Genomic DNA, 243,793 nt, shown 5'->3' on the forward strand with positions numbered 1-243,793 from the left:
AGGTGCCCCTGTACATAATTTTATAGTGTGAATTGAATTACTATCATGAATCCTTTCCCAGAATGGTGAGCAATTCCATGTGAGACACCCCCCCCCCCCACTTTTTTTGCCACTCAGCAGCTCTTGAAACTGCTGAGTTCTACCTGATTTGAGGGATGTGAACGTGAAGCAGGGCTAGATGTCATATGGCATAGCTCAATATTGGTTAATAAATAATAGCAAAAGGGTACAACGAGAAGGAAAATGAGTATATTACCTTTATCTCCTTAATGAGACAACATTAATTTTGAACTCAAGGTCTGGCAAAAAGCAAAGCTGATTTATGGCCTGCCTTTAACTTCCCTAGAATTAGTCTAATTACCCGGAGGACGGCGATCTGCTTGTCGCTGCACAGGAAGCCCATTGTGCACCAGCTTCATTTATCACACCCGAGGTCCAGATGATTGGATGATGTGCTGCAGACCTTCTGGGGGAAAGCTGCAGGCTGAATCATTCAGTGGTCTGTTGAATGTTCCATTGTTATAAGTGGCTTGACTGAGTGAAATTCCAGCATGGAGAATATACAGTGGACCCCCATTTATGGCAGGTTATACATCCCCCGATAAGTGAAAATAAGCAATAAAGAGACCATATAAGAATTTAAAAAAAAAAAAGTTGTACCCATCCACATGGCTATTAAGCTCATCAACTTGTCAAACTTATTAAAACTCACTTTTTAAAGTATTTTTAGCGCCTGTTTTAACGCGTAAGAAACGATAGACTATCGTAAACGAAAGGAAGACTCACTTGCCCACTCACGATGTGCACTTGCCTCAAACTATTTGTCACTTCAGGTTTAAGTTCACTAATTATATAAACAAAACAGACACTTGGAACAGAAGATCATTGAACATTTCACCGTTTAACACCAAAATGTGAAGCCAAACCAAGCAATTTCATCTAACGCAAGTGTCCTAGCTTAATGCTAACTATACAGTTATATGAAACAGAATTTAGCATATGTCAAATGTTAACTTTCAAACAAAATAATACTTAAATGTATATACAGTATGTAAGCAAGGGTTTGTGATTCTGCGTCATGTATGTTTGAATGACTCACACCTGAGTTTCTTCTGAGTTACACTTCTTTAATTCCGTTACTTTATCATGTCAGCACAAACACATTCCTCGGATCAAAACGCTGCCTCACAGCATGCGCCTACGCAGATTAAAATGACACAAAAATAAATGAGGGTACTTGAAGGGGGGTTGTAGTGTTAAAACTACTAGCAAGATTTAAACATAGCCTCACGTCTCGACTCCTCCCCCCCAATGAGTCTCTGGCCAAATCACGCGACTCGCTAATGTTCATGAGCTCAGTTCTCAAACATGGCCATTCATAATGGCGTGCACGTTATGAACGCATAAGCGAGCTTCAACAAAATGGCAGCGCTAGCAATACTAAGTTAGCATTAGCACTGCAAACAGGCCGTCATAGCTTAAGTTGCATGACGAGTGTTATTGGTTGGAAGTTGTAGTTTTTCGGAATGTACAATAAATAAAAAATCAACGAGGTGACATACACCCCTCAAGCGGAAATGTTGCTAATTCCTATGATTAGAGATTATTTCACTCGTGTACTACACTCAAGTTATATAATGAGCTTTATCAAATATGACAAATTTAGAAATGATTTTTTTGGGTTGGAAATTGAAAACTCCCCCTTTCAATGGGCTTTAAATTCAAACACAAACTACCATAATGGTGCTAATGGGGGGGATATAAAGCTGCGCACCTAACTTTTATAGTGGACATTGTCACATTATTGATGTACATACTGCAACATGCCATATATAGCAGTATGTTTACTCTACTTGCATTTTTCTTCCTATTAAATGGATCATAAATGCACGATCAATTGTGATCATTAATGTGCTGACTAGCCCTGCAGCTGGAAGTCAGACAGTTGGAGAACAAAGCAGGATCAGCGCTAGGGCAGGTCACGCTATCTCTTTGCAGCGGTAATGATTGAAAAATCAGCCGGTAATTGCTGATAGGCTCTGTAATGTTTCAGTAAACTTCTGTTGGCGGCACAGTTTACTGACACATAACTCTTCGATAAACCGCCGCTTTGTAGGGCCGGCGCGTCTCTTTGAACCGATCGCGTTCTCACGGTGTGAAGGGCGTGTGCGCGTAGACGAGTTGTGCGCAGAGTTCGAGAGGGCATGTGTGAAAGTGGAACGAAAAGATGTAATGAGGGATTTAGGCTGTCAAAATGACGCTCACAGTGAAAAGGTGCAAAGCTATGTATGATAATGATGATGATGATGATGATGATGATGATGAATGCTTCTTATGCTTTGTGACTTGCTGACTGACCTCTGAGAGGCATCACTAAATACTTTATTATTATTATTCAGAACTAGTTAGACTATTTTAGCTTTGCGACACCACTTGATTCAAGCAGTGGTGGCAGAAGTGCTCACGCTCTAAAGATACACATTTAATTTTTGTGTAAAAATAAAAAAATAAAATACCCTCATAAAAGTAAAGTAGGCCTACTGATTCCACTCTTACCAATTAAAAGTAAAAAGCAACTACTGTACTTGAAATGTTCTTAAGAGCAAAACTAAAAAGTACAAACGTTTTTTTCATGTCAATTAGATACAAATTAGCTGGATTTGCTCATCCACTATCTTTCATCAAGTTCAATGTTTTTGTAGATCGGCTGATGGCAATCATTGTGGAGAATGTTAGTTATAGCAATTGCATGATGAGTATGTGTAAACGTCTGTGGAAAGACATTTGAGTATTTATTTAATATTCATCTTAAGATCCATAGTATTCTCTTTGACCTTGCTAGTAAGACAAATCAGCACACCAGCAGAACAATTAGGCTGCACTAAATTAGCAAAAGTTCTTTCCACTATTGTTATTTATTCATTTATTTTAAAGGGTAAGTGAAGTATATATATATATATATATATATATATATATATATATATATATATATATATTCTTTTTTTTTCTTCTTTTTTTCTGAGTGAGCTCAGTATTGGTAATATTACTGATTCGACATGTCATCATCATTGCTCTCTTTTTTCTTTTTTTATGTGCGTGTGTGTGTGTGTGTGTGCATGTGTGCGTGCGTGTGAGTGTGTACTCATTAATTCACCTAAAATCTAATAAAAACCCCATACCGTTCACCTAAACCGAATACTTCAGAATCCAGCTAGAGCCGTGAGGCTGTCAGGAGACCCGAGGAAGGATCAAAGAAAAGTGAAGTGAAATCCAGCACCGACAAGACATCACCTACTACCCAACCGGGTTACCAACCAGAGTCTTTCACCAACCCCTACATATATATATATATATATATATATATTTATTTATTTATTTATTTATTTATTTATTTATTTATTTTCTATGCAGCCCCACTTGTCTAAATATATTATTCTGGTTAATTGTGTTAGTAGAATATGAGTTAAGCAGCAAAATCCAGCTGTTTTTATCGATATGAGAAGGCGGCCATTTTGCAACTTGCTTTTGAGTGAAAATGACATCATAGTTGCTCAAGTCTCAGGTAACAACCAATCACAGATCACCTTCAGAAAACAGGTGAGCTGTGATTGGTCATTGCCTGAGCCCTGAGCAACTGTGATGTCATCTTCAGTCGACAGCAAGTGGCAAAATGGCCGCCCCCGGAGATGGATAAAAACTGATATTTTTTGCTGCTTAACTCATATTACACAAATGTAGTATTAACCAGAATGTCATGTTGGAAATTTTTAAGGTTGAATTTCCCTTTTAAGATGGTATCTGGTGTAAAAAAAAAAGTAATAATAACAATAATAGAATTGAGAACTGATTTATAGCATCTGCAAACCTGATCAGCCATTGTCAGGGAAAAACAATTGACACTGGAAGCAGAGGTGGCTGACTTCGCAGCCTGTGATTCAATTGAATTTGGGGGCTGCTGTCAACAGGCTCGGGTGAGGGACGTCACCCTGCTCTGCCCATTCAAACGACTTTCTAATCATAAAAGCAAGCCAATGAGGCTTTGGGGAGGAAGGCATTGTGAGGCGCACTAAATTCCTTGGAGCAAATTGCCAATGTTTGAGCAGCAAGGAGGTAATCTGCTGATAGGGAGCAGAGGGCACGAGACGGGAGGCTATAAGGCAAAAAGGGGGGTGGCGAGATGTAGGGAGGAAGGGGGCGGACCTGCTCCAAGCTTCATTTTTCTGGAGGTCAATTCCTTTCATGACTGATAGATAGAGGAACCTCAGAACAGTTTTCAACATGTATTAGTACGAGACAGGCTGACATGTTTGGGCTCAATTTCATTATGCAAAGCCATATGCTGCATCATCTAAATATTTCCACTTTTTGCTTTTAAGTGCCAAATAGAATTATGGCAGTTTATGGCCAACAGTTCTTGCCAAGTTTCCAATTTTTTTTTAGCATCCTGCTCCTTTTTTATGTTTAAAATGGCATTAGTTCACATTAAGTAGAGGGTTAATTAACTTATACCCTCTGTCGTCCTGTTATTATGCTTTTATATGGTTTGTGTGCAATTCTAGGTCATAAACTTTAATTGCATCTTGGATGGCCGTGAGAATGAAGAGAGCCGTTAATATAAATGATTTAAATACGGCACTCTGTGTTCTTTCTTTGCTGCGTCCTCCATTCAGCAATATTTTGAAGCTCAGAATGTTTGTGTCACCATTTGATCCCAAGATTGTCACAATCAGGAGATGTCTAAAAGCATGTGTAAATAGAAACTAACTTTTAGATATGTTTAGTTTTATGGTCATAATTTACTCACTTGGCAACTATATATAACTATGCAAGTTTTGTTGAAAATTTTGTGTGAATATTGAAGAGGCGAAGACAAACTGAAATGCTGTAGAATTCATTGTTAAAATGTAAAGAGTCAGACTTAAGTTTCAAATTGGAATGATTTGAACCTGTTGACAGGAATAGATATATCAACTATCTTTCCGTGCTGTGAAAATTTGGGACCTTTAGTAAAATGATAAATACTTACCATATATTCTGAATGAGCTGAACAGTTTGAATTTGGAATGGGAAATACTATAGCCTATAAGGAACTTTATTTGTTGGACGTCTGGTCTCACACTTCAATATCTTTGTGTGTTTGTGTGACTGGAAAATGTGAACTGAAAAGTTCTCAAAGTCATTCCTCACAAGTCCTGAATTTTGTGAGTGTTTTGAAGTTTTATTGGTCTGAAATGATTGACAAATGTGGAAGGAGAAGCAATTAAAATGATGCTGAAAATGTTTAAATGCAATAAAAAAAATTAAGCATTATTATTGTCTTTAGATGTGGCTGCATCATGCGCGGATAATGCCTAATTGTGGCCAGTTAAGTGTGCAATTTAAGGGTGGAGATCTGACACCCATGTCATATGCAGGACTGCAGTTTAACAATTGACTAATCTTCTAATGTAGCCTTCCCAGCTTTGATGCAGTTGAAGGTGTTTGCAGGCGGGACAAGGGTTGGACATTACCTCACTCGCAATGCTTTCCAGAGGGGGAGAAACGAGCGGGTAATTAGCTGATTAGAGGCCCGTCAGAGCCAATCACAGCCGGCCCCCACCTCGGCCTGGATTGACGGATGAATGGAGGGAGGGACGAAGTGCGTGGAGTTGAGGTTGAAGACGGACACCTTCCCAGTCGACGCGCTAAATAAACTCACTCTGCAAGACCACAGTGGGCAAACAAACAGTCATCTGCAAGCAGGAGTTACCGCAACGTGACACATGCGTGCGTTAATTGCATCAGGTGAATGAATGCACTCCGCAGGTGTGCAGCCTCTAAACTTCTTGACTTCTTTCCAACTCGTCATGGAGAAATCGAAAAACTTTCGCATCGACGCTCTGCTCGCAGACGAGCCCAACCGGGCCAGCCGAGACCGAGACCGAGACCGAGACTTGTCCCCGGGCCTGAGCTGCGACAGTCCGGCGGGGAGCCCCGTGTCCTGCCGCCACGGGGACACGCCGCCCCCTCGGGCCGCCGCGCACATTCACTTGTCAGGAATGATCCCAAAAGCGAGTGTGCTCAATCTCGCGCACCCGGGATTGACTTCCATGCCACATGCTGCCATCCCGGGCATGTACCCGGCGGCGCCCATGTACCCGCTGTCTGCTCTGGGTGGTCAGCACCCTGCTTTCGCCTACACCGGCTTTACGCAGCTGACTCACGCCTACCCGGAGCACCTGAAGGCGGCCGCGGCCATGGCGGGCTCGGTGCCCCTGGAGCACTGGATCCGGGCAGGGATTATGATGCCAAGACTGCCAGATTACAGCGGTGAGTCTTTTTAAACTGTTGTTTTGGTTTGTTTTAGTATCTTTGATATCGATCTAGGACCACCAAGTAGCCTAATGACCAACAATTGTAGCTAGTAGGCACAGGGCATAGATTTCATTCCTAAAAATAAGTGCGTTTAATATTATTGTTAGCCACTGTAACCCTACTTGAATTCAAATGTATTGTGCATAAAAGTTCAAAAGTAAAGGCCTATATAATTATTTGAAAACAAAGCGTTCTAAATGCAATTGTATTGTACGTAAAAGTCGTAAACAACAGAACTGGATTTAACAAATGTATTGCCCTGGATTAAGAAAAACTTTAAACATTACTCCCTTTGGACATTTAATTCAGTGATTCTTGTACTGTTAGATCAGAAATAATAGGATATTTCTTTTCTTTTTTTATTACCATTAAAATGACCCATTTACTTTTGTATTTTCAAGTTTATCATGAGGTCAAACTGGTCAATCATTTTCATTCTCTATCAAAAAATGTCAACATTTGGTAAAGTGCAAAAAGATAGGATGGATTAATAGACAAACCCGGACCACTGCATGTTATTTTATTGTATTCTAATAGCTTCAACCGTCACAAAAAGGTCATTAGAGTTAGATTAGTGACACTGAAAAAGTTTGCTTCTCACTTGTGTCAAAATGGATACAGTACGTAAAGGTCATCAATTTATGAATTGCAAATAGACAAATCCCATTATAAAAACCTTGTGTTTTGTATTTAACATCAGTTTTTTACTCATCAGGGCTTTTCTGCCTTCAATTTACTTCAAGCACTTTGACACTCTCCTTATTCACTTACACTGATGACAAATCATCAGGAGAAACTCAGGTTTCAGTAGGCCCATCTTAAACCAACACTAGCTTGTTTTGTATACTAAGTACATGTTTCTACTTTTTTTTTTTTTACTTTTCTGTCAGTGTTGGCAATATATCCATACACTCCCTACTTTATTAGACCCACTCATATTTTCCTTTTGCCCCTTCTGTGTCTCTATAAAGCGCAAACCGATGAAAACTGTCTCAATGTGACAAAGAAACTAATAAACAAGCGCCTAAAACGTTTTGTAGTTCATCAATAAAATCCCAAAGCCGTCATTGAATTTTCATTAAGTTAATGGCACGCTTGTGATTTTATGGCCTGTACGGCCCGGCATCTGCTTCTGCTGTATTGCCCGTCGTCAACAACAAACTGCAGCAAAGCCTTACAGTTAATGACGACCGCAGAGTGCTGCCATATGTGTCTACTGATACAAAAATGATACTGAACTTCCTGTGTCCTTGGTATCAGCATTTGGCCCAAGATTTCACACGTGTGTGTGTGTGTGTGTGTGTGTGTGTGTGTGTGTGTGTGTGTGTGTGTGTGTGTGTGTGTGTGTGTGTGTGTGTGTGTGTGTGTGTGTGTGTGTGTGTGTGTGTGTGTGTGTGTGTGTGTGTGTGTGTGTGTGTGGGTGTGTGTGTGTGTGTGTGTGTGTGTGTGTGGGTGTGTGGGTGTGTGTGTGTGTGTGTGTGTGTGTGTGTGTGTGTGTGTGTGTGGGTGTGGGTGTGGGTGTGGGTGTGGGTGTGGGTGTGGGTGTGTGGGTGTGGGAAACTTCTCGAAACTGGCAGATCAATTGAGTGAAATTGTGCTATAACAATGCAAGAAATGATGTGACATTGGATAGGGGTGTTCAAACTGGGACATAGCACATTTTTTTGCAGCCCACGGCAAATACTGAAAATAACATTTGACAATGCTGGCAATGTTTTTTTAAAAAAAAGAAAAACAAGTTTGAAGGGGGCATCAGTGTGAAAAGTGAGGGTTTAAAAATAGTAGCTGTATGTGGGGGGCGTGGCTATGAAACCCACATTCTCCATTGAGGCCACGCCCCTGACAACTATTACAATTTAATGATTAAAAACTAGGTTTTATATATAGCAGTGATGATCAAATTATGATACATGGGCTCCCTCTAGTGATACACGAAATAATAAATTCCTCCTTGTTAGTTAGTAGTAGTAGTAGTAGTAGTAGTTATTTCAGTTTAACTAACTTTTACATTTCACACATTTGCATTAAACCCTTAAAGGAAAAGTCAACCCCAAAGTTGTCTGTCTAAACACAACATTGTGATTATTCTTGTGTTTGAGGTAAGCAACAAATCCAACTGCTTTATGTCCGTCTCAGTAGGCGGCCATTTTTACAGCAGGTGGCAAAATGGCCGCCCCGTGAGATGGATAAAAAGGTGTGGATTTTGTGGCTCAACTCATGTTGGACAAATATTAATCAGAATACCATGTTTGAATTAGTGTGAGTACATATTATTGTAATGTAATTGTGGCTTACAATATAAAATATACAAAAAGATAACGTGATGTCATAAAATGAGGCCATTTTGGCTTTAACGAATTGTTCTGTGCCTCACTGGAGTGTATATGGCTGAAATTGTGATAGTAAGTGTGCTCCTTTTTAAAGGCCCCCAGTCTGGTCTGTTGGGAAAGTGCCGAAGGCCTCGCACGGCCTTCACCAGCCAGCAGCTGCTGGAGCTGGAGAACCAGTTCAAGCTCAACAAGTACCTGTCCAGACCCAAACGCTTCGAAGTGGCCACTTCTCTTATGCTGACGGAAACACAGGTAGGAGGGAACCCGTCTCAAAGTCGTCATTTTAATTGTGCTGAAAAGCAGTCAACTCCAAAAATGTGCTATCATTTTAGTTAGTTCTTAAACAAGTTCTCCAAACCATTTCAACCCTCACCTTCTACATTTCAACTTTTTAATTCCACTGCATTTTTAGAACTCACACACCTTTTTTTGCAAAAATTACAATATCTAGGTTAGTGTTAGTTTGCTATACTTATTCTAATCCCTCAAGGGGAAAGCGAGTAAAGTAAGCTTGTGTTTCTGTGGCCTTTCGGTCAGGTCAAGATCTGGTTCCAAAACCGGAGAATGAAGTGGAAGCGAAGTCGGAAGGCCAAGGAGCAGGCCGGTGCTTGCGGCCAGTCTGAAGCCGCTGGAAAAGCATCCAGTAACAAACCCGGTGAGAAAAGGTCTCAGCGTGGGAGTCCGGAAGACCGCGCTGTGGATCTACTTTTGGAGGATGGTGATGAAGATGAAGAGGAGGAGGAAGAGGAGGAGGAGGAGGAAGAAGAAGAAGAAGAAGAACCCCGGCACGGTTTTTCGGTGGTTATGGGGAACCGAGTCGGGATGCCGCGATCCATGGACTTCTTGCAGCGCAGCGCCGAAGTGGGCTTCAACCCGCACAGCCCTTTCACTGAAGATGAACTGGAGGGAGTGCAAGCAGCAGGAGCAGGAGGAGGAGGAGGAGGAGACAGGAAAATGGTGGCGGGACTGTGAAAAGACTGAACATTTGATTTCAGGGACATTCGCTTGAAGGCAGTCTACCATTGTGAACAACCAGAACATTTGTTGTTGGCCCGTAAATGCGGATCGTTTTCCATGCACACACATAGTAGATGGTATCAATTTTGATCCAAGCTAAGAATATGCTCTTAATAATTGTCTAGATCAAATCATCAACTCCAGATATTTTTACTTTATATTAATAGCCACTCTGATATAATTGATAATCCTTAAAAATATGTTTCAGAGAAAAGAGAAGCGTATTTTACTTCCACTGTTTTGAGATTCCCCGTAACTTTTCAAAAATAAGAAGATGTATGTTTCTGCAGGAATCTTTGAAATGTGGTGGAAACACAGACAGTTCTCAGGACTGTTTTGAGCACCTATACAACAGAATAACGTTTATAAATATTGAATTGTGTTTGTGGGTAAATTAAGGCGGCAGGGGTCATCAAATTTAAGGCTTGGAAATTTACATTTGGGGTATTTTCATTGCTGGCAAATTTCAAAATAGGTTAAAATGTGACCTAAAGTATGTAAAGGTTAACAACACGTGGACTTAATGCTGTTTTCTCGTTGGTGAAAATGTGAAAGGACGGCCCCACATGCAAACACATCCAGTACTGCCATCATCATCGCTGCACCTTCAAGTTGTCTCGTCTCCTCCAGCCACCTTCTTAACTCACAGCCAGGACCGTGTATTATAAGACAACAAGTTGTGTATAAATGTACACAAAAAGATCCTGTTTGACTGACCAACGGTGCTTCAACTTCCAAAACATAATGGCTTTGGCACCACATGTTAAGATGCTTTTTTTTTTTAATTGTTTCTATCATTTTGAATGTGATGTTGCACTTTCACCCGTTTACCATTTAAGCATTTCCCATTTTTGTGTGGAAATGAATTTTAATTAATTTATTTGATTTGTTATTAAAAAAAATGGATCATAATGTATTTATCTTACTCTTGTTTGTTGTTTAGCAATGTGAAAAAACAAAGTTGTTTGACATGTTCTCAATAAATACACTTGACTTGACTGAGCCATTGCCAAGAGAAATGTGATTAGACTTTAAATACAGTATATGTATGGTTATTTACCTTAAAAAAATGGACTCTGTAAATTGCTTGTTATTCTTTTGGTGGACATAGTGTGAGAGAAACAACACATCCCATTCAGATGCTGTATAAAATAGAACACAGTGGCTATATGCATGTTTATATTGTGTAAGCAGGTCAATTGGATTATTTGAGGTCCATGCAGCATTTGTGAGAAAACTCAGGAAATAAAGTTGATCACATTTGAAACTGAACGTTTCTTCAATGTAGATTGTGTGTGTGTGCGCGTGCGTGCGTGTTGTTTTTCGGACAGTACGCCCTGAACTGGTTGCCAGCCAATCGCAGGCGATTAGAATCAGTAAATTAAAATCAAATTGTACCATTAATACGTTAAAAATTAGGTTCATGTAGCGACAATAGACAAAAAATTCAATTGACAGGTGATCGGAGAGGAAGGTACCGATCTCGACGAAGACAATGCCAAAGTATGCAGGTGGTCCTCGGTTTACGACTACTACTAAATGTGTACTTAAGTCGGAAAATACAGTATTGCATCACTGGCCTACATTTCAAAATGACAGTATGTCTGTACACAGAAAAGAAGTGTTAACATTTCAGGGTTACAGTTTTTGCAGTCGAAGTGTGAATACAACTGTGCAGAGATGCAATGAAACTCCGCCTTCGCACGAGCACTTCTCCAGTTTGAGAGATGAGTCCCTTATCACTGGGAAAACTGACATTCAACAAAAATAGTTTGGGCCCATGAAGTCTTTTTTTATAGCATGTTTTAGTCCAAACATTTTGAATTGTTAAATACATGTTTCACTTTAACTCCAAATGTGGTGTCATTTTTATAGACTGTATAACCACCACAGTAAAGCAACTCTTTTGAGTGTTAAAAAAACACACTAGATGGCGCAATAATTTACACTACGCGTGTAAAATCAACTTTGACCATGGTTGACTAGTGTTAAATTTTAACAGCCATCGGAGTTGTTTTAACTCCATTTCAGTGAAAAAAAAAACACTTTCAAAAGTGTTATTTTCACCAATTAGTGTGGACCAACTTAGAAACTTTTGAAGAGTTACATGTAACTCTATAGCTGTTGAAATAACTGCAGATTTTTCTGTGAAAAACAGAAACAGTGATGATAACTGAGGCGCTAACTGTTGTTCCTGACGTCATATGTTGCGTCAGTCAAGACCCTCACGACCCCTCTACCCCCCACCAACCACCCATTATGTCCAAAATTGCTCACAACATTTTCACTCACTTTTGAAACACACTTCATTTGGCATGGCCACTTGCAATAGGACTATTATAATCATATTATTAGGTAGCTACTGCAATGTAATATACAGGTTAATGTGGATCACATCAGCGTTGGATCACAGAGCCTCTACAATTAAGGAATATAATGCAATTTGGATATGGAGAGGTAAGAGAGGCTACTATATGCCCCACTGATTATTGCATCTACGTAAAACCAATCGCAATAAAAACGGATATAAAATGGAATGGTATAAATCAAAAAATAAAATTTAAATTCATATGCTGGTGATAGACCGCTACTAATTCAGGCTTAAATTTTTTCAAAAGCTCTTGGGTCGCACTTAATCGCCGAGGTTTACTATTAGCCACATAATTAAGTTAATGAATAAGAAAGATGATGTCACAGGGGTCCAACAAGATGAAAAACGTGCGTGGAAATATATGCAGAGGATTTTCATTGGCCCAGAATGAGAGCATTTATGGTAGTTCATGCTGGCCTTATATGCATTCATACTCTGCGTCACAATGCTTTCACAATGCTTTTCTGAGATGGATGGATGATGGTATTTATACACTGTAACGAATTGACTGTAGAATTTACAGGAAATAACTGGCAAAAAAGTTGCCAGCTAATTCTTGTAAAATCTCAGTACATTACTGTATTTAAGTATTTACTGTATATAAATTACAGTTACTTAGTGTATTTACTTTTACAGCAATTCACCATAATCTAGTTTACAACCGTTTCTTGTATTCTATGTAATTAAATAAAAATACATAATACAGTATGTCGTTGTAAAATCCATACATCCATTTTTTTAACCGCTTATTCCTCAAAAGGGTCGCTGGAGCCTATCCCAGCTGGCTTTGAGCAGTAGGCAGGGTACACCCTGAACAGGCTGCCGGCCAATTGCAGGGCACGCAGAGACGAACAACCATCCACACTCACACCTATAGGGACAATTTAGAGTGCTCAATTAACCGGTCATGCATGTCTTTGAAATGTGGAAAGTGTGCAAAATCCACCTAGGCACGGGGAAAGCATGCAAACTCCATCCAGGAAGGCCAAAGCCTGGACTCGATCTCACACCTGGGACACTGATGTGCTAACCAGTCAGCCACCATGCCGCCCTTGTTGTAAAACCAATCCTCGTTCTGCAGCCGAGTGCATAAATGAACGTTAGATGTAACGCTGCCTGTTTATCTGAGAAATGCGATGTGAAGACAATGCGTGCTAAAATATTGTTCTTGTCTTTGCTCCAGTGACAATACAGGGTCCGCTATTTGCTTCTTCCCCAATAGAGATACCCGCCAATATTCAACAATCTTTACAGTATTTACATGTAATCCACATATATACATGCCAAAACTGTACAATTTACAGTATTCTACCGCTAATTATACAGCAAATTACTGTACTTGGTTTTCCCCATAATGCATTGCTGTATACATTTAAATACTGTAAAATAAAATAAAAAACAAGAAAATGCTGTAATTTTTTTTACTGTATATTTCACAGAAATTTGTTGCAGTGTAGATTTCTTTTATTAGATGAGTCAAAAGACAGCACATGTATTTGCCAACATTCAATTTCAAACTAATATTTATTTATTTATTTATTTATTTATTCATCATCATGCACATTGCAGCAACTCAATTACAGCTCGTGGGCTGGGCTGCTGCATCGCATGCACAGCTCATTATAAGGCCTTATCATTATTGATTGCACGACTACTAATACAATCTGAACTCACCTTTATTCTTGTTGATTCCCATCACGCATTTCGTCTCGTTTCTTACAAAAAAAATGCAGACGACCTTCTTTGTTTTGGAGCCATAATGCACAATTTGTCTATAAAATATTTCGCTGTCTTTTGAATCACTCACTCACAACTCCCCCATCATCCCTTTGTTAGACGAATAAATCAGAAAAACATATTTCACACCGTTGAATCAATCAGCGAAATGTGGAGCTCATTACGTGAATATGAACAGATTGTGTGATCTCTTAAGGTAATCACACGTTTCCCGGGCCCTTGTCACTTAACTAATGGACAGCAGGCGTCGAGTGACGGAGGAGCCCAATAAATTCACATCAGTCCTACTCAAAACGCATGGAAAACACACCGTTGCTTTGTTTTTTTTGCCTGTAAAGTTTATTGAAGAGGGCGTGGCCGTGGCAAATGTATTCACGCACGACATGTCACTTGATGCTTGGGAATAACCTGTGTACGACGATGTGTGTTAAAAAATACAAGCCCACGAGTTGGAACTTGGCTGTGAAGCTTATTGATTATTTACAAGACGACCAATGAAAAATAAATGAACAAAAAGAAGCATCTTCCATTCTAAAAGAACACTTTTAAATAAATAAATAAACAAACAAATAAATAAATAAATAAGGTAGAAATTACAAAATTGTGTGAATGCTGAAGAGCATTTCAAACTCAATACATTAACTATAGGTCTACTAATTGCTACCTTCCAAAAATGTTCACAAGATTCCACATTCTCCACTTTAAAAAAAATACATTTATATTCACGTGAATGAGACATTAAAAATAAATAAACAAATAAATCCAAATGTTCCTCTTCGCAACCGCGGACTGAAGTCCAAGTTCCCGGGAGGCATCTTGAGAACTATCGTCCACGTTCCCAAATTTCTCTCATATTCATCCTTCCACATTTACATGACAACGCTGACAAATATTTTCACTGTCTGCTTCAACATTTCTTGACCGGTTCGAAACCATTCCAGCTTGAAATAATTCGATGATGCTATAGTCCACTGTATTTCAGTTCAACGTATAACTCTTCGGCATTCACACCTAATTTGCATTTTAAATGTAGCTGTAATGTTATTGTGAATAATTACTTCGATGTCCTTCAATAATGTATACTGTATGTATAAATTGAACTGATCGACGTTGTGAATATCAATTTAAAACTGTGCAGTAGGTATTATTTACAGTATTAGGGTCTCAAACGTCCGTCAGGCATGTGCGCCATTAAAGTCCACAGCTGACCCCTGGTGGTGAAATGGAAAGTAATGAGGAATTCCCCAGAAAAGGCAATGGTATACTGTAGGCTACTTGTACAACAAAAACAAATAAATAAATAAAAATTTAATTAAAAAATAAATACATAAGCTAGCGTGTAAATACAAACTATATCCCTGAACATTGTTGGTTTTTTACAAGTGCGCGCAAGTTATAAATACAAACTGTAGACATTCTATAGAAATGGAAAAATGGAAAGCGCTATATAAGTTCAGTCCATTTTCCATTTATCATATCATATCATATAAAATATATCTGTGTACAGTTAACCCCCCCCTCCCCCCCCCCCCCCCCCCCCCCACACACACACACACAGTTTTACGGGCAAAACACTAATTCCTTAATGGAAATTAATATATACAGAACATATTATTTAATTCATCCTAATTGCATTTTTAATATTGCAATTACATGTATATATTCCCCAACAAATATAAGGGTGTATAATTATGTATAGTTTTCATGTTGTCTCTATTTCTGTCTTTTATCTGTCAATATAATATAATATAATATAATATAATATAATATAATATAATATAATATAATATAATATAATATAATATAATATAATATAATATAATATGTCCTGGATACAAAAAAATATTTTTGTTGTTGTTGTCTTTTGTTTGCGTTACCTTTTATTTTTCATTACATTTTACAACTGAAGCTTAATGAATAAAATGCCTCTAACATATGCAACAATTGCTTTTCTTATTGTTGATTAATTCGATAGACTTGAATATGGATTTTAATTCGGCAGGAAAGACACAAATCTGGGAGATGGGAGACGATTGAGGGAGATTTGGAACATTTTTGTTTGTGGATGTAAAAATGACGTCCACCACTTGGATGCGCTCGTGGAACGTCGTGGGTCGTGGTGACGTCGAAGGACGGGAGGCGGGACCTTAGCACTTTTGCAAGCACACGATGACTGAAGAAGCATTAGAAACATCGAAAAGCATTGGAGAGCGTTTACAAGGTCCATTCACTTTTCATTCTTCACGTTACAATAGCCATTGCTAAATTCCGCGCTAACTACGATCTGACAACTTGACTGTGAAAATGGCTTCCTCGGAACTCGGTGAGTTTTCTTCTCATCCCAAATTGGGTGTCATTTTTCTAATGAACTTATTCCCCTAGCGATGTGTGGTTAGTGGTGCTACTTTTGCTAACATTAGCCAACGCGGTGCGTTCGGATCTCGCTCGAAATGTTAACTTCCGCAAGAGTGGGGGGAAGAAAAAAACAACTTTTTGTGTGTGTCGTGCAGCACTGCTGAGCGTTTCAGATAAAAGTGGACTGCTGGAGTTTGCCAAAAGGCTCGTGGACGTGGGTTTGAGTCTGGTAGCATCAGGTGGGACAGCCAAAGCTCTGCGGGATGCTGGACTGACCGTCAGGTACGCCATGTGGCCCGTTGACAGCTGTTCGAGTGCTTCTTCCACATCTTTGACGCCCAACTTGTACACCGACTTCACCAAAAGACAATTCAGGGCAGTAGTGGAACAAATGTGCCTCATTAATTACAAACATTCCACTACTAGTTCCACATTTGCACTTTCCACAAGTGTTCTACTAGTGTGCTGAATTGTCTTACTAGCAAAGATACACAGCGTACTAGTACATATATAGACATCAAGCTGCATATACAGGATATCAAATACATTTTCAAACAGCTTTCCATAGTAGCCTTCTCAACAATGTTGTATTGCGTGTCAGGGATGTGTCTGCGCTGACTGGGCACCCAGAGATGCTGGGAGGCCGCGTGAAGACCCTCCATCCCGCAGTCCACGGCGGCATCCTGGCCAGAAAGACGGCGAGTGACACGGCAGATATGGACGAGCTGGGCTACAGTCTGGTCAGGTGAGAGCACAACTTACTCATAACTATTTCATTATACTCATCATTTGAACACCTTCTGTGCAATGTGCACGTTTGTGCAAAGGTTAGCAACGGGAAGTACGCGTGGTTCAGTTTAGCAGCATGATAATTGGAAATGTGATGCTCCCACAAGCTGGTCTTGTGACTCGGGTTTGTTAGGTCAAGAGGGCTCTGATGTCACCTGACTTGTTGGAAGTGAACAATGAATCTGATTAGTAGCACTGATTGGTTATTGATTTATTCTGATTGTGTATTCTTTTGAAGGTTGAGGTATTTTGTTGTCCTCACATTCATATTTATCATAACACTTAAACTTATTAAAACAAACTATTCCTTCGTGCTTCTTCTGGTGCTTGCTGTTCAGAAATGGGCCAAATTGGACAAAATGAAAGAAAATAGGCCAAATGTGCTTGCTTCAAGCTGTCAATCACTCCCAGGAGAAGTGTACTGTACTGTCATACTAACAAATAAAACAAAAGACAAACTATACCAAAATGTTCAGGAACATTGTACCATTTCACCAACAAAAGTCTGCTAGCTTGATGCGAAATGCCATAGACGGGTTGAGGAGCTTCTTCATTCACATTCAAACAGAACATTCTGCAAAAACGAATTAGACAATAATAAAACACACATCAGAATGTTCAAACACATAATTTCATCTAATGAAAGTCTGCTAGCTTAATGCTAACATATAATTCAAAATATTCATTTAACTTTGACTTTAGCACACTTGGAGCAGCAACACAGGCAGGACAGGGCATACAAAAATACTCGCTGACCTCTTCCTCCTTCTCTTAATTGCTGCATTTCTTCTATTAGAGCTCAGTGCTGCTTAGTAAGTTGTGGCAAAGTGTGGTACTACACTGAAGGCAAAAAAAACCCAAACAAAAAACAGATCAATTGTCTCCTGTGGTCACTTCAAGGGTGGTCGTGTGCAACCTGTACCCATTTGTCAAAACTGTCGCCAAACCGGATGTTAAAGTGGAAGACGCTGTGGAGCAGATTGACATTGGTGAGTCGGATTTGCGCATTGGGACGCTTTTATTATAAACATCTGACAAATGTTACATTGCTTAAAAATATATATTTTTTAAATGCTAACTGTCACCCTTTTCCCTCATTCAATGAGGTGGTGTAACTTTGCTGAGGGCGGCAGCTAAGAATCACGCACGGGTCACAATTGTGTGTGACCCTGCTGATTATTCGCTGGTTGCCACGGAGATGGAGAAGTCTGAAGACAAGGATACCACACTGGAAACACGAAGGACGCTGGCTCTCAAAGTAAAAAAAAAAGAAAAAAAAAAACACTTTTCAATTTGAATACTTTTCGAAAGGGGGACTTCCATTTTCCCTACGTCTTTCAAATGTTGTTCCTTAGGCGTTCACTCACACGGCCCAGTATGATGATGCTATTTCGGATTACTTCCGTGGACAGTACAGCCGGGGCGTTTCCCAGCTGCCCCTGCGTTATGGCATGAACCCGCACCAAGCCCCCGCCCAGCTCTACACGCTGCACTCGGCCCTCCCCCTCAAAGGTGCCCTCTTGACTATCACCTCCACTCAATTGAAAGGGATGTTGAGGAGTATTTCTTTTTCTACTGACAATACAAACGCTACTTCCGGGTTGGGCAAAGTATGCGCGTGACCCATCGAGCGTTTGCGCGATTAACAGTCCTGTCATTTTTCTTGCATTCATTTACAGCGGTTGCCTCGGAGTTTGAACAGAGTTCGTTCCTGTGAAGTGTTCAAAGTCCGAATTGTTCAACCTCCGAAATGAGCCCTTTATATTCCATTGGTTTGATTATTATTATTTTTCCAGTGGTCAACGGTTCCCCTGGCTTCATCAACTTGTGTGACGCCCTGAACGCTTGGCAGCTCGTCCGCGAACTGAAGGCCGCCCTCGGCGCGGCCGCTGCCGCGTCTTTCAAGCACGTCAGCCCGGCCGGTAAGATGGAGAAGAGTTTCGAAATGTGATGAAACCGCAATAATTCATCTTTTTTTGACTGAAGGAGCTGCCGTCGGTGTTCCTCTGACTGAGGAGGAGGCCAAAGTGTGCATGGTGCACGACATGTTGAAGGATCTCAGCCCGCTGGCCGCCGCGTACGCCAGGGCGAGAGGTTTGAACGACTGCTACTTCACATAAGTGACTCCCAACACTCACATTTTTGAGATACTTCATGCAGGCGCAGTATCAAAGTCAAAATAGAACGAATTGACAAGCAAGACGGCAAGTACGTTTATTTTGGTCTCATCAGACCACAAGATCGGGTTCCAGTAATACAGCCTTGCAGACCAATATGACGCAGTGTGCGGCGCGTGATACGAGCGCTGACAGGCTGAGCCCGTGAGCAATGACATCAAAAAATTGAACATGCCTGCTCACCATTCACACCATAGACCTTGTAATTCACATGGCGCCGGGTTGGGAAAATGACGAATTGGGCACGATCAAAAAAATATGATAAAAGTATCTACAAACAGATAAGGTACTCACGTTTGTGAGATACTATAGATATGTTAATCAGTCAGTCATGCGCGCGTCATATTTGTCTTTGTCAGGTTCTGACCGGATGTCTTCTTTTGGAGACTTCATTGCCGTTTCCGACGTGTGTGACGTTCCCACTGCCAAAATTATATCAAGAGAGGTAAAAACCACACGCTCGCCCTCCAGTTGTTGAAATAATGAAATGTTGTGCGTATGCGTCTCTTACAGGTGTCTGATGGGATCATTGCGCCAGGTTATGATGAAGAAGCGCTCAGGATCTTGTCAAAAAAGAAAAATGGAAACTACTGCGTGCTTCAGGTGCCAATTTTTTTTCTTTTTCTTCAGCTGTTTTGCTTTTAAATTGATGCATGCTTCAGAAGTTTAACTCATTCACTCCCGGCCATTTTCACTGAAGCAACCCCCTTCGCTCGGCCCTTTTTGCACGGCCCACAGAATATTGTGTTCTATTGCTATAAAAACATACCAAACCTACCAAAAGAAAGATAAGAGTCTACAAAAAAAAGTATATTTGTATTTGTTTCCGTTTTGCAGCAATTAGCATTAGAACATTGCTAAGGTCCATCAATATTCACATTCCTGGTGAAAACACTTGACAAAAAGAGCTTGTTGCAACATGACCCTGGCTGATCTCTTATACTCTGCTACCACCTGCTGGCCGTTTTTTTGTAAGAACTACCATTGCTTTAAGCCATGTCAGAAGCTGCATCAAAGCCTTCTGTATGCTCTTGCATAAAAAAACGTGTAAATACGTTTTTGAGAGTGAAGGACAAAGAAAAAAAAACAAAACCGCGTTTACACATTTTTGGGTTACAAACAATTGTGCAATTGCTTCATTTTGCTATGGCAAATGCGGATTTGTACAGGGGCACCGACAGGAAGGAAAAATGCAACAAAATGTTTGTTCCCCACATTGTTGACCATATTTAGCTACAGAGGACTTTGACACAGATCTTTAGAGCTGACAAGTGTACCTAATGATGTGGCCAGCGCTTGCTGTTGATTATAAATGTTTTGCCCTTGTCCGTCCTGGCTGAAGATGGACCCCAACTATGAGCCTGATGACACCGAGGTGCGAGTGTTGTTTGGCCTCTACCTCAAACAAAAAAGGAATGTCGCATTCGTCGATCAGGAATTCTTCAGCAACGTCGTGTCCAAGGGCTCGGTGCGTACATGTTTCCGTCTCCTACTCCCTCTAGAGTTTACGTTGACCTTTATTTAACTTGATTCCCGCTTTGACCCAATCACGTTCATCAGCTGTCTGAGGCGGCCGTGCGAGACCTCACTGTGGCCACCATCGCCGTCAAGTACACTCAGTCCAACTCGGTGTGCTACGCCAAAGACGGGCAGGTAAGTCGCGGACGGGGGAAAAACAAACCGACAATTGAGCCCGATCTAACGGAGGCGTTTAATGAGCAGGTGATCGGGATCGGCGCGGGGCAGCAGTCTCGCATACACTGCACCAGACTGGCGGGCGACAAGGCCGACAACTGGTGGCTCCGGCACCATCCTCGCGTGCTGGGCATGAAGTTCCGAAGTGGCGTCAAGCGAGCCGAGATGGCAAACGCCATCGACCAGTATGTCAGTGACACCGTTGGAGAGGTAGGCTTGAAATGAATTTACATCGTAGTTTGTTACACAGCTCAGCACTACTGATTCCGAAGGCCGTGCATGTTCGTGTTTCATCAGGGTCCAGATTTGGCCGTTTGGAAATCAATGTACGAGGAGGTTCCCGAGCTTCTGTCGGAGGCTGAAAAGAAGAACTGGATCAGCTCCCTGCAGGCGGTGGCCGTCAGCTCGGATGCCTTCTTCCCCTTCCGAGATAACATCGATCGGGCCAAACGGGTAAAATACACGTGACGATGGATTCTTTTCATCCGCGGTCCGCACATTCACGGCCGTGTCGTTGCAGAGCGGCGTCGAGTACATCGCAGCCCCGTCGGGTTCCGCTGCAGACCAGGTTGTGATCAACGCCTGCAACGAGCAGGGCATCACTCTGGTGCACACCAACCGACGACTCTTCCACCATTGAGCGCTCGAGTCAACTGCATTCAAGAGGCACCTTTTGTCTATCAGTCAAGAGATTGGAAACATTCCACATTGTTGCTTTGCTTGTGGTTTTCAACACTTAAAATGCATTTTTGGCTTGAGAAACAAAGAGAAGTTCAAGCGGTGATTCAATGTGTAATAAACCTTTGAGCTCATTCAAGTGTTTGTCATTTTTCACTAAATTTGTTGAATGCAGATGTGGGGCATAACAAAATATTATTTGCGATTTGGTAGTACTTTGGAGGGGGAAAAAAAAACTACCTGTCTGTTATTTGCTATTTTTCTGTTTTTGCGCTCAAACCCTGCAACTATTACACCGCATGCGTGTATGTTGCGTCTCCGCTCCGCTGTGTCTTGACTGCGTGCTCGGGACACGTCAATTTTATAGACAAAACTCACCGCTGCGCACAGCTGCGGTCCGGCAGGTCCGTGGCGATCAATTTCCCGCAGTGTCTCGCGTGATTACGCGCGATAATGTGGCATTAAAAACGACAAACACACTTTTGTCTGTGGCCAACAGAAAAGCAGAAATAGAGGTGGACTGTAATCTTTGATTTAACCTTTTTTTTCCCTGCCTTTTTTTTTTGTTATCCTTATAGAAAGTATGTGCCGTGTCATATATTATTTTGTGGCTTTCCACCTCCAATATAAACCTCTCCTCGTCCATGTTCGCTGGTGTTAAAACCGTGAATAAGCATCTGGCCCGGATTAAATAAATAAATAAATATTGATATGGCGCCCTCTTGTGGCATCTTCATGCCAAGCAATTATGCTTGCAGTAAGTGGAGGAGCTTTTTTCAGCCTTCTCATACAATTAAAGTACTTTGCTGCCATCTTGTGGCATCTCAAGACAATTACAAACCTTTGGCTGTGTTTGTAATACAGTACAGTAAACTCATTTTCTGTTTTCTGTACCTATTTCACCCTCTTTTCTTTTTGAATTTTTTTTTATTGCCACTTCAAGTTGGACTTCCTTAATGTTAATGCAACACAAATTGGCCTTGAAGGGCAAACAACACCATCAACCCTTGTGGTGGTAGTGATGGGGAAATGAAGCTCCATCACTTCATATCACTTATGATATATATTTTTTACTCCTCTTTTTTGTTGTTGAGAGTGTTGTTTTTTTCCTGCCCCGTTGGCACCACTGTATTCCACATACATGCTTTTAAGATATTTTTTATGTTGTCGCCTCATAGAACGATTTTCAGTAAATGTGTTGTGCTAATCTAAAAACGACCATCTTCTGGTGTAAAAAATAAATGTTTTCATCTAATTTGTAAAAACACAAGTAAGACAAGCTTTTTAACACCAATGCAGAATTGAAACAATGAAGTGAGGACACATTACCTTGCTGTGATTTTGGAACTTTCCAACTTTATTACAATAAGAGACTTTTTTTCTGTCAAGTAGAAACAACTTTGGCATGGACAATAAGATACAAAAATAGAACAGATACAATTCCACTCGCATTCACACACAGAAATTAAAGGGATAAATTAGTAAGAGACAGTGTGATCCTTCTCGCCAGCAGTAACGGAACGCCTTGAAAGAGAACATTGCTCGACAAAGCTACGTTTGTTTCAAGAGTTGCAAACATACTGTAATGGCTTTCCCCAAAACAGAGCCAAGTTAGAGGCGGCCATGATTGAAGGGATCGTGTTGATCAGGCGGAAGTGCAGTTTTAACATCTTTGGATGAGCATGTGTCAGAGAAGGATTAGGCGGTTGGTTCCTCGGCAGACGACACGACATCTCGGTTCAGGCAGTGCAGTAATCGGACAGTGAGGGAGCGAAGCGGGTTCGTCCGACGGGCGGCTCCTCACTCACGAGGATCCGGGACCGCCAGCGCGTCTGCCAGAAGGCCGGGTCGGAGACACTCGATGGGACAGTGAATGTTCTGCAAGGAGACGGAAATGCTGGACGAAATTGTAACAAGGAACTCGAGGACATTGACTCGCTGACTACTTCATTAGGGACACCAGCAGGACAATCTAAGGACATGTTTGAACAATTCTAGTTTCACTAGTAAGTGTAAAAATAGTTGGAAGTTACAAAGTAACTTTGTTCTTTCAACTCCTTTGCAGGCATTATTGGAAACTTCTCTTTCTTCTTTTTCTTGTATGTGAAACAATTCCTTGTTTGCAGGGTATAAAATATGACAGTTGCTTATTTCCTCGTGTTTCATTGTAAGAAGCTATTGACTGAAATAAATGGAAAAAAGTACACATAATTAATTACAATACTTAAGTAGATTTTTCAGGTATCTGTACTTAAGTATTTATTTTTCTGAAAATGTTTTACTTTTACTTCATGCATTTTAACTATTACTATTATATTACAAAATGTACTAGTTAACTTATATAATGTTACCACCAGTAACACTAAACTATTTGACATTGTGCACTATTTACATATTAAAAGTATACTAGTTAACTTTTATAATGCCATTAGTAACACTTTTTACATAAAGTTACTGTAGATAATTTTTATGTCACCAGCATTACTAGCACACAGATGACATTTCTGCACACTAGTAGTACAACTATATGTTATTACTAGGGCAAAATTGTGCACTAGTTGACATCTATGTGATACTGGTACTACTAGTGACATTATAAAGGTTGACTTGTATAAGTTTATGCCTGTAAGTCTAGTAGCATGCAGATGTCAATTAGTGCAGTTACAAAAGTTAACTAGCACCAAGAGTGTTACTAGTACTACTAGAAACATAAAAAAAGTTAACTAATATAATTTTACAATACAACATTGCTACTAGTACAATAAAAAAGTTATCAAGTATAATTTTAGAATGCCATATTGCTACTAGTACAAGTAGTGACAATTCTATAACATTAATATTGGTACTAGTAGCACACAATTGTACAATTGGCATTTTAAAATCATACTTATCAACTTCAATAATGTCACTAGTAGTACTAGTACTACTATTGACATAAATGTTAAAATTATACTAATTAACTTTATTAATGTCACCATTAGTACTAGTTGAATGCATTTGCTAACTAGTGCACAGGTTAGTAACTCACTAGTAGCTCAGTTTTCCTACTAGGGTGCAGAAATGTCATTAGTAGTGGAAAAAACAGTAATGCTACTAGGATGTTTTATTTTTCATGTGTCATGTATTAGTAGCCTCCTAGACCTTACTAGTAGCAGCAAGTAGTTTTGTCTCAGTAGTAACATGTAGTTGTCCTACTAGTGCAGAAACATCATACAGTAGTATAAAAAAATGTAACCAGTAAGACACAAGTCATTCTAGTGTGCTGAATTGTCTTACTAGTGAGGACAAAGAGCGCACTAGTACATGGCGCTCAAGCTGGATGACAAGGAAATCAAATAAATAGCGAAAGGAATTGCTTACCTGCTTGCGTATCGTATCGGCTCCATATCGAACCGGGTGCAGCACGCTGGCGTCGGTGTCAGTATCGGAGGCCGGTCTGCGGCAGTTCTCGCATCGCCAGCCCTGCTTAAAGAAAAGTACGTGGGTGTTGCACACGCGTGACCCGTCCCGCGCTCCTAAACAAAGTGCGCCGCTCGGTACCTGCTGCCCGCCGTAGCACGTGCAGGTGCAGATGGCGCCCAGGTACTCTTTCTGCCACTGGTTGCCCACCTGGAATGTTTTCCCTTCATCGTAGCACACGGACTCATCTGCAGACAAATATTGGCGCTCAGATGCAATATTTGGTATTATTTACAGCTCGTGCAAGCAATCTGAGAAGCACAAATTGAAATCCTTACGTGGTTCGCACTTGAACTCTCCTTTGCCGTTGCCCAGGCAGGTGCAGCTCATCAAGTGATTGTTCTCCGCCTGGCGGTCCCACTTGTCTCCGACGCGGTAGTTTTGCCCGTTGTCATGGCACCACTCTAATGGACGACATCAGAAAAGAAGCACGTGGAATTGCAAATTCTAAAAGATTCACTGTCGGCTGTGGAAATTGAGCTTCAGGGTGAACTGATATGATGTGCATACTGGAGGAGTCGCATCTGAAGTGGCCCCTTCCCAGGCCCAGGCATGTGCACCACAGCTTGAAACCCGTCTCGGACATGCGTTCCCACTGAGCGCCCACATCGTGGTAGGTTGCGGTGAACGTGTCGTAGCAGGCGTCGTCTGTGGGAGGAACTCCCTCTTGGACTGGCGGGAAGCAAGATGACAAAGTCACGTTCGAGAGCCCAAACTAATGCGTCAGCTGGAAGACATGACTGAGGAAAGTCGGCCATTTTGCGACATGTGCTTTATGAAGTACAGTAAAGACAGAATTAAAGAATGTGAAGAATTCAACTGTTTTTGACATCGTTTTGCTTCACTTCGATGCTGCTCCACCTTCAAGCAGTACCATACAGACATTTGGATATAAAAAGGACACGGTTAAAACTTTTCAGTAAGCTGCGGTAATATGACTCGATCTTTGCTGGAGATAAAGAATTCATGCCTATGAGTGTTGTTATCATTTGGAAAAGAAACTACAGATTATTGATTAATTAAAAAGAATATAGCATGCATCCAATATTTTTTAATCCCCCCCCCTCCCCCCAATTGGTGCGGGCTGGCCAGGTCCCTATTCCTCGCAAACAAGATCAACTGTAAATTTATTGCGAAAGAAGAAAAAAATCCATTTATATATCCCAATGTAGATTTTTCTTTAAAACTGCATGAAATTAATGGCAGTTTTCTATGATATTTTTCTCAATTTGCTCATAAAATATACATTTTGTATAGAACAAACAATAGAATGAACTACAAATAAATATATAAATACAATTAAACACAAATATCCTGTGGCATAAAAAAATATTTAATTGATTAATTTACAAGGACTTTAATCCTTGTCATATTAATATTTGTTACCATTGCCAGTAGTTGAATGTGTGTCATATTTAATAAATTTATGTTTGAATGCAGTTTTTATTTTTTAATTATAATTTATATTTATCGTCCGCGCCCTAGTTATAAAGTCTGTCACACTGTGTTGCTGCACCGTTTGTGTTCAAATATCAGTTGCTTAAAGAATTTAGTGATGCTAGCCATTAGCGCATCTCTGGCATTTTGCATCGTTTGCTAGCAATCAGCTAAGCAGACATTTCAGTAAGTGGTTGTTTTCAATAGACGTATCTCTGTCGGGTCACTCGTATCTCAAGGCACATCTCAGTTTTGTCTCAGAGGTAACATGTACTAGTCCTACTAGTGTAATATGCCAAAGTTGTTCAACTAGTGGTGTAAAAAAAAAATATACTAGTACATGAAGAAATGCACAAACAGCTTAAGGAGCGTGTTGAACGTCGATTGTGACTCACATGTGTTTCCAGCGGTGACGAGCTGCTCGAGGACCTTGTGTTTGAGCGCTCCCTTCAGAGCCTCCACAATCACGTTGTAGTCGGACCCAGGTGTCAGGCCAATCAGCGTGGTGGTGGTGGCTGTGCCTGGCAGCCGCACCTGGACAAATTAAATTGCAACATTGTGTTGAAATTAATTCAGGAATTCATGGGCCATGTACTGACAATTCAGTGCACTAGTAAGGTGACTGCGTTTTTTTTTCATTACTAGTACCACTTTTGGCCTACTAGCTAGAATAAATGTACATGAGTTATCCCATATTTACTCTCATAGTATTGCAAAGCGTTTTTGTCAAGCATTTATGCAGCGGTATGACCTTGTTTTGAATCATGTGAGTTGGAATTATCTGTGAAGAGAGCAAAGCTTCGTGGGATGCTCCTGCAACTGTGTCTTATCACAAGATAGCGGCTGAAACATTTTGCGAATGAACTGTTGAATTGTTGAAACCTTCTGCGCTAAAGAAAGACACGTCTGTATTATTATCTGTATAATGACTCTTTTCCCCGTGTGTCTCCCCTTCCCTTTAGAGCAGCAACTGCTATGTAATTAGTGAATACCCAATAAAAAGAGGAGACCGGGCGAAGTGTGTCCAGAGCGGATAGGAGATTGTAACTGAGTACATCTCTGTCCAGTTCTCCTCGCGAGCAAAAATCCTTTAAAATCTCGTCTTCCCATTCTTACCTGGAACATTTTCTCATCCAAATGTGTTACTGGATTGCAGGAGACCAAATACGCGTTGCTCTGACTGTCCGGCTTCCAGGAAATGGCCGTCCTCGTTTGAGCCTCCAGCGGGAGTCCTGTCTCGTTGGCAAATATGGCGCCAAAGGGCACATCGAGCTTGACGTAAGGCTTGCGCCGGCCATTTGCGTCCGGGAGGGGCACAAAGACCAGGGGTTCTTGAACCTGCCCGTACGGGGTCTGCGGGGTGGGCTGGTTTTTGTTGTTGTACTCGGTGTACTCCACATGCTGGCTCTGACCACCGAGACCGTCCTGGCCGTTGTTGCCTACGAGCTGAACTCTGTTGTCCAAGTCCGTTTCAGGCACGTCCAGCTTATCAGTGACGCCTCCTGGGTGGTGGGGTAGCGGTATAGGGAGCACGGAGTCTGGTTCTGGGAGAGGGAGATCAAGTTATGACCAGTGATTCTCAAAGTTGGTTCATTGAACTTTTCTTTTATCTAGAACAGTACATTTGGTTAGTAGAGTTCAGTTGCATTTAATGTTGTATTCTCCTGTTAGTACAGTAATGAAAATGTTCAAGTTAAAAGTGTTGAAACACTCACGAGTCCTGATTCTGCCCACAAGCGGAGTGCTTCTCTGTGTGTTCTGGATGGCAACAATCTTGATGATATACTCTGTGGCTGGTTTCAAGCCTGATCATAGAGGTTCAGGATGACATAGTCAGTGTTGAGATTTTTTGGGTTAGAACATATCCATTCTTTTTTCTTTTTTTTTTTCAACTCTTTTTTTAAATACAATCTCAGCACTATCACCGCTAAACAAAACAACATACAATAAAAAAAAGTTTACAGTAATATTGATGCATTTAAAGAGCTGAAGTTGTAAATGACAAAATCAGATAAAATCCTCAACCTTGTAAAGTTTCATTACATTTGGATCAACACAGCTATAATTGTAATTAAAAAAAGAAAGAAAGAAAAAAAGTCAGGCACCCCCCCCCCCAAATAAATAAAAAAAATCTTGACAATAATATGTTCTATCCAGCCCTACTTTGGTTAATATTGCGTTAGTGGAATATGAGTTAAGCGGCAAAATCCAGCAGTTTTTATCAATATCTGAAGGCGGCCATTTTGCCACTTGCTGTTGAGTGAAAATGACCTCCCAGTTGCTCAGGTCTCAGCTAACAACCAATCACAGCTCAGCTTCAGAAAACAGGTGAGCTGTGATTGGTCGCTGCCTGAGCCCTGAGTAACTGTGATGTCATCTTCAGTCGACACCAGGTGGCAAAATGGCCGCCCTCTGATATTGGTTAAAAATTGGTGGATTTTGCTGCATAACTCATATTCAACACATGTAATATTAATCAGAATGTCCTGTTTAGACTAGTGAGGTCACATATGACATATTATTGTCAAGAAATGTTTAGGGTTGTTGCGAAAACATACCAGATATAGTGGCATAGTTCTGTCCTGCGTGGGGGCGTGGCTTCAGCTCCTGTGGAGTCGCTCTGGGCTCGGCGTAGGTGATGTGGTAGCCCGTGATGGGTGTGGCTGGAGGTTGCCAGGTGAATGAGATGTAAGTGGGGGTCAATGACGTCACCTGCAGGTTTGTGGGAGCTTGGACGACCGGTTTAGCTACAGAGAAAAATATCAGAATTAGATTGTTGACATAAATAATAAGTGCAGCAGTGCATATGAACACACACACAGACAGAAAGACAGACAGACAGACAGACAGACAGACAGACAGAGTACCTGTTTGAACAGTAAGTGTAACTGGGCTACTCCTTGTATTGCCGTTCATAGTGTACATGTTAACGGAATATGTAGTGCCTGGCTTCAGACCTTCAAAAACACAAAAACGCACAGTGAGAAAACAGTAAATACGACTTCCTCTGAAATCTTTTTTTGTGGTCTACCTCTGACGGTGTAAGTGTATACGTCTGCTGGGATGGTCTTGGTGACTGTTGGACGTGAGCTTCCCTGGGGCGTGGCTTCAATGAGGAAACCAGTAATGGTTTCCACCTTAGCGCGCCAGTTTATGGTGAAAGAGTCGTCCCTCACCTCCATGAGACGCACACGCCGAGGCGGACTTACATCTGCATGGGAAAGGAACAGCTTGTTGGATTATTTAGGAGACATTTTTGTGCGGACGCTAGTTGGTCAGTAAATTTCATGTGGCTCAAGTATATTTGTCTTAAACCCCATTAACTCATTTACTGTCATTGACGGCTATAAACGTCAAAAATTAATTTGAACTATTTCTATTAGTTTAACATTTTTTTCCACTTTTTGAGTATGAAAACCTAGAATTTTTTTATTGCACATATAAAACAGATATGAAATTTGTGATTAATCGTGAGTTAACTAGTGAAGTCATGTGATTAATTACAATTAAAAAATTGAATCGCCTCTTGCCCCTAATTTTTAATAATTAAAAAAAATAATAATTTATGGCAGTGAATGAGTTAATAATAATAATTTTCTTAAAAACCAGTAGTCTGATTACCTTCCAGCGTGGTTGCCTCTCCCTCCAGTGGTCTGCTCGTAACAGAGTTCTTCAGCGCATAGACATGGATCTGGTATTTGGTTGCTACCTGTGGTACAAGTTCAGACATTATGTATTTATTGGCAGCAGTGGTGTTAAGTAAGGTAGATTTTTCAGGTGTCTTTACATTACTTGAATATAGATTTTCTGACACGTTTTTATTGTTACTCCCTATATTTGAAAACAGATATTTTTACTTTTTAAACTCCTTAATTTGTTAAAATAGGCTTTTACTTTCCCAACCTCAGTGGACGATCCCACGACGTATACATAAATATAGAATTTTAACCATGGTTGAATGTGTGATAGACTGGTTGAACGGGAATCAGGGAGTAATAACGTCGAAAAGCAAGATATTGCACCATGGCCTTTAAAAAAATTGTTGTTGTTGGCCACAAGAATAAATCATAGCTAATGAGCTGTGTCTTGTGCCAGCCTAAAAACCACCAACTGCTGGCGTCCACAAAATCTCAGTCTAATCTGGACAAAAAACAAACAAAAAACAACACAAAGTATGTTTTTTTTTGTTTCTCATTGGTGAATTTAGCTTTTTTATTTTAGGTTTTTACTCAGATCAGTAAATTAAGAAAGCTACAGGAACAAGTGTTGTTAGCATAAAAGTCAAGCCAACGCTAGCTAGCTATGCTGTTAAATAAACAACATATGGCATGTAACATTATTTTCTTACTTCTAAGTACAATAATGTTATTCAATTATGTTTACTTCTATTCATTATTATCTACAAACATTTAGCTAATTTAGCTTTTTTGTTAGTCAGTTTATGATGTTACGAAAGCTATGGAAACATGTTGATACTGGATAGCATAAAAGTCAAGCCAACGCTAGCTAGCTCTTTGTTTAAATACACAACATATAGGACATATAACATGATTATCTTTCTTAGAAAGTAAATTATTATTTATGTACTTTTACTTTTATTCATTAACATCCAACTACATTAACCAATTTTGTTTTTTTGTTAGTCAGTTCACATTAGGAAAGCTAACATTTTGATGGGATAAAAGTCAAGCCAACAACCTGCGACATGAAATGTTTTTTTTTCTCAATATAGAAGGAAATAAAAGAGAGAAACTTTTTAAATAGGTATTAAATGGGTATATATTTGATAACAAAACAATGTTTTTACATTTTTACTTTCCGAGTCTGTACTTTTTTTTTTTTACTTTTACTTACAGGAGTTGAATCAGTGCTTCTACTTTTACCAGAGTATTTTATTTTATTTTTTTACACAAACATGTATACTTCTACTTAAGTTGTAAATGTGAGTACTTTGCCAATTTTGACTGGCAGCCAAAGTCTATATAACAACCACATTTTTACCATGAGCCCAGGTATGACCACACTTGTTGTGTCAGGAGCAACATTGAGTTCCTTGGCGGGGCTGTTGATGTTCTCAGGGTTGACAACCACACGGTGACCCGACAGTCGTGCGATGGGTGCCTGCCACGACACGACAAAGGAAGTCGGCATCACCTCTGAGATGACCAGGTTGGTCGGAGCGGGGATGACTGTGAAGGACGAAAACATGGAAGCAAACGCATGAGGAATTTGGGCCCTCTTCACTATTAAGTTAAGAGAGTGTATCAGGTAAGTGTTGTCTACCTGTGGATTGTGTTCCCACCAATGGTGTGCTGGGTGTGCGGCCATGAAGGGCAATGACTTTGACAGTGTACTCCGTGCCTGCCCGAAGGCCTTTTATGGCCACACTGTCCTGGTCACCTCTGGGTGACGGACGCAGCTCCCTCTCGCCATCTTCGGGGCTGGAGTAGAGGACGCGGTATGATGTCACGGCGCCCTCTGGACTGTCCCAAGCGATGCGCATGGAGCTGGCGTCAATGTCAGAGAAGGTGAGGTCCTTTGGACGATCCATTGCTGCGGGGAACGGGTGAAAAAGAAGGTGAGGCCAAGAAAAAAAAAAGCTATGTGGAAGTTTATTGAGGAGCTTTAATTTGACAATAATAGTGCTTCAGATCATAAATGGGTAAAGCAGAAAGAACGATGGAATGTCTGCTCAAGCAAGTTCGAGCCATCCAACCTATAACAACCATGACAGAAGCTTTTGATCTGGTTGAATCCTTTCAGTTTTCATCGCTAAGAATCAAGCAGACCTGTGACGGCATTCCCCACAACTGCAGAGGACGGCTGGCCATCAGTGCCCAGGGCAGAGACGCTCACAACGTACTCAACAGTTGGCATCAGGCCTGTGAGGGTCATCTCAGTTTGAGCTGTAAAGCACAAGGAGCATGGCATGTTTGAGGAGTGAACTCACGACCTTCAGCTTGGACGTGTCCCAAGACTTTCATCCATCCAGCAAATTAGGAAATATAATGGCTCTTACCAGGCAACACATCCCTTGAGTATGATGGTCCTAGTCCATTTTTAGGTGCACCAGTGACTCTATAGCCTGTGATGGGCCCCCGAGCAGGGGACCAGCGTACGGTGATTGCATTGTCGCTCACATCAGTCACATCCATGTTAGCAGGTGGCTCAATATCTAAAGAACAAATGGAATTTCAAACTCTCATCGTTAAGTGTCAAATATTTCTTTCCCTTTCAGTTTCCTTTACCAGTCTTATGTGTGATGTAGACTGGAGTGTTGGAGGCGGGGTTATCGCCTCTTCCAGTAACGGCATAAACCGTAATGGTGTAGTCGCTACCCGGCTGCAGATCAGTGATGGTGGCTGTGGTTTGAGTGCCTGGGATGGTGAACTCTTGAGGAGAACCCCCGCCTGGAAATCGACAGAAGAAGCCACTGTTAAAAGGGATGAAGTGGAAAACTTTTCATGGGAATTAAATCAGGAATATACTAAATTACACATGCACTCTTAATAAGTAATTTAAATATAAATTCACATAACTTCTATGGAAACTTTTTCCAAATTTTCCATTTACAATTTACCTGATTTTTTCCCCTCAGAAATGTACTGGATTTCTTTTATTTTTTTACTGTTGATCCCTAAAATTGGTGTAGTATTTACTGGGGGAAAAATAATGATTGTAGAAGAAAGCAGACCTGTGCCCTTATAAGTGATCCGGTATTGATTGACGGCCACAGAGGGAGCATCCCAGCGAATGGTGATGCTTGTGGGCGAGGACGACACAACTTCCAGGTCAGTGGGAGCGTCAGAGACTAGAGATGGAGAACATTCATTGTTTCAAGTGCTTGTAAGGCAAAAGATCCTCACAGCCTTTACAAAACAGGCATCCACTTGATAGTACACACAAAGACAAGTGGAAGCTGATCTAATGCAGGGGTCGGCAACCTTTCCTGCCAAAAGAGCCATTTTAGGCCACATAATTTACAAAAAAATCGGTCTGGAGCTGCAAAACATTTGAACATTGTCATGAAGGAAACAGTGTGTTTGTGTTAGTCTAATGCACTGGTTCTCAACCACGGTCCTCCAGTACCCCTATCCAGCCTATTTTCCATGTCTCCCTCAGCCAACACAGCTGAGAATCGTTATCAGGCTTCATGCAGAGCTGGCTGATTAGCTGGTCATTTGAAACACCCGTGTTGGTTGTGGGAGACATGGAAAAGGGGTACTCGAGAAACACGGTTGAGAACCACTGGCCTAATGTGCTGAGGCCCAAGAGCTAATTAGAGCTGCGCCATAACAGAAAAATATATAGCATCCAATACGTAGCGATGAATTTTGTCATTTATTTTTTATTTTTATATACCGGTATATTTAAAATAAAATAAAAATAAAATAAATGCTTCATTTTTCATAAATTTTTAGCTTTATACAGTTCTGTAAATATCTGACATTTTTGGGCAATTTTATGGACATTTTATAATAATTTTCAATATTTCTTCTTTTGTTTTTGGACATTTTATGGTTAATTTTGGAATATTTTATTTCCTGACTTAAAAAAATAATCAATGTTCTTATTATTTAGGCCATTTTGTGGACATTTTATGGTAATTTCCCCGCTTTTCTTCTTCCTTTGGGACATTTTTTGGTCCCCTTTTGGACATTTTAAGGTAATTAAAAAAGGTTTTTCATCTATCTACCTTTCATCTCTCTTTTTCTGACAACATAAACATTTGGACAGATTTTTTTTTTATAGATCCGTAGGGAGCCACAGGAAAGAGACTAAAGAGCCATATGCAGACTCCTAGCTAATGCAAACTGGCACCACTGTGTGCTTAACTATGACTGCTGTTTGTTGTGGCGAGGAAGAGGCATAGGCAGAATGAGAAGCCACAGGGGGAATAGATATTTTGCACTTGGGTCAACTTTTTGCTTTTTCCGATCTTTGTAAATCAGGCCCTCAGTGTTGCCAAGACACTCACTTGTGGCCTGTGTGCCAGTCACAGGTTGACTCTCCTGATTGCCCTTGACCGCGTACACAGCGATGAGGTACTCGGTCTCCGGAGTCAATCCAGTCAAAGTGTAATGAGTCCTGCTAGGAGGAAGTCTCTCGTCCTTGGTGCGCCCACCGCTCGTCTTCTGATGGCGGATGCGGTACCCGGTGATACTAGCGGATGGAGCCCGCCATTGAATGGTGAAGGAGTTGGTTTGAACGTCAGAAAAATCCAAAGCAGTTGGGGAATCCAGAGCTAGCAGGAGATCATTCATTTGGGGAGGGAGGTAAGAACAAATGAATAGATAATACAAAATAGGATTATTATTATTTTTGACTACTGTGTTTTAAAATAATTACTAATTTGTTCTACTCACGTCTGTACCACTCCAATGACAAAACATTGTGTCCACTCACTTGTCCTCTGAGTTCCTGTGGCCGGATTGCTCTCTCGCTCTCCATAAATGTACACCACGCTGATGCGATATTCTGTGTCAGGAAGCAAGTCTGTGCGATTGTGAAGGGATACATTTAGTTAGAAAGGCTTGAAAGAAATGAACCGTGCAACTAAAGACATCTCTTTAGTTGTCAGAGGCTGTTGTGGTCTTACTCTGCAGCAAGAAGGTGTTAGAGGCTCCGCCCACATTGACCTCCTTAATGTCATGGTCTTCGGTGACAGGGCTGTAGCGGATGACGAAGCGTGAAATGTCGCCGGGGGTGGCAGCGTGAGGGACTGTCCACGTGACCCTGACATGGTCGGGACCAACCCCTCCGAACTGCAAGTTGGTGGGAGCTGGAATCACTGAGGATGCGAGAGAATAACAGCTTGATCACATGTAGAAAACTATTCGTGCAATAACATTCATAGATTGCTTTGTAGTGGTAACTTGACTTATGAGTTCCTGGTTGATATTTTTGTTTTGTGTTGCGAGGAATTTTTTCGCATAATTATGTTATAGGTACTGCATCACTAGACGGTGGCAGCAAACAAAGGTTGAAACTACTTGCAGGTATTCTGCCAAATGTCTTTGTTCTAACGATGGGGCTCAAAGAAAGTGAAAATAAAGTGGATGATGTCTATTCTACCCTTCTTTATATGCAGTTTGGCAGATCATGGACAGTTCTTAGAAAGAAAAAAAAAGAGTCCAAATGTGCTTGCTTCAAGCCGTTTATTGCCACTCTAAGTTTAGCGTAAAACGAGACATACGACAAAGAGAATTACAAGTTGTGTATTTAACTAACCAGTAACCACATTACTTAGTTTTTTAACGTCAACTGAATTAATGCAGAAAATCATGATTCAAACACTGTGAATTTGTTACATTTAATTTGACTATGTTACTGTATAAATACAATATCATTGAGTGTTGTTTTACTTATGAAAAAAAATACAATATGTTGGGGTTGTTTCAGGGTGGGTTAGAAAGGATTAATGGCATTTCCATTCTTTTAATGAGGAAAGTTTCTTCACCATATAAGTGATTTGAGTTATGAGGATGGTCATGGAACGAAATAAACTCACAAGTCATGGTACCACTGTTCAGGATGTACATCATTCCAGAATTGGAAGACCAACATCCATGACCAACTCACTTATTAAATAAAATACATAGTTATGTACAACTTTTACAGCAAATCAGTTTTTTTGTGGGGTTATGATTTTGTTGATGTCTTCCTTGTTAAAACTTTTTTTGTTTTGTTTTATTACAGACCTATTTTAAATACATTTGGCAGTCATTATGCTCGATACTAAAACCTTTTCAGCCATCAAAAGTGAGTGGCATGGCTTAGCATAAATGACATCAAGCTAATTGCTCTGATCATGGGTCTGCTTAAGGTCAGTTCTCTCGTTTAGTTTCCATATTTATTTTTTAGTTTTAAGCCATAATGGAGACCCTGTGACTCATATTATAAGAAAATACAGATTCATATTTGTTTTTCCTTTTGTTAGCATCAAACCTAACACAGCTAGCATGTAGCCTACGCTTGAGCAAAAACTAGCATTAGTGTTAGCGTTGATTTGCAACCATGTTACTTGTCAACCCTGTTACTGTAGTTTAATGTGAAAATTAAATTAGCATTCAAATGAAATAATAATTGTTAAATTATTGAGCAATATTTTAAGATGCTTTTTTAGGTGCCTTAGTAACTATACCAGGGTCGCACCAAACAACAAAATATATGAGATGATAAATAATGTATCTCATATTATCGTCTTTTGATGGTTGAGCTTGACGAATCAACAATATTATCCTTTGTTTTTAACGTAACAAAAATTATATAAAATAAATTGTCAGTTTTAAAAATGTTGGTGCCAAAATTGTCCTCCAATTCTGGAATAACCCATGTACAAAATATGGACGCTATCATGTTCAAATTGTAACATTTTCATCAATTGTGCCTCCAAAACTCGGGTTCTCCTCAGACATATAGTGAAATGTTAAAATCACCCGCTTGAGTTTGCTTTGTGTGTGTGGTTGGCTCGCTTTCCCCCTCTTCCGTAACCGTGACGATACTGATGTCATAGTCCACGCCAGGCTCCAAACCACGAAGCGTGTAATAACCAGCTGATGCGTCCACCATATCTTGAAAAATGGATAAGCTCTCGCCCGCCGTCGCTACCGTTATCCGGTAACCCGTTAGGGTGGAATAGTTCATAGGGATCCAGCGCAGGCCAATGGTGGTGTCAGTAATGTCGACAAAGTGAATATGTCTCGGTGGAGGTATGTCTGGAAGGGTTAGGCCAGGTGCAAAGCGCAAGCAACATTAGAAAGACACAAAGACAATGATTACATGGATTAATTCACTGAATTAAACATACAGTGCCAGGATAGATAACATTACATTCAACATTCAAATTTGACGGGAAAAATCAACAGTTGAGGCCATGCTCCACTTATATAATTATTACACACAAGATCTTCATGCAAATGTTAGCCAAAGACCCCAGCAGGTTATAGTAGAAAAGGCTGGATTAAACAACACATAACATTTGTTAAGATTCATATAAACAATAGTGAAAACATCATACACAATAATAAATAAGAGAATTGCTTTTTAATGATTCATTGGCAGCAGATTTCGGGAATTTAAAACGTGAGTTTGCTAATTAGTATCGTGTTGAGAGGAGTACTTTGCAGTGTTTTATGCAGAATTTATGGTCATGTATAACCTCAATGTATTCCTGGGGTTTATTTTCATGATACTGTATACGTACCAATCAGTCAGGTACCAATAAGAATGGTAAATGGTACTTCATTTATTTAGTGCTTTTCCATCTTGAAAGGCCCACTTTACATTTGAATACTCAATCACCTACTGATGACACAGCATCAGGAGCAAATAGGGGTTCAGTATCCTGCGCAAGGACACTTCGATGTGGTTACAATGGCATGGGATCGAACCCACAACCTCTGGGTTGGGAAACAACCACTCTACCAGCAAGCCACTCTGCCCCAAAGAAGGTTTTAACTATCTTCTGAATAACAGTGAGTAAAATATGTCACAATAACATTAAAGGAAATTATACCATGTTTGGCCCATACTGAAGTACAAATGCTTTACTATACTATTCATTTATACTTGACTTTATTTTTTTGATCACTTTTTATTTTTAGTCCCTACATTTTAAAACCGATATGTACTTCCTACTTCTCACTTTCCAAAATTTGACATGACTCCTTCTTGTGATTGGCTCCAAGTTTCCAGTTTAAAGATTATGTTGCTGAATAGACGATATATTGCGATGTTTGTTTCTGCTATTTCAAAAACGTTTACAGGAATGAAAAATATCCATACGTTCCATCATTTCCAATTTTACCTACACCTCGTCGCTACAAATCTCCACAGATGACGTAAATAGAGAGAGCTATGAGTCCTTGAGGAGCTTACAAGGCAGAAAAAAACCAGACAGCAGCAACATGGAGGAATGCAAACAGGGAGTATTAACAACAATGGCAACAGATTCATTAATTTAGGAGCATTGTTTGATGTTGTCTGAAACAAGAACGATTTAACTAGCGTAAAAACCAAAACTTTCTGCCACTCATAAATTTGCCGTCTAATCTGAAAAAAACACATGCAGGTAAAGCACAGGCATTTAATCAGTTATCATTAACCAACTTAGCAATTTCGTTTTTTATTTTTGATAGCATAAAAGTCCGTTTCTTCTTGAAAAATATCAAACATATTCAAGGCCTTGTGAGGCAGAAAACTGACTAAAAATGACACGCACACAGCGAGCTGCTGAAGAATAACTTTTTGCTCAGCAGATAGCTGATAGTGACAGTGTGTGGCAGGCTTTATCAAGACATGATCCAAATAAAACTCTAAACAAAGACAACATACATTCACCCAGCTGTTTCTCTCACACCAGAAACACACTTTGCACTCTTTACTCAATAGTGTAGTCTTCATTCAACATGTGTTAAGGCATTTCCCTGTTGCACTTACCTGGGGTGATAATAGTGGAGATGGGCACACTTTCCAAATGGTCCTTGACAGTGAACACGCTGATGTTGTACTCCACCCCGAGATTCAGGTTCTCCAGCATGCATGAGGTTTGATCAGCCCTCACAGACTCCTCGATGCTGTTTCCCTTCTGCCCACTGGTCGGCGTGCTGGACACTCTGTAGCCTGTGATGTCTGCAGAGTGAGGGGGTGGAAAAAGACGTCAGATTTTGCTCATTTATGAGTCACTGCGAGAAGGTGAAAAGATGTACCAGGAAGAGGTGTTTTCGGAGGTCAATGTCTAGACTCGGTGGGCTCCGGGCAGCCCGGTCAATATTTACCTGGTGTTTTGGAGGCTGTCCAGTGGACGGTGAGATCTCCTGTGTCAGAGTTGGACTGGACTATCAGGTCAGTGGGAGGAGACAAGGCTGGAAGAAGAACACGGCACCAGCATTGGGACATTGAGCTTGTGCAAAACAATCATTGCGCAGTCCCTGCTGTTGGGTCTGATTTACTCAGGTGTGGAGAATTGTGTGTTCATGTAAACGGACTGCCAGCACCATTGGTGGGCGAGGTCTATTAAGATTGTGGCGCATTTGGTAAGTGTGTAAATGAAGCGACTGCTTAATTTTTTTTAGCTAAAGGTAGCTGTAATGATGGGGGAAATTTGGATGAAAAATAAAGTTTGAATTGATGGCATTGGAAGTGTCAGTGGAAGAGGCAAATAAACATTTTGCAACGTTTTCTGGAGTATAAAAATTGAGTAGTGAACAAGTAGCACTAAAGTGCAGTCTATGAGGTCTATAATTTTGAGAAGACCACCAACTGCATGAAAGCCATGTTTTGTTTGATTGAACTCATCTCAGTGGCATGGGAATTGGATGCACCGGTATTTGCCAGAGTAAAACTGCGTTTAAAACCTGGGACAACACACCAAACAAAACTGCTCTGGGAGAGGAAAGCACTAATTGCCACAATACACTGATATAACCCAGATGCTACGAAATACCGGATTGGTCAAAGGCAATATGGCATGACTCCTTCTTGTGATTTGCTCCGAGTCAGCCTGTAGATCATTCAGAAGTTTCAAAATTGTATAATGATATGTCTCGATAATTTTTGTTTCTGGCATTTCAAATGCTTTTACAGAAGTAGAGAAGATCCATTCTCCATCCCGTTGCATTTCATTTTAGAAAAGGATGAGAGGTGTTGGAAAAATGTGAGGCGACAGGGAGAGATAGATCTTTTCTGCTCCTGTCAGTTAAATTATTCTAAATACTAGTACTTTCCCTCTCTTTTGTTGTCAAACCTTAAGGTCACAAATTCTGACGGGTCGCAGATTTTTCAGTAAAATTTGTTCTTGTGTGTGCCTACTCTGCATGCTTGGCCGATGCATTTCTGGGTGTTTACCGGTTAGTCAACTTAACGTACATCAGGCACTACGTGTTTCACAATTACTCACAAGTGACAACATTGCGGGTGATGGGGTTTCCACGGGGGCGTCCATTGAAGATGGGCTGAACATTGTATGTGTACTGAGTTCCGGGAATCAAACCGGTTACATAAAGGCGTCCAGTGTCAGAGGTCTTGTGTCTTGGAGACTCTCCTTGCTGGCTGGGGAGCACAGACAGCTGGAAAGAAGATCAGATCACTAAATGAGAAAAGCACACATTGCTGTAGACCGCAAAGACGTTACATCATAATGCTGAACCTGTCATGAAGATTGAATCGACGCTACTCACGAAAAGTTAGGTACATTGGGCTTTTGCGTGAAATTTCAGGATGAACTTAATTTGACCTTCTCTAAACTTTTTCATGTCTACTGTTCAATTGTTTTTGTACCTTTCACACAATGTGCTGCTCTCCAATAAGGAGCTGAATAGCATGCACTCTAAAAACGGTTGGGTCAAATATAACCCAAATTGGGTCAAAAATGAGCCGACACAATTTTTTTTGTTATTAAACAAATGTAATTAATACAATTAGTAAAATCTTTTCTTTTTTTTTAATCCACAAAGCAAAATTTTTTTTGCTTGTTTTATGGTATATTGATTTGACCCAATTTTTTGGGGTTAATTCAATATCCAAACTGAATTTGGTAAAAAAATTAACTAACCCAACCTTTTGAATTATTTAATCCAAAGCGTTGGGTCAAATTAAATAATAATCCACAAAGCAACCCAATTTGTTGTTTTTTTGTAGGTTATTTATTAGACTTAACTTTTCAGGTCAATTGAATGACCCAATTGAATTGGGTGAAAAATGAACCAACCCATCTTTTTTAATTATTCAACCCAAAAAGTTGGGTCCAATTTAATTAATAATCCACAAAGCAACACAATTTTTGGGTTATTTTGTGGGTTATTCATTTGTCCCAAAACATTTTGGGTTAATTGAATAACCCAAAAAGTTGAGTTGATCCTTTTTTGACCCAATTTGGGATATAACTTACCTAACTGTTTTTAGAGTGCAAAAATCATAATAAAACCAAAACAAAAAGACATCCTTAATTTTTTAAACCCACAGTGGATGTACAAAAATGGGTAACATGTAACATTCTAACATGCACATTAAAAAGTGATTTATTTTCATGTGGCGAGTTTGTTCTGTTTTTTTTTTCTACCTTGTAGCTAAACCGGCGGGCAGGAATCCAGGTGATGATGATGGAGGTATCAGTTACCTCTGTGTTGAAAGCAGGTGCGTTGCCCATCTGGGGAGCTGGAAAATTGAACGATAGAATGATATAACGATTACAAAGCAAGAGTTATTCGACTCTAAGTGGATGAGGGGGTGAGATAGATGGTGAAATTGTTCACATAGCTGACTTCTGACAGTGATCAGCCCTAAATCAGGTGTGCATGACCCCGAAGAAGGTAAGTGCTATGAAAAATGGATTGCTATTGATTTCAAGACCTCATTTTGAAGGTCTGGGTCTTGTCTTGAGAACAACACTTGTGCAATTATCACCATGTTTTATTTCTTACACTCACCTGTGGTGAAAGACGTGGTAATGGGCTCACTAAGCACACTGTCCAGCTCAGAGTGCAGAGTAGCAGTATAATCAGTTTCGGGACGCAAATTCCTCAGAGCGTATTGGGTGACCCCGCCGGGGATTCTCTTCTCAATAGGACTGGAGCCCTGGATGCTCACAAAGAGACGGTAGCCAGACACCACAGCGCGGGGAGCTTCCCAAATGACCAGAGCGCTGTCTGGGCCAATGTCAGTAAACTGCACGTTGGTGGGAGCATCAGGTTCTGGAAGGGAACAGAAAGTAGGACGTATTCCCGTAAATTCCCTTTGAATATGTCCAACTTTGAAAATCTCCAAATTTTCCAACCCTAAACAGAACAACACATACTGGTAAACATCTCGCCCGTCAGTGGCTCGCTCTCCACACCCCCGTTAATGGCGTAGACGTAGAAGCGGTAAAGGGTGCCTGGCTGAAGGTGGGTGATGTCAGCATAGGCGTTGGGCGAGACCGGCAACTGGAGGGGTCTGATCTCGGTGCCATCAGGCCCGACGGGAGAAAAGGTGACCCTGTAACCGGTCACCTCGCTGGGTGGCCCATTCCACGTGATGGTGATTTTCACATCTGTGACCTCATAAAACTGCAGGTCGGTGGGGGCTGCCACTTCCTCTGTGCCACAAAATCAAAGACAATGCGTAAGTATGAGTATTTTCAGCATGTGATATCTTTAAAAAAAATAGTTCATAGTCCATTTACCAGTAATCTCTTTCTAATACCAGTAGAGTATTGAATAAGTGTTTATGTGATTTTATGTAAACCTATACGACTGTGGCAGAACTTTGAGAAATCCACAAGATAAAATGTTACAGTTAAACAGACGACAGAAGAGAAATGTTCTTAAACTAAACTATTCCCCACATCTGGTTTTACTTTTGAAAGTCTAAATAAACATTTTCTAGCCTGACAAGTCAATAATCCAGCTGCAGATGTGATAAGGACTGATAGAGAGCGTTTCTTTGTGCCTGTTGGTTGTGTGCACATTCTTTTCTCCTAATCTACGCAAGTTCCGAAAACCACCATGAATCACACAGAGGTCATCCAAGGGCCGCGATGTGCTAAAATCATTAAAAAAAACATCACGACAGCTTACATCTTGGTTCGTTAAACATACCTGGTTGAGAAGATCCAGCCGTATGGACCTGGACAAAAACTGGCTCACTCTCCTGGTTCTCCTCCACGGCAAAGATGCTGATGTTGTACAGCACACCCGGGAGAAGGTCAACCAGGGTCACTGAGGTCTCCGAGTCGGGCAGGTTCAGCTCTGTGCTGCTGCCCTCCACGGAAGGCGTGTAAACCACACGGTAACCTGGTTGCACGCAGATGCAGACGCATGTATGACTTTTTGATATCCTAACACCCGGGTTGCAAAATTCCACAGGGGAGTAACAGAATTTAATGGGACTAAAACATGAATTTAATAAATTGAAGGTTGACTCTTAACTCATTCACTCCCATCCATTTTCACTGAAGCCATCCCCTTCACTCCTCGCTGTTGTACTGTATTTTGACTGATTTTGCAAGGAATGGAACATACTAAAATTAAGATCATCTGTTTCTGTTTTGCAGCAATTAGCATTCGATTTCAGCTAAGTTTCATCATTATTCACAAATCAGTTTAAAACAGTGGAGAAAAGAGCTTTTTGCAATATGGCCCTGGTTGATCTCTTATACTCTGCTGCCACCTGCTGGCCGTTTCTTTTTTAAATAACTACCATTTCTTCAACCGTTCTGTGCAGTTGAGAGGCAGCATCAAAGCCTTATGTATGCTCTAGCATAAAAACAAAACAAAACATAATGAAACGTATAAATACGTCTTTGGGAAACTTAAGACATTTCAAATAAACATATTTATACGTTTTTGGGAGCAACTCCCCATCTTAACTTCCCATAAAAATTACCATAAACTTTCTGGAAATGTATTGGATATCTTCTACTACTTACCACACATAAAATGAGAAATTAATTATTACCAGTAATAGGAGCTTGCGGCCTGGACCATCTGATGCGGATCGACGTCTCTCCCACATCATCGATAGCATGCTGAGCAGGAGTGTCAGGAGCTGGGAAAAAGAAAGCGGACATTATTTATCAATTTTATTTAGAACTTTTTTTTTCCAAAAGAAGGACAAAACTTAGCAAGGAGAGAGAAAAAGCAGTGAGAGAGTGAAAGAAAGAAAAAAGAGACCCAAGTGTTATGTTTTATGAAACTTAAGGTATACAGGGTTTTGTTTTTGTTGTTTTTACAGTAGCTAATTATAATTAACTTACAGTAGTGATGTGCAACAATGTGAAACTTGAAGTTGGAGTAGTTTGAATGGGTCGAGAAACATGGGATGATGAGGTACAGTAAATATGTATGTAAATGTCATTTAATTACAGATTTGTTTGGGTGAAAATAGGGAAATTCTGGGTTGTAAATAATTCTGTTGATGTCTTGAATGAGCTGAATATTTTGAAGTTGGAATGGTTGCGATCGGTCAAGAAATGTGCAAGGGGGAGGTAAATATGTCAAATCTCTTCATTTGTGAATTTAATTCTGAAAATTGGGGGATTTGGAGAATGTTTTTGATGTGCCTTTTCATGCCCTAAATAAGCGTAACAGTTTCAAGCTGGAATGCTTTGAATCGGTCAAGAAATGGGGAATGAGGAGGCAAAATGTCTGTATTAATTTGGTAATATTGTCAGAAAAATGTGGAATAATGAAAAATGTGAGAACTTTGTTTTAGAAGGGATTTTCACTATTCAAGACAGGGATATGATTTATTTCTGTTTTCATGATTTCCTATGGGCCAATCATATCAACTAATGTCTCGTTAAAAAAGATGACCTTTCTGTCCTGCTAGACATGAAAAAAGCCACTCTCGTTTTTACCTGTTGTCTGCGATGTTGACAGGATGAGCGTGGCATCGCCATCATCTGGAAGCTCATAGACGTTAACGTTGTACCTGCGCCCTGGCAGAAGGTTACCGATGGTGACAGAAGAGGATGTTCGAGGTATGTCTGAAACAGATCACATCAAGTGACGGGATGAACACATCTGCACTTGGGTCTACATTTACACAGCGCCGTTCTATGTATTTACCCAAGACTTGTCGCTGTGCACCCTCCTCACTGAGCTCATACTCCACCCTGAAGCCGGAGATGGTGGCTGAGGCCGAAGTCCAGGACACGACGAAGCTGTTTGAGGTGATTTCCGTCACGGATTCCGAGGTGTCAACCAGCGGCGGAGGCTTGTTCGTCTCTCCCTCGGAGGTTTCCACTTCAAAGGTGGAGGGATGTCATTTTGTTACCTAACTACTCATGTGCAGACATGTCATACAGTAGCGGAAGGTGGTAGTAAAATAAATGGTAATTTTTGTTTAACTAGTCCATACTAGTCATTCTACTATTATATAAATAATTACCCATAAGATTGTTCAAGGTGTCCATAGAGACGTTTGTAGGGGGATTTATGCAATATACTTCAGTCCATTAGTACACTTTTTCCTCACTGAGTGACATAATTCAGTGCACTAGTAGGATGACTGTCTTCCTAATTTTTCACTACTACTACGTTTCCATTACTTCTCTCCACTAGTTTGTTATTTCTGAAATCAAATAGGACAACATGTTACCAGTAGGCAAAACTGTGCATTGGTGTGCAACGAGTGGGGTCTTATAGGCTACTAGTCTGTGACACATGCCTAGTGTTACTAGTACAGCACAGAAGTTTACTAGTCAGGTTTAATTGTTAACCAAAAGGGCACTAGAAGTGGAAAAAAAATTGTAAAACATAGTCATTCCTCTAGTGGCTCACACCTTATGTCATTTTACTAGTGCGTTGAAATGAGAGGACTAAAAGCGGAGGAGCGGAGCTTTACGTCGAGAGAACCCCCCCTAAAAAAAATAAAAACAGGCGGACTGCTATGATAATAGTACTAAAACGGTTAAACTTTTCTTGACAATAATATGTTATATGTGACCTCACTAGTCTAAACATGACTTTCTGATTAATATTACATTTGTGGAATATGAGTTATGCAGCCGTTTTTAGCCATCTTTGACTGAAGATGACATCACAGTTGCTCAGGTCTCAGGCACCAACCAATCACAATCACCTGTTTTCTGAAGCTGAGCTGTGATTGGTTGTCATTTATTTTCGTGACCATTACGTTGAGCAACAGTCGAGCTAGTATAAAATGTAGCCCAAAAGTATTAGAGTTTGTGCACGTTATTGACCTGTTGTTGTTTTTGTTAGTTTTTATGTCCTTACGAAATGCTCAGCTCACCTGTTTTTTGAAGCTGAGCTGTGATTAGTTGCTACCTGAGACCTGAGCAACTGTGATGTCATTTTCGCTCGACAGCAAGTTCTTCTGATATTGACAAAAACTGCAGGATTTTGCTGCTTAACTCATATTCCACGCAATATTAACCAGAATACTGTATTTAAACTAGTGGGGCTGCATTGAACATATTATTGTCAAGAAATTTGGGGGGAGTTGACTTCCCCTTTAAAAAAAGACAATAATACAGATAATGAAGATATTTATTTAACATGGTGTTGATTACTCACGAGGATGTTTATAGTTGTGGAGAAATGCAGTACACTGCCTCATTCTGAGAGATTCTAATATTTTGGTTGCCTTTGGCTGATTGATATGTGGACTGCATAACTCATCTTCGTATAATCTACCTTATTTGAACTATCAAAGGCATCACTTTTGACATAACATTTGTAGTCGAATGTGCAGGTATGAGTTGATATCAAGACAATATTTGGAAAAAAATTGTAGGTTTACTCACAAGAACCATGCGTGGTGGTGAAATCGAACCGTGTGACCTCACGTTGTCCGTAGCGCAAGATACTGATCAGCTGACCCTCATAGGTGACCCCTGGACGCAGGCCGGAGATGGTGTAGGAGTTGAGTTGACCGGGAACGACCACCTCCTTCCAGGGGCTGCGGGAATTTTTCTAGATAGAACAGACAGGTGAGATGAATGACGACCACTTTTTAAAAAATAATAATGATAACAAAGCTGACAAAAGACAAATGGAAGAAGTAGGATGGCTATGGAAGAGTAAAATGACAAATCATAATAATCAGTAAGGGACAGAAAGACAAAATCCTGACTCACAATCTTCCATTTGAGGATGTACTGCGTGATCTGAACAGATGAGGGGGGGTTCCACTGGATGGGGTGCGAGTCCGGCTGTTTGCCCGCCTCCGTGATGATGACCTGGACTGGCCTGTGACCACCTGGAAAGTTGCAGCGAGACTCGATGAGAGAAAGAAGAAGCTGACGGCGACGTCCTCTACGTTAGCACGACGGTGTTACAGTAGCTGTGGGTTGGCGTGGGTGAAAGATGGCTTCTGTGGCACTTTGGCACAACCGAAGCACCAGCTCACAAACTTTCTCACAGTGTGACATAACACTTGAGTACGATGCTCACCACTCACCATTTATCTGCCCACATTTTTTGGCATGTATCTCTCTTTCATTTGGTCTGACATTTTGGCCTAGTGCAAAAATGAGAGCTACATTGCACAACTTTTTTTTCTGGTTTAACTCAGGCAGTGGGTGAGATTGATGATGAGGAGTAGGATATGTCCGTAATGCACAAATGTTTCTCACCTTGGTTATTCTGCTGGGGCTCACATCTCATTTCTCCAATCCCGTTGCCATAGCAATAACAGCGATATTGGATGCCATGGATGACTTTGTCCCATGATTCTCCAATTTGATAGAACGCCCTGGTCTGTGGCTCCTGACACTGGTCTGTTATATGAAACGAAAATGACGGGTGGTTGCTTAACTAGCTAAAAACAGAGTATACATCTGCTCAGCATTCACACCTTGTAACACTATAATCACATGACACCGTGGAGGAAAATGGCTTATTGGGCTTAATTTGGACATTAATGGCTGTATGTTAAATTAGTTTGTGTGGACAGATTTGTACAAAAATGGCATATTACCCTTTTACTGAAAACTTTCTTCTTTTCGTCCAATTTATTATGTTTAACCTAAATCTTAAGGTTGTCACCTCTCCTGCGATTCAATACTAATTTAGTTTAAAAAAACAACAACAACAAAAAACAGGTAGAAGTTCATATCAACCAAGCCATTAAAGACCCTGTAAAGTTAATTCAGAGATTTGTTTTTGAAATAGAACATACATATTTGAAAATAATTACTGAAAACATAAAGACACATGGAGAGAGAACTACCTATGTGGAAAAACACTTATGTTCATTTTTGTCATTTTTTACATTTATTTTAGGGGTGAAACTGAATGCAGACATCTCAAAAGCATAAAAAAATATATATAAAAAAAGGACATAAGTATTTTCACATAGAAGTGTCAATATGTAGTCCTGAATTGTGTACATAACGTGCAAACTGCATTTCAGTAATCGTGATTTCTTGGGAACGTCACTAAAATGGTGCCCCGTGATATACTTTGGATTAGGCCCCCACCACGTAAGAACTTGAACGACTTTGTTCAAATCAATTGTTATTCGGCGAAATTGTAAGTTAAATATTAGGCCCATTTCTATCACCACAGGCTACAGCATGCAATTAGCTAGCTAGCTAGCTAGCTATGCCTACACCCCCAAAATATATCTTCCCTGGGTGCCAAAATTTACAGAAGATCTGCATCTGTTTATTCAAGTTCCCAAATGAGTCAGTGACACCACAGATGAGCCCTCTAGCCACACCGGACGCTTGTTAGCTTGTGAGCTAGCTGGTGGCTAGCATCTCTCTTTGTGGCGTGGAATGCCTAATATCAATCCAGTGGGATATATCCCAGCCATTGGAGGTTTTAAGTGGATATATTTTCGTGGTTCAAACATATTAGGATGTGTAGGCATAAAAAATATGCCAGACGAAGGCATTTATTTTCATTTTACAGGCACTTTAAGACAGAATAACTTATGGCCAACACATATGCGACTTTGTTCCACCAACTTACCAATAGCATCACACTTCCAGCGTCCACGTCCCTGTCCATAGCAGGTACAGTTCATCATGTAGCCCTCGTCGTGGCGCTTGGAGAACTCCTGGTTGACATCATAGGTCAAGCCCTCCACAATACACTGATCTGAACACGCAAAGGTGAGAGAGTAACACACCCTTGCTGACAGATGACGTACAGTAGCTTGCGAGTTTCATGACATCTTGTGTGACATCTCTCACCTCGCAGCTGTGAGTAAGCGAGACAATTCCACTCCCCTCGACCATTGCCGAGGCATGTGCACTCCATCATGTGCCCCATGACGTCGTGGCGTTTGTCCCATTTGTCGCCAACGCGGTGCATGGCTCCATCATTTGTTGTGCACAACTCCTCGTGGGCTACGGGAAAATAACAAACAGCACTCTTTGCTACGTGTTTCCACAGTACGTACTCATGCTTGTGGGTATTGATTTGTTTTTGTTTTGAGTTCAAATCTGTCCAGTGTAGTGGATGCCAGTTACTCAATAACACATAAAATGGCTCCACATCAATTACTGGATTTCACTCACCTTGATTGTCTACACCAAAGAATTAACCCTGTGGGCTCGATGCTGGCCGTTTGTCTTTGGCATCTTTCTTTCTCTTTTTTTCTTTTGAAGCATTTTAGCTGTGTGAATGTAATGAAACATCCATAATGGTTTGGGATTTTTGCCAGATTTTGTGATTCCCAACTCTTTAAATAAATTAATAATACACTATTTATGTCAAGTTGTACTTTTTGGTTCTATCATTTACATGATATCTGCCTGATCATAAGTGTCCTTGCCTAAGAAAAAAAATAGACATTTGAACTGTCTCCTTGCATGCAAACTTGTATTAAATCCGATCGTTCATTGTTCTCGAAAGTGGACCTCACGCACTCACCAGCCATGGGGCAGAATCCGAAGTGTTGATCGGTGTCGTAGTTGTATGTGGTTCCGCACCACTTCATGCTATCACGACGGCCATCAGAAGTGCAGTCGGTGTAGTTGCGGCCGCTGTACAGGTAGGGGAAGTGGCAAAGGGCGCCGTTGGAGTTGCCTCCTCGTGTGGCCACGATGGCTGCATGGTAATAGGCGGAAAAACATGTTTGTGTTTTGTCTACAGAGTCGACATCATAAAAACAGCTCAAAATAAGTCAAAACATATTGCGAATGGCATCTTCCATTCTTCTTACCATTCTTCTCAGTACAGAAAGAGTACTGCTGGTCGCGCTCATAGTCTGAGGTGGTGGAACACCACAGCTGGCCGTCCGTGCGTCCATCCGTGGTGCACGTGTAGTAGGTCTTCCCCATGGAAACAAATGGGAATACACAGGGCTGGCCGTTGGAATTGCCACTATACACCTGGTTCCGGGCCTCTGGACATATCAAGAACGCCAATTTGCTTTTAATTGAGGATTTTAAAACCTCCATGAAGCTATAAATTTCCTCCATGTGAAAAACATCTTCTATATTTTTACTTTTACTTAAGTCAACCCAAATAATAATAATTCTTGACAATGATATGTTCTATGCAGCCCCACTAGTCTAAATACGGTATTCTGGTTAGTATAGTGTTAGTGGAATATGAGTTAAGCAGCGAAATCCAGGAGTTTTCATCAGTGTTAGAAGGCGGCCATTTTGCCACTTGCTGTCGAGGGAAACTGACTCACAGTTGCTCAGGTCTCAGATAACAACCAATCACAGCTCAGCTTCAGAAAACAGGTGAGCTGTGATTGGCTGTTGCCTGAGCCCTGAGCAACTGTGATGTCATCTTAAGTCGACAGTAAGTGGCAAAATGGCCGCCCCATGAGATGGATAAACACGTCTGGATTTTGCTTGATAATTAGAGCTGTTAAACGATTACGTTTTTTCATCAGATTAATCACATCTTTGAATTTTGATTAATCACGATTAATCGCTTAATAAAAAAGGCTTTTTTTTAATCAACATTTTTTCCCACCAAATTTGCAAAGCACCGGTTATGTGTTAATTCTTTCTACATTTAATCTATTTCTACATTTTTTGATCCACTGCACACACTCATCTTTCTCTTTTTCTAATCTGTTAATTACTTGCATAATTTGAAATGGAAAAAATATACCCCAATATTTTGACATGAACAAATACTGTATTCTAAATGTGATACGCAAACATTTATTAAATGCTTTACTTTAATGCATGTAATTATGTTTATTGCTCAAACACAACCTGTGCTACCTTAACCTCCTAATCTATGGTCAAAATTAATAGTGTGATTAATCTGAGTTAATTCATAAATAATGCGATCATTTTTTGTGATTAATTAATCAGTTAACGTTTTAACTTTGACAGCACTATTAAAACTCATATTCCACAAATGTAATATTCATCAGAATACCGTATTTAGACTAATGAGGCTTCATGGAACATATTATTGAGAGCGAGCAAACTCTACCAATGGCTGAATGGAATAACAAAGCACAACCAACTGGAGATTTGCCTTAAAATGGCTCGTCAAACCCCAAATAAAGGAGAGAATCTTGTCTATTCCACTCACCCCACTCCTGACAGCTGACCCCATTGCCCAGACATGTGCAGAGCATCTGCGTGCTGCCCTGGTTTCTGATCCAACGCTGTCCGTCGTGGTAGGAGGCTCCAGAGTCGGTGCGACAGGTTCCTTCAATGGGAGTATCTGGTTGCAGCTGAGGATGGAGGGGGCTCACCACCACTGTACTTGTGCCTGTTGAAGACCAACGTAATTGAAAGTGTGAGAAGCTGGTAACACGGGTGCCTAAGCGAAAGCCGTTGGGTTTCCTTTCTCACCTTGGCCTGCGTTGTGACGCTCACACTTCCATTCTCCACGACCGTTTCCCAAACACAAGCACTGCAGCGTGTGCCCATTGGCGTCATTCTTTGACCACGGGTCTCCAATGCGGTAGGACGTTTTGGTGTCCTGGTCATTGCAACGGTCTGGACGGAGAGCCAGAGTAGTCAGAACCAGCTACAAAAACATACATGACCAAAGCGTACGTGTGTGTGTGTGTGTGTGTGTGTATGTGGTCTTATTTTGTTACATGGTAGGGCCAATATATCGGGATTTCACAGAGTTGTGGGGTCCACCCGTCCAAGTGGGGCCATTTTGCTGGGCCCCACATGTTTAGACCTCTTTTTGAGGGTCAAGACTTGGTTTTAGAGTTTAGGTTTGAATTTGGTTATGGTTGAGGTTAGGGTAAGGAATAGGGGTAGGAAATCATTATATCAATGAGATGACCCCACAAAGATAGTAAAACAAACTTGTGTGTGTGTGTGTGTTTCTACTTACTCCTTGAGCTGCATGTGATACGTCCATTTCCTTCGCCCAGGCAAGTACAATCCAGCATCATCCAGCCTTGGTAGGGTTTCTCCCACGTTTCCCCAACCACATATGACGAGGCAGCATTGTTGTCGTAGCAACGCTCAGCTGGGTAGAAAAGCGAGCAGGCATGAAAAGCTGTTTCAGCATTTTTTTTTTAAATCTTTGTTTTCTAGCTTGTGGTCCATGTACTAGTATGCTCAGAGAGCACAGTTCATGGGCCACAAGATCGATATCAGGACTAGCGGATCAATGTTTAAATGTCTTTATTTCGTCAAATCCATATTTTAGGCTTGGGAGACTTGGCCATAAAATCCAAACCATCAAGTTTTCCAGCAAGCGCATGTGGATAATAGTGAGATGAGCAAAGAGGAGACGTGCTGCGTTACACATGCTTTGTTTGACTGGTTCGTTAAATATTTACAGCGATATTAAACACAAGTTGGTCTTTGAGTTGGTGAATGTGGCTTCATTCACTTTGCAAGCTGACCTGTCCAACCAGTGAAAACATGTTTATTTACTGTAGTAAAGGTTACCCACCCACAGGCTTGCAGGTCCACTCTCCTTTGCCATTTCCGAGACACACACACTCCAGCATGTAGTCGGCAGTATCGTGAGGCCTCTGCCAGGTGTCCCCAATTTTGTAAGACCTTCCGCCTTCATGGCAACGATCTATAAATGACATGATAGGTTCTTTCAGATAGTAGAGATAATAATCTGCCAGGGATGATTGCTGTCATTCTGCTTTTATGTTGATGCTCCGCAAAAGGAGCAAATGTTTGAAGGTTTACGATTACCAGAACATCTATAATGCTCGTCGCATCATATGTTCGTACTAGCAGTCTCCATTAGCTTGTCCATGGCCATTCCCTTTATGTTAGCGTTAAGCTAACAAACGTTTGCGTGATGAAATATGTCAGCGCAAGTATTGATGAAATAAAAGTCTCCAGCATATTTTAGGTAACTCACTTGCGATGGTGCAGCTGATCTTCCCCCGACCAGATCCAATGCAAGTGCAGTCCCACATCATTCCCTCCTTTGGTCTCTCGTAAGTTTCACCAACTCGGTATGTCTGGTCATTGTACTTATCATAACAAGACTCCTCCACTAATAAAAGTACAAAGGAAGCACAACATAATAACAATACAATACTCAGAGGTGCTGGAATAAACTGTTTGCGTGCTTAAGTCAAATACCATTATAATGAGAGTAATAAAAATAAATAAATAAACTCTCACTGACCGTCAGGCTTAGTTTTACATTTGATGCCTTGTGCTCCATTGCAGGTGCATAACAGTATGCTGCCCCGGTAAGGTTTCTCCCACTGCTCGTTCTCTCTGAATGAGCGACCGTTTTCCTCACAGCCAACTGGAGTAGAGATCATAAAAACACATCATTAGGTGAACAATCAAGAAAACAATGTTCAATGCGTATCACACCATCAGAAAGGGATTCATTTAAACATGCTTGTTTTGTGATTTTAGTTTGCAACAAGACAAAAATAGAAAGACGTTCAACTTAAAGTCCATTTACTAGTACCCCCCCCCCCCCCCCCCCTGAACTCGTGAGGCAATTAAAGCACACTCAGAACGACTGTCTTTTTTTTTTCAGTACTAGTGCCACTTTTGGCTTACGAGTATGCAATTAAATTTGACTATTGAACTACTGTGCAGAATTACTAACAACATTAGGCCCAACTAGTAAGCATGTTCCTCATACTAATAGCCTCCAGGAGTCTACTAGTAGCACCAAATGCACTTTAGTAGTTTTGCCTCACTAGTAACATATAGGATAGCAAGACTCTAATGGCTTGTTTGAGTATTTATTCCAATAGGAAGACAACCTTTGCATAATAATTGGACAATAATAAATATTCGGTATCAAACTAATAGTTTTCCCCAAATGACACTGCCAATTGAATGTAGCATTATTATAATTGTAAAGACAGGATATATAAATAAATACAGTGCATATGGAAGTAAAACATCATCAAAACAGTGACTAATTAACGTCAATATAAAAATAATAAACCCACAACGAAAGGTCAGGGCAAAAAAGTTGCTGGAATAAAGTTATAGTAAATAAATGCATGCACAAACCTGCACTGACAGCCTCTGTGTCGTGGAAATCGGGATACATCTGATACTGGCCACTCTGTCTTTTATTCTTTGGCACGCCGTTGACCACAACGCTGCACACGCACACCGCCACCAGAACCCTCGTGAGTGGGACAACAGACATTTTGCGCACAAAAAAGAAAGACGACCGAAAGTGAAAAGAAGTGCAATTCCCCTCCCTAAAGAAAGAACGAAACTCAGATTGTACCAGTTTTCACCCACTGCCGTGCAGCCGGTGCGCAAGGCTGAGGAGACTGAAGCGCAGAGCTTATAAGGGCTGGCTGCACTACTGGGATGCAGCCTGCATGCTGGCCAACAGGAGGGGGGGGGGGGGGGGGGGGGTTCAAGACACTCCCCTCTCAGGAAAACAAAGAATACCAGCTGTGGCCAACGTACAAGCAAAAAAACAAAAAAAAAGTTAAGAGTACTTATTCAACTCCTGTATATATATATTTTTTGAAGTATTTTTAAAGTACAGACTCCAATAGTAAAAATGATGTTGTCTTTTTTTTAATTGTTTTAATTGTATTTGTTTATTTTTACTGTCAATTATATACAATAGTCATTGTATATAACTTGGCACAATAGGAAAAATATTCACAAATGTACTTGCATACTTGTGATAATAATGGGAAGAAAGTAAAAATCACTGGACATGCTATCAAAACAATGAGTTATTTCCATAGCTTTGTAAATCTTGTGAACAAAAAAAAAAAAAGAAGCTCAATTCATGATGAGGACATGGATGGGGACATTATGTAACTGCTGTCACAGTTTTATTCTGCCTTTTAAGACTTACAGATTTCAAACAATCAAGATTTCACCTACTGCTATTTCCTTTTCTACATCATGTTGTTACCTGCAGAGGTTGAAAAATATATATTGTGCCGCTTATGAGACAGTGAGGACCAACAAACACTTTAATTATTGCAAGCAGAAGATTTTGCTAGTCCTTCAATTCACACAATGCAGGCAAGTCATTATTTCCCATGTAATTTACAATCACGGCAAAATTAAATCACATATATGACAACAAACTAGAAAAACACCCCAAATAACCAACACAACAACTGGACACTAACTAACAGAATAATGAACACAGAACATGCATTTAAAACACCATTTTAAATCCCAGTGCCGCAAAGCATGCTGGGAGCGCCCAAATTGAGTAGATGGAAAATGTTCTGCAGGCAGAAAGTGTTAGAATGATTCATTCATAATAATTAAAAGCGACAAAAGTGTTATTTTATTGATTTAGTTTATCATTCATAACCATAACGTTAATATTAGCAATATTGATTAATTTGATCATCAATACATCTTAATTCAGTATATGCGTTATAATTAAAAAATTACGGTTAGATTTGTCACGAATGTTGTGTTTGCATTTCTACCCGGTTTAGTTATACTTTGGCTTATCGCAGCCAGACCATAAAACTTGATAAAAACATTCTGCTGTGCACCAGCTGTGCAAAGATCCGTGCTTTAATATAAAACTGTCAAAAACAATCAAAGCAGTTGCAATTGTAAACTTTCCAAACACTGATTATTTGTTGATTTTGTGAAATTACTCATTGAAAGTATGAGTTGGGAAAGTAATGATTTTTATTTAATTAATTTTTTTCATGAAAATGGCAAAAAATTACCGGTAATAACATAAAATTACTTTTAAAAGTAGATTTCTATAATTTTCCTTTTATTTCACGTCATTGTGTGTTGATGACCGAGGAAGACAGACGGACACACCCCCTCAGACTTCCTGCTGAGTCGTGTTGCAGTCCAAACAGCCGCCTGGCAGCCATGACGGGAAGTCAGAGACAAACAAACATGACTTGTCCTCAGACTGCCAGTTGACTCATCACTCAGCGGCAACGCTTCCATCATTTCCTCTCGGAAATTGTTTTAACAATTTGACATTCAAAACCACAGCGGCTGGCAAAAGTTTGTCAGAGGCGTTTATGCCCACATGCCTCGCCTTGGTCAGTTTTAGTGTTCCACTGAACTGGACTGGACGCACGCATCCAGCACATGGTTTTAATTATCAGTCAGTGCTTTGTAATGCAAATACTAATAAAGAAAGTCAAGTCAAGTCATTTTTATTTAGAAACAAACCTTCTCATTAAAATTAATTATTGCAGAACTCGAGTTGACAACAGAGCGCTAATCGTACAACTAGTGACATTATTTAATAATTTAGTGGTTAACAATAAGTTCAAAACACAGAAACTTCACAGTTAAAGCTCGATACATAAATATTTCAAAAACTTTATATTTATAGAACTTGTTGAAATGTGCACTTGTGCAGAATTGGAGAGGAGTGGGTGTGAAAGAACATGTAAATATTTTTGCGCACAAAGTTGACAAGAATGGTGCATTTGGGGGCACGATGTGAATTCCTGGGCTGGGAAGTCTCAGTATCAGATTTACCGCGTCTTTTGTTAAAACATCTGGAAGGCCGCCTGGTTTATATCACAAGGTTTTCTCTGCAATGCTTGCTGTGTAGCCTGTGCTGTTTCACGTACTCCTGAAATTCATACTCTAATGAAAATGATGCCCAGGCGGGTGTTTTTCTCTATGATTTTTGTTTAAACTCATTGAAAGTGATGGGAAAAATCTCATCTGACAGTCAGGGAGCTTCTTTTTTTTTTGTTACCGTCTACTCATATATTCTCTCTATTTATTACATAGCACAGAATGTTGGCAGCTTTTGCAAAAGGTTGGAATCAATTTTGCCTGCAATATTCGTTTCATGGACATAAAGCATATAGGAGGAGAAGATATTATGACTAAAGATGGTGGAGGCCGCATTCTTTTAGCTAACATAAAACAAATGGTGGCCTGTCAAACAAGTTATCGAAAACATATAGTATAACAGTTGCGGTGTCTCATTTTGTGACAAATGCAGAATCTCACAAAAAGGAGCAAACTCAGTGAAATGTCCACATCGTGATCCAAAGCGTCAATATTTTGTGGAGAGACTTTTCTTTGTGCACTTGGACAAGTTCAGTCGGGAAGGAACCTTCCCCAAACTGTTCCGATAAATGTGCAAATAGTAGGCCAAAAGTTTGCATAAGCTGAATGATTAAAATTCAGGAGAATCTAAGTGGTCTGTGTAGTTATGAGAAATCATGTAAAATTATGTAAATATGTAAATTAAATTATGCAAAATTATTTAAATACAGTAAAACTACAAATGATGATGTAGCATTATGGAAAGCCATTGGCACATTTATTTGATACCCTTTAAAAACAGCTCAAGGTTCATTTACTTGTATGCACTTTGCCCTCACTAGTAAGACAATTCGGCGCACTAGTAGGTGCACTAGTTGAATGACTGTGTTGTACTACTAATGTGTTTTGTTGTTGTTGTTGTTTTCCACTACCAGTGTGTAGTGGAAGGCAGTAGTGGAAATAGTCAAAGGGCTTTATGGAAAGCCCTTTGAGCATTTTTGTGGTCAATGTACTAGTACTAGTATGTTATAGTTAGGAAAAATGCATATTGGTTGAAATCTTTGTCCTTCTAGGAAAATGCTAGATTTTAACAAGTACATTTTATGTCACTAGTGCTAGCATGTAGTTGTAAACTAGTGCACAATATACCTTCCCTTGTAGCATTTAGTCGACCAAAGGTTTAATCACGTACTAGTAAGTCACAAGTGGCACTAGTAGTGAATTTTTTTTTACTAGTACATTTACTCATACTTTTGCACTAAATGGTCTTAGTAATCTTAGTAGTGAGGAGGAAGAGTGTACTAGTACATGGACCTTAAGGTACTTTTACTAGTGTGGCAAAACTAGTAGCTAATAGCTCAGAAAGTGGCACTAGTAGTAGAATAAAATGATGCCAGTAAGACACAGTCATTCTACGTGCACTTAATTGTCTTAATAGTGATGATATAGAGAGTACTAGAGCATGGACCGCAGGCATTATAAGGCCGAAGAACATGGTGAATATTTATGAGGTTGAGAAACCTATTTTGAGGTGGTCAGCATTTTCGCTGCTCCTTGTCATCTCTTTCGTTTGACGCAGTCTGGACTTTGGGCGCAGGATGTGAAGAGCATCTGTTTGTGTGCTGGCTGACGACAAAGGCTAGAGGTCTCCGCACCAGCGCTCCGATGAAGCGCTTTCCCAAAGATTCCACAACACTGTGCTACAATGCCACGTTACCATGGAAATCTGATTGGGTTGGGCCATTTGGGAAGTGACAGCAGATGATGGGGAGTCCAATCAGCACTTTTCAAACTTGCATCCTCTTTTTATTCTCTAGCTTTGTGGTGGGGACAAAGCAAACAGAAGGTCAAAGTTCTTGATATACAACTGTTAGCCTTCAAATGTACAGTGGTGGTAACTCAATTTGCTCTGATAGCAAATCAATGTCCCCATTGAAATGGGATTAGTTACCATTACTGCCCTGGAAAAAAGTACATTAAAACATATTTTATGCACACTGACTTGTAAAATATAAATACACAAAGATATTAAAAGAGAATGTAATAAAGTTGTGAAACTTCTGTATTATAATGCCCCCAAGAGGCCAAAGTGCGCACACTGGAAGGAACAACACAATGCCCATAGAATTAAAGCTACTGAACCTAGAATATTCCATTTCGGATCGCTACTGCCACCTGCTGACGAGAAATTTAACTGCACATACCGTTCTTCACATACACACCACGCACATTACGTCACATCCGCAGACAGGGCGCGGGAAATTCTAACCCGAATCCAGTCCGAAAACTATTAGCCAGAGGCTTGCAGGAGTACCCATTGTGAACAGCTAAGGTGTTAATCTACTAATTAGAAGGCGTTTCAGTCATAAATGGTCAAATAAAAAGCTTACTGTAAAGTTATTTTTGGGAAAAAAGTTCCATATTTTTTGTTTAATTATTTATTTTCTTATTTATTTGGTTTTTGTTAGCCCATGTTTTTACAAAGTCCAATATCAGAGAATGTTTCCGTTTTTGGGGAGAAATTGGAACGGATTAATGGCATTTCCATTCATTTCAATAAGGAAATACAATTTGAGATACAAGTATTTTTCGTGTGGGCAGAGAGAAAAATCAAACTCGTATCTCATGGCACCGCTGTTGTGGTTTTTTTTCCTGTGGTCATGTCTGGCCATGTAAACCGTGCAACCATGCAGGTCCTTCTTTTATTTGTAGTTTATAGTGTTGGACCAGAAAAGGTGTCCTACTGACAGCTCATTCTTCAAAATAAGAATACGTCCAATTTGGGCTGTAATTTGTGTGAGATCACACTAAGGATATGGACAACTTGTAAGCATGACCTTATTGATTCAAAACATGTGTTAGTGGTTTTGTTGTACCACGGGCCGCAAAAGGGCTCTTGAAAAGAAACCGTGCTCCATTATACGCCATGTGCTGGTTGTTTAACCTTTGCTTGGCACACACTGACCACAGCTGGACCACAGAGTAAATGAAACCAATGTAGACAGAAGAAACGATCACATTCCTTTGGGATATATTCACTACATTTGGAATCGTTTGAATACACCCATTGTAACTCTTGCGAAATAAGAAAATATCTCTGTCTTGTTTTTCACGTCACGTAATTGACTTTGACCGTAATTGTCTCTACACTCTTAAAACTGCCGGGTCAAAAGTAACCACCAAGAAATAGCCACCAAGCCAGTAGTTTAACCAAAAGCAGGTATTTTTGTCGAACAAAGGTCCTCCAGCTTAATGCTAACATAAATTAGCATAGATGGAATGGTAACTATAAACATTCAAACAACTGCTACTTAAGCACACACAGAGCAGCAATACATACAAACAGAGCTTACGGCAATACACAGTCGATCAACAACTACTACTGTCTGGGAAAACGTCATGAGTGTTAGGAACCTTCTTTGCCTATTCTTGTTGCTGTTATCTACGAGGTATCTACGTTCACATTTACACATGGACACAAACAATTGCGTTGGTCGATGGTCTGTGATGTGATCTGTGATTGATTTGGACAACTTTACATCATCCGCCTGTGTAAAAATGCCACTGCACCGTCAATTCAAACCAAAATTGTGATCACATTAAATTGATTTTATAAGAGCGTGAAAAAACAAAAGCAACCTTTATTTCTGAAGCTGCAACTTTTTTTTTCTTAACATCTGTACTTCATTTGTGTCGCAGGTAGGGCGGGAAAGATCATTAACTGACTATATCCTGTCACCGTTAGTCAAACGTCACTATTACTCACTTGAGGGTGTCTAGACGACAAGTATGTCAACATACCTGCGAAGAGGGTGGAGAGGAGACGGGGGTGTACCCGTCTCATCTCAGGTGAAGTCAGTCTTATTTTGGGAATTGAATACTCATTAACTTTTGGAACAAGGTGAAAACTGTCTTTCACGTTCTTTCCTCCTGACTGTGGAAAGGTCTTAAAGGGGTCGAATAAAAGCAGATACTGCAACGGCCTCTAACCAGTTTCTTTGACAAACCCACAGATCGGAAAGCTGTGCGAAAACACACGCACTCTCCCCAAACGCAGACACCTCAGCAAACAGTCTATGACCGGTGTTTGTTCCTGAACATTTCCGTGTTGCAAGGCTCTTGTAAATGAAGCCTGGATTGTCCAAACACACCACTTCTTCATCTTGCAGACACACTTGTGTCAGTGTTCTGTTGTAACACCACTGCTCCATAGCACTTTGCTGGGCAGGCCTGAATCACAGGGCAGGGAGTAATGATGGATGAAGAGAGTGTGTTGAGCGAAGCATGGGTCACAGTTCACACCCACACATTGATTTACCGGTGGCTCGCCGGAGGAGTGGATTGGCACTGCTTCAGTTTTGGTAGGGAGGTGACGATGTGGGCAAAGGCTTTATCATCAACCGCCAGTGCTGATGCAGTGATGCTGTGCGATCAACATACACTACTCTTAAAAAAGAAAAAAAAAGAAAAAAGTTTGGGATTTTGGGCTTTTTGGTGAAATTTTACCATAAACTGAAAATGCACCTTTACAGGTGAACTTGTTTGACCTTCTCTAAACTTTTAAATGTCAACTGTTCAATGTTTCAGTACTTTTTGCACACGTTGCTGTTCTCTAACAGGGAGCCAAATGGCAAAATTCACAACAGAATCAATATTTCTAAGGGCGTCTTCTCAGTCGGGATAGAGTGGCCACTTCGACCTGAACGCAATGCATCAAGAATTTAGAAAATCTGATCATGCGTTCTGGAGAAATAGAGTTTTTTGTCAGGAGAAAATTGCCTTTTTGGGGAACGTTTCCGTAAAATATAACTCATACAAGGTGATCTCCAATTGCCCACATGACATGCACGGTACATCATCCACAATGGGAGATCTGGCAATTTACCTGTATGAACGTACTTTGTGTGCACCAATCTCATGCATGGATGCCAGTGAGTACATTTCTGCTTCTGTAATGTCAAGCACTGTGTGTGCTTCCGGCGCCCTGATTTTAACACAAATGAAGGGAGCCGCTTCGATTGGCCGGGAGGCGGCTGCGCTCCATCCCCCTATCCCATGTGCACAGTTAGAGTGTGTGTTACGTAGGGCTGAGTATCGATTATAATTTCCGCAATTGATTTGATTTTGATTCACAAGAGTTCAGTTAGATATGATTTAAACCTTCTTTTTTTTCTGACCCAAATCGAATCACTTCAGTTTAATCCATTATTGGTTAAGGAAAATCTATTCCAAATTCAATTTTGCAGAGGCAGTAACTGGTGAAATGATTTATTATTATTATTATTATTATTAACGAAAGTAACACGTTATAATCACTTAAATGTTTCACAAATATTGACATCAGCAAAGATGAGATGAAAATATTTCTAATTCAATAATTTGTCAATATAATTTTTTTAATATAAATCAAATAATAAATAAATAATGTAATAAAAATAATAATGTAATAAAAATAGACATTTAAAAGATTCTGAATTGTCTTAAAGTGCAATAAGTCAGGTCTTTCGTAAATGTAAGAATATACTTTTAAATTCATGTGAACAGTAAATTTCAAGAAAACAGTAAGATATCACCCCAACAAAAATGGCTTTTAAAATTATATTTTCTTATGAATTTATGACGAAAATAAATATTAAAATAGATTTGTGGTTGCATGAATCAATATCAGGCTCGAAAAGGAAAATTGTTTCAGTATTGATTATTAGATTTCACACTAGACTTGCACTGGACACGAAAATAGGGCCCCTATTGTTAATTTTGACATTCAGCTCCTAGTTAGTACTGAAACTGCTGGAGAGAAAACAGTTTTAAATCATTAGAAGCGAGCTTATGAAGCTTTCCCACAAATGAAGGCTTCATGTCTTAATGTGATATGAGACGTTTTTATGAATGTGTTGTGAAATAACTTGTGAATCATCCTGACAACGCTCTGTGATTGTTATGCTAAACGAACAAGAGACTAAATCAAAGTTTTAGTGAGCATATCATGGGTTTCATCCATTGGCTGAGGTCTGCCAAGCATGGAAACAAATTATGTTTTGGCCCAATGCGGTGCCGTTACATCCCGGCAGGCTCATCATAAACAACTTCACATGGGTGAGATTATCATCACCCTCTCACCAACCCCTGTGTTCCTCTCCACTACCTTCTTTGGTCTCAGACTCTCCTCTATTTTTGGTTTTATTTCAGACTAAGCACAGTCTTGTTTTCTAAAGGAAATGCCAGAATGTTCTAATCTACAAAGAGCCAAATAGGACAGGTTCAGCTAGGGATTTCCAAACTACAGCCTGGGGACGTCCACTTTTTTAGTAGCCCACTGCTCACTGCAGTGAAAGCTCAAATATCCTGAAGAATCCCAAATTTGACTTCATGGACACCCTGCATTGAAATGTAAATTAAAGGTAAAGAATGTCAAAGTGGTCGAATGTCAAAGCCTTTCAAAGAAAACGTTTGGGAACCCGGTTTAAGCCTACTGAAATGAGCAGTTTTTAGATCTTGTTTGTTTACATGGATGCATAGTTACTGTCACTCATTAGATCAAAGTTTCAACAATCGCGCTCAGGTTGGCCGTGACTCACGTGTGTGGCAATGCAGTTAAAAAAAAAAAAGCATATGCACATGTAAGACAATGATTCATAGTGTGCGGATCGCTGACAGAATTGCATTACAGTATTTCCCAACAGAATGCCTTTGAGCATGGAGAAAACATTAGGAATGTGCAAAACGGAGAGTGAAGTTACAAGTCAGATGAAGTACGCAGTCTTGGAAAGGATCAAAAAAATGATCTGGCACCAGAGGAGCAGTAGCTGGGTGTGTGCGACCTTGCACATCATTACTCAGTTGTTCCCGTAAGTATCTGATCCGTGCTGCCTTTACGAGAAATTTAAATAATCCAGTTGACAACATTGCTTGAAAATTCACAAAGGAGCTGTTGAGCCCAACTCAGTCAGACCTGCATAGCTATATGACCGCTGACTCACATTCAGTGTCAGCCACACTGCAAACTATCTACAGAGGCTCACCTTGCGGCTTTGACAATGTTAAATTGTTGATGGTCCCAAGGGACACGCATGACATCATCATGCATGTACAATACAGCTGTTTTAAAACTGCCAGCACAATTTGAATGTTGCCTCACTTCACCGATCACTCTCCTCGAGTCTCAGGCCATATTGTATAATACAAAGAATACATAATATGCACCCCTCATTAACAAAGAGTGACTCTCAAACATAGTTATTCATAATGTCTTGCAATTATGATTTTTGAATTGTGATAAACACTAACAGAGGACAAAGCTTCAATGAAGCAGCAGCACTAGCAATACTAAGCTACCATCAGCACTGTAAACAAACCGACGTTAGCCACGGCTGCTACACTGCTAGCATGACTTACTCGTAATGGAGTGGTACTAAATGTTGTTTTTGGGAGTGTAAAATCACCAAAACAAACAAAACAAAATAGGCGAGAAACTTTCCTTTCAAGAAAAGATATTGCTAATTTAGCATCTTTTTTTTTCTTTTTTTAACCGGTGAGTATGGTAGTCTCCTTAATTTCAAATAAGAGGTACAAGATTGAGCCAGGGAGGCCATTTTACTAAAAATAGTACTGGTCAGGTCATAGTTACAGTTTTAGCAAATATGACAAAAAAACTAATCCTTTAGTACATTAGTAAAAATAGTTTTTACTGTCAATTACTGTATATCGTCGCTGTCCTGTGAAAAACTCTTGCATTTTTTACATTTATGATATGAAACTGAATGCAGACACCCCCCCCCCCAAAAAAAAATAAAAAATAAAATAAAAATTTTAAAAAGAAATGGACATAAGTGTTTTTCACAGGACAGCGATGATATAACTGGATAACTTGCCAAAATGGGGACAGGTGGATGTTTGCTAACAGTTTTAATCATCACCAACAGTTTTTCATGGTCAAAATTTCCTTGAAGCATTAAAAGTGTCAGTGAACGTGTCTGATGAATGCCTGACAATGCTTGAGACCTTGAAGGAACCCTGAAGAGAAATCAACATTTTAAACCTTCGCAAATTGCAAATATTCGCCCCCTCAGTAAGATATGGGCTTTATGCTTCTTTATTGACATTCCTCCATGTTGCTGTTGTCCTAGCTTTTTTTTCCCCATCGATAAGAGTCCAACATCTGAATTAATCAATTGTGTTGGAGGTTGAAAAAAGTAACAAGCCTATTTTCACCAAGTAAGGAGAACAAAGCATAGAAGCCGGTTTTGAATGTAGGGAGTAAATGTAATAAGCTGTCAGAGAGTACAGATACCTGAAAAAGTAGAACAGCAAATGTATTCGTACTTTGTTTTTTTCCAACCAATATACATGAGTGTCTGGAACACCTCCACATTTTCACAGTCTTGAGTTTGAAGCAATATGTTGTTAGCTCTTCATCTGGCTCGCTGACAAGTGCGAGCCAACAGTTAAGTGTGAAGTGTACATCAAGTTAAAAAAAAGGATGGCATATCAGTGATTAACCGCCAAGCTGTATGTTGAACAGATGGCTATCCTAAAATGCATACACATATCAGGTTGAACTGTACTTGAACTAAACACTGAAGCAACTTTTTAAAAATGTGTTGCAAGTATGGATTTAAATCAATAATTTGAACGATTGGAGCATTATATCAGGTTTCTCTCTTCTTCTTCTTTTTTTTTTTTTTTTTAACCCTTCTCAGTACAAGCACTATGTAAATTATGCTTTTTCAAAATGCATTATTCAATATAAAATAAGCATTTTATTAGACAAAGCTTCGGAGTGAGCAAAACAAACAAACAAACAAACAAACAAACAAACCAAAAGAAAAATGAAAAGGTGACTCCGGATTATGTATGTAGGTCCAAAATAATCCAACTAATTATTGTAGCTCATAACAACATTATTTGATGAAATAATAGACCACAAAATCGAATGTGACCTTTTCGATGTGCATCACAGACTCACTTCTACTAAACTCAATCCTCGAGTCCCTCTGCTAAGGTGAAAACATTTTGGACGCTGACATCATGTTTCCAAAACCAAGGGAGCAAAATTAGCAAGAGGAGTGGAAATGTGGTCCTGGTAACGGGAAACATCACAATACCACACGTGTTACTGTCATTACTGTTCGTCAACTGTGAAAGCTGCAATAGTGGAAACAGGCACAGAGGAAGCCAGAACATATAAAAAGTTCTTGAAGACTAAGTGAGCTGATTTATTCTTCGGAAATTTGAAGCCACACAAACAAAGAAATTGATTACAATTGATGTTATAATGTATGAAAAAGAGCAATGATGATGACATTACCGAATGAACAATACTGAGCTCTTTAAAAAAAAAAAAAATGTATGGAAAGCTTTTTGAGAATGAATTGTTTGGATGGGCAAGTGCTGATACCAGGTATCAATATCCTTATATCAAGGTACTGGTACTCGCGACGGCAACGGCTGCCTTCTTGTGGCTATTTTAGAAATCATAATTTAGAGAAGAATAGAATATTTCCATTAATTTCATGCAGGTTTAAGGGAAAATGATATATTGGTATATATAGGTCTTTCTCTAAAATTATTTGTCATTCTTTCTTTTTTTGGGCTTTATGTTTCAAAAGTACTAGAAGTATCGGTACTTGGTATCAGTATCGGTGACTACTGAAGCGTTGAGAACTCGTACTGGTATCAGTCTAAAATACAAATGATATCGAACGTCCCTATTTAATTCATATCTATCCTATGGTCCATGTCTTATTGCACCCTTTGACCTCAATAGTCAAGACAACCCATGAGGAGAAGGGACTAGGCTGTAGTATAAGATAACAGCTGTCTAACTACTAGTAACGTTTATTCCACTATTGCTTACTGTTTTCCACTACTGTATGACATTTATGCACATCTGAAGGAAGATTTTATTCTGTAATTTGAAGGGACCTTTGTTTCACATTAGAATGTTCTTAACTCATTCACTGCCATTGACGGCTATAGACGTCAAAAATTTATTTGAACTATTTCTATTAGTTAAACTTTTTTTCCACTTTTGTTAACAAGAGTATGAAAATCTAGATTTTTTTTATTGTACATTTAGAACAGATTTAGAATTTGTGATTAATCGTGAGTTAACTGGTGAAGTCATGCGATTTATTATGATTACAAATTTTAATCGCCTGACGCCCTAAATTTGTAATAATGTTTTCTTCTTTTAATTCATTCACTACCATTGACGGCTATAAACGTCAAAAATTCATTTAAATAATTTCTATTAGTTTAACATTTTTTTCCACTTTTGTTAACAAGAGTATGAAAACCTAGATTTTTTTTATTGTACATTTAGAACAGATATAAAATTTGTGATTAATCGTGAGTTAACTAGTGAAGTCATGTGATTAATTACAATTAAAAATGTTAATCGCTTGTCGCCCCTAATTTTCTTTTGTTTTTTAAATGAATTTATGGCAGTGAATGAGTTAATGGTAAATGGACTGCTTTATATATAGCGCTTTATCGACACCATATGGTGCCCAAATCGCTTTACAAAATCTCACATTCACCCATTCACACACACCAGTGCTCGACTGCTGTCATGCAGGGCGCCGCCAGGTCCACTGGGAGCAAACCGGGTTTTGGTGTCTTGCTCAAGGACACTTTGACATGTTCAACAGGGGTGAGGATCGAACACACAACCTCACGGATGGGAGAAGACCACTCTACCATTGAGCCATGCCGCCTCCAAGGAACCAATGAGGACCCCTAGCAAGGTCACATGACTTTGAGTTAAAATGGCTGAACTTGGATTTTTCATAACTATCCTCTAATTTATATCTGGATGTTGCAGGTGAATTTGCAGCCTTTCCGGTTGGTAATCTTCACCTCTTTACTGACAAGACATTGTTTACTGGAAAATCTCATAAGTATCCTTTAGTCTCTCTGTGGCTTAAGGACACTATGTCCTCTTTGAAACTTGAGAAGTAAGTACACTTTGCCAATGATGGATTTTTACTTCAAAAACGTACATTTATAGCCCATCTAGTTGTGGGTCTGTCTTACTATTTTGCGTCTCTAAATGTGAATAACTAATGTTTCATGATAAACATGCTGTGTCAAGCCAAGGTAGGGCATCTATCGAAACTCTAACACAATCTGCTTCTTCCTCAGGTCGTTGAATCGGTGGAGGCTGGTGTCTGTGGATCTCCCTCTGCTTCATCTGTCCTTCCTTCCTTTCCTCAGTCTCTCCTTTGTTCTCTTGAGGTCTCCCTAATTTGTTGGAATTTAGATGTTTCTGGGGTTGGTGAAAGACTCTGGTTGGTAGTAGGTAACGTCTGATCGGTGCTGGATTTCACTTTCCTTTCTTTTCTTTGATCCTTCCTCGGGTCTCCTGACAACCTCACAACTCTAGCTGGATTCTGAAGTATTCGGTTTAGGTGAAAGGTGTGGGATTTTTAATAGGTTTTAGGTGAACTAATGAATACACACACACGCGCACATGCACATTGTCCCCCACATACAAAATAAAAATTAGAGAGAGCAATGATGATGATATGTCAAATCGGTATGGTAGGGCAGGGTTTGGAGGAATCAGGTTTGGGGGTGAAGCGGATATGCAGTTTGTTTTCATTTGTTGCAGGTTTAGGCATTTTGGTAAATTTTTGGTGCACATATGTTTGTTTGTTTTTAAAGGATATTGTATCATTGTAATTATATCCTCCTTTGTAGCAATAAAATATTTTTGAAAGAAAATAAAAGACGCTATACTGTCATCAAGCAATAAAACTCAATGTTTCTCTATAAAACACTTGCTCTCTGTTTAACATGCATACCCGCACGCTCAATTCCAGTTGTAACCCCCCCCCCCCAAAAAAAAAGTCTACACTTCTTTTGGTGTATCATCCTTTGAACTTTCTGCCCCAAACAACTGGAAAACACAAATAATAAAACCAAGCTCATTCATCTCATTGCCCATTTAAAAGTTAAAGGAACCTTTTATTTACCATGTGCTATTTTGTAAATTGCAACTATATAACATTGTACAGTTTGTTGCTTATGTCGCTTTTAGATTTTTACTTTGCGGTTTGCAATTAGACATTCTATGGGATCTGCCATTAGCAGTCTTCAGCTTTCCATAATAATGCATATTTTACTCAATTTACCTTCCGTCAATATTTATGATGAAGCTATCTATCTCGGAGCAAACATCAGTGAGGAGGTGCTTGCGGAAAGCAGAGGGATGGATGATAGAGTTTTAGCCAAATTCTCGTGTTGCATTGACTATCTGGTGGATAGGGAGCATATGGCCGCATTGCAACATAACATCATTTATAAAAACTGCTGGCCCAGGTTCCCCATGTATGGCTACACTGCTCCATTTTGTTGCAGATTTCCACAATTGGATTGAAAACATTGGAAACAATTGGACATTGTTTCCTTTTCTGGGAATCAGCAGATTGAGATTGAGTAACAGTCACACTGTGCGTTTCAAACTAACAAACAAGCATATGTTTGTTTGTTTTTTTTGTGGTTTTTTTTACATATATGCTCTACTTCAGCTACATATGGAAGATTGCATTCACTTACTTAGATTTAAAAATATCCGTGACATGAAAATAAATGCCTTCTAAATTTGACACACAATAGAGAAGAGAATTTTTAACAACTCTTCTACATTTGAATTATTTAAAAAAAAATAGTAAGCATATAAAATGAGGCATCAAAATGGTTAAAAATCAAACCGTTCTCTTTGTAGTCAAAGGCTTTGGCCGTGGCCACTGAATGGGCTGAAACTATCAACCAATCACCATCACAACCTAGAAAATTGGATGCTACTTTGTCTATGTCTTATGCGCCTGCACAAAAACGACATGTTTGAGACGCCCAAATATATCTGCTAAAAGTCTGCAGGTCGCTGCGACAATGAAGCGCTCTAATGCGGCCATTACGGCCAGGAGACCCTAGTCCACACACTGGTTGTCAAAACAGGCTCTTAAAAAAGAACTCCTTTCTCACTGTGACTTATTGGACTGTAGGCATAGCTAGCACGCTAGCTGCACATCGCAATTGCACCATTTAAGGATGATGCAAACAGAGGCCTAAAAGATCTTATAGTGGGGGAGGAGAAACTCATGCCAAGATGCATCACACTGTTTAGCAACACCTAAAAAATGATGAAAGCTGAAATGGTGGTGGATGGGGTGGGGGCGGGTGCGTGGTTAATGCTAATTGGATGATTTTTGATTGTTTAGGTATACCTTAACGTTTTGTCCTGTGTGAGGAAACTGCCTCCTCTACTACCTTGACATGTCTGACTAATACTCTTTTAAATCTGACAAATCAGAGACACTCTTCAAGGCTGCCTTTCTCACATGGTGTATCCATTAGTACTTGTCGGATAATACTGCAGGTACCAACTGCTTTTCACTTCTGCACACTGTGTAGTATCAATGTGTTTATTTCCCAGCTCAGGCAGAAGAGCAGAAAGCCGGAAGGTTGGGAGGTTTCGGGCACAAGGAGGGAGTCTGATACAACACAGCTGGCCAGCAAAATTGCCTTTCACTAACAATGTCCAAATGATCCACGTTATCTCAGCCTCACCACATTAAATTGGCTTCAAGGAAAGGTCAACAGTTGAAGCAAAGAAAGCGCTCTGTGGAGATCGTAATAGAGCAAATGTGGAATGTTCAGCGAGTGGCTTACTGCTCCATAGGGACGCTCTGCCAGAGGTTCAGCCGCGCATGTGAAAGATTTTGCGCTTTCTAAACAATGACGTTCACCCTGCGTACATAACTGCATGGAAAATCACGCATCCTAGTCACTTTAGCACAGGGGTGGGCGGTCAGCACCTAAACACTATCAAAAGCATTGACCAATGATTTATGATTACAGGCAAAAACAATTTTTTTTTATTAATTCCCAAGAATCTATTCTCTGAATGTCTTACTCACAAACTCATTTCATTAACACTGTGTATAGTGGAGAAGGGGTGCTGCTGACCTCGACTCGGGACGTCGTGAATCGGTGGGGAGAATACTTCGAAGACCTCCTCAATTCCACCTTTCTTTGAGGAAGCAGGGTCTGGGGACTCTGAGGTGGGCTCCCCTATCTCTGGGGTCGAAGTCACTGAGGTGGTTGGAAAGCTCCGGGGGTGGATGCGGTCCGCCCAGAGTTCCTAAAGGCTCTGGATGTTGTGGGGCTGTCGTGGTTGACACGTCTCTACAACATTGCGTGGACATCGGGGACAGTGCCTCTGGATTGGCAGACTGGGGTGGTGGTTTCCGCTTTTTAAGAAGGGGGACCGGAGGGTGTGTTCCAACTTTAGAGGGATCACACTCCTCAGCCTCCCTGGTAAGGTCTATTCAGGGGCGCTGGAGAGGAGGGTCCGTCGGGAAGTCGAATCTCGGATTCAGGAGGAGCAGTGTGGTTTACGTCACGGCCGTGGAACAGTGGACCAGCTCTACACCCTCGGCAGGGTCGTCGAAGGTGTATGGGAGTTCGCCCAACCAGTCCACATGTGCTTTGTGGACTTGGAGAAGGCGTTTGACCGTGTCCCTCGGGGAGTCCTGTGGGGGGTGCTTCGGGAGGACGGGGTACCGAGCTCTCTGATACGGGCTGTTAGATCCCTCTACGATGGTCCGCATTGCCGGGAGTAAGTCGAATTTGTTTCCAGTGAGGGTTGGACTCCGCCGAGGTTGGCCTTTTTCACCAATTCTGTTCATAACTTTTATGGACAGAATTTCTAGGCGCAGCCGAGGCGTTTAGGGGGTCAGGTTTGGTGGCCTCAACATTGCATCTCTGCTTTTTGCAGATGATGTGGTGCTATTGACTTCTTCAAGCCGTGATCTTCAACTCTCACATGAGCAGTTCGCTGCCGAGTGTGAAGCGGTCGGGATGAATATCAGCACCTCCAAAGCTCTCAATTTACCGGTCGATCTACGTTCCTACCCTCACCTATAGTCATGAGCTGTGGGCCGTGACCAAAAGAACAACATCCCGGATACAAGTGGCCGAAATGAGTTTCCTCTGCTGGGTGTCCGGGCTCTCCCTTAAAAATAGGGTAAGAAGCTCGGTCATCCGGGAGGGAATCAATGTCGAGCCGCTACTGCTCCACGTTGAGAGGAACCAGTTGAGGTGGCTCGGGCATCTGGTTCGGATGCCTCCTGGATGCCTCCCTGGAGAGGTGTTCCGAGCATGCCCCACCGGCATGCTCTGATTGGTTGGTCACAGCAAAACTTGTGACAGCCAACGTCAACAAAGTCTACAACCATTTACATTCACCCAGTCATTGAGCGGGAACTGAACACACACTTCTTGCTCGGAAGTCAGGCGAGTGATCCTCTACGCCATCAGTGACGGAAAGGAGCAAGCTCTGTTTTTTACTGGATCTGACGGTACCCCAAGGTTTGTGACGGACATCCTGGGTTTTCCTGCTTTGATACCTACCAACCCATCACAACTTTAAAAAAAAAAAGAAAAAGAAGAAGCAAATGTTCCCATAACGTATCCCCTAAAGATACAGTATGTCAAGAACATGTGACATCACACCATGGATTCAATCCAACAGGTAATTCTGAACCGTTTAGCAGACTCCAGGCTGAAATCTACATCTGTGTTTGTTTAACAGTTGTTCATGAGGCAATCCATCATCGGTCACGTTGTGTATTTCAAGGTATTCTGCTGCATTACCTCATATTCTACATGGAAATAAGCCATCGCGAGACTCACCGACTGTCTGCATAGTGATAGCTTATGATTGATAGGGCTCTTGTTCATTTGTGAGAACACACAGATTTCACTACAAAGTCCATTTCTGGCTCCTGTTTACCAGTGTGACAAAATGGCGGTGCGTTCACTGTAAAAACAGGGAAACGTTTGTTAGGTATGCAGGTTATTAATAAAGGCTTTATCTTATATCAATGTGTTCTATGGATAGTTTGGTAGGAAACCAAATGGAAAAGTAAATGTTTAATTTGTATCTTTTTTACAGCAGGGTTGAGGAGCAGTTTGGGATTAACATTTCCCAGAAAGGTTTTGCGAACTACTTGGAGCACTTGTCAATCGAAGTACCATTGCATGAAATGTGGTTGTTTTCATTAGGATTATCAAAAAATAAATATTTTCCTCAACTGAATTTAAGCCATGTTGAATTTGGTAAATTCCTGGTTTATTCTCATCCACAAATTTCCATTGTTTTTGCAAAACTAATATAAACTACTTTCAACATTAGCATCACTCACTGCCTGTCCATGCTTGCTCATGCACGAATCACCACAACACACACAAACAAAGTGATTTTAGCAAATTTGTGTGTTCTATTTATTCTGTCGAAGTGAGGAAATAGAAGTTTGTTCTGACTTGTGTCCACCAGTGATGTTTTCTGGAGAGAGACCTCTTATCTTGAAACCAAAAAGATAACATTGTGTTCCCGCTGTATTATGAAGACAAATCAAGTTTCACTTCAGAGCGACTCTAATCTCTGGAAGACATCTGCGGGTATTGGGACAGACCACATCTAAGAAAGTCTTTTATGATTTCAGCAACATAGAATAAAGATATCTCATGTTGATTTAGCACTATTTGAGTACCCAATGGAGGTTAAATGATGGGCACAACAAATCACAAAGATAATAATATAGTATTATTTATTAACAACAAAAAATACATGAAAAGTAAAATCAAAAGTTAATTTGTGGACAATTTATCCAACTTAATCCACCTCTTAATACTACAGCTATCACTTAAAAAAATAAAATAAAAATAAAAATAAAAATAAATAAATAAATAAATAAATAAATAAAACTGCCAGTACAATACAATGTAATACAACAGCTGTGCCACGTACTTCATCTGGAATCAACGTCAAACAAAAATATTTGTTTAAATGAAATAAAATCAATCAACCTTACCAGAGATGCCGATAAATATGCTCATGTGTGCAGATTGCTAAAACATGTTTTAATGATGCCATGAAATGAAGAGAAAACACTGTTGGGAGTAAAATTAATAACATTTTATGGAACAAATATTATATTTGCTATATATGTAGTTTGGTGTTTGTGTAAGCGTTGAGGCCAGCAGAAAAGGCTTTACTATACTGTGAATTATTTGCTTTGAGGCTCTTTGTCCCCATCTGGGATTTTCTTACTATCCAAATAAAATACATTAAACACCAAGGGTTATTTGAGAAGAGTTTGTTCTGGAACAAAAACGATGTAACCGTAAAACCCTTTCATTAATGATAGAGGGCCACATTTGTGAGAACATACTGGAAAGGGAGGAGAAACCACATGCATCATGTTCTTGTTTCTGGCAGACATCTGGTAAACTCTCATGGATTTTATTGGGAAACTGTGATCACCATTTGGGAATTGATGGTGTTCGGTTGTAATTGCCTGAGTCAGCATCTTTACATATTGGAGGTGTTTCAGTTCTTGATTGATAATGGGAGCTCTGTGCCTCTGGCTTGGAACCGGTTTCCGACATTTTTTGTAGTTTTTTTTTGTTTTCGCTTGTGCGCCAAACAGCAGCTCAGGTTACCCACACTTCTTCAAGTTCTCCATCATTCTACCAGTGGGACCTCAATAACCGTAAAAGCGGATGGGGTGTGTGTGTGTTTGGTGGTGGGGGAGAGGGGCGGGGGGTGGTAGGATTATGTATTTGATGAATGGATACTGCAATTGAAATTGAAAAAATACATTTAGTTCCAAGTGTAAGGGTGCACCAATACTATGTCATATGTCACAGAATGATGTGCTTGCGTGTTGGACTCTAGAATTCAAGTCTGCAGATACACACACGTGCATTAATCCCATATATTTGAGATCCAGCTCTACGCTCACGGAAATATTTCAAGCATAACTTAAGATTTATGTATTTTTTTTTACATAACAAATTCCCATTTACTTTTATTTTTTATAAAGTTTTAACACAAACATACCAAATAAAACTTATAATACATATTCATTAGTCTAATGAACCCTATTTATTTGAAATGCATAATCTTCAGGTTTATGTGTTTAGTATTAATAAAGTATAATGACTTATTTTCTTTTTTTTAAAACATTTTTGGTATGTCTGCATTCAGTTTCATCCCCAAAACATAAAACATAAACATATTTATCGCGTTTATATAACCTGATAATTATGCAATTCAAACAATATACTTTATTTTAAATAAATACTTATTATTAATTTGGAGTAATTATACTTCATTAATACTAAATACACAAACCTGAGGATTATGCATTTCAAATAAAAAGGCTTTATTAGACTCATAAATATGCATCATATAAGGTTTATTTGGTAGGTTTGTGTTAAAATCATCACCAAAAAAAAGGGGGGGGGGAAGTTCATGGGAATGTCATGTAATAAAATTACATAAATCTTAAGATAGGCTTAAAATATTTAGGTGTATCCTCACTAATATGACAATTCAGTGCACTACTAGAATGAGCAGGGCACACTAGTAGAACAATTGTCTTACTAACATTTTTTTGCCACTTCTGTATGAGTTCTGCACACTAAACACCCAGCATAACTGCACACGTGGGCATCTACGCACTATTAGTACTATTGGTGAAGTGATCGACGTTTACTAGTAGAATTATATCACGTCAGTAGTAGTACTACTAGTGCAGTTACGCCTCATTCTGTTTGCCTAACTCATCCTTCTAGTGAGGACTTAACAAAACACTTGTACAGTACATGGACCAATACGAAGGATATGGACTTAATTCTCTTTATAGAAAGTGTTTTGACCCATCTACCAATGGTTTAAGCGATCGCTATTGTCTTACAAGTACCAATATTTATTTCTACTACTGTATTACAACTAAATATTACTAGTGAGGAAAAGCTACTACTTGGCATTTTGGGGCTACTAGTAGGGGGCAGAATGCTACTGGTGTGTGACACATTCCTACTTTTTGGGCCTAGTAGGGTTAATAGTTAAGCACAATAGCATATGATTTAGACTCAATTGCATATTAGTATCCAAAAGTGGCATTAGTAGTGGGATAAACAAAGTATGATATCTATTTTGTTTTTGTTCAGGAGCAAACAATTTGTAACGTGTTTGAAAGAAAACCACAAACTGTTAGGCACACACAAAAAAGGAATTGAAGGACCTTAAAGACACTCGTAACTTGGAACATACATTTATTTGATATAAAAGAACAATGGTTGTAATATTAACAGATATAAACAGCAGTCATCACTGGAAAACGACAGTATCCAACATGGCAGCGAGGCACTGAACAATGTTAGATGTCATCAAGACGTCGACGTGCTCCTCCAAGTGCCTCTTGGGATCCTGCAGGAGACGAAAAAGTTGAAGAAAACAATTGCATTTCCTAATAAACATTCAGCGTCTCTGTGTCACGATCTATGTCATGTCATTAAATGGCATTCAAAGTTTAGCCGAGACACTTTCAAATCATACTACTGTTGACCGATGTGCCCTGCTCACAAAAGTTAGGCTTTCATCTGGAATTTCCAAATGAATAACATACATTTTGGAAGTCCACTTTGTATGGGACCAGCACAATCATTCGATGTTCTCAAATGGCATGCAAGGTGTTAATGAAGAACTGAAAATGTTACCTGTTTTCCAACATTCTTGATGGCCAGCTGTTCTGGTGTCATTTTGTCCTCTTCTTCGACAGCCTGAGACGGAAACGCAACAGGGACACGAACAAATTAGTTTAGCAATGTGCCAGTACTGTATTTCTGTGAGTGTGCGTGCGTGTGCTTGCTTGCTTTTGTCTTTGCTACATTGTGGTGCCCGTACGCGCGTGTGGGGACCGACTTGAAATTGTGAGGACATTTTGGTGGTCCCCACAAGTTCAGACCTCTTTTTGAGGGTCAAGACTCGGTTTTAGAGTTTAGGTTTGGATTGGGTTATAGTTGAGGTTAGGGTAAGGAATGGGGGTAGGCAGTCATTTTGGATGGGTGGGGTTAGGTAGGGGAAGGGGCTAGAAAATGCATCATGTCACTGAGATGTCCCCATGATGATACAAAGACAAGTGTGCGTGTCTGTGTGAGAAACAGTGAAAAAACACAATTTTAAGTACTCCATTTAATTTCGACTACACAATCACAGCGTATGATATTGAGCCAGTTTCACGCTTGGAACGAAAGGATTGTTACCTTGTTGTAGTTCTTGGCGAGCTCCAGCATTTCCTTGACGATGGTCTCGTTGAGCTTGCAGTGATCGCTGTAATCCTGCAGGGTGAGACCTTCCATCCAACTCTTCTTATGCAAGTTGAGCAGCATCTACAGGAGAGTCAGTCATGTTTGTCATGTTTCTAGCACAACACCAATACAGTGAACCCCCACTTTATTGCAGTACATTCACTGCAAATGTTTTTATACTTAAAGCTACTGAATGTAGAATATTTGATTTGGAATCGCTACTGCCACCCATTGACGAAAAATGAAACTGCACATACCCTTCTTCACATGCACACAGAGCACGACGTCACATCCGCAAACAGTCTTTAATACTATACTCCGAATTTAGCGAAGCGTGCCTTCAGCTTAAAGTACAACTTTGTGCTACAAAATGCTGGGCTGCATTGAGCTCTACTAAAAAAAAAAATGCAGCATAATTTAGAACAAGAAAATTAAGCAGAGAAGACGTGTGTTCAAGTAGCAGTTGTTTGAAGAACATCTATGCTAATTCCCATTTGTTTCAAACAATATTTAACTATTTTTTTACGTGTCAGCTTTACAGACAACAAATAAATGATGATGTACGATGTATACAATGTTTAAAGCTTTAGGTTTGTTTTTCCTGTATTGCAGATTTGTACAACTTCTTGCTGGTGGGTCTGGAACGCGTGCCAGCAATAAACGGGGGTTCACTCTATTAGGAGATTCACCAACAGAGGCGAGCCATACCTTCTGCTCCAACTCATTTTTCCTGTAATTAATGGTGATTGAGTAGTAGTGTCTGTTCAGTCCGTGAATCAGAGCCTAAGAAAATTTGAGAAAACTCGAGGTTAATACGTACACTAACAGAGATAACAAACAACAATATTCAAAAATTAAATGAGGATCATGATTGGACAGAATCAACTAAACTCAGGATTACTGAGCTGGCCAATAGTGTTGACTCAGTTGTACAGGTCCTGTTTTTTTTTTTTTGCCATTCTGATGAAATCTCACACCCACTACATCTTCTATTTGGTAATATTGGAACTAAAATATTTGCATCAGGCGAAAGTGCTTGAAAATGTCACATTACCTGGATTGAAGGTTTGTTGAGATGACCCAGATTTGATGTCGTTTGTCTTGGCTCATGACCCAGCACCATCATATTGGCATTGATCAGTCTGAAGGCATCAATGACAACCTGTCGAGGACACCGTGTCAAGGAGGAGTCAAATCAAATGCATTTCAAAATAAACAACTGCTATTCTATAAAACCTCCACAAATGCATGCCTACCTTTCCTTTCACACTCTGAATGGGATCTACCACCACGGCGACCGCTCTCTCCGACAGCGCCTCAAAGCTCTGCTGCGTGTTGATGTCAACCCCGGATAACCAGCAACCAAAACCAGGATGGCTGTGATACCAACCCACTACCATCTCTGGCCTGAGGAGCAGTGAACAGCAATCAAACTAGTTAAATAAATACAGCAAGTGAACCTCCATTTATTGCAGGGAAAATATTCCAGACCCCCCCCAAAATTGCATTTTTGCTCAGGTAAACCCAGTAAGTATTGCTTTGCCGCCATCTTGGTGCCAAATAACTATGGGGAATTGAGGCAAAGAGTTTCATTTAGACAAAAGCAGTGCTTTGCCATCATCTTGTGGCCAGTATAAGCAATTATAAACCTTTTTAAGGGGGCGTCTGTTTTCACTGCATTTTCACTGTTCCCCCTGCAAATGGCGGAGGTTCACTGTATACAACAATAATCAAAGACATTCATTCTAACTGCTAATTCATTATTGGCAAATGCAATCGCTAAAGAAAGGACCTTCCTTCAGCATTGTCAGTGTACAATGTTTTACCTGCCCGTCTGCTTCAACATGTCCAACATCTTGGCTTGGAAAACCGGGTCCACTGCCTCAACACTCACACCCTGTTAGGTAACATATGGTTTGACACTTTAACTTGCATACAATAAAACTTTCCAAGTCCAGCATTTATTCGACATCCTACGAGTGCACTGAATTGTCATGGTAGTGAAAACAAAGTGAACAAAAGCGTGATGTCAAGATATCAAATAAATACATACTGCATACATACTACACACGATTAGAGCAGTAAGCATACGCACAGCATTTTTTCTCCCCCTTGCCGTGTGGGGTCCATCACATTTGAAAAATCAGTATGTGCGTACCTCACATTTTGAAAGGCTAAACAGTGAGTTGTGTGAGCTCATTTTCTATATGCAACTTCTTCAATGTTTTTTTTTACAAGAATTGATTTCAACTTTATAAATGTTGACAGTTTGAGCTGATAGTAATCATCACTATTCCCTTGGTTTCCTTTGGAAAATTTGTTTGGAAAATGAAACAAATTGGACATACAAGTTAGTCATTAAAACATTAGCTTTTTCTAGAGAGTATATGATTGGAGTGCGAAAAAAAAGTGGAGTACAGAATCTGAATGAAAGAATGTAAACAAAAAACAAACAAAAAACGTACCGTTCCAGACTGGGGCATGGCGAACACGTCAATCACTCGCACTGTGTAGTCGTCAACAAACTCTCCCAGCATCAATCCCATGACTTCCATTGGTACACCGGCACGCCCATGTTTTAACATCTAACAATGTCACAGAAAAGTACACAGTAATGTTAAAATACATTTGGCTTTTTGGTAGAGCTGAATAATTGTGAAAAATAATCTAATTGTGATATTTTGTTGTTTTCCTTTAATATTGCAACTGCAATTGACTATGCAATTATTATTTTTGCCCATTCCCCCATGTATTATTTTTAATTAACAAGCACAAGCAATATATATGTATTACAAATTAACAGTATAATTTACTATACATAAACGTTTTAGGTTTATAGGTTAGGCTTCCACTAAAAAAAGGCAAATGAACCATGAATTAATATGAAAAACAGTTTATTTATCGACGTGAATTAGATTTTGTAACTTAACAAACATTGACTTGAAGTCTTTTAAGCATTCATTATGACAACTTCACAAAAATCAACCAAACAAGTGTGGCGTAAATGTAAATCAGTAAATCGGATTACAAAAATAATACAAATCTCTGGCTTTATCACTTCAACTTTTCATTTTTCATGAAACAAAAGATATGTAAATGTGAACCTCATTTCTTAAGCACTGAAAATATGTAGATAGACAGTACACTATATTAATGAGTACATAAAATATACACATATATAGAAAAAAATTAAGCCTCCCAACGTCCAAAACTAAACAGACTTTTGTTTCTGTTTGTTATTTTTCCTAAACTGTGTTCTACTACATAGCAATATCAATTTGAATGTGATTAATTGTTCGACCCTAATATGCGGCAGTACCCTGACATACAAGTGCCGCAACTTATTTTCTTTTTTTTTTTGCTTTGTGTTGAATTTGACTTAAGAGTGAGCTTTTGGCATTCCACCACTAGATGGCGGCAGTAAACTTCACAACATCCGGCCAGTATCAGCTCTAGTGGTTAAAATTTAACATTGTACCAAATATTCTACGTTTCGTTTAAAAACTAAAATGGAATTTGTTAAATGGTTTAATGTTGTTGTTGTTTTTTTTAACCAAAATATTTAAATTATATATGAATATTTAATTATGTAATTTTAGTACTGTGACGTTTTGACAGTTATCATACAGCCAGAATGTAACATCAGGTCATGCCTACATCCGAGTAATGAGCATGGTCACAGAATGAATTCAACTCGCAAGTCAAGCTACTCTTGTAGTTGGGGTGTACCTTGAGCAGTGCCAATGATGAAATATAGACTTGCTCTGCTGTATCCACAGCTGGTGCATCCGTTGGGGGGCCCTGATTAAACAAAGCAGATGTCAAATTCATCAGGTAGTTCAAATAAAATGTTATTTTAAAACAAACTTTTTATTTCTCTCCTGTTTGAAGGCATCTATGATTGTTTTTCTGACGATTTAGACTATGTTACCTGGCCAAGCCCTGGCATTCCACCACCAAGTCTCAAGAGACGGTCCATGTCAGAATCTTTTGACAATAACACAAAATGTTGCCAAGCTTGATCTGAAAGAACCACAAAACAAACAAAAACATTTCACCACTGGTAAAATGAAATGCATTATTGATTATTACATATTATGCATATAAACAACACGAGGGAAAAAATGTATCTAAAAAAATAAATTTTAGCGAAAACTAATAAATAAATAAATAAAATTGCAATTTTCTTGCAGAATGCCATTTATCATGACGTACTCTAGCAATAAGAAAATCCCGCAGATAGGTTTTGTATTTTGGCCACCATTTTATTAGTTGAAGCGCTAACGTAATAATTATTAGTGGTGCAGCGATTAAACGATTAATAAACAAGTTGTCAATGACAACTAATAGATGATCAAATTAATCTATCGTTATTTTTGATAATTGATTAATTGTTTAGAGACACTTTGTAATAGGGGTGCACCGATAACAATTTTCCGGCCAATCTCCGGTCTTTTAAAAGCGTCCGACCTGCCGATCCCGTTTTTTTTTTGACAATCCTGATTTTTTCATAACAAGCAGCATACACCTTCAGTGTTCAAATATTGTTTTCTTGTAAAACATTGAACAATATCTGTGAAGCAATGCAAACTAGTTGTTTTAACTGCACATGAAGAAGTCTCTCTAATAAAAGTGAAAAGCCTATTAGTCATCTCAGCATAAGAGGACAGTGGCTGACTTTTCCAGACCTGTGAGGAGAGAGATGAGATCGGTGGAAAAGATTGGTTTATTTTTAAAGGAACCAGCCGATTGCCAACCCCCAAAAATTAAGGAAATTGGGGCCTACTTTTTTTTCTTCTAATAAAGGTTGTTGTTTTTTTAGGTAAATTGTCCAAATCCTCTGAATGTAACGTTCCTAACAGTATTGTCAGATTTCTGTAGTCCTCCAAGAAACCAGACTGGTTTTCTATGTGTTGAATCAAAATAAAATGTTTGAAAACATCTGCTTTTACTTTGGAAAACAATAATCAACGTTTTTGCCTATTTTCTGACATGTAACTGAGTTATAATAGATTTGTTTGGATTTGTTTCTGAATCTTCACTACTGTCAATTTGAAACAATGTCTTCTATTTTTTAATACATGAATAGAAATTACAACAGTTTTTAATATGTAATTCATCAATAAAGGCCAAAACAAATGAACCAATTATTAAAATAACTAACTACAACCCTAAGTAAAATAAAATTGTATTAATATTGTTGAAATAAATTAAAGTCAGTAAAGCTGACTAGTGTTAGGAGTATGGAGTATCTAGTACATTCCTAAGGAATAACATGCATTCAATATGACTTTCAACATGAAATATTATGCCTACATACAAAGATTCTATGATTATAATTTATCATATCTCTGAAAAATGAAATCTCACTTTTAAAATACGTAAAACATAAAGCATGCTAAATTTATTTTAATTATTCCGTCTCTCACTGCTGCTCTATGTATGATTATTGTATTCAGTTGAGTGAAAAGTACCATCCAATCCAATAACATTGTACTGCATATAGTAGAAAACTTTCAGTCGGAGGCTGGCCGCAATACTTAGCATTGCTTGGCTAATCTATTCGCATCTATATATGGACAACCACGCGTTGTCGTTGGGAGGGAACCTTCACGTCCCAACGCAGCTTTGTTAGACATTATAATATATGCCATTAGATCGCTCTCCCATTTACGGAACCAGATAAAGCTCCAATTGAGGCTAGCGTCCTGCTAGCATACTCATGACGCGAACCTAATGCCAACCTCCAAAAGGAAGGCAGCAACAACTTATTTACAATAATTCCAAATCGCCGAGTAGCATTAAAAAAAACATACCAGTGAGTGCATATTTGGCATAGACATACTTACCTTTTCTTTTCTAGCTTTCTGTGCTGTTTTGATACGCGACCGTGAATCGTACAAACTGGCTACAATGAATCAGCCAGAATGATGTCAAACGTAGAACAACTTCCGTCGCACAATGACGTCACCAACGCATTATTGCAATTACGGACGAGAGACACACGAGGACGCTAAATCCACAATGAGTGAGCGAGGAGTTCATCCATTTTATATACGGTACGGTAGTTTCCGCTCTGCGTAGTCATGCAGGTCTGGAGGAAGGGTCTTCCTAGCTGGTAGACTAATAAATAACTGTCTGTATAAATTGAGTACAATTTGAACGCGTAAATAGGAACTGAAGCGCCACAGATACGCCGTTATATTAAATGAGGGTCATCATTCCAGAATTGGAGGACATTTATGACCCCCCTTTTGAAATTTCTAATAATTCTAATATACAAAATACAGAAACAAACACTTGTGTAAATAAAAATGTAACTATAGCAACTAGCAATAGTAAAATTTATTCAATCCAAAATGCTATGATGAGCACTATACGCCCATCCCAACCCCCACGTCCCACTTGATACCCAATTTACATCAATGATAATAGACCAATGAGTTTGAAATAACATTTTTGGGTAGGACTTAGCTTATGTCTTCCTTCCACGTAACTGAAGAACAAAATTTCTATAGAAAAATTGTGCATGAACGCTGAAGAGCTGAAGTTGAACACACTTTGGAATTCATTGAATTATTTAACTTTTCAAATGTAAAATGCGAGAGACTTAAAGTTGGAATGGTGTGAATCAGTCTAGAAATGTAAAAGGTGGATGTAACTATGTAAAATATTTCCTAATTTGGCAAAGTTAGTGTGAACATTGGGGAATTTGTGGTATGCGAGGAATTCAGGGAATGTGGAAAAAGGTTCCCCAGGTGTTCTGACTGACCTTAATATTTGGAATTTGGATACTTCTTCTTCATTGAATCGATATGTCCTGCATAGAAAATGTACAAGATTTTTTTTTTTATGTGGAGCGTAATTCCTCATATGTCCTGAATTTTTGACTCTTTTAAAGTTTGAATGTTTTCAAATTTGCCTAGAGGGATATCGTAAGAACTATAATCTCAGTTTTGGCCTGTGTCTGCAGTCTGGATTTGGGGGTAATTGTCATTGTGTATGGGTTCTCTCCGATCTCCCTTAATAAAGGGGCTTCACTATAGATTCCTTGAGTGCCTTTCAAGTCAAAGCATTACACTATCCCCCGAGGAGTCACAAACCGCAAACCAAACCACACAAGTAGCTTGCCCAATAAGCACAAGGGTTTCCTTTTGTTCTTGCCGAATAGTTACAAGTCCCGCAATCCGCCCAGCAGTGTAACTTCACTACTAAAAAGTCCTACCAGACAGGTCTGCGGGCAAGCTGAGCTCTTGACTGGGACCTACATTCCTCACTTACGTAGCGGATGATGAAGGAGAAGAACTAGTCCACATTCCTCAGTCCCTCCCTCTCCACACCCATGGGACCTCCTGCTACCTCAACACTCAGCCATCCCCACCAGGATGTGCTTCCCTCTCGTACAATTTACTACTTTCAATGGCCATTTGAGCTCCACAATGGGCTAGCAGTCTTTAAATCTCTCTATTATTCATGTTTCCTGTAAAACTCGCTGGCGAATGTTTCCTTACTGTGTATAGCTATGACAAATCCTCAACTCGTAGGCACATATGTTAAACTAGTAAAACTTTATAATGTTGTGGTGACTGTGGACAAGGAGCTCGCCATGTAAGCCAGCGAGAGTTCCTTGTTCGCAGAGCCGCTTACTCGACCATTGAAAGGTAGTTTACAACGGCGGAGTCTAACCCAAGACACGCTTAAGACCGCCCCCTCATTTGAATAACATTTAATCCTGGCAGAGCGTCTGCAGCATGAAATAAATAAATGTGAGAGCAGAGCGTTTTTATTTATTGATTGATATTTAATTATTGTATTCATTTCAACATATATATATATATATATATATATATATATATATATATATATATATATATATATATATATATATATATATATATATATATATATATTAGGGGTGTGAATTGCCTAGTACCTGGCGATTCGATTCGTATCACGATTCATAGGTCACGATTCGATTCAATACCGATTAATCCCTATACAAATCGCAAAATTGATTATTGCAATTTTTTGAAACTCAAACTTAGAAAATACTAATCCGTAAACGTATAGATGTACACTGTAAGATTTGTACGAAAATGTATTCATTTATCTGAAACTTTAGGCTTATAACTGTGAGCCACTTTATTTAACAAGCAATCTGTTGCAATCTGTTTCATATTTGAACAGCATTGAAATAAAACATTAAGGCTTAATGTTCCATTAATATAACATTCTTCCATGCTTAACGTGTGAACCCTAACCCTAAGTAAAACCTTTTGTTGAATATTCCCATAAAAAATTGATGTTTAAAAATTGATTTGACTGCATATCGAATCGATTCGAGAATTGCGTGCTGTAATATTGCGATATATTGCAGAATCGATTTTTTATTTCCATTTATATATATATTTTTTTTTATTTATATTTTTTATATCCGTTTTTATTTTCACTTTTAGTCATTTGTTTATTTGTTTATTTAGAATTTTGGTAGTTTTGATCCTCCATATGCACTGACCAAGGCTGATAAGTTGGTCTTTTTTTGGGGGGTGGGGGGGGGGGTGTTTTTACATCGGCAAGGAGTGCAGTGTTACCTGCCAAGAAACAAGTAGCATACTAGTGAACATGAACATGAACATGAACTTAAAGATGGATTTCAAGAACATTGAATAAATGGTCAAACAGTCATTTGAACAGAATATTGGATAGCTTTGCAGTACAGTAGTATTACTAGTAAGACAATCCAGTGCACTAGTAGAAACACTAGGGCACATTAGTCGAGTACTGTGCGTAACTGGAAATTTATTTTCCACTGCTAGTTCCACTTTTGGCCTAGAAGTACATGTTTAAAACTTTCTTCAAAACTAAAGAAAGTTTAACACTATTAGGCTCAACTCGTACTGATTTAAGTGAGGATAAAGAGTGTGCTAGAGCAGGTCCATGGACGTTAAGATTAAGAAGTATATCAAGGATATCAAATAAATGCTTTCCATACAACCCCCCACAGATGCTTTTTCAAATAGATCTCGTAAAAAAATGTGCATTCACCATGTATTGAACAGGTGTTGGCAATACATTGATCAGTGTCAAGACAATGCAGGAAACAAGCAAAGTGTTTGCTGAATCATTATTGCTGACTGTGTTACCTCATTCAATTCAGCTCTGCACACGATTGGTTGACAGTTTGCCATTTATTCAGTTCAAAACCTATTCATGTCATTGCTCAGCGAGGAAGTCATTTTTACAAGCTTTTTGTTGAAGACACCAAATTAGGCCGATCATTTGACCTATTGGCCGTATATCCCATTTGAACCGGCACAATGGAGGAAGAGACGTGACATCGATGTCTTTTATGTGTAAAAGAAGTGCATCGAAACCACATGGGGCCCTCCCCTGTCACTAAATGAACATTTGTAATCCATTACAAGAATAAGGAATCATCTAAACAAAGACTGCTGCAGCTGATTATTTGATTTGGAAAGAGTGCCGCTTTCGAGGAACACGAGAAGCTTGTAACATGACACCAGCATGAAGCCGTAATCCCACCAACCAGCAGAGAGAAGGGAGAGAAATGTGATGCTTTGAAAAGCTTCCCTACGCACAGATGATTTGGGTTTACATTTTAAATCGCCGCAAAGACCTATGCGCTACTTTGGCCTATGCGACCATGAAATGAGAATTCTTCACAAATAGGCTATTCTATCCTGAAGGGCTATTGCTGTTTCTCGAGTGTAGATTGTTGTAAAATTACATTCCCTGGGAGGTTATCTGACAGATCATAAATGTGTAAAAATTGAAGACTTATTTCAAATGAGAGTCACTGTCCACTTATATCGATTATAAGAGGCAAGAGCTGATTTAACTTTTGGATTGATTGGGACTTGGGCACACTCGATAAACAGTTGGGTCAAAAGTAACCCGATTATGGATCAAAAATCGACCAATCCACTTTATGGGTCAATTTAACCCAACTTTCTGGGTTGTTTTACACAAAATGACCCAATTTGTTTGACCCAAGTAAAGGATCTGACCAATATTTATGAGTTGTTTTACACTAAAAGACCCATTTCTTGACTCAAAGTTGGGTCAAATTGACCCAAGTAGAGGATCGGTCTATTTTTAACCCATAGTTGGTTTGCTGTTTTTGAGTGCATGATGTAATGGTCACAACCACTTAGCTTTAGTTGGTCCAGGCGGTGTGATGGTCATAAAGGGTCAAACAGAGGAGATCACCAAGGTCCCTTCAGAGTTAGACCATCACTAACAAACAACTTGAAATCATTTCTTGAACGAAGCATGAGCCTGCTTGTAATCACTCCAAACTGTTCACCATCCTCCATCTTGATTAATGCCCTAAATCTCAGTAAACAATCAATCAAAAATCTAAACAATGGTTGACTTTAATTCTGTTTATTGATTGCTATTTTACATAATGTCGTCATGAAACTATTCTGACAAAATGAGTAGAAAGTACAGGTGTCTGTTTTTAAATAGGGAATGTAAGTTAAAAGTCATCAGAAAATGAATTACCCAGTTACAGAAACCTAACAATCGGCTTGAATACACACCAACCAAGTATTTGTACTTTCAATAAAGATAATTCCGAAATGCTTTGTTCACATTGTGGCATTCAATTGCACAAATACGCAGATCAATCAAGTAAAAGCAGCAGTTGTAATTCTTGTTTATACATTCAGAAATGAGTCCATATTTTCTTCAACACTGTTCATTAAATCTTTATAATATGCATACAATGTAGGCCATATCTGAAAGATAGAAGCTTTGCACAGTATACACAATTGGTTACATTCAGATAGCTGATGGATGGATTGTAGATGGATAGAAAACTGCAGTATGGATGGATGAGCACAAAATTGGCACACCCCTTAGATTTGAGTAAATATGTCATTATTGTATATCATTATATGGAACAGACATGAAGAAATGACAATTTGCTACGATGTAAATTACGTAAAAATGTAAATATATTGTAAATTTGCTGTCGCCTCAAAATAACTGAACATACAGGCAGTACTGTCTATATTCCTGGCAACAAATGTGAGTATACCCCAAAGTGAAAATGTCTAAATTGGGCCCAATTAGCCATTTTCCCTCCCTGGTGTCATGTCATGTGACTCAGTTAAAAGATGGATGGGTAGATAGATAGATAGATAGATAGATAGATAGATAGATAGATAGATAGATAGATAGATAGACAGATAGATAGATAGATAGATAGATAGATAGATAGATAGATAGATAGATAGATGGATGGATGGATGGATGGATAATGATGGATGATGAAGAGAGAGAGAGAGAGAGAGAGAGAGAGAGCGAGAGAGAGAGAGAGAGAGAGAGAGAGAGAGAGAGAGAGAGAGAGAGAGAGAGAGAGAGAGAGAGAGAGAGAGAGAGAGAGAGAGAGAGAGAGATTTGCATAAAGCGGGAAGTATAATAAAATAGTGCTTTAGATGATATGTATTCTTGGCTCTTTATAGCTTTAAAAAATATATATTTATATATTTATTTATTTACTGGGATAGTGTGACCTCCTGTCCAGGCCAGTGCCTGCTTATATTTCATTACATCCTGATTCTCTGACATGTAGTGTGTGGGATGGGGGGAAGGGTAGGAAGAGGAAGTGTGTGTGGTAGTGTGTGGTTGCGTGCGCGCGTGTTTATGCGTGTACGTGTGTGTGCGTGTAGTTGTGTGTGTCTGTGTGTGTGTGAGTGTGGTTGGGGGAGGTGGGGGTGAAGAATGCTTGGTATGTACGGACGGCACCAACACGAAAGGCGGCAAGTGTTCCGCACAACGATAAAGTAAACCCTAACAAATACTTTATCTTGCTTTTTAAATCACCCCGAGGAATGTATCTACCATCGCGCGACAATACACGCTGTTAAACGTCAAATGTAGGTATTTTACGGGAAGGCAACACAGTCGAATTGACGCCAAACACCCCCCAAATGCGAGGGATGGTTTGGTCCGTAGTAGGTGGGACTGGCGAGCGGTCTGCACCAGGACGTCGTAGATCAATGAACCGAACCGGAGGCTCGCTCGATACGCTGGTGTACAACAAACTGAGCTAACTGGATAAATGTGTCACTACCAAAGCAAAAGAGAGAGTACACATGCTTTATTCAACTAAACCAACCCGATCAGTATGCCGTTGTTTTAACTAGACGGTTTATTTTCGAGCCTTACACACCGCTTCCGACCTTTTCATTGGATCTGCGATTTTAATTTTTTTTCAATTTTTATTTTTAGAGGGGGGAGATCTTGTCAGGAAATCGAATTTCTCCAACCTCCAGGATGATCTTTGCTAACACAGGCAACCCACTGAAAGCTGCCACTCGCAAGCAGGTAGGCCATTGTGTTTTGCTTTCTACTTTTGCTGTCACTTTTCAAATAAACCCGAGCCTGAAATGACATTGGGAAGCCCTTCCGCTGTGTGTTTGGTTTGCAATAGTCCAAGTAAACAGCCTTCAATCGCAAAGGATGAATAACAACAGAGGCGACTTGTCAGGATGGGGATGAAACCATCTGCGAGAGGCTTTAATTGTGTCCATATAACCTTGTTTGGCCAGCCACTCTGCTAAACATGCACCATGGTTACTGTAGTCCTCTTTTTTTCTGGCTTCATACATTCTGACTGAATTCAGGGGGGTGCTCTTGGCAGTGTGCACCCTTCATTTCGACCTCTCAGGTGAACATAAAGGGGGGGAATCGGAAGGCCTCTTGGCTTCCAGTCACGCCTTCTGATTGAGATGGAAGATTGATGCAGGGTGCAGGAGTTTTTATGGCCTCTCGTGGTTGAAATATGAGCACAGCCGAGCCGATGGAGTGAATTATTCCAGCACATTGATATCCACCTTCAAGTATCCATTTGTGAATCCATCAAATGATAGTCAATTGATTCAGTCAAGGTGAGTCAGTGTGGGATTTTTTTCCGTACCCTCTTCTGCTTGTGTCTCATTGTAGCCGCTCTCTTTGATGCTCCCAAAAAATAGTGTAGTAGTACAGTAATGTAATTGCATGCCAACATAAAAAAGGGCCTTTACTTGAAGGATGAACAGATGTTCCTGCCGCAACTCAACATTCTGTAAAAGTATCCTTCATGAACATTAAACCATCACATGACTGGGTAAGAATATCTCTGTGTTTGGGCTTGGCATGACTGTGGTGATATCCATAGCTGTGGGTCTTGAAGTGGATTGTCCTTTGGTTACGGACAGATGGCACAATGCTGCCATGCTTTTGTGTTTGAACTGATCTGGGAAGGCTTTGGGCTGGCTGGGAGCTATTTTAAAGGATGAGTAAAGGGAAGGAAATGCTTGGGAGGACAGTTATGTGCTGCTTTGTCTCATGAGAATGAAAGAAAAAAAAATAATTCAGGATTTTTTGTTTTTGTTTTGGGAGAGAACCGCTGTCTTATTTGCGGGCAAATATCTATTTGTGCTCAGGCCAAATTTGTGTCTGGAGCAGGGGTGGCAAAATTTAGTCCTCTTCCACTATCCAGCCTGTTTTCCATGTTTCTTTCCACTAACACACCTGATTCACGATCAGGATCGTTATCAGGCTTCTGCTCATCTTGCTGATGAGCTGATCATTAGATTCAGCTGCGCTGAAGGAGGGAGACATGGAAAACATGCTGGATAATGGCTCTCGAGGACCAAAATTGGCCACCCCTGGTCGAGAGTAAAAACATTGCTCTGATGCCATCTTGTGGCATCTTGGTGCCAAGCAACTATGTTGGTATGAGGGTAAGAACTTCATTTAGCCAAGTCACTTTCTTGTTGGTTTACAAAAAGTGCTTTGCCGCCATCTTGTGGGATTTGTAGGCAGGTGTCAATTACGAGCAGATATTTGCTATTCGTAGCAGGTTCACACTAACTTTATCGTCACCCTCATCATAATATTTCTGTACAAAGCTAATTGATTTGACAACTAGAAGTCAATTAAAATAGTCCGTTCAACTGTTTAAAAAAAGGGGGGTTTCGTAACAGAAAATACTTGTAACAGCTCAAAGTTATTCAAAGTGAAGATGATATGCAATTTTGGTACAGATTTTTTTAGCAAGGAAACTGAAGTCAACACACCTGATTTGGTCTAGTTGACTGAATTGTTGCACAGTGTGTGTAGTTATGCAACCAGTTTTCATGAGAGGCTGACCACTGGCAACTAGTTTGAATTGCAAGTAAACGGTTTTACATCATGGCGTGAACATGGAATGGCCAATCCAAAAATGCCATGTTATATCCACATGATCTTTCACAACAAAATTGACCTTTTGTTTCATGTACACTGTACCAGTTTAGTATAGATATTGTGTGTTACAATAATACCTAAATATATCTATAATTTCAGTTTGTATTTGTGGCAGAAAAGTGAACCACAAAGAGTCTTGCATTGTTGTTGAGCCAAAGTGGACTTCATGGGAGACAACCACGAAGGACATCTCTTTTGAAACAAAATCATTAAAAAAAAAATGCCAAGCTGCATGTTGAGAAGCCACAAAGCTTCTAAGATGGACAGATGAGTCAAAACTGGAACTTTTTGGGAATGGGATTGGGAAGGCACGTCATCTCTCTGATCACAGATGCAAAAATGAAGCATACCAAGAAAACAACACTGTCCATACGGTGAAACATGGATGAGGCTCTGTTTTGTTCACGTGTCCTGCTTTGCTTCATCTGGCACAAGGTTGTCTTGAATGTGTGCAGGATACAATGTAATTGATCTCCAGACTATCAAGGTATTCTAGAGAGAAATGTGGTGCCCAGCGTCTGAAAGGTTGGCCTGAGTCGCAGTTCTTGGAACAGGATAATGACCCAAAACACAGCTAAAAACACCTTTCAGTTTCGCCGCTCTGAGTGCAATGGCCCTATAGTGATGCGGCAGGCCAGGCCTTGAGTTTGAAACCTGTGCATTACAAGAACATTGCTGTGTTCAGAATCGTTCACTCATTGCCTGCTCCAAAGACAGTATATAACTGTTTTTGTATAGCAGACTATAATTCATTCATCACATCAGTGAAATCAAATTCAATTTTGGAAAACATCTCGCGCATGGTTAAAGCACATCATTTTTGTCAAATAATTATAGCGTGCCTGATCAAAGTCGGCTGATGGCACTTCTGTAATATACAGTACAGTATATTGAGCACATAAATTATAATAACATTATAATGGTTTCAGCTGTGCGCATTTGACAAAATTGATACAAACAAAGCACTTTAGTTTGAGTCCGTCTGTGTTGTGATGTGCTGCTCTATTTGTATTAAAGAGATTTTCACGCCACAACCCATGAATATATCTTGTGGCCAAAATCAAACAATACCCCGGAAAACGAAGGGGAAAATCATTCTCTGTCTGATGGGATGTATTTAAGCTCTTAATCATTGTTGACTTTTTTCCCCCACAATGCAATATGGAATATGTTGAGGGCACTACTGACAGGCGCTAACTCTTGCTCATGGCACATTTGAACAGCACTACATACTGTACTACATAGTGGATATGTAACCCAGTCCATGTTTTTATAGCAACTTAAATGTTGAACTACATTGGTATTTAAAACCGCACTGTTCTCCAGCCCACAAGAAAATGCCCAAAAGTTAGCGAGACTCTGAAGCCCTGTTAAGAATGATGAAAAACATGAGGCATTAATGTGGAATGCGTGCACAATTTGAACCTTCTCTCTGTATTTTCCAATGTTTTTTATCCATTACAGAAGAGAGTTCCTTGTGATAACAGTTGACCATAATATAAATTTGATTATGGCGCTCCCGTAACCTCTCGATAACAGTGGCCCTCCTTGTGTGCAGTCGTACCCCATGACTCCGTCCAGTCCCAGCAGCAGCAGCAACAGCAGCAGCACGGGCCTGGAGCAGCTCAGCAAGACCAACCTGTACATCCGAGGCCTCCCACCCGCCACCACCGACCTGGACCTGGTCAAACTCTGCCACCAGTGAGTGCAAGAATGTATACTTGGTGTGGGGTGGGATTTTGTCTATTTTTTTACCGTATTTAAGCCTGGCTAAATTTTCTCACAGTTGGTTTACCACATATACCAGTACGTTCTCTCCTGGCCTGTCACATTCTGATGGGGGTCCCCCACATTTCTGACGTTCTGTCAAGGCTTTCTACACAGGAAATGTGGACACCGAGCAGCTCTGGAGTACGTTTTTATTGAGGACCAAAAATTCCAAAATAAAAAAGTAAAAGTGAAAATAAAAAATAAAATTCCAAAATTTAATATAAAAAAAATAAAAATAAATAAATACAAATTATAGACACACACATATATATAATAAAAGTAAACATAAAAAAAACTGATTCAAATAATACAAATAAATATAAAAATAAATGTGGAAATAAATATAAATATATAAATATAATTAAATGTTAATCAATAAATATAAAAAACGCACTCCTCTCATATTTATTTATTTATTTCATGCTACAGACGCTGTCAGCATTAAATGCGTCATGAAATGTTATTCAAATGAGAGGGCGGTCCTAAGGGTGTCTTGGGTTGAACTATTCGCCTGGTTGATCGACAAAAGTTGGGCCACTATACAAATTGTGAATAAAAACTGAATGCAATTATGTGGAAGTGCCAAATTTCAATATTTTGTTCAGAATAGAACAAAGATGACAGGTCAAAAGTTTAAACTGAGAAAATTTCTAATTTTATGGGAAAACTATGTTGATTTAAAATTTTATGGTGTCAACAAATGTCAAAAAATTTGGGACAAGGCCATTTTCACCACTGTGAGGCATCCCGTCTTCTTCTTACAACAGTCTGCAAACGTCTGGGGATCGAGGAGACAAGTTTCTCAAGTTTACAAATAGGAATGCTGTCCCATTCTTATCTAACACGCGTCTCTCTAACTGTTCAACTGTTTTGGGCTTTCTTTGTTGCACCTTCCCCTTTATGATGCGCCAAATGTGCTCTAGAAGGGAAAGAAGCGGCCTGCAGGCTGGCCATTTCAATACCCGCATCCTTTTCCTACGCAGCCATGATGTTGTAATTGGTGCTGCATGTGGTCTGGCGTTATCGTGTTGAGAAATGCAAGATCCTCTCTGAAAGTGATGATGCCTGGATGGGAGCATATGTTGTTCTCCAATCGGAATATACCTTTCTGCATTGACGATGCCTTTCTAGATGTGGAAGCTGCCCATGCCACACGCACTGATGCAACCCTATACCATCACAGATGCAGGCTTATAAACTGAGTGCTGATAACAACTTGGGTTGTCCTTGTCCTCTTTAGTCAGTATGATATAGCGCCCCAGTTTTCCACAAAGAACTTCCAATCGTGATTCGTCTGACCACAATACAGGTTTCCACTTTGCCACACTCTATTTTAAATGACCCCTGGCCCAGAGAAACGCCTGCGCTTCTTGGTCTGCTTTAGAAATGGCTTCTTCTTTGTACTGTAGAGTTTCATCTGGCAACGGTGGCTGGCACGGTGGATTGTGTTCACCCACAATGTTTTCTGGAAGTATTGCTGAGGCCTTTCTGTGATTTCCCTTACAGTAAGCATTCCTGTTTGCGGTGCCCGAAGATCATGGGCATCCAGTATGACTTTTCGGCCTTGACCCTTACACACATAGATTGTTCCAGATTCTTTGAATCTTTGGATGATGTTATGCACTGTAGATGATGATTACTTCAACCTTTTTGCAATTTTTCGCTGGTAAACACCTTTCTGATATTTGTCCACTATCTTTCTGCGCAACATTGGAGAAATTGGTGATTCTCTACCCATCTTTGCTTTTGAGAGACACTGCCACTCCGAGAAGCTCTTTTTATACTCCAATCAAGTTTCCAATGGACCTCATTAGTGGTAACTGGTCTTCCAGCTGTTATTTTTTAGTGAAATTGACTGTTCCAGCCTGTTATTGCTACCTGTCCCAACATTTTTTAGATTTGTTGGCACCATGAAATTTACAATCAACATATTTTTCCCTTAAAATTATACATTTTCTCAGCTCAACTTTTGACCTGTCATCTTTGTTCTATTCTGAACAAAATATTGAAATTTGGCACTTCCACATGATTGCATTCAGTTTTATTCACAATTTGTATAGTGTCCCAACTTTTTGGGAATTGGGTTTGTATGTCGGACTCTGCCTGTTCCACAGCAAGGGAGAATTCACACACACGAAAGAAACAATGAACCTTGTTGTTTACAGGAACTTGTGTGAAGTTGTCGAGCAACTCAAACCGCAAGTTGTGGTGACAGTGGGCAAGATAGTCAGTCGTCCATTGCTGGAGCTCTCCATGCAAGCCAGCGAGACATCCTTGTTCTCTGACCTGCTTATCCTACCATTGAAAGACAAGTTTGCAACACAAGACACACATAGGACTGCCCCCTCATTTGAATAAAATGTCATGATGTAATTCATGTTGACAGGGTCAGCAACATGAAATAAATTCGATAGCAGAGCGTTTTTATTTATTGATTGACATTTATATATAAATTTTTGTCTTTATTTCCACATTTATTTGTATATTTATTTTTTGGATCTTGTTGTTTTTAATTTCTTTTTTTATTTAGTCATTTATTTATATATTTTTTGTTGTTTTTATTTCCATTTTTATATTTATTTTTTGGTGTTTAATTTTTTGAATGATATTTTTTATATCCATTTTTATTTTCACATTTATTTATTTATTTATTTATTTTTTAATTTTGGCATTTTTTTGGTCCTCCATCTTAGTCAAATGAAGATTCCGGGCCAGGCTTACCTCCAGAGTCGACATCAGTGCCTTTGGCACATTTTACCGCTCAAAAATTGTTTGATTATATTAATTATCTGTCAACAACTAATTCACTGATCCATTGCTTGTACCAAAACACGCAAACAAGCCCGTTATTCACATACACACTGCACGGTGCTTTCGCTCATGTTTTACCTTAGCAGCTGACTGAGTTTATAAATGTCACCGGGCATCCACGGTAATCACATTAGCCCATCTCAGCCATTGCGTTGTCTCAAACTAAATAAAGTATTGATATCTAAAGTAGCACAGTATCTACAGAACACTTGGCCCTATGGACCACCATCCATGTGGTTAGTGGGGTAGATGCCATAATTAGCTGAGTTTTGTCTCCTCTCGTTCCCCACAAGCATATGGAGCGAGGCATTCATCCATGTAACCAGCAGCAGCTGTTTGTGTCCTTTTCGCTTGTTTTGTTCATGCTCCCAATGTTGTTTGCCAGCACAAAGCAGAAATGAAAGCGCTTTTTCTTAGCAACAAGGTCTGAATGGTGATGTCAGCTCACCATTCAGTCCTCTTTGCATGCGTGTGTCAACAAGCAGCATGCAATTTGTTTCACATTTCAGGTTAAGGTTTGTGATCAAGCAAAGCCTGAACGATGTAGAATCATTACATTCACTTTATTTCTCGCTAATTAGTGTTCAATTGGTTTACTGTGTTGTGGAAATAAAAGGTCGGGTCTTTGGAAAACATTTCTGCCTAGTGATACAAAGGATTTTATTTTGGTATTGATTTTACACAAGGTTTAAGTGATTTATTTACAACATCATCTGCACGCTGTGTGTGCAGGTATGGCAAGATTCAGTCGGCAAAGGCGATCCTGGACAAGACAACCAATAAATGTAAAGGTCAGTAAAAGTTCATTACCTTGCCATTCATTTCTTCAACAGTTGACTTGTAGTTTTTTACATCTCAGATTTAGCTGTTTTTGTGCCCAGGCTAAAGCCGTGTCGAATATAAAACCTTAATGACAAGGATCTATGTTAAAGTGAGTTGAAGAGTTTCATGTGGTGCTTGTTTGCCACCATCTCAGACAATTATAAACCTTTAGGGAAGCTGTCAATTTCTCCTACACAAACTGTGCTGTACAGTATTGGAGCTTTGTCACGCTGCATCAATTACACAATTCAGTTGAATGTCCTCTTATTGTAGCACTGGTGCACACTTTGCATTGCTAGAGACTCTCTGTACTATGTGCATTTGTGTATATGTCCTGAATGTATATTTTGTTATGTTATCTTGTTACTAGAGTGACTCCTACCGTAGACAAACTCCTTGATTATTTTGACCTCCTATATTACCTCTTCTTATGAGTGACACGACCAATGAGTTTTTGTAGAATATGGGGTCATCGTTCGGCTGTTTTCAAGTTACGAGCCGTAAATTGGGTCAATTAGAGGAGCCAACAGTTCAAAGCTAACATTGTGAAGCAGCATTTAACTGTTATGCTGCACACAAACGTAATAAGCTGCCAAAAGAAGTGAAATGATCCCCACTATATGCTTTTAAATCACGATAAAAGATGATACCCCCCCTTCCCCCCCGCACTTTTGATATAGGTCTTTTAAATAATTTTGAAATAAATTTCACGGTATGTTCTTTTAGTATTGTTAGAAAACGGTGTATTGTTTTCGCTGTGCTTTTGAACGTCTTTAACGTTGTTTTAAATGCTTTTAAATGTTGTCACTGTACATTATTTTTAATAATTTTGTTAGGCTACTTTTTGTTTCTTTGCTTTTGAATGTCTTAACTGTTTTATTTGTGAAGCATATTGAGTTGCCTTGTGTATAAAATGTGCTGTACAGTATACATAAAGCTGCCTTGTGTAAATGGTGGCAGTGGACAATTATTCAAAATAGATGAAAAGATATCAACACAAAGCAAAGACATCTGTACTTTGCGTATTCACCCAAACTTTAGCTTACAAAGTCCGCTAGCCCAATGCTAGCGTGCAATGCAAAATGCCATAGACGGGTTAACGAAGCTAGCATCAATGTTGCGGTTTTTATGAGCCATTATTAACAGATTAGTCAGCCAAATAGTTAAACATATATATAATGATGCTTACAACAACAAATGTATTATGAATTACAGACTGAACATTTAAACATTTTATAATAATTTGTCGTTTAGTATTGAACTTAACAATCAACGCAGATAACAAAAAAAACGTTTTGTTTGAATGCCGTTGGTCGGCCAGACCGTTACTTGGTCAAGCCCTGCTAACAATACTTACCGGTGTATATATTCTTTAAACTTTACTATAATTGACTATTAGTGCATCTTACATATTCAATTATTTGTGAAACTCCATCCGTCCATTTTCTGTCCCGCCTACCCTCACAAGGGACACGGGCATACTGGAGCCCATCCCAGCTGACTTTAGGTGAGTGGTGGGGTACAACATAAACTGGACGCCAGGACACATGGAAAAAAACAACTACACTGACATTCATACCTACGTACAATTTAGAACGTCGCAAATTGCACACAGGTATTAATCTTCTGTAATATACAGCCCCCACACTTCAGAAAAAGCCCAATGTCAATGGGAATTGAATCATGAAATCATGATGCATAATCTGTTTGAACTACTTTTGACAGTAAATCATAAATCACAATTTGGTAAATTTTATATATTTTTAACTAATCAAAACTATTGGCCAGTCCATGCGTGCGTGTTCATTTGACAAATTATTCACCAATCTACTGTAAAGTGTTGAAAATGGTTTACTCTAGATGATGCAATGGTTGAACAAACACTTTTTTGGGAGTCCCCTGAAAAGTGACTATTTTAGAGGTACGAGAATTCGGCCCCACGCCAGTGTTATGATTCTCCTTGTCATTTATTGGCTGTTGATGTAAACACAGCACTTCTCTGCCAACTACAGGTTACGGGTTTGTGGACTTTGACAGCCCAGCGGCTGCTTTGAAGGCCGTGCACGCTCTGAAAACCAGCGGCATTCAAGCCCAGATGGCCAAGGTGAGGAGTTTGTGTGTGTGTGTGCGCGTGTGTGCATTCATGTTGCGTTGCATTGCCACAAGGTTGTCCGCACTTCCTCTTTGAATATGTGTGGTGTGCACTACTGAATGACATGAGACTGGTCACATGACCTCAGCTGACAAGCTGTTCTTCCCGTGACCTCATTTACTTTCACTGTATAACCAGATGTCATGTCTCCCTCTGCCAAGTAACCTGTCAGTTATGTCGCATACCAGACCCCCAGCTTGCACACAGCCACACACCACGCTTGTGCGACAGCTTCACAAAAATGTCACACGAACTCCTAAATGTTGCGAATATAAATGCAATATTCAGTTTTCATCTTATTCAATCTCCTTGAATGTTTTACTTCCTCTCATATTCCTTTATTTGTTCTAATCTTGTCAATATCATTTCATCACAAGTAGATAAACAGCTGTTTGTAAAATGACAAGAAAGGCTTAATTAACTGTACTATTACTATTGCGAGAGATTCACGGGCTCATGCATAGAAGCGTTGTCGCATCTGCATGGTAGCAGGAAAGCTGCATAATTCACTCTGTGAGTCATCCACTGTTCTCTTTCGGTCTTATAAGTACTTTTCTCACCATTTCTTTATGCCACTTCCGCAGCCCAGACTGTGTTGATATGCTTGAATCCGCAGATAAGAGTTAATTAGCGAAAGGTTGTTCTCTAAAGACCTGGATGTAGCGGAGCTGATGGGAACAAACAGTGCAGTTTGTGCGTCGCTGTAGCTGGGATACGCAGCCCTCCTGATGTTTCTCAGGGAGGCCGACGAGGCGCCGAGCTGCTGCAGTGCAGATGGATGTGTCTTTCAGTTTATGGTCACGTGAGGCGCTTATTACAGTGTTTCACCAGATGTTTCATGTTTAAGCATACTGTCAAAAGATGTATTGACATCGGGAGGGAATACCTTCCAGTTCCACGTGGGATAGGTACAAATTGGTGACCATATATTTTTAATGGCAAATGTATAGCGCTTTTCCAGCTATTTTGTTGTATCTTCAGGAGCAACTGGGGGTTCAGTTTATTGCTCAAGGACACTTTAACATGGTCACAAGGGCCCAGGATCGAACCCTCAACCTCTGGGTTGGGAGATGACCACTGAGTCATGCCACTCCCTTGTACCCCTTTAACATGCTTTAAACGTTGTCACTCCTATTTTAATTTGACACATTAAACAAAAGAGAATTAAATATTTTATATTTAAACACCAAAAATGTTCAAAAAAATTCCAACTGCGAAACATTTGCTTGCCTAATGCTAACATACAATGTGAAACGCCTTAGATGGGCTAATGGAAATTAGCTCGCTTTTACCCCTCTCACATGCTTTAAACTTTGCCACTTCTGTTTTAATTTATTTGACACATTAAACAAAAGACAATTCAATATTTTATATTTAAACACCAAAAAACTATGAAACATTTGCTAGCCTCATGTTAACATAGAATGTGAAACGCCTTTGGCTAATGGAAATTAGCATTGATGTTACTGTAATTCTAAACTTTCAAACAACTGCTACGTTACATACAAATATAGCATAACATACAAGATAATTTTACATTACATTATATTTAAACACCAAACTAGTCAACTAAACTATTTAATAAACCATTTAATTGTATCTACTGAAAATAAACTAGCTAATACTACAAAACTACTATAACAACAACAAATATCATAGATGGGTCAACAGAAATTAGCTTACCTTTAAATTAGCTTATATATTGCGGTAATTATAAACCTTCAAACAACCGTGGCGCAACAACACAAACAATACTGACACAGGTATTTACTGTATTTTTTTTTTTTTTTACTATTACTGTTGGGTGCTTTCTTTGCTGCTCTTTTCCAATTAATTATTCTGCACGTCTTCCAGTAGAGCTCACTGCCGCCTGGCATGTTGTGGCACAATATGGAACTGCACTAAATGCATGCAACACTAAATTCAGATTTACCCGTATTCTGTTAAACCCATAAAACGCACACGCACACACACAAAGTTGTGACAGCACAGCACAGCACAATTATCATTGTTATTTTGTTTTTTTTATGTGTCAGATATAGCACAATGCTGTTTAAGAATATTACGGACGACGATCCTCTGTACTAAAATGTTGACCAAGTTTCCTTTTCTCTGTCTTCTTGTTTCTAAGCAGCAACAGGAACAAGACCCCACAAATCTTTATATTTCCAACCTGCCTCTGTCTGTGGATGAAAAAGAGTTGGAGAACATGCTGCAGCCTTTCGGCCAAGTCGTTTCCACACGCATCCTCCGTGACTATGGTGGCAACAGCCGGGGTGTGGGCTTTGCCAGGTCAGTCAGAAGAGCCAATGAAATAGTAAAGTTCAAACATTGCGTTGTGCTTGCTACTATGTTTGCAAAATTTGATGGCTGGATGTTGGATGGATGTCAATCTCGTCTGCCCAGATACTTGGTTTAGCCGAACGGTTTTCAATTTCTCCCTCACAATTCCAAAGTTATCGCCCTCAATGATTTCAACATTTTCCCATCCACCGATTGCTTAGTCAGAGCAAAACTTGTAACAGCTCATTTTGAATAGGAAAACATGATTATAGCAATTTGCATACATTAATACGTTTAATAATCACCATCTCTGTTGTGTGTGATGGTTTTTTTATTACGGTAAACGTTTTTGTCATGCTATTTGATAAATGCTTATTCTGAACGACTCCAGATGATCACAATTGTGTGCTGTTATATTGCGTTTTTCCTGTAACATTGATGGATTCAGTAATTGCGACGTGATAGTGGCGGTATTAGAGGTGGATTAAGTCGTGTAAGTCCCTACTGAAGGCTATGGAGCCAAATTCACCGCCCACATTGCTAAAAAATAAATAAATAATAATTTGATGTGAATTTGACGATGACGATAACGCTGTAATGTAATTTAAAATTTTGTGCTACCACAATGTACGAGTGTTAGTGTCTGTTTTTCATTGTTGTCGCGCCCTCTCCTCTCCCACCAGGATGGACACCACCGAGCAGTGCAATGCCGTGATCTCACACTTCAACGGGAAATTTATCAAGATCGCCTCCGGAGCGCTGGGTATGAAAGCCGTTCCCCTTTGTGGAGGCGGTGATGAAAATGGCTGTTCTTAACCATATTCCTCTCCTTTTCCCTCAGCTCCCTCTCAGCCCTTGTTGTGCAAGTTTGCAGACAGTCAAAGGAAGAAACACGCTCACGGTGGATTTGTTCCCAATGGACAGACAGGCGATCTGAGACTAGTATGCATCAGCTTTTATGTTATCTGTAAACAAAATGAACAGAATGAATAGATTTAACTTGCTAATAGATTAGACCAGGTATGGGTAACTGAAATGTTGAAGAGGATCACAATTATTTTTTTTATGGGTGGGCCACATACGACCACACACTTCCTAACCACATGTATGACAAAAATGGCATTTTAATATGGGCAAAATCCAATTATGTTCCAGCACGTGAATAGCGATAACCCTGATATTCCATAATGTGAATTTCCTCTTTGTAGGGTGCAATGACTCTGACCTATGATCCCTCCTCAGCAGCTATGCAGAATGGGTAAGTCACATGCACCATATGTCATATGTTAGCAGTTTTTCCATCCAAGAGCTTTATTTTGAGATGTCTCTCCTACCCAGGTACTATCCATCTCCATATCCATTGACCAACAGGATAATGACCGTGCAGCCGGCTATGTCCCCCTACATGTCTCCTCTGTCTGCTTACCAGGTATCGCCAACTCAGAGGACATAATATAATTGAGTTAATCCTCACTCTTCTTCTTGTTGCATTTAAGATGAGGGCAGTTCTACAAGTTATTTGTTTCCGAGAACTCTTGCCACCACGTTGGTCGAGCATTATACTTATTGCACTGAATTTTATATTTGGCTCCTTCTCCCGGGCACAGCTCATGAAATCTCCCAAATTATGTAGTCAAAAGGACCATTTTCTCCAAGGACACGTTGCGCTTAATCATACTCAACTTCCCTTGGGAGTCTGTTTTTACAGCAACTCGCTGTCAAAACTGATGGTGGCTTGACTCCAAAGAAAATGTTGACCATGCCATACCCGTGTCTTTCAATGGCAACTGTGCTGTGTCTTTGCTACTTGTCCCTCCTTTGCGCTTTTAGCATTGTATTAGCATTTACTTGTTTTAGTCATAATTTTTAACATAAATTAAAAATTGCAATTTGTAAAGTGCTGTTGTTTAGTGGATTTAACTTGGTTGCAACATTGTTAAACAATGAATCCTTATGTATTACTGGGGATCGTTCCAGACCCACACACACGATAGTTTAGAATTAGGGCTGGGCGATATGGCCCAAAAACTTAAATCTCAATTTTTTTCAGTCATTCAGGACGATTACGATTTTACTTCATTTTAATCTAATAAACCCAACAAATGTTTATTTAAATGGGAGACTATCCTCAAACATAACTTTGAGAGAACCAAAAGATAACCCACTCGCACAGCTTCAAATTATTTTTATTGAATTTTATTAAAGAACTGTCACATCAAAGGAGAATTAAACATCGTATATTTAAACATCCAAATGTTCAACCAATCTATTTCATGTCATCATATTGAGGTCTACTAGCTTAATGCTAACATATACTGTGAAACACCATAGATGGGCTAATTGAAATGAGTATTGCTGTCATTATTATTAACCTTCAAACACCTGCTACTTTTACGCACGAGGCAGGAATTTATACAAAATACATTCTTTTTACTCTGTGGGAATAATAACAATTACTGGAGTTCATTTGCAGACTCTCTTTGCTTCTTTTTGTTGTTATTGTCTTTTTCCATTACACTGCACGTCTTCTAGTAGATCTCACTGCTTCCCGATTTAGCGGGGCGTGAACGATACACCGCAATATAGCAAGGTTTACTGTATTTGGATAGGATTAGGATACATGGGTAGAAATAACAAAATGAAAGTACACATGCTCAACTTAGCTTTCCTCGCTGCTGTGCTCAGCACGCAGCTGTATTTTGCTCACTTACTGTATCTTCAGAAATTCATTTTCTTGCTACCCTCCTCTCACTTGAACAAAACACTTTCACAAAAGAATACTTATTGGGGTATACACTCACTACTGTCGAGAATGTCAGGGCTAATAATTAGCTTACTGTATATCCAGTAATAACTCATAAGTATTAGGTGCAAGAAAAGTAATAGCTTACCTGTGCTGAATGAGACGCATGTTTTGCTCTTCAAATTGATATTTAACATATGATCAATGGTGCTTTTGGGGGGGGATTGCACACTATTGAGTTTGAGCAAATTCTTGTCCGTCAGCATACACGTAATAAATGTTTGTGATAGACAGTAGCATTCATGTTAATCTGTACTTGTCTCCGCTCTGCGTCTGACTGTTCCTGTCCTGTTTTTCCCCAAAGGTTCAGAGTCACTCCTGGGTGGCACATCAGCCGTATATCATGCAGCACCCGGTAAGACAACATGCATTTACCAACTGTGTGAGTGTGCAGGAAATGGGTGTGTGCCTCAGCCACAGCTACAAGACACTAACTCATTACTTTAATTCAGCCTGTTCTGCTGACACGGTTAAAACAGCAACTTCCCCTAAATACAGCAGGACTTGGAAGGCTTTTTAATATTTATGCCGTATGCTTGTTAGCCAGCTGAAGGTCCATCTACTAGTCTGTCTTACTAGTTGTGTTTTTTCCACTACTGTATTGACTGCAAACTACAAGGACACTACTAGTTACTAGTGAGACAAAACTGTGCCTATTTGACAAGTGCTAGATGTTAACTAGAATAATTATATACGACACTTGTAGGTACGAGTAGCACGCTTGTTATCAAGTGCAGTTTTGCTTCACTAGTCCTACTACCATAGTATTTTAATAATGTTTTACGACCAGTCAATACAGTGTACTAGTAGTTAATCATACTAGTACTAGTTACAAAATTCCTCATAGTTACGTTGATCAAAGAACGCACAACATTCATTTATTTACATGTTCCAAGTGTGCATGTGCATGTGTGTAGTGTGCGAGTGAGAGAGAAATGGAACAAGTAGGAAGACTGTGAAGCCCTCCAGCAGCCTTCCCTCACTCTGGATCCAGCAGGAAATGCCTGAAGCAGCAACCGTCTTGTGACTCTTTGCCTCGTCCAACAGATGGTTTGCAATGGAGCAAGTGTCTCTGCAGATTCGCCCCTCCCCCGTCACTTTACTGGGAAATGTGCAATTCCCTAAAGGCCACGCTATGGAAAGCTGTTGGAGCATTTATTCCATATCCTTGATATGTAAATCACTATTAGTGTCAAGTTTTGGCCTACTAGTATGCAAACAGTAGTAGTAGTAGGGTATAAATTGAAGCTTTTTGAAAGTCCTTTGAGCATTAATTTGACATTCTTGATATCCAGCTAAAGGTCCATGATGTACTGGTACGCTCTTTTTCAATTCAGTGCACCAGTAGAATGACTAAAACTTACTAGTAAACTACTAGAGATACTACTAGTACTAGTTCTGATGTTATAAAATTTTGCTTAGCATCTAGCACTTCAGTGGCAGCACTAGTAGTGTGAAAATGTCGTGTGCAATGTTGTCTCGTTAGCGACGTAGGCTAGTTGTCATACAAGGGATAAGTAAGACCGTTGGCCAACACGTGCTAATTTGTCTTACTCTTGAAGAAAAGAACTGTACTAGTACATTAAGCTGGATATCAAGGATATGGAATACATGCTCAAATGTCTTTCTTGACAACAGGTTTAGCTGAATAAGCCCCATTGTACTCGATACTGTACATGCTCTTTTTAACAGAAGCCGCCTGCTGCCATTGTTGCATGTTCTATTCACCTTCTTTTTTTTTTTTTTACATGAGTCGATTTCATTGGAGGAACTCTGTCATGTGATCTGTGGTGAAAGCCAGCTGCTTTCTGTCCTTTGCAGGCCCCAGTGATGTCTCCCTCTGTGGATCCAACCATGTCACTGCACCCCTCGACTATGATTACTCAGCAAATGGGTCAGCTGTCCCTAGGAAACACTGGAGCAGTGAGTTGAATTCTGGACAGTGGTGGCAAACGTAGTCACACTCACATTTGTTTGTAAATATTGTGACTTTAAAGTACGTCTTCAGAGAAATACATAATCGAGTAGAGTACTGATACAAATTCTGCATTAACAGAGTATTTGTACTTTGCTACTTCCTGCCACTGATTCTCGAGTATTCTTCATGACTTCCTGCATGACTGACAAGTTCAAGATCTAACAGTGTTTCTTTTGTTTCACAGTATATCGCGGCCAACCCCGGGGTCCAAGGTGCTTACATGCCGCAGTATCCTCCTCTGCCGGCAGCACCGGTAGGTTCACTTTACATTTATGGCATTCTGCAGATTATCCGAGCTAAACCATCAGCTTCTACCTGAACACATTCGTGTTTTTTTATCAATCACTCAATGGCTTACCATTTAGCTAAAAGAACAAACTAAGGCATTGGAAACCGCTCTCCATATGATCCGTAATAATAATACACTGAATCACCGTTCATTTGAATGCTAAATGCTGTTTTAAAAGTTTACATTGAAAATTACATGTAAAACAAAAGCAGTTTCACCATAGTATATTCGTACTATAGTACCAAAATGTTCAAACAAATCATATAAAAGTGATTTAATCTACAGTAAATAATGTCTGCTACCTTCATGCTAACAAATAATGTGAAACGCCACATGACTTTTGGACTTCTCTGTATACTGTAAAAAAAAAACGACAACAAAAAACATGAAAATGAAATAAATACCCCACATTGTCCATTTGCTTTTCAGGAAAGCGCCACACAAGTGGATTCTTCCAACAACTCGTCCCCTTACAGTCAACTCAGCAAGTAACCACAGGTACTCATTCTGACTCATGTTTTCCAGTATTTAATGTTCATTTTTTTGTCACCTGACACTGAGGCATACTAAGAACCAATACAAAAGCTATATAAAACGTGCTACTTATCATTGTTGTTACAAATACAATATTATTTACATGGGATAGGGACTAAGCACTGCCACAATTAGCAAAAACCCATGAATAATTGCCTGTAGATGCCACAAGATGGCGTCAAACATTTTCTATGAGACATTCTATTAGACAAGGCGATGGGCTTGATTGAATGAAGCGTTTCCTCTCATTTAATGAGCACCTACGATGCCATAAAGTGGCATCAAAAAATACTGCTTCGGCCTGAGCACAAAAACAAGAAAAAGGTGAGGTAAAAAAAAAAAATCTGCCTTTTGGGAATGGTTTTGAAGAAATTATCTGCTGTTCATTGGTGTGGCCGCTTTAGAGTGTGTTGTGAAATTTTCAGTAGTTAGGCGAGATGTATGAAACAGTCTGGAAAACAATTTGTCATTTGGGTTTCTTTATATTTGAAGCTTCAAATATACACAAGCCTAACAGAGAAGTCTACAAGATAGTGGTCTGTGAGAGAGTGTGCCGCATGGGAAGATTCTTTATGCTGCCTGGTTAGGGGTTTTGGGGAAGAGAAAGGGAGGATCAGCTAGACAGGAAAGCAAGCACTCTGTCCCGAGCAGGCTTATCAGTCAAGATCACTTCGATATTGCTTCATGTACAAGAAGTGAAAAGTCCATTGTTAAATAAAATGCAGGAGTCCTCAATACAATATAAACGTATGCTAATACATGTTAAATAATTATTTTCCATAACTAGTGCCTTGTTGTTGGCTGGGAGTGCACGCACGTCATGTAGAGAAAGGCAGAATAGCAAAGAGAAGGAAAAAATATTATTTTTAAGTCAAACTTGATTCCAGTGTGTGGACCGGGGCTTTGGGCTGGCATGTCTGTTTTAGAGCGCCTCACTGTCAGCCATGAGTGTGCGCACATCATGGAGAGAAGGTGGAAGAATGATGTCAATAAAATTTGAAATGTCTGAAGTGACAGCCTGCATATATATATATATATATATATATATATATATATATATTAGTGCTGTCAAGTTAACCAATTTTTTTTTTTTGCATTAATCATAAATAAACGCAGATTAATCGCACGATTAATTTTGACCATAGATTATCCTTAAGCGTGACAGCGGCTGGCTATGTTAAGGTAGCACATGTTGTGTTTGAGCAATAACATAATTACATGCATTAAAGTAAAGCATTTAATAAAAAAAATTAAAAAAATATATATACACTCACCCCTGCGTTCGCTGTTTAATTCAAACAGAATTCTATTTCGGCCATATTCTTTTGGCTTTAATTTTATTTCAGCCGAATGCCGAAAATAGCCATTTTCGCCCAAAAATTTTCAGTGGCCGAATATTCCACAATATGCATCACTAGTGTGTGCGTGTATGTATGTATGTATGTATATGCAGTATGTGTATGTATGTATGTATATGCAGTATGTATGTATGTATGTATGTATGTATATGCAGTATATATATATGTGTGTGTGTATGTATGTGTATATATATATATATATATATATATATATATATATATATATAAAAAATTCTCTCTGTTGTAAATAATAAAGCATTATAAAATTGTCTTTATTGTTATAAATGGTAAAAATAAAAGTTATTTTATATATATATATATATATTTTTTTTTTATATATTTTTTTTATATTTTATTTTTTATATTTAAAACAAATTAATCTGCAGATTTATCGGTCATATGAATTTTAGCCTGCCAATTGAAATTTGCCTAAAAAAATACAAATCTATATCGGTTGGGCTCTGCGTAGGCATAAGAAAGATGTTTGATGAAGTAGCATCCATTTTTCCAAGTTATAGAGACTGTATTTGACTAGTTGACAGTGGAAGAGGGCGTTGCTTCAGCGCATTCAGCCGACACCGCCGCAGGATTTGAGAGTGGAGAAAATGGCTTGATTTTTACAATCCTGAAGCCTCATTTTACATGTACGACAATTTGTTTTTAATCTTTCAAATGATAATGATACCTTTCCTTTGAATTGCCTTCAATTTCCAGTTATTTTCCATAATTTCCCATACAAAGTTTCGAATTTGCTCAATTTCCAAACTTCCCCAGTTTAACTTCTAATAAAAAATTGAGTGCAACCTTACTTCAGATCTGTCACCTGCTTCTTTATGTTATTTGTGTTTTTAGGCTCAGCGATCACTCAGCGAGCCAGAGGGTTGGTGGAAGTGGGCTGATGACATCACCAAACGAGCAGCCCTCTCTGATTGGACCAGACACAAACTTTTTTGCACAGCCCTTATGCTTGTGTTGGAAAACGAGGACAGTGAAAATGCACTCAAGCAGTTGGCTAATCACAAAAAAAAAAGATTTATTTTGATAAAAAACAACAACATGCTCTTCAAGATTTTCTCTTTTTTCAAGAAGGATTCTCAAATTCCAGAGGACACCACCCCAACCCACCCCCACCCCATTATCCACAGTATATGATTTTACATGCATGAGATTGCGATGTTTTCCCCCTCTTTAGGTTTTTATGACTTTATAGTTACTTCCCCCATTGCAAAACCTTGTTTGCACTGACTTTTAAAGTTAAAAAAAAAAGTGTTGGATTTCACAATTGTCACAGAATCACGTGCTTGAAAGAAGTGACCATGTCATGAATTTATTCTCGGAAAAGGTGCCTTCCTTCCCACCATCTTCCAACGTCTCTCATAGAACTTGATCAGGTGTCATATTTTCCATCATATTTCCGTCTGATTGATTCCACACAGGAAGTATGTCGCTATCTAGTCTTCTGGTAGCAATAATGAGAGTCCCACTGCAATACTGAAGGGGGGAAAGGGGAAAAATAGTGACAAACTCAAACAGTGTAATTCTCATTTTTCTCCTCTTTTCTTTTTTTTTTAATTAACTGTCAAAAAAAATCATCAAGCAAGAGCTGTGCTTTTTGGAAGCGACACAGAATTGGCATCTTTTAGATGTGATTTGTTTGTCTTGTTTTTTGTTTTATTTCCTCTCATGGTCAGTTTGACCGGTGATCTACCTCATGGTTCTGAGTCTGCCGGTGTGGTTGGGTTTGCAGGTAAAGCCCTTTTTTTGCACCAGAGTGGATGAAGCAGAACAAAAGCCACGCTCGGGAGCTGGCCAACTAGGACTTCAAGCGTTATGTCTCCTCCCACTCGCAGCGTTTTCTCTTCCACGCTTTTGAAACGTTGTCATTTTGCCTCATCTTTATTTGTCATTCCTTATTGTTTATGTTTTGTTTTTTTATTTCTGACGAATGTGAGTGTAGTTTAGTTTCGATGCTCCATTTAGAGCACAGGTGTCAAACTCAGATTAGATTTTGTGGCCCACTAAAAGCAATTCAAACGTCTTCATGTTTATTGCTGAATGTTCTTTACATTTTTGGTGAAAGACTCCCAAAACTGTATTTTTCTTCACTTTTTTACAGATACTAAAAACGTCTTCTTTTTTTTACGCAAATACCTTCTCCTAACAGGGTTCCCCAAAAGTCATTGCGCACTTCCTTTTGTGTTTTATTATTATTTTTTTATCAAATATGATTCAGGCAGACGTGAGGCTGTGATCATGTACAGTTTTATAAACATGTCATTTCCTTTCCCACGGCTGACCATTTGACACTGACGTCACCTTTGAACAACCTAAAGTCAGTACAAGTAAAACTTTCTGACTTGTTCAACTAACCGTTAAATTGCCCTCCAGATAGGCTTCGCTTGTCCTTGCATTTTTCATTTTGCTGCATGATTGTCAAGACCAGGTCATTTTTCCGGAAACTTGCCATGAAAGCGCAAATTGTTGAAGCAGTGTGATGGCAATAAAAAGCTTCTTAAACCGGCTCTGAGTTGCAGCTGGATGAAACAGGCAGCCATTTTGCAATGTTGCTTCAATGTCAATTGGCCTGCCGTGGGCAAGGGAATGATATGTTTATTTAAAAAAAAACTGCAAAACATAATCTGTCAAATGCTGATGGCCTCACGTCAGTCCGAATGATACCTGAAATGAAATGGGGAAATAATTATATAGAGACTTTTGGGATATACACTGCTTACAAATAGTTATGGATATTAGGGCTTTAGGGTGAAATTCCTGTATGAATCTAAAATGCACTAAAAACAGATGACCTTTATTTGACCTCTAAAGCATGATGAAGTGGATTGTTTGAATACCAAATTAAACCAGGAAATGTGCTGGTTGCTTTTTAGCAACAAGTTAAACAGTTTAACGTGCACAGCAAATCGATCCCTGTTCAATTTCCAGTGTGCGAGTAAGCAGTGTTATTTTAACAAAAGTTACACTGTCCGAGTAAATGTCCTTGATTGTTGGGGTGGATGATGGGTGTAACCTAAATAGCACTGCCTTGATTGTTAAATTGACCAAACCCTCATTTCGGGTGAAAGAGAAACGTTCCAGCGCGCTAACGACATTTCAATAGCGATACATCCAGTTGTTGTCGTCGGTACGACGTGGCTCGGTGGTAGAGCGGTCGTCTCCCAACCCTGGGAGCATGGGTTTGAATCCCAGGCCAGTGTGACTACGTCGAAGTGTCCTTGAGCAAGATACTGAACTCCCAGTTGCTCCTGATGCCAGGTCATCAGTAGTCAAAATGGAAAACCGCTATATAAATGAAGGACCATTTACCAGACAGTGTCAAGTGGAGCTTGAGTTAAATTTTTAACACTGACACCAGTGCAATACACTCATAAGTGTTTAAACACCAGAGCTAAGTGTCGTTTGGCAGAATTAAATGTTGAACTAGTGTAGAGTACTTTCAACACTACTCAGTGTTTACCAGTGTCTATTTTTAACACTATCCAGTGTTGCAGTAACACTTCTCTAGTGTTAGATTTAACACTCTCAGTGTTAATCTAACACTGGCGGTTTTGCTGTGTGCATTCAAAAGTATATTTTTTCCCCGCAAGGGATGTCCACTTTGGTGTGTTTCTGTGACTCTTCCAGTGACACTGACACTCTCTAAACTCATCGGCCGCAATGGTGAGTCTTCATGCATACTTAGTAGTGTAAAGGATGCTTATAGTGTCAATAGCAGGTTGCAACAAAAACTGGATGAGTCACAGAAAGACCAAAATGACTGAAACATTGAACAGTTGGACATTTAAGGTCAAATAAGTTCACGTGTAAAGGATTTTGAGCATGTTAGATTCGTCCTGAAATTTCATCCTCAAGCCGAATAGCCATAACTCGTTTTCTGTAGTGTATTTGGTTGTCACATTCCATGACTTCTAATTTCACAATCAATGTGTTATAAATAAATATAACAATGAAATGCAAAGGAAATTGGGTAATACTATGATGATGTGATTATACCTTTATATGCTTTTCACATTTATAACAGCCCACTAAAGGAAACTATGATGTGGCCCAGGATGGAAATGAGTTTGACACCCCAGATTTTGTGATTTAGTTCAGTTTAGCTCCTTCAGTACTTTTCACCAAACGAATGCAGGCTCCATGCATTTCTTTGGTGAAAGTCTCTGCCTTCGTCAATGGAACACCCCAATGCCCCTGAATGTTGGTCTGTTTTTAAGGTCACTATAGGTCAATCTGTCGGTGTAAAGCTCTCCAGAGGTTAGAATGAGTGACACATGTTGGGATCTATTTTGGATGCAGTATTTGATTCAAAACTGCAATTAGAAGTCACGTGAGTGATAATGCTTGATGGCTAGTGCTAGATTGGTTGTTTTGTTTTTATACAAATTGGTGGCCAAATGAGAAAATAAGTGTATTGTTTGCTTCGCTTTTCTCCTCAAGATGACTTGTTTAAAGAGAATGACACAAGAAAGAAAAAAAGTTGTACTACTTGGGTACTAAGTACACACGATAAGGAAATACGTCAGTAACCAAGCTTTTACTGCAGGTGATTTCACATTGCTTGGGGGTAAGGGTTAAAGTAGGGGGGGGGGGGAATCTTGTACATTTGATCCTCATTGTGTGCCCTGTCACCCTTAACTGACTCAACAATCATCTCCTTGCTCTCTCCTTTGAAAACATTTGAAACCGTGCTGAATAAAAGACTTCTCTTTCTCTGACAATGTTCAAGTCTGTTTCATGATGCGAGACCCCTGCAAGCTCATATTTGGACAGCAACCAATTATGTCAATTTAAGAGTCACATCTCAACTTATTGAGTTGGGCAGTGCTCCCTCTTCCGTGCTCCAGTTAAGAGACGAGCAGCAGCATTTTGAACCGACTGGAGATGATTGAGAGGCCTCACACATTTTGCTGAAACTGTCTACATTTGCCATTAGGGAATTACAAACTTGTACATAAGATAAGGCAATTTACAAATAAGACACAAAAACAAGGGCTCAACGCATGTGCTGTGTGGAACACCAAAGGAATAAAAAAAAAAAAGGGGGGGGTAAGGTTAAGTCATGTGCTCCCTACACAGTAAATTCTTTAGAATAGATTTGACTCTATTTAGAGTGGGACCAAATAGGCTCAGTTTTAGAGTAATATGAACACTTGGAAGAGAGTAAAATAAAGAATTGTAAAAAATAATAAGTCACTCAAAGGTTGAGGAATGAACTCACGACCTTCAGCTACTCCCTGAGCCACACAGCTCCTGCTGTGTGTTAGTATATAACTCATGTCAGATGGAATCTTTCTAACTCCATGTCCAAAAATGATGTTTTTGGTCTCTTCTTGGAGATAAGCAAGCAGTTGAAGGGGCATAGCTCAGGTGGTACTGTGACAGTCTCACAAGCTGAAGGTCGTGATCGAGTTCGTTCATCAACCCTTGCGTGACTTTTTTTTTTTTTCTATTCTTTATTTTACTCTCTTCCAAGCGTAAGTATTAGCCTACTCTGAGTCTATTTGGTCCCACTCCAAATAAAGTCACATTTATAGATGTGGACTTGATGTAATGTCAGCAACAACCCTGACGTGGAGCATTTGAGTATCTGCTTGAACAGTTCAACCCTCTGCAATACACGAGTGACGCACGTTATCTTCCAGAAGAGGACGCTGTTCACTCCCACACCGGTGAACTCCAACACTCTCTCAAGTGACTTTCTTTGATCTTATTAGGGCAATCTAAATTCAGTCAGTCAGGTGGGCGACAAGTGTGTTGTGTGTGCGTGAGCGCATTCCCCAAAACGTTTCCTTCTGCACTATTTGCGGCACACGGCCTCAGTAGATTTATAACTCTTAGGCCGGATCTCCCGACTTAAGCTCCGACTTAGGCGCAGCTGATCCCTGAGACATAAAGGCACCAAGCTCCATCTTTCACCAGTCAAAAGGGATCACAAAAGAGATTAGCAATCGCACCCTCTGCCGGACCCTCAGCACACACACACTAGCACACAAAATGGATGAAACTTGTATCCCTGGAGATGACATTAAATAGTGTGTCAAAAGTTCAGTTGAGCCTATTCAATAAACTCTATTATTCATTTTCCTCACTTATGCATGAATGTGTACTACTACAGCCTTCCTCTATTATATGAGTCAGTCAAAAAATAAAATACTCCTTTTTCACGTAAAACTCTCATTTAGCAAAACTCTAACAAACTCTAACCCCCCCCCAAAAAAATTTTTTCACATCCACCAAAAATTTCACACCCACCAAACTCACAAAGACAAAACTTTTCAAACACATACCAAAAACAACCTCTCACATTTATCAACTCATACACAAAAACTCATCCAGACCACAACAAAAAATAACTCTCAAAAAACACACTACAACTTTTCCCACTTACCAAAAACCTGTCACACACAACCATTAGCCTCACACCCACACACAAAAACAACTTTTTCATTCACCCAAAAACTCACACACACTCATGAGAAGAACTCACACAGCAGAAATTCTCTCACACAAACAATAATCATCTCAGACTGAACAAAAAACTCACACACACAAAAATTCATCTTCATTAAAAACACTCACACTCTCCCCAAAATTCTCTCACTCATACAAAATCAAATGTTCACATGCACAAAATAAAAAGCCAAATTCACCCAGTGGCGAAAATTCTCAAATATACAGCAAAAAACTCCCACTCAACAAAAATCCTCTAATGTAAAAATATATATCTTTGATTCACCAAAACTCTCAACAACACCAAAGAAAGAAAGAAAAAATTCACACTCAACAACAAAAGTTCTCTCTCAAAAAGAAAAAAAAAAGCCCTTACACAAACTAAAAACCTCTCTCATTCGCCCCAAAAAAACTTTCACACTCACTGGTAACCTTTTCAGAACACACACAGGAAAAAAGAAAAATGAAAAAAAAAAACCTTTCACTTCACAAAAACCGCCGTCACACACCAAAAAATGGTGCACACAATCACCCAAAAACTCACCAGAAACATCTCACATTTAAAACTTGAAGACCTCAAAACTTCACACAATCACAAAAAACTCTCAGACATTGACCATTCACCTATCGCACAACTAAATAAATCACACACCCTTATCACACACATCTTAGGTATTTCAGAGAAAGAAAACTTTTTGTCTCTCGTTAAAAAATTGGGGTAAGTGTGAGAGTTTTTGTTGTTGTCTTATATCATATTAATATTTATATTTTACTCTCACAGGGACAAAAATGACTCATCTTTTCTTTGTGTACTATGAGTAGTATTTCAGTAAGAGGATTTTTGGTGAAAAAGATCTTATTTCATGTGTATTTTACCAACAATGCACCGTAGCTCTTTTGTGTCGTTATTCATTGGCGCTGCATTTTTGACACTCACATAAATGAATCCAGCGTTTCCTGTGTGTGTGTAACGCACCACTCAATGTCATCTCCAGGAATATACATCCACCCAAAACATACACAGATGTCCATCACATTCCTCCGTTAATGGCATCAAGCCTGTGAACACGTGGAACATGCCAAGTATCTCTCGCTCGCTCTGTCGCTCTGCCTCTTGTTTTAATTCACCACAGCTGAAGGGACACATGGCACTGATCCCTTGAGAAAGCCCAAGGTTAGACACGGGGCACCGATATGAAAAGAGAGACGGGGAGGGGGTGCGGGGCGGGTGGCTTAAATTTTTTAATCTGGTTTATTTAGTGTGATACAATCAGTAATTCAACACGTGGGATGCCTGGGATGCTGACTCTTATCTCCTATCAATGGCTTATCATTGTCACTCAAATAATACCTATTATTTTTATGGAATATAAATTTTTGTTGAGGCATAGGCCAGAGGTGGTCAACGCTATAAAAAAAAAATCACTGCCCTACATTTACAACCTATTAAATTATTTTCATTTCATAGCATTTCTCTTGTTGCACTGCTTTCAGTACATAGATGTGGATGTTGTTGTTTTCGTCCAATCAGATTTCAGCCTCCATGTGTTGCTCTAAGGGGTGGCAAAATTTGTGTTCATTTTGAGCTAGTTTAAAGTTCCTTTAAGACCACAATTTTTTTGAATGCACGATTAATGACCACCCCTTACTTGGAGAGCCTGTTACTGGGGGAATTCCAGTTGCAACGCAGCAGACACGTCCACGTCAAAATTTAGTAGTAATAAATGTAATAATAATGCATATATTTGTGGAGACTGGGGTCAAGTTGTATTTTACAATTTTAAACGTGTTGAAGTTCACAAATTACTTCATGTTAAAGATTAGATTGCTCTTAACATGAAAAGGAAAATGCACTGAGCTGTCACCTATGTCTTACAAATGCAATTATGCCATCTAGTGGCAGAAACATGACCTCAACACAAATCAATATCACACTCTTTTTTTTTTTTACAGTACAGTACATCCTTTTAATTTTAACAAAATGTTATGAATTATTATGAAATTACTGTATCAATGACTAAAATATGCAGCCATATTTCTATTAGTTTAACATTTTTCCCACTATGTTAGAGTATGAAAACTTCATTTAGAACAGATTTGCTATTATTTGTGAGTTAACTACTGAACTCATGTTATTAATTATGCTTTTTTTGTAGCAGAAAATGTAGCACAAAAAGTGTAAAAGCGTTATACTAGTTATAGTAATTCTACTAGTGCGCTGAATTGTTTCACTAGTGAGGACAAAGAGTGTACTAGTACATGGACCTTAAGCATGATATCAAGTATATCGAATAAATGCTCTCCACTTTTACACTTTTTTCTTTGAGTGAGCGGCAGAATGCAGCGCTCACAGGCGACAGTTGCTTCTGTCACTCATTGTCATCACACACACACACACACACACACACACACATTCATGCATACTCACCCACGTTGGGATGCACACACACACATGGGCAGCGGGGTCACCCATGTGCGATAAAGGGCGCCGCTACAATGGCTTTTCTGTTCCTGTGAGCGCAGAGCTGCGGTACAACAGGCCCCAATGAATGTGGCGGCCTGACGCGGCCCCACTTCTGGCCATTTTTCACCGGATGACAGTGAAGACGTGGCAGCCGGATGGGGCAGCACGTTTTCGAAGGACGCCCCCGAAGGTGAGCACTCACATTGCAGCCATTTCCGTATGCTACTAGTTGTAGTAGATCATATGATTTGTGAGAGAATGATTGATGGCATGTTGAATTTGAATGAGTGATCCTCTTTAGTTCAGAAAATAGGTGGAACGAAAACTAGCTGTAAATTAGCAGAAATTTGGTAGGACAACAGTACGAGGACACACTAGTACAAGTGGTTACTAGTGACATTTTATTTCCACAACTAGTGCCACTTTTGGCTTACTATTATGACCTTAACTCATTCACTGCCATTGACGGCTATAAACGTCAAAAATTAATTTGAACTATTTCTATTAGTTTAAAAAAAAATTCTACTTTTGTTAACAAGAGTATGAAAACCTCGATTTTTTTTTATTGTTCATTTAGAACAGATATGAAATTTGTGATTAATCGCGAGTTAACTAGTGTAGTCATGCGATGAATTACGATTTCAAATTTGAACCGCCTCTTGACCCTAATTTTTAATAATCGTTTTTTAATTATTATTTTTAATGAATTTATGGCAGTGAATGAATTAAGATGAACATGACGGATAGCAGTTGCCAACTAGTGCACAGATTTGCCTCACTAATTGTTTATAGCTGTTCTACTAGTACGCCAAAGATATCCTACTAGTGAGCACAAAGCGTCTTTATTGACAGTCAAATCTGTGCACTAGTTGACATCTTCACGCTGCTGTTCTAGTACTGTATACAATTCTACTGGTTAACATCCGGCACTTCGCAAATATTGCTGGTAGCGTGAAGATGTCAACTATTGCTCAGTCTTGCCTCGCTAGCAACTGTCTTTCGCTCTCCAACTAGTATGCTGACGTGAACAAAACAATTTCACACACTGACACTTGAAGAGTGTCAAGGTGGAGCAAAAATAGAACCAGTTGAGAGGCTTGAGCATGTGGGAAGCCGTTTAAGCTTAAGGTACTAGTGCGCTTTTCGTCCTCACTAGTAAAACAATTCGGCACACTCACAGCAACGGCAAGCCTTCCAATTAGAACAGCCACATATTGTAGGTGGTTGCCCAAAATAGGATACCTCAGAAGGTATTGCGCAACAGCTCCCCCCAACGGTAACATGAGGAACGTCACGTTGGTTCTGAGTTGCTCTAGGTTCAAAAGTTGTGGTCAAAAGATGTTCTCCCCCACATACGTACAACTAAGTGAGATGTCCCTAGCAGAGGGTCGCTCCCTGAATGGTTAAGTATCGTATATATAGGGTGCACTAGTAAAACCACTGTGTCTTACTTGGAATATTATTTCCCACTATTTAAGCCACTTTTAGCCTAATAAGATGACTTTAAACTGGATATCAAAGATAGTAGTTTTCAATTATTGAGCCTGCATTTTCCTCACTCGTACTAGAATGACTATGTCTTGTCCGCATGGCATTTCTGCACACTAAGATAACTACACCTTACTGCTGTAATGAGGCAACATTTTGCACTAGTATACATCTGCATAATACTAATGCTAATATTAACGGATGTTCATTAGCAGAATTTTACAACATCCCTAATAGCATACTTTTGTCAACTAGAGCACAGTTTGCCAAAGTTACTATTAATAGTGAGGACAGAGTGGCTACTAGAACATGGACCTGAAGTCACTCCTTGGAAGGTTTCCATAATGGTAAACCGATTCCTGCCTAACAGGCAGTTCTGCCACTGATGTTTATTGATGATGTTTCAGTTTGCTATCTATATTCGAACTGGATTAATGGACTGATCCCTCTAAATTGTGGGCCAGTCTCTTGGCATAAAATGTAGGAAAATTATTATTAAAAAGCAATGCATCGGCCCCAAAAGAGGCCGGCCCACCGGGCATCTGCCCTGTATGCCAGATGGCCAGTCGAGCCCTGGTGAGGAGTTTACTAGTCTTAAGTCTACCTTAAGACGGATATCAATAATAATAATAATAATAATAATAATAATAATAATAATAATAAATCTAAGCATTCATTTAAAATTCTTGATATTTAATAAATCCCTCATATCCAATGCTCAAACTGCTTTTAGAACCTTGTACCCATGTACTAGTACAATTTTTGTCCTCACTATTAGGACAACTTTGGCTTGCTTTTAGGACAACTACGTGTAACTAATGAGGCAACAATGTGCATTTGTTAACAACTGCATGCTGCTACTAATTTGACCTTAAAAGCATGGATAGTTGTCAGCTTGCCCAATTAGTAACATGTAGTTCTACTAGTATGCCAAGTGAGTATGTGGATCTTAAACTGGATATGAAGAGTATGAAATAAATTCTCAAGTGGCTTTCCCTGTGAGTGGGATTGCTATGGTGGGGGGTTAGGGGTGGGGGTGGGGGGGGTTGACAGATGGATGGGACTCCCCCAGAGAGATTGACACGGGCGTGGTGCTGAATACAGATTCCTCCGGGTAAAGAAAAGTGCTGATATTTGCCCCGCAGGTGTTTACAGTTCAACGCCTCCTCATTGGTGGGGCTGTCTGGTTTTGAAAGGAAGTTAAAACGTCTGGCGAGACGATGATTCATATCCAGGTGACTGGTGCTGTTAATAATTGATCTCCTGTTATGTGCCTAAGCAATAAGGCAAGAAAGGCGTTATTTGCAAACGGCGTGGCCTGTCCTTTTGTCAAAGTTCACTGCTCCTACTGCTGAGCACTAGTGCTTCGCATACTGTACACAACAATACGTTACTTTACATTTGTGATTCTCCATCTAACGTGATGTTGCCAGGGCATTTATATGCATGTGCTCTCCTATTGGTCTGTGAAGGTGTTCCTAATGTTGTGGCTGGTGAGCGTAACTTTGCTCTGATGTGTTTGTGTGGAAAGTTGTCCTAAACAACATATTCAATACAGCTCAAAAGTTGGCGTCACTTAAAAATGTCATTTTCAAATTAGTGTATTAAAAATGTAATGTTCAGGTGCGCCACGGAAAGTTATCCAATTTGATATTTTACTGATTGTGTTGTGGATGAATGCGTCTTTGTTCAGATTTCTATGACATTTACATATAGTGACAGGCGTAACAATGAAATGCTCTTTCACTAGATGGCAGAAGGTACATAATACAAGGTGATGCTTTTTTTCTTTCTTCTAATTAAAAAATATAATGTAACATATGTGCGTTTGACCGCTAAAGGCTGCACCATTTTTTAAATGTCATATTTCTTGTAAAACTGATTTTACTTTCATTTTGGCAGAACATCTCCAACAAAAAACACTTTAAAAAAACAACAACTAAATCCTTTCCCTAACATAAACTGAGCAATAGTTGTATAGGTCTACTTGAATATTTGAATATGACAACTTTCCATAAGTTCTGATTTAAAGTTTAATTTTTGGTGGGGATTCTGAGAATGAGCATAAAGGTTCTCTCTATTTTAATAATTACAAAAGCAACTAATGATTAATTTAGATGTGTCAGAAAGGGTCCAGGACTGGTGTCACAAAAGACATAATGCACTTTTTAAAACCCGAACTATACAAATTGCAAGTTTCCCCTCTAACGTGGGCCAGTCGATGAGCCAGCACATCTTCAAAGCGAGAAGAGGGGAGAGTTGAGGCAGAACAGTTCGTGGCTGCTTCAGATAACACACCTTTTATATTATTTGGCTTTCGACTCAACATTGTTTTAGTGTTTTATTGTATTTACTGTCTTTATTTTATGAATTTATTGGTTTAAGTGTCTTTATTTTTACATGTCAGATTTTTACTTTGATGGTTGCGTTTAAAAGTTCTCATAAACATAGTTGAGTTGACTCTACTTCATGTCTCTTTTAAATTATTTAGATTTTGTATGTAGATGGCAGTAAATCTAAACCAAAGATTGTGTTTTGTCTGCACCTTTTGCCAGTATTAAAATATTTTTTTCCCCCCAACACCATTCCCTTCCTCACAGAAATTGCAATTAAATATTTGGCTGTCACTCTTTCCCTTACTTCTGATTTCAAATTATATCGCTTCATTATTCACAATAAACAATGAAATGCAGTAAAAAAAAAGAAAAAAAAAGAATTGAAATGAGAATGGCGGCTCACGAGGGTTAAATGAAGTTTTCAGATATCGCTTCCTTGCTAATTTACCAACACGGTAGAACAGTATATTTTCAACTTTTCCCCGACATGAAACGTTTCTCTCTCTAATGCCATTCTCTCTCTCACACACATGCTTATGACATGCACCGCAACAAATAATTCCAAAGGGGAAAAAAACATATTTAAGCAGGATACAAGGTAAATATTCCTAATCAAACACAATATAATAGGCTATTTCAGCATGTTAAAATATACATATACACAAACAATATAGATAATCCCCAAATTAATACACAAGATACACATGACCAAATACATAAATAAATAAATAAATACATATATACATAAATACATAAATAAATAAATAATACTCGGCTACAAAATCACAAAATCAACCAAAATTAGATTGACATCCCTGCTCTAATGTGTGCTTTATGGAATTTTTGACAGTGTGCAAGCTTCCTCCCTTTTTCTTAAGATTTCTCAATAAAAGTCCACAGTACGTACGTTGACGAGTTAGCGGTCTGCGTGCGGAAGTGAACATAAAAGGCGGCCAGGTGAGGCCGCGAATCACCACCTCCTCTTCCTCCTCGTCTTTCTCTTCCCCCTCCTCCTTTGCCAGGTAAAAGTGCACGGCGGCGCGTACCCTGCGCAACACCTTCGTTGGACAAGCGCAGAAGGCACAAGGCGGGCGGACGCCTTTCACGCGTGTAAATATGAGACAAGGTGAAGTCACGTCACGGAATTACTAAATGGGGCTTCTCCTACTGGGCCTGCTTCTCCGCTACTGGATCACTACTGTGGAGGGTGAGCACACAACAACCGCTCTATAGTGTAATACGTGTGTATTGTGCAAACAGAAAGTGTGAGTGTGACACTGGATAGCGACTATCCTCATATGGGTTCTTACAGAGCTTTCCCCTTGTTTGCTATATTTTGTCATTGATGAGCCTACACCTGACCCCGTTTATCGCAGGGATACTGTATTTTCCAGATCCAGCCAGGTGAACATCTGCAATAGGCTATCGAGAGCACATATACAAAATAAATATTTTTATAACTCTAACCCTCAAGTGAACGTTATAAAACAATCACATATATTAAAACCCACGTTTTTATAGTTAACAAAAATTACTGGGGGGGGAAATAGAACTAAAATTGGGGGGGAAAATATGTTTTTTGTAAATAAAAATGGAAAAAAAAAAAGGTTATGTTGATAAAACTAACTGTAACAAGCGAAGATGTCCTTCATTTTCATTTTTGTCAATTGCGAGCCTTCGGGATTCATTTAAATGTATTTATTTTGGTACTGCTGTAGGCGACATTGGTAACTACAGAGGAATCAAGGTCAGTTGTTTGAGAATTGTAGTTTAGTAGTTTAATCTAATTGTACTTCTGTGCAATGGCAAATAAATTCTGATTCTGTAAAAATGTACTGCAGCCATCCAAAAAGGAGTCGCTTAAACTCTTAACATGGTTAAAAAAAAATAGACAACTTTAATAAGCATGAATAGAGTAAAACACATGTTGCTCCAAAGTTCAGCAATTAAACTATTTTTTTCTCAAGTTTTGTAATATATTTAAGTGCTATCTTTTATTTATCAATTAAAAAAAAAGAAGTAATCAAGGAGTAAGTTGTAAATGTGAATCGTTGATTCTGTGGTTATGGCGTATGTATTCGCTGTACATCTTGTTGGAAGTGATTTTTTTGTGTGCGCGTGCTTCTGTGTGTGTTTTGCAGGTTCATGTTTAGCTGATAGCGCTGTGACTTGTGATCTATGTCTCCAGCTTGGTCCACAATGTGCCTGGTGTACACAGCAGGTATAGGCAGCAGCATCCTAAACCACAGAACACATTCAAATTGTGATTTTTGCACCATAACATAATGTATATTTTCTTCTCAGAATTTCACCGACTGGTTGTCAGTCAGTGAAAGATGTGACACGCCAGAGCACTTGCTGGCAAAAGGATGTGATGGGAGCTCATTGGAGTTTCCCATTTCGAGGAGAGAAATCCTCCAGGATCAACCACTTGGGAAGAGGAGTGGTAACTTGAATCTCACTCAGATCTCGCCACAGAAAATGGCACTCAAACTACGACCTGGTATGCAATTTTCATATTCAGAGGCAGCTCTTCTTTGGATCTCCATGGAGCATGTTGGTTTTATTTTTGGACAGGCAGTCAGGTGACTTTCCAGGTGAAAATCCAGCACACCGAAGACTACCCAGTGGACCTCTACTACTTGATGGACTTGTCAGCATCCATGTATGATGATCTGCACATGATCAAGGACCTCGGCTCGACCCTGTCCAAGGAGATGGCCAACCTCACCAGTAAATTCCGCATGGGCTTTGGTTCTTTTGTAGAGAAACCCGTTCTACCCTTCATCAAGATTACAGAAGAAGAGCTCATCAACCCTTGCAGGTAACGCAGAGGTGGTCAATTCTCCTTCAACATTGGCGCAATGAGTTAAAGAGTAAAAATTAGAAATCATATCTAGGATACTTTGATAAGCCTGTTTGCAGATAGGTACAGCTACTTAATTGACTGTCATTGAAGAGGACCAGATTCAAGACTTGAGCTCTGTTTCTTCTTTCTGTAGTTTTGGGTCTGTTGTGGACATTGTAGGCCTAATATGTTCTCGTCCCCACTAGTACCCCACTATTCTAATGTCTGTCTTCTGAGTTTGGTCATGTGACATTAGCAAGTTGAGCCGTGATTGGTCATTCCCTGAGCCCTGAGTAATTCTGTGATGTCATTTTCAGTGGCAAAATGGCCGCCACCTGAGATGGATATAAACAGATGGGTTTTGCTGTTTGGTTCATATTGCACACTTCCCCTTTATGTTTCTTTGCATCATGTCCTGAAGCTCTTCTCACTAAAATCTGAACATGAACTAGCTTATACCCGAGCCCAAATGTTTGCTAATAAAGCTTTGTTAGATGATTATTTCGGGATTATTTTTTTTAACAGGTAGACACACTGAGCTGAATTTCTGGTTATCATAAAAAAATAAAAAAATTGGGGGTGTTCTTCTTTTTCTTTGTTGCAGTAGCGCGGATGCGACCTGCTTGCCAACGTTTGGCTACAAACACGTCTTGTCCCTTACAAGCAACACAATCAAGTTCAATGAGATGGTCTCGATGCAGCATGTGTCTGCAAACATTGACATTCCTGAGTGTGGCTTCGATGCCGTCATGCAAGCTGCTGTTTGTGGGGTAAGAGTGACATTTCAGCTCAGACGCAAGAGTGTGTGCGTATTTGAGATCGCAAAAGTGAGCAGGACCAACAATGTTCTTCTGATAGGACAGGATAGGCTGGAGGAATGATTCCATGCGTTTGCTGGTGTTTGTCAGTGATGCTGACTCACACTTTGGGATGGACAGTAAAATGGCCGGCATTGTGATTCCCAACGATGGCCAGTGTCACCTGGACAGCAACAATGACTACTCCATGTCCACATTGCAGGTTTTGAGCCCATTCGTTTTAGTTTTGACCATGTTGAAGTCTCCACGGTGAAGAATCATCCCAGCTCTTCATGCCATGTATTTTTCTCTTCAGGAATATCCAACTCTGGGCCAGTTGATTGATAAAGTAGTGGAAAACAATATATTGTTGATATTTGCTGTGACAGAAAAGCAGAAGCAAAACTATGAAGTAAGATATTCCTCCTTAAAAACAATTCACATTATTGTAGTACAGTGAACACCCGTTTATCGCATGGAATAAATCCTTGATAGGTGAAAATCTACTGTATTGAGAGGCTGTATTTAAAAATATATATTTTAATAGTTTAACTTCACACACTTTAAACACATTTAAACCATTAAAACACCTCAACTTATAACATCACACTGATTGAAGTATTCCTTGGTTCCTTCTCACATAACCTCACCTCGAAGAATAGCTTAATGCTAATATACAACATGAAACACCATCGACAGGCTACGTGAAATTAGCACTGTTGTTACAGAAATTGTAATTCTTCACACACATGGAGCAGGAACACATACAAACAGAGCATGTCAAAAAAAAACAATTAAAACTCCACATTATACGAAGAGTGCAAAAGGTGAACCTCGATATAGCGAGGGGTTCGCTGTACTGATGATGCCAGCCTGGCTTTTTTCATATGTTACTGCTGCTTTTTCCCACTGTCCTAGAACTATGCAAATCTGATACCTGGTGCCACCGTTGGAGTTGTGGCCACGGATTCTCGCAACATCCTCGAACTGATTTTAACGGCGTATAAAGTGAGTAAGTGTGCGAAGAAAAACTTGTTTGTGGTTGTGAGAACTTTCCCAGGCGTTTTTTTTTTTCAAAATCCCTTTCATTCTTTCTCCCATTACGCTTCCTTACACCTCCCGGGAATTTGCGTCAGTGTGTTCAACTGCAAGTCTCGTCTTGTCCAGACTATTTGATGTGTTTGCGTCTTACTCATTTTTCTCGGCAACTTGTGCTTCCTCGTTGTGCTTTTGTGTAAATCCAGCTCACGATGGCCAACTTCCCATCATTCAGTGACAGTTAGGTGATTTGTGAACAATTCCAGTCTGTCAAGCGTGACAAAGAGGTGCAGACTCTCGTATTGTAGTGGTTAATGTATACACATAAATGTTGAAAAGCAGTTTGAGTAGTTTTTCCTTGTACTTCATGTCCATGTACTAGTTAGTATGCGCTTCGTCCTCAAAGGGAGGACAATTCATGCACCAGTAGAACTATTAGGATACACTAGTAGAATGATTTTGTTATTTTTTGTTTCCCACTACTTAATAACATTTTTGCACATTAGTAGGACTTGTCATACTTGTTAGTAGGACTTGTCATACTTGTTAGTAGGACAACTATATGTCACTGCAAAAGGCGGGTTTTGAGTATACATTTGACTAGTTTAATTTAAAAAAAATTATCTATGTAAGTGTTAAGGAACGAATTCATGATTTTCAGCTTGGGAGACAGACATGCTACCACCTGAGCCATGCCACTTTTGCTGTTTCTAACTATACTGCATTGTTTGTGTGTCTAAAATGAGACCAAAACCGGTCTTGGAGGTACGAGGATTCCACCTGACTGCAGCAATATACTAATGTACAGAAGTGGCATGGCTCAGGTGGTAGAGTGGCTGTCACCCAAGCTGAAGGTCATGGGTCAAGCTTTTTTTTCTTTCGTTTTTTTTTTATATTAAATTTGTAAAATGTAATCAAAGCCCTCCTTGTAAAATGTACTCACAATTTCTGAGTGAAAAAAAAAACAAGTATTTGAAAGTCACACAGAAATAGAATGACTGTGCCTTAGTGATAGGAAAATTAAGCATCATGAAAGACTTGGGATTTTTTTCCCCCTTAACTTATCTAGATGGTGGTCTTAGTTTAAGGCTAATACAATGGAAATGAATTACATTTCCACTGCATCTTTAAACCAAAAGTGCACTAAAGGAGAAAAATAAATCATAAGTGCTTCATGAAGCTTTATTTGTCCATCACACTTAGTAAGAATGTTTTTCCTTCTACTGCCTTCCACTCCTGCAGGTGTTCAAATAAGACATAATTCGTCAAACTACACCTTCACTTTAGCTCAGGTGAGCCATCAGTCTCTCCGCAGGTTATTTTTACAGCCCAGCGCACCTGGGCTGTAAAACCATGACTCACCCTAAAAAGGAGACAAATACAGGAGGCTTAGCACGTTACAGGACACCACAAAGTGAAATTGACCATAAAACACCTGAAAAGTCCGCGGGATGAATGATATGATGACAGATTACAGTGTGGTGATTCTGATCTTTCTTTGAGAAAGACGTTGCACTTTTGGTGGTTTGCAGGAAGTGCGATCAGAGATTGAGCTGGAGGTCCTTGGAGACACAGAAGATCTCCGGATGTCCTTTGCCGCTATTTGTCCAAATGGTGCAGTCCAACCAGAGCTCAAACAATGTTCTAATGTCAAACCTGGAGAGACGGTCAGTCTATTCTATTCTATCTATCAATCTATCTATCGCTGTAATGTAACTATCATCACTTCCTGACTTTCCCCTGTCAGGTGGTGTTCAATGTGTCTGTGGAGCTTCCAGGCTGCCTGTCCGGGCCTAGACGCTTCTCCTTGAAGCCAGTGGGCCTCCAGGACACTTTGGACATAGAATTGGAGTCTCTGTGCTCCTGCGAGTGTGGGCGGCCTGCTGAAGTCGACAACAGCAGCCGGTGCACGGAGGGCCAAGGGACTTTCCACTGTGGCGTGTGCGCGTGTCAGCCGGGCTTCTCGGGAGCCGAGTGCGAATGCAATGAGGCAAGAGCATTGTTGAGCGACTGCGTGGCAAACAATGAGAGCGACATTTGCAGCGGTCAGGGGCAATGTTACTGCGGAGGGTGTGTGTGTGACACATCCAGCTTTGGTCACATCTATGGACCGTACTGCGAGTGTGACAACTACTCATGTGTTCGCTTCCGTGGGGAGCTCTGTGGAGGTGGGCAATTAAATTTCCGTCGAATCATCTTATGGATTATTCATGTGTTTCTGTGGCGAGCCTGGTCACATTAGCGTGTTTGTGTTTTAGGCCACGGGGTGTGTGACTGTGGAGAGTGCCAGTGCCAAAGTGGCTGGACTGGGGAGTACTGCAACTGCAGCAGCAGCAGTGAGGCGTGTCTTTCCATAGATGGAGTCCTGTGCAGCGGCCGGGGCAAGTGCGAGTGCGGCCTGTGTGTCTGCTTGGTACCGGGAGCATCGGGGGACTTGTGTGAGAAGTGCCCCACGTGTGGGGATGCCTGTTCCATGACAAGGTGACAGCACGCTGTGAGAATAAGTTTGAAGTGTGGCTTTTTCTCTGTTAGCTTTACACTCTAAAAACAGTTGGGTCAAAAATGGACCAATCCTCTACATGGGTCAATTTGACCCAACTTTAAGTCAAGAATGGGTCTTTAGTGTAAAACAACTCATAAATATTGGTCAGATCCTTTACTTGGGTCCAAAAATTGGGTCCTTTTGTATAAAACAACCCAAAAAGTTGAGTCAAATTGACCCATAAAGTGGATCGGTCCAATAATTTGGATTATTTTGACTGGTATCAGTCTGAAAAAAAAAAGGTTTTATCAAACATCTCTATTTGTAACGCTTTCGTTCTAATTGGGTCACATTTTGAAAGTACATTAAAAAAAACAACTAAATGCAATTCTTTCACCTTGAAATATGATGATTTTTCATATAGATACCCAAAATACATAACAATAAGAATATTTTAAAATGTCTTTCTTTTATACAGGTGCAAAAACTTGTGTGAGGCTTTTCTGGATAGAATTGTATATGTACATATACATGTACTGTGGTGGTGATTGCTCTAAGACTGCAAGGGAAGCTCAGCTTGCCCTAAATGCGCCCCCGAAAAAATAAAGCGAGGAAATGTGCACTGCTGTGTGTACAATCTATGAGCTATAATACCTTCATCTTTTGTTCAGAATTACCTACAAATAAAAAAAATGACACAACTTCTTTCAAATTCATCCCTGCAGTTAAACTGCACTTTTATTTATATATATTTTTAATTTGTAATTTTTTAAATATTTAAATATAATTTTTTATTTTTTTATTTTATTTTAAAAATGTCAATTTTTTTAATTATTTAAATTTGTCAATTTTTTTAATTATTTAAATTTGTCAATTTTTTTAATTATTTAAATTTGTCATTTTTAATTTTGTAATTTTTTTTTATGTATGTTTTTTTTTTATTACGTTTTTTTGAACGTTTTTTTTTATTTTATTACACAGTCGGACGCTGCTTTGTCGAGTGGGTTGTTCCACTGTGCAAAACTGGACGGACATTGGATAAATGCTGGGGGTTTTCCTGCCCATCGGGTGCTCAGCGCCTCTGTGGGTTTATGGAACATACATTCGGCTACTGCGTGATAATTGGATGATCTGTCTGAGTCGTAAACAAAAAAAGAGCTTTTCTTCATTTGAATGACCAGCAGCTGCCACTGATGTACTGTATATGTGTATTTTTATGGTAAAGTGGTGTCCATGTTCTTGGGGAAGTTTGAAAGAGTCCTGAGAACTGCCTGTGTTTCCACCACATTTGCACAATTTGCCGCTGAACACAGTTCTTGGTCTTTGGAGGTCCATGGAGTGATCTCGAAACGTTGAAAGAGTACCAAAATCACGATGACAGATATATTTTCGCGTCTTATGTAAAATAGGACTTCACATTCTTTTATAGTTTTTATCCAGAATAAGGGGTGTAAAACATAAAAAAAATAGTAAATACACATTGGCCTTTCCTTTGATTATGGAAGAATCCATTACATACTGTATGGGAAATGAACAATAATGTATGATGTTGTATCCTTATACCACACAATGTCTTCTCTCCTGAGTAGCGATCAGGTTCAGGTTCCCTTGTTCACATGTGTCTGCGCCCTGCAGGTGACATCAAAAGACAACTAATGTCTTCAACACGGCACTGAAGGATTTCCTTTCGCTATTGCAAAGCAGCTGTTGCCTGCCGTCCGTGCCATTTGATAGCTCGGATAAATGGGAGAGGGGTGGCCTGGGGAAAACTGTTTGTGTGTGTGAAGATACTGTGACTGAAGTTCCTTTAGATAATTGCAATATGTGTCATTTCCTTTGTATTTCATACCAGGACATGCGTAGAGTGCCATCTCCAAGCAAATGAGGACGCTGAGCTGTGTGAGCAAAACTGCAGTCTCCCCAAGGTTTACATCAATACAACAGCAGGTACATTGCTCAGAAAGGTTCCTTGTAATTGAACTACACCAGCATTTGCCTTGATTTTATAGGGGACATATTACAGACAGTTTTAATTGGCTGTGTAATCAAATAGATTTGTCTCTTGAGTGCCTGCCCATATGGAAAGCATTTTGAGCATTTACTCGATATCCTTGATAACCAGATTAAGGACCAGGACAATTCAATGCACTATTAGAAAAATGAGGGTGCACCAATAGAACAACTGTGTATTACTAGTTATGTTTATTTTTTTTTTATTTCTTTTACACTGCATCACTGTATTACATTTCTGCACACTGGTAGGAAAACGTTGACACTAGTATGACAATTACATATTACTCGTGGAGCAAAGCTCCTAAAGAACATTGACATTGTGGCGCTGAGAAGGTCACAAGTGTTTAAGTAATTTTGTTAGCCTCAAGTATTATCTGTCTGTGCTACATTGATATGCTAATGAAAAACAGTTTTAAATCTATGCATTCCAGTGGTTTTCCCATTTTGTTAAGCAAACTACTCAAAATATTGTTGCTATAAGGTAATACCTCCGTTGGGATAGTGTTAGACTGAAGATCCAAAGGTCCCTGGTGCAGTCCTGGGTTTTGGCATCGCAGAGGTACACAGATCTGTGAGAAGGTGTTTCAGCATTTATGAAATGGTTTTGATGCACAAGCTCATTCAACACACTAGTAAATCGGGCACACAAGAGGAATACTATATCATGACTCTAATCATGATTTAACTACATTTTGACACCATGTATTTAAAGTCAACCTTAAACATTTCTTGACAGTAATATGTAATATGTGACCTTAGTAGTCTAAACATGACATTCTGATTAGTATTTAAATGTTGGAATATGAGTTATGCAGCAAAATCCAGCCGTTTTTATCTATCTCAGGGAGTGGCCATTTTGCTACTTGCTGTTGACTGAAGATGACATCACAGTTGCTCAGGGCTCAGGCAACGACCAATCACAACTCACCTGTTTTCTGAAGCTGAGCTGTGATTGGTTGTTACCGGACACTTGCGCAACTGTGATGTCATTTGCATTGGCAAAATGGCCGCCTTCTGATACTGATAAAAACTGCTGGATTTTGCTGCTTATGCTTGAATACTCATATTCAATAGACACAATATTAACTCATTCACTGCCATTGACGGCTATAGACGTAAAAAATTCATTTGAACTATTTCTATTAGTTTCACATTTGTTCCACTTTTGTTAACAAGAGTATAAAAAACAATTTTTTTTTTTATTGTTCATTAATAAGAGATATAAAATGTGTGATTTATCGTGAGTTAACTATTGAAGTCATGTGATTAATAACAATTAAAAAAAAATTAATCGCCTAATGCCCCTAATTAAAAAAAAAAAGATTATTAAAAATTAGGGGCGTCAGACGGTTAATTTTTTTTATTGTAATTAATCGCATGACTTCAATAGTTGACTCACGATAAATCACACATTTTATATCTGTTCTAAATGTACAATAAAAAAATCTAGGTTTTCAATTTTTGACGTCTATAGTCGTCAAAGGCAGTGAATGAGTTAACCATAATACCGTATTTAGACTAGTGGGGATGCATAGAACATATTGTCAAGATTTTTTTGGGGGGGAGGGGGGGTTGACTGTGTATTATTACAGTGGCATACAATAATATTACAATTTAGGGCTAATACCTCAGACATGTATTTAATGAACACTTAGACCTTCTACGCTACTGCTAAAGTATTTTTCCAAGTGGTACTTGGTGTAAAAAGGTTCCTATTTGTTAGTGAGCCATGTCCTTTCAGCCTGTGTGGGACAATGGCGAACATATTCTTTACAGGCCCAGCTATTGTGGTGCCTGTGAGGAGTTGATGGAGCGTGGCTTCCCTTAAAGAAGAGATTATTTTAAACACGCTATGCTTGTGCAAGTTGAGAACGATATCTGATCATCAAAGAGGATTTTTTTCAGATGGGAAACACAATAATGCAGACAACTCACACACACACACAGATTGTCGTCTTTGATATGGAAATCACAATGACAGCACGACAGAGGCGAGGATATCATTTTACATTCTCACCTCAGTGTTGAGAGGGAAGATGATATACAATTCATTGGTGGCTTCATTATATATGTTCCTATTTCCTTTCAGAAGTAGACAAGAGCGCCTCGACGCAATGCATGCTGAAGTCCGAAAATGAGTGCTGGATCTCGTTTAGTGTGCTCGGAGGGGACACGATGACGGTCTACAATCCTCGCATGTACGGTAAGATGGGCAAAAAAAGTATGCACAATCGGCGGATGGGTGGATTGGTAGATAGATGACTATAAATGGATAAAGGTATAAACTGCATAGAATGTATTTTATTCAGTATAATATTAAAATGCATAATAGTTATTGTATGTATCATAAAGTGTTGAAAATATTTTGAGAACAAATCAATGGGTACTTTCTAATAAGCTCTTCATCAATTCGTTAGAGCTGTGCGGCTTTATAACGCCTCAATAGAAAATATGTTTTGTTAAAAAGGAATCACTGTAATGCTAAGTGCAGAAGGAACTGGTCAGCCACAAAGTTAAAGGGTACTTGACTTATTGAGCAATTTTCAGCAGTAAAAAATTCTTGATAACTTCATTATTTTTCGTGTAGAAGGAATACCTTTAAAAACTATTTTTTTCCACTTGCTGTGTCGACTGAAGATGACATCACCTCTGGTGAGGATGTAGGTAACGACCAATCACGGTTCAGTTTGCTGAACAAACCCAGAAATCAGGTAAGCCGTGATTGGTCGTTACCGACTTCCTCAGCACAGGTGATGTCATCTTCAGTCGACAGCAAGTGCAAAATTTAGTTTTTAACTCATTCACTGCCATTGACCAGCTATAGACTTTTAAAAAATATTTTGAACTATTTCTATTAGTTTAACATTTTTTCCCCCATTTTTGTTAACAAGAGTATGAAAACCTAGAATTTTTTGGGGACATTTAGAACAGATATAAAATTAATCGTGAGTTAACTAGTGAAGTCATGCGATTAATTACGATTACAAATTTTAATCGCCTGATGCCCCTATTTTTTAATTATGTTTTCTTTTAAAAAACAAACAAAAACTTTTTTGTTTAATTTTTAACAATCTTTTTTTTTTTTTTTTTTTTTAAAGATTATAAAAAATTAGGAGCGCCAGGCAATTACAATTTTTAATCGTAATTAATTGCATGACTTCACTAGTTAACTCATGATTAATCACAAATTTTATATCTGTTCTAATACAATAAAAACAAATCTAGGTTTTCATACTCTTGTTAACAAAAGTGGGAAAAAATGTCAAACTAATAGAAATAGTTCAAATTAATTTTTGACGTCTATAGCCGTTAATGGCAGTGAATGAGTTAAAGGGATTCATTCTACATGAAAAATAATTAAGTTAAGATTAATTTCTACTCATCACTTTTATGTTTTTTTTCAATTGTGAGTTTGATTGTGAATCATTTGTTTCTATTTGCTCTAATATTGGTCATAAAATATATTTAGGTGACTCACCCGCTGATGAAGAACGGCAGACAGTGACACACCTGCTTTTCTATTGATGGACCTCCAAACTTGCATTCAGTCATAAACACATTATTAAATGATTGAATTCCTGTTATTGACTATATTTCATACAGGACAACAAAATGACATGCTATTTCAAAGTGTAGCATGTTAGCTTGTCTCACATTAGCTGGTTACGCATGCTAGATGGAAGTCCTGACGGGAGAATGCACATACCTGAAAGGTGTGCATGTAAAAAAAAAAAAAGAAAGAAAGAAAAAGGGGAGATTATGGCCTTAAGAGTAGTGAACAGTTTAAAAATGATCTCAAAGGTTCGAGTGTGACCTTGTGTCCCGTCCTAGGTTGTCCCGAACCGCCCAACATCCCCATGATCATCCTGGGCGTCTCACTTTCCATCGTGTGCATCGGACTGATCCTGCTGGCTGTTTGGAAAGTACTGGTGTCGGTTCACGACGATAAAGAGGTGGCTAAGTTTGAGGCTGAGAGGGCAAAGGCAAAGTGGCAGTCGGTGAGATTCTGGAATTTACGTACAGTTCTACTCATTTAAAAAAATGTCCTCCACTTTCAAGGATGCTATCCAGTTTTTTTTGAGCATGTAATGAAAACACAAGAGTAATGTCCCACACCTGTTAATGTTGTGTCTTGTTTATTTGAACCTAATATGAGTGCTCATGTGTGTTTTGTGTTTCCACTCAGGGGACCAACCCACTGTTCAGAAGCTCCACATCGACATTTAAAAACGTTACCTATAAGAACAGAGAGCGGGAGAAGATGATTACAATTGATCCATACTGATGATTAGCTGGAGGCAATACCAACCAGCATCTGAGTGCACTTAGTCTTTGTGTGTGTGTGTGTGTGTGTGTGAGAGTGTGTGTGTGTGACATTTCAACATGTTTTTTTTTTGTACTACTGCATGAAGCTCTGATTGGTTCAGAGTTGCAAGACAGAATACTGACAACCCCGTGAACAGACATGACTCTGTATCATATATTTGCTGCTGTTTAACTGCAGTTTGCCTGCAGGTGCAAACGCACACTGACTAACAAAACACTGGTCTCGTCAGTCTGCTGCGTGAACCTACAAGCTTCAACATGGCAACGCTCAGCTGAGGGAGCTAGAACACTAAAGTATTTGAGTGGTCGACTACTGAAAAAATAATAATGTTGTCCTTGTGTTCATCCAATGAATGTAAATGTTAAGTTTATGATTTCAATGTTTTTTCCCCTTTTATTGTAAAGTAAGGCTGAGCCTTCAATGTTGATAATAAAATGCAATGATGTGGCACAAGTTTTATCTGTCTACACTACATTCTCACAAAAATAAGTATACCCCTCTCATGCCCATGCTCATTATTATATTCTGTAACTTTTCATAGGACTGTCTGTATGTCTATCTATCTATCTATCCATCCATCCATCCATCCATCCCCTCAATTCTTCCGTCGGACGTGACGTCGCAGCCCCCCACTCTAGAAAGTCTGCTGCTCAACTTTTGGTGCAAGCGAGCGAGGGAAAAAACGACTACGACGAACAACGAGTTGCTGACTTCCAGAACTGGCTTATCGGAATGTTTAGACATATTGGACCTTGCAACCCGCCGTCGAAATGTTCTCACGGTTGTTCCGCTGCGTGGACGTGGACTTGGCGACGGCTATTTGTGTAACTTTGTTGTTGCTGAAAACTTGTGCATGTTCCGGCCCGGAGGAGGACGACGGCGAGATTGTGGAGCATGAAGAGCTCGCCGAGTTTAACAGTAAGTAACATTCCTGGCCCTGGAAAAGTACATCTATGCAGTCATTAATGTCGTAATTGTGTAAAAGTGGAGGAGAAACAATGCGGCTCGCTTGATATCTGATCTGATCTAGAGTAGCTAGCACGCTCTACTTGAGTAAAAGTAAAGATTCTTGTGTACAAAAAATACTCTGGTAAAAGTAGAAGCACTGATTCAAATCATTTAATTGAGTTAAAAAAGAAGAAGTTTACTGTAGGCTATTTCTATGTCATGGTCATGAGTCATGACATTGTAGTCACACAATTAGTTTATTTCAAAATATTGTAATTACTGTTTGACTTGGTTATATTTGATTATATCTCATGTATTTTACTTCACAAATGTTCATTTGTGCTCTATATTATTCAGACTAGGTAGAAAAAGTACTCGCACTCAGATGCTTATGTTAGAAAATAGTAAAAGTAAAACACAAATTTTACTTAAGTAAAAGTAAAAAAAAAAAAGTACTGGAAGTTAACAGGAAAATATATTAAGTTACATAAGTTAATTTTACCATACTATAAAAAATATTCCTTGTTTGTATTGGTAGACCTATTGAGGCCTAATGTATTTTACATTAAAATGTTCACGTGTATTTTAATGTACTATATATTAATCAGAGGCGGCAAAGGTATACACACTTTGTACTTATGTAAAGTACTGGTACATGTGCTCATTCAACCCTTTACTTAGTAAATATAAAAAAGAAAAGTGTTGCACTATAATTTAATTATTTAATGGGAAAGGAGTTTAGTTGAATAAGTGAATTTTATATAATGGAAGCATTTTTTTTAAATTAACTCTTTACATTACAAATGTTCACATGTACTTTAATGTAATGTAATAGGTCTGAATTAGAATTAAGAAAGAATTGAAAAAATCCTTTGACTTTGGTCAAAGTAAAAACGTAATGCATTTTTAGTTAATTAGCGCAGAGATGATTTTTAATTATATAATTTTATATGTTATAATTTTAATAAATTTTATTTAATAAATTATTATTATTATTACTATTATTATTATTATTACTATTATTATGTAATAAAAACAATAAAGTACAGACTGAAATATTCTTTGGTATAAAAGTAAACTTATTACTGTGAATTATATACAATACGATAACTAGTCATATCAATAGTTTGTCATCCATCTTGTGTGTAGGAAAGGGTCTTTTCATCCTGGAGAGCAACATTCTTCAGCGCTGTGTGACAGTGGAACAATCAAACCTGGTGCTCGGGGACTGTCGCCGTCCCACCCGCCGCATGCTTTGGAAGTGGGTTTCCCACCACCGTCTCTTCAACGCGGGCACTAGCACGTGTCTGGGCCTCAACATGTCTGACCCCGCGCAACCTCTCGGAACATTCCAGTGCGACATGGACCTTCCCGTACTGTGGTGGCGCTGTCGAGGAAATATGCTGTATGGGGCGTCCCGGTGGAAGGTGGCGGTCGCTGGGAATTTGGTGGTGGTAAAAAGAAACTCAAATCATGAGTGGAAAAGGTACAACACGCCGAGAGAGGGGCCCTGCTCGAATCCATATGAAGGTAAAAATAAATAAATAAATGAACACAAATGAGCCTTTTGTCATTTGGTTTATTACATACGGTGTCTTTGCAGATATCCATACTTTGTTGGGAAATGCACATGGCATGCCCTGTGCGTTTCCTTTTAAATACAACAACAAGTGGTACTCAGAGTGCACCACTGAGGGCCGCGAAGATCATCTTCCATGGTGCTCGACCACCACTAGATATGATGAGGCTGAAAAGTGGGGGTTCTGCCCGGTGCATGGTAAATTCTTACACTTGCAAGATAAGTCGTTTGTCATGTATGTCCATCCCAGGCACCCCCGACTATTACTATTAGCACACAGTTGTCAACTAATGCACTTTTTTTTGCTTCACAAGTATGTTCGATATCAAACAGTATTTTTAATATAAATGTTCCATGCTAGATTACAGCTGTGAGCACTTCTGGGAGTCAAACCATGATCTTCGTGCTTGCTACCAGTTCAACCTGTACACCATCCTCACCTGGAGTCAAGCGATGCTGACATGTCAGGCTCAGGGTGGAAATCTGCTCAGCATCACCAGCTTGGCAGAGCACAGGTACATCAGAGGTATGAATCTGCTTGAAGATACTGGCAGGAATCAGGACTAAATATTACTGTATGCTGTGCAAGGACAGTATATGGGTCATTTCAGAATTGAAAATTGTCTTTTTAAGTGATAGTCTTTTGTTGTGTTTTCAAGAAATACAATATAAACGTCATACAATTTGATTTGACCAGCTCAACCAACCATCAATGGTACACTTTTAATAAGATATTTTATTTGCCACGTCAAATAGTGCAATTTGGCATTACCCAATTACAGATCCTCAGGCACATGTAAAATAAAAATATTACTGAATACATTTAAACTGAAACAGTTAATTAATTTTTATTTATTTATTTGAATGCTATTTTTTTTTATTACTCTAATTACAGTTGATAGTGTTGGAAATTATTTGTTAATTTTACAGTTTTTGCCCAAGAGTACATGCTATCTTATACACATTGAAAAAAACATTAAAAAAATTAATAAATAGGTGAGCGTACTTACCTTAGATCTACTCGTTGTTAAAACAATTTGCTTGTTGCCATTTCTGCTGAGTCTTACTATATTTCAGTGATCCAGCAAAATGTTGCAGCAACTACATGGAAGACATCAACAAATTCGTACCAAAAAGCTCATTTCTAACCTTTATCATCAAGGGGGAGGGACAACAGAAATATGCAATTTTAGTGGGTGCTCACAAGTGATTTGGTGTTTTAATTTTTTTTCTCATGACAACTATAATTTACTCGAGTGCACATTTTTTTTCATGAAAGGGGACAGAAAATGTCCTCCAATTCTAAAATGACCCCAATACACCTTCCATCTTTCCATTCATGTTTATTGCCAACGTTAGACCAATATTACCAATTTGTCCACAGCCTAAGGAAGGTTAGCTAATGAACTCACATGTGGTTCTTGTAACAGATCGGATGGATAGTGTTGGAGCAATGGCGTGGATCGGGCTGAACCACTTGAAGGACGGTCGGGGGTGGCAGTGGTCAGATGGCGCACCTCTCTTGTTGGTTAATTTCACCACAGGTAGGATTCATTTGTCTATATGAAATTGGCTAACGTCTATTTTTGTGGTGGGATAATTATCCACCAATCAATCCATTACATTTTAAACTTTAATTTAAATTTAAGACATGTTTACAACTATTTTATCACATTCCACACATTTTCTCAATAAAAATTGTCCAGTTAAGACACATTTCACATATTTAGTCTTCCTCCTTCCACATTTCGCAACCAATTTCAATTGTCACATTCTACATTTCATCGATTCAATTAATTCCAAAGCACTTTTCTTCTTCAGCATTCAGCCACAATTTCCACAGTAGTTTCATGCTTTACAAGTGAGTTATGGGAAGGAAATATGACTTAAATTTGGAACATTGCAATGGGATTTTTTTGTAGGGAAATACGTTGAAAAGGGGGAATGTTGGGAATGTGGAAAATAGTTGCCCAGATGTCCTGAATGAGGTGAATATGTTGAAATTGGAATGGTTTGAATCGGTGAAGAAATGTGGAAGGAGTAGAGCAGTGGAATGATAATAAGAAAAACAATTTTTAGTGCCTAACACATGTGTTATTCCACATTCCGACAACAAAATGGGTTCTTCCCTTTTATATTTCCATCAGTGCTGCCGGCCAGCCCTCTAGAGGACAACAGACAGTGTGGTGTGTACAACTCTGGCCCTGACGGACTCTGGCAGAGTCTTTCCTGTGAGTCTGCTCTGCCTTACATCTGCAAGAAGACGCCCAATGACACGCACAGAGCCGAGCCACTCGGTGAGAAACAAAATAATCCGAATCGTCTTTATTGGCTGATAAAGGACTTGGTCTCCTGTAGTTAGTTGGTGTCACATATCACATACTGTAGACAGCATGAGGAATGAAGAAGAAGAAGATCATGTCCAAGATTTATTTTATTTTATTTTTTTAGCTGCGGCTGCTGCTTGTCTGAGCAGCTGCTTTGCACCTGGAGAGAAAACCTCTGACCTTCCTTTTTATGGAGTCAGTAGCAGCAAGACCAAAACCAAAAGTCTGCAGTGAATTAGTCTGGTTGGATTACACTTTCAGCTTGTTCGTGGCCATTTTTGAACAGATACAGACATAATCAGTAAAGATTTTTTATTTTTTTATTTTTATTTTTTTTAAATCAATCACCACCACCTGCACAGTAGCAAGGATGGCAGCATTTTATAATCCTAAAATATACAAGACGTAGAGTGTAAAAGTATGTGGAATATTTTCACTCAAGCCCTGTTCTTTTTTTGTTTGTTCTGTTCTGTTCAATTTTACCACCTTCTCAGTTTGTTTGTGGCCATTTTTGGCCACACACAGATATTGTGCATTTTTCATATTTTGGTATAAATGATCTACCTGTATTACATTTTTGTTTTAACCCTTTAAATTCCAATTTATTTACACATTGTGTAGGTTGTAAAACAACCTTAAAATTTTCATTTTTATATACTGTATTTATTCGCAATACAGTTTACACTTTTTCTGTTAGACATGGGTGCGGCCTGACTAAATAAAGCTTCTCTCCTCAGTTTCTTGGCACCAAGATACCACTAGATGGTGCTTGGAGAAATATTTTCATATCAGACATGGGCATGGCTTTGAATGAGGACAAAACAAGAAAAAGGGGTGAATTATTCAGCTGGTGCTAGCCCGAACACACACACACACATACACATAAAGAACTGATTGCTGAGTGAGAATATGCGGGGGTTAATTTTCTTGCTAATAGTTTACACTACTCACATAAATTAAACTTTTTAAATCGGAAATCACAATTTAAATTTGGTACATTGGACTGTATGTAGTAATGCCTATTTCGGAAACGACATGGAGTTGTTCCCTTTTCCAAAAAGTCAATAAATTATGTAAAATGTAATAAATAAATGCATAAATAAAACAATAAACTTATTAAACTGCAACATTTTTGGTGTTGAGACTAGAATGAAACCGGCTACAGTAAATCACAAGGAATTAAAGAATGTAGTTTCATGAGACACAAAAGGCACAACTTGTAAACATAATTATTTTAAGCGCTGAAGTTAGAAATGACAAAATTAGGCAAAAATCCCCACCCTTGGGAAGTTGCACTATATTTGCTTTAACCCTGCTAAGTTGGTAGAAAAACAGGGAGCAAAGTAGACACAAACGGCCACCATAGTGCCCTGAGCTTTACAAACTTATAGACAATATCTAAGTGATTCAATCCCTTCTGATCCAGGCTCTCTTGTCCTCCTGTCCAGAGAACTGGCAGTATGTCCATACAGTGTGTGATGAAGGCTGGCTGCCTCATAACGGTTTCTGCTACCAGATCCTGGATCCTGCAGGAAGCTGGGAGGACTCTTCTCAGGCATGCCTCTCTCGTCATGCCAACCTCACCAGCCTTCACTCTCTTTCGGAGGTGGAGATGCTGCTCAGCCTTCTGGCTAACTGTAAGATTTAGTTTTTTACTGCAGGACTGTGATATTAGCTTCAGCGATATCACAGTAGTGTGTAAATGCTATGTTGTGCAGATTCTGGTGAGACTTCAGCAATGTGGATCGGTCTCTGGAAACAGGCTTCATCTGCAACTGTAGAGTGGTCTGACGGCTCACCCGTGACTCTCACAATGTGGCACCAATATCAGCCTCCTCACAACCTCACTGGTGCCACCCTCTGTGCCAAGGCTGACAGGAAGGTGGGCAACAGACACTGTCACTTGCTCAAATGAGCATTCAATAATTGGAATGAATACTTAATGCTTGCATCATAACTCCACCCACAATTTAGAAAATGTATATTGATCGATTAAAAAACAACAACATCGTTTTTTTTCAATACACATAATGCAACATTGTTTAGTCAAACACCCAAAAAATAATCCAAGCCATGTACATTTAGTGTAATAAAAGTCCATCAACTAAATGCTAATATCTAACGCAAAACCCCATATGGAAATTAGCAAAGCTGCTCTGGTAATTACAAACCTTCAAACAACTGCTACTTTAACACATATGGAGCAGTAACATACAAACAGATCATGCAACAATATATATAATTATCTAACAAGAAGCTAAGTGGGGAAAAAATTTCAATTCAAAATTTTACTGAATATCCCTAAAAAATATATTTTAGTACTGTATTTTAGTACTGTGTCATTCACAAGAAAGTATGTTTTTTCATCTTGTTGGTGCACTAAATAAAGTGTAAACGGTTTTACTTCGTTTTCACAGGAAGGTGCCTGGATTTTGGTTTCATGTGACGAGCAACTTCCTGCTGTGTGCAGAAAGAAGGAACATCAGACATCGCTTCATGAACTCGGAACTTGGGATGAAGGTTGCCCTGAGGTGAAACATGGACATACAGTACATACACATAAATTAAAATATGTACAACATTTTTTTTATATATATCCTGTAAGTAAAGAAAGCCATTTCTGTTGAAATTGTATGTGCGTGCTGGATGCAGATGCCGAAGAGCTGAACTGAAATGGTGTGGCATGGATGGAATTGTTGGAATGTAGAATGTAACCTGAAGTTGGAATGGTTTAAATCAGTCAATAATTGTGGCAGAAGGAGTAAAAAAAAAAGAAAAACTCTCTTAATTTGGGAATTTTATTACAGAGATTTGTGAATTTGGGGAATAAATAGTTTCCAAGGGGTTTTAAGTTGGAATGGTTTGAGTCAGTGAAAAAATGTGATCGATATGAAAAATAGGTCTTACATCTGGAAATTTTATTGTAGAAATTAGAAATTTCACTAGAAAAAATATGGAATTTGGTGACTGTAGAAATTATTGTACTGAGGAACGTGATACCCTCGATGTCCTAAAGCTGGTGAATCTTTCGAAGTTGAAATGGTTTGTATTGGTCAAGAAACACATGACGAATGAGGTAAATATTACGTTTGGGAATTTCACAGTGATAAATGCATAGTTTGGGGGTTGTTTACATTTTTGGAGTGTGGAAAGTTGTAGAATAATAATAAAAGACAATACAATCTCTGCATAAATAAATAAATATGTGTGAACCCTGAAAAGGTGATGCTTGGTCAAAAAGTGTGAAAACAGAAGGTACATTTACATATTTATTTATTTAGTAAATATGTAAAATCTCTTTATTATGTCAATGTTCTCCAACATTTGCAAAATAAAGGTTTCAGACAGAGCTGTTCTTGCTGTGTCATGACACTGGTGGTTCCATTTTTGAGCAAGCTGCCAGTCAAAAGCACAATGGAGCTGATTCACTGAAATGATGACGTCGTTTCTGGCAATCGTGTTGCTCCATGACTCTGTTGACATGAATATTCGGCCGCTGAGTCATCACACCGAAACGGGACAACACCATAAAGATGCACAATGCGGGTCGATCGAATGACGCAGCCACTGATAATTCCCTGACCGTTTTTTTTAAAAAACATTCTTCTTTGTCTGCGCTTCTGTCAGTGGTAGGAAGTAACCAAGTACTATTACTTTGGTATAGTTTTTAAGTAGATTGTTCAAGTATCTTTGATTTACATGAGTACTTTTTTTCTGATGACTTTTTACTTTTCGTCCCTACATTTGAAAACAGTGCAGCTGTGATGTTCGTGGGGGGTCGAGCGTGGCCTCAAATAGCAAAAATCCACAAGTTATTGTCCCAACAAATTTGTAATTGTAAATAGATGACAACTCACTCCAACATACAGTGACCCCCGCATATTCACAAAACTTGCCTCTTTCGTGTTCACTGTTCCATGTTTTTTCATCTGATGGCCTATTTTGTTGTTGGCTCTTGAACTTACCTCATGTACTAAAGTGAAAGCTTTCCCTAGATTTTCTTGCGATGTAGCTACTTAGCCTACTTTGCCAGGATTTATGATTGTGCATAAATACTAAAAAAGTTGAGCCAATGGCTATATAGTGCAAATGGCTAAATAAATAATTTGTGTGATGTCACGTCAGTTTGTGCTAACATATTATTTTGACTAGTATGCTCTTGATGAGCCTTGTGTGAAGGTGCTTTGCTTTTGTTGAATCATTGAATTACTGGATACAGTAGTTTATGCAACATGGATTGAAGATGATGTACATTCTAGATGCATGGTGTTGCTGATTTGTCTGTGTTTATAGTAGACCTCAGTAAACAAGCAAGTCAAACGGCTAGTCTCTGCCAACTTATCAAAACAGGTATTGCATATAATTGACATGAAAAATATATTTTTACTTACTCCATCTCAGTCTGTACTGTTTTTTGTTTGTTTTGTTTTTTACTTTACTAAAGGAGTATATTCAGTACTTCTACTTTTACCAGAGGATTTTAATTTTTTTTTAACTAAAGCATCTGTACTGGAAGCTTGTAGAGAGGGAAAGTACTTGGGCCACCTCTGGCTCTGGCTCTTTACACAATTCCGAATGTGCAATGTTTCTTTCTGTTTATTTTTCTGATTAATATGAATCATATCAGGGCAAAAAGGAGAACTATTTCTTTTGTTCAGCGTCAGCACTGGGTTTCTTTTTAAATTCCTCCTGACTTCCCAGTTTGAGAGAACATGAAAGGGCAATGGTTGTGATAGGTCACGATGTTGACAATATTGTATATGTTATACCACTTGTTAAAACTACCGATAGCAGGAGATTTGTCCTGACTACCCTGCTTCCAATATGTGTATGTTGATAATATATATATTTTTTGTCCAATCAGATTCCAGAATCTTTATGTTGCCACGTCAATCTAATCTTCCGAGGGCATTCAGAATCAGTAGTACTGACTCGTGTAACTTGAACTATATTAGCAATGGGACTGTTTCTTCAACCAATCCGATTCATCCACACATTTGCTCTGACCCTCAATGAAATCAGCATTTTTCCATCCTCTGACTGGTTGGTCAGAGCAAAACTTGTTACATTTAATAATAATAATAATAATAACAATAATAATAATAATAATCAGCCTCTTTGTTGGGTATGATAATCTAATCTAATATATAATAAAAATAATTTAATATTTTGTCATGTTATTGGATAAGTTTTGATTCTGAACTGTTCCAGATGATATACTGTACGTGGCACAGTTGTGTGCTTTACAATTGTGTGTGGTTTTTTTACATTATGGCGACATAATTGGAAACTGAAGGCCCAGGTACCAAATTTTAAAATGTTAACTAGATTGAGTGGATGTTTGTTACTGCTGCAGGGTTGGAAGCGCCACGGTCACTCCTGTTACACCATCACCAAGCATGTGCAGACACATAATGATGCACAGAGCGGCTATTACTGCAATGCACCTCTACTTACTGTGGAAAACAGGTACTGTATGAATATACCGGTAATAACTTTTGCTTTCATTTAAAAGATTAATATGGTTGTTTCACCATTTTTCCATCTCTCAAAGGTTTGAGCAAGCATTTGTCAACAGTTTGCTGAGGTCGAATGGTGCCAACAGCAGCATGTCTTATTGGATTGGTCTCATAGACTCCGGGGAGAGGGGAGAATACAGATGGCTTCATCGCAATGGCTCCTATTTGCCCCTCACATTCACAAATTGGAACAAACACCAGCCAGGTATACATAACATTGTAACTGATTTGTGGGGGGTCTGGTTTATTCTGTTTCCTTCCTCTTTCTGTGTTTAAATATTCAATCCTGGTTTTCTTCTTTGACACCGTTTATCATCATGTCCTCTTAGAGAGGTTGTTGGATCAGATCTTTTTTATTTTTGTTGGCCCACCTAAGTCAGTGTGTCACCCTTTACTGTGGTGTTCCTCAAGGGTCAAGCTTAGGGCCCATCCTTTCTTCTAATCATGATAGTACGGATGGGATAAGTGCATTGCATGATTGCTAGACTGATTTATTTTTTATTTGATTGTAAGTATGGATAATGGATGGACGGATAGATGTTTTTTTTCTTATATTAATTTCAAAATTAAAAATGGTGTGTTTCTGCAATTTATAATTGTAAATGTATGAATATTTAAAAAAATGCACATTGTAAGTAACATTTATTTACTTACTTACTTACTCTTTCCCATTTTAGTAAGTGCCAACGGTTGTGTTGCGATGTCCGGTGGTTCTGCTTTGGGTCACTGGGAGGTGAAAGACTGCAATTCCCACAAAGCCTTGTCAGTGTGTAAGCAGAGCATTAAAAGCTACCAGGATGTCGAGCTGTTACCTGAAGCCCACATTGATGCCTTCAGTGCCTGTCCTCCAGGATGGGAATCACAGGCTGGTCTTCTCTACTGTTTTAAAGTATGATCATTAACTTTCTTTTTTTCTTTAAACATGCATCACTCTCGAAAATGTTTCCTATGGGCCCTTGATACAGCTGTATGGGAAAGCTGAGGGTCAAATATACACTACTCACAATAAATTTGTGATATTTGGCTCTTAATTAATATTCAGGATGAACATAAAATGCACTTAAACTGAGGATGTCCACTTGTATGTCCTTTTGTGACTTCCATTCTCTCTGTATTTAGTACTTTTTTCACAGCTTGTTACTCTCAAAGAGCTGAATGGCAAAATTCCCAACAGGTGTTTGATTTATTAAAATGTTCCCAAAATTTCTGCCTTTCTGTGACTTTTTCAGTCTCTCTCTGTGCCAACCTGCTGATGACACTCAAAGATCAGTGGCATGCTATGTATTTTTGTATTTATTTTGATTTTACAGAAACCTTATGAATGTATGCTAAATTTACAAGCATTGTTCTTTTAGGTATTCCATGACGAAAAGGTGCTCATGAAACGTTCCTGGGTGGAAGCAGATTACTTTTGCCAGGCTCTCGGGGCCCAGCTGGCCAGTTTCCGCCACTATGAGGAGCAGGTGTTTGTCAAGCAACTCCTCAGTACCATGTTTGAAGGGTTGGTATGGGCTCATAATTGCTGAATGTTTATTTGCAAGATTATGACATCAAATGCAAATGAATTTGGCGTGCTGGACACATAATCAGACTTAGTATTCTGCTCCTCCTTTTCAGAACAGAGGGTCGCTGGCTCTGGGTTGGTTTCAATAAAAGAGATCCTGACCATCCAGGAGCTTGGGAATGGTCTGATGGTTCTCCTGTAAGTGCCATTTGAATGTCCTCCAAAATTCATGTGCATTCATACGCCATGTCACACAAACCGGTAAATGTACTGATTTTGATTGCTTTTTTTGCAGGTGATGACCTCCTTCATCGAGGATAAAAATGATGAGGATGACAGGAGGGACTGCGCGGTGTACAGTGACCTGCCCAACAGCCTCATGCCGCGGCCGTGTGAAAGCAAACACGAGTGGATCTGTAAGCTGTCCAGAGGTAAAAGTCATTACCCAAAAGACAGTCATAAAGAAGGTGGAATCAAATTATTTACCAAAATGTATTCATATTATAGGAGATCAACTGAAAAAACCATACTGGTACACTGAGCGTAAGTGCGTTGTTTTTATTTATTACTCATTTAAAAAACAAAACAAAGCTTTAACGCAACATCTCTACAATGCAGTACCTCAAAGTTTATCAATCATCTTCAAACTTTTCTAATGTATTTAGAAATCAATTCTGAATTCACTTTACATGGTCTTTAAGTTGTGATTTAATATGTGTACGGAGGTAGCCACTCTAATAATAACGGATAGGGCTTTCCACAGTACTGGAGAAAGAATACAAAGTGATCTTGAACCTGTTAGTCTTTGCATTCATAGATCAAAAGTTGTGCATTTTAGGTTAACCCTTATTTTTAAGTTGAATATCCCCAACTTTTTGTGTTGCATACTGACCCGTGGCTGTCCCACAGAGAGCGAGCCGTGGGTGTTTTATCGTGGAGCTGAATACCTGGTGGCCAAGCAGCCATTCAACTGGGACGCCGTCTCCTTTGCCTGTCAAATGATGGGAGCTTACCTGCTGCCTATTCATTCCAGAGAGGAGCTGAACTTTGTTAAGGAGCGCTTGCGGCGGGTTTGTTCCTGTTTTTGGTTTTTAAATCACACCGAATTGATTGATAGAATTACCAACAGATTTCCATACACACTAGTGTTACTAGCGAGGCAAAACTGCACTAAAAATATTTTTTACTTTGTACTTTTGTACATTTCAGTTAGTATTACTTTGACTTTTATTAGGCTTTTTATTTTTTACAAGTAGATGTACTTCTGTAGAGTGTGAATGCTTTGCCACCTCTGATAGGCAGAAAACAAGGCTATGGAAGAAAGTAATATAAAGGCCAAGAAGAGGAATGAATGTCTGTAGTTTGTTTGACGTTTTTCTATTTGTGTCTCTCCTCAGCTCTCCCTAGGCCCCACTGACTGGTGGATTGGTCTTTCCATTGACCAGCGTGAAGAGGAGGTCAGGTGTGTGTGTGTGTCTTTGAGCTGTTGCATTTCTATGACATGCGCTTACAATTTACTATACACCATATGAAAATGATATCAGAAGGGCACAGTGGAAAGGAAAATCCAATCCAACTTTTAAAGCACTTTAAAAACAACAGTCGATCAAAGTGCTGTACACAAATCAAGAAAAAGGCACTTAATAGGCAACAGCACTAGAATTAGTAAAAACAGTCAAATAAAAAAAACAATAAAAGGCACAGAAAGATAAACATTAAAATTAAAGTTACCGGTAGTAAAAACAATAACATACTAAAACAGTAAAAGGTACAAAAGTTAAACATACAAATGATCAGAGTAACAAAGCCACCTCTCAAGCCGGGTTAAACGCAAATGAGAATAAATTCGTTTTTAGCAATGAAAAAACAGGAAGTGAGTTGATCAACCTGATGGTCAGAAGGAGATTGTTCCATAGTCTCGGTGCGCGACTGAAAAAGCCCGATCAACTCTTACTATTTGTTTTAATAACAACCAGAAAAGCCTGACCCACCGATCTCAGAGAACGAGGCGGGAAATATGGCACCAAGTACTGAGGTGCCAAACAATGAAGACATTTAAAAACAGCAATAAGAATTTTAAAAGATGCACAGGGAGCCAGTGAAGGGAACGGAGGATTGAAGTAATTCTGGACCAACTGGAGATGCGTAAGAAACATTTTGCTGAGACCAGTAATCTAAATGAGCAGTGATAAAAGCATGAATTAAAAATGTAAAGTCATGTCAAGATAAAACAGATTTGACTTCAGCAAGTTGGCCCATCTGGAGTAAGATGGACTTCACAATTGAAGTAATCTGGGTGTGTATTTTAAGTATTGTAAATGCTGTTTGGTATCACTTTGATACAATGTGTTCAAATGGCTTTGTACAGACCTGAGCTTCGTGCTAAATCACTGCTTTAAACTGCCAAAAGCTAGGAGTTAAACCAGGGACCTTTTGATCTTGAATCTAAAGCTCTCCCAGCGGAGGTATATCAGCTCATGGAGTTTCTTGTTTTGAGTGTATCACTCAACAAAGGGTTGGAACAGGTTGGAAGTTCTAGTTTAGTACAGATAATGCTTTGGGTTAAAGGGTTAAGCAAACTGACGGACACAGTCGGTCTACTGTTGCACAGAATTGTCTTTCTAGTGAAAAAAAAAGAGCTTACTACTCTATGGGCGTTAAGCTAGAAAGAAAATGTACTAAAATTGCTTTGCATAGACCTAATCATCCTGCAAAAGTACTGCTTTATGCTGCCAAACCTCGGGATTGAAACAGGGACCTTTAGATCTTAAGTCTAACGTTCTCCCAACAGCTATTCAGCACATGGGACTTGTTGTCATGAGTGGCTCACTCAACAAAGGGTTGAAAATGTGTGTTTCAGTTCATAACAGAATACTTTGATTTAAGGACGAAGTCGGTCTACTAGTGCACTGGTTCTCAACCCCTATCCAGCCTGTTTTCCATGACACCCCAGCCAACACAGCTGAGGATAGTTATAAGGCTTCATGCAGAGCTTGCTGATTAGCTGATTGTTTAAGACACCTGTGTTGCTTGTGGGAGATATAGAAAACAGGCTGGATAGGGGTAATCAAGGACCGCGGTTGAGAACCACTGTATTAGTGCACTGAGTTGTCTTTCTAGTAAGGAAGAAGAGCTTACTGCTACACTAATATTAAACTAAATGGAAGAAGTGTCCAAATGGCTTCGCACAGACCTGATGTTCATGCAAAAATACTGCTTTAAAATGACAAAACCCGGGATTGAACCAGGGACCTTTAGATCTTCAGTCTAACGCTGTCCCGGCTGAGCTTCTTCGGCTCATTTGGCTTCTTGTTTTAAGTGGCTTACTCAACAAAGGGTTGGAACAGGTTGGAATGTTTCAGTTTATTACAGATAACACATACCGACAATTACATAAAAAGAACACAGGGTTTATTACCTTATAGACATTAAACTTGATGGAACAAGTGTCCAAATGGCTTTGCACAGACCTAAGCTTCATGCAAAATCACTGTCAAAACCCAGGATTGAACCAGGGACTTTCAGTCCCAACTAAGCTATTTTGGCTCCTGGGAATTTTGGTTCTGACTGGCTCAACAAACGGCTGGAACAGGGAAATTCAATTCAGTTTTTTACAGATAATACTTTAAAGTACAAAGCACACTGAGCCTACTAGTGAGCTGAATTGTCAGTCTAGTGAGGAAGAAGAACTTACTCCTACACAGACATTAAACTAGATGGAAGAAGTGTCCAAATGGCTTTGCACAGACCTGAGCTTCATGCAAAATCACTGCTTTGAACTGCCAAAACGTGGGATTGAACCATAGACCTTTTACATCTTCAGTCTAACTCTCTCCCAACTAAGCTATTTCAGGTCATGGGACTTTTTATTCTGAGTGGTTCAAAACGGCTGGAACAGGGAAATCGTGAGTTTATTACAGATAATATTTTAGGTTAACGTATAAAGAACACTCAGTCTACGAGTGAGCTAAATTGTCTTCCTAGTGAGGAAGAAGAGCTTACTACTATATAGACATTAAACTAAATGAAACAAGTGTCCAAATGACTTTGCACAGAGCTGAGCTTCATGCAAAATCACTGCTTCGAACTACCAAAACTCGGGATTGAATCAGGGACCTTTAGATCGTCAGTCTAACGTTGTCATAACTGAGATTATTCAGCTCCTAGGACTTTTGGTTCGAGGTGGCTCACTCAACAAACGGCTGCAACAGAGAAATCGTGTTTCAGTTTATTACAGATAATATTTTAGGTTAACGTATAAAGCACACTGTCAGACTACGAGTAAGCTAAATTGTTTTCCTATCGAGGAAGAAGAGCTTACTACAATATGGACATTAAACTACATAAAAGATGTGTCCATACGGCTTCACACAGAACTAAGGCTTCGTGTGAAATCACAGCTTTGCACTGCCGAGACCCAGGGTTGAACCAAGGACCTTTAGATCTTCAGTCTAACGCTCTCCCAAATGAGCTATTTCAGCTCCTGGACTTCTTCTTTGTTAAAGTCAATGTACTAGTGAGCTGAATTGTCTTCCTATGAAGGAAAAAGAGCTTACTGCTATATAGAAAAAACTAAATGGAATAAGTGTCCATATGGCTGAGGCTTCATGTAAAATCACTGCTTTGCACTGCCAAAACCCAGGTTTGAACTAGGGACCGTTAGATCTTGACGCTGTCCAAGATTCAATGTCTTTAACTGGAACAAGGGTCTAAATTACTTTGCATAGAACTAAGGCTTCATGTGAAACCACTGCTCTGATCTGCCGAAACCCGGGATCGAACCAGGGACCTTTAGATTTTCAGTCTAACGCTCTCCCAACTGAGCTTTTTCGGCTTCTGAGGATTTTTGGTTCTGAGCAGCTCACTCAACGAACGGCTGGAACAGGAAAATTATGTATGAGTTGATTACAGATAATACTTTGTTAAAGTATCAAGGACAAATTCAGTGTACTAGTGAGCTGAAGTGTCTTTCTATTGAGGAAGAAGAGCTTACTACTATATAGACATTAAACAAACTGGAACAAGGGTCTAAATGACTTCGCACAAAACTACGGCTTTGCGTGAAACCACTGCTCTGATCTGCCGAAACCCGGGATCGAACCAGGGACCTTTAGATCTTCAGTCTAACGCTCTCCCAACTGAGCTATTTCGGCTTCTGAGGATTTTTGGTTCTGAGCGGCTCACTTAACCAACGCCTAGAACTCATACAAATTATGAATGAGTTTATTTCAGATAATACTTTGTTAAAGTATCAAGGACAAAGTCAGTGTACTAGTGAGCTTAAGTGTCTTTCTATTGAGGAAGAAGAGCTTACTACTATATAGACATTAAACAAACTGGAACAAGGTTCTAAATGACTTCGCATAGAACTAAGCCTTTGCGTGAAAGCACTACTCTGATGTGACGAAACCCGGGATCACACCAGGGACCTTTAGATCTTGAGTCTAACGCTCTCCCAATTGAGATATTTAGGCTTCTGAGGATATTTGTTTCTGAGCGGCTCACTCAACCAACGCCTGGAACTCATACAAATTATGAATGAGTTGATTTCAGCTAATACTTTGTTAAAGTATAAAGTCAGTTTACCAGTAATCTGAAATGTCTTCCTATTTTGGAAAAAGTGCTTACTTCTATATGGACATTAAACTACATAAAACAAATGTCAAAATGGGTTCGCAAAGAACTAAGGCAATGCGTGAAACCACTGCTTTGATGTGCCTAGACCCGGGATCGAACCAGGGACCTTTAGAGCTTCAGTCTAACGCTCTCCCAACTGAGCTATTTCGGCTTCTGAGGATGTTTGGTTCTGAGCGGCTCACTCAACCAGACTAGTGTCTTTCTATTTAGGAAGAAGAGCTTACTACGATATAGACATTAAACAAACTGGAACAAGGGTCTAAATGACTTCGCATAGAACTAAGGCTTTACGTGAAACCACTGCTCTGATCACCCGAAACCCGGGATCGAACCAGGGACCTTTAGATCTTCAGTCTAACGCTCTCCCAACTGAGCTATTACAGCTTCTATGGATGTTTGGTTCTGAGCGGCTCACTCAACCAACGCCTGGAACTCATACAAATTATGTATGAGTTGATTTCAGATAATACTTTGTTAAAGTATAAAGTCAGTTTATCAGTAAGCTGAAATGTCTTCCTATTTAGGAAAAAGTGCTTACTTCTATATGGACATTAAACTACATAAAACAAATGTCAAAATGGGTTCGCAAAGAACTAAGGCTATGCGTTAAACCTCTGCTCTGATGTGCCGAAACCCGGGATCGAACCAGGGACCTTTAGATCTTCAGTCTAACACTCTCCCAACTGAGCTACTTCAGCTTCTGAGGATGTTTGGTTCTGAGCGGCTCACTCAACCAACGCCTAGAACTCATACAAATTATGTATGAGTTGATTTCAGATAATACTTTGTTAAAGTATCAAGGACAAAGTCAGTGTACTAGTGTGCTTAAGTGTCTTTCTATTGAGGAAGAAGAGCTTACTACTATATAGACATTAAACAAACTGGAACAAGGGTCTAAATGCCTTCGCATAGAACTAAGGCTTTACGTGAAACCACTGGTCTGATCTGCCGAAACCCGGGATCGAACCAGGGACCTTTAGATCTTCAGTCTAACGCTCTCCCAACTGAGCTATTTCGGCTTCTGAGGATATTTGGTTCTGAGCGGCTCACTCAACCAATGCCTGGAACTCATACAAATTATGTATGAGTTGATTTCAAAAAATATTTTGTTAAAGTATAAAGGACAAAGTCAGTGTACTAGTGTGCTTAAGTGTCTTTCTATTGAGGAAGAAGAGCTTACTACTATATAGACATTAAACAAACTGGAACAAGGGTCTAAATGCCTTCGCATAAAACTAAGGCTTTACGTGAAACCACTGGTCTGATCTGCCGAAACCCGGGATCGAACCAGGGACCTTTAGATCTTCAGTCTAACGCTCTCCCAACTGAGCTATTTCGGCTTCTGAGGATGTTTGGTTCTGAGCGGCTCACTCAACCAACGCCTGGAACTCATACAAATTATGTATGAGTTGATTTCAGATAATACTTTGTTAAAGTATAAAGTCAGTTTACCAGTAAGCTGAAATGTCTTCTTATTTAGGAAAAAGCGCTTACTTCTATATGGACATTAAACTACATAAAACAAATGTCAAAATGGGTTCGCATAGAACTAAGCCTTCATGTGAAACCACTGCTCTGATGTGCCGAAACCCGGGATCGAACCAGGGACCTTTAGATCTTCAGTCTCACGCTCTCCCAACTGAGCTATTTCGGCTTCAGAGGGATTTTGGTTCTGAGTGGCTCACTCAACGAACGGCTGGAACAGGAAAATTATGTATGAGTTGATTACAGATAATACTTTGTTAAAGTATAAAGTCAGTTTATCAGTAAGCTGAAATGTCTTCCTATTTAGGAAAAAGTGCTTACTTCTATATGGACATTAAACTACATAAAACAAATGTAAAAATGGGTTTGCAAAGAACTAAGGCTATGCTTGAAACCACTTCTCTGATGTGCCTAAACCCGGGATCGAACCAGGGACCTTTAGATCTTCAGTCTAACGCTCTCCCAACTGAGCTATTTCGGCTTCTGAGGGTTTTTGGTTCTGAGCGGCTCACTCAACGAACGGCTGGAACAGGAAAATTATGTATGAGTTGATTACAGATAATACTTTGTTAAAGTATAAAGTCAGTTTATCAGTAAGCTAAAATGTCTTCCTATTTAGGAAAAAGTGTTTACTTCTATATGGACATTAAACTACATAAAACAAATGTCAAAATGGGTTCGCAAAGAACTACGGCTATGCGTGAAACCACTGCTCTGATGTGCCGAAACCCGGGATCGAACCAGGGACCTTTAGATCTTCAGTCTAACGCTCTCCCAACTGAGCTATTTCGGCTTCTGAAGACGCATGGTTCTGAGCGGCTCACTCAACTAACGCCTGGAACTCATACAAATTATGTATGAGTTGATTACAGATAATACTTTGTTAAAGTATAAAGTCAGTTTATCAGTAAGCTGAAATCTCTTCCTATTTCGGAAAAAGTGCTTACTTCTATATGGACATTAAACTACATAAAAAAAATGTCAAAACGGGTTCGCATAGAACTAAGTCTTCATGTGAAACCACTGCTCTGATGTGCCGAAACCCGGGATCGCACCAGGGACCTTTAGATCTTCAGTCTAACGCTCTCCCATTTGAGCTATTTCGGCTTCTGAGGATGTTTGGTTCTGAGCGGCTCACTCAAGCAACGCCTGGAACTCATACAAATTATGTATGAGTTGATTTCAGATAATACTTTGTTAATGTATTAAGGACAAAGTCAGTGTACTAGTGAGCTGAAGTGTCTTTCTATTGAGGAAGAAGACCTTACTACGATATAGACATTAAACAAACTGGAACAAGGGTCTAAATGACTTAGCATAGAACTAAGGCTTTGCTTGAAACCACTGCTCTGATCTGCCGAAACCCGGGATCGAACCAGGGACCTTTAGATCTTCAGTCTAACGCTCTCCCAACTGAGCTATTTCGGCTTCTGAGGGTTTTTGGTTCTGAGCGGCTCACTCAATGAACGGCTGGAACAGGAAAATTATGTATGAGTTGATTACAGATAATACTTTGTTAAAGTATAAAGTCAGTTTACCAGTAAGCTGAAATGTCTTCTTATTTAGGAAAAAGTGCTTACTTCTATATGGACATTAAACTACATAAAAAAAATGTCAAAATGGGTTCGCATAGAACTAAGTCTTCATGTGAAACCACTGCTCTGATGTGCCGAAACCCGGGATCGAACCAGGGACTTCTACATCTTCAGCCAAACGCTCTCCCAACTGAGCTATTTCGGCTTCTGAGGATGTTTGGTTCTAAGCGGCTCACTCAACCAACGCCTGGAACTCAGACAAATTATGTATGAGTTGATTTCAGATAATACTTTGTTAAAGTATAAAGTCAGTTTATCAGTAAGCTGAAATGTCTTCCTATTTAGGAAAAAGTGCTTACTTCTATATGGACATTAAACTACATAAAACAAATGTAAAAATGGGTTCGCAAAGAACTAAGGCTATGCTTGAAATCACTTCTCTGATGTGCCGAAACCCGGGATTGCACCAGGGACCTTTAGATCTTCAGTCTAGCGCTCTCCCAACTGAGCTATTTCGGCTTCTGAGGACATTTGGTTCTGAGCGGCTCACTCAACGAACGCCGGGAACTCATACAAATTATGTATGAGTTGATTTCAGATAATACTTTGTTAAAGTATAAAGTCAGTTTACCAGTAATCTGAAATGTCTTCCTATTTTGGAAAAAGTGCTTACTTCTATATGGACATTAAACTACATAAAACAAATGTCAAAATGGGTTCCCATAGAACTAAGGTTTCATGTGAAACCACTGCTCTGATGTGCCGAAAACTGGGATCGAACCAGGGACTTTTAGATCTTCAGCCAAACGCTCTCCCAACTGAGCTATTTCGGCTTCTGAGGATGTTTGGTTCTGAGCGGCTCACTCAACCAACGCCTGGAACTCAGACAAATTATGTACCAGGGACTATTTAGGAAAAGTGCTTACTTCTATATGGACATTAAACTACATAAAACAAATGTAAAAATGGGTTCCCATAGAACTAAGTCTTCATGTGAAACCACTGCTCTGATGTGCCGAAACCCGGGATCGCACCAGGGACCTTTAGATCTTCAGTCTAACGCTCTCCCAACTGAGCTATTTCGGCTTCTGAGGGTGTTTGGTTCTGAGCGGCTCAGTCAACGAATGGCTGGAACTCATACAAATTATGTATGAGTTGATTACAGATAATACTTTGTTAATGTATCAAGGACAAAGTCAGTGTACTAGTGAGCTGAAGTGTCTTTCTATTGAGGAAGAAGAGCTTACTACGATATAGACATTAAACAAACTGGAACAAGGGTCTAAATGACTTCGCGTTGAACTAAGGCTTTGCTTGAAACCACTGCTCTGATCTGCCGAAACCCGGGATCGAACCAGGGACCTTTAGATCTTCAGTCTAACGCTCTCCCAACTGAGCTATTTCGGCTTCTGAAGATGTTTGGTTCTGAGCGGCTCACTCAACGAACGGCTGGAACAGGAAAATTATGTATGAGTTGATTACAGATAATACTTTGTTAAAGTATAAAGTCAGTTTATCAGTAAGCTGAAATGTCTTCCTATTTAGGAAAAAGTGCTTACTTCTATATGGACATTAAACTACATAAAACAAATGTATAAATGGGTTCGCAAAGAACTAAGGCTATGCTTGAAACCACTTCTCTGATGTGCCAAAACCCGGGATCGCACAAGGGACCTTTAGATCTTCAGTCTAACGCTCTCCCAACTGAGCTATTTCAGCTTCTAAGGGTTTTTGGTTCTGAGCGGCTCACTCAACCAACGCCTAGAACTCATACAAATTATGAATGAGTTGATTTCAGATAATACTTTGTTAAAGTATAAAGTCAGTTTACCAGTAATCTGAAATGTCTTCCTATTTAGGAAAAAGTGCTTACTTCTATATGGACATTAAACTACATAAAACAAATGTCAAAATGGGTTCGCATAGAACTAAGGCTATGCGTGAAACCACTGCTCTGATGTGCCGAAACCCGGGATCGAACCAGGGACCTTTAGATCTTCAGTCTAACGCTCTCCCAACTGAGCTATTTCAGCTTCTGAGGATGAAAGGTTCTGAGCAGCTCAATCAACTAACGCCTGGAACTCATACAAATTATGTATGAGTTTATTTCAGATAATACTTTGTTAAAGTATAAAGTCAGTTTACCAGTAATCTGAAATGTCTTCCTATTTTGGAAAAAGTGCTTACTTCTATATGGACATTAAACTACATAAAACAAATATCAAAATGGGTTCGCATAGAACTAAGGCTTCATATGAAACCACTGATCTGATGTGCCGAAACCCGGGACCTAACCAGGGACCTTTAGATCTTCAGTCAAACGCTCTCCCAACTGAGCTATTTCGGCTTCTGAGGATGTTTGGTTCTGAGCGGCTCACTCAACCAACGCCTGGAACTCAGACAAATTATGTATGAGTTGATATCAGATAATACTTTGTTAAAGTGTAAAGTCAGTTTACCAGTAAGCTGAAATCTCTTCCTATTTAGGAAAAAGTGCTTACTTCTATATGGACATTAAACTACATAAAACAAATGTCAAAATGGGTTCGCATAGAACTAAGGTTTCATGTGAAACCACTGCTCTGATGTGCCGAAACCCGGGATCGAACCAGGGACCTTTAGATCTTCAGTCTAACGCTCTCCCAACTGAGCTATTACAGCTTCTGAGGATGTTTGGTTCTGAGCGGCTCACTCAACCAACGCTTGGAACTCATACAAATTATGTATGAGTTGATTTCAGATAATACTTTGTTAAAGTATAAAGTCAGTTTATCAGTAAGCTGAAATGTCTTCCTATTTAGGAAAAGAGCTTACTTCTATATGGACATTAAACTACATAAAACAAATGTCAAAATAGGTTCGCATAGAACTAAGGTTTCATGTGAAACCACTGCTCTGATGTGCCGAAACCCGGGATCGAACCAGGGACCTTTAGATCTTCAGTCTAACGCTCTCCCAAGTGAGCTATTTCGGCTTTTGAGGGTTTTTGGTTCTGAGCGGCTCACTCAACAAACGGCTGGAACAGGAAAATTATGTATGAGTTGATTACAGATAATACTTTTTTAAAGTATAAAGTCAGTTTATCAGTAAGCTGAAATGTTTTCCTATTTAGGAAAAGTGCTTACTTCTATATGGACATTAAACTACATAAAACAAATGTCAAAATGGGTTCGCAAAGAACTAAGGCTATGCGTGAAACCACTGCTCTGATGTGCCGAAACCCGGGATCGAACCAGGGACCTGTAGATCTTCAGTCTAACGCTCTCCCAACTGAGCTATTTCGGCTTCTGAGGATGTAAGGTTCTGAGCGGCTCACTCAACTAACGCCTGGAACTCATACAAATTATGTATGAGTTGATTTCAGATAATACTTTGTTAAAGTATAAAGTCAGTTTACCAGTAATCTGAAATGTCTTCCTATTTTGGAAAAAGTGCTTACTTCTATATGGACATTAAACTACATAAAACAAATATCAAAATGGGTTCGCATAGAACTAAGGCTTCATATGAAACCACTGATCTGATGTGCCGAAACCCGGGATCGAACCAGGGACCTTTAGATCTTCAGTCTAACGCTCTCCCAACTGAGCTATTTCGGCTTCTGAGGATTTTCGGTTCTGAGCGGCTCACTCAACCAACGCCTAGAACTCATACAAATTATGTATGAGTTGATTTCAGATAATACTTTGTTAAAGTATAAAGTCAGTTTATCAGTAAGCTGAAATGTCTTCCTATTTAGGAAAAAGTGCTTACTTCTATATGGACATTAAACTAAATAAAACAAATGTCAAAATGGGTTCGCAAAGAACTAAGGCTATGCGTGAAACCACTGCTCTGATGTGCCGAAACCCGGGATCGAACCAGGGACCTTTAGATCTTCAGTCTAACGCTCTCCCAACTGAGCTATTTCGGCTTCTGAGGGTTTTTGGTTCTGAGCGGCTCACTCAACGAACGGCTGGAACAGGAAAATTATGTATGAGTTGATTACAGATAATACTTTGTTAAAGTATAAAGTCAGTTTATCAGTAAGCTGAAATGTCTTCCTATTTAGGAAAAGTGCTTACTTCTATATGGACATTAAACTACATAAAACAAATGTCAAAATGGGTTCGCATAGAACTAAGGCTTCATGTGAAACCACTGCTCTGATGTGCCGAAACCCGGGATCGAACCAGGGACCTTTAGATCTTCAGTCTAACGCTCTCCCAACTGAGCTATTTCGGCTTCTGAGGATGTTTGGTTCTGAGCGGCTCACTCAACCAACGCCTTTAACTCATACAAATAATGTATGAGTTGATTTCAGATAATACTTTCTTGAAGTATCAAGGACAAAGTCAGTGTACTAGTGAGCTGAAGTGTCTTTCTATTGAGGAAGAAGAGCTTACTACTATATAGACATTAATCAAACTTGAACAAGGGTCTAAATGACTTCGCATAGAACTAAGGCTTTGCGTGAAACCACTGCTCTGATCTGCCGAAACCCGGGATCGAACCAGGGACCTTTAGATCTTCAGACTAACGCTCTCCCAAGTGAGCTATTTCGGCTTTTGAGGATTTTGGGTTCTGAGCGGCTCACTCAACCAACGCCTGGAACTCATACAAATTATGTATGAGTTAATTTCAGATAATAAATTGTTAAAGTATCAAGGACAAAGTCAGTGTACTAGTGAGCTTAAGTGTCTTTCTATTGAGGAAGAAGAGCTTACTACTATATAGACATTAAACAAACTGGAACAAGGGTCTAAATGACTTCGCATAGAACTAAGGCTTTGCGTGAAACCACTGCTCTGATGTGACGAAACCCGGGAGCGAACCAGGGACCTTCAGATCTTCAGTCTAACGCTCTCCCAACTGAGCTATTTCGGCATCTGAGGATTTTTGGTTCTGAGCGGCTCACTCAACCAATGCCTAGAACTCATACAAATTATGTACGAGTTGATTTCAGATAATACTTTGTTAAAGTATAAAGTCAGTTTACCAGTAATCTGATATGTCTTCCTATTTTGGAAAAAGTGCTTACTTCTATATGGACATTAAACTACATAAAACAAATGTCAAAATGGGTTCGCAAAGAACTAAGGCTATGCGTGAAACCACTGCTCTGATGTGCCGAAACCCGGGATCGAACCAGGGACCTTTAGATCTTCAGTCTAACGCTCTCCCAACTGAGCTATTTCAGCTTCTAAGGGTTTTTGGTTCTGAGCGGCTCACTCAACGAACGGCTGGAACAGGAAAATTATGTATGAGTTGATTACAGATAATACTTTGTTAAAGTATAAAGTCAGTTTATCAGTAAGCTGAAATGTCTTCCTATTTAGGAAAAAGTGCTTACTTCTATATGGACATTAAACTACATAAAACAAATGTCAAAATGGGTTCGCAAAGAACTAAGGCTATGCGTGAAACCACTGCTCTGATGTGCCGAAACCCGGGATCGAACCAGGGACCTTTAGATCTTCAGTCTAACGCTCTCCCAACTGAGCTATTTCGGCTTTTGGGGACTTTTGGTTCTGAGCGGCTCACTCAACCAACGCCTGGAACTCATACAAATTATGTATGAGTTGATTTCAGATAATACTTTGTTAAAGTATCAAGGACAAAGTCAGTGGACTCATGAGCTGAAGTGTCTTTCTATTGAGGAAGAAGAGCTTACTACTATATAGACATTAAACAAACTGGAACAAGGGTCTAAATGACTTCGCATAGAACTAAGGATTTGCGTGAAACCACTGGTCTGATGTGCCGAAACCCGGGATCGAACCAGGGACCTTTAGATCTTCAGTCTAACGCTCTCCCAACTGAGCTATTTCGGCTTCTGAGGGTTTTTGGTTCTGAGCGGCTCACTCAACAAACGGCTGGAACAGGAAAATTATGTATGAGTTGATTACAGATAATACTTTGTTAAAGTATAAAGTCAGTTTATCAGTAAGCTAAAATGTCTTCCTATTTAGGAAAAAGTGTTTACTTCTATATGGACATTAAACTACATAAAACAAATGTCAAAATGGGTTCGCAAAGAACTAAGGCTATGCGTGAAACCACTGCTCTGATGTGCCGAAACCCGGGATCGAACCAGGGACCTTTAGATCTTCAGTCTAACGCTCTCCCAACTGAGCTATTTCGGCTTCTGAGGATGTAAGGTTCTGAGCGGCTCACTCAACTAACGCCTGGAACTCATACAAATTATGTACGAGTTGATTTCAGATAATACTTTGTTAAAGTATAAAGTCAGTTTACCAGTAATCTGAAATGTCTTCCTATTTTGGAAAAAGTGCTTACTTCTATATGGACATTAAACTACATAAAACAAATATCAAAATGGGTTCGCATAGAACTAAGGCTTCATATGAAACCACTGATCTGATGTGCCAAAACCCGGGATCAAACCAGGGACCTTTAGATCTTCAGTCTAACACTCTCCCAACTGAGCTATTTCGGCTTCTGAGGATTTTTGGTTCTGAGCGGCTCACTCAACCAACGCCTAGAACTCATACAAATTATGTATGAGTTGATTTCAGATAATACTTTGTTAAAGTATAAAGTCAGTTTATCAGTAAGCTGAAATGTCTTCCTATTTAGGAAAAAGTGCTTACTTCTATATGGACATTAAACTACATAAAACAAATGTCAAAATGGGTTCGCAAAGAACTAAGGCTATGCGTGAAACCACTGCTCTGATGTGCCGAAACCCGGGATCGAACCAGGGACCTTTAGATCTTCAGTCTAACGCTCTCCCAACTGAGCTATTTCGGCTTCTGAGGATTTTTGGTTCTGAGCGGCTCACTCAACCAACGCCTAGAACTCATACAAATTATGTATGAGTTGATTTCAGATAATACTTTGTTAAAGTATAAAGTCAGTTTATCAGTAAGCTGAAATGTCTTCCTATTTAGGAAAAAGTGCTTACTTCTATATGGACATTAAACTACATAAAACAAATGTCAAAATGGGTTCGCAAAGAACTAAGGCTTTGCGTGAAACCACTGCTCTGATGTGCCGAAACCCGGGATCGAACCAGGGACCTTTAGATCTTCAGTCTAACGCTCTCCTAACTGAGCTATTTCGGCTTTTGAGGACTTTTGGTTCTGAGCGGCTCACTCAACCAACGCCTGGAACTCATACAAATTATGTATGAGTTAATTTCAGATAATACTTTGTTAAAGTATCAAGGACAAAGTCAGTGTACTAGTGAGCTGAAGTGTCTTTCTATTGAGGAAGAAGAGCTTACTACTATATAGACATTAAACAAACTGGAACAAGGGTCTAAATGACTTCGCATAGAACTAAGGCTTTGCGTGAAACCACTGGTCTGATCTGCCGAAACCCGGGATCGAACCTGGGACCTTTAGATCTTCAGTCTAACGCTCTCCCAACTGAGCTATTTCGGCTTCTGAGGGTCTTTGGTTCTGAGCGGCTCACTCAACGAACGGCTGGAACAGGAAAATTTTGTATGAGTTGATTACAGATAATACTTTGTTAAAGTATAAAGTCAGTTTATCAGTAAGCTGAAATGTCTTCCTATTTAGGAAAAGTGCTTACTTCTATATGGACATTAAACTACATAAAACAAATGTCAAAATGGGTTTGCATAGAACTGAGGCTTCATGTGAAACCACTGCTCTGATGTGCCGAAACCCGGGATTGAACCAGGGACCTTTAGATCTTCAGTCTAACGCTCTCCCAACTGAGCTATTTCGGCTTCTGAGGATGTTTGGTTCTGAGCGGCTCACTCAACCAACGCCTTTAACTCATACAAATTATGTATGAGTTGATTTCAGATAATACTTTCTTGAAGTATCAAGGACAAAGTCAGTGTACTAGTGAGCTGAAGTGTCTTTCTATTGAGGAAGAAGAGCTTACTACTATATAGACATTAAACAAACTGGAACAAGGGTCTAAATGACTTCGCATAGAACTAAGGCTTTGCGTGAAACCACTGCTCTGATCTGCCGAAACCCGGGATCGAACCAGGGACCTTTAGATCTTCAGTCTAACGCTCTCCCAAATGAGCTATTTCTGCATCTGAGGATTTTTGGTTCTGAGCGGCTCACTCAACCAATGCCTAGAACTCATACAAATTATGTATGAGTTGATTTCAGATAATACTTTGTTAAAGTATCAAGGACAAAGTCAGTGTACTAGTGAGCTTAAGTGTCTTTCTATTGAGGAAGAAGAGCTTACTACTATATAGACATTAAACAAACTGGAACAAGGGTCTAAATGACTTCGCATAGAACTAAGGCTTTGCGTGAAACCACTGCTCTGATGTGACGAAACCCGGGAGCGAACCAGGGACCTTTAGATCTTCAGTCTAACGCTCTCCCAACTGAGCTATTTCGGCTTCTGAGGGTTTTTGGTTCTGAGCGGCTCACTCAACGAACGGCTGGAACAGGAAAATTATGTATGAGTTGATTACAGATAATACTTTGTTAAAGTATAAAGTCAGTTTATCAGTAAGCTAAAATGTCTTCCTATTTAGGAAAAAGTGTTTACTTCTATATGGACATTAAACTACATAAAACAAATGTCAAAATGGGTTCGCAAAGAACTAAGGCTATGCGTGAAACCACTGCTCTGATGTGCCGAAACCCGGGATCGAATCAGGGACCTTTAGATCTTCAGTCTAACGCTCTCCCAACTGAGCTATTTCGGCTTCTGAGGATGTAAGGTTCTGAGCGGCTCACTCAACTAACGCCTGGAACTCAAACAAATTATGTATGAGTTGATTTCAGATAATACTTTGTTAAAGTATAAAGTCAGTTTACCAGTAATCTGAAATGTCTTCCTATTTTGGAAAAAGTGCTTACTTCTATATGGACGTTAAACTACATAAAACAAATATCAAAATGGGTTCGCATATGAAACCACTGATCTGATGTGCCGAAACCCGGGATCGAACCAGGGACCTTTAGATCTTCAGTCTAACGCTCTCCCAACTGAGCTATTTCGGCTTCTGAGGATTTTTGGTTCTGAGCGGCTCACTCAACCAACGCCTAGAACTCATACAAATTATGTATGAGTTGATTTCAGATAATACTTTGTTAAAGTATAAAGTCAGTTTATCAGTAAGCTGAAATGTCTTCCTATTTAGGAAAAAGTGCTTACTTCTATATGGACATTAAACTACATAAAACAAATGTCAAAATGGGTTCGCAAAGAACTAAGGCTATGCGTGAAACCACTGCTCTGATGTGCCGAAACCCGGGATCGAACCAGGGACCTTTAGATCTTCAGTCTAACGCTCTCCCAACTGAGCTATTTCGGCTTTTGATAACTTTTGGTTCTGAGCGGCTCACTCAACCAACGCCTGGAACTCATACAAATTATGTATGAGTTGATTTCAGATAATACTTTGTTAAAGTATCAAGGACAAAGTCAGTGGACTCATGAGCTGAAGTGTCTTTCTATTGAGGAAGAAGAGCTTACTACTATATAGACATTAAACAAACTGGAACAAGGGTCTAAATGACTTCGCATAGAACTAAGGATTTGCGTGAAACCACTGGTCTGATGTGCCGAAACCCGGGATCGAACCAGGGACCTTTAGATCTTCAGTCTAACGCTCTCCCAACTGAGCTATTTCGGCTTCTGAGGGTTTTTGGTTCTGAGCGGCTCACTCAACAAACGGCTGGAACAGGAAAATTATGTATGAGTTGATTACAGATAATACTTTGTTAAAGTATAAAGTCAGTTTATCAGTAAGCTAAAATGTCTTCCTATTTAGGAAAAAGTGTTTACTTCTATATGGACATTAAACTACATAAAACAAATGTCAAAATGGGTTCGCAAAGAACTAAGGCTATGCGTGAAACCACTGCTCTGATGTGCCGAAACCCGGGATCGAACCAGGGACCTTTAGATCTTCAGTCTAACGCTCTCCCAACTGAGCTATTTCGGCTTCTGAGGATGTAAGGTTCTGAGCGGCTCACTCAACTAACGCCTGGAACTCATACAAATTATGTATGAGTTGATTTCAGATAATACTTTGTTAAAGTATAAAGTCAGTTTACCAGTAATCTGAAATGTCTTCCTATTTAGGAAAAAGTGCTTACTTCTATATGGACATTAAACAACATAAAACAAATATCAAAATGGGTTCGCATAGAACTAAGGTTTCATATGAAACCACTGATCTGATGTGCCGAAACCCGGGATCGAACCAGGGACCTTTAGATCTTCAGTCTAACGCTCTCCCAACTGAGCTATTTCGGCTTCTGAGGATTTTTGGTTCTGAGCGGCTCACTCAACCAACGCCTAGAACTCATACAAATTATGTATGAGTTGATTTCAGATAATACTTTGTTAAAGTATAAAGTCAGTTTATCAGTAAGCTGAAATGTCTTCCTATTTAGGAAAAAGTGCTTACTTCTATATGGACATTAAACTACATAAAACAAATGTCAAAATGGGTTCGCAAAGAACTAAGGCTATGCGTGAAACCACTGCTCTGATGTGCCGAAACCCGGGATCGAACCAGGGACCTTTAGATCTTCAGTCTAACGCTCTCCCAACTGAGCTATTTCGGCTTTTGAGGACTTTTGGTTCTGAGCGGCTCACTCAACCAACGCCTGGAACTCATACAAATTATGTATGAGTTGATTTCAGATAATACTTTGTTAAAGTATCAAGGACAAAGTCAGTGGACTCATGAGCTGAAGTGTCTTTCTATTGAGGAAGAAGAGCTTACTACTATATAGACATTAAACAAACTGGAACAAGGGTCTAAATGACTTCGCATAGAACTAAGGATTTGCGTGAAACCACTGGTCTGATGTGCCGAAACCCGGGATCTAACCAGGGACCTTTAGATCTTCAGTCTAACGCTCTCCCAACTGAGCTATTTCGGCTTCTGAGGGTTTTTGGTTCTGAGCGGCTCACTCAAGAAACGGCTGGAACAGGAAAATTATGTATGAGTTGATTACAGATAATACTTTGTTAAAGTATAAAGTCAGTTTATCAGTAAGCTAAAATGTCTTCCTATTTAGGAAAAAGTGTTTACTTCTATATGGACATTAAACTACATAAAACAAATGTCAAAATGGGTTCGCAAAGAACTAAGGCTATGCGTGAAACCACTGCTCTGATGTGCCGAAACCCGGGATCGAACCAGGGACCTTTAGATCTTCAGTCTAACGCTCTCCCAACTGAGCTATTTCGGCTTCTGAGGATGTAAGGTTCTGAGCGGCTCACTCAACTAACGCCTGGAACTCATACAAATTATGTATGAGTTGATTTCAGATAATACTTTGTTAAAGTATAAAGTCAGTTTACCAGTAATCTGAAATGTCTTCCTATTTTGGAAAAAGTGCTTACTTCTATATGGACATTAAACTACATAAAACAAATATCAAAATGGGTTCGCATAGAACTAAGGCTTCATATGAAACCACTGATCTGATGTGCCGAAACCCGGGATCAAACCAGGGACCTTTAGATCTTCAGTCTAACACTCTCCCAACTGAGCTATTTCGGCTTCTGAGGATTTTTGGTTCTGAGCGGCTCACTCAACCAACGCCTAGAACTCATACAAATTATGTATGAGTTGATTTCAGATAATACTTTGTTAAAGTATAAAGTCAGTTTATCAGTAAGCTGAAATGTCTTCCTATTTAGGAAAAAGTGCTTACTTCTATATGGACATTAAACTACATAAAACAAATGTCAAAATGGGTTCGCAAAGAACTAAGGCTATGCGTGAAACCACTGCTCTGATGTGCCGAAACCCGGGATCGAACCAGGGACCTTTAGATCTTCAGTCTAACGCTCTCCCAACTGAGCTATTTCGGCTTCTGAGGATTTTTGGTTCTGAGCGGCTCACTCAACCAACGCCTAGAACTCATACAAATTATGTATGAGTTGATTTCAGATAATACTTTGTTAAAGTATAAAGTCAGTTTATCAGTAAGCTGAAATGTCTTCCTATTTAGGAAAAAGTGCGTACTTCTATATGGACATTAAACTACATAAAACAAATGTCAAAATGGGTTCGCAAAGAACTAAGGCTATGCGTGAAACCACTGCTCTGATGTGCCGAAACCCGGGATTGAACCAGGGACCTTTAGATCTTCAGTCTAACGCTCTCCCAACTGAGCTATTTCGGCTTTTGAGGATTTTTGGTTCTGAGCGGCTCACTCAACCAACGGCTGGAACAGGAAAATTATGTATGAGTTGATTACAGATAATACTTTGTTAAAGTATAAAGTCAGTTTATCAGTAAGCTGAAATGTCTTCCTATTTAGGAAAAGTGCTTACTTCTATATGGACATTAAATTACATAAAACAAATGTCAAAATGGGTTCGCATAGAACTACGGCTTCATGTGAAACCACTGCTCTGATGTGCCGAAACCCGGGATCGAACCAGGGACCTTTAGATCTTCAGTCTAACGCTCTCCCAACTGAGCTATTTCGGCTTCTGAGGATGTTTGGTTCTGAGCGGCTCACTCAACCAACGCCTTTAACTCATACAAATTATGTATGAGTTGATTTCAGATAATACTTTCTTGAAGTATCAAGGACAAAGTCAGTGTACTAGTGAGCTGAAGTGTCTTTCTATTGAGGAAGAAGAGCTTACTACTATATAGACATTAAACAAACTGGAACAAGGGTCTAAATGACTTCGCATAGAACTAAGGCTTTGCGTGAAACCACTGGTCTGATCTGCCGAAACCCGGGATCGAACCTGGGACCTTTAGATCTTCAGTCTAACGCGCTCCCAACTGAGCTATTTCGGCTTCTGAGGGTCTTTGGTTCTGAGCGGCTCACTCAACGAACGGCTGGAACAGGAAAATTATGTATGAGTTGATTACAGATAATACTTTGTTAAAGTATAAAGTCAGTTTATCAGTAAGCTGAAATGTCTTCCTATTTAGGAAAAGTGCTTACTTCTATATGGACATTAAACTACATAAAACAAATGTCAAAATAGGTTCGCAAAGAACTAAGGCTTCATGTGAAACCACTGCTCTGATGTGCCGAAACCCGGGATCGAACCAGGGACCTTTAGATCTTCAGTCTAACGCTCTCCCAACTGAGCTATTTCGGCTTCTGAGGATTTTTGGTTCTGAGCGGCTCACTCAACGAACGGCTGGAACAGGAAAATTATGTATGAGTTGATTACAGATAATACTTTGTTAAAGTATAAAGTCAGTTTATCAGTAAGCTGAAATGTCTTCCTATTTAGGAAAAAGTGCTTACTTCTATATGGACATTAAACTACATAAAACAAATGTCAAAATGGGTTCGCAAAGAACTAAGGCTATGCGTGAAACCACTGCTCTGATGTGCCGAAACCCGGGATCGAACCAGGGACCTTTAGATCTTCAGTCTAACGCTCTCCTAACTGAGCTATTTCGGCTTTTGAGGACTTTTGGTTCTGAGCGGCTCACTCAACCAACGCCTGGAACTCATACAAATTATGTATGAGTTAATTTCAGATAATACTTTGTTAAAGTATCAAGGACAAAGTCAGTGTACTAGTGAGCTGAAGTGTCTTTCTATTGAGGAAGAAGAGCTTACTACTATATAGACATTAAACAAACTGGAACAAGGGTCTAAATGACTTCGCATAGAACTAAGGCTTTGCGTGAAACCACTGGTCTGATCTGCCGAAACCCGGGATCGAACCTGGGACCTTTAGATCTTCAGTCTAACGCTCTCCCAACTGAGCTATTTCGGCTTCTGAGGGTCTTTGGTTCTGAGCGGCTCACTCAACGAACGGCTGGAACAGGAAAATTATGTATGAGTTGATTACAGATAATACTTTGTTAAAGTATAAAGTCAGTTTATCAGTAAGCTGAAATGTCTTCCTATTTAGGAAAAGTGCTTACTTCTATATGGACATTAAACTACATAAAACAAATGTCAAAATGGGTTTGCATAGAACTAAGGCTTCATGTGAAACCACTGCTCTGATGTGCCGAAACCCGGGATCGAACCAGGGACCTTTAGATCTTCAGTCTAACGCTCTCCCAACTGAGCTATTTCGGCTTCTGAGGATGTTTGGTTCTGAGCGGCTCACTCAACCAACGCCTTTAACTCATACAAATTATGTATGAGTTGATTTCAGATAATACTTTCTTGAAGTATCAAGGACAAAGTCAGTGTACTAGTGAGCTGAAGTGTCTTTCTATTGAGGAAGAAGAGCTTACTACTATATAGACATTAAACAAACTGGAACAAGGGTCTAAATGACTTCGCATAGAACTAAGGCTTTGCGTGAAACCACTGCTCTGATCTGCCGAAACCCGGGATCGAACCAGGGACCTTTAGATCTTCAGTCTAACGCTCTCCCAAATGAGCTATTTCTGCATCTGAGGATTTTTGGTTCTGAGCGGCTCACTCAACCAATGCCTAGAACTCATACAATTTATGTATGAGTTGATTTCAGATAATACTTTGTTAAAGTATCAAGGACAAAGTCAGTGGACTCATGAGCTGAAGTGTCTTTCTATTGAGGAAGAAGAGCTTACTACTATATAGACATTAAACAAACTGGAACAAGGGTCTAAATGACTTCGCATAGAACTAAGGATTTGCGTGAAACCACTGGTCTGATGTGCCGAAACCCGGGATCGAACCAGGGACCTTTAGATCTTCAGTCTAACGCTCTCCCAACTGAGCTATTTCGGCTTCTGAGGGTTTTTGGTTCAGAGCGGCTCACTCAACGAACGGCTGGAACAGGAAAATTATGTATGAGTTGATTACAGATATTACTTTGTTAAAGTATAAAGTCAGTTTATCAGTAAGCTAAAATGTCTTCCTATTTAGGAAAAAGTGTTTACTTCTATATGGACATTAAACTACATAAAACAAATGTCAAAATGGGTTCGCAAAGAACTAAGGCTATGCGTGAAACCACTGCTCTGATGTGCCGAAACCCGGGATCGAACCAGGGACCTTTAGATCTTCAGTCTAACGCTCTCCCAACTGAGCTATTTCGGCTTCTGAGGATGTAAGGTTCTGAGCGGCTCACTCAACTAACGCCTGGAACTCATACAAATTATGTATGAGTTGATTTCAGATAATACTTTGTTAAAGTATAAAGTCAGTTTACCAGTAATCTGAAATGTCTTCCTATTTTGGAAAAAGTGCTTACTTCTATATGGACATTAAACTACATAAAACAAATATCAAAATGGGTTCGCATAGAACTAAGGCTTCATATGAAACCACTGATCTGATGTGCCGAAACCCGGGATCAAACCAGGGACCTTTAGATCTTCAGTCTAACGCTCTCCCAACTGAGCTATTTCGGCTTCTGAGGATTTTTGGTTCTGAGCGGCTCACTCAACCAACGCCTAGAACTCATACAAATTATGTATGAGTTGATTTCAGATAATACTTTGTTAAAGTATAAAGTCAGTTTATCAGTAAGCTGAAATGTCTTCCTATTTAGGAAAAAGTGCTTACTTCTATATGGACATTAAACTACATAAAACAAATGTCAAAATGGGTTCGTAAAGAACTAAGGCTATGCGTGAAACCACTGCTCTGATGTGCCGAAACCCGGGATCGAACCAGGGACCTTTAGATCTTCAGTCTAACGCTCTCCCAACTGAGCTATTTCGGCTTCTGAGGATTTTTGGTTCTGAGCGGCTCACTCAACCAACGCCTAGAACTCATACAAATTATGTATGAGTTGATTTCAGATAATACTTTGTTAAAGTATAAAGTCAGTTTATCAGTAAGCTGAAATGTCTTCCTATTTAGGAAATATGGACATTAAATTACATAAAACAAATGTCAAAATGGGTTCGCATAGAACTACGGCTTCATGTGAAACCACTGCTCTGATGTCAAAATGGGTTCGTAAAGAACTAAGGCTATGCGTGAAACCACTGCTCTGATGTGCCGAAACCCGGGATCGAACCAGGGACCTTTAGATCTTCAGTCTAACGCTCTCCCAACTGAGCTATTTCGGCTTCTGAGGATGTTTGGTTCTGAGCGGCTCACTCAACCAACGCCTTTAACTCATACAAATTATGTATGAGTTGATTTCAGATAATACTTTCTTGAAGTATCAAGGACAAAGTCAGTGTACTAGTGAGCTGAAGTGTCTTTCTATTGAGGAAGAAGAGCTTACTACTATATAGACATTAAACAAACTGGAACAAGGGTCTAAATGACTTCGCATAGAACTAAGGCTTTGCGTGAAACCACTGGTCTGATCTGCCGAAACCCGGGATCGAACCTGGGACCTTTAGATCTTCAGTCTAACGCGCTCCCAACTGAGCTATTTCGGCTTCTGAGGGTCTTTGGTTCTGAGCGTCTCACTCAACGAACGGCTGGAACAGGAAAATTATGTATGAGTTGATTACAGATAATACTTTGTTAAAGTATAAAGTCAGTTTATCAGTAAGCTGAAATGTCTTCCTATTTAGGAAAAGTGCTTACTTCTATATGGACATTAAACTACATAAAACAAATGTCAAAATAGGTTCGCAAAGAACTAAGGCTTCATGTGAAACCACTGCTCTGATGTGCCGAAACCCGGGATCGAACCAGGGACCTTTAGATCTTCAGTCTAACGCTCTCCCAACTGAGCTATTTCGGCTTCTGAGGATTTTTGGTTCTGAGCGGCTCACTCAACGAACGGCTGGAACAGGAAAATTATGTATGAGTTGATTACAGATAATACTTTGTTAAAGTATAAAGTCAGTTTATCAGTAAGCTGAAATGTCTTCCTATTTAGGAAAAAGTGCTTACTTCTATATGGACATTAAACTACATAAAACAAATGTCAAAATGGGTTCGCAAAGAACTAAGGCTATGCGTGAAACCACTGCTCTGATGTGCCGAAACCCGGGATCAAACCAGGGACCTTAAGATCTTCAGTCTAACGCTCTCCTAACTGAGCTATTTCGGCTTTTGAGGACTTTTGGTTCTGAGCGGCTCACTCAACCAACGCCTGGAACTCATACAAATTATGTATGAGTTAATTTCAGATAATACTTTGTTAAAGTATCAAGGACAAAGTCAGTGTACTAGTGAGCTGAAGTGTCTTTCTATTGAGGAAGAAGAGCTTACTACTATATAGACATTAAACAAACTGGAACAAGGGTCTAAATGACTTCGCATAGAACTAAGGCTTTGCGTGAAACCACTGGTCTGATCTGCCGAAACCCGGGATCGAACCTGGGACCTTTAGATCTTCAGTCTAACGCTCTCCCAACTGAGCTATTTCGGCTTCTGAGGGTCTTTGGTTCTGAGCGGCTCACTCAACGAACGGCTGGAACAGGAAAATTATGTATGAGTTGATTACAGATAATACTTTGTTAAAGTATAAAGTCAGTTTATCAGTAAGCTGAAATGTCTTCCTATTTAGGAAAAGTGCTTACTTCTATATGGACATTAAACTACATAAAACAAATGTCAAAATGGGTTTGCATAGAACTAAGGCTTCATGTGAAACCACTGCTCTGATGTGCCGAAACCCGGGATCGAACCAGGGACCTTTAGATCTTCAGTCTAACGCTCTCCCAACTGAGCTATTTCGGCTTCTGAGGATGTTTGGTTCTGAGCGGCTCACTCAACCAACGCCTTTAACTCATACAAATTATGTATGAGTTGATTTCAGATAATACTTTCTTGAAGTATCAAGGACAAAGTCAGTGTACTAGTGAGCTGAAGTGTCTTTCTATTGAGGAAGAAGAGCTTACTACTATATAGACATTAAACAAACTGGAACAAGGGTCTAAATGACTTCGCATAGAACTAAGGCTTTGCGTGAAACCACTGCTCTGATCTGCCGAAACCCGGGATCGAACCAGGGACCTTTAGATCTTCAGTCTAACGCTCTCCCAAATGAGCTATTTCTGCATCTGAGGATTTTTGGTTCTGAGCGGCTCACTCAACCAATGCCTAGAACTCATACAATTTATGTATGAGTTGATTTCAGATAATACTTTGTTAAAGTATCAAGGACAAAGTCAGTGGACTCATGAGCTGAAGTGTCTTTCTATTGAGGAAGAAGAGCTTACTACTATATAGACATTAAACAAACTGGAACAAGGGTCTAAATGACTTCGCATAGAACTAAGGATTTGCGTGAAACCACTGGTCTGATGTGCCGAAACCCGGGATCGAACCAGGGACCTTTAGATCTTCAGTCTAACGCTCTCCCAACTGAGCTATTTCGGCTTCTGAGGGTTTTTGGTTCAGAGCGGCTCACTCAACGAACGGCTGGAACAGGAAAATTATGTATGAGTTGATTACAGATATTACTTTGTTAAAGTATAAAGTCAGTTTATCAGTAAGCTAAAATGTCTTCCTATTTAGGAAAAAGTGTTTACTTCTATATGGACATTAAACTACATAAAACAAATGTCAAAATGGGTTCGCAAAGAACTAAGGCTATGCGTGAAACCACTGCTCTGATGTGCCGAAACCCGGGATCGAACCAGGGACCTTTAGATCTTCAGTCTAACGCTCTCCCAACTGAGGTATTTCGGCTTCTGAGGATGTAAGGTTCTGAGCGGCTCACTCAACTAACGCCTGGAACTCATACAAATTATGTATGAGTTGATTTCAGATAATACTTTGTTAAAGTATAAAGTCAGTTTACCAGTAATCTGAAATGTCTTCCTATTTTGGAAAAAGTGCTTACTTCTATATGGACATTAAACTACATAAAACAAATATCAAAATGGGTTCGCATAGAACTAAGGCTTCATATGAAACCACTGATCTGATGTGCCGAAACCCGGGATCAAACCAGGGACCTTTAGATCTTCAGTCTAACGCTCTCCCAACTGAGCTATTTCGGCTTCTGAGGATTTTTGGTTCTGAGCGGCTCACTCAACCAACGCCTAGAACTCATACAAATTATGTATGAGTTGATTTCAGATAATACTTTGTTAAAGTATAAAGTCAGTTTATCAGTAAGCTGAAATGTCTTCCTATTTAGGAAAAAGTGCTTACTTCTATATGGACATTAAACTACATAAAACAAATGTCAAAATGGGTTCGTAAAGAACTAAGGCTATGCGTGAAACCACTGCTCTGATGTGCCGAAACCCGGGATCGAACCAGGGACCTTTAGATCTTCAGTCTAACGCTCTCCCAACTGAGCTATTTCGGCTTCTGAGGATTTTTGGTTCTGAGCGGCTCACTCAACCAACGCCTAGAACTCATACAAATTATGTATGAGTTGATTTCAGATAATACTTTGTTAAAGTATAAAGTCAGTTTATCAGTAAGCTGAAATGTCTTCCTATTTAGGAAAAGTGCTTACTTCTATATGGACATTAAATTACATAAAACAAATGTCAAAATGGGTTCGCATAGAACTAAGGCTTCATGTGAAACCACTGCTCTGATGTGCCGAAACCCGGGATCGAACCAGGGACCTTTAGATCTTCAGTCTAACGCTCTCCCAACTGAGCTATTTCGGCTTCTGAGGATGTTTGGTTCTGAGCGGCTCACTCAACCAACGCCTTTAACTCATACAAATTATGTATGAGTTGATTTCAGATAATACTTTCTTGAAGTATCAAGGACAAAGTCAGTGTACTAGTGAGCTGAAGTGTCTTTCTATTGAGGAAGAAGAGCTTACTACTATATAGACATTAAACAAACTGGAACAAGGGTCTAAATGACTTCGCATAGAACTAAGGCTTTGCGTGAAACCACTGGTCTGATCTGCCGAAACCCGGGATCGAACCTGGGACCTTTAGATCTTCAGTCTAACGCGCTCCCAACTGAGCTATTTCGGCTTCTGAGGGTCTTTGGTTCTGAGCGGCTCACTCAACGAACGGCTGGAACAGGAAAATTATGTATGAGTTGATTACAGATAATACTTTGTTAAAGTATAAAGTCAGTTTATCAGTAAGCTGAAATGTCTTCCTATTTAGGAAAAGTGCTTACTTCTATATGGACATTAAACTACATAAAACAAATGTCAAAATGGGTTCGCAAAGAACTAAGGCTTCATGTGAAACCACTGCTCTGATGTGCCGAAACCCGGGATCGAACCAGGGACCTTTAGATCTTCAGTCTAACGCTCTCCCAACTGAGCTATTTCGGCTTCTGAGGATTTTTGGTTCTGAGCGGCTCACTCAACGAACGGCTGGAACAGGAAAATTATGTATGAGTTGATTACAGATAATACTTTGTTAAAGTATAAAGTCAGTTTATCAGTAAGCTGAAATGTCTTCCTATTTAGGAAAAAGTGCTTACTTCTATATGGACATTAAACTACATAAAACAAATGTCAAAATGGGTTCGCAAAGAACTAAGGCTATGCGTGAAACCACTGCTCTGATGTGCCGAAACCCGGGATCGAACCAGGGACCTTTAGATCTTCAGTCTAACGCTCTCCTAACTGAGCTATTTCGGCTTTTGAGGACTTTTGGTTCTGAGCGGCTCACTCAACCAACGCCTGGAACTCATACAAATTATGTATGAGTTAATTTCAGATAATACTTTGTTAAAGTATCAAGGACAAAGTCAGTGTACTAGTGAGCTGAAGTGTCTTTCTATTGAGGAAGAAGAGCTTACTACTATATAGACATTAAACAAACTGGAACAAGGGTCTAAATGACTTCGCATAGAACTAAGGCTTTGCGTGAAACCACTGGTCTGATCTGCCGAAACCCGGGATCGAACCTGGGACCTTTAGATCTTCAGTCTAACGCTCTCCCAACTGAGCTATTTCGGCTTCTGAGGGTCTTTGGTTCTGAGCGGCTCACTCAACGAACGGCTGGAACAGGAAAATTATGTATGAGTTGATTACAGATAATACTTTGTTAAAGTATAAAGTCAGTTTATCAGTAAGCTGAAATGTCTTCCTATTTAGGAAAAGTGCTTACTTCTATATGGACATTAAACTACATAAAACAAATGTCAAAATGGGTTTGCATAGAACTAAGGCTTCATGTGAAACCACTGCTCTGATGTGCCGAAACCCGGGATCGAACCAGGGACCTTTAGATCTTCAGTCTAACGCTCTCCCAACTGAGCTATTTCGGCTTCTGAGGATGTTTGGTTCTGAGCGGCTCACTCAACCAACGCCTTTAACTCATACAAATTATGTATGAGTTGATTTCAGATAATACTTTCTTGAAGTATCAAGGACAAAGTCAGTGTACTAGTGAGCTGAAGTGTCTTTCTATTGAGGAAGAAGAGCTTACTACTATATAGACATTAAACAAACTGGAACAAGGGTCTAAATGACTTCGCATAGAACTAAGGCTTTGCGTGAAACCACTGCTCTGATCTGCCGAAACCCGGGATCGAACCAGGGACCTTTAGATCTTCAGTCTAACGCTCTCCCAAATGAGCTATTTCTGCATCTGAGGATTTTTGGTTCTGAGCGGCTCACTCAACCAATGCCTAGAACTCATACAAATTATGTATGAGTTGATTTCAGATAATACTTTGTTAAAGTATCAAGGACAAAGTCAGTGGACTCATGAGCTGAAGTGTCTTTCTATTGAGGAAGAAGAGCTTACTACTATATAGACATTAAACAAACTGGAACAAGGGTCTAAATGACTTCGCATAGAACTAAGGATTTGCGTGAAACCACTGGTCTGATGTGCCGAAACCCGGGATCGAACCAGGGACCTTTAGATCTTCAGTCTAACGCTCTCCCAACTGAGCTATTTCGGCTTCTGAGGGTTTTTGGTTCTGAGCGGCTCACTCAACGAACGGCTGGAACAGGAAAATTATGTATGAGTTGATCACAGATAATACTTTGTTAAAGTATAAAGTCAGTTTATCAGTAAGCTAAAATGTCTTCCTATTTAGGAAAAAGTGTTTACTTCTATATGGACATTAAACTACATAAAACAAATGTCAAAATGGGTTCGCAAAGAACTAAGGCTATGCGTGAAACCACTGCTCTGATGTGCCGAAACCCGGGATCGAACCAGGGACCTTTAGATCTTCAGTCTAACGCTCTCCCAACTGAGCTATTTCGGCTTCTGAGGATGTAAGGTTCTGAGCGGCTCACTCAACTAACGCCTGGAACTCATACAAATTATGTATGAGTTGATTTCAGATAATACTTTGTTAAAGTATAAAGTCAGTTTACCAGTAATCTGAAATGTCTTCCTATTTTGGAAAAAGTGCTTACTTCTATATGGACATTAAACTACATAAAACAAATATCAAAATGGGTTCGCATAGAACTAAGGCTTCATATGAAACCACTGATCTGATGTGCCGAAACCCGGGATCAAACCAGGGACCTTTAGATCTTCAGTCTAACGCTCTCCCAACTGAGCTATTTCGGCTTCTGAGGATTTTTGGTTCTGAGCGGCTCACTCAACCAACGCCTAGAACTCATACAAATTATGTATGAGTTGATTTCAGATAATACTTTGTTAAAGTATAAAGTCAGTTTATCAGTAAGCTGAAATGTCTTCCTATTTAGGAAAAAGTGCTTACTTCTATATGGACATTAAACTACATAAAACAAATGTCAAAATGGGTTCGCAAAGAACTAAGGCTATGCGTGAAACCACTGCTCTGATGTGCCGAAACCCGGGATCGAACCAGGGACCTTTAGATCTTCAGTCTAACGCTCTCCCAACTGAGCTATTTCGGCTTCTGAGGATTTTTGGTTCTGAGCGGCTCACTCAACCAACGCCTAGAACTCATACAAATTATGTATGAGTTGATTTCAGATAATACTTTGTTAAAGTATAAAGTCAGTTTATCAGTAAGCTGAAATGTCTTCCTATTTAGGAAAAAGTGCTTACTTCTATATGGACATTAAACTACATAAAACAAATGTCAAAATGGGTTCGCAAAGAACTAAGGCTATGCGTGAAACCACTGCTCTGATGTGCCGAAACCCGGGATCGAACCAGGGACCTTTAGATCTTCAGTCTAACGCTCTCCTAACTGAGCTATTTCGGCTTTTGAGGACTTTTGGTTCTGAGCGGCTCACTCAACCAACGCCTGGAACTCATACAAATTATGTATGAGTTAATTTCAGATAATACTTTGTTAAAGTATCAAGGACAAAGTCAGTGTACTAGTGAGCTGAAGTGTCTTTCTATTGAGGAAGAAGAGCTTACTACTATATAGACATTAAACAAACTGGAACAAGGGTCTAAATGACTTCGCATAGAACTAAGGCTTTGCGTGAAACCACTGGTCTGATCTGCCGAAACCCGGGATCGAACCTGGGACCTTTAGATCTTCAGTCTAACGCTCTCCCAACTGAGCTATTTCGGCTTCTGAGGGTCTTTGGTTCTGAGCGGCTCACTCAACGAACGGCTGGAACAGGAAAATTATGTATGAGTTGATTACAGATAATACTTTGTTAAAGTATAAAGTCAGTTTATCAGTAAGCTGAAATGTCTTCCTATTTAGGAAAAGTGCTTACTTCTATATGGACATTAAACTACATAAAACAAATGTCAAAATGGGTTTGCATAGAACTAAGGCTTCATGTGAAACCACTGCTCTGATGTGCCGAAACCCGGGATCGAACCAGGGACCTTTAGATCTTCAGTCTAACGCTCTCCCAACTGAGCTATTTCGGCTTCTGAGGATGTTTGGTTCTGAGCGGCTCACTCAACCAACGCCTTTAACTCATACAAATTATGTATGAGTTGATTTCAGATAATACTTTCTTGAAGTATCAAGGACAAAGTCAGTGTACTAGTGAGCTGAAGTGTCTTTCTATTGAGGAAGAAGAGCTTACTACTATATAGACATTAAACAAACTGGAACAAGGGTCTAAATGACTTCGCATAGAACTAAGGCTTTGCGTGAAACCACTGCTCTGATCTGCCGAAACCCGGGATCGAACCAGGGACCTTTAGATCTTCAGTCTAACGCTCTCCCAAATGAGCTATTTCTGCATCTGAGGATTTTTGGTTCTGAGCGGCTCACTCAACCAATGCCTAGAACTCATACAAATTATGTATGAGTTGATTTCAGATAATACTTTGTTAAAGTATCAAGGACAAAGTCAGTGGACTCATGAGCTGAAGTGTCTTTCTATTGAGGAAGAAGAGCTTACTACTATATAGACATTAAACAAACTGGAACAAGGGTCTAAATGACTTCGCATAGAACTAAGGATTTGCGTGAAACCACTGGTCTGATGTGCCGAAACCCGGGATCGAACCAGGGACCTTTAGATCTTCAGTCTAACGCTCTCCCAACTGAGCTATTTCGGCTTCTGAGGGTTTTTGGTTCTGAGCGGCTCACTCAACGAACGGCTGGAACAGGAAAATTATGTATGAGTTGATTACAGATAATACTTTGTTAAAGTATAAAGTCAGTTTATCAGTAAGCTAAAATGTCTTCCTATTTAGGAAAAAGTGTTTACTTCTATATGGACATTAAACTACATAAAACAAATGTCAAAATGGGTTCGCAAAGAACTAAGGCTATGCGTGAAACCACTGCTCTGATGTGCCGAAACCCGGGATCAAACCAGGGACCTTTAGATCTTCAGTCTAACGCTCTCCCAACTGAGCTATTTCGGCTTCTGAGGATGTAAGGTTCTGAGCGGCTCACTCAACTAACGCCTGGAACTCATACAAATTATGTATGAGTTGATTTCAGATAATACTTTGTTAAAGTATAAAGTCAGTTTACCAGTAATCTGAAATGTCTTCCTATTTTGGAAAAAGTGCTTACTTCTATATGGACATTAAACTACATAAAACAAATATCAAAATGGGTTCGCATAGAACTAAGGCTTCATATGAAACCACTGATCTGATGTGCCGAAACCCGGGATCAAACCAGGGACCTTTAGATCTTCAGTCTAACGCTCTCCCAACTGAGCTATTTCGGCTTCTGAGGATTTTTGGTTCTGAGCGGCTCACTCAACCAACGCCTAGAACTCATACAAATTATGTATGAGTTGATTTCAGATAATACTTTGTTAAAGTATAAAGTCAGTTTATCAGTAAGCTGAAATGTCTTCCTATTTAGGAAAAAGTGCTTACTTCTATATGGACATTAAACTACATAAAACAAATGTCAAAATGGGTTCGCAAAGAACTAAGGCTATGCGTGAAACCACTGCTCTGATGTGCCGAAACCCGGGATCGAACCAGGGACCTTTAGATCTTCAGTCTAACGCTCTCCCAACTGAGCTATTTCGGCTTCTGAGGATTTTTGGTTCTGAGCGGCTCACTCAACCAACGCCTAGAACTCATACAAATTATGTATGAGTTGATTTCAGATAATACTTTGTTAAAGTATAAAGTCAGTTTATCAGTAAGCTGAAATGTCTTCCTATTTAGGAAAAAGTGCTTACTTCTATATGGACATTAAACTACATAAAACAAATGTCAAAATGGGTTCGCAAAGAACTAAGGCTATGCGTGAAACCACTGCTCTGATGTGCCGAAACCCGGGATTGAACCAGGGACCTTTAGATCTTCAGTCTAACGCTCTCCCAACTGAGCTATTTCGGCTTCTGAGGGTTTTTGGTTCTGAGCGGCTCACTCAACGAACGGCTGGAACAGGAAAATTATGTATGAGTTGTTTGCAGATAATACTTTGTTAAAGTATAAAGTCAGTTTATCAGTAAGCTGAAATGTCTTCCTATTTAGGAAAAGTGCTTACTTCTATATGGACATTAAACTACATAAAACAAATGTCAAAATGGGTTCGCATAGAACTAAGGCTTCATGTGAAACCACTGCTCTGATGTGCCGAAACCCGGGATCGAACCAGGGACCTTTAGATCTTCAGTCTAACGCTCTCCCAACTGAGCTATTTCGGCTTCTGAGGATGTTTGGTTCTGAGCGGCTCACTCAACCAACGCCTTTAACTCATACAAATTATGTATGAGTTGATTTCAGATAATACTTTCTTGAAGTATCAAGGACGAAGTCAGTGTACTAGTGAGCTGAAGTGTCTTTCTATTGAGGAAGAAGAGCTTACTACTATATAGACATTAATCAAACTGGAACAAGGGTCTAAATGACTTCGCATAGAACTAAGGCTTTGCGTGATACCACTGCTCTGATCTGCCGAAACCCGGGATCGAACCAGGGACCTTTAGATCTTCAGTCTAACGCTCTCCCAAGTGAGCTATTTCGGCTTTTGAGGATTTTGGGTTCTGAGCGGCTCACTCAACCAATGCCTAGAACTCATACAAATTATGTATGAGTTGATTTCAGATAATACTTTGTTAAAGTATCAAGGACAAAGTCAGTGGACTCGTGAGCTGAAGTGTCTTTCTATTGAGGAAGAAGAGCTTACTACTATATAGACATTAATCAAACTGGAACAAGGGTCTAAATGACTTCGCATAGAACTAAGGCTTTGCGTGAAACCACTGCTCTGATCTGCCGAAACCCGGGATCGAACCAGGGACCTTTAGATCTTCAGTCTAACGCTCTCCCAACTGAGCTATTTCGGCTTCTGAGGGTTTTTGGTTCTGAGCGGCTCACTCAACGAACGGCTGGAACAGGAAAATTATGTATGAGTTGATTACAGATAATACTTTGTTAAAGTATAAAGTCAGTTTATCAGTAAGCTGAAATGTCTTCCTATTTAGGAAAAAGTGCTTACTTCTATATGGACATTAAACTACATAAAACAAATGTCAAAATGAGTTCGCAAAGAACTAAGGCTATGCGTGAAACCACTGCTCTGATGTGCCGAAACCCGGGATCGAACCTGGGCCCTTTAGATCTTCAGTCTAACGCTCTCCCAACTGAGCTATTTCGGCTTCTGAGGATTTTTGGTTCTGAGCGGCTCACTCAACCAACGCCTAGAACTCATACAAATTATGTATGAGTTGATTTCAGATAATACTTTGTTAAAGTATAAAGTCAGTTTATCATTAAGCTGAAATGTCTTCCTATTTAGGAAAAAGTGCTTACTTCTATATGGACATTAAACTACATAAAACAAATGTCAAAATGGGTTCGCAAAGAACTAAGGCTATGCGTGAAACCACTGCTCTGATGTGCCGAAACCCGGGATCGAACCAGGGACCTTCAGATCTTCAGTCTAACGCTCTCCCAACTGAGCTATTTCGGCTTCTGAGGATGTTTGGTTCTGAGCGGCTCACTCAACCAACGCCTAGAACTCATACAAATTATGTATGAGTTGATTTCAGATAATACTTTGTTAAAGTATAAAGTCAGTTTACCAGTAATCTGAAATGTCTTCCTATTTAGGAAGAAGAGCTTACTACTATATAGACATTAAACAAACTGGAACAAGGGTCTAAATGACTTCACATAGAACTAAGGCTTTGCGTGAAACCACTGCTCTGTTGTGCCGAAACCCGGGATCGAACCTGGGACCATTAGATCTTCAGTCTAACGCTCTCCCAACTGAGCTATTTCGGCTTCTGAGGATTTTTGGTTCTGAGCGGCTCACTCAACGAACGGCTGGAACTCATACAAATTATGTATGAGTTGATTTCAGATAATACTTTGTTAAAGTATAAAGTCAGTTTACCAGTAATCTGAAATGTCTTCCTATTTTGGAAAAAGTGCTTACTTCTATATGGACATTAAACTACATAAAACAAATATCAAAATGGGTTCGCATAGAACTAAGGCTTCATATGAAACCACTGATCTGATGTGCCGAAACCCGGGATCGAACCAGGGACCTTTAGATCTTCAGTCTAACACTCTCCCAACTGAGCTATTTCGGCTTCTGAGGATGTTTGGTTCTGAGCGGCTCACTCAACCAACGCCTGGAACTCATACAAATTATGTATGAGTTGATTTCAGATAATACTTTGTTAAAGTATCAAGGACGAAGTCAGTGTACTAGTGAGCTGAAGTGTCTTTCTATTGAGGAAGAAGAGCTTACTACGATATAGACATTAAACAAACTGGAACAAGGGTCTAAATGACTTCGCATAGAACTAAGGCTTTGCGTGAAACCACTGCTCTGATGTGACGAAACCCGGGAGCGAACCAGGGACCTTTAGATCTTCAGTCTAACGCTCTCCCAACTGAGCTATTTCGGCTTCTGAGGGTTTTTGGTTCTGAGCGGCTCACTCAACGAACGGCTGGAACAGGAAAATTATGTATGAGTTGATTACAGATAATACTTTGTTAAAGTATAAAGTCAGTTTATCAGTAAGCTAAAATGTCTTCCTATTTAGGAAAAAGTGTTTACTTCTATATGGACATTAAACTACATAAAACAAATGTCAAAATGGGTTCGCAAAGAACTAAGGCTATGCGTGAAACCACTGCTCTGATGTGCCGAAACCCGGGATCGAACCAGGGACCTTTAGATCTTCAGTCTAACGCTCTCCCAACTGAGCTATTTCGGCTTCTGAGGATGTAAGGTTCTGAGCGGCTCACTCAACTAACGCCTGGAACTCATACAAATTATGTATGAGTTGATTTCAGATAATACTTTGTTAAAGTATAAAGTCAGTTTACCAGTAATCTTAAATGTCTTCCTATTTTGGAAAAAGTGCTTACTTCTATATGGACATTAAACTACATAAAACAAATATCAAAATGGGTTCGCATAGAACTAAGGCTTCATATGAAACCACTGATCTAATGTGCCGAAACCCGGGATCGAACCAGGGACCTTTAGATCTTCAGTCTAACGCTCTCCCAACTGAGCTATTACAGCTTCTATGGATGTTTGGTTCTGAGCGGCTCACTCAACCAACGCCTGGAACTCATACAAATTATGTATGAGTTGATTTCAGATAATACTTTGTTAAAGTATAAAGTCAGTTTATCAGTAAGCTGAAATGTCTTCCTATTTAGGAAAAAGTGCTTACTTCTATATGGACATTAAACTACATAAAACAAATGTCAAAATGGGTTCGCAAAGAACTAAGGCTATGCGTGAAACCACTGCTCTGATGTGCCGAAACCCGGGATCGAACCAGGGACCTTTAGATCTTCAGTCTAACACTCTCCCAACTGAGCTATTTCGGCTTCTGAGGATGTTTGGTTCTGAGCGGCTCACTCAACCAACGCCTGGAACTCATACAAATTATGTATGAGTTGATTTCAGATAATACTTTGTTAAAGTATCAAGGACGAAGTCAGTGTACTAGTGAGCTGAAGTGTCTTTCTATTGAGGAAGAAGAGCTTACTACGATATAGACATTAAACAAACTGGAACAAGGGTCTAAATGACTTCGCATAGAACTAAGGCTTTGCGTGAAACCACTGCTCTGATGTGACGAAACCCGGGAGCGAACCAGGGACCTTTAGATCTTCAGTCTAACGCTCTCCCAACTGAGCTATTTCGGCTTCTGAGGGTTTTTGGTTCTGAGCGGCTCACTCAACGAACGGCTGGAACAGGAAAATTATGTATGAGTTGATTACAGATAATACTTTGTTAAAGTATAAAGTCAGTTTATCAGTAAGCTAAAATGTCTTCCTATTTAGGAAAAAGTGTTTACTTCTATATGGACATTAAACTACATAAAACAAATGTCAAAATGGGTTCGCAAAGAACTAAGGCTATGCGTGAAACCACTGCTCTGATGTGCCGAAACCCGGGATCGAACCAGGGACCTTTAGATCTTCAGTCTAACGCTCTCCCAACTGAGCTATTTCGGCTTCTGAGGATGTAAGGTTCTGAGCGGCTCACTCAACTAACGCCTGGAACTCATACAAATTATGTATGAGTTGATTTCAGATAATACTTTGTTAAAGTATAAAGTCAGTTTACCAGTAATCTTAAATGTCTTCCTATTTTGGAAAAAGTGCTTACTTCTATATGGACATTAAACTACATAAAACAAATATCAAAATGGGTTCGCATAGAACTAAGGCTTCATATGAAACCACTGATCTAATGTGCCGAAACCCGGGATCGAACCAGGGACCTTTAGATCTTCAGTCTAACGCTCTCCCAACTGAGCTATTACAGCTTCTATGGATGTTTGGTTCTGAGCGGCTCACTCAACCAACGCCTGGAACTCATACAAATTATGTATGAGTTGATTTCAGATAATACTTTGTTAAAGTATAAAGTCAGTTTATCAGTAAGCTGAAATGTCTTCCTATTTAGGAAAAAGTGCTTACTTCTATATGGACATTAAACTACATAAAACAAATGTCAAAATGGGTTCGCAAAGAACTAAGGCTATGCGTGAAACCACTGCTCTGATGTGCCGAAACCCGGGATCGAACCAGGGACCTTTAGATCTTCAGTCTAACGCTCTCCCAACTGAGCTATTTCGGCTTTTGAGGACTTTTGGTTCTGAGCGGCTCACTCAACCAACGCCTGGAACTCATACAAATTATGTATGAGTTAATTTCAGATAATACTTTGTTAAAGTATCAAGTCAGTTTACCAGTAATCTGAAATGTCTTCCTATTTAGGAAGAAGAGCTTACTACTATATAGACATTAAACAAACTGGAACAAGGGTCTAAATGACTTCGCACAGAACTAAGGCTTCATGTGAAACCACTGCTTTTAACTGCCGAAACCCGCGCTCAAAACAGGGACCTTTAGATTTTCAGTCTAATGCTCTCCCAACAGAGCTTTTTCAGCTCCTAGACATGTTCTTTGTTAAAGTATAAAGGATAAAGTCAATGTACTAGTGAGCTGAATTGTCTTCCTAAAAAAAAAAAAACTTGCGCACAAAAAAGATAAGATAAAAAAATGCTACACTCAAAACTGACGCTCATGGAAGCCGAGGACAGGAACAAGCGTGAAACCAGCCCACAACCTGCCAAATTTGCATATGCAGACAAGACACAGGAATCAAACTCCTCTAAGACGTCTGCGGAAACAGTCCACCAATCATGAGCGGGCCTTCACACAGCAAAATTTGCATATGCCACTGCTAACCCTAAGATACAGTTGTTATAGTGCACTGGCTGAATTGTCTTACAAAACCGTACTAGTACATGGACCTTGAGCTGGATATTAAGGGTTTCCATGTAATGCGATTACATGAAGCACTTCAAATATTGGCTTCAAACATTGCGTTAAAGTTTTTGTTGTGTTGGCAGGTGGAGTGACAAGACGGAGGTGGACTTTCACAACTGGGCACAAGGGAATGATGGCCACAATGTTAAAAAAAATGGGCTGTGTGTCACCATGTCCTCATCAACAGGTAATCACGCAGCTGCCAGTGACACATGTGCACTAGTGTAACATGTACAACTATGAGTGTGTTGATTGTGTTCTTGTGCAATGCAGGGAAGTGGTCGGCCAACAAATGCAGCAATCTTTACGGATATGTTTGTAAGAGAAAGACCGTTTCTGTAGTGGAGACTCCGAGGGAGCCACATTACATTGGAGGGTGTCCAGAAAAATGGCTGTACTTTGGACATAAGGTATACAACAGAGGTGGGGGACTCAAAAATCAGACTTAAGTCGCCCGTTTTCGGACTTGAGGCTTGGCTAAAACCTAAAGACCTGACTTGACTTTGACCTGGTTTTCAAAGGACTCGACTTGAGCTTGTTGACTTGGCAAGTAGTGTTATTCCGATACCGGTATCGGGAGAGGCCCCAATACTGCATAAAAACAGCGGTATCGGCATTGGCAAGTACGAACAAGTAACATGCTGATACCATTATTTCCATCGCTAATATAGGACTTTGGATGCAGCATCTTGTGTCTTGCTTGTGCACGGCATTCACTGATGTGCGATGTGTTCACTGCATGCAAAGTTAACATATCCTATTGGCTCTTGAATGCTCTTAACCAATGGCAGGGCAGCTTTATTCATGTTGAAAAAAAAACAAACAAACTAGGTATCGGTAAAGTATCGGCATCGGCCGATACTGCAAAACTGGGTATCGGAATATGTATCGGGGGCCAAAAAAACGGTATCGGAACAACACTATTGACAAGTCAACTTGACCAGTAACAATATAGTTGTTTTCCAAGTGTAAATAATTCAACTAACAATGTACATTTTCTCTCCAAATTTCATTAATGCTTCTCATTCAATACTCAAATTGTGCAGTTGTTAATATAGAAAAAATAATGGAGCAGCAGGTTCTGCATGAATTGTCTTCTGAATTAATTGTAATCAAGTGGAAATCTTTCCTTGTGGCCTTTTCTTCTCCATCTCTTTAAGGCAACTGCATGCAAATGAGACATTTCCCTTTGTGTGCATGTGTAGTGTCTCCTGCTTCACCTCCCTGACACTCCAAGGGAGGGAAAGAGCTGGAACGACGCCCGGTCCATCTGCTCCTCATTCCAAGGCTCACTCGTGGCTATAGAAGATGAGATTGAACAAGGTATCTAAAGTTTACTTGGTTGAATACAAATCACCTTTTCCCATTGAAATGAATGGTAATGCCAATAATCCTTTCCAGGCTAAACTCGAAAAAACAACAACAACAAATGGTTGCTACATGTATTTTGACAAAAAACTGCACTATATAATAATATACTTCTTAAAAACATTTTGGTAACATAACTAAATTTAACTTGAGAAAAGTCAATACAATTTCTTACTTTATCAAGTCAAAATCTATGTTTATGTATGGTAATGCATTTAAAAAAGTGGGGAAAAATTCTGAAAAAAATGGTCAATGATCTTAAATAAATAGTATTTTTACTTTGTGTAAATATACATTTTTGACTGATGCAAAAGTACTCCTTTCAATCTGAATCAAATCAAAATGTGAAAAAAAAAATGTGACCGAAATCTTAAATATAATGAGACAAACTAATTGAGCTTGTCCAAAATATATCTATTTTTAGTGTATTGCTTCTTCTTTGATGTCATTGTCACGTCTCTTTTTCATGCAGCATACGTCACCATGCTGCTTCAAGGAATCTCTGTAGGCGTGTGGATTGGCCTGTGGAATCAAGACACCATGAAATGGACAAACGGGAGACCAGTCATCTATACCAACTGGTCTCCTGTTGAACCAAAGAGCTACCTCGGTGTAAGCTCCTGCGAAGACAGCGCATGTCCTACATTACTAAATATAATAATGTCCGTCACTGAATTTGACTATTTCATTTTATTGACTTTAATACAAATATATTGTTAAATTAATACAGTGAACCCCTATTTATTAAGGGATAATTGTTCCTTTTAGGTGAAAACATGTTATAAGTGGAAACCATATATCACTATTTTGTACCGTCTTAAAGTTGTCAAAATACTTCAACCGTATTAAAACACATGTTTTAAAGTATTCCTGAGTGCCTGCTCTGATTTTCTCACTGTCAAGAAAAGAGAGAAAATCTATTTGAGCAAATGAAATCTGTCTTGCTTGCACTGCAGGTAGCTACACGTAAATACAGAGGCAGAGTGTGCTTTCTTTGTCATTCCCAGTTGAAGTTTACTATAAAACTAACTAACCGAATTATTTGATTCAATCAAAAGTCTCCTATAGCTTAAGGCAATACGAGAAGCCATAGACAGACTTACATAAATTAGAATTGATGTTATGGTAATTATAAATCTTTAAACAACTTCTGCTTTTACATACAAGTAGTATGCAACAAAACAGAATTAAACATTCGATATTTAAAGACTATAAAGTACAACCAAACAGATTTTGTCTAATGAATGTCTGCCAGATGCTAACATAGTGAGAATTCAAAACACCAAATCTTACGGAAATTAGCAAGTTACTGTCATTGTACTGAATGGTATCCTAACCTTTGTAGGTGGGGGTCAAAGGTCATATATAATCAATGTGCATATGTCAACCGATATGTATATTGTGATGTATCTCCAGGAGGATGAGTCGCTCGCTGGCTTCGCTGATGAACCTCTGTGCACCGTGCTGTCCAACAACCACAATGTCCACCTGACAGGAAAGTGGTACGATGAAAAGTGCAGTGAGGATGGCTATGGCTTTGTTTGCCAAAAACCTCAAGGTAAGAGTCCATTTTTTTTAAACCAGTTCTATTAATATTTTGTACTTAAATATGATCATTTAACTGATTAAATAGAATACCCTAACATGAGTATGGAATACAGTGGTTCCTTGCCTTACAAGTTTAATTTCCCCATTGAAATGGATTGAAATGGATTGAAATATCATTAATTTCAGTCACACTCGTAAATCAAGGTGGCCTCAACTTTAGGGTCTTTGCATTTGAATGAGGTCCTATACAAGAAGAATATCAGTCACTAAGTCTTTAAAATTATGGTGATCAAATTTGACTGAAAGGCCACATGAATCTGGAAAAAGCATACTTTTTTTTTTTTTGTCTGGTGAGTATACCGTATGTTTTACTCTATACGGATGGTAAGTAATAGTACTATAGACCAATTATTAGTGTTCCCTTTTCTTGTTTTAGATACATCCAAACCCCCCACCCACTCTTCTCGCCACCCTCTCCCCGACAGCATTGAGTACAAAAGTCGGAGTTACAAAGTGGTTTCAGGCAACATGAGCTGGTATGACGCCATGCATATGTGCATAGACAGTGATTCGGACCTTGTGAGCATCACCGATGCCTACCACCAAGCTTTTCTTACGGTCCTTGTCAATAGATTGGGAGTCCCGCACTGGATTGGACTGTACAGTCAAGATGTAAGTGACCTCTTATAACATGCCAAATATAAATTAATAAGCATCCTACTACTTGCTCACACACGCAATGAATATTTATTTATTTATTTATTTAGGGTTGCAAACCTGCAAGTTATGGGTCAATTGTCAATAGTTGTGTTTTTTTTAAAATGTTGTTATGTAATAAAAACTGGGAAAAGACTCTTTGAAATTCCAATAGAATGTCACCTGGAATGTATTCATGCTGTGGTATGTGGTCCATCTCCACAGTGGGTGCACACTCTAGACAGAATATGACCCTTGTGCTATGTTATTTAGCTATAAAAGAGATCTCTCTTTTCTACACCTAATTTGACACTTAAAAAAAAACATTGTGGCAACCTGTGAAGCTTTGTGAACTTGATGTCACTTCTGTAAAATAATGGTGGCCACACAATATATTGTCACTTTCAAGTAGGGGTCTACTCACTTTTGTTGCCAACAGTTTTGACAAAAATGACTGTACAGCAAATTTAGGTAGTAAATAGGTAGCTAACATTTTGTGTGTAGTCATCAGGCTCCATTGCGATGTTGCATCCACGAGTGCCGCCTCATCCTGACTGAATGTGGCATAATCATGTTCCTTTACAGAGTGGCATCAACTATCAGTGGTCAGATGGCAGCGATACTGTGTACACACACTGGGACTCGGCTGAAGATGACTTTGAGACCGGAGAGTGTGTGTACATGGACGTGAATGGGGGTTGGCGGCGAGCTGACTGTGAAACTCTTCTATCAGGAGCCTTGTGTCACATTCCTCCACCAAGTAAAATATAAACACATAAGCATGGCTTCAGATATGATTGCAGGTCTTTGCTGCTTTTAATGTGTGCTAGATACACAACTTGAGTTTCAAAGAGGTATTACATTTCTGGTAAATGTTTTGAATATTTGCATTCATTTAAAATTTCATGGGAAGTTAAGATTTTGCAAATATTCCAAATTGGAAACTTCCCATGAACATTATTGTAATTAACCAGGAATTGAAGTTTATTTAATTAAAAGATGTCATATTCAAACATAAATAAAATCATTTTTTGTCATAAGCAGAGATTCATGCAAAATAATACAATTATTATTCAATAAATTTATTTGTAAGTACAACACTAAGTTAAAGTTCCCCATTAAAATCGAATCTCCAATTTTGTTTTGTTAGTTAATTACCATAAATTGCTGTTAATTCCCATGAAAAAAAATCATAATGTTAAAAATTCCCAGAATTTTGCAACCTGAAACAGAACACAATTGCTTTCTTGCAGGGAATAAGCCGTTTATCTCATATGAGGCTGTGTGCCCCTCGACATGGGTGAAATTTGGACCTGGCTGTTACAACTTTGAGCCTCTGGTGCAGAGACTGACTTTTGAGGACGCACGTGAGCACTGCAGACATAAAGGTAGGTGGCACTCCATGTATTTTCTTACGCTTATCCTGTTCAGAGTACAGGTAAATATTGCAGGGGAAAAGATTCCAGACCAATCTATGATAAGTGAAAATCACAATAGAGAGACCATACAAAATTACATATCATCTTTACAATTTAAACCCATTTAAATTGGATTGCTGCTTTTGTGTCATTTTGCTTGTCTCTTATTCACAATCACATGGTATCTTATTGGCTCTATTGCATATGTTTCCAGAGAACAAATCCTGCCTTTGGGGTTATTTTGCTTTCTCCTATTTCAGAAAGAGTTGAACCATTAGCTAATGTTTTAGCAATGTGCTTAAAATTAAATGTAGGAACGCCCCCTACAGGACAAAAGTAGTACTGATGAGCTGAAGGGTACTAGGCCAGCATTTCCCAACCTTAGTTGAGCCAAAGCACTTATAGACCTCACAAAAAGTGACAGATATAGCTTGGCTTTCAGATTTAATTCCAGTACGAACCTAAAATGCACTAGTTAAGTTGAACTTCTCTCTTTAACAATGGACTTGTCCAATTGCAATGTTTCTGTACATTTTCAACAAACACGATGGACTGAATGGCAAGATATGTGCCATGAATGGACCAATACATTTTCTTCAGAATTAGTATTTAAACATCATCATCATCATCACACTGTTCACATTTTGACATCATGTGGCCAAGACGCCAACAAACAACTGATAAGCAGTACCTATAATACAGGTACACATTGACAGGCATTAAACTGGATGTTCTTAGAGTGTAATTAATTCAACTCAAGTTTTAATTGTAATTAATTCAAGTTTATTTGTATAGCACAAAAGAGTCTCATAGGGCTGCATAAGCCAACAGTTGACAAATATTAGCAATATCCATTGATCTAATGGCTCAAACACCTGTTATGAATTTTGCTATTCAAAAGTAACGAAACATAGTGAATTTTTATTTGACCTGTAAATGTCAACTGAACGCCCACTCGCCCAGTATCTCTAACTATGTAGGAAAAAAATACAGTTATGATATTTTACAAAACACAGATCACTTGATTGAGTGTTTTTTTTTCTTTCCAGTCAACACTTCAGATGTCCTGTCCATCGAAAATGAAGTAGAGAACCGCTTTGTCCTGGAGCAGCTGTGGTCTTCAGGGTTCCTTCACCAGAACATGTGGTTGGGGCTTTACTTCAACATTGACAGTGAGCATCTGCTTACATGGGGCTATCATATACCATATATCATCGCCTTTTGGAAAGCCATTTGAGCATTTATTTCATATCCTTGTTATCGAGCTTAAGGTCCATGTATTAGTAGACATTCTGTCCTCCCTCGTATGACAATTCAGTGCACTGGTATGTCTAACATGTTTACACTATTCCACATTTGGCCTACTCCTACCCAGTTATACTTTACTAGTAAACTACTGTGCTACACTAGTAGCAACTACTAGGACCAACTAGTAGACATTTGCCATGTACTAGTAGTCTCCTGGAACCTACTAGTAGCACCAAATGTCTCTCAAGGAACATATTGTAGATGTCTTGTCGTGGAAGGCAGTGGAGACAAAAAAACACTAGTGGTCTAGTCGTTCTACTAGTGTGCTGAATTGTCGTACTATTCCATATCCTTCATATACATCTTAAAGTAATTACTAGTCGGACAATTTAGTAGAATGACTAGGGTACACTAGTAGAACGTCTGTGTCTTACTAGAATGACATTTTTGTACACAACTAGCATAATCGCGCAGAACAACTCTGACATACGAGTTGGACTGCTACGTACAGTATAAGGTAGATATCAAGGATATTGAATAATAATAAACATCAGAAGAGACAATTTAGTGCCATAGTAGAAGAACTAGGGCACAACAGTAGAATGACTGTGCTTACTAATTTGACATTTCTCTACACAACTAGTATGCAGGACGACATTGACAAAATAGTAGGATAACTCGATTTGACCTCTAGTAGCGACATTATAAGATTCTACTAGTTTATATCTAGCGCCTTCAGCTTTCCGCAATGAAAATAGTAGCTTTCATACTGCCGAAACCCGGGATTGAACCAGGGGCCTTCAGATCTTCAGTCTAACGCTCTCCCAACTGAGCTATTTCGGCGTATGACCGCATTGATTTGATCACTTGCCATGACAAAAGGGAAACCCAGTAGACCAAGCTGGATTTGGATAGCTAAGTACAGATAATACTAATGGCACTAGTACATGGACCTTAAGCAGTATACCAGGGATACGGAATAAATGCTGAAACGGCTTTCCAGATCGCCACCCTCTGAAATGACACCAGTGAACATTCTCTTTTGTTTTTAGCGGATTCTATGGCGTGGGTGGACGGTTCACCTTTGGACTACAGCAGCTGGCCCGGCAAAGCTCCGGATTTCAAGTCGCTGACTGCAGACACTTGTGCGACCACACGGGCGGTTGATGGAGTGTGGCGCTTGTCAGGCTGCACCGAGCGGCTCGGCTTTGTCTGCAAAACAATCTCAGGTGATCTGGAAGAATCATGTTTGGGTTGGTTGGTTGTTTTACCTCTCACGCACACTACAGAAATGCTCACATACACACTACTGAAACACTCTTATGCTCTACTAAAGTTTTTTTCCCACTCACTCATACAGTATTAAAAATACACTAACACTCTCATACTCACTACTGACTATTTTACACTCGCAGCGCTACAAAAATATTCGCACTCACTGGGGAAATTGTCTCACATACACTTCAGATATTTTTTCTACACAAACTACAGAAACATTCTCAAACTCAATACTTAAACGGTCTCACAAGCACTACAGTTTTTTTTATTTTCACTCACGCACACTAATGAAGTGCTCTCACGCTAACTGCTGGAACAGTCGTTCACAATACAAAATCACTCTCATGGTCACTGGTGAAAAATGTCCAGATATATAAACACACACACACACACACGCTAATGAAAGGCTCTCACACAAACTATTTTTTTTTTGCTCGCACATACTACAGACGCACTCTTACACACTACTTAAACACTCTTACACATACTGCTGAATGTTTTTCGCTCAGCTACTAAGGAAATACACTCACACACTTCTGAAACGCTGGTACACCCACTACTAAAACACTCTCATACACTGTACAGAAACACTCTCATGCACAATCCGGGAACACCCTCACAATCTAAATGATAGCTCTCACACTCACTAATCTACAGAACGCTCTCATACACATTACTGAAACCCTCTCACAAACACGAATGAAGCACTCAAACACTACTGATGTTTTTCCTGCTCACGTACAGCACTAAAACACTCTCAGGAACACCACTCAAGCACTCTCATACGCACAACTGAAACACTTTCATACACACACTGGCAGAGTTACTGAGAAGGCGAGAGGTTGTTGTTTAATAATGGTTCTGAATTTAAAAAAAAAAAGAAAAGAAAGAAACAGAAAGAAAGGAAAAAAGAAAGAAAAAAAGAGAGAAAAGGATAGAAAGAAGGAGCTTGAGGTTGAAAAGCCGTGTGGGCGGAGTCAAACGTTTAGGTCCACCCGACGTTGCGGCACGCTTCGAACTGCGCTCTGCATTCAGGGCTTACTCAGACGCCCACTAATTGTTATGCCCTTCCTGCACACTGGCTGGCGCTATGTACCACAAAATGTTGCAATCTAGGAGTCTAGAGAAGAAGAATCTCCAGAGTCCCATCAAGACTTTGCATCAAGATGACAGGTTTTTGGCAATGTCATGTTGGTTAAGAAATAAAGAAAGGAAACAAGGAATGAAGAAAGAAGCTCACTCACTTCCTATGCTCTATTATTGCAGATGTAACTACTGAGGTGGAAGTGGAACCATTCAATGGTAAAGTGGACTTTAACAACACTTTAACTTTTTATTGGGCTATATCTGTCATGTGAGGGTGTCTTCCATTGCTCTAGTTTTGATGTGATTCATGCCCTTTGCTGGCCATTAACACAAGTGTAATGCCACTTCCGAAAGGTGTTTTTTTTTGTCTCAGTTTGTCATTTCCAAATTCAGCTCAATACATTTGTGCATGTTTCCATCAATTTGTACCTTTTGGCCCTATTGTGGCCACTTTGGGCCAATTCAAACTTATGAAAACTATTTTAAATTCCTTATTTACTGGATTGAATCAGTTGAATCTATTTTTGGACAAGGAATAATTTCATGTCGACTAATATTCTTACAATCTTGAAAGAGGCCTTTAATGGCTTACTGCAGTCAAATGGAGCAACTCAATGACGCCATTTTGATTTTAAGAAGGGACTATAGTCTACTCTAAACCAACCATTGTGTCCTTTGCATTTCAGGATTACATTACGGCGTCATCCTTGCTGCTGTGCTGGTGGCCGTGTTGATCTTTGCTCTGCTGGCAGGAGCATTGCGCTTTGCTTACAAGAGAAATGCGGCACGTTTTCGGGGGCTCCCCGCACTCGGTAGTGCCTATTACCGACAAACCGGCTCCCAAGCTACAGAGTCTGATGGTAATGTGCTGATCACAGAGCTGGAGGATCACTCAGGATAACGTTCAAGGCTGACATTGCCGCATTGCTTCAGAACAGTGTTAAGATTGTGATGGCAAATATTTTATAATTCAGTATTTCGACGGACATGTAAGAAAGTCGTTTGAGTATTTATTCCACTGGCCCAAATACTAGCATGTAGTTCTTGGTCCAAACTAGCAAAACAATTCAGCACATTAGTAGAATGACTATGTCTTTATAGTAAAAAAAAAATTCCACTACAAGTGCCACTTTTGGCCTACTAGTACGACCTTAAGATGGACATCAAGGATATCGAATAAATGCTAGTTTCCATAAATCTGTGAGCATTTATTTGATCTCTTTAAGGCCCAGCTTGAAGTCCATGTACTAGTGCACCCTTTCTCTTCATTAGAAAGCCATTTCAGTTGCACTAGTAGAATGGTTGTGTCTTACCATTAATGTAAAATTATGCAGTTGTTCTCCTAGTGTGCAACATTGTCTTGCAGTAGTGGAAAAACATTCCTACTAAAACCGTTGTACAGCTACTCTGTTTGAGTCCTTCTCTGCATTGTCTTGCTAGTGCAGACAAAGAGTGTACTAGTACATGGCCCTTATCAAGGATATTTTCAAATGTTTTTCCACCGAATTAAGCTTCCTGTAGGAAAACAACACCTTCTTAGTGCCAAAACCTGTGATTGAACTACGGACCTTTTAGATCTTCAGCCCCAACTGAGTTATTTCAGATGTACTTGAATGAAAATGTTTTCAGTAGTTCACATGACAAAAGGGAAAACTGATGTGTGCAAAATGCAAGACATATAGTATACAGATACTTGAAGGGTAAGTTAAAATACTTCAATGCTTTGTCACCTGCTTCAAGCCACCAGCATTTCCCGGTGAGAAGATTGTAGTCAAAATAAAGCAGTTTGCAACTATTGTAATGTACTTTTGTACTTTGTACATTTGAATTGCAGTTCAATTAATATTGTTGCAACTGTACTTGTAATACAGGTATTTTGTCAGTATTACTAATATTAGATGTAAATACATGTTTTATTGTTTTTGTGTGTCGAAAGCTGTCGAACCTCAAACCTTGTAAGGTTATGGAAAGCTGTTGATTCCAAGCATTTATTTAATTTTCTTTCTTTGATATCCTAATTAAGCTCTTTGTGTCCTCACTAGCAAGACAATTCAGCACATGACTAGTAGAATAACTAAGGTGCACTAGTGTGTCTTACTAGTAATGCTTTTTACAGTATAATTGCCATTTTTTTGGCATGCTACTAGGACAACTATGTCACAAGTGAGGGAAACTCTTAGTGGGTATTTTGATGCTACTTATTTGGGTGAATGCCACATGCCTACTAGTTGGGCCTTGTCATATTACTAGAATGAATACGGTTAAATTTCATGTTAGCAGGCCAAAAGTGGAAATAGTAGTGGAAAATAATAGTAATAGTAATAGTAATAGTAATAGTGGTGAGGCTAAAGAGTGTACGAGGACATGGATCCTTAGCTGGATATCAAGGACATGGAATAAATGTGCAAATAAACAGCTTTCCATATAAGATGACATAGAACTGGATGTGTTATTTGTTGCAAAGCAAGTTATAAGATATAATTTGCACATTTGTCTGTAATTCAATAAATCTAAGGTGGTAAAACAAACAACGTTTTGAATGATAAAATGATACGTGACTGGTGTTTAATTTGTGGGCAACTGAATACATGTTCGTATATATTCAATTTCCTACTCTGTATTATATTATACGTCTCTTCAACCCCACGGTTTTTGCCTGGGAGTTTAAAGGTCAAATGATAGAGCAATAACATTGTTTTATTGATCTCAACTGAGGTCAGCAGTTGGTAGAGAGAAATGATTCGGAAAATTGTGACAGCAAAGTGCAGCTATTGTCAGTCTGAAGAGAATCCGACAGCAGGATGTGATTAATAATTCATAGCTACCTTGAAGGAGTAAAACCGCCGCAACTGTACTCAGCGAAATCAAAAGGACATCACTGTGCATGAATACAAGCACCAATTGTTCAAGAAAAAAAATTGTGCTGCATGTGCCATTTTTACCATGGAAACTTGTTTGTGGTTTATGAGTGGAAATCGCGTGTGTGTTGTTCGTGAACATCTGGTAAAGTACACTACTTGAAGAAACCACCAGTCTTAATCACAAGGTTTCACAACTCACGCGACATCTACCACTGACTTCTTTCCAATATGTTTTATGATCTTTGCATAAATGAAAAATGCTACCAAAACTAAATTGAATAAACTTATACGTTTTCACATTTTACTTTTTTATTATAGTTAGTTAATGGAAGATTATTTAACTCACAAATGTTGATTGTAAAAAAAATACCATCATTATTTTTTCTTATATATATCCATCCATCTATTGTCCGAACCGCTTACCATAATAGATGTGTGTTTACTATTTACAGTATGTCGTATTTAGTTTTTACATTGCAACTTGTATTTCATTTTGTGCTGTATATTATTCAAATGTGACAAAAGTACTCACACCCTGTACCCAAGTGCAATTACAGGACTTGTGTAAATAAATAAATAAAATACTATATATATATATATATATATATATATATGTATAAATCTATATTTATTATTATTATTATTTTTTTTTTTTTTTAAGTCTTAAGCACTGATTCAACTCCTTAAGTAAGGAAAAATAGGTCAAACTGAAATACAATAGACTTTTTACTGTCAGTTACAGTTGTGTTTGAAAGTTTGCATAGCCAAACCTATGAGTGCACTGTATGGCAAGAAAAAGGCTTAATACCCAGAAAATCCCAAAATGCTGTGGCAATTGTTTTGATATTTTCACAGGTTGAAGTTGACATGAGTAGAAACGTGCATGTGAATTTTGGTGACAATTCGTAGCATTTTTGTGTCATTAAGAGACATTTAGCTTTTTGCACAAGAACTGTATATGCAATGCCCATTTTGATAACATGGCACAATGGACAACTAAACTTCTGTACACACAAAATAATTTCCCTCTTTCTTAACTTGAATGTCTATCTGTACCTCTACTATGTGAGTACATGGCTGAAATGCAGAGAGTTAAACTAAAACAAAACACGTGAGAGAGAGAGAGAGAAAAAAGTACAGACACCCTAAAAAAAATCTACTGAAGTAAAGTAACAAACATTTTGTCTTTTGTGTCATAAATTAACATTACTTACAGTATTTGCAAAGATTTTCTTTTGAAGGGGTCTCGCCGATCAACGTTTATTTTGTAAGCTGCACCGGAAATTGTACTTTAGCTTACATCCTAACTTGTTGGAATCATTGGCGCTAGTACAGTTGACAGCAGGGTGAGCGATCTTTTTCACTTTCGCTTTACAGGAATTGGTCGCACTTTCTTTCACAGCTCAGTTCTTCACGGAACTCGCAATCTATATGACTCCGCCAAGAAAAGGATAATATTGCTGAAAATGTTCCGAACGGCGACACTTTGTTTGTTGTTGGCGTTGGGGACAGTTGTATTGAGGGGGACGTCCTCGACTTCGGGTAAGCAGCTGCCTTCAAAGCACACTTTTCTTTGTTTTTTGTTTTTTCTTCCTCTGTAGCACAACGAAGCTTTAATGCCGGTTAAATGTGTCTAACCTCCTGAAGATAATAGCTTCTTCCACACACGAACCAGGACAATAGCAGTTGACCTACTGCGCAACAATAAGATAAGCGCAAACAAACAGATTATAAAAGTGCTTTATAAATCAGTGTTTGCTTGTTTTACATTGTCCCAAAAGTTCAATGTAGACTCTGATTGAATCACAGAGTCATCCCGGTTGTTTACAATGTAAATTGATACACACATCGTGTGTGCTTATGGGGGTCTCACATTTTAGGGGCGTGTCCACTGATGTATGTCCGAAATCAGTGGCCAGAGCTCTGACGTCATATTTCGCTAGAATACATTAGGGCTGAAGCCTAGTGGTAAAGGTCAAGGCCAGTATCGCCCATCGACCTACACTATTGGAATCACTGGCCTACATTTATTGACACTCTCAGTAGTACTGTACTCAACTATAAGTTTGTTTTCTGTTGCAGTAGAGGACACCTTCACCATCCAGCACTCCATCACAGGCAACTGTTTATCCGCTCAGGACTCAGGAAGTTTGGGTGCCTCAGCCTGTGATTCAAACAGCACGTCGCACTTGTGGAAGTGGGGCTCGGGTCACCGGCTCTTCCACGTGGCTACCTCCCTCTGCTTGACGTTGGACGTCCATTCCAAGAATTTGTCCCTGGCCGACTGCGGCTCGGACATCCTGCTGTGGTGGCGCTGCCTGGATGGCGGTGTATTCACCGTTTACCAAATGGCTCTGGTGGTCAGCGGAGGCCAGTTAACAGCCAAACGGGACGCCCGTGACACGTGGGTGAGAGGAGGCTCTCAGGATAACATCTGCCAGAAGCCATATCGTGGTGGGTGGCATGCGACAAAAGCTTTGGGAACACATTCTAATGTGTCAACCTCAAGGCTCAGGTGCCAGATCTGACCCGTGGCATCACTTAATGTGGCCCTCTTGACTCTGGTGTTTTATTATGGTCCTTTAATTTTTTTCCAGAGCTGTGTAGAGCTGGGGTCGCCATCCTTATTGAAACTGATAGCTATTTCTTGGGTGCTGATTAATGTGAAGGGCTACCAAACAAGCAAAGCAAAAATATACTTATAATATATCGCTTATCAACCACATGACCGGAACCGGAAATTACATACATACAATTAATGAATTCCATTCATGACTTTGATGCTTTTATATGAAAGAGAAACAACACAAACCAGGTGTGTCACTTGGCCAAACTGGTTTTTCCCAACAGCTTCATTTAGGTGTTGATTGTAATTTCTCTCAGTCTGCATGGTTGTCATGACATATAATAACAGTTAAATGGGTCAAATTCCTATTAGGAAGGCGTATGTTGTCATGTAAATCCACACAGGTTTTTGGCTTCATACTCAGTCGTCTATGTTCTTTCATTGATAGTGTTGGAATGGTTGTTAAACTTAAGTCCCAGCTTATTGCTGCATTCATAATAGGTAGAGCTTTGAAAAGAATCCAGTTGGAACAAGCGGAGTGTTTTTTTAAAAGCTATGCTAGCATAATTAGAAATAGGTGGTTACCGAGGTATCGGTATTAGGGTCGATACTCAACCGTATATCAGTACTCGCGATGTTTTACGATCAGGAACTAGAAATGAGAAGAATAGAATATTGCTATTAATTTCATGCAATTTTAAGGAAAATTCTTGTTGCTACCTGTCCCAACTTTTTTTTGATTTGTTGGCACCATGACATTTACAAACATATTTTTCCCTTAAAATGATACATTTTCTCAGTTTAAACTTTTCACCTGTCATCTATGTTCCACTCTGAACAAAATATTGAAATTTGGCACTTCTACATAATTGCATTCAGTTTTTATTCACAATTTGTATAGTGTCCCAACTTTTTGGGAATTGGGTTTGTATGTTTTACAATACTGTGCTAGTTTTCTTTATGGTGTAATTAATATGTTATTTCCATTCATTTCATGGGGAACATTGGTTTGATTAACACAAAGAGTAAAAGTCAAGATACCAGTTCCACGGTATACTGTAAATGTATAATAGTCATAATGTTATTGTACCGATGGCAGACCCTCTTGTGGAGGCTAATCACACAGTAATGTCTAAATGATCTACTTTAACTTGTATCTTGTGATTTCCACTGTTGATGCTGTTCTTCACTGCTATTTCATCAACGCAGCGTGCTGCTTCTGCTTTATCTAACCAACATACATCATATGATGTTAGTTGGTTTGTGTGTGTGCTTGCGTGAGAGTGATTATCATGATTGAGAATTCTGCAATTCTGATCATTCTAAACTTTCCATTTTTTTGACATTCTTTTTTCACAAATGTGCGTGTGCTCGTGTTTTTTATTCCTGCAGTCATTCACACCGCCGACGGAAACTCTGCCGGCGCTCCCTGTGAGTTCCCCTTCAAGTTCAATGGAAGCTGGCATCATGGATGCCTCCCAGATTCTGACTTGCCAGGACTCTCCTGGTGCGCCACCTCGTCCGACTACGATCAAGACAGAAAGAAGGGGACCTGTCTAATACCTGGCATGTTAAAAAAAAAAAAAAACTTTTAAACTATTGGGGTCTGATTTACTGACATCTCAAATAGAGGGCACTAAATTGTGTGCTCACTCAATTTTGCACATGATATATTAAGATTGTCTTTTACGCCTTAGTTAGCTTTTATTGTTTTTCAATATGAAAAGAGCTTTGCAAGCGCAAAATGAAGTTTGAAACAATGGAACTGGAAGTGTTGGAGGGAGATGCAAACAAAGTTCGACTCATTTTGAATAACACAAAGCTTGCTCATTCAAAAATGTGTCTGCTTATCGTTGCAAAAATACACTGGAAGCCAAGTTGCACAAGAGCGAATAATGTTGGGGAAGCCAACAACTACTTAGGAATATTCTTAGGAATTGACATATTTATCCAGTCTTGAGTAACATCACGTTTAAAATGTGGCAAAGCCCACCAGAAAAAAATGCTCTGTGAGAATTGCCACAGTGCATTGAAAAGACCCAAATGTAAGGAAATGCTAACTTGAAAAGACTTTTGTCATAGGTGATCGAGTAAAGCATGACTCCTTCTTGTGACTGACTCAATGTTAGCCGTTAGATCAATCAGAAACTCCATAATTGCATTGTTGAATAATTGGCATGTCAAATATTTTTGTTTCTGGCATTTCGAGGTGTTTCTACGAGACTGCCAGTGATGCTGATTCACCTGCCTTTCAGATTGTGTATTTGAACTGAAGACACAAAATCATCTCACATTGTGTGTGCTAAATATATACAGTATATTTGCATACATTTTCCACATTAATTTGCCGTTAGGTTGAAACTTTCAAAATTGATTGTGCTTCTTATATGCCCGTTTGGCCCCCGCAAATGCAATGCGCTCAGTTACTACATCAGCTTCTACATTTATTTTCTGCCGTTTTTGTGCGTGCAAACATTTAGTAAATCAGACCCGTAGCTTTGGTGTTCTACAAAAAAACACTCACTGTCTCACTGACTTTTCAGAGAATGGTTGCCAGACTCTGTTTACCGGGCCAGAGGAAAACTCCTGCTACGAGTTTGTTCCCAATACCGCCGTGACCTGGCAACAAGCTCTCGATTCCTGTCGCAGCCAAGGAGCGGATTTGCTCAGTGTGTCTAGCCCAAATGATCTCCACTCCCCCACATGTAAGAATCACACCATGGTGAACAACTTAACACAAGTGCCACACAATGGCAGCAATAATATCAAACAGATGAAGACTCGAGTCATTGCAACTTGGACTCAAGTCAACTGGAGTCACTGTTTTGATGTCGTGTGACTTGTATTGACAAAACATACGAGACTTTAGATTCAACTTGGACTTGTGTGTAAAGGTGATTGACATTTGTTTGATATTCATCTTAAAGGGATGCTTGACTCATTGAGCCATTTTCAAAAGTAAGAAGATCATATTTTGTCTATAATTAATGTGATAACTTCACAATTAATACCTTTTAAAAACTATTTTTTCCACTTGCTGTCGAGTAAAAATGACATCACAGTTTCTCAGGCCTCAGATAACGGCCCATTACAGCTCAGCTTCAGGAAACAGCTGAGCTGTGATTGGTCGTTGCCTGAGCCCTGAGTAACTATGATGTCATCTTCAGTCGACAGCAAGTCGCAAAATGGATAAAAACAGCTGGATTTTGCTTCATAACTCATATTTCACAAATATAATATTAATCAGAATGTCATGTTTAGACTCGTGAGATCACAAATATTATTGTCAAGAAATGTTTACGGTTGACTTCCCCTTTAAGAAAATTCAGCGCACTAGTAAAACGACATGTGCACCATTAGAACGACTGACTACTAGTGCCAGTTTTGACCATATAGTACAAGAACTTGCTAGTATGCCAAAGTTGTCGTACTAGGTTATAGATATGTCATGCATAAGTGAAAGGCTGTAGTGTAAAAAAAAAAAAAAAGACTAGTAAAACACAGATGTTCTCCAAGACTTGTGACTTGATCTCATCTCTGATACATAATCAGCCATGTTGCCATCTTTGGCTGCGTCCCTCCACTGGATGTTGTCAGCACTGCTTCTTTAATGATCCTGACAACGCTCCTTTTCCTTTTTCCTAATGAGTCCTGTGTTGTATGCTTGCTTCAGTTTTAGAAGGCCTCCACATGATGCCTGAGAGAATGTGGATAGGCCTCCATCAGTTAGACACATCTCAGGGCTGGCAGTGGTCAGATGGCTCCCCGCTCTCAATCCTCCGCTGGGAATTAGGTGATGCTGCTTATCTTCATTTTCTTTGATGGTTGCAATAGGGTTGGACAATTTCTGGTGGGGATATTGGAAATACTGTATTCCAAATTGTAAACTTAGATAGTCATAGTATTTCCATATATTACTTTAAAGATATAATTGATTTTTTTTTCGCCCTTCAGTTGTGAACTAGACGGTATTTCTTGCTGAGTCATCTAGCTCTTTTTTTCGTATTCATCTAGATGGCTAATAAAAGTTTAGTAACAAGATGGTGTGGATGTTGAGAGACTCAACTTCATAACATAAAAATCATTTAAAATGTATGCTAAAATGTTTTCCATCAAAGTGTTCATATGTCAAAAATTCAACTAAAATAAACATACTTTGCCGTCTGCCTGACATCTGTAAAAAAAATTAATTCTGTATTTCTTTTGAGACCAAACACGCATCTTGATGTAATCTGGCTCTATTAACATTTGGTGTGGGTTGTTGGTGTAACAATGTGGCCACTGGCTCGTGTTGTAAAGAAGCTCATTGTGCCTGCCCGTTGATCTGTTGCATTGGGGGTGTTACTTTTGCTGAATAAGCCCATTAATTGCAATGAATAGAAGCCTTCTGCTATTGTAATATGGTATCACTCCTTTCAATGTCCGAAAGTGAAACACTAAACACTATTAGACCGATACATGTGCTGCTACTTATAACATTGGAGATTCTTGAAGATGTTTCGCCCAGACTTGCCTGGGACTTTCTGAAGAAGCCTTTTGGGTCAGAAGGGAGGGGTGCATCTTCAAGAATCTGTTGTTGTTCTTGCTGTTAAATCAGCCCCTCAGATAACGGATAAGGTGAACATTTAAAAGACACCCAGAGGCAAATACCACTCGTCTGCTCTGTTTTTCTATGACAGGAATGCCCGCCATCTCTCTAATCATCGAGTCAGACTGTGGAGTCCTGAACTCCAAGCAGAACTATGAAGCTGAAGCGTGCAACAAGCAACTGCCATATATCTGCAAGAAGATAGTCAACGCTACTCAAATAGGACCAACAGGTAGCTTACAACTCACATCAGATGTCAGCCTTTCTGTCTTTTTTTTTTTGTCTTTACTAATCATGTTGACAACACATTTCCTGGTATTACTCTCCTTGCAGAGTCACTCATGTATAAAGAAACCGTGTGCGCACCTGATTGGGTCCCATGGAATGGCTGGTGCTACAAGTTGGTGAACGACAGCCCTTCAAACTTCACGGATGCACAGCAGTACTGTAATGGTACTGATGGAGGAAGTTTTCTGGCCAGCCTCCACTCCATTGACAGCAAGGAGATGATCAGCACCAGTTTTAATGCTGGTTTGTCTCTCAAACTTTTTTTTACACCGTAAAAAAATTGTTTTTGTTAAAAAACGGTAAATTTACTGAACATATTTTAACAATAGATTTATGCATTTCTAAAGCATTTTTGGGGTAAAATAAGAGAAATGTTTTGTGTTTTCACAGTTACAGTGATTTAATGTTATTTTACATGCATTATATAAGATCTTATTCTATTTTTTTTAAATAAAATGATATTTTAAAAATATAGGAAAAATCTGTAAAATGAAATAAACATTGAAATTATGTTATTTTAGGATACTTTTTTTTACAGTGAATATCTATGCAATGGAAGCAAAACAAGCTGCTAAATGTCACACTTACAGTGTACTTACAATTACAGTACTCACAAAAAGTGAGGGATATCAGGCTTTTGGGGGAAATTTCAAGATAATAATAATAATAATAATGTAATTTATTAGCGTCTTTCAAGACACCCAAGGACACTTTACATTGCAGCGTTAAGATGAACCTAATTTGCATTTTAATGAGTTTCAGTTAGAATAGCTGTTTAAACAGTCGTAAACAATTGATTGAACCGTACCTCACTACTGAGAGACTGACAGACTGGATGAGTCACAGAAAGGACATCCTTGAAATTTTTCATGGTACCAACACGTTGTGAATATACTAGTGCTCAGCCAGTTATCTAAAAAGTACTGAAACATTGAACAAGTGAACATGTGCCTTTAAAAGATTGCATATCCAGATGAAATAAAGTTCACCTGTAAATGTCATGCCTTAGGCCTGAGTTTTGAGAAAATAATTGAGGACAGGTGCCCTATGCGCCCCCCACCCCCAAAAAAAATTGGCTATGAGGCAAATTTGCGAATGTCAAACTGCTCACTTAGTGTCTACATATTAATAATGAGTCACATGTGTTCCTGTTTGTCAGGTGGCCGGCAGTTGGATGTGTGGATTGGTCTAGTCGGAGAGGGCGTGAATCCCACCGTCTTCAAATGGGTGGACCAGGCACCAGTCACCTTCACATTCTGGGCCCCATATCAGCCGCTGCAGCCTTCACAGGATACCAGCTGCGTTTTCTACTCTGAGGTGTGTGTGTGTTTGTCTTTATAAGGTCATTAAATTAGTCTATGGATGGGGAATATTTTTCTTCCAACGTTCCTCCATGTCACTGTTGTCCCTGTTCTCTTCAGTTAACTTTACCTCTCTGAATTAATGTCATGTCCTCATATTCAAACTAACAATTTTAACGTAAAGAGTAGACTGTGCAGATACCTGTTTTCAAATGTAGAGAGTAAAAGAAAAATATTAGAAAATAAATATTAAATTTGAGTACAGATACCTGAAAACACTTCTTCAGTCTTGTATTTATATTTTCTGATGTCGACCGCGATTGCGTCTTTGTGATGCTCTACACATGAGTTCGCATGAAAAATAAAAGCTCTTTGTGTGTCCTCCAAGACTCATGGTTGGCGGGTTGGACGCTGTTCTGAGAAACGAGCTTTCATGTGTCAGACGAAAGGAGAAGTCAGTGAATCATCGGGGACTGCCGGCTGTCTCTTTGAAGATGTGAGTATGGTCTGCTTACCGGATTTCAAAGTGTGAACCGTACTCATAATTTGGGCTTTTGTTTATAGTAGAATTAAGCCACTGAAAACTAGATTGAGCTAACAATTTTTTTCTGTCATTTTGCACAAATTCTGTTTTTTAAAGTTGCAATAAAATTTGGTGGATTTATTTCTTGGTGATTTATGTGACAATGATAACTTCCTCTGAATACTTGGGTTTACAGAAATTCTGGTTTTCCTCATATTGTTTTTATTTTTTATTTTTTTAAGGTCAAATTGTCAATATTTCATGATGATGATTAATAACATTCACTTATACATAAGTACATAGAAGTTGCACCAGTCAAAAAAAATCATGCAGAAGAAAAAAAAACAAGACACATGGGGGAAATTTATTTTACAATAATTGAGCCCAAGAACAACTAGAGCTTGGACTTGCACCCAAAATCCCTGTTCCCTAATCGTGTTGATGGCAGTTAACGAATTCCAGTTGGATTTGAAACTTTCGCTTCTAACTACAAAAAGGTTTTCTTTTTAATTTAAAATGGTTAGAGCCAAAGTGTGACTAGCGGCTAGTGTATTGATGAAGACAGCTACTAGCTGCGAGGACTAATGTGAATTGCACAGCACATTGACCATTGACACATACGTACGACTTGCGGTAATATTTTTGAGTTTGGTGCAAAGACAGACTCACACTTAAGCGGGTCTTTCTTCCCCGATCAGTTTTGTGGGAGAGACTGGAGCTGACGCAGACTGTTTGTATGTACTACATCCTTAAAACAGATTGGTCAAATTTACCCAAATAAAGGTTAAATTTCACCAATCTAGCTGGTAGTTATGTGTCCGACAGATCCTTTGGTTAAAACAACCACTCTAGAATGGTAGGTGTTTTCAACCAATATATATTGGTGATTGGGCCAACCGATACAAATTTCATTCTGACCAAGATATTGGTTAATCTGTATTAGAGGCTGACATTTTTTCAGGAATCCTGCTGGCCACGGGATTCCCCCCAAAAAGTTCCACTGATTGTCACACACACCTAAGTGGGGTGAAATTCATTCTCCGCATTTGACCCATCCCCTGAGGGAGCGATGAGCAGCAGTGGGGCAAATGGATCCCATTTTATTAGTCTTTGTTCTAACCAGCCCAGGGATTGAACCCACAACCTCCCAGTCTCCGGGGAGATACACTACCACTAGTCGACTGAGCTGGTCACACCTGCTGACCTATCTAGACACACATTTCCATTTTTAAACACTACACTATTTTGTAATCACTTATAATAATTAATAAATAAATTTAGAATGCAATAAATAGATACAATAAGAGTTACTTTCTATTGTAACCAATTTCATTGGTTGTTTGGCTATACCTGTAACCACCTGGAATGGTCAATGTCTGGCCAATCTATTAGTTAATCAAGCCAGTATGAGCTTAACCTACTAGATTGGTAGTTTTTTTAACCAATCCATTTTTAGTGTGAAGCAGCGTGTATGTCCATAGTGGACAATCTTCTGTCCAGACTGAATCAATTTACTACCTAATTGTACATTAAAAGTCACAGTTTTAAGACCATGTTTGAGGTTGTTGGTTCAATCCTCGGCGCTTATGACCATGTCAAAGTGTCCTTGAGCAAGACACTGAGCCTTAATGTGCTCCCAGTGGACCTGGCAGCCACCCACTGGTGTATGAATGAATGAATGGGTGAATGTGAGGCATTGTAAAGCGCTTTGGGCACCATAAGTGTTATAAAAAGCAGTCCATTTGTTATTTAGTAGAATGAAAGTTTGCCAACATGTCCCTGCTTTTATATATTTAGGGCTGGAGGAGACACGGCAACTCCTGTTACCGTGTGAACACGACGCAAGTGTCCTTCAAAGATCACTGTAACATCACTATAAGAAACAGGTTGGTTCACCTTGTGACTTGGCTCGCACTAAGAAACACTCTAGCATGTACCATTTTGTCATCAAAATACCACAATTATGACGTGTCAAAACATGGAACTTTTAATTATTTGTATTTTTTATTCAAATCAAAAATAATGTTAGGCAGTGGGGAGGTATATCATAAATCAAATCGTGCAAAGCAAATGCAAGAAAGGCAAATCCTGGTACTAAAAAAAGCATGGTACCAATTAATTTTGAATGACATGGTATCATTGTACTCTTCTAGTAGCTGCATTCGAGGAAGGCAGAAAATCGGATTTATCCCTCTCGGATTGTCCAAGTTCTGACCTCAAAGTGTTCGAGGAAAATGTAAACAATGATGGCTGGTTGTTTTTCTGGATAATACAGTCATTCCAAACCACACAGTGTTACATGAACCTATGTCAAATAATTAAAACAAAGCAACAATAAAGATAAATAAATAAATGGGGTTCTCCATTGGACCAGTAACATCAGATTGAAGCCAGTCGGTGAAGTTGTGGTTCTTCTTCCCCCCCCGACTTCAAAGGGGCGTTCCCGTGCACACTTTCTGATATGAAGTCGGAAAAGTCCCAGTGCAGCAACTCTAGGTCTTGAACTGTCCTTCTTTATGTATCTGAAGTCTTTTTTATTTCTTGCCTCTAGGTTTGAGCAGGCCTTCATCAGCCGTTTGCTTGCATCTTATATTAGTAATACGCCTCAGTATTTTTGGATTGGGCTGGAAGACATTAAGAACACTGGAGAGTATCAATGGCATGGCCAGGATGATTCCCAAAGCGAAGTTACATACACCAATTGGGGCTCTTCTGAACCGCGTATGTATTTCTGCTATTTACTAAAATGTGTTCCTGAATGATTGGTCACAAATGGAATGGAATGGAATACATAGTTACAAAGTCATTTAATTCAATATGGCAGGCTGGGCTAGTGACTCCCAAGATTTCCATGATCACAAAGTGCCTTGGTATTGATAAGAACAACATAACTTTCAGCTAGTTCATCTTCCTCTTTCGGCAAGTGTTGATACATATGAACTTGAACTCATTGAACTTGAATACAATCAACATAAGGTCAAATATATTCAAAATCACACCCACGTCCCAACACACCCACACACGCTCAAGCATCCTCAACTTTGGTTACATTTTTGGGAGGCAAGAATGAAAACAGCTTATCTTCCTCCTCCCTTGTTGATACCTTTTCTTATGAAGTCTTATGTTTGTCTGCATGTGGTGTTGTTATTCAAAGCCTACGTCAAGAAATGGTTACATTCAAAGTTCTACTCTATGGTTCTTTTTTGTTCCAGAGCACGATGGAGGTTGTGCTGTGATTGCCACCGCAAACCACCTGGGAAAGTGGGAGGTGAAAAACTGTACGCTCTTTAAGGCCGGTACCATTTGTAGGACAGACCTCAGTCCAGTTCTGCCACCAGAACCTGAACCAAACAACACCTCACCGTGCCCAAACGAATGGGTATCCATACCAGACTTCAAATACTGCTACAAGGTCAGTGAGTGAGTGAGTGTTATGTCAAGGGCATGTATTTCATTAGCACTAGCACCATTGTTGGCACAGGCCAATTGGGAATTTTGTCAATATCCTTAAATTTGTACTAATACACTTTTTTTTCCTTCCAATTCGCTAGTAAGATAATTCAGTAACTAGTAGAACAACTTGGTTGGACTAGTAATATTTTTTCCTACTATTATGCAATTAAACCTTGAACTAGTAGCACCAACATGCCCACTCGTAGATTTGCCTCACTAGTAACATGTAGTTGCTCTACTGGGATGCCAAAGCTGTGCTACGAGTGAGCATACTAGTACATTGACCCTGAACTGGGTATTGAGGATATGGAATGCCTGCAAATAAACATTTCTTTGGATCATTGAATCTGCACTAGTGTGCCCCTTGTCCTCATTAGTAAAACATTTGACTGTCTTAACAGATATGTTTTTTCCCATAATAGTTTCACTGCTGTTATGACATATCTACACTGTAGTTGACAACTACTGTACATGATACGAGTGAGTCATAACTTGGAATGGGCATTTTGGTGCTACTAGTGCATGGTACATGCCTAGTAGTGTTTATTTGTGCAGCACAGTAGTTTACTAATAAGGTTTAATTGTGTACAAGTAGGCCAAAAGTGGCACTAGTAGAGGGAAAATGCTGCATTGTCTTACTAGCTAAGACAAAGAGCATACTAGCATATTGAGAAGGATAAAAGATGGATACACTGGTCTGGATATCAGGGATATGGAATAAATGCTGAAACGGCTTTAGACAACTCTTAGGAAAAAACAAAAACAGACAGCACTAGTAGGTAGATAAACTTTATTCGAAAAGAAAAATACATGCATAAATATGTACACATGTATCCATATACAATAAGATCAAATCAAATTTGAGCTATACCAACATTTTTGTTCTCCCACCAGTATACAATTTCAAAAAATAGAAGAACTGAAATGAATGCATCATTTCAGTTCCCACGCCACTGTGTCTCCAGTTTCTTTTCATTTTCTTTTTAATTTCTTCAGTCAGCCCCTATGAAACGTTTTTTTGTTATCCGAGTCTGATGTTTGTTTGTTTTTGTCTGCGGCAGGTGTTTCATGAGGAAAGGCTCAGTCGCAAACGTTCATGGGAGGAAGCTGAGAGGTTTTGTCAGGCCCTTGGAGCCAACCTGCCCAGCTTCACCAATCTGGATGAGATGAGAGCGCTGCATGGAATCATCAGAAACACCATCAGGTACAAACTGTGGATGTTCTACGTTTAATAAAGCATGCAACTGAATGGCAGAGACTTGTCCTAACCAGTGGATTGGCATTCAATGTTGTTGCCACAGCGATGATCGCTACTTCTGGGTGGGACTGAGCAGAAGAAACCCGGCCGATCGCTCTTGGCAGTGGAGTGATGGCCGTCCTGTGAGTAAAACTGAAATCTTAATTTTAGCTGATGTCATGTTAGTGGTCACCGTAGAGTTGTTGTTTCTAAATTGAAGATTTGTTACACCTGTGAAATTGAATTAGGTAAACAGAGTTTATCGCGAGGCTAGGAGTTCCAAAACAGACACATCTGCAATCGGTGAAAATGTGCATTAAAGAGAAACCATATACTTTTTTTTTTCTTTTTTTTTTACATAGTTTCACACCTCATCCACATCTTAAACACATTTTATGCTTATTAAAACACACTTTTTAAAAGTATTCGGAAGGACCTGTTCTCACTCTCTTGCAAAAAGATATGAGAGATGTATAACATCAATGTCACTTTGAGGACACAAAACGACTCTCCAAATAAGAGTCAAAACGTGCTTGCTTCAAGCTGTTTATTTGCTAGTCCCATTTGAAGTTTGCCGTAAAACCAACACATAAATTATACACCAAATTTTTCGACCAAATCATATGGGTAGCTTAATGCTAACAAATGATGCCAAACGCCAAAGGCGAGCTAACGGAAATTAGCATGTTTGTTACGTTAACTATAAATCTTCAAACAACTGCTACTTTAGCACACATGGAGCAGCAACACGTGAAAACAAAGCATACATTATTGGAACTGTCCAACTTAATAGGATCTAATAAAAGAACTGCAAATGTTATTTTAGTACTGTAGAATGTAAGTGGTTTGATAAATGGATGGATGATGATAGTTTTTTTAAATTATTATTTTTATTTATTTATTTGTATTGGAGCTCATTCTATTGTGAATGTATGTAAGGACATGTCCATTGAGTATACGATATATTTGAGTGATCCTTATGTTATTTTTTTTATGTCTATACTTTAGGTAGCAATGGACGTTTTGCATCATGACTTCCACGAGGACGATGCGTACAGTCGAGACTGCACAGCGTTTAAGGTGACTTACATTGATCTGTTGGCTTTGGTTGACGTTATACTTCTCCAAAATGTGAATTCTTCAAGACATGTTGGACAATTCTATGCTTCCTTGGGCAAATGTTGGAGGAAAATAACACATTTAAGTAACCAGTGAGCTTTGGATATGTGATGGGAAGTAAAGAAAAGGAAATCGATGAACTTTCAGCTGTTAACTGAATTGGACAGCTTCTATCTTTCTGTTTTGTTTTGTCTCTGTCCACAATAGAGTTGTACTCTTTTTGTTTAAAAAAATATATATATCACTTGGAGCAACATGATGGCATACTTTGTATTTTTTTCTGGAACGACATTAATACAAGCAATTTCTGTCCTCAGACAATGAAGAGAAGCATGAAGTATCTCTTTTTGTTTTTACTCCATGACCACCTACCTGCATCTTTCTATGCATCCCCGTTTCACTGCGATGCCAGGCTGGAATGGGTCTGCCAAATCCCTCATGGTAAGCCTTATCAACATTCAACAACAAATCTAAACAAAAATTGCTGTTATCTTAGCAAAATGGTCACGAAATGACTTAAAAACTTGAGAGTAACCTGATACTCTCAAGTGTCCCTGTGTGAGTAGCATAATAATCACATAAGAAAAAAATGGATTGAATGCTTAAGTGCAACTGGACTAAGAAAACCTTTGGTCTACTTGTATGGCCTTAAGTTATCAAGGATATCTAATAAATGCTGAAATGTCTTTCTACCACATGATTTTAATCAGAATCTGAATCATCTTTATTGGCCAAGTATGTAAAAACACACAAGGAATTTGCCTCTGGTAGTATGAGCCACACTAGTAGTGCAGTAACAAGCAACTATAACAATCGACTAGAGAGTCTTCATGTCATGTAAGGGTACCATTATTGTTGTAGTGCTTAAAAACGTATTCTTGCTTTGTTATTCAACAGGGAAGACACCAACGTATCCAGACTGGTACAATCCAGGTAATACAGTATTTACTTGTTTTTTGGGCTAATGGTGGTCTGTTGTGACTTTGAAATAAACTCATTATGCATGTTTGTTACTGGTTAAAATCAAACAGTCTGGGAAAGTTTGTCAAGATAAGGGTTGCAAAATTTCAGGAATTTTCAAAGTGGGAAAGTCCCGTGAGAATTCATGTGAATTTATGAGAATAGATGGGAATTTATGTTTGAATCTTTTTTATTAAACAACTTTCAGTTGATTCCAATGGAAAGTTCACCATTTGGAATATCTCCAAAGTTCCACGGAAATTTACTGGAAACTTTCCATAAATGTACCATAAATCATCCACCTCTTTCCAACGCAACTCACGAGTGTCATGATGGAGATGTGTTGTGCTTCTCAGGCGTGCACCACGAGACGTCCATCTTTGTTGATGGCGGCGAGTATTGGTTTGTGAACGAGCCTCAGCTGTCTTTTGAGGAGGCGAAACTCTTTTGCACTATGAATGGCAGCAAACTTGCTTCGCCGCCGAGCTCCACTGCCGCCAGAATCATCCACGAAAACCTAGAAAAGGCAAGTGTCCTGTGATGACAGTAGAATTTAGTACCCCTAATCCTTTGTTAATACATCACGTGTTTGTCAATGTAGTTGTACTATATCATACTGAAGGGAAATTCTGATAGTTTGCCTATTTGACTAACTATGTGCATATTACAATCTGCAAGAAATCAATGCGCTAAAAGGCTTATGGTATTGATCGTAAAATGATTCTGAGCAGTTGTCAAGTTCTCCCAAGCAAGGTTGGTGGGTCGACCTGAGAGATCCCAAGCGGATGTTCCCCATGACGTAAGACAAAAACGCACACGCACATTGACTGTTCATTTTTGCACTCCAATTAACGGCACGTGGCTGTGCGCTCATGTGTTGTAGGCATACGCGGCTACACTTGTATTATTCAGCTTTCTTAGGCAGATGCACCTCCATCAGTCCTGAGAGGTTCCTTCCAAGTGAGTAAATAAGTTTGAGCGGAGTGTGTTTGACCCGTGAGCCTTGTAGAGTTTTTAAAATACATCATTTCCATTTGTTTTCATTTTTTACCCCTTTTTTTTTTAACCAATGCAAAGGTTGTAATACAACCTCTAAAATGATGTTTTTGTATATTCTCAGTACTGTACCACCGTTTCTAATAATACATTTCTTTATCAATGTGTTTAACACTCCTTTTCTTTTTTTCCCTTTTTTTTTTTTTTTGCCCTGCTCCTTTACTTGCAGGGTCTGAGAATAGTTGTAGGCAGAAGTTGCCCTTTGTGTGCGAAAGGCTTAACATCACGACTGTGGAGAGCAACCCTCTGGAGCCTCATCCTGGAGGCCTGCCATGTGGCAATACCTCAATCGCCTTCAGAAATAAGGTTTGATACTTCTGAGATCCATTTGACAGAGTTTTATTCCTTGCCAGGAGCTTGTTAATAATATTGGCCATATTTGAGGTGGTGAGTGGTCATTTACAGTACAGCCAAATTTTTTATATTAATTTAATGTAATTGAATTCATTCAATCCCACAAGTCTGTTCTCTTAATTTTGTAGTTTTTTTCTTTGGCTGCACTGCTGCTGTTGTTGTTTTTTGACCAATCAGATTTTAGCTTTTGGGTGTTGCCATGAGAATCTACTCTGCCCAGGGCCTTCAGCATCGGTGATGGCCCATGTGCTTTCAGTATTTTTCTGTCCTCTGCTTGGTTGGTCAGAGCAAAACCTGTTAAGCCAATTTTATCGAGCAATACTTTGTCTGTAGCTCATCTGCATACTGTATATTATTATTAACTCATTTTTTCCCGCCCACAATGGCTGACAAAGAAAGAGAAATTGACTTACCTACTTAAAGGGGAAGTCAACTCAATTTAGTTTTTTGACAATAATATGTTCTATCCAGCTCCACTAGTCTAAATACTGTATTCTGGTTGATATTGCATTTGTGGAATATGAGTTAAGCAGCAAAATCCATTTATATCAATATCAGAAGCCGGCCATTTTGCCACTTACTGTCGAGTGAAAATGACATCGAAGTTGCTCAGGTCTTAGAAAACAACCAATCACAGCTCAGCTTTTCAGAAACAGGTGAGCTGTGATTGGTCGTTGCCTGAGCCCTGAGCAACGGTGATGTCATCTTCAGTCGACAGCAAGTGGCAAAATGGCCGCCTTCTGCTATTAATTAAAAATGGCTGGATTTTGCTGCGTAACTCATATTCCACAAATGTAATATTAATCAGAATGTCATGTTTAGACTCGTGAGGTCACATATATTATATCACATTTTTAAGGTGAACATTTTCCAGAAAAGTGAGATAAAATTGGACAAAAATGAAGACGCTCTTCACAATTATTTCGGTGTCACAACCAAAACTGCTGTCTCTTTTTTTTCCACAGTGCTACACACGGCTACAGAATGCAAAGCCAGTGTCATTCAAGACTGCCAATGAGATGTGCCAGTCAGTGAGGGGAACCCTGGTCACCATATCTGACCAAGTGGAGCAAGGTAATTCTTTGTAAAGATAACTTCATGATGACTCTCCTGAGCTCCGTATCTTTAGCATGTTATGTACCTCGCAATGATATCATGCTAAGTGCTACTGCTCTTTCTTGCATTTAGACTTCATCACCAGCCTGTTGCCAGGAATGAAGGACATGGGAGGCATATGGATTGGTCTCAAACACAAACGCAACAAACTGGAGTGGCTGGACAAGTCGCCAGTGGATTACGTCAATTTCCATTCACTGCTGGTTGGAATGCACAAGGCCATTAATGTCAACGTGAGATTTTTATTCTAACTGTACCGTAAGCACAAATGTATATTTTAAATATATTTTGTATTTGATCAACATGTGTTTACTCCTTACAGACACTTGACCCAGACAATATGGATTTGTGTGTCTTTTTAATCAATAACCCTAATTCGGCCGTGATGGGTACCTGGGACTACACCTCCTGTACCCAGTATCAATATGGGGCACTTTGCCAACACTATGCAGGTAATTTACTGCTTTTTCCCTTTTAATGACTCTCCTCTTTTGCTACCCAACAAGTTTGTGCTAGACTCTAGTCTGCTTTCTTCAACCTACGCGAAGAAAGAAAGCTCATCTTCATCCGAGCTCTCTCGTCATTTCAGATCCCGTCGAAGAGCTTTCGGTCACGTCTGAGCCCTTCCAGGTCAACAACCACACCTTCCAGCTACTCGTCAAGAACCTCACCTGGTTCGAAGCCTTGGAGCAGTGCTTGAACCAGGACATGAATCTGGCGAGCGTTGCCGACACCCTCCAGCAGTCTGTGCTCAGTGTGCACGTGAGCCGTGCACGCAAGCCCATGTGGATCGGCCTCTTCAGTGAAGATGTACGCGTGCCCGGCAAAGACAAATGTTGCTCACGTTTCAGCTTTTATTCCATATCCTTCATATCCGGCTTTATTAATGTCCATAATACTAGTGACATAATTAGAGTACTAGTAGAATGGCTTTGTCTTACTAGGAACATGTTTGTCGCTAATAGTGCCCCCCCATTTATTCTCTCCTTCATATCCAGTTTAAGGTCTATGTACTCCCTTTGTCCTCGCTAGTAAAACAAAATCAGGGTACTTGTATGTGTCATACTAGGAATATTTTTGGCACTACTAGTGCCACTTTGTTTTCATTTATTCTGTATCCTTCATACCCATCTTGAGGTCCATGTCTTAGTGTGTGCTCTTTTTAATCATTAGTGCGACAAAATCAGGATACTAGTAGAATCTTACTTACTAGGAACATTTTTGTCAATACGAGTGCAATTTTTTCTCTCATTTGTTCTGTATCCTTCATATCCAACTTAAGGTCCTTGTTCTCTCTTTCTCATTATTAGTAAGACAAAATCAGGGTACTAGTAGAATGTATCTTATTAGAAACATTTTTGTCACTACTAGTGCCACTTTTTGTCCTCCAGCTTAAGGGCCATGTACTATTAGTGTATCCTCTTTGAGCTCACTACTAGTGCCACTTTTAGTCTACTGGGCTTAATATCAAGGATATTGAATAAATAAACATTTGAGCATTTATTCGATATCCTTAAGATCCATGTACCAGTACACTCTTTGTCCTCACCCGTAGGACAAATACCTGTTACTAGTGAGGCAAAACTGTGCACTTGTTGACAACTGTGTGTAACTAGTGACACCATAAAGCGACACTAGAAAATTGTGCTAATTAACATCTAGCGCGTAACTAGTATTGTTATTAGTGTGCCGATATCAACTAGTGCCCAATTTTGCCACACTAGTAACATGTCGTAGTCCTACTTGTGTGCAGCCTGTCATACTGAAGTAGAAAAATCATAACGAGTAAGACAGTTGATTCGTGTTTTGAATTGTTTTACTAGTGAGCGCAAAGACCGTACTAGTGGATGGAATTTACAGATATCGAATAAATGTTGAAACCGCTTTATTGAAAAATGTTTCAGCATTAATTTGATATCTAGTGCAAGTTTGGATTAATGGGTCAAACGTGGCACTAGTAGTGGCAAAACATTACAAGTAAGATGCAATCTTCTACTAGTACCCTGAATTGTCCTACTGGTGAGGACAAAGAGTGTACTAGTACTGGATATGAAGGAATGAATGCTGATCGTCTCTCCATGCACTCCACTCAGGACGGGATCCACTATCGCTGGACGGACCACAGTCACACCGTCTTCAGTCGTTGGTCTTCTCAGGTGATCGCAGGCTCCTGCGTCTTCCTGGACACTGACGGCTTCTGGAAGGCAACCGAGTGCGAGCAGGAGCTGGGAGGTGCCATCTGCCACAAACCACACAGTGAGTGAGGATTTCATCCCAAAACAAATGCGCAACCCTCAGGCCTTGCTCCATTTGATCACCCTTTCAGCAATTTTTGGTCCTGTAAAGACATATTGACAAATATCCGTACTTTTACTTTTACTTTTAAACAGCTGAATTTGGACGAATAATGAAGAACAATTTTCACTACATTTGCATTCGACAGCTAACATGGTTCAACAACAAGATGTGACCTGGAATCAAATGTCCAGCAGAGGTTTAAATGTCCTATTTTTGTATTTCAGAAGAAATAATAACCACACCGGAAGACGTGGCAGTGAAGTGCCCCCACAAAATAAACGGCCCAAACTGGATCCCCTTCAAGAACAACTGCTACTCTTTCCAGCTGGCGGCGGCCAGATGGGAGCAGGTGGACAAAGGACCCATCCGCAGAACCTGCAGTAACCTTCGTGAGAACGTCACCACAAGAAATCAGATTGCTTGAGTGTCACATGCGAATTTTAAAAGGGGCGGGTCCTGTTTGTGTTCCAGACAAAGGCGCAGACATCCTAACCATCCGGAACGCAGAGGAGAACGAGTTTATCAGGCAGCAACTTCTGCCTTTTCAAAACTTGGTTCAGTTTGTTTGGCTGGGGATGTTCAAAAACGACAGTAGGTGTTTGAATCTGTTTGCTTTTTTTTTTGCGTGCACTCTCATTTTGTAATATCCTCACCTTCCTAAAACAATGGCCTAAGTCTTTTTTTTTTCTTTTCCCCCGTGCACAAATCTACAGAGCCAATGGCTATAATCTGACGTATTTACAAGTAAATGCTCATTAATATGCACTGTCACTTTTTTAAAATAAATTCAACCTGGCTAGTAAACTACTGTGCTGCACTAGTAACACTACTAGGACTGACTAGTAGACTTGTGTCAAGCACTAGTAGCCTCCTTGAAGTAACACCAAAATTCGTACTAGTAGTTTTAACTCAAAGTTGTTCTGCCAAGGTAGCAGAGTTTTCTTACTAGTATGCAGAAATTTTATACAGTAGTGTTTAGAAAAAGAAAAAAAAAAGAAAGTTAGATAAAAAAAGTTCTACTACTGAAATGTCTTCAGGGTCATTAAAAGTCCTGAAATGGATTTTGCTCAAATGAAAAATTAAAAGGCATTAAATATGATGTCCAAAGGCATTGGAAATTTAAATACAATTGATGTAAAAACATTCATGCTTTATTTTATATATAACGTTGTGCAAAGGAGTCACTATAACACAATTTAGCAATAATAAATGTGATAGAAATATATATATATATTAATGGGGACTGGTGACTGGTGTCCACGAGTTGCTTCATGTTCTAAATAACATTTGCTCGTAATTTGAAGAGAGAGAAAAAACTGTCGCCAATGTCCAACATGAAACACTAATGCCCCCTAGTGGCAGAAAATTACCTCAACACAAATCTATGACTCAAATGTTTTACAGTAGTCAACCCTAATGTACCCTGTATGTATGTACAGTATATGTTTGTGCGTGTGTATACATGCAGTACGATATTAAATTAGTCGTTAAATTTGATTTGCTGATATCTGGAGAATCCCTGGTCTTACCAGTGACGAAAGAGTGCATCCTAGTACTTGGACCTTCATGCTGGAACAGCTCTCCTTGCTTTTGATGACTTCATTTGTTAGTCTAGTCTCAGGAAAGAAATGACCTGTATCTTCAAAATGTACTACTGTACTCTGTTGTCCATTATGGTACTAAACTGTGTGTGTTTACAACGATAGGTAACCGGTTGAAATGGTACGATGGCACAAATGTCCAATATTCCAACTGGAGCAATGGTAGACCAAAAGTAGACGGCGACTTCATGGCAGGTCTCACTCTCCAAGGCAAATGGGTTGTCGTCACACAGTCAGAGTTATTCTCCGAGTTCAGGCAAAAAGCGATCGTGACCTGCAAACTGGATAATGGTTTGTGTTGTACTGTCCTTAAAAAAAAAGGTGTGAAAATGACCTTTACAAAATGTTCCCCACCCGCACGCATTTCTGATTAATACTGCATTGATGGAGTAAGAATGAAGCAGATGAATGCACCCGTTTTCATCCATTTGAGTGCACATCCATTTTGACCGCCCAGACGTTCACAATGTGATCTTGATGTCAGTCACAAAATGTCTGCGCCTAGAGATGGATGAAAACGGGTGCATTCATCTACTTAACTAGTAGTTGGCACATATTGCAAAGAAGGTTTTGACCACCTTAATGCTTTTCTCCTAAGAACCCAAACAGGAATACTCCAAGTCCACCAGGGACTTTCAGCAGCTTGGCAATTTATCCTACGAGGTGGTGACGCGACGTGATCTGAGTTGGTACCAGGCTCTGGAAGAGTGCGCTCAGCGTGGTGGCCACCTGGCCAGCGTGCATGACGCCGAGCACAGGGCGCACGTCAAGCTCCTCGCAAAGACCGACGGATTCCCTCTCTGGATCGGGCTGTCCAATCAGGAGGTCAAAACTTGCAGATTAGAGCGTATGCGACTTTGGCAAATCATCAGCAAAAGTCATGTGGACTGTGCCCGTCTGTCTGTCCACGTAGGCTGCGGGCGAGTCCTACGAGTGGTCGGACGGGACCGGCTACCGGTACAAAGCGGACATCTCGGAGTACGTGGAGAGCTCCAGCGGCGACGAGCGAGATGTGGGCGGCTGCGTTTTTGTTACGCCCTCCGGCGCATGGGTGAGGAGCAGCTGCTACTTGCTGCTCGATGGCGCCATCTGCTACAACGCCAACATCAGCACCCCATTCCAGAGTAAGAAGCATTTATTGATTTAAAAATACACACGTTTCTCTTTTTTTTCCCCTCTTTTTTTGTTCTTTAACATGAATTTCCATAAGAAATTAGTATAAGAGGCGGTAGCTTTTAAAGGAACCCCGACTGTTTGCTCTATATTATTTATTCGGTTGTTATGAACATAACTATGATATCAATTTTTCAAAAATCATTGCCTATAAAGAAAGCAAGGTAAACCTCGTAGCATTCCTAAACAAACAACATGTGATCGGGAGAGTCACCCTCCCCCACGCCATGCTCTCCTCGTTCACCAGACGCATTCAAGAGTTTTGATCGTCCCTTTAGGAACGCTACTTTCCTACGAGGCTTACCTTGCTTTCTTTATATCCGTGTCACATTGCTCGGCAGAAAGACAGCCGTCATTCTATAAATAACAATGGCGGCGTACGTCCAAATAAAGTTCCTACAACTTGTAACTTGGCTAACTTGTCATTCCAGTCGGGTTCCTTTTAAGATAAATAAGACACAAATACAAATTTAATTCTCATACATTAAAAAACAAACACATTTAAATTACAAAAAACAACAACAAAAACAGATTAAATTCTTAATAATTAAATAAACACCTACAAATAATTTTAAAGATTTGAATTAAATGACTTGTAAAAAAAAAAAAAAAAAAAAGAAGCAAAAATGTGAGTAAAAAAGTAGAGCTAAATGATCAAACATTGAAGAAAAATAGACCCAAATATTGAGGAAAAATATGACACATTGAATTGTCATACAGTATATAAACCAAAAGAAAGTAAAAAAATAAATAAATAAAATTTAATTATTTTACATTAAAGGGACAAACAAAATAAAAATAAAATACAAGAAAAAAAATAATGATTAAATTCGAATGCATTACATGAACACCATTTTTTTAAGATCAAATTTTCATTTAATTACTCCATTAATTAAATTTATTTATAATTTGTTATTAAATAATTCAGATTGATGTGAAATATGAGCAAAAATATAAATGATCATACATTGAAGGAAACAAATGATGGATTACATCATCATACAGTAAATAAAAGAAAAACTGCAGATTAAATTCTCATAGGCTATATTAAATATTGAACACCCAAAAAATAAAACAAGTACATGTTTCAGATTTTACATTTTAAAAAGTATTGGTAAATTTTTTTAATTTTTCTCTCACATTACAGGAGAAACCGAAAATGGGTTTATTAAAATTCAGATGAAATCCTCATTCAATAGAGAACAAAACCTTATAAAAATCCAAATGAAATTCTCACAAATGACTACTGTCTTGTACAGCAAACCCCGCACATTCACGGTGTGGCGTCCTGTGAATTTGGCAAATTTGGGGGGAATCTATCCTCTTTCCTGAAAACTCACCTAACTACTGTTTTTGTGCTGAAGTCAGCCATGTCTGATATTTAACGCTTTGGCAACATCTGGTGGTGTCTTGGTATGTTGAACTGTGGGGAGGAGCTTCAATCTCTGTTAACATTCTCCACAAATTGTATATATATATTTTTTTCACTTGATCTTATCGAAAAACATCTGCGTCCATGAACTCAGCTCTGTGTGCGTTTTTGGCCACCAGGAGCCAAACTGCAGGCGAGCGCGAAGGTCAACGGCTGCCCTCGGAGCAACGGCACGTCCAAGTGGGTGCAGCGTGACGAGCGCTGCTACGCCTTCGACATGAGCTTCTACAACTACAGCGTCTACGACATGCGGCGAGCCAAGAACATCTGTCAGAGCTTGGGTCCGTCGCGCGCACGCGTCCAAATCTGACAAGCGACTCATTCTAACTGCCGACATTTTTGTTGCATTTTGCCAGACGCTGAACTGCTGTCCGTAAAAAGCAAAGAGGAGAACGACTTTGTGTCCAAGTACGTGACCGACGACCCTCTCATCACCAGTCGCGTGTGGCTCGGCGTCGCCATCGATGCCAAAGGTAAATTAACTGACAAAGGAGCATATAGAATTATTGGTAGCACATTACTAGTAGCGTCTTTTCCTCTACCGTTACCATAATTTTGGCATGTTAACTCGTTCACTGCCATTGACGGCTATAGACGTCAAAAATTCATTTGAACAATTTCTATTAGTTTCACATTTGTTTCCACTTTTGTTAACAAGAGTATGAAAACCTAAAAAAAAATTATTGTACATTTAGAACAGATATAAAATGTGATTAGTCATGAGTTAACTATTGAAGTCATGCGATCAATTACAATTAAAAAAAATTATCGTCTGACGCCTCAAATTTTTTAATAATATTTTGTTTTGTTTAATTACTTAATTATTTAAACTCAAGATTAATCACAAATTTTATATCTGTTCTAAATGTACAATACATTTTTTTTCTAGGTTTTCAAACTCTTCCAAAAAAAGTGGGGAAAAATGTGAAACTAATAGAAATAGTTCAAATGAATTTTTGACGTCTATAGCCGTCAAACGGCAGTGAATGAGTTAAGAGGACAACTACATGTTATTAGTAAAGGTTACTAGTGCATGTCACATGGTTGGACCAAGTAGTGTTACTAGTGCCGTAATTTACTGATAAGGTCCAATTGTGTACTAGTTTGCTAAATGTAGCACTAGTAGTGGAAGAACACTTTACTAGTTAGACACTGGTTCCACTAGTAGGCTGAATTGTCTTTGTTGTGAAGACAAGGAGCGTACTAGTACATGATTATGGAAAGCCTACTAAGTATTTATTCCATATTCTTAACCCTCCTGTTATGTTGCGGGTCAGATTGACCCATTGTAAGATTTGCAGCTTTATTAAGTAATCATTACAATTAGTCAGAACATGTTTTTGAAATTCATTTTGCCGGTTCTGACACTTTTTGGATAACGGGTCAAATTGACCCAGGAACATGAGTAATGTTTCGGGTCAAATTGAGCCATTGCAGTTTTTTTTTAGTAGTAAGCGTAATGACTCTATAAATAATAATAATTATCTACGAAATGGTGAGTAATGAAGTTTATATTTACATATTTTTTCTCTCCCAAGTCAGACACTCACTTTTTATGACGGGTCAAATTGACCCAGGAAGTCAATTGCTGCTCTTTGTCACCACTAGTGCACTTGTAGAACAATTTTGTATTGTTACAGAAGTTACATTTTTTTCACTACTAGTACCATTTTTGACCTGCTAGTACATTGACCTTGATCTTATTTATTCATTACTTTTGATATCCATCTTACTAGTTTGCTGTTTGTCCTCACTAGTAAAATGACTAAGCACAACTAGCAGAAAAAGTGTGCTCTGTAACATTTTTTTCCCCATTACAGCCTTAACTACTGTATGACAGCAACAACTAGAGAGGAAAAACTGCACTAGTTGACATCTATGTTCTAGTAGTAAAGTATGTTAATAGTAGAATTTCATAATGTCATTAGTAGCTTTTCATAACGTATCAACACTTTAAAGTTGATGTTGATGATGGGTTTAAAAAGTTGTCAACATTGCGAAATCCCGCTCCAATATGTTTGTGTGGCCATTTAATGGCATGTCTTTTTGTGATCAGGATCTCCCGCAGCGTGGGAGGACGGGTCGACTTTGTCCTACGCCAACTGGAGGTCGGGCGCTTTGGCCAGCACGGCACAGCGGAAGGAGGTCCCGTGCGCCGTCATGGCGACCGAGGACGGAGGGAGCTGGACTGTCGTCAGCTGCCAGGACAGCCTCAGTCGCGTCGTCTGCCAAACGAAAGCCAGTGAGTGTCTCCGCTCAAGTAATCGAGTACAAATAGTACTTGAGTCGATTTTTTTCAGTCGTATTTTTACACACGTTTCTTGTACTTCTACTTACGAAGTCCTTTCCTGCTCTGCTAATTCGTTCTCTCCCGTCTGCCGCGGTTGTGAACGTTTCCTGCTCGTGTCGTCAGAGTCTTCTGGATCTCCCGTGGCGGCGGGTTTCTTCGTGCTCACCGTGCTCGCTCTGGCGCTCGCCGTGGCTTTCGTCGTCTACAGGAAGAAGCGGGCCTACTTCTCCTCCTCCGTGCGCTACAAGAGGACCGCCGACCAGTCGGACACCACCAGTATCATCACGGAAGGCGAATGAGCCCGCCGGAAATGCTTGCCTCAGGAAATTTGGCTGTGACCCCAACCCCCACACACAACCCCGCCCTTTTAAATGTTTAATTTATTTATTTATCAACCCTCCCAACTGCTTCTATGAAGAGTGTAAATATGATCAGACTGCTTGAAAGCAGTGTCTTAATTTGGATTATTTTCAAATTTTGAAGCACAGTGAGCCCCCGTTTATCGCAGGGGATATGTTGCAGAAAATATTGTATAACTAACACACAAAACCAAAAAAGAATCAAACATGTTTAACCAAATTATATAATTTTATCTGACTAAAGTCCAATAGCTAATGCTAACATATACGCTATTTGTTGGGGTTAGGGACCAAGTCCTGCCGCAAATAGTGCAGACCCACCAAAAATTTTATTGCCACCAGATTGTTTCCCCAAATGAAACTCCTCAATTTACTTCAACATAGTTCCTTGCCAGCAACGCACAAATAGGAGTATATGTAAGATTTTTGACAGATTTAGAATAGGTTCTATAAAACAATTATTCACCAATCAAGCTAACATAAATTTGCATCAATGTTATGGTAATGATGAACCTTCAAAGAATTGCTATTAGTTGACACACAGAGCAGCAGCAAACAAACAGAGCAAACATTACCCAGTTCCATATTTTTATTTTTATTTTATAAATAAATATAGTGAGTGCACTCTAAATGAACTGTGAATTTGTGGCGGGTTCACTGTACTTCTGATTATTTCTGACATTGATTAGATGTTGAGTTTATTTTCCCTAAATTGAGGGTTTTTTTAAAGTCACAAGAACAAAGTCTTGTTTTCCCTTTTGCTTAAAATGTCCCGTTAATTTGCGCTCATATCTGAAGGAAGAGTTTGAAGGAGATCAATTCTGTTTACTTGCAATTTTAAAGAGGGGGGGCGAAAGATGTGATTGTTCACTCACTGTGGCTTTCGGGTGTCTTGAAAAGAAGTGGGAGCGGTCACGTCACTGGAAAAGCGTTTCCGGCACGGCCGTGGGTAACGCATGTTCATGATTAACTGCAAGTACAGTAGTTCGCCACAAGAGGGCGAGACTAGCGTTCGTTCACAACTGCTGCCGTTGAAGCGCGGAGTTACCTATGCACTTGACTACTAAGCAAGAACGCACTTTAACAGCGCCACGTGGAAGGTGGCGATCGTGTGCACGTGTTTGCTGGACATCCTTTGTACATACGCGGCGTTTGCTTTCCAAAACCAAAGATATGTCGTTTATTGAATGTCAAACACCTACGCTTGCCTTTTGTTTTTATCTTTGTAAATTTGGTTGGTTTATAAGTTGTAAAAACAGACTTTTTTTTTTTTTTAAATATATACTCCAATAAAACGTTCCTCTCTGGTATTGTTTGGATTTTCTATGCCAACACAGAGTGATTACATATAAAGCAGGGGTGGCCAAGTTCAGTCCTCGAGAGACCCTATCAAGCCTGTTTTCCATGTTTCTCTCCACTAACACACCTGATTCATGATCAGGATCGTTATCGGGTTTCTGCAAAGCTTGCCGATTAGCTGATCATTAGATTCAGCTGTGCTGAAAAAGGGAGACCTTGAAAACAGGCTGGGTAGTAGCTCTCGAGGACTGAACTTGGCCACCACTGATAAAGGAAACGTGCAAATATTGCAAGGAAAGATTTTTATTTAAAAAACAGAGAAAAAAAAGGCCTATTTGTACGCCCTTGTTACTCTTCCCGTCTCTCTGACGCAATCTGTAGAGAAGCTTCAAACAGGATTTTCATAAGAGGGAAGAGGCCAGTGACCTTTGTAAATTTCTCAGCAAGGTTCAACACAGATGGAAAAACTGGATGAGTGACAAAAACGCGAAGAAGTCAAAGTGCTTTTTCATTTACCAAAGCTGTGAGATATCCACATAAGAGCACTAAAGACAGACAGCAAGGCCCCTTTTCAAAATCACCTTTATTTCTATATTGAAACACGTTAAACTCAATTACCGTACATAACACTTGAACACTGAAATGAAGACACTGAAAGCTGGACACCCTTACGCTCAATAGGAAAGGCAGACAAAAATCAACATTAAAGCACTTGTGGTTGCATTTGTATTGAAATATACTGAATAAAGTGCACTCTCATAAAAACAAAACATGCTAAAGCAACAGATTCACCAATTCAGTTCAAGTTTGCGCACCTGTAAATAAGTTGTCAAATTTTGCAGAGTGGGCAATCAAAGCCAAAACGCGTGTCAAGTATTTATTCCATATCGTCGATATCCTGATTTTAAGGCCTAGGACACTTTTTGTCCTCACTAGTGAGACAATTTGGTGCACGAGTAGAATGATTGCGTCTTACCAGTTAGCTTTGCACTGCTGCAAATTTCTGCACACCAACAGGACAACTTTGGCATACTAGTAAGACAACCACGTTACTAACGAGGAGACGCTGCACACTAGTTAACATCTATGCACTACTGTCAAATTGCTAGATGTCAAGTAGTACGCGTAGCAAGTAGTTGCCCCACTAATGAGGAAAAAGAGAAATCTAGTATATTGTCTCTGTCGGGTGGAAACTTCATATTTTCAAATATGGACAGTTTCTCATCTTTTGACAAATGTATTTCTCCACATTCTTAACCTATGTAAAGTATTGAAAACCGCTTGCGATCAAATCTATTAGCATTCTGGGACACCGACTGAGCTGTGTCAAAACTCAACCAGCATGGGAGCCGTGCAGCATTATGCCGCCTCAACATCAAAAGTCTGGATGTTTTTTTAGACAATATTTATTTTAGATACATTTGAGCAAGATTGTTTTGTTAAAAAATGGATGGCTGTAATGCTTCATGTAGAAGGAACAGCCACAAACTAAGTAACAAATTAACTGCTTAGTCAACTTGCCGTTTATTTATTGCGTACCTAATGAAGAAAAATAGTTGGGAGTGATTTTCTGAATGCGAAGATTCCGCCCAACAGCGATGATAAAGGATACAAGCACAAACGCTCAAACATCTTTCAATTCTCCGCAAGCTGGTGATTATCATCAGTATTCATCCAGATCGTCGTCCAAGTCAGAGAAGTCGACAGAAGGTCGGCAATCTTGTTCCTCGTCGTCGTCGTCGTCACTTTCTTCCTGAGGATCTGCAGCAACGAGAAACTGCAGTCGGTCAACCAGGCTTTGTGGAAAGCCCTTTGAGCATTTATTCCATATCTAAATTGAACGTAATTAGACACTTCCGGCCTACTAGTACTAGTAAGCCGGATATCAATTTTCCATACACACGTCTGTTTGCAACACGTGAGGGGGCCGGGTGACGTACCGGTACTTTCGAGGTCGTCGATGTGTTCTGGATAAAGTCTCAGCAATCGGCTTGTTTCAAAACCAACGCATTCCTATCAAGAGTAAAAATTACAAAAAATGACAAGCGTCACTCTGGTGCTTGCGATTCACAATAAAAAGCAGTCAAATATACAATAGGAGGTAACTTTTCTTACATTGTGTTTTTTTAAGCCATTGTTTATGAGTTGTTCGAGTATACGGTACAGGCAAGTGTGAAGGTAGAGTTGCATGCTTTCCCACATTGGAAGATATGACGTGTAATTAAGAGTAAGAAGTAGTAACAGTTTTCGTTTTAGCCTGTGACTAAAATGAAGCACTTTTTGGACTCCTCGAGGAGGGTGGGTGCTCTTGGTTGAAAGATGCAGTGAAAATGTGCTGGTAATCAATTTCCGTTAGCTGTTATCTTTAAACCAAGAGCACCATCTAGAGGAGTGAAAAAATATCAAAAGTGCCCCATGAAGCTTCATTTTCTCATCACAACCTGTGACAAATATTGTATGCTCTACTTAATTACATTCAATGCTAGTTTCTGTTATATTATATGCTAGCGATAAGCTATCCTATGTCCTTAACTCATTCACTGCCATAAATTCATAAAATCTAATAAAAAAAGATTAATAAAAAATTAGGGGCAAGAGGCGATTACAATTTTTAATTTTAATTAATCGCATGACTTCACTAGTTAACTCACGATTAATCACAAATTTTATATATCGGTTCTAAATGTACGCTAATTTTTTTTTATAGGTTTTCATACTCTTGATAACAAAAGTGGGAGAAAAAAATGTTAAACTAATAGAAATAGTTCAAATGGATTTTTGACGTTTATAGCCGTCAATGGCAGTGAATGAGTTAATAAAATTAAGTTTGGATGAAGAGCCAATACCAGTATTGATACCTGCCCTTTTAAAATCAGTAACTAGAAATGAGAAGAATAGAAAATTGCCATTAATTTCATGCAATTTTAAGCAAACTGCTATATTAGGATTTACACGTCTTTCTTAAATTGATCTGTTACCGTTTTATTTTGGGGGATTTTATGTATCAAAAGTACAAGTGGTATTGGTACGTATCAGTCTGAAACCAAGTGGTATCAAACATCCTTGCTACTTCTTACTGTGCACATGGTGTTTTGCATTCTGTTAGCATTAAGCTAGCTGATGTTCAGTTTTACAGGAAACTTCAACTGTGAGTGACAAAATGCTTGAGGCAAATATGCGTCGCCAACAAGTGTCTTCTTTTCATCTTCTGAGTGATGCTATGACAACCATCACGACGACAACGTGAGGACAGGCTAAGCTAAGGAATATTTTCAAGTTTTAAGGTTTGCAATTAATTTAGTGTGTAAGGGGTGAAACTATTTAAAGGACAATGTTTTTTTGTTTAGTTTTTTTAAACGCTAGCCTAATAGCATAACTGCAAAAGTCATAATATGATATAAATTAAAAAATATATACACTAATGTGCTTGCTAAAAAGAAAATAATCTTTAGGTCTTAGTCATCCGGGTAATGGCAACTGGACTTTAGTTGGTTGAATTTGTACCTTGTCTGAAAACATTCCAAAAAGACCTAAGCAAAATGCTATTCAGCTAATAAACGCTAACTTTCACAATAATGAACACTGCAAAAAACAAAAAAATCATCATCTTCATTATGCCGCTTGTGTGCGTGTCCGTGTGCGTGTGCACGTACCCCAACTGCATGGAGTGCCCCCCGGACATCGGACAACCTCTGTTCATAAAACTGCAGCAGGACCACCATATACAGACCACTGCTGACCAAGCTGTCAAATTCAGACTGTGGAGCAACACGAGACATCTCAGCACACTGTGCACTAGCATACCCAAGAATATCAACATGCACATCCGTGAAAACGACATTCCTTACCTGCGCATGTGCTCTGTACAGCTGCTGGACATCAAAGTCGTCAATGTTCAAGCGCAACTTCTCCTTGCAGAGTTCACAATTTGTGATGGCCTCCAGGTCCGTGCCTTCAAAGATGAAATTGGGAAAAAGTCTCTCACACTGTACATAAGTGGAAGTTTACTTTATTTTTTATTTAAATAAATAAATCCATTGAAATTCCTTGTGTTTTAGGCTACATGAATGTGCAGTCAAGGCAACAATTTTCTTTCCAACATGTTCTATGCAGCACCGCTAGTCTAAACATGGTATTCTGATGATTGTGAATGTAGAATATGAATTAATAAGCAAATTCCCCTCGTTGGGGGGGCGGCCATTTTGCCACTTGTTGGAGACTGAAAATGACCATAACGTGACCAAATTCAGAAAAAGGCTGAAACGTGATTGGCCATTACCTGCGTAACACTGATGTCATTGGGTCTGTTTCCATAGTAAAGTGGTCATCACGGTCGCCTTGGATGATGTGCGAATAAATACAATTGTTAAAAAAAAATTTTTTTTTTAATTAATTAAAAATAAATAAATATCGCAAAATGGCTGCCTTCTGAGATGGCTAAAAACAGCTGGGTTTTGCTGCTAAATTCATATTCCACAAACCAAAATTTGTAATCAGAATGCTATATATAGATAGATAGATAGAGATATCTATATAACATTATATGCCAAATGTTATGAGCTAGCCAGTATTGGCTTGACTTAATCACAAAAAAAATATTCCTATAGCTTTGCTAACATTGTGACCCGACTATAACAACAATGCTCAATGAGTGGGAGTGGCTAATCTACTGGTAGTTAATTACAGTGACTAAGTCTCCATACTTCGTTGTTTCCGAAAACTGCTGAAAGAACAATCGAAAAGGTGTGGCGCACCTGAACCAATTTTGGAGGAGAGCCACCTCTTGATGCAATCTTGGTGGACGTACTGCAGACTTCCTGTGCATCGACAAGGTTGAATCAAAGGGTTGGATGCAGAGTCCTCTCCCATCTGGCAGATTCGGCACCGATCTCCTTCGTCCTCGTCGGAATCTTCCAGCAGTAGCCTAGTAGAGACGAACGGCATCAGTGCCTTAATCATTCTAATAGTCAGTGCTATGAATGACTTAAATGGTTTTATGTCTTGTTTTAATGTTTGCTTTTAATTCTGTAATTGTTTTGCGTTCATTCACATATGAATGGTGATATAGAAGTAAACGTGTCAGCAACCTTTACTGTCAAAAGAGCCATTTTAGGCCAAATAACAAAAAAATCTGTCTGGATCTGCGAAACATTTGAATATTGTGATTAACAAAACAGTGCATTAGCGCAAGTATAATGTACCGAGGAACCAAGAGTTATTTAGAGCTGCCCCACAACCCAAAAATATGCAGCATCCAATATGTAGAGATTTATTTCATTCTACCTTTCGTCTTTGGATTTTTTGGGAGTAATTTTTCAGACATTTTTAGACTTTTCTGACTTGCGTCAAATTTCTGATATATGGTAAATTTCTGCCTCTCCTCTTCCTTTTTGGGATATTTGATGGCTATTTTTGACATTTTTTCTGCCTTTTTGCCATCAATTTTCTGATATTTTGTGGTTATTTTATAGTAATTTTGGGGATTTTTTTAAATTTATTTTTTACAATTCCAAAGACTTTCTGACGTAAACATTTTGAATGACATTTTTGGAATATTTATTAATTTTTTATCTATTTCATTAATTAATTTAAAGAATATTTCATAAAACAAATTATAATAATAATTCCTACTATTTGGTTGTTGTTTTTTTATCCACAGGGAGCCAGAGATCAACTTAAAGAGCCACATGTGGCTCCAGAGCCGCAGGTTGCAGACCCCTGCACTAGTACATGGACCATACGATATATATCAATGATATTGAATCAAACGGCTTTCTGCACATCAGCATTGAACTACGCATGCTGCTTCAAAAAAAATAAAAAATAAATACTGTCCTGTCAAATAAACTCAAGTATACGTTTTGGAAGCATGTATGTCAATTACCTCTCCTTAATCATGCGGAGCTTCTCTTGTTTGATCCCTGCGCTGTCCAGCGTTCTCTCATCGCCACCTTGTGGTAGGGAGGCCCCACTTTGAACTGGAGTCCCCCTGCGGCGCTGCGCCAAGCCCGCTAAAGTTTCCTTTATTTGGGGTACCTTGTCTTCCTCTTGCCTGCGAGGACGGGCAGCCCCATACCGATGCAAACCCGATGCCCCTTGTTCCTCTTCGTCATCATCATCCTCTTCGTCATTCTGAGCCGCTCTCAGTTCGAGGTCATCCCATCTTCTAAGCAAGTGTTGAGGACGACTAAGGCTGGCAGATGAGTGCGCGCTTTCGTCCCGTGCGTGTCTTCGAAGACGAGAGACGAGAGGAGGGCAGCGGCTCCGCAGAGAGGAAGAAAGCCAGGAGCTTCCACCACTGGCTGCTTCTCGGGTCCCTACTTCAGGATCTCTGGGCAACGGCACCCTGGCTCCAGCCACTCCACGGTCTTTCTTCTCCCAAATGGGGGAAAGGTCCATTTTGCGCTGACTGGTCCCGAGAGCGTTTGACGACCATCTGCGAGAGGCCTGCTCCGCACCAGAAGACATCGCGTCTCCCTCATCGCTGTCCAAAGACAGACTGTCGCCATCAAACGAGCGGACGCTGGATGAGCTACTGGAGGAGGGCGAGTCTTGGCTGAAGTGGGTCGAGAAAAGGCGGGATAAGCGGTGCCGTCTGGAGGTACACCCTTGGGGGTCGTCAATTTTGGGGGTAGGTCTTTGAGTAAGTGGGACTTTAGGTCTGCAAGAGGAAGGCTGTTCCTGAAATGAGGCACGTCGGGACGAGGCGTTCAATAACAGCATTGAGGGGATGTTGCTGTCACGTGCGGTGGCCAAACGATGGATGGAGGAGGTGGAGGCGGCATGGTTGCTTGGGGCGCTTTCTCGCGCAGCAGTGAAGGTGCAAGACGAGTAATCTTTGGGTCGCGCTCCTTGGGCGTAAGTGGAAGTTAGACGGCCGGTCCGATCTGCAAAAATAAATCAGAGCACTTGCATTAGCAACTAAACAAGTCCTCCGAGTGTTCACACAAAGAATATAAACAATGGGCCCTATTTTCATTCCTGGCACAGGTCTAGCGCAAAGTCTACTTTGGGCAGCTTTGTTCGCCAGAATGCCCCAAAATGGCCGCGAACAATTGCGCCGCCATGAAAATTGATACGGTAATTTTTTCACCAAGCGCACGTGGGCCAGTCTACGAAAATAGAGCTCAATAAATACATCAGTTCCTGGATTCCACACCTGGCTCCTTCGGCGTCTCCACCTCTCTGCTTGACAACAGCGGCCTTGAGCAGGAAGCTGAAGACCGTGACAGAAAACGGCTTGAGCTCCATGATGACCCTGCTGAGAGAGAACACGATGTTCTGTATAGACCAAATATAACATTGCACCCATCATTTCTTGACAGCTACTGTGAAAACAAGCACTAAGGAATACTTTTAAGTGTGTTTTAATGTGTCATCTAATTGTGATTTTTTTCATCCTCAGTATTTATTTCAATGATAAACAAATACATTATTTTGAGAAATGTATTTATATTTTCTATTAAAGAACTTTATACAGGAGTATTGTTTTCTTTTCTGTGCTGTATTTTTTGCTCATGATGTTGGTGTTCCTTCCATGAAAAGTTATTTTTCCCCAGATTCTATATGCAAAATGGCGTCAGACGACTGACGCTGTAGGAGAATTTTTTTTGGGTGTGTGTGCGTCGTCATATATTATTTGTTAGTGTACACTACAGCCAAAATAAAAGTACTTCACCTAATTTGAGGCAGTGACATACCACCACCCCTCCACCCCCCTTTGACATATTGTTGGGGGGGGGGGGGTTGCTATTATTCAGTGGATTTTATGATAATCAAGCTTAGCTAAATGTTGCTTCTTAGGTTTGTTTATTGTTGTATTAAGAGTGTGTTGAGCAAGGTTGGAACATAGAATGTGTGCATTTTATTACTGTGGATGGCACGTTAAACAATACTGAACGGACATGTTCATTGAATGGAGACAATACAACAATATTCCGGGTTGAAATGAGGGATTGACATATTTCACTGACAGGCACTTAACCAAGCACTACTGAAATTAGTTAAACTGTGTTTAAAGTACCTTTGGCATTGTTAAGCCCACTACTGGAGTAGTTGGATCCTGTAAACGAGGTTCTGGACGTAGAGTACTGTCCTCTTTTACTGCAGATCAATTTGGGCCGCTTATTGTCACCATCATCACTGCTGGTCGACAGATTGGAATGGCCAAACATCCCCTCCGATGTAGTCTACAGAAGAAAAAAGGTTAAAAAATATATTTTTTAAATTCAGTTTCAGATGACAGTGTTTTTCACTATCTTAACTGGCTGGATGTCTTCAGATCTATAGATAAATACATCTTTATTGTCCCCGAAGGACAATTTGGTGTGCAACAGTGCCTCACAAACAGAAAACAAACATTAAAACAAGTCATAGTTGTCATGATACAAGGAATATAACTCATAATTGATTTAAAAATGTAACATAAATTTTAGATTTTATTTAAAAATGTATTGTCAGGGACAATAAAGATTTATCTATCTATCTATGGTAGTCACTTGCGGTCTGCCACGTGGAAGTAAGGCGCTTTTCCATTTCATGTCTAACCCAAGCCTCGCCCCAATTTTGTATTTTTTGGGAGACGGCTTCCTCGTTCTCCAGCAATCAACGTGTTCGTTGTTCCTTGAATTACATTTTGCAGTACACAGTGGCCTTAAAGAGAAAAGTGTGCATACATTGACAGCTGGGGCTGGCTCTCATTCAATTGAATGGACCAACAGAGGTTCACACCACTCACAAATATTTTTCCCACAAGCTTCACAATTCATCTGTAAATACACATGAAATTGTAAATATGATTAAGTATGGTTGTAAAACAATGCGTACTAGATATACTCTATGAGTCTGAGGTGGCTGGCAGTCAGCTTTGTCTGGCTCGCTTAAAACCAGGAAAAGAGTAAAAAGTGGAGTTCCTTGCCGCACGGCTTGATTATTATTATTTTTTTTACGCCTACGTCTGTCGGCCAATTAGATTACAGCGACGTCACGGCCCTCCTCTGCAGGTTGGCAAGTGGTTCTGAGGAACAGTGTAATTCTAATGGCCAGGCCTAGAAATCATGTAATGGAAAAACAACCACACATGGATGAATCAGGCTATTTCAGGGTAGAACCCGTTCAAAGGAAAAGAGGCATAAGTTTGTGAATTGTTCAACAAACAGTGTGTTAAAGCTTAAGTACCAGTTTAGTCCTACTGCTGAGTGAGGAGTCTGCCCATGGACGCTCATAAGATCGGGTGGAAGATGTGAGAGGCTTCCAGGTGGTGCTACTGTGGCGGTCAGAGGTGCTGTAGTCTCTGGACGAGCTCAGCAGGCGAGAAGTCTATAAAATTAACATTTTAGTTAGTAGATGACAAAATTCTACTGAACACACAGGAAAAAAATTGTCCATTAGTATCAAAAGGGGGGACAGGAATAAACCAGGAATTTGCTAAAATGATGGCTAACCCTTAATCGAAAACATAGACATGATCACATGTTTGTTTTTTTTGCACCAGAGTCTAAGTTACTTGATTAAAAGGTAGTCTTAAGTTCTGTGTTACCATTTAGTGTTCATAACATAAAACAGAAGTTACAGAACATCTGCATGGCATCTAAAAAAAAATTGTTTTTATGCATTTTCACCGAGCCTGGATTCTTCTGGAAAGCACTGCGACCGTCAGTAACACTATCTTGTGAGAGGAGCCTTGACCAATAGCTGGACTCTGATACGCGTGTTAGCTGCCAAGGAATGTAGGATGGTCTATAAAAAGACCCCTGATGAGTCTGCTGTTGCTCCACTGACATACATGCATAGCAACACTGCTCCGATTCTCTCAGAAAGAAAATAGAGAACACTGAAGCCATCTCAAATGACCAAGTACTAACGCAGTTTGACAGAGTGATCCGTTTAAGAATTTGATTGCAAAGCTGACTTAAGCAAGTTCCGGATGGAAGTGGACTACAGAATTCACGTGAATGGACTCATATTTGTTTGCCATTGGTTTTGAAACGGTCGTCTTGTTCATGTTTATATTTCCACACCGTAGAGCTGTGCTGAAATTTTACAGGAAATCCAAATAGCTGTCATTTTAAGCGAGCAATGAACATGAGTTAGCTACGTTCGCATGCATTTGTCGCTTAGTGAGATACATGGAACTTTTCATTTATGGATTTATTTAAAATTCCACTTCACAAAAATTATTCTGACACTGGGAACGCCCTCCACTTCTTATTAAAAAAAAAAAAGTAAAAATTTAAAGTAAGAAATTACGTTGACATTTGTGAACACTTTAGGGAACTATTTACTTGCCTGCTTGAAATATTGGTCATCGGTCTCCTTTGACTACTAATAATCGGTATCAGTATCAGGCTTGAAAAAAAACAAAAAACATCGGTCTATCACTAAGCAAGACCACGAAGAGTACCTTTTGGTCCACATCTGCTTTGTAAGTGGATGATGCCCTCGGAAAGCGGTCATGATGAGGCAGACTCTCGCGGCTGTATAACCTGCTGGAGCCCATAAACGTTGACGAGGACGACGAGGATGATGAGGAAGACGCTCTGGGAGTAGACATGTATGATGACCTTGAAGTGGACAGACAAAAGGGAAGTCGAAGAGACCTGGAGTCCATCCTGGCTCCCTGTTGAGCAAGCAAAGATGTCATACCACAATTACTGGCAGAGACGTGACGAAAAAGAGCCAAGGCGGGGCACTGACTGTCATAACCTGTTCTGGTTGACAAAAGAGGTGGTGTCATAAAGCCAGTGGGAAAGCACCAGAACAAAACAAAAACAAAATCACTCATACATTCTTTCCGTCCGGAAAAAGACATCAGCGCAACATTACCTACATCCTAACAGTTTAGAAGTTTATTGGTGTGTTTTTTATTTTATTTTTTATTAAGGGAGCAGGCTACTTCTCAAATACAGTATTTCCAAAGAACAAAAATCTTAATACAGTTTGTGCACAACTTACAAGATATCAGAGAGGCTTGGGAAATTGTTCCACCAATTAGGTTAGAGAAAATGAAATATTCAAGGTTTTAAGATGAACAGACACAGTAACATTAACCCTTTTCTTTTATTTTTTAAGTTTGTCCAGCATTACGGTGTTCTGAACTGTCTTACTACTGAATACAAAGAGTGCACGATTAAATGGACCTCCGGAATGGATATCAAGGAGATGGCTTTTTCCAGGCGCCCACATTTCTGTTAAGCAATGAAGCAGTAGTGTGTTGTTACAGATGAAGCACACGTGAGTTTGTCCACTGGACTTCATCCATCAGCCTATCTTCGGTACAGTCATGGGAATATGACACTCTTAGAAGAGCTGCAAATAGCAGTCTTCTAAGATGAATGGTAATGTTAAAATAAAATCCAAATAATGCATTCATACATTAAACACAACCTAGTGAGTTCAAGGAAGCCAGAATATGAAAGCTTATTTATTAATGTTGCTTTAGCACAGTGGGTGGGCAAAGCCGGTTTTATCAGTATACCCTGAAAATATTGAGTACATGCTAAAGCAGGGGTGGGCAAACTCGGTCCTCGAGGGCCTGAGTCATGCGGGCTTTGGATGTTTCCCTGCTCCAACGCAGCTGATTCCAATCAACAGGATCATTATCAGGCTTATACAGAGCTTGCTGATGATCTGATCATATATTAGCTGTGTTGAAGAAGTTAAACAACCAAAACCAGCAGGACTCCAGCCCTCGAGGACCGAGTTTGCCCACCCCTGCTTTAGCATGTACTCAATATTTTCAGCGTATACTGGTAAAACACAAACTGGATTGTACATATTTTAGGATGCAAATTTCTTCTCTAATAAGATGAAAAATCATCAACATACAACTTGGACAAACAAATTATTCACAAGAATAAAGTACAAGACAAAATCTATTCAAAGAAGCATCTGAAAGAAAGTATTCAACGCAAGCTGACTCACCAGTGTTCAGCAACAACGATAAACAAGTCTTCTGTGTATAGTTGAAACCTGATATACAGTGTTACCTGAATCGGATGAAAAATTAAATAAAAAGATCATTGTAATTATTGATGCTTGTCAGGGAATTAAAAAAAAAGGATTAACAAATATAATGAAACAGCTATCAATGGAACATATTTTTGGGCATATCTGGTGAATGCATTGCCTTGTTTACAACTTTTAAACTGTCAACCAAGATGGCATTGAACAGCCAAAGTAAGAACACAACCACCGATCACCAGAATAACTAGTAAATGACGAGACTAGGAGACGAAGGCAAGACATGTCTCTTTTCTTTACTCTCCACACAAAATTGATTGATCACAAAGCAAGCATGAACCTACTGCCCTTCAACTCTTCTCTGTCCCCCCCTTTGATACAAGAAACCGTCCTACTACAATCCCTGACTTTAATGTATACGTCCCTCATGGTGAACGTCTATCATTTGTGGGTCAACCACACTATTACCCAAAAAGTTGCCATCTTTGAATTTGAGTATCTCCGGTTGTAGTGGTCCGATTTTAATAAGTGTGGTATCATTGTGCAGGGGTTTCGAAGCTCGTTCTAATGAAAAAGATTGTGGGGAAATGTCCAAATGCCTATAAAAGTAGCCCCAGTCGTTCTGCTGTATTGGATCGTTTTCTAATGAGGCGTACATGAAGCTAAAGATTGACATCAAGGATATCAAATATACTACTCAGTGACTTCCATAAGCATGTTCACATTAAATTTAGACCGTACCAACAGGCCTCATTACAAACTTTAACAATTAAGATTGCTCGTAAATTACAATTGTAAAACTCCCTGAGCGTAATGATGATATTAAGAAGAATGCAGGCTTTTCTAAACACGTTTGCTTTGAAATGGCAAACCTGGACACGACAACTGCTAACAGGTTAGCTTAGCAGTGCTACCCATAACGCTAACTCGAGAAAGCCTTAAGAGTTGTTTTTAAATATATCTATATGGTAAATAAACCCTCGCGAAACAGCGGTCGCTTTTCACTTATAACTTATCACGATTGACAAATACAAACACGACAATAAACAGAATCGAAGGCAACAGTCTCACCTTTCCTAGTAAACCAGATCGGAGTGACAGCTGAGCACAAGGTGTGAGAATTTGCCCCGCTTTATGTCTATGAGAGGACAGAGCTAGGAAGTCACATGGCACGGCATAAATAGCACGCACGTCTCGTGACGTCAAAATATATATTGGCGCGGAATTCTACGTCAATGTCGTCGCCATATTGAATGTGGCAAGTGGTGTGTATGTGTGTAAGGACAAAGGATAACGCGGTTATGAACTGTGGTTAGTAGTAATGTAACAAATACTGTACCTAATCAGCCGTCTCTGGCCCCGTCTTGTGTGTCTACTGTGGCTTGCAAGAAAGCTCTAGCGCCCGGCCCCGGAAAAAAGCAACAAAACAAAGACATAAGTTTTAACTTGCAGTGATTTGTTGTTTACTTTCGTTATAATGTTTTCAACTACAGTATAGTCTCATACACCAATTTATAAACACATTGCAATCATTCTCATAAAAATTGAAAGTATTGGTCTCATAATTACAAATATGTTCGGGTCATGTCATGTGTCACAAGTAAAATACGGTTGTTGTTGGTTTTTTTTTTTAAGGGTGGGGGTTATTATTGCATGTGGTGAGATGTCTTTGTTGTTTGTGATTGATTGCCTTATTTCATTTGCATGTTGAAAACACTGAATGGAAAAGGTATTTTCAGAAAATGAACTTTACAACCCAATTAAAAACAAGCACAAAGTGCAATTATTGTGTATGAACTGTTTCTGACACCTAGTGGTGACCATTGCACACAACAAAATAAAAGAGAAGGTGGCCTTGTAACTTTTACTGTAGCCTATCAGTCTATTCTAGTCTACCAGTATACTCTAAGGCATTACTGAATAACCACGACAATCATTTAGAATAAAACATGTCTGTAGATCAATAAAAACACAAAATGGCAAATTTTTGCTCAGAACCTTTTTGTGGTCTAAAATGCATACACAGTGGTGGCTGGTCACTAGCGTGCGCTTGGGTGCTATACCTCCACTGACAGTGGTCACCACATTACTTTTGTGGAAGACAAAACATTCTATACAAATATTTACATAAATAAACATATTAATATTGTGAACTAGAGACTGGAGAAATTGCGTGTGTTGAAGGCTGAGAGGCTAAATAAAAAATTGTGGAATGACTTGGAATGATATTGAATGATGTCAAATGATATTAAATAACATAGAATGTTGTACAATAATGGGGAATGAGCTGAATATGTTGAAGCTGGAATGGTTTGAGTGAGGAAGATCCATAGGAGTGGACTGAGGCTGTTTGGTGTCAGTGCATCAAGAACCACCTCATACAGACGTTTGCATGACATGCGCTACAGATTGTCTGAACCCAAAACAATATCAGAAGTGTCTGTGCTGGGTGAAGGAGAAAAAGTAGGCCGCTAGTCTTTTGCGCAGTGGTCCCAAGTCCTCTTTTCAGATGAAAGTAAATGTCGCATTTCCTTTGGAAATCAAGGTCCCCCAGAGTCTGGATAAGCACAAAAAACTAACTGCTTCAAGTTAAGTGTGAAGTTTGGGGAGCCATGTCATTTGCTGCTGTGGCTCCATTCTTTTATCAAGTCCACAGTCAATGCACATCATACTTCCTGCTGATGATGAGCTTTTTGGAGAAAAAATATAAAAATTTCCAGCAGGATTTGTCACCTGCCCACAATGCCAAAACTACCAATACCTGCATTAATAGCCATGGAATAACAGTACTTGATTGGCCGGCAAACTTGCCTGACTTGATTCCCATTGAAAATTGATGTTGTATTGTCAAGAGGAAGACAAGGGAACAAAAGCCCTGAAATGCAGACAATCTAAAGGCTAAAAGCATCCTGAGCTACAATAACACCTGAACTGTGCCAAAGGCTTATCGTCTACATGTCATGACAACTTGATGCTGTAACTAAAGTAAAAGGAAGCCCAACAAAGTAGTGAGGGCAGATGACTTGAATGCACTTTTCAGAAGGCAAACATTTCTGTTTGAAGGCCTTTTTTAGTCACTTGAAATATAAACATTTTGGAAACACTGGATTTTTTTTTAGCACCTGTACTTTCTTCCACACGCACAAAAACACACGCACAAAAAACTCTCACACCGACACTGACATTCACCCCCCCCCCCCGACACACCCAAAAACTCACACACCAAAATAAATCTCACATAAACACACACAAAAAAAAAACTTTCATAGACACCATAAGTTCTCTCATACATACCAAAAAACTCTTGCATGCACCAAAACAAGCCTCACATTGGCCACGGAAACCTCTCACACTCACAAAAAAAGTGAGATTTTTGGCCTATACAGCACTTTAAACATGCTAACCACTACGACAGCATACTGCCCCCGATTTCATGACCGCTGATAAAAAGATTAATTGTTTAATCTCCCTTTTAGTCGACAGCGTTTTATGGTGTTGATTCTAATAGTCACAGGTAAAGGTTTTATTGCTGTTGAACAGCACTGCTTTGACATGGGACATAAATACTTTCACATCAAATCCCCACTTTGACGTGCCACAGAATGTACTGTAATTACTTAACGAGACCATTAAAATTAAAAGATGTCGAGTGTACAATGCTGCTCGAGGCTATTCATTTAGCCTTTGTACTGACATTCACTGATACATTTTTCTCACGTTCACTACTGTGTTGAATTTGTAGCTTTACACATACCCTAATATATATTTTTTGCCTTTCCAATGTATAATGTGTAGTAAGACTTAAAGCTGCATAAAACACCCCAAATGAGGGACACTTTTAATAATCATTTATCCAACAAAGTTACCATTGCTGATTTATTTTTATTTTTAGATTTGCTGTCAAAACAGAACAAGGTCAATATGTATTTATTTATTTTTCATTTTTATTTTTAATAGATGTCAAAGTGGTTGAGGAAAAAATCAATAGCCATTCAATTCATGCAGATGAAAGTAAATTTGCAATGTTGGAGGAACATACTATTCTGAGATTGGAGAAGCATGATATTCCGATTTGTACGGTGATCTGTTAAGAGATTACGTCATTGTAAACTCGGGAATATTTGAAAACCACTAGAGAGCGTTGTAGTTCACACTTTTACCTACCACAGAGTCTCAGTTTTCCAATAACTCCTCCGTCTTTAATTTGCACTCCAGAAGTTGTTTGCCAAGTCAGGGGGACAATTAAATCCGGTTTCAACAAGTTTAATTAGATCAATTAGAATCATTGCTTTGAAAAGCACTGTAGATCCTGCCATCGCTGTAAATTCTGGATTAGCAGCATTCATTTAATTTGCATACTCTAACTCCTCTCTAATTTAGCAGGAAACCTTGGATCAGGTCTTCACATTCATTTATTAATCTACTTTAAATTAAAACATTTGGGTGAAGATTGACATATAGGTGAATGCACTTTCAGCATTCGTTAATTTTTCCACATTTTTCATGGGGATTTTTTTTTAAATGAATGGAGATGTTCATGCTGGAGAGACTATGTCTCTCGGCTGGCCTGGGAACGCCTTGGGAACCCGTCGGAGGAGCTGGTTGAAGTGGTTGGGGACAGGGATGTCTGGACTTCCCTTCTAAAGCTGCTGCCCCCACGACACGACTCCGGATAAGCGGTAGTAAATGGATGGATGGATGGATGGATGGATGGAGATGTTCCAAATGTAACTCATATTTCCATCTTTCACATCTTAAAAACTTGTTCTGCATTTCCAAAATTCCCTACACTTTTAATTATTCTACATTTACCCTGGCAACAACCCAAATTAATGCAGACCTTTATTACTCAACCAATTAAAAAAAAACATTCAAACTCCCACATTATCAAACAAAACAAACAAATGAAGAGATATTTGACATTTTGACCTCCACCTATTACATTTCTCACCCGATTCAAACCATTCCAATTTAAAACTGTTCAGCTCCTTCAGGATATCTTGGAAGTATTTATCGTATTTCCCAAATTATTAAATAGAATCCCCAAATTTTTAGATATTTTACATATTGACCTCCTCTTTCTTACCACCTTTCTTGTCTGGTTTAAACCATCCCAACGTCAAACTGATCAGCTCAGTCAGGCCATTCATCTTGGGTATTATTAACAGTCTTCCTAAAATTCCACAATCAAATCTTAAATAAGCAGCGATTCGACATATTTCTCTCCTGCTTCCACATTTCTTGACAGATTCAAGCCATTCATTTTTCAAGTTCTGTGGGAATAATTGATTTGTGTAAGTACGTGTAGTATTGTGACTAACAATTCAATTTTTCTCACAGCATTTCAGTTTAGCTCTTCAATATTTTAATGTTAAATTTGCCTTCTGTTCACAGATATGATATTAAGAAAAAACACCCACTTCAGAGTACAACTAATTCAAAATCTAAAGCTGTTAACACATTGTAGTGGTGTTAAATGCAAAGGGTTCCAGAAAGGTCAGCCATAATCATTTTTTGCACAGCTACATGCATAACAATGTGAAGGTCAACAGCATACTCATCATACATGGTAAAATGTTGCACCTGAAAGCACCGGCGATCCATTATCAGTCCTGTGTATGCAGCATAACAGTGATCACCCAAATGTAAATCTACTCAAGGCTAACAGAGCAAAAGGTGAAGGAGAGTCGAAAGAAAGGGATAAATATAGGAGGGCGCTGCCGCAAATTAATTGCTGACAAAAAAAAAA

The 243,793-nt window shown here is 39.4% G+C and overlaps 9 protein-coding genes and 109 non-coding genes across 124 annotated transcripts; 6 read left to right on the forward strand and 112 right to left on the reverse strand.

Moving 5' to 3' along the window:
* Window positions 1-5,259: 5,259 nt before the first annotated feature.
* Window positions 5,260-10,762, forward strand: mnx2b (motor neuron and pancreas homeobox 2b). Its single transcript, XM_086071719.1, has 3 exons — window positions 5,260-6,309; window positions 8,779-8,936; window positions 9,222-10,762. Exons 1-3 carry the CDS (start codon window positions 5,793-5,795, stop codon window positions 9,654-9,656), a joined length of 1,110 nt encoding a protein of 369 aa, XP_085927845.1. The 5' UTR covers window positions 5,260-5,792; the 3' UTR covers window positions 9,657-10,762.
* Window positions 10,763-15,954: 5,192 nt separating this feature from the next.
* On the forward strand, window positions 15,955-21,637 carry atic (5-aminoimidazole-4-carboxamide ribonucleotide formyltransferase/IMP cyclohydrolase). Its single transcript, XM_086071435.1, has 15 exons — window positions 15,955-16,132; window positions 16,320-16,446; window positions 16,766-16,909; window positions 17,854-17,942; window positions 18,060-18,211; window positions 18,309-18,465; window positions 18,750-18,875; window positions 18,940-19,047; window positions 19,490-19,575; window positions 19,644-19,733; window positions 20,473-20,598; window positions 20,691-20,783; window positions 20,853-21,035; window positions 21,123-21,278; window positions 21,346-21,637. Exons 1-15 carry the CDS (start codon window positions 16,114-16,116, stop codon window positions 21,463-21,465), a joined length of 1,776 nt encoding a protein of 591 aa, XP_085927561.1. The 5' UTR covers window positions 15,955-16,113; the 3' UTR covers window positions 21,466-21,637.
* Window positions 21,638-22,837: 1,200 nt separating this feature from the next.
* fn1b (fibronectin 1b) lies at window positions 22,838-54,538 on the reverse strand. Of its 4 annotated transcripts, none has more exons than XM_086070652.1 (46): window positions 54,256-54,538; window positions 53,399-53,524; window positions 53,126-53,263; window positions 52,697-52,828; window positions 52,127-52,264; window positions 51,628-51,774; window positions 51,362-51,544; window positions 50,019-50,201; window positions 49,727-49,903; window positions 49,045-49,200; window positions 48,821-48,949; window positions 47,479-47,622; window positions 46,981-47,102; window positions 46,648-46,816; window positions 44,948-45,124; window positions 44,737-44,865; window positions 43,836-43,925; window positions 42,977-43,171; window positions 42,196-42,474; window positions 41,828-42,091; window positions 41,461-41,555; window positions 40,300-40,468; window positions 39,179-39,265; window positions 38,841-39,032; window positions 36,839-37,117; window positions 34,999-35,190; window positions 34,806-34,895; window positions 34,378-34,644; window positions 33,094-33,210; window positions 32,648-32,809; window positions 32,419-32,574; window positions 32,189-32,305; window positions 31,683-31,952; window positions 31,401-31,588; window positions 30,021-30,108; window positions 29,431-29,610; window positions 29,267-29,356; window positions 28,958-29,146; window positions 28,115-28,204; window positions 27,516-27,943; window positions 26,795-26,933; window positions 25,473-25,634; window positions 25,241-25,366; window positions 25,044-25,150; window positions 24,864-24,965; window positions 22,838-23,381 (listed from the first exon to the last, which is right to left on the reverse strand). In XM_086070652.1, exons 1-46 carry the CDS (start codon window positions 54,395-54,397, stop codon window positions 23,304-23,306), a joined length of 7,380 nt encoding a protein of 2,459 aa, XP_085926778.1. In that variant the 5' UTR covers window positions 54,398-54,538; the 3' UTR covers window positions 22,838-23,303. The 4 variants fall into 4 exon arrangements, with proteins under 4 accessions (XP_085926778.1, XP_085926777.1, XP_085926780.1 ...); XM_086070651.1 differs by having other exon boundaries at window positions 24,864-24,968; XM_086070654.1 differs by lacking the exon at window positions 36,839-37,117.
* A 21,303-nt stretch (window positions 54,539-75,841) lies between these two features.
* Window positions 75,842-82,870, reverse strand: psmd14 (proteasome 26S subunit, non-ATPase 14). Its single transcript, XM_086071365.1, has 11 exons — window positions 82,743-82,870; window positions 80,825-80,916; window positions 80,623-80,694; window positions 79,359-79,478; window positions 78,720-78,790; window positions 78,150-78,300; window positions 77,948-78,055; window positions 77,602-77,676; window positions 76,849-76,974; window positions 76,303-76,365; window positions 75,842-76,012 (listed from the first exon to the last, which is right to left on the reverse strand). The coding sequence occupies exons 2-11, from the start codon at window positions 80,870-80,872 to the stop codon at window positions 75,914-75,916; spliced, it is 933 nt and encodes a 310-aa protein (XP_085927491.1). The 5' UTR covers window positions 80,873-80,916; window positions 82,743-82,870; the 3' UTR covers window positions 75,842-75,913.
* Window positions 82,871-88,890: 6,020 nt separating this feature from the next.
* rbms1a (RNA binding motif, single stranded interacting protein 1a) lies at window positions 88,891-109,094 on the forward strand. Its single transcript, XM_086071689.1, has 14 exons — window positions 88,891-89,250; window positions 92,714-92,856; window positions 96,469-96,527; window positions 98,571-98,662; window positions 100,845-101,002; window positions 101,677-101,756; window positions 101,835-101,935; window positions 102,202-102,251; window positions 102,332-102,422; window positions 104,101-104,151; window positions 105,618-105,719; window positions 105,959-106,027; window positions 106,493-106,561; window positions 108,808-109,094. Exons 1-13 carry the CDS (start codon window positions 89,200-89,202, stop codon window positions 106,553-106,555), a joined length of 1,110 nt encoding a protein of 369 aa, XP_085927815.1. The 5' UTR covers window positions 88,891-89,199; the 3' UTR covers window positions 106,556-106,561; window positions 108,808-109,094.
* Window positions 109,095-116,882: 7,788 nt separating this feature from the next.
* On the forward strand, window positions 116,883-134,656 carry itgb6 (integrin, beta 6). The gene is made up of 16 exons (XM_086070872.1): window positions 116,883-117,077; window positions 121,734-121,918; window positions 122,853-122,932; window positions 123,016-123,214; window positions 123,289-123,535; window positions 124,164-124,329; window positions 124,418-124,579; window positions 124,673-124,768; window positions 125,275-125,364; window positions 126,927-127,061; window positions 127,142-127,562; window positions 127,653-127,875; window positions 129,729-129,823; window positions 131,979-132,092; window positions 133,721-133,887; window positions 134,076-134,656. Exons 2-16 carry the CDS (start codon window positions 121,864-121,866, stop codon window positions 134,172-134,174), a joined length of 2,349 nt encoding a protein of 782 aa, XP_085926998.1. The 5' UTR covers window positions 116,883-117,077; window positions 121,734-121,863; the 3' UTR covers window positions 134,175-134,656.
* Window positions 134,657-134,857: 201 nt separating this feature from the next.
* On the forward strand, window positions 134,858-196,760 carry pla2r1 (phospholipase A2 receptor 1). Its single transcript, XM_086072206.1, has 30 exons — window positions 134,858-135,134; window positions 136,314-136,694; window positions 136,768-136,941; window positions 137,105-137,269; window positions 138,174-138,287; window positions 138,891-139,040; window positions 140,519-140,707; window positions 140,789-140,952; window positions 141,488-141,601; window positions 144,427-144,539; window positions 144,625-144,794; window positions 145,267-145,478; window positions 145,945-146,090; window positions 146,207-146,291; window positions 146,389-146,524; window positions 146,601-146,636; window positions 147,003-147,163; window positions 147,491-147,555; window positions 185,651-185,754; window positions 185,841-185,977; window positions 186,773-186,890; window positions 187,408-187,547; window positions 188,352-188,493; window positions 188,920-189,155; window positions 189,765-189,939; window positions 190,433-190,567; window positions 191,647-191,769; window positions 192,898-193,074; window positions 194,390-194,425; window positions 194,896-196,760. The coding sequence occupies exons 1-30, from the start codon at window positions 134,987-134,989 to the stop codon at window positions 195,108-195,110; spliced, it is 4,461 nt and encodes a 1,486-aa protein (XP_085928332.1). The 5' UTR covers window positions 134,858-134,986; the 3' UTR covers window positions 195,111-196,760.
* On the reverse strand, window positions 150,855-150,927 carry trnaf-gaa (transfer RNA phenylalanine (anticodon GAA)). Its single transcript has one exon. It is a non-coding gene; the product is annotated as a tRNA-Phe (tRNA).
* trnaf-gaa (transfer RNA phenylalanine (anticodon GAA)) lies at window positions 151,174-151,246 on the reverse strand. The gene has a single exon. It is a non-coding gene; the product is annotated as a tRNA-Phe (tRNA).
* On the reverse strand, window positions 151,809-151,881 carry trnaf-gaa (transfer RNA phenylalanine (anticodon GAA)). Its single transcript has one exon. It is a non-coding gene; the product is annotated as a tRNA-Phe (tRNA).
* Window positions 152,037-152,114, reverse strand: trnaf-gaa (transfer RNA phenylalanine (anticodon GAA)). Its single transcript has one exon. It is a non-coding gene; the product is annotated as a tRNA-Phe (tRNA).
* Window positions 152,356-152,428, reverse strand: trnaf-gaa (transfer RNA phenylalanine (anticodon GAA)). Its single transcript has one exon. It is a non-coding gene; the product is annotated as a tRNA-Phe (tRNA).
* On the reverse strand, window positions 152,677-152,749 carry trnaf-gaa (transfer RNA phenylalanine (anticodon GAA)). Its single transcript has one exon. It is a non-coding gene; the product is annotated as a tRNA-Phe (tRNA).
* trnaf-gaa (transfer RNA phenylalanine (anticodon GAA)) lies at window positions 152,998-153,070 on the reverse strand. Its single transcript has one exon. It is a non-coding gene; the product is annotated as a tRNA-Phe (tRNA).
* Window positions 153,312-153,384, reverse strand: trnaf-gaa (transfer RNA phenylalanine (anticodon GAA)). Its single transcript has one exon. It is a non-coding gene; the product is annotated as a tRNA-Phe (tRNA).
* On the reverse strand, window positions 153,624-153,696 carry trnaf-gaa (transfer RNA phenylalanine (anticodon GAA)). Its single transcript has one exon. It is a non-coding gene; the product is annotated as a tRNA-Phe (tRNA).
* Window positions 153,936-154,008, reverse strand: trnaf-gaa (transfer RNA phenylalanine (anticodon GAA)). The gene has a single exon. It is a non-coding gene; the product is annotated as a tRNA-Phe (tRNA).
* On the reverse strand, window positions 154,250-154,322 carry trnaf-gaa (transfer RNA phenylalanine (anticodon GAA)). The gene has a single exon. It is a non-coding gene; the product is annotated as a tRNA-Phe (tRNA).
* Window positions 154,571-154,643, reverse strand: trnaf-gaa (transfer RNA phenylalanine (anticodon GAA)). Its single transcript has one exon. It is a non-coding gene; the product is annotated as a tRNA-Phe (tRNA).
* On the reverse strand, window positions 154,883-154,955 carry trnaf-gaa (transfer RNA phenylalanine (anticodon GAA)). Its single transcript has one exon. It is a non-coding gene; the product is annotated as a tRNA-Phe (tRNA).
* Window positions 155,197-155,269, reverse strand: trnaf-gaa (transfer RNA phenylalanine (anticodon GAA)). Its single transcript has one exon. It is a non-coding gene; the product is annotated as a tRNA-Phe (tRNA).
* trnaf-gaa (transfer RNA phenylalanine (anticodon GAA)) lies at window positions 155,511-155,583 on the reverse strand. Its single transcript has one exon. It is a non-coding gene; the product is annotated as a tRNA-Phe (tRNA).
* Window positions 155,764-155,836, reverse strand: trnaf-gaa (transfer RNA phenylalanine (anticodon GAA)). The gene has a single exon. It is a non-coding gene; the product is annotated as a tRNA-Phe (tRNA).
* trnaf-gaa (transfer RNA phenylalanine (anticodon GAA)) lies at window positions 156,085-156,157 on the reverse strand. Its single transcript has one exon. It is a non-coding gene; the product is annotated as a tRNA-Phe (tRNA).
* On the reverse strand, window positions 156,397-156,469 carry trnaf-gaa (transfer RNA phenylalanine (anticodon GAA)). The gene has a single exon. It is a non-coding gene; the product is annotated as a tRNA-Phe (tRNA).
* trnaf-gaa (transfer RNA phenylalanine (anticodon GAA)) lies at window positions 156,711-156,783 on the reverse strand. The gene has a single exon. It is a non-coding gene; the product is annotated as a tRNA-Phe (tRNA).
* On the reverse strand, window positions 157,025-157,097 carry trnaf-gaa (transfer RNA phenylalanine (anticodon GAA)). Its single transcript has one exon. It is a non-coding gene; the product is annotated as a tRNA-Phe (tRNA).
* On the reverse strand, window positions 157,339-157,411 carry trnaf-gaa (transfer RNA phenylalanine (anticodon GAA)). The gene has a single exon. It is a non-coding gene; the product is annotated as a tRNA-Phe (tRNA).
* On the reverse strand, window positions 157,652-157,724 carry trnaf-gaa (transfer RNA phenylalanine (anticodon GAA)). Its single transcript has one exon. It is a non-coding gene; the product is annotated as a tRNA-Phe (tRNA).
* On the reverse strand, window positions 157,963-158,035 carry trnaf-gaa (transfer RNA phenylalanine (anticodon GAA)). The gene has a single exon. It is a non-coding gene; the product is annotated as a tRNA-Phe (tRNA).
* Window positions 158,277-158,349, reverse strand: trnaf-gaa (transfer RNA phenylalanine (anticodon GAA)). The gene has a single exon. It is a non-coding gene; the product is annotated as a tRNA-Phe (tRNA).
* On the reverse strand, window positions 158,591-158,663 carry trnaf-gaa (transfer RNA phenylalanine (anticodon GAA)). The gene has a single exon. It is a non-coding gene; the product is annotated as a tRNA-Phe (tRNA).
* On the reverse strand, window positions 158,902-158,974 carry trnaf-gaa (transfer RNA phenylalanine (anticodon GAA)). Its single transcript has one exon. It is a non-coding gene; the product is annotated as a tRNA-Phe (tRNA).
* Window positions 159,223-159,295, reverse strand: trnaf-gaa (transfer RNA phenylalanine (anticodon GAA)). The gene has a single exon. It is a non-coding gene; the product is annotated as a tRNA-Phe (tRNA).
* Window positions 159,544-159,616, reverse strand: trnaf-gaa (transfer RNA phenylalanine (anticodon GAA)). Its single transcript has one exon. It is a non-coding gene; the product is annotated as a tRNA-Phe (tRNA).
* On the reverse strand, window positions 159,858-159,930 carry trnaf-gaa (transfer RNA phenylalanine (anticodon GAA)). The gene has a single exon. It is a non-coding gene; the product is annotated as a tRNA-Phe (tRNA).
* trnaf-gaa (transfer RNA phenylalanine (anticodon GAA)) lies at window positions 160,170-160,242 on the reverse strand. The gene has a single exon. It is a non-coding gene; the product is annotated as a tRNA-Phe (tRNA).
* trnaf-gaa (transfer RNA phenylalanine (anticodon GAA)) lies at window positions 160,491-160,563 on the reverse strand. Its single transcript has one exon. It is a non-coding gene; the product is annotated as a tRNA-Phe (tRNA).
* On the reverse strand, window positions 160,803-160,875 carry trnaf-gaa (transfer RNA phenylalanine (anticodon GAA)). Its single transcript has one exon. It is a non-coding gene; the product is annotated as a tRNA-Phe (tRNA).
* trnaf-gaa (transfer RNA phenylalanine (anticodon GAA)) lies at window positions 161,117-161,189 on the reverse strand. Its single transcript has one exon. It is a non-coding gene; the product is annotated as a tRNA-Phe (tRNA).
* On the reverse strand, window positions 161,431-161,503 carry trnaf-gaa (transfer RNA phenylalanine (anticodon GAA)). Its single transcript has one exon. It is a non-coding gene; the product is annotated as a tRNA-Phe (tRNA).
* Window positions 161,745-161,817, reverse strand: trnaf-gaa (transfer RNA phenylalanine (anticodon GAA)). The gene has a single exon. It is a non-coding gene; the product is annotated as a tRNA-Phe (tRNA).
* Window positions 162,066-162,138, reverse strand: trnaf-gaa (transfer RNA phenylalanine (anticodon GAA)). The gene has a single exon. It is a non-coding gene; the product is annotated as a tRNA-Phe (tRNA).
* trnaf-gaa (transfer RNA phenylalanine (anticodon GAA)) lies at window positions 162,377-162,449 on the reverse strand. Its single transcript has one exon. It is a non-coding gene; the product is annotated as a tRNA-Phe (tRNA).
* trnaf-gaa (transfer RNA phenylalanine (anticodon GAA)) lies at window positions 162,698-162,770 on the reverse strand. The gene has a single exon. It is a non-coding gene; the product is annotated as a tRNA-Phe (tRNA).
* trnaf-gaa (transfer RNA phenylalanine (anticodon GAA)) lies at window positions 163,019-163,091 on the reverse strand. Its single transcript has one exon. It is a non-coding gene; the product is annotated as a tRNA-Phe (tRNA).
* Window positions 163,331-163,403, reverse strand: trnaf-gaa (transfer RNA phenylalanine (anticodon GAA)). Its single transcript has one exon. It is a non-coding gene; the product is annotated as a tRNA-Phe (tRNA).
* On the reverse strand, window positions 163,629-163,701 carry trnaf-gaa (transfer RNA phenylalanine (anticodon GAA)). Its single transcript has one exon. It is a non-coding gene; the product is annotated as a tRNA-Phe (tRNA).
* Window positions 163,943-164,015, reverse strand: trnaf-gaa (transfer RNA phenylalanine (anticodon GAA)). The gene has a single exon. It is a non-coding gene; the product is annotated as a tRNA-Phe (tRNA).
* trnaf-gaa (transfer RNA phenylalanine (anticodon GAA)) lies at window positions 164,264-164,336 on the reverse strand. Its single transcript has one exon. It is a non-coding gene; the product is annotated as a tRNA-Phe (tRNA).
* trnaf-gaa (transfer RNA phenylalanine (anticodon GAA)) lies at window positions 164,576-164,648 on the reverse strand. Its single transcript has one exon. It is a non-coding gene; the product is annotated as a tRNA-Phe (tRNA).
* trnaf-gaa (transfer RNA phenylalanine (anticodon GAA)) lies at window positions 164,890-164,962 on the reverse strand. Its single transcript has one exon. It is a non-coding gene; the product is annotated as a tRNA-Phe (tRNA).
* On the reverse strand, window positions 165,204-165,276 carry trnaf-gaa (transfer RNA phenylalanine (anticodon GAA)). The gene has a single exon. It is a non-coding gene; the product is annotated as a tRNA-Phe (tRNA).
* Window positions 165,525-165,597, reverse strand: trnaf-gaa (transfer RNA phenylalanine (anticodon GAA)). Its single transcript has one exon. It is a non-coding gene; the product is annotated as a tRNA-Phe (tRNA).
* Window positions 165,837-165,909, reverse strand: trnaf-gaa (transfer RNA phenylalanine (anticodon GAA)). The gene has a single exon. It is a non-coding gene; the product is annotated as a tRNA-Phe (tRNA).
* trnaf-gaa (transfer RNA phenylalanine (anticodon GAA)) lies at window positions 166,151-166,223 on the reverse strand. Its single transcript has one exon. It is a non-coding gene; the product is annotated as a tRNA-Phe (tRNA).
* trnaf-gaa (transfer RNA phenylalanine (anticodon GAA)) lies at window positions 166,465-166,537 on the reverse strand. The gene has a single exon. It is a non-coding gene; the product is annotated as a tRNA-Phe (tRNA).
* On the reverse strand, window positions 166,779-166,851 carry trnaf-gaa (transfer RNA phenylalanine (anticodon GAA)). The gene has a single exon. It is a non-coding gene; the product is annotated as a tRNA-Phe (tRNA).
* Window positions 167,090-167,162, reverse strand: trnaf-gaa (transfer RNA phenylalanine (anticodon GAA)). The gene has a single exon. It is a non-coding gene; the product is annotated as a tRNA-Phe (tRNA).
* Window positions 167,411-167,483, reverse strand: trnaf-gaa (transfer RNA phenylalanine (anticodon GAA)). The gene has a single exon. It is a non-coding gene; the product is annotated as a tRNA-Phe (tRNA).
* Window positions 167,722-167,794, reverse strand: trnaf-gaa (transfer RNA phenylalanine (anticodon GAA)). The gene has a single exon. It is a non-coding gene; the product is annotated as a tRNA-Phe (tRNA).
* Window positions 168,034-168,106, reverse strand: trnaf-gaa (transfer RNA phenylalanine (anticodon GAA)). Its single transcript has one exon. It is a non-coding gene; the product is annotated as a tRNA-Phe (tRNA).
* trnaf-gaa (transfer RNA phenylalanine (anticodon GAA)) lies at window positions 168,355-168,427 on the reverse strand. The gene has a single exon. It is a non-coding gene; the product is annotated as a tRNA-Phe (tRNA).
* trnaf-gaa (transfer RNA phenylalanine (anticodon GAA)) lies at window positions 168,666-168,738 on the reverse strand. Its single transcript has one exon. It is a non-coding gene; the product is annotated as a tRNA-Phe (tRNA).
* trnaf-gaa (transfer RNA phenylalanine (anticodon GAA)) lies at window positions 168,987-169,059 on the reverse strand. The gene has a single exon. It is a non-coding gene; the product is annotated as a tRNA-Phe (tRNA).
* Window positions 169,308-169,380, reverse strand: trnaf-gaa (transfer RNA phenylalanine (anticodon GAA)). Its single transcript has one exon. It is a non-coding gene; the product is annotated as a tRNA-Phe (tRNA).
* trnaf-gaa (transfer RNA phenylalanine (anticodon GAA)) lies at window positions 169,620-169,692 on the reverse strand. Its single transcript has one exon. It is a non-coding gene; the product is annotated as a tRNA-Phe (tRNA).
* Window positions 169,934-170,006, reverse strand: trnaf-gaa (transfer RNA phenylalanine (anticodon GAA)). The gene has a single exon. It is a non-coding gene; the product is annotated as a tRNA-Phe (tRNA).
* trnaf-gaa (transfer RNA phenylalanine (anticodon GAA)) lies at window positions 170,248-170,320 on the reverse strand. The gene has a single exon. It is a non-coding gene; the product is annotated as a tRNA-Phe (tRNA).
* Window positions 170,600-170,672, reverse strand: trnaf-gaa (transfer RNA phenylalanine (anticodon GAA)). The gene has a single exon. It is a non-coding gene; the product is annotated as a tRNA-Phe (tRNA).
* Window positions 170,921-170,993, reverse strand: trnaf-gaa (transfer RNA phenylalanine (anticodon GAA)). The gene has a single exon. It is a non-coding gene; the product is annotated as a tRNA-Phe (tRNA).
* On the reverse strand, window positions 171,232-171,304 carry trnaf-gaa (transfer RNA phenylalanine (anticodon GAA)). The gene has a single exon. It is a non-coding gene; the product is annotated as a tRNA-Phe (tRNA).
* On the reverse strand, window positions 171,544-171,616 carry trnaf-gaa (transfer RNA phenylalanine (anticodon GAA)). Its single transcript has one exon. It is a non-coding gene; the product is annotated as a tRNA-Phe (tRNA).
* trnaf-gaa (transfer RNA phenylalanine (anticodon GAA)) lies at window positions 171,865-171,937 on the reverse strand. Its single transcript has one exon. It is a non-coding gene; the product is annotated as a tRNA-Phe (tRNA).
* trnaf-gaa (transfer RNA phenylalanine (anticodon GAA)) lies at window positions 172,176-172,248 on the reverse strand. Its single transcript has one exon. It is a non-coding gene; the product is annotated as a tRNA-Phe (tRNA).
* Window positions 172,497-172,569, reverse strand: trnaf-gaa (transfer RNA phenylalanine (anticodon GAA)). Its single transcript has one exon. It is a non-coding gene; the product is annotated as a tRNA-Phe (tRNA).
* Window positions 172,818-172,890, reverse strand: trnaf-gaa (transfer RNA phenylalanine (anticodon GAA)). The gene has a single exon. It is a non-coding gene; the product is annotated as a tRNA-Phe (tRNA).
* On the reverse strand, window positions 173,130-173,202 carry trnaf-gaa (transfer RNA phenylalanine (anticodon GAA)). Its single transcript has one exon. It is a non-coding gene; the product is annotated as a tRNA-Phe (tRNA).
* Window positions 173,444-173,516, reverse strand: trnaf-gaa (transfer RNA phenylalanine (anticodon GAA)). Its single transcript has one exon. It is a non-coding gene; the product is annotated as a tRNA-Phe (tRNA).
* Window positions 173,758-173,830, reverse strand: trnaf-gaa (transfer RNA phenylalanine (anticodon GAA)). The gene has a single exon. It is a non-coding gene; the product is annotated as a tRNA-Phe (tRNA).
* Window positions 174,071-174,143, reverse strand: trnaf-gaa (transfer RNA phenylalanine (anticodon GAA)). The gene has a single exon. It is a non-coding gene; the product is annotated as a tRNA-Phe (tRNA).
* On the reverse strand, window positions 174,392-174,464 carry trnaf-gaa (transfer RNA phenylalanine (anticodon GAA)). The gene has a single exon. It is a non-coding gene; the product is annotated as a tRNA-Phe (tRNA).
* trnaf-gaa (transfer RNA phenylalanine (anticodon GAA)) lies at window positions 174,703-174,775 on the reverse strand. The gene has a single exon. It is a non-coding gene; the product is annotated as a tRNA-Phe (tRNA).
* trnaf-gaa (transfer RNA phenylalanine (anticodon GAA)) lies at window positions 175,015-175,087 on the reverse strand. The gene has a single exon. It is a non-coding gene; the product is annotated as a tRNA-Phe (tRNA).
* trnaf-gaa (transfer RNA phenylalanine (anticodon GAA)) lies at window positions 175,336-175,408 on the reverse strand. Its single transcript has one exon. It is a non-coding gene; the product is annotated as a tRNA-Phe (tRNA).
* trnaf-gaa (transfer RNA phenylalanine (anticodon GAA)) lies at window positions 175,647-175,719 on the reverse strand. The gene has a single exon. It is a non-coding gene; the product is annotated as a tRNA-Phe (tRNA).
* trnaf-gaa (transfer RNA phenylalanine (anticodon GAA)) lies at window positions 175,968-176,040 on the reverse strand. Its single transcript has one exon. It is a non-coding gene; the product is annotated as a tRNA-Phe (tRNA).
* On the reverse strand, window positions 176,289-176,361 carry trnaf-gaa (transfer RNA phenylalanine (anticodon GAA)). The gene has a single exon. It is a non-coding gene; the product is annotated as a tRNA-Phe (tRNA).
* On the reverse strand, window positions 176,601-176,673 carry trnaf-gaa (transfer RNA phenylalanine (anticodon GAA)). The gene has a single exon. It is a non-coding gene; the product is annotated as a tRNA-Phe (tRNA).
* On the reverse strand, window positions 176,915-176,987 carry trnaf-gaa (transfer RNA phenylalanine (anticodon GAA)). Its single transcript has one exon. It is a non-coding gene; the product is annotated as a tRNA-Phe (tRNA).
* Window positions 177,229-177,301, reverse strand: trnaf-gaa (transfer RNA phenylalanine (anticodon GAA)). The gene has a single exon. It is a non-coding gene; the product is annotated as a tRNA-Phe (tRNA).
* Window positions 177,543-177,615, reverse strand: trnaf-gaa (transfer RNA phenylalanine (anticodon GAA)). The gene has a single exon. It is a non-coding gene; the product is annotated as a tRNA-Phe (tRNA).
* trnaf-gaa (transfer RNA phenylalanine (anticodon GAA)) lies at window positions 177,864-177,936 on the reverse strand. The gene has a single exon. It is a non-coding gene; the product is annotated as a tRNA-Phe (tRNA).
* trnaf-gaa (transfer RNA phenylalanine (anticodon GAA)) lies at window positions 178,175-178,247 on the reverse strand. Its single transcript has one exon. It is a non-coding gene; the product is annotated as a tRNA-Phe (tRNA).
* trnaf-gaa (transfer RNA phenylalanine (anticodon GAA)) lies at window positions 178,496-178,568 on the reverse strand. Its single transcript has one exon. It is a non-coding gene; the product is annotated as a tRNA-Phe (tRNA).
* On the reverse strand, window positions 178,817-178,889 carry trnaf-gaa (transfer RNA phenylalanine (anticodon GAA)). Its single transcript has one exon. It is a non-coding gene; the product is annotated as a tRNA-Phe (tRNA).
* Window positions 179,129-179,201, reverse strand: trnaf-gaa (transfer RNA phenylalanine (anticodon GAA)). The gene has a single exon. It is a non-coding gene; the product is annotated as a tRNA-Phe (tRNA).
* Window positions 179,443-179,515, reverse strand: trnaf-gaa (transfer RNA phenylalanine (anticodon GAA)). Its single transcript has one exon. It is a non-coding gene; the product is annotated as a tRNA-Phe (tRNA).
* On the reverse strand, window positions 179,757-179,829 carry trnaf-gaa (transfer RNA phenylalanine (anticodon GAA)). The gene has a single exon. It is a non-coding gene; the product is annotated as a tRNA-Phe (tRNA).
* trnaf-gaa (transfer RNA phenylalanine (anticodon GAA)) lies at window positions 180,071-180,143 on the reverse strand. Its single transcript has one exon. It is a non-coding gene; the product is annotated as a tRNA-Phe (tRNA).
* On the reverse strand, window positions 180,382-180,454 carry trnaf-gaa (transfer RNA phenylalanine (anticodon GAA)). The gene has a single exon. It is a non-coding gene; the product is annotated as a tRNA-Phe (tRNA).
* Window positions 180,703-180,775, reverse strand: trnaf-gaa (transfer RNA phenylalanine (anticodon GAA)). The gene has a single exon. It is a non-coding gene; the product is annotated as a tRNA-Phe (tRNA).
* Window positions 181,024-181,096, reverse strand: trnaf-gaa (transfer RNA phenylalanine (anticodon GAA)). The gene has a single exon. It is a non-coding gene; the product is annotated as a tRNA-Phe (tRNA).
* Window positions 181,336-181,408, reverse strand: trnaf-gaa (transfer RNA phenylalanine (anticodon GAA)). Its single transcript has one exon. It is a non-coding gene; the product is annotated as a tRNA-Phe (tRNA).
* Window positions 181,650-181,722, reverse strand: trnaf-gaa (transfer RNA phenylalanine (anticodon GAA)). Its single transcript has one exon. It is a non-coding gene; the product is annotated as a tRNA-Phe (tRNA).
* On the reverse strand, window positions 181,964-182,036 carry trnaf-gaa (transfer RNA phenylalanine (anticodon GAA)). The gene has a single exon. It is a non-coding gene; the product is annotated as a tRNA-Phe (tRNA).
* On the reverse strand, window positions 182,278-182,350 carry trnaf-gaa (transfer RNA phenylalanine (anticodon GAA)). The gene has a single exon. It is a non-coding gene; the product is annotated as a tRNA-Phe (tRNA).
* On the reverse strand, window positions 182,599-182,671 carry trnaf-gaa (transfer RNA phenylalanine (anticodon GAA)). Its single transcript has one exon. It is a non-coding gene; the product is annotated as a tRNA-Phe (tRNA).
* Window positions 182,911-182,983, reverse strand: trnaf-gaa (transfer RNA phenylalanine (anticodon GAA)). The gene has a single exon. It is a non-coding gene; the product is annotated as a tRNA-Phe (tRNA).
* trnaf-gaa (transfer RNA phenylalanine (anticodon GAA)) lies at window positions 183,225-183,297 on the reverse strand. Its single transcript has one exon. It is a non-coding gene; the product is annotated as a tRNA-Phe (tRNA).
* trnaf-gaa (transfer RNA phenylalanine (anticodon GAA)) lies at window positions 183,539-183,611 on the reverse strand. The gene has a single exon. It is a non-coding gene; the product is annotated as a tRNA-Phe (tRNA).
* On the reverse strand, window positions 183,860-183,932 carry trnaf-gaa (transfer RNA phenylalanine (anticodon GAA)). Its single transcript has one exon. It is a non-coding gene; the product is annotated as a tRNA-Phe (tRNA).
* trnaf-gaa (transfer RNA phenylalanine (anticodon GAA)) lies at window positions 184,172-184,244 on the reverse strand. Its single transcript has one exon. It is a non-coding gene; the product is annotated as a tRNA-Phe (tRNA).
* trnaf-gaa (transfer RNA phenylalanine (anticodon GAA)) lies at window positions 184,486-184,558 on the reverse strand. The gene has a single exon. It is a non-coding gene; the product is annotated as a tRNA-Phe (tRNA).
* Window positions 184,800-184,872, reverse strand: trnaf-gaa (transfer RNA phenylalanine (anticodon GAA)). The gene has a single exon. It is a non-coding gene; the product is annotated as a tRNA-Phe (tRNA).
* On the reverse strand, window positions 192,616-192,688 carry trnaf-gaa (transfer RNA phenylalanine (anticodon GAA)). The gene has a single exon. It is a non-coding gene; the product is annotated as a tRNA-Phe (tRNA).
* A 1,635-nt stretch (window positions 196,761-198,395) lies between the features above and the next one.
* Window positions 198,396-226,094, forward strand: ly75 (lymphocyte antigen 75). Of its 2 annotated transcripts, none has more exons than XM_086071600.1 (35): window positions 198,396-198,612; window positions 199,153-199,524; window positions 201,029-201,202; window positions 202,180-202,341; window positions 203,310-203,429; window positions 204,316-204,456; window positions 204,558-204,755; window positions 205,672-205,829; window positions 206,202-206,309; window positions 208,134-208,222; window positions 208,888-209,057; window positions 209,549-209,748; window positions 210,851-210,993; window positions 211,091-211,169; window positions 212,035-212,106; window positions 212,463-212,586; window positions 213,043-213,078; window positions 213,462-213,631; window positions 213,837-213,904; window positions 213,989-214,065; window positions 214,331-214,467; window positions 215,481-215,589; window positions 215,704-215,864; window positions 215,954-216,083; window positions 216,221-216,441; window positions 217,725-217,887; window positions 218,154-218,318; window positions 218,401-218,520; window positions 219,636-219,821; window positions 220,129-220,355; window positions 220,444-220,654; window positions 222,255-222,416; window positions 222,492-222,608; window positions 224,192-224,377; window positions 224,549-226,094. In XM_086071600.1, exons 1-35 carry the CDS (start codon window positions 198,537-198,539, stop codon window positions 224,722-224,724), a joined length of 5,208 nt encoding a protein of 1,735 aa, XP_085927726.1. In that variant the 5' UTR covers window positions 198,396-198,536; the 3' UTR covers window positions 224,725-226,094. The 2 variants fall into 2 exon arrangements, with proteins under 2 accessions (XP_085927726.1, XP_085927727.1); XM_086071601.1 differs by having other exon boundaries at window positions 199,156-199,524.
* Window positions 226,095-226,658: 564 nt separating this feature from the next.
* Window positions 226,659-239,202, reverse strand: marchf7 (membrane-associated ring finger (C3HC4) 7). Of its 3 annotated transcripts, XM_086072158.1 has the most exons (12): window positions 239,116-239,196; window positions 238,006-238,070; window positions 236,486-236,701; window positions 235,261-235,401; window positions 234,107-234,272; window positions 233,243-233,344; window positions 231,968-232,970; window positions 230,838-231,007; window positions 229,932-230,035; window positions 229,737-229,841; window positions 228,024-228,096; window positions 226,659-227,844 (listed from the first exon to the last, which is right to left on the reverse strand). In XM_086072158.1, exons 3-12 carry the CDS (start codon window positions 236,690-236,692, stop codon window positions 227,747-227,749), a joined length of 2,169 nt encoding a protein of 722 aa, XP_085928284.1. In that variant the 5' UTR covers window positions 236,693-236,701; window positions 238,006-238,070; window positions 239,116-239,196; the 3' UTR covers window positions 226,659-227,746. The 3 variants fall into 3 exon arrangements, with proteins under 3 accessions (XP_085928284.1, XP_085928285.1, XP_085928283.1); XM_086072159.1 differs by lacking the exon at window positions 238,006-238,070 and having other exon boundaries at window positions 239,116-239,202; XM_086072157.1 differs by lacking the exons at window positions 238,006-238,070; window positions 239,116-239,196 and having other exon boundaries at window positions 233,243-233,341; window positions 236,486-236,721.
* Between the last annotated feature and the right edge of the window lie 4,591 nt (window positions 239,203-243,793).

This window comes from Leptonotus elevatus, chromosome 3, assembly GCF_054856555.1.
Source record: "Leptonotus elevatus isolate MCC_2025b chromosome 3, RoL_Lele_1.0, whole genome shotgun sequence".
Classification (NCBI taxonomy): Eukaryota; Metazoa; Chordata; class Actinopteri; order Syngnathiformes; family Syngnathidae; genus Leptonotus; species Leptonotus elevatus.

Coding starts and splice junctions, on each gene's coding strand:
- itgb6 (XM_086070872.1), top strand. CDS start 121,864: ATGGGGCTTCTCCTACTGGGCCTGCTTCTCCGCTACTGGATCACTACT. Junction 123,215..123,288: donor GGCACTCAAACTACGACCTG/GTATGCAATTTT, acceptor ATTTTTGGACAG/GCAGTCAGGTGACTTTCCAG. Junction 124,769..125,274: donor AGCAGAAGCAAAACTATGAA/GTAAGATATTCC, acceptor CCACTGTCCTAG/AACTATGCAAATCTGATACC.
- rbms1a (XM_086071689.1), top strand. CDS start 89,200: ATGATCTTTGCTAACACAGGCAACCCACTGAAAGCTGCCACTCGCAAG. Junction 98,663..100,844: donor TTCAAGCCCAGATGGCCAAG/GTGAGGAGTTTG, acceptor GTTTCTAAGCAG/CAACAGGAACAAGACCCCAC. Junction 105,720..105,958: donor CCCTAGGAAACACTGGAGCA/GTGAGTTGAATT, acceptor TTTGTTTCACAG/TATATCGCGGCCAACCCCGG.
- fn1b (XM_086070651.1), bottom strand. CDS start 54,397: ATGTCTGTTGTCCCACTCACGAGGGTTCTGGTGGCGGTGTGCGTGTGC. Junction 49,201..49,726: donor CGGATTCTGCCCCATGGCTG/GTGAGTGCGTGA, acceptor ATTTTCCCGTAG/CCCACGAGGAGTTGTGCACA. Junction 35,191..36,838: donor CACAAAGCAAACTCAAGCGG/GTGATTTTAACA, acceptor TCGCATCCTCAG/TGATTCCAGCTCCCACCAAC.
- mnx2b (XM_086071719.1), top strand. CDS start 5,793: ATGCACTCCGCAGGTGTGCAGCCTCTAAACTTCTTGACTTCTTTCCAA. Junction 6,310..8,778: donor AAGACTGCCAGATTACAGCG/GTGAGTCTTTTT, acceptor TCCTTTTTAAAG/GCCCCCAGTCTGGTCTGTTG. Junction 8,937..9,221: donor TTATGCTGACGGAAACACAG/GTAGGAGGGAAC, acceptor CCTTTCGGTCAG/GTCAAGATCTGGTTCCAAAA.
- ly75 (XM_086071600.1), top strand. CDS start 198,537: ATGTTCCGAACGGCGACACTTTGTTTGTTGTTGGCGTTGGGGACAGTT. Junction 211,170..212,034: donor AGTGGAGTGATGGCCGTCCT/GTGAGTAAAACT, acceptor TCTATACTTTAG/GTAGCAATGGACGTTTTGCA. Junction 222,609..224,191: donor CGTCGCCATCGATGCCAAAG/GTAAATTAACTG, acceptor TTTTGTGATCAG/GATCTCCCGCAGCGTGGGAG.
- marchf7 (XM_086072159.1), bottom strand. CDS start 236,692: ATGGACTCCAGGTCTCTTCGACTTCCCTTTTGTCTGTCCACTTCAAGG. Junction 233,345..234,106: donor TGGGCTTAACAATGCCAAAG/GTACTTTAAACA, acceptor GTTCTCTCTCAG/CAGGGTCATCATGGAGCTCA. Junction 229,842..229,931: donor TGTACAGAGCACATGCGCAG/GTAAGGAATGTC, acceptor GTTGCTCCACAG/TCTGAATTTGACAGCTTGGT.
- atic (XM_086071435.1), top strand. Junction 19,048..19,489: donor CGCGTACGCCAGGGCGAGAG/GTTTGAACGACT, acceptor TGTCTTTGTCAG/GTTCTGACCGGATGTCTTCT. Junction 19,734..20,472: donor GAAACTACTGCGTGCTTCAG/GTGCCAATTTTT, acceptor TCCTGGCTGAAG/ATGGACCCCAACTATGAGCC.
- psmd14 (XM_086071365.1), bottom strand. CDS start 80,872: ATGGACCGTCTCTTGAGACTTGGTGGTGGAATGCCAGGGCTTGGCCAG. Junction 77,677..77,947: donor TCAACAAACCTTCAATCCAG/GTAATGTGACAT, acceptor AAATTTTCTTAG/GCTCTGATTCACGGACTGAA. Junction 76,975..77,601: donor AAAATGAGTTGGAGCAGAAG/GTATGGCTCGCC, acceptor ACTCTCCTGTAG/ATGCTGCTCAACTTGCATAA.
- pla2r1 (XM_086072206.1), top strand. CDS start 134,987: ATGTTCTCACGGTTGTTCCGCTGCGTGGACGTGGACTTGGCGACGGCT. Junction 146,525..146,600: donor GATCTGTAAGCTGTCCAGAG/GTAAAAGTCATT, acceptor TTCATATTATAG/GAGATCAACTGAAAAAACCA. Junction 186,891..187,407: donor AGAAGATGAGATTGAACAAG/GTATCTAAAGTT, acceptor TTTTTCATGCAG/CATACGTCACCATGCTGCTT.